Source organism: Pelodiscus sinensis, chromosome 17 (assembly GCF_049634645.1).
Source record: "Pelodiscus sinensis isolate JC-2024 chromosome 17, ASM4963464v1, whole genome shotgun sequence".
Taxonomy (NCBI): Eukaryota; Metazoa; Chordata; order Testudines; family Trionychidae; genus Pelodiscus; species Pelodiscus sinensis.
In genome coordinates, this window is record NC_134727.1 from 16,586,902 (window position 1) to 16,871,576 (window position 284,675).

At 50.2% G+C, this 284,675-nt stretch overlaps 4 protein-coding genes and 2 long non-coding RNA genes across 26 annotated transcripts; 2 read left to right on the plus strand and 4 right to left on the minus strand.

Moving 5' to 3' along the window:
- Positions 1-1,497: 1,497 nt before the first annotated feature.
- Positions 1,498-16,200, minus strand: GRPEL2 (GrpE like 2, mitochondrial). The gene is made up of 4 exons (XM_075900223.1): positions 15,747-16,200; positions 10,258-10,414; positions 7,973-8,054; positions 1,498-6,286 (listed from the first exon to the last, which is right to left on the minus strand). The coding sequence occupies exons 1-4, from the start codon at positions 15,953-15,955 to the stop codon at positions 5,931-5,933; spliced, it is 804 nt and encodes a 267-aa protein (XP_075756338.1). The 5' UTR covers positions 15,956-16,200; the 3' UTR covers positions 1,498-5,930.
- Positions 16,201-26,063: 9,863 nt separating this feature from the next.
- Positions 26,064-92,512, minus strand: AFAP1L1 (actin filament associated protein 1 like 1). The gene is made up of 19 exons (XM_075900225.1): positions 92,336-92,512; positions 52,217-52,345; positions 50,143-50,226; positions 49,421-49,518; positions 48,898-49,009; positions 47,684-47,782; positions 46,635-46,846; positions 45,670-45,849; positions 43,057-43,152; positions 42,474-42,567; positions 42,019-42,171; positions 39,057-39,268; positions 35,493-35,638; positions 34,641-34,719; positions 34,270-34,381; positions 33,430-33,594; positions 31,284-31,462; positions 30,691-30,819; positions 26,064-29,461 (listed from the first exon to the last, which is right to left on the minus strand). Exons 1-19 carry the CDS (start codon positions 92,349-92,351, stop codon positions 29,438-29,440), a joined length of 2,319 nt encoding a protein of 772 aa, XP_075756340.1. The 5' UTR covers positions 92,352-92,512; the 3' UTR covers positions 26,064-29,437.
- A 6,020-nt stretch (positions 92,513-98,532) lies between these two features.
- On the minus strand, positions 98,533-219,122 carry ABLIM3 (actin binding LIM protein family member 3). Of its 13 annotated transcripts, none has more exons than XM_075900230.1 (23): positions 218,964-219,120; positions 218,442-218,552; positions 154,762-154,899; positions 148,319-148,502; positions 144,936-145,048; positions 136,838-136,964; positions 134,989-135,082; positions 126,328-126,415; positions 123,076-123,134; positions 121,503-121,574; positions 120,805-120,960; positions 118,113-118,142; positions 116,981-117,110; positions 115,919-116,017; positions 113,960-114,010; positions 110,291-110,425; positions 109,895-109,959; positions 109,049-109,196; positions 104,443-104,472; positions 103,117-103,175; positions 102,262-102,322; positions 99,704-101,010; positions 98,533-98,808 (listed from the first exon to the last, which is right to left on the minus strand). In XM_075900230.1, the coding sequence occupies exons 2-22, from the start codon at positions 218,452-218,454 to the stop codon at positions 100,883-100,885; spliced, it is 1,980 nt and encodes a 659-aa protein (XP_075756345.1). In that variant the 5' UTR covers positions 218,455-218,552; positions 218,964-219,120; the 3' UTR covers positions 98,533-98,808; positions 99,704-100,882. The 13 variants fall into 13 exon arrangements, with proteins under 13 accessions (XP_075756345.1, XP_075756343.1, XP_075756344.1 ...); XM_075900228.1 differs by having other exon boundaries at positions 154,762-154,902; XM_075900229.1 differs by having other exon boundaries at positions 218,442-218,556.
- LOC112543853 (uncharacterized) lies at positions 109,725-114,111 on the plus strand. Its single transcript, XR_003087123.2, has 3 exons — positions 109,725-109,861; positions 110,417-110,538; positions 113,974-114,111. It is a non-coding gene; the product is annotated as an uncharacterized LOC112543853 (long non-coding RNA).
- An 18,422-nt stretch (positions 219,123-237,544) lies between the features above and the next one.
- SH3TC2 (SH3 domain and tetratricopeptide repeats 2) lies at positions 237,545-273,355 on the plus strand. 8 transcript variants are annotated; one of them, XM_075900244.1, is made up of 20 exons: positions 237,545-237,854; positions 238,537-238,687; positions 239,914-240,037; positions 251,390-251,512; positions 252,927-253,031; positions 254,059-254,186; positions 255,507-255,612; positions 256,046-256,189; positions 256,318-256,519; positions 257,264-257,337; positions 258,261-258,456; positions 260,019-260,152; positions 261,572-261,613; positions 261,713-263,422; positions 263,551-263,731; positions 266,530-266,680; positions 270,206-270,328; positions 271,107-271,257; positions 271,961-272,157; positions 272,390-273,355. In XM_075900244.1, the coding sequence occupies exons 4-20, from the start codon at positions 251,503-251,505 to the stop codon at positions 272,579-272,581; spliced, it is 3,846 nt and encodes a 1,281-aa protein (XP_075756359.1). In that variant the 5' UTR covers positions 237,545-237,854; positions 238,537-238,687; positions 239,914-240,037; positions 251,390-251,502; the 3' UTR covers positions 272,582-273,355. The 8 variants fall into 8 exon arrangements, with proteins under 8 accessions (XP_075756359.1, XP_075756360.1, XP_006138179.1 ...); XM_075900245.1 differs by lacking the exons at positions 237,545-237,854; positions 238,537-238,687 and adding an exon at positions 239,782-239,796; XM_006138117.4 differs by lacking the exons at positions 237,545-237,854; positions 238,537-238,687; positions 239,914-240,037 and adding an exon at positions 245,956-246,416.
- Positions 238,240-239,341, minus strand: LOC142818710 (uncharacterized). Of its 2 annotated transcripts, none has more exons than XR_012896313.1 (3): positions 239,127-239,341; positions 238,507-238,647; positions 238,240-238,378 (listed from the first exon to the last, which is right to left on the minus strand). It is a non-coding gene; the product is annotated as an uncharacterized LOC142818710 (long non-coding RNA). The 2 variants fall into 2 exon arrangements; XR_012896314.1 differs by having other exon boundaries at positions 238,259-238,378; positions 238,507-238,652.
- Positions 273,356-284,675: the final 11,320 nt, after the last annotated feature.

The window sequence follows — 284,675 nt, forward strand, 5'->3', positions numbered from 1 at the left end:
TATACTGGATAGAAGTCAGTGTAGCAACTAGCTAGAATGCTGCAGTGCCATATTTACAGGGAAAATTAAAGAGAGTGGGGTCCACCCCTACCCTCCCCCAAAAAAGTGTCAGTTTCAGTTAAAGCCAGAATGGAGAGCAGACCTTGTAGTGCATGAAGGTATGGCCGAGAGATAAGGCAATAAATAAGAAACAGGTATTTAGTTTAAGGGGGTAGGAAGCATGTCCCTAAATCCCAGAGATCTTAACCTACCTTGCGATGACCATGAGTTCCGCTGAAGAGGGTAACACTGTACAAATAACTCATTTTAAATAGCTATATCAGTAGGGAGTAAACCTGCTCAAGTATATTGTATCCAAAGGGGCAAACTGCAACTGACCAAAGCTTTTTAAGCATAAGATCACTGACCAACTTTTTAAGCATAAGATCACTTTCTGAATTTAAGTGCAATCCAGGATCTACCTCAAACCCAAACACCCTTGCCCTGCCTCCTTCCTGCTCCTTCTCCTTCTGAGGCCCCACCCCTGCTCACTCTATCCTCCCTCCCCCATTCTCACTAGCTTTTATCAGACTAGGGGCAGAGGCTTGGGGTGCAGTAGGGGTTCAGGACTGGGGCTGGGGTTTGTAATGTGAGCTCCAGCTGGGCACCACTTACCACACATGGCTTCTGGGTGGTGGTGCAAGGGTCTACGGCCAGCTCAACCCTACCATAACCCTACACCACTACCGAAAGCCAGCCAGCAAACTCTCTCCATCCCTGACTCCCTTTGCCCTGTGGAGATGGGCTACAGGGTGAAGAGAGAGAGAGGCACCCTGACATCACCCTCTCCTCTTCTTCCTGTGCACTGCACAGCAAGCAGGAGACTCCCAGTGGGGCTGAGAGGCACCTCCAAGGCAGAGGGCAGGAGCAGCACAGCAGTGCTGAGAGGCAGATGAAGTGCCAGCACCTGACAGCCTCCCAATGAAACCTCTCAGGATCACCTATCAAAGGTTCCAAGATCTACAGGTTTGGTGACCACTGGACCAAAACAATGAAAGAATACATTTGTACAAGGAAGAAATGGTAAGGCACTAAACTTGACACATAAGGGCAGTGATCTGCAAGGTGAAGTTGGGAAATACTGCAAAATGATCTGATGCTAGTGCAAGGCATTCCTTCATACAAACGGGCTTAGACTGGGGGCTGTATTTATGGAAATGGGAAGCAATCCACGAAGCATGGGATAGCAATGATGCCATCACATTGCCAGATGGTTTAGTCCAATGCAGAGCCTTGGCAGCATACCCGTAGGAGTGTGAAAAGAGCATGGTCATGTCAGAGCCTGTCAGACAGGTACACTATTTCTGGGAGTCCTGATAAAGAATCACTACAAAGCTCCGATGAATACTGCTGATTCTAAATAGCAAGAATTAGAATAGCTACAAATCTTTAACTCTACTGTAGTGACCCACTTAAACAGCACCTGCAATGGGCAATCATTTCAATCGTCAAAAAAAATCTTGAAAAAGCCATTTTTATTAGCGCACACAGTATCCAGACATCTAGAAGAAATCTGCAAATTCCAACATTAACTCAAACCTCTCATCAATCAATCATCAGCACCACTCCTCACACCCCTGTTCGCATTTTTCTCTCATACAGGTAGAACCTTTGGGTAAAGAAGAGCATAGAAACAAATGAAAAATCCAATTAAAAGGATGGCACCTTTTTGGAGATTAGCAATTCTTTGTTCATTTGATTTAGCAAAAGTGATATCAAAATAGGTTGTGCTTTAAAATTAAAAAAAATACTAAAATATAAAAACAAATATTTTAAAAATCAGAGTGCTAATAATGGATTTATCACAGCTGTTTCAACAGATGTTAGTGAAGCATAGAGAATTTGAGGTCGACATAGAAATGTTCACATTTTACACTGTAGTGTCAGACAGGCTGCCAAACATATGAGGCTGCCACTGGGAGCCTCATGGAAAAATTCAACACAAAGGTGCCCCACTGATAAGACCTAATGAGGTCATGAAGAAAGGTGAATACCAACATAAAGGAGGGTTGTCAGAATCAAGAACCATTCTACTGACCAACACTCCATAAAACAGCCCTACTGGGTCAGACCAGTGGTTCATCTAGCCCAGTAGTCTGTCCTCTGACAGAGGCCAATGTCAGATGCTGCAGAAGGGAGTGAGCAATCTATTGAGTGATCCATCCCTTCTTGTCCAGTCCCAAGCTTAGGGCAGAGGTTTAGTGACACTTCTGCTTCCCTGATCATCTCAGCCAACAGCCATTGATGGATCAATTCTACATGAATGTATCCAGATATTTTTGGAACCTAATTATATTTTTGGCCATACCATCCCGACAATGAATTCCACAGGTTGACTGAGCAATGTGTGAAGTACTTCCCTGTTCACGTTCTCCATACCATTCTTGATTTCATAGGCCTCTATCATATTGCTCCTTAGTCTCTTTTCCAAGCTGAGCAGGTTTTTTTTTTTAAATTTCTCCTCATATAGAAGCTGTTCCATACCCCTAAATCACTGTTGTTGCCCTTCTCTATGCTTTTCCCAATTCAAATATGTCTTTTTTAAAATGGGGCAGCCACAACTACATACAGGATTCAAGATATGGGTTTATATAATGGCACTGAGATATTTTCTTATCCATTTCTAATGTTTCTTAGAATTGTTAGTTTTTGACAGCTGCTGCACATTAAGCAGATGTTTGCAAACTATCCATGATGAGACCAAGATCTATTTATAGAATGAGAATAGCTACTTCACACCAAATCATTTTGTATGTTGATGATGTTCATATGGGATGATCTTTTCAAATGTGTATTACTTTGCATTTATCATTGAATTTCATCTGTCATTTGGTTGCCTGGTCACCCAGTTTTGAGAGATCTCTTTGTAATGCTAAATAGTCAACTTCGGATGTAACTATCTTGAATAATATTTTATGTTGTCGCTGTTCACTTTTTTTTCCAGATCATTCTGAATGTTGTATGGCACTACTCCCATTACAGATCGCTGGGGGTCCTCACTGTTTACTTCTCTCTACTGTGAAAACTGTTTATTTCTACCTTTTGTTTCCTAGCTTATCCCATGGTTCCAGATGAACACATTATCCAGACATCTACATTAAGTTCCAAGGCAAGTGGAAGTGACCAGTGTTGCTGCAACATTTTCCCTCCTTGGCCAAGTCTTCCCTTCTAACACACCTCTGTGTTGAGGTTAGGCCACCATAACGTAACTGAGAAGAAAAAGGCAAAGAGCCCAATTCCTCCTTGATATAACTCCCTGAAGTGCAAGAGTTGCATCAAAGAGAAATATGACCCCCTATATTTTGCATGCAAGCATTACACAAACTATGGACGATAGCAAGGGGAACGCAATCTCCAGAGAAGACATTTAGCCTAGCCTTAGATAACCTCCATAACATGAGGAAGGAGTTTGTGTGTGCATGCACATGCGTGCAAGGCAACAGGACTAAAGTTAGCCTAAGACGTATAACTCCTGCTAGGGAATATGAGAAATTGGTCTGTTAAGATTTGCTTAGTAGCATTTTGTGGGATTCAAAGGAACTCAGTGCATTTCATACACCTTAAAATCAGGAGTGGGGAACCATTTTTGGGCCAGAGAAAATAAAATCCTCACTGATGTGGCCCTGACTGAGAAGGAGAAAGATACTCCCACATTCCCCACACACACCAGAGCCTAGTGGGGCCCAAGCTAGTAGATTCTATGTGCTCCAGCCCCATGATGGGGCAGCAGGGGGGCTGGAGCCTCCATGGCGGGTTCCCCAATGCTGGGGCGGTAAGGGGTTCCTGAGTCTTGGGGCTTAAATTAATCCTTACAGCTATCCTATAGGGTATGCAAGTACTGTAGACATTACACAGATAAAGGAACTTAAATGGATGTTTACCAGAACTGATTCAATATGGCGATTAAGTACTGATTTCCAGGGCTGCGATCTCAAGTACCTTCCTCAACACCCACCTCAACATCCAAAAGATCGCACTCTGAGATGTGTTTCGTAAGTAAGAGTCAGAATTCTGAATCACCCCAAGGGAACTATGTGTACAGATTTTATTAAGAGGCAGTTTTGCATTAGCCCTACAAGAAGAGACACGTCTGTCTTAGAAAAAACTCACTCAACTGAATACGTTCGATGTTTATGTAATGCTCCCAGGAAGTCTTAATTGTAGCTGCTAACGGGGGGAGAGTGTAATCTAGAGATCCCTCACAAAACCATGGGTGCCTTTTTTCAGCATCGCACATCTACAAAGGAATGGGAAAGGGATACCTTCTCTGAGCTAGAACTAACACTCCCACTAGACAAAGTCTTTGGAAGCAGAGCCCAAACCCCTGCCAGACCATAGGTTTGATAGCAAGTGAGAGGGCAAGAATTCCTTCCTTAGCAGGAAGCCTCCTGAAAGCACAACTGTTCATTTTCCATGCCTTTTATAGTGCATCTGATAGCACAGGGGGCCTTCTCTTCCACTATTTCTTGCACTGTTCATAAAAAAAAAGGAGGGGGGTGGATTCCATGTTAGCTCCCAGATACACATTAGCTTCTAGTAAATCAGTCATGCTCTGGATGAGTTTACCTATCCTTTCAGTTTAGCTGAAGCTATCACACAAGAACTGTTCAGCAGAGATACACATGCCCCATAATCTTTCACCAGACCACACCAAACTGCCTTGAACAAAAACCTTTCAGACCAGCTTCTGATCTTGGCTAGCACTTGGATCCCAGTTTCTCTTCACTTGCTCAGAATTGTTGCTGCAACTGATTTAAAGACACTTGGAGCTTTTGCTAAGACTTCCCTCCTTCCATCTAAAAAAAATGAAATAAAGCCCAAATTTGATGTCTATCCTCAGCCAGATAGAATTAGGCTCTGAATTAGGATTGGGAAAAGTAACTAATGTTAATTGTGTAGCAATTAGGTGGTGAATGACAAAATAAGAGATCATTTTCCTTTTTGGGACAGATAAAAAGTGAACCGTTTCTGGAGCTTGGAAGCTGCAGCACAAGTGATCTAGGGATAGAGATTTCCCTGCTTTCAATGTAATTCTTGTTTGAGAACAGGCCTACATCTTTGTTCATTGGCTAAGACTTGAAAATAATTTCTGCTCCTCCTTTCTGGTGTTACTTACTGTTACTTCAATAAGAAGCAGACAGGTCTGAAGTATTTGTTGGAGAGTAAACATTAGTCTGATCGTTTCAACTGAATTTTAAAAAACCTTCTTACATATTAAAATACAAGATTATTAAGGCTTTGTTAATTCAGAATTACTTTCTGAACAGAGATGAGAAAAGTCTGGCTGAAAACAGCAGACCTTTCCACAGCTCTCTGCCTAAGAAAAATAGGGAAAAAAAAGACCACAAAAGAGTCTCATAATAATATTTAGCACTTAGAGGTCTTCAACTCTAAAGTGCATCTCAAATATTCATCTTCACAACGCCCCTGCGAGGCAGTAAGTATTAATTTTATCCCTATTTTACATGTAGGGAAACTGAAGCAGAGCGGCTAAGTGACTTGCCCAAAGCCACAGAAAGAGTATGTTTGAGCTGGGATCAGAAGGCAGAAATTCCTAGCTCTCACATTCTCTCTCTCTCTCTCCAAGTCCCTCTTCCCCAGTGCAAGTTTTAATAGATACCTGAATCCAACAGAGAAAGGGGCTAGCAGTGCCACATGCTTCTGGCAAATAGCAGGACTCCCAGAATTACTCCATATACTCTCAGAAAAGTATCATTAAATAACTGATCTTCTTGGAATTAAAGCCAAGATGACTGCACATGTTGTGAAGAAGCCAATGTACAATACAAGCCTAGCTTAATAAATAAAGAAAAGACATGCAGCTGTTATCACCAGTGTGTGGCAGAGTCCTCAGCTCATAAAGGTCCCAGATCCCCAAGGATGCAGCCACATCACTCCTGCGACTCTACTGCCACACCAACATGTGCGTGTCTGATAGTACGACCATGGAGTTTATACCCGTCCTGAGTCACTAGTGCCACTGTGCCCGGCTGCATTCCTTCTGCTGGCACATGGCAGACTATTTCATGGTCGTAAGGATCATATTTGCCACCAATTGGGTTCATCTTCTGAAGGCCGTGCTTGGCAAATACACTTTGCATTTTAGCCTCTATGAGAGAGAGGCCTTCACAGATCTTCTTGAGGGTTGGTTTCGGGTCACTAGGCTCTGCTTCTCTTGTAGTGCTCTCAGTTGTCTTCTCCAAGATATCTGCCACTTCCACCAGATCCTTGCAAAAACTCTGGATCCCTGCAGCCATATACACAAATAGACAGGTGTTAAGCAATGTCAGTTCAGTGACTGATTGTGCAAGGCTACAGTTTCAGTCCTGGTCATACTGTCATATCATTTGAAGGATCTGATCCTGACAAACTAATTAGTGCCTTCAGCCCCCAGTTCAAGGGTTACTCAGGGAATTCAATGTCTCCTATGACTGAGACCTCAGCATTTCACAGAGTTAAGAGTGCACTAAAGATTCCCAGACACCATAGGGAAGGATGACAGTGCTATACAATATACACATGTTCAACAAATTAGAGCTATTCACAGAGTCTCATTACTTTGTTTCATGATGTTCCTGTAACCTGGGAAATTAGAACATTCAGGTGAGCCCTGGTAACAAATGTGGTCTAGAATCCAAAGCCTGTTTGCCATTTAGGAAACTTAGGGTACGTCTAGACTACAGGGTTTTGTCGACAGAAGTTTTGTCGACAGATACTGTCGACAAAGCTTCTGTCGACAAAGAGCGTCTAGACTACATTCAGTTATGTCGACAAAGCAAGCTGCTTTGTCGACAAAACCCTGTAGTCTAGACACAACCCTAGCTTTTGGAAGAGAAAAAGAAAGAATAGGGTGGTCAAATTTCCCTCTGCTGAACTCGGGACACATGGTAAAATTACTCATATTCAAATGAGTTCAACAGCAATCAGTCTAACCCAATATAAACTCTAGCAGCCTTCAGATAAGCATTAACTAAATGAGGAAAAAAAGGACCCTTCCAGGACTGGGATGAGCTACAGAGATTTTTTAGGTTTGAATCAGTCACACCAGTAATATTTTAGAGCACCTGATAAGATTGCTTGGCAGGCTATGTAATATGAGGTGATGGATTCAGCCTAGTTCCAAGCTGATAGGTGCCCATATCATCTAAAACCACAACTAGTATTTCTGATGGCAGTGTAAGCAGAGATGCCCAAGACTGGGTTCATCAGGGGGATTGAACTATCCTCCCACCGCTATCGGTGGCCCCGCCCACAGAAGTACATTGATAATGCAGAGTGTGGAATGCTCGCTCTGCTGCTCTTCATGCTGCATATGCTCTTTGGCTAATCAAGGACATCAGTCTCCAGGGCTATAAATCCAGTCCATTTCACCAATACAGAGTTTACTAAAAATATTTTAGGATGAATACATTAATTGTGAAAGTGAGGGCCACTAACCCAGCTCACACTAAATCCATTAGTTTCATATCAGAGAAGAAAGGAAAAACACGTCTTGGTACTACTAAAATGATCATAGCTTGATGACACTGCACAGAGCACAGAATAAACTCTAAATACTATTTCTCAGCTGATGTAAATCATAACTTCAAGGACATCAGTGAAGCTATGCTGATTTACACCAGCTCAGAGCTGAGGGCAAGCATTTAACAAATACATTACCAAAATCCAGAGTGGCACTGGTTATTAGTATAAACACCATTATAAAATGGACCCTGGCAAAAAGAAACAAGCACTAGTGCTATCTCCAAGATAAGCCTACAGGATTTGGCTGAACATGCAGACACAGGAACTAGCTAGCCTAGCCTGTCAGGCCAATCACCACAACAGGATTTAGAAAAAACAGTGGCTTATTTGTACTTTCTGCAGTCTGCTTGGCCAAGCAAGCCACACGCAGAAAATAGCCCCTGCACAATGCAAGCAGCACTTCACTTACCAAACAGCTTGGCATCTTCCACGAACTTCTGTGTTCTCCTCCGGACATTTTCAGAATCCGCCACGGCTTTCCGATATCGTTCCTACACACACAGCAACAGGAGAGGCATTATAAAGGGCGAGTGACCCATTGCAAGAGCCACACCTCTTGCATCCTTCTACACAGTCTATTCCAAGAGCCACGCCCTGTGAAAGCTGTGATGCTGTATGGAACTTGGGGATGAATGTCAAGACTATAAAATGGCAATGAGCTTTACAATGGCATATCTGGCATGAGATCTGCAAAATTATTATAATCTGTCAAATGTGATAATCTCACGTATGTGTTTGTATCACCTTTGTATTTTGGTTATGGATTACGTATGTATTCCATATTACAAAGCTTGTGCTATGCTTCTGGGCGACACCATAGTTCCCTCTAAGGTTCTGCATAGTCACACACAAAAATTCTATGCCCACCCACCCCCTTCGCAGAGCCACATAGCAGTACTCACTTTCATGCTGGAAGGTGAGTGGCATGGTGGGCTCCAGCTCCAGCAGCTGCCATGTGGCCTGGTTGGCAGGGCTGCATGATGGGCGGCTGACCCAGGGCCACAGTGAGGCTGTCTCTACTGGGGCAGCCTCACTGCGACAGCAGTTCCAGCTCTGTGATTATCCCAGTGGGGACATCAACACCATGGCTCTGGCCACAGGAGCAGCCACACCACCACCACCACCACAACCCAGGTGCCCCACACTGTGCCCTGAGTCCCAGGATTTGGCTGCCCAGCTGAGTGTGGTGGGGTTTGGCTGCTAGCTGCCAAATCTCACATGGTGGGGTCCAGGTCTGGCTGTAGGTTCTATACTGCAGGATACTGGCTGCCCAACCCTAAATAGTGGAGTGAGAGCTGCGAACCCATCCTTACTGGGTAGGTTATTGTATGCCAGCAACTGCTGAAGCGAGCTTTACTATCATGGCTGCCACCCCTGCCTTCTCCTGGGATCCCACAATCTATTGCAACATTACTGGGCCTTTGTCATCCCAATCCTGAGACATAACCTGACCAGACAGAGGCAGTGAGAGGGACCCAAATTACATCATATCTCCACCTCCTCTTGCTAAATCACAACCACTCCCTTGGGAGATGACATTGTCACATATCCCCAGACGAACCCCACATGTCCTTTTCCTTTCCCACCTTAGTTCTTCTCCTTCCTACCCCTCTCCTTTTTCCTTCTAATAAGAGTCTAGTTTACCTGGCCAAGACTATTTTGCAACGATGCTGTAAACCAGAGAGCAGATTAACTATCTCTTTTCCCTAAAGAAGGACAGTTATTAGGATATTTAATAGCATATAAGAAACTACCAGACAGGATATTTTCCCTACTAAAGACTTTATGGCAAAAGGGAAAGGGAATAAGACAAGTTGTTAAAGTGAAAGCCTCGTATAATACTTTACCTGTTTTCCTTTCTTTTCTGTATCTGTAACAAACAATTATTAATCACGTGTTTGCCATGATACCAAGCAGGCAGAGGTCTGTTAAACACTGGATGATGACAGGGTCACATCATCATCTTTGACTCTTTGGGCCCTTTAATTCTACTCAAATTAGTAAATGGGGGAAGGTTTACAGTACAAAAGTAACTCATTGCATTGAGGTGGAAGTATGAGGGTGTTCCAGTTAAGATGATGCAGCATAAATGATGCAACCATCTTTCAAATGTGGGGAGTCATAGGGAGGTGGCCAAGTCTAGAAATGCACAAGGAATGGGTGAGCCAGGCAGTGACTACAAGTTCACAGAAATAGGGATGCGTGATTCTGTTCTAAAAAAAGACGGAAGAGGGATCATCTGATAAGATCTAGGAACTGAAAGATGTAAAGGCAAGAGTAGAGGAAATAGAACTCTGCTATGTAAAGTAAGGTAACTTGGCCATAAAATTTAGAGCATTTAGAGAACAGGATTTCAGAACAGATGCTGATTTCCAAAAGCATAGAGAGCCATCTCCTCAGTGAAAAACAGCAGCAATCAACACCTGATGTTATGGAAGAGGACAAAATGTTTTGCTAACTGGGCATTGCTGTTAAGCAATGACTAACTCGTAGCTACTTTGCACCAAGAGATGGGTGTCTTTCTGTGTTGGTGTGAGCATCTTGTGGAAATGGTGAAAAGCTTTGTGATGTAAGACATCTAAATGTATTCAGAGTGGCTTAACAGTGAAATAAATGTGCTTTCCCACTTTGAAGGGACTGAGCCCTGAGGACAGGGGGATACTTTGGCTAAGAAGCTGCTAATGGTAAACTCACAGTTAAATCACGAACTTGTTCTTCCAATTTGCTGGCTTTGAGCTCTAGAGCTCGCTCAGAAAGGGGATGCCTCGGCTCATCGCAGGGATCCTCTGGGCCACACTCATCTCCTGTGCTTCTCTGCTGGGCAGCAGTGCTGAAGACACACAGGCAATCTCTGAAATACAAGCCAAAGGCAAAGAAGAAAGAGGAACATGACCCAGAGCTCAGAAGAATGTTGCTTTATACCCATAAATATTAAAAGCACATTCTCTTTAGAGACACCTTGGTAGGATCTTAACCCGTGCACTTTAATGCTTAGATAATAGGATAACTGGCACCACTCAGCCATTCAGTTATTTGAGATATGTAAACCAAGCTCAAATGTAGAGAGCTGAATCTGCTCTGCAGGAAAGATAGCAGATATAGCCCAGATGGTCAACAAACCACATAACCATACAACTTGGCATGTTAAATGCATTGGTGTATCTAGGTGATAATTCTTTCCCTGACTTCATACCTAATGTTTGAGAGGAAGATGGCACACCCTCCTTTATGCATCTAGCCAAAGGGTGGGAGCCAGGCACGCACATTCCTGCTGAACAGATCCTACACGAAATACGGGATCTTGTCTATGCACATAGAAATTGCACAGCATGTGAAATCCCAACACAGGCAGTTCAGATCTGAACTAGGGATGTTAAGTATTGGTTAATTAACTAATTGATGAACTAGTTGATGGGGGGGGGGGGGAGGAGAGGATGTGTTCCTGCTGAGGCTCTGCACTTTAAATGTAGTAAGGTGCAAGTGGGATTGAGGGAGTTTGTGCACAGGAAGGGGACTCAGATTTGGCTCACGGCTGGGGGTTGCGGTGGAGGAGGGGGATATACGCTCTGGGATGAGGGGTTTGGGGTACAGGTGGCTCGTTATTAGGCTCAAGCTCATTGCTAAGACAAGCTGCCTAATGCCTGCCAGTACAGGGGCATCAAGCAGCTAGCAGGTATCCTGGAGTGGTGCATGATGCCTGTGCAGTTCTTGCACAGAAGGCAGAGGCAGCACACAGAACCCCATGGTCTCCCCACGTAGGAGCTGGACCTGCTGTGCTGGCCACTTCCCCTCTAGTCACAGCACAGAGGACAGCTGGAGTGGGGTTGGGGACAACGAAGAAGGGTCTCTCTTTCCCCTGACTGTGACATCTTGGTGAAGGAGCTGACAGGGAAGGGTGCCCCCCTGCCACCAATAGCAGCTTTGGGGAGAAGTATCTCTCTCCCTGCTGCAGCACTGAGCCCCTGTGTGGGACTTAATGGGAAGCTATATGACTGCACAGCTTAGCAGGAACTTAAATGATGACAATGGTCCCTTCTGGCCGTGGAATCTGTGAATGAATTTCTGTCTCAGTGGAGACTATCCCATTAGAGAGAGATAAAAAGGGTGCAACTGTCTAGCCAGTCATGCCACAAAAATGCAAGTTTGTTATCACAAGACAGATGGGAGGTGGAGACCTAGAAATAACCAGGGTGTGGGGTTTGTTTTTTTACAACTAAAAGTTGCAAATAGCAAGCAGTTAATTACAAGTTACTCTTTAAAAAGATAACAGATTAGCAAATGCTATTTCCCAAAATTAAAAGGAGAGGCATAAACAGGGAGGTGGGGGGGGGGGGGGGAGGAGTTTAAGAAGGGTAGCCAAGTTATTCTGTAACTGAAAAAACTTAAACAACAAATAGTCTTGCAACACTTTAGAGACTAAAAAAAAAAAATGTAGATGGTGGTATGAGCTTTTGTGGGCACAACCCACTTCTTCAGATGAATGGATTAGCCTCGATTTCAAAACAGATCAGTACAAGTTGGAAAATTTAAGTGTGTATAAATCTTCTCATTTCATTTACATAACTTCAGTCACGAAAGTTAACAAATGTGCTTTAGATGACCCATTCAGCCAAAATAGTCTTGGCAGCCCAATCACCTACAGATCAAGACATATTTTGCTTTAAAGCGCTATACAAATATTTGAAGATGTTGCTACTGATTCACTTCCCAGGAACGGAAGTTTAGTGAGTTGTCTGCATGTGACTCGTGGGTGTGTAGAGGGGTGTGTACAACACGCAAGAGCGAGAGGAACAAATGAGCTAGTACTTCAGCCAGAGAAACCTGCCTACGTGAAGCAGAGAGCTGCCGGCATGGATTCCCTTTCCCAGCTAGTGAAACCAGATCCGAGTCCCAAAAACACCCTTGTCCTATAGAAAGGACCAACTCCAACATGCTGTTTGGATTAGCCTGCCTCATGCTGCAGGCAGGAACAAGTACTCTCTCAGAGCCATGTTTTGAAGAATTTTACTCAGAACTGCTGTATGGAATGGAACACAGGAAAAAGCTGCATAGTTTGCCTCTTCCTAAGAGATGAGGTGTGTAGTAGACAAGAAAAACAGTCTTTATCTGCAGCTAGGGCAATATAGTCCCATCTTCCAGATACAGTCTCATCTTCTATTTAACCCCAGGGCTGTGTCTAGACTGGCCAGTTTTTCCGGAAAATCAGCTGCTTTTCCGGAAAAACTTGCTAGCTGGCCGCTTGAATTTCTGCAAAAGCACTGACTTCCTACTGTAAGAAATCAGTGCTTTTTGCGGAAATACTATGCTGCTCCCATTCGGGCAAAAGTCCCTTTTGCACAAAACTTTTGTGCAAAAGGGCCAGTGTAGACAGCTGAGATTTGTTTTGCACAAAAAAGCCCGGATCGCAAAAATGGCAATTGGGGCTTTTTTGCACGAAAGCATGTCTAGATTGGCCACGGACGCTTTTCCGCAAAAGCGTCCATGCCAATCTAGACGCTCTTTTCCGAAAATGCTTTTAACAGAAAAGTTTTCTGTTAAAAGCATTTCCAGAAAATCATGCCAGTCTAGACATAGCCCAGTTGTCCTAGCAATAGGTAGATAAGGTGGGTGATGTAGTATCTTTTATTAGAGTTCATCTTTAAAAAAGTTAATCTATGTAGCTCAAAAGCTTGTCTCTTTCACCAACAGAAGTTGATCCAATAAAAGCTATTACCTCACTCCCCTTGTGTCTTTAATACCCTGTGACCAACACAGCCACAACACTGCAAACAACTACAAATAGATAATTATAAATGAGGAAGTTAGGAAATTCTGATATGACTGTGACAGCACTGAGGAAATCCCTGAGGGAACGAGGAGCTTATTGAGATGGAATGAAAGACTCTGAAAAGAGTAAAGGACAGATCAGTGTGGGGAGAAGAGGATTTAAGGGACAACACCCAAATCTAGCTGAACAGAGTCTGTCTCATATTTTCCCTTTTCCAAATTCATGTTTCTCTCCATGTCCCCTTTGTGAGGAAGCCTGCCTCTCTCATGATAGTTACATACCCCAGGTTCACCTCTCAGGAGAGAGGATCCAACATAAATGTCACTTTTTTCCAATGCCATCATCCATCTAACAGTCACTTTATTAGTATGACAGCACACAATTTTGGATAATTTAACATTTTGCATCTATGGGCTGGTTTCACATTGTTGATAGGCTTGTCCATCTGTCACTTACTTCAAGGAGATAGCACATTTACAAGGATAACTAACCAGTACACACAAAGGGAAGGATTTCAGGATATAGCATGCTTTTACTACAAACCCCAAACCCAGTAGTTCCCAAAGTACATAGGGGAACTCTCCATTTTTTGTATTTACATTTTCTTCTAATTCCTCTTTAGAGTGATAAATCTAGAATAAACCTGTGTAACCCACACACCTAGTGGGGTGTAGTTCACTGTTCCAGGTAGTGGCATGTAGACCATTGGAGTGAGAGATATAAACAAATGAGCTCTACAGCCTAAACTGAGAGCCAGCTGGCTTTATAGCTCAAGCTGTAGTGTAGAGGCTCCTATACTAAGCTCCAAACATCCCAGGAATCTGTAGTGGTGGTTACATGCGGGTTACATACTTCCCCTAGCTAAGGAAGAGCATCCCAAGCTTCAAAGACCCAGCTGAGATCCAGGGCCAGCCCCCACTTGTAACCACCTGTCTGCTTTTCTTATACTGACATACTGCACATAAAAGGGCATGGCCCACAGTATTTACTATTCAACCATTTCCTTTTAGAAGCAAGAATGGGATTTTCAAAATACATCTTGCTTCCACTTCTACACTGAGTCATTTCTGATTAGTGTTTGCAGTGTTGCTGTAGCCATGTTGATGGCAGGATAACCGAGACACAAGGTGGGTGGGGTTATATCTTTTATTGGAACAGCTTCTTCAGCAAAAGAGAAAGAAGAATTGCCTGCGTGAAGAACTCTGTGTAAGTTTGAAAGTTTCCTCTTTCACCAACAGAAGTTGGCCCAGTATATTACCTTCCCACCTTATTTCTCTTATTTTTATTTAGTCTTTTGAAAAATCCACTTAATAAACATTCAGATTTCATTAAGATATCCATGTGTAGCCATAACTATTTCACCAACATTTTCCAAAGGTTCACTACACCAGTGAGATCTCCTACATAAGCAAATCTCCTGGGCCCTGACCCACTTTTCATCCACAGGGAGCCTGTCCACATTAGGCCCTCATCGGTGCAGCAGAAGCAATGGGAATGTGTATCATTTTCCTTGGGGTAGCCAAGACTGGTTTTTTTTATTCCAGACAGGGATTTGCTTTCAACATACACAGTAAAACAATTCCATACCTATTGCTTTGTCAGCATACATCAACTTCCCACTCCTATGCCACAATATAATTATTATTTGTATTACTACAGTAAGTGACCCAGTCCCAGATCAGTTGCAGCTACACTTATTTCTGGCCTCAAAAAGAACCAGGGGCCACCCACATTCTCACTGAAAGCTTTAAAGTGACTTCAGCAAACAGGTCCCCAACAATTTCAAGGGTATTGTTGGACCTTTCCTATAATGTAGAGAATGAATTATTAGCTCTGGCTCCCCAGAAGGGATTAACAGCAGTTCCTCCTTACTCTCACACGTACCTCTTTTCCTCAGTAGGAGGACACACATGTGTTCCCCTCTTTTCACTGAAATAAACTCCCTATTTGCACCTGACTTAGGAACGAGAAGGCCACGCTGAAAAGGCAAGTGCCAGTCAAGCTCCTGGTGGCCGGCTCGGCGCTGGGGAGCCCCTTGTCCCCTTTGCAGGCAGGCAAACCCGCACGCGTAGGGGGCTTGGCTTGGGGAGCGGCTTGGGGCTCCGAGGGCTCAGCACCAGGTGAGCGGCCGGTGTCGGGCGGGACCCCCGCGGGCGCCCAAGGCGGAGGGCTCGGGCCAGGAGGGGTTTTAAGCTGTTGAGCTGGCTGCAGCCCAACGCCTTTCGCTGCCCCTCAGCAGCGCGGCTCGCAACGGGCAGACCCCTCACGCCGGCACCGCGCCCCCGGGCAGCGCCCCGGACACCCCGGCTGCGCCCCCCGCCCGGGCACGGTACCGGAGCCCCAGCGCAGCCGCTCCCGCTCCCCTCCTAGCCCTCAGCGAATCCCGCCGCACGGGGCGGACAGGCTCCCGCCTTACCTGCTGGGGCGCCGGGAGCCGAGCGAGAGCAGCGGGCTGAGGTGATGCCGGGCCGCCCGCAGGGACCTGCCGGCCATGCTCCCGCCTCCCTGGGTCCGCTTGCGTGACTGAGCGCTAGGCAGCGCGCCCGCCACCGACAGAACTACAAGCCCCGTCGGCCACCGCGCCGCGGCTTCAGGAACGGCAACTCCCATCAGCCCCCGCGTCATCGGGCTGCGAGACTGTTACACCCCCCCCTCGGGCTCATTGTGCTGGAAACTACAACTCCCGCCAGACGCTGCACGAGCGGCGGCCCTGCTCGCCTGGAGCAGCGCGCGGAGCTGCCCTTTCGGCCCCTGGGCGCCTCTCTCTGGGCTGGAGCGTGGCGCTGGCAGAGGGACTCGCTCCGCCGCCACCCCGGGCCCTAGAGCCGCCGTCAGCTGTGCGGGCTGCAGCCCACCCCAATGCAGACCAGCCTCCCAGCGTGATGCCAAAATGGGTGCGGGGGGGTGAAGGAAAGGCGGGGGGAGCTGGAAGGGAGGGTGCAAGAGCTGGGGGCGGGGGGGAAGGAGGGGAAAGCTGGAAGGGAGGGTGCAAGAGCTGGGGGCGGGGGGGAAGGAGGGGGGAAGCTGGAAGGGAGGGTGCAAGAGCTGGGGGCGGGGGGGGAAGGAGGGGGAAGCTGGAAGGGAGGGTGCAAGAGCTGGGGGCGGGGGGGAAGGAGGAGGAAGCTGGAAGGGAGGGTGCAAGAGCTGGGGGCGGGGGGGAAGGAGGAGGAAGCTGGAAGGGAGGGTGCAAGAGCTGGGGGCGGGGGGGAAGGAGGAGGAAGCTGGAAGGGAGGGTGCAAGAGCTGGGGGCGGGGGGGAAGGAGGAGGAAGCTGGAAGGGAGGGTGCAAGAGCTGGGGGCGGGGGGGGAGGGAGGGTGCAGGAGCGGGGGGAGGGAAAGGCCCATGCGGGGAGCAGCCTCTGTCCCTGGTGGGCCCGTGTGGTGCTGGAGCAGCTGCTGCAGTCCCCCGTCCCCCGCCAGTAACTGTCCATATCCCTAGTTCAGCGTGTGGAGGGGGATTCTGGGCCGGACCAGGGGGTTGAGGCGTGGGAGGGGGTGTGGGCCCTGGATGAGAGTGCTGGCTCTGGAGTGGGGCTGGGGATGAGAGGTTTGGGGTGCAGATGGGCTCTGGGCTTGGGCAGAGAATTGGGATGCAGGTGCAGGGTCTGGGATGCAGGAGGGGGGTTCCAGCCTGGTGTAGGGCTTGAAAGACAGTTTGGGTGCAAAAGATGGTACCAACTAGGGATGTAAGGGTATGTCCACACTACAGCGCTAATTCGAACGAAGCTAATTTGAACTAACGCATCCAGACTAAAAAACTAGTTCGAATTAGCGTTTTGCTAATTCGAACTAGCATGTCCACACAGAGTGGACCCTGAACCGGGGTTAAGGATGGCCGGAAGCAGTGCCGGCAGGGCATCAGAGGAGGACTTAGAGCGTGGAGCTGCTGTCTCAGGCTAGCCGAGGGCTGTGCTTAAAGGGACCCGACCTCCACCCCGGACAGACAGTTCTCAGGGGTGCCCCACTTGCAAAGCAGTCCTGGCTTGGATTGCCCAGAGTACCCACACTGGGCACATCACAGCACTCGGCCATCAGACCGGCTGCACTTGCCGCAGGCTGCCATCTGGGGAGAGGGGGCAGTTGGGGGGTTGCAGGAGAGCTTCCACCCCCAGAAGCCCGCAGAGCTAGCCCAGTCCTCCCCATCGGGGGCTTGTACCCCATTCCTCCCTCACCTCCTTCCACTTACCCTTCCCTAGCCCCTCTTCTTGATGTACAAAATAAAGATAACGTGTCTTCCAAAATGGAATCTGTCTTTATTGAACAAAACTGGGGGAGACTGGGAAAAAGAGGTGGGAGAGGGGGAAGAGAGAGGCTGGGAGAGGGGAGGGCAACTAAAATGATCAGGGGTTGGGAACAGGTCCCATATGAAGAGAGGCTAAAGAGACTGGGACTTTTCAGCTTAGAAAAGAGGAAATGGAGGGGGGACAGGATAGAGGTCTCTAAAAGCAGGAGTTGGGTGGAGAGGGTGCATACAGAAAAGTTCTTCATTAGTTCCCATAAAGAAGGACTAGAGGACACCAAAGGAAAGGAATGGGTAGCAGGCTTCAAACTAGTAAGAGAAAGTTGTTCTTCACAAAGCACAGAGTCAACCTGTGGAACTCCTTGCTGCAGGAGGCTGTGAAGGCTAGAACTGGAACAGAGTTTAAAGGGAAGTGAGATCAAGTCATGGAGGTTGTGTCCATGGAGTGGTATTAGCTAGGGGGTAGGAGTGGTGTCCCTGCCCGAAGTTTGTGGAAGGCTGGAGAGGGATGGCACGAGTCAAATGGCTTGGTCACTATCTTTGGTCCATCCCCTCCAGGGTCCCTAGGGTTGGCCGCTGTCAGCAGACAGGCTACTGGGCTAGATGGACCTTTGGTCTGACCCAGTACGGCCATTGTAAGCTCAGGGTCAGGGGTCTCAGTGGACCCCCTTGATTTTCATGCCAACCTGCTCCTGGGTGGCCAGGCTGGCAGCTCTCCTGCCCTAGATGGCCGCTTTCCTGTGCCTAGTGCGGAGGTCGTGGACGAGGTCCACGATGTCTGCACTGGACCAGGCGGGTGCCCGCCTCCTGCGGTCGTGGGCAAGCTCCCACGAGCCGCCAGCCTGGTCCTGGGAAGAGGGGGAGGGCTGGGGGGCATCAGGTGGCTGGCTCGAGCCATGCCAGGTGCAGGGTCTGCTGGCTGGGTGCTGACAGGCTTGCACCTAGCACGGGCACCGTAGCCAGCCCGTGCCCCTTTAAGGAGTCCGGGGCCGGGAGGGGGGCAATAGAGTTTCCCTGGTGGTGCCCAGAGTGGCCACCAGGGAAAGCTGGGGAGGGCTAGCCTCCCACTAGTTCGAATTAAGGGGCCACACACCCCTTAATTCGAACTAGTAAGTTCGAACTAGGCTTAGTCCTCGTAGAATGAGGTTTTCCTAGTTTGAACTAAGCGCTCCGCTAGTTCGAATTAAGTTCAAACTAGCGGAGCGCTAGTGTAGCGCCTATCAAAGTTAATTCGAACTAACGTCCGTTAGTTCGAATTATCTTTGTAGTGTAGACATACCCTAAGAGAGTAGTCAATCAACTGATAAGCAACAGCTTATAGGTTAATGCTATAGAATACACTCATTCTCTCTCCCTGCCAGTAAATTATTTGGCAGGCTGGCCAGCAGCCCAGCTCATTCCTGGCTTGTGCTGGCTCCGAGACCTACCTCTGCTGAGGCTCTGCATTTAAAGTGTATTGAGAACTGGACAGGCAGGCAGGCAGGCAGCCTGGCTCAATTCTGGCTTGCACTGGGTCCGGGAGCTCAGGACCCCCCCCCTCCCATACCCAGACAGAGGCTGCTGCCAAACCATGCTGCTGTCTGTGTATCAGAGGCAGAAGCATGGGGCGACGGGCAACCAGTCCATGAGGGGAACTGGTTTTTAAATTGGCTCCCCTCGTTGACTAGCTCCCACCCGGCACCCCACGCTGCTGCCTCTGATACAGGAGGGCTCCTCAGGAGTGGGGTCAGAGTGCACTGGCTGCCAGCCCCGCCCAGGGGATTATAGAATAGTCGAGTAACTGATGATAATTCATTCAATTAACCGATATTTAACATCCCTAGTTCCAACCTGGGACAGGATTTAGGTGAGGGTGCAGGGTCTGGAGGAGAGTTTGGGTAGAGGAGGGAGTTCAAACTAGGTCAGGGGATGGGCTGCAAGAGGGGGTTCTGAGCTGGATGGGGTTTGGGGTGTTGTAGGGGAGCCTGGACAACCCTGTCTTGACCAGAATAATAATGTCCAGGGGGGCTGGACTCGATGACCTCTCGAGGTCCCTTCCAGGCCTATTATTCTATGATTATTCTATGATTGTCCAGCCCTGCCTTTACAGAACTAACAATGGCCATCTTGACCAAAGTGCAGTTTCTAACAAAGCAAACCCAGGCTTGACTCAAGCCTAGTGCATGTAGGCACATACGCCAGGCTCAGGGGGGTGGTGAGATTTGAGAGACAGGAGTGCTTTAAAAAGTAGTGTGTAGGGAGGATTGCTATAGTGAAACCATGCCAAGAACATTGGGAGAAACCTGATATTGGTACATAACATTTCTAATAAGCAAAAATCAGTGATGTAGCCATGGAACTATCAATCAAGAATAGTAGAATTTGAATTGCAGGATGTATCCCAAAAATGGGCATATATAATACATAATCAATTGGTAGATTTTACTAGAAATGGCCAAGTCGAGTATAAATATAAGGGCTCCCAACTACCTTACTCACTGCAACTAGAAGCTGTGCCTGTTCCTATCGACTGATGCATTGTGGATGCCTCTGTGCGTGGGGAAACGACGAGGCCACAACCTCCCGTCTGACAATCACAAGGTCTTAGCAGTGGAACTGTGTGTGATTTATAGAAATAAGTATATGCAGGGCTTGACAAACTGCGGCAAGAGCTACTCGCCAGCCCCGCACTGCGCATGCGCCAGACTGGCACTGTGCATGCATGCAGCTTTCATTTACTGTTCTGTACATAATGAAGTTAACAAGAGTTTTTCTGAGGTGTTTTTACTGGCTCTTCTCATATCAAAAAACTGAACCACACGAGAGGTGTGGGTGACGATGCAGGGTATGGGAGGGAGTTAGGGTTCAGGAGAGAGTTCCTACCTGGGACTTTGGGGTGTGGACTCTGGCTGAGCAGTGCTTACCTCTGGCAGCTCCTGGTCAGGGGCACAGTGCAAGTAAGATAGTCTCCTTGCTTGTCTGGGTTTCATGCTGCTCCCACAAGCAGCTGCTGTGTCCAGCCTCTAGTTCAGGGCTACTTTATAAGCAGCCTGAGGGCCACATGTGTCCCGCGACCTGTTTGTGGCTCACGGTGTGGTTTGGGTTTACATGGAGCTCAACATGCAGCCTGCGACTGGGAGCCAAACAAAAAATGTAGTCACTATAATGGTCTTCTGTTGATATGCGTTTTAGTACTGCCATTGCTCATTAAAAGTGCTGTCATATGAGTGGAAATTGGGCAAATATTGCATTTTATTCATATCAGCAGAACTGATTTAAATGGGGCTGAGTGTTGTGTAGTCTTGCCTTAATCTTTGTATTCATGTTTGTCAGTGTGAAGCTATTTGCATGTATTTGCATATATATGCAACCACTGTTAAGTTGTGGCCCTTGGCGTGTGCTATGAGTATCATTGTGGCCCCCAGGGCTTCCAAAGTTGAGTAACCCTGGTCTAGGTGGACAGGCCAGGCAGCTCTGCATGGTATGTGCTGCTTGCACTGAGAAACTCGGCCACAGCAGCTCCCATTGGTAATGCTCCCTGGCCAATGGGAACTGCAGAGCCAGTGCTAGGTTGTGGAGGCAGGATGCAGTGTTTTCCTTGGTGTTGCAGGGACATTCCCGGACTTTTATGCCATGGCACAGATTTGCTGCAGGCCGGATGAAATTAAGTGGTGGGCTGGAACTTGGGCTGTGGGCCAAAGGTTCCCCATCCCTGCTCTAAAGGTCCCTTGGGCTGCCCTGCTCCATCCTGCCCCCATCTTCTGCTGCATGGGCAGCAGGATGTGAAATCCTAAATTGCCTGTCCCAATCTGCCCCTCTGGAGGTAGCGTGAGATAGGCATAGCCTGGCACAGTCTGCTGGCTCTGCCCTCCCTAGCCTCTGTTGGCAGGTGACACGCACCCAGCACACTGAAGTAAAGGATCTATATTGAGGTCCCTTCCAATCCTACATTTCTGATATTTAGGAGAGCTCCATTACTACTTTGGACTTGAAAAATCAAGTGGGGATGCACCTGAACCAGGACCTGCGGTACCTCACATTTTTAAAGATGGGTCAAAGGTCTGATGATTGATAGCTGTTGAGGAAGGATTACTGCAATCTGTGCTTGCCCCAACTGATGTTCTCAAAACAAAGACCACTTTTCGTCTGAACAAGAGTGTTCAAGGTGCTGTAACTCGTGTGCATTAATTTCACAGCTTTGCAGGACTGGCCATAAGGGTAGGTCATCTGTGCAACCTCCCAGGGCACAGTGGTCAGGGAGGCACCATGCAGAAGTACACATTGCCGGCTGGTAGGGAAAGGACACAAAATGCATGGGGGGAGGCCACCAAGATTTCTCCCCACAGAGGAAAAGGGGCAAGTGGGTGGCATTCCTCTCCCCCCCCCTCCACACACACACTGTTCCACATCTTCCTAGGAGTCTGAGCAGGGACTGAGTCCCAGCACCTCTTTCAATACAAATTAATCACTGGAGGGAGTCAGTGGGAGCTTGGGGGCAGGTGAGCAGAGCCATCCTGTCCATAGGATGGCTGGGGGGGGGGGGGAGGGGACTGCCCTAGACCTTGTGCTTTGGGGGGGCCCCCACAGCAGCCATCCTAACTGTTCTATGGACGGGCCTGTCCTCCCTACTGAGTTTAGCCTGTGAGACACAGGGTGGTTTGGGAGATTACTGGGGGGCAGTGGGATCCACTGCAAGCAGAGTGACACAGCAACCTGCTTCACCCAGCCATCTCCCAGCAGTGGCGAAGTAGAGCAACCTACTTAGGAGACAGCAGTGGTGTGGAGTAGGCTGCTGGGTCACTTCACATAGTTCCACTGCTGTGGTGAGTGTGGTGACCTGACTAGGGTTGTTAAATATCAGTTAATTGAAGAGTCAGTTAACCTCATGAATTCTTATCAGTTAGTCGACTATTCTGTAGTCCCCGGGCAGCCCGTCTGGGGGGGGAGGGAGGGGTCTGAGCTCTTGGACCCACCATGAGCTGGAACTGAGCTGCTCTCCCTGCCCACCTGGCTCCAAATAACACTTTCAATGCAGAGCTGCAGCGGGGTAGGTCCAGGTCCTAGTGCAAGCCTGGACTGAGCTGGGCTGCTGGCCAGCCTGCTAAAAATTTTACTGGCAAGGCGTGCGGGGAATGCGTGTAGTCTATAGCAAAAACTTATAGGTTAATGCTAATCGGTTTATCAGTTAATTGATTATACTATTACATCCCTAGGCCTGACCCCTGCTGCTGCCCCATGCCAGGTTCCCTAGTAATTCCCCAGGTCACATAGCTTGGAGGGGACTTTGGTGAAGGGCTGGCAATGGGGGCAGGAGAGGGTGGGAAGATGGGGCAGGGGTGGATTTGGGGGAAGGCATGGGGCAGGAAGAGATGGAGCAGCAGGGCCTGCTGTACCTCCCTGTATCCTAGGCCTGTTCCCCACTAGGGATGGTCTTGCTGGTGAGCCAGGAGTGGGGTGAGGAGCCCACAAGGTCAGTGAACAAGTTTACCCAAGGTGTCATTTTCTCTAAGGCTGGTCCTGAGCATCACACTATCTTGCCATCTTAGTAAGGGAAGGGAATAAGGGAAATTGAGGGGGTGGTGAAAGGCCTTTGTTAAGCTATTTAGTTTAAAATGCTTTAACTGCTTTTCCATGACACCCATACAAATGGCAGGGTGGGCAGGCTGCAGCCATTCAGAAGCAAATACCTGGTGGCAGTGGGACGCACAGTCATCGTGGCCCTGGGGCAAGGTGTGGGGGAGCTGGCTCCGTGTCCTGAAAGGGGTGGGGCCAAAGGCAGACAGCCTGTAGTGCCACCTGGACAGCAGAGTGCTGGGGCTCCTGCTGCAACTACAGTGGTAGTGACCAGACACCCCAGGCCCCGGTGGGATTGCCAGGTGTCTGGTATTGAACCGGACAGTTCAGTATTTTCGCCTCCTGTCTGGTAAACAAATTCAGAAAATACCAGACACCTAAAATGTCCGGTACTTTCTGATTTATTTCCTAGCCAGGAGGCAAAAATCCCTGGCTGTCCAGCTCAATATGGAGGTAGCCTGGCAACCCTAGTGCTTACTGGATTCCACGGGGGAGCTGTCAGGCCTTGCGCAGAGAGGCAAGATGGCAGGCGGCTGAAGGCTGCCTATTAGAACCAAAAAGCCTCACCACATGTTTTTTAAAGGGGCCACATGGTTGTTTGTTTTGTTTTGTTTGTTTTGTTTTTTTGCTTAACTCTTGGAGTCCTTTTTATTTGTTTGTTTGCTTGTTTTGTTCGGTATTTTTTCAGAAACCATCTGGCAACCCTAGGCCCGGGGCAATTGCCCCTTTTTCCCCATTGGTGGGCATGCCTGGTGGTGAAGGAGCAGTGTTAGCACAATCCCTATGAGACTTTTCAGTCTCTGAATAATAATAATCTGAGTCACTGATATAGTCTGTATCTTCTGTGTTAAGAAATGTGTGTTTTTGCCCATCCATGGGCTAATGTATGCATTAGCTATTCCCCTGTAAAAACATAGTGGAAATATGGCTCTTTGGTTTCTCCAAAAGGCAACTAATGCAAAGGAGTAACAGGATAATTCATCTTAGAAAATTCTTGACTTTGGCAGTGAAGATCGGTAAAGAACAAAAACGTCACAATCTGTAGTATACATAAAAGTCTATGGCATTAAAAGTATAAACAATTAAATAGAAAACCATCATTTACATTCCTAACAAATGAAGTTATAGAGTGAAATGTGCATGTCAGTGTTTGCACAATGAGGAGTTATATATAGCAACAATGATTTGTAATACATTTTCAATACAAAAGGAGGGGGAAAAAATCACGTATTACTGGAAGTCCAAAATAGTAATGAATGTTACAGCCATTTAAGATGTATGGATTCTCAGGGAAAGATAACAGCAAAATTAACTAGTAAGTTAATGAGCACTAAAGGTTCAGAATCAAAAAGACAATTTCAGAATACAACTTCCCCATTGTATTTATTTTAATTTAATGACTTTTTGGAGTATAACATGATTTTTAAACAATAGTTGTCAATCTATCTTGGGGTTGTCAAGCTGTATTTACTCAACATTACAGTATAAATTTGCCCTTGAAAAGAATTACATACAAGATAAGATAATGCCTGTAGGGTCATATTTTAAAAAAAAGTTATTTAGGCAACTAGTGATATTTTCAAAAACAGCTCGGTGCTTTCACCCATTGAAAATCTGCCTGTGGTGAATATTTGGGAATCAGATTCTACGTACAACTGGCGACATGAAAAGCACCAGGATGCTAGATAGAGATAAAAAAGAACGGTAGAAAAAGGCCATTGGTGGATCAAAGGCATCTAAAGAAGTTTTGATGCCAATCAGGAAATCAGCTGTTAGGTCATATGATCCCAAAGAATAAATTAGTGTATACAACCAAAAACAAAAATTAAGAATTTAACCTTGGAATACCAACAAGAAGTGCTATACATCACTTAATAAACACGACATCCATCTGCACAACATTAACAAAGATAACTGATGAAGTAATAAAAATAACCCCTTAAAAAGGCAATAATTTAAAATAGGTGACAGTCCATTTACAGTGGCAGACAAGGAAACGTTGTCCTATTCAGGCAAACTGAACAGCAAAAAAGACAAGTTTGTGAACCGCTATGAGGCTTTGTACAGACATAGACTGTGATATGGATTATTTTAAACACTAAAACAACCTGACGCTCTCTTTTGGAAGGTGGGGTCTGTAAAACTATTTTACTGACTCAAACCTCCTTTGGCAGCTCAGTGTGTTATTTCTGACAGAGAAGAGTTGCCTTGCCTAGGCATTGGCTTGCATGGTGTCTTTAAGAACCTAGCCCTGGGAAATGGGTGCGTACCATCCTCTGCTCCCCCCCAAAATGCTGTTTTTGCACCCATTGCAGGTGGCTCATTCCATCTGGGGTAACTTTTCTCCTCTACCCCTTATATCGGGTTTGTCCCCTCTGCCGCTGTCTGGCAGCATCCCAGGCCATTTCTTAATGTCAGCTCCTAGCTGCTGCTCCAGATTTTTTCCCTCCACCCCTCTCTTTTTCTGCCTCCAGCTTTTTGATCTTCCTGTGCATTCAGTCCCTCCCTCCCTCTGCAGCTCTGCTCACCCTTCCCTTCTGATTTGCCCCTTCTTACTCTCTTGAGCAGCAAGGAGCAGATCTTCATCACAAGGGAGGGCAGTAGTTTCATCAGAGGTTCCTGACCAGCCCCCGTTCAGATCAGCCTGCTGCATGTCAGCCAAGCCCCTGGTTCAAATGGGCAGCAGTTTGTAATTGTACAGCTGCCTAGCTGGGGAATGGGCCTTGGGGCCTGTCAGTGCCAAGGTCCCAGTGTGCACATCCCCAGCTCTGCTCTGGAGACCCCAGGGTGTGAGCAGCAAGATCAGCTTGTGCAGAGTCAATACCAGACTGTTTTTGGGGTGCAGGGCCGGGCCCCCAATGGGAGGAGACAACTATCCTTCCCCTTGTCTCAGATCTAGCCTGCACCCCTTGCCAAGCTCAGGAAATGTACACAGCCTGGGTATGGTACAGCAGTCTGTTTATTAGGGGAAAGGACACAGCTCCATGAAGTGCAGATGGTTCTCACATAGGCAGCATGGGGCTCAACATGCTGAGCCAGGTGCCTTCCGTCCCCCCTACTCAAAAGCAGGATTCTAGCAGCTGGCACAAGTGGCATGGTGCTGCCCAGGCACCATGGATGCCCACCAGGCATGGCCATTCCCAGGGGTGTTTGTCTCACACGTCCTGCTTGTTGCCCTATCCATCCCAACATCTGCAAAGACAACAGGTCTGAGAGACAGAGCGAGCGAGCCCTGCCCTGTCATAGTAGGGCACTGTGCAAGCCCTAATTTCCTTATGGGAAGTAGCAGCATGATGCTCTGGCTAATTAGTGAGTGAGCACACACAGCGGTGGCCCAGCCTGGCAGAATTATAAGAGGAAAACCCAATTGCAATACAGCAAGGATGTTTGGTTTTGTTCTTCAGGCTTGTCACTAACAGCTGGTTTGCTCTCTGTACACCTCCTGTATTGCAGAGCCAGTGGCATGACGTATCTGTCTCTGGGGTCTGAGAGGCCATTACAGGCACGTGGGCAGATCAGTACATATACACCAAATGCTGGCTCTCCCCTGCCTGTTTGAAGGGAGGAGAGTTCTTAGGAGAAAGAAGCACGATTCTGACAGATTCAACTTTCATGCAGTTATAACCCCTGCTCAGAAATTAGAGACTAGAAACCTGGAGGGCCAGATGGGGCCAAGCTACAGCCTGTGCTAGCTGGAAAGGTCTGAGAACTCCTAGATTGAGTTAGGGCTGGAGAAGGATTTGTTCTGCCAAGAAGTGGGCTACAAGGACCCCAGGTAGCTTGAGTGCAAAGCATACAGTTTCAGCAGGGCTGTCTTGGCCAAAGGTATTTGACTACAGGGTCCCCCAAAGCAATTTACAGCACCTGGTGGGCATTCATCCCCGAAAGCCAACTTCAAACCCATCCCAAATCTGAGCTGACATTTCATGGCGTGTTGTCTCAGCAGAGGGCGCTAGATCATTAGGGAGATGATGGCTGCCTAGCCCGAAGTGACACCTGCCCTTCAGTCAGGCAGACACACAGACTTGAAGGAGACAGAGGGAGCAGCCTGCAGGTCAGAGAAATGCTGAGAGATGCCAGGCCCCAAAATGCAGTGGCTCTGGTTGCTGTTTCAAGGAACATAACCATCCAGTTCCCTTTCTTCCTACACCTTTGGAGACAAGACCCCACCTTCAACCAAACTGCTGTGAAGCAAAAAATAAGCACACATCACAGTACAGCATTAAGCATGGTCAAGAGATCAGAAATATTCATTAGCAGCCTCAGCATCCCACCATGGCTCAGAGACTTCCTAAGGGCCAGGCCAAGGTTACTGTTGGGCAGGGGATGGGAGTCTCCCCAAAACTGGCTGTTTGTGAAGAAACGTAGGGGTTATCCAAGTGCACCATCTTCTGTCCACTGGGCATTGAATGGGGCAATACCCTGCCTTGATAGTAAGACAACTGAGACTAGCCTGAAGGACATGGGAGTCAATATTAACTCTGCTGCAGCCTAACCTACTCTACTTGGCCTGACTATAAACCAGCTTGAGCTCTTGTGTATGTAGATGCACGGTACATTCAAAGTGGGTGAAGACAAGCAAGCAATGCTGCTCCCTTCCTTCATGTATTTCTTTAGTGCTGACGGGAACTGGGGATGGGTGATTTACAACTAACAAACAGTTCAGGAAGGAACATACCATTGGTTTGGAGCCTGGCTCCTTTGCCTGCCGTTGCTATTTGTGTGATAACTAGCTCCACCGTAATTAATACAAATACCCTGAGGCAGTGTGTTCTACAGGTTCTGTTGTGCTGAAAGCTTACTGGCACAGTGGTGCAGTCCAGGATCAGAGGGAAAGAGCCATGCACTGTGCTGCACTGTCCTCCAGGCTTCCTGACTGTTCTCTCCTCCATACAAAATTGGCTGAAATTGCTCCCTCACTCTGTTCTTGCCCCCTTCCCAGCCCTTCTCCATTTCAGCAACACACTCTGGAAGAGGAGGTGTCCTGCCCTACATTCAGTGTTGAGGATGTACCACTGGTTCAGGCAATACCATCATCTTTTCTTCCCCTTCCCTCCCTTCCCCACACAGTTCACCATTGGGTAGTGCTTTGAGGAGGAGGCTCTATATGCCACCCCCTGCCAGATACTGAGGAAGGCGCAATGGGGATGCTTTCAAATATTGTCAGTAGAGCTTCTCCAGTGTTTGTGCTCCAATGGCAGCCAGCCCTCACCATGCATTGGGCTGGGTTGCTCTGGAGCGCAGCAGGAAGGAGACTAGGGATACAGCAAATAGTTGAGCCAGAAACAAAGTTGAGACAACCAGGCCCCCACTGCTCAAGGCTGCTGAGCACACCAAGCTCCACGTGCGGTCAGGAGAAAATGTGGGTGATCTGGAGCTCTGAGAGTTGTGTCCTGGGCAACTCCTGAACCCCAACAATAAAACATCCAAAATCAGTGGCTATTTCCAAGTTTTAGCCTCATCCCTGTAGGAGAGTCACAGCTTCCTATTCCCCCCTTTTGCTGAATTTACCTGATGTATAAAAAATATTATTAGAGTACAACTGCTGTGTGACAGAAGACACTCTGCAGCAGGGCAGAACACACAGACTAAGTCAGAGGCAAAGTACTAGAGATAACAGTGTACAAGCACCAGGGCCTCTGAGCATGGCCACAGCAGAGGAAGGACACGGAGCTGCTCTCTCCCATCTCTGCTCTGATTTGAGTTAATGGACCAATTATACCAATGGCTTGATCCTGTAAAATAGGCTGTGAATAGCACCAGTTCTATGTAATGCCTATAATGAAAGCCCAACCCACCTCTGGCTGAAAGACAGAGCATACTGACCCATGTTTGACAGAGAGGGAAACAGTAATAGGAGGTAATGCAAAATTGAAACTCACAGACAACCTGAGGCACAATCAAGATGAGAACCCAGGCGCTCTGACTCTGAGTTACCTGCACGTCCTGCTAGCTCATGCTCCCCTTTTCCACCAAGAGCAAAATTCATCAAAGGGGATGGCTGACACGACAGTCTTAGCAGGGTGCTCCTTCTCAGAGCTTGGCTTCCCAGCTGCATGGGAGCCTGAACCTTGAAACATTCCCCCTCCCCCCATCCCAAAGATCCCTCCCCTCTCCCCCACACCCAGTCTTGTCTTCTTGCCAAACGTGCCCATCATTAGAAGGTGGGTGCTTGATCCATTCCCCCATCCTCCTGCTAGAGCCCCACACTCCCCAGAATCATCTTCTACTCTCCCTGGGGAAAGAGGCTTGCAGCTCTTCAGTGTGTCCCAGGACCCAGGTCTGTTTGCTGCAGGAGAGGCTTGGCTGACCCAGTTAGGTTTGCTTCATCTCCCATTCCTGCAGCATAGGGAAAAATAAAACAAAACATTTCAGGGGGGGCTGCCATGCAGAACAAATCAGGCCCAAAAGCTGTAGCCCTCAGGAGCTGGAAGCGGTACCTGGACTACCTGGACATTGAACACCGGCTGCCTGCCTACAGCAGCTGACTCAGGCTATGTCTAGACTGCAAGCTTCTATCAGAAGAAGCTTTTCCAGAAGAGAGTGTCCACATTGCCAAAGTGCATAGAAAAAGCAATCTGCTTTTTTGAAAGATGGCATCCACATTGATTGGATGCTATCTCGCATTTAAGTTGTGATTACTATGGACAGAGTGGCCACCAGAGCACCTGTGCTTTTTCCTGGAGGCCTCTTCTTTCGAAAAAAAACCCTCTTCCCCGTCCATACATGTCTTTTTCCGAAAGAGCTCTTTCAGAAAAGGCATTCTTCCTCATAGAAAGGTTTACCAATGTCGGAAAAATCCCTCTGTTCTTTTGATTTTTTTCCCGAAAGAATGCAATTGCAGTGTGGACATAATTCAAGTTTTTTTCAGAAAAACAGCCTTTTTTTCCAACCCCTCCCTCTAGTATAGACATAGCCTCGGGCTCATGGTGCTTGGGCTGTACAATCGCAGTGCAGATGTGAGCCCAGATATCTACATGGAAGTTTTATAGCCCCATACCCTGAGCACCATGAGCCCAGTTCAGCTGACATGGGCCATCCAGGAGCGTTCAGTTGCAGCAACGATGCACCCTGGTGGGCCAGGGTTTAGTTCTAAGTAGCTTCTTTTGCTTGTGAGAGAGACTGTGTAGAAATTAGAGATGTGCAAAGCCTGATGAGGCCCAATTTAGCTCAGCCATTCAGGGACCAGGCCAGGCCAGATCCTTATACTGCTGCCTGCTACAGGGGTTTGCCGACTCTAGATTCCACTGTCTTCAGGGACTGAGCCACCACCACTGCCTGGAAGTCAGGATCATGGGCTCCTCTTCCATGAGATCCCCCAGCCAGCCTGATGCTCCACACCTCTAGGCTTCCCATCCTTTAGCAGCCAGAGCGCAGGCATTGGCCAGGAGCTCTGCAGAAACTGGCACAGCTGCTGATGCATTAGAATGTGGTGTTGGGGGCAGAAATGGGAGGGGGAGGGGAACCAGTTGTTTCCCCAGCCTTGTGGTCTAGGGATGATGTGACATCCAAAGATCTCCTGGCGAGGCTGAGGGGGGTGCTGCTGGGCTGGGAGAGCAGAGCTGTACCTTGGCCTTCTGCAGCACGTTCCCCTTGTTGGCAGGGATGATGGAGGGGCTCCTCTTCCTCATTTCTGCTGCACAGTTCACAGGGACCAGGTGCTCCACAGGGCTCCCATTTGGCTTATTTCCAGTCTCCTGGAAGGAGAGGAGGGGAAGAATAACCCTTCAGAGACCCAGGAAGCAGTGACAACAGCAGGGGAGACCATCAGAGAACCCAGATTAAAGCACATTCCATGACTTCCAAATGTGACAAGGACCATTTCCCATCCTCTACTGGACTGTTGGGACAGTCTGAGCAGTGAGGGGCAGTGCTAAGCTGGTGGGAGCCCAGGACTGATATGGCTGAGGGGCCACAGCCCAGCTGGGGAAAATCCTAGGACTGGAATGGCCAAATAACAAGGCAGTCAGGGGCTGCAGAGCAATGCTGCCTCAGGTGGAATGGGGTGAGCAGAGCAGAGGCGAGGCTGTGGGTCTAAACACTGAGGTGCCTCCATCCCCAAGCAGGCAATAGCCAACAGAAAAACAGAGTCCTGCCCCTCTGCTGGGGAGCAGGAACACTCTGGAAGACTAGGCCTGTTGAAAAGAAAGTGACATCATACCCCATTTTCAGCCTTGCTGGGCACAGTGAGCCCCAGAGCTGGCCCTCCTGCTAGCGACTGTTTCAGCCGGTCCTTCACCTCCGTCAGCTTGAGCTCCAGGTCCACGCGCTGCTCCTCCTTCCCTTTGCATTGCTCCTCCAAGGCTGCCACCCGATCCTCCAGCTCCTTCAGCTTCCTCCCTGACCAAAGGAGGCAAGGAACGAGGCCAGTCAGGTTCCAACACAGAGCCGTGGAGAGATGGGATGGGGTTTGTAGAGTGAAGGGTCTCCCAGGAGAGCCCTATTTACCCTCCTCCCCCAGTGAGTGCCCTTTTGGGTATAGGGGGCAGCCACGATGTGCCTCCGGCTGGGAGATCTCGTATCAGCTGTTCTAATGAGGGCCTGTTTCTAGGGTCCAGATACCTGTTTTAACCATACTGTGCTGAAGCCTCATTCCTCTGCTAGGAGGAAAACATTTCTGAAGAAGTGGGTTGTGCTCACGAAAGCTCATGATACCATCTACATGTTTTGTTAGTCTATAAAGTGCTACCAGACCATTTGTTGTTTTTTAAGTTTATCCTGTACAGACTAACCCCCTGAAGCTTCCTCTGCCAGGGTTTGAGTTCAGTAGAACCTCAGAGTTACAGACTGACCAGTCAGCCACTCAGTCAGGCAGCCGCAGATACAAAATCTCCAAATACCACACGGCACGATGTTTAATGCGCACTACCAACAAAATAAAGGGAAAGCGGCATTTTTCATCTGCATAGTACAGTTTCAAAGCAGATTTAAGTCAGTGCTCGGTTGTAAGCTTTTGAAAGAACAGCCCTCAGTGTCGTTCAGGGTTGTAAACAGCCTCCATTGCCGAAGGATTCGGCAGGCTGGGGTTCTACTGCAGTACTTGGACAGTTCCTGCTCTGGCTTGTCAGGCTCAGAAGCAGAAAAGGAAACAATACGATGTATGCCCAGCTTACTGGAGGGAGGCACACCTGATTGGCCACTAGGTGGTGCGGTTGGGCACCATTTGAGGTGGTCACTGCTGACTCAGCACTACCACAAGGACCCAATGTTCTGTCCAGTCCAGTGGAAAGCAATAGCCAGCTTGGCAGAGGGCTGACGGCACAGCCCCGGCAGGCCCTGAGACGGGGTGCCAGGAACAAGGAGTACAAAGAACAAAGGAGCACAGCAGCTCCAGCGGAGAGCATCTAGTGCATCTGTGCTGGGGCTGGGCCAGCAGCGAGCCAGCAGTGCCAGGCCTGGGAGGGAGGATGGTACAACCCAGTGGAATCTCCAGAGGGGAGTCAGGGTGGGGGTTGGAGTTTGCTGCTGAGAAATAGCTGGTGACTGCACTCCTGGCCAGCAAAGGAGGGAGCTGGGGTCTATCTACACAACTGGGGAAGAGAGGAAGGGGCTTTCGGGTTTGGGGGTGCAGGACTCATCCTCAGGAGAAGCCTGGAGAGTTGGACCAGCAGAGATGCATGGCCAGAGCAGCATGTCAGGCTAGGGGGCACTGGCAGAGCTAGATGGAGGACACCTGCACCTTTTGCTGGGTTCTAGCCCCTCGCCCACTCTCTGCCCTCCCCCCCGTTTCACTGGGCATTAAGTCTTCCAGCCTCATTGCTGAGACAGCAACAGTCCACAGACTAGGAAGCTGTGTCTACACTGGCATGAATTTCCGGAACTGCTTAAAACGGAATACTATTCCGTTTTCAGTTTTTCCGGAAAAGGAACATCTACATTGGCAGGCTGCTTTTCCAGAAAAGCCCTTTTTCCAGAAAAGCGTCTGTGGCCAATGTAGACGCGCTTTTCCGGAAAAGAGCCCCGATCGCCATTTTCACGATCGGGGCTTTTTTCCAGAAAAGACTATTGTGCTGTCTACACTGGCCCTTTTCCGGAACAGTGTTCCGGAATAAGGACTTATGCCTGAGCGGGAGCAGAATAGTTTTTCCGGAATAGCGGCTTTTTTTTTTACAGTAGAGCGTCGTTGCTTTTCCGGAAATTCAAGGGCCAGTGTAGACAGCTCGCAGCTTATTCTGGAAAAGCGGCTGATTTTCCGGAATAAGTGGCCCAGTGTAGACACAGCTGAAGACATGACCATATTGGAGGGCTGGGCTCAGATCAGTTGGGGGGTATTTCCTCTCCTGCCGGGGCTGCAGCAGGCTCCATACCCGAGCTGCTTTTAATGGCTTCTCGGAGCTCCCTCTTTTCCTTCCGCAGAGTCATCAGCTCATTCCGGATAGAGGCTTTCTCCTTCTCCAGCTTTTCTTTCTCCGTTAGGAACATCCTGGCATCCTCCTCAGCCCGGTTCTTCCCATACCTGTATTGGTTGGCATCTGCAGAGACAAGGATGCTACCGATGAGGAAGGGATTTCACATGCTCGCCCCTGCCTCTGAGGAGGAAAGTGTGAAGGCAGACATAGGGAGTTCAGGACTCACAGCTTTGGGGCATCAGTTTCCAGAGGCCACAATGGGGAGAAGAGACTGCCTGTGGGAACAGGGGCATCACACCATCCTCCCCATGAGGCACAGGGGGATCCACTGAAGCCCATGCAGGATCATCCGGAAGCTGGCACCTCATTGCCCATCACCTACTGAGGTGCGGCTTTTCGTTAGGGAAATCAAGGCAGGTAACGGTGCCAGGGGAGCAGTGGAGTCCCCACACTATCCTTCGCGGGGGCAGTTCACACTCCCCACTCCTCACAGAAGGCCAGCTTGCCAGAGCCCCAGCTGGGAAGGAAAAGCTGCAAGTCCTTCACATCTGCCTGCCAGTTACTCCGGTTCTTAAAGGACACGTGGCCACCTCTGACCATCACTAGACTCCATAGCACTAAGATCCCACCAGCTCATTTCCCGGAACAGCCAGAGGCTGGGAACAGCTCCTGCCATTAGCGACCTGGGGCTTGGCAGGAAGTGGCCAGAGATCCGAGGCTCCAATCGTTGAGCCAACTTGCCCCTCCCATAGCACATCCCATGTGGCTGAGACCCCCTAACACATGTGCTGAACCTACTTGATGCATGTCTCTTGACTTTGACTTGCGGGTCCACACGGCGCGATGACTCACTGCAGGACGAAGCATGGCGCTTCACCTGGGTCCCCGACGGCCGCGGCGGCTCCTCTGCCTGCACGGATGGACCCGGTGAAAACAGATCCCAGCAGAGACACTGTGTGGCATCAATACTAAGCAGGAGCAGAAATCCACACCCAGAATGGGGTGGCTGCCCGGGAAACCATGGGCTCCACGTGCCACTGAGGGGAAGGGGCTCCTCTGTCCCTAGCATTCAGTTACTTGGGGGAGGGGACTCGCAACAGGCTGGGTGGAGAAGGACCAAGGCCTTTCCGGGGGAGGGGAGTGTGATAGGAAACAAGCCTCTCTTGTACCTGCACCTTCTCGTATGGGACATCATCATACACCACCCGGGAGGAGTCTGTCGGGCTCTCATGGGAGGCGCTGGCCCACCTAGGGAGAAAGGGAGGAAGATGGAGTGTGGGTCAGCCCTAGGTGTCCCTTCCCACACAGCGGGAAGGCACCATCCTTCCCTCGCTCCTCCTACCCAAAGATTTCAAAGCACTTTGCAAACTTACAAATTAGCTGTGCCCTCCTCCCCTACATGGCCCCCAAACTACTGAGAGCAGATCCTGCTGCCCTGCTTCACACAATGAAGCCAGCCAGGCCATGCCCCTACCCAGCCACACCCCATGTGCTGATAAAAGCCTCCAGTGTACAATTTGTGTGCCCCAGCTTGCCTTTCATACACCCGCACCTCCTCCCAGAGGCAGGTGCCCCACACTGTTTGAAACACAGTAGCAAAGATTATTCCATTCTGGGGGCAATGAGGCCTAGGGAGACGCAGTGACTTGCCCAAGTCCACTCAGTAGACCCAAAGCTCCCTACACAACTTCTAGAATGCACAGATGACCAGGGGCTCCACAAACCATATCCCCTTTGCTGCTTTCCCCACCGCATGTCCCTAACCCCACTGCGACTCATCGGGCAAGTGGTTTATTCTGGCTCTGAGGCGGCATTCTATGGGTTGGAGATTTGTTGCCACCAGGCTTGGAGATGCAAGATGCACCCAAAGTGCACAGTAGAGGTGCAGCTGGTTAGCATGGCCTCCCAGACCCAACCAGAGAAGGGGTGCGCAGCAGGAGAGCCTTGCACCAGAGCCGGATCTCCCACACAGAGGCACTGCCCTAATGAAAGCTCTGGAGCTGGGAAGGAGAGCCCCTTACAGATAGGAGTGTCTCACAGCGGTGACTATGTTGGCTATTGTCTCCACATCCACGTAATCGTAGTGCAAGGCCTCTGGGGTTTTCTGGGAGCCAGTCTCAACCAGCAGGAGGCCAAGCCAGCGGCCGAGATCTTCAGAGCAGTTTGCCTAGGGGTGTGAGAAAGCCATCATCATGAGCACCCGGCCCCTGGATACAAATCTCCCCTTCACATCTCTCCAAGTAGAAGATTCATACCCCCCCATCCCCCGAGCATGGGCAGGGAGTTACAGCAATATTAACAAAAGAATATAATAACGGCCATACTGGGTCAGACCAAAGGTCCATCCAGCCCAGTATCCTCTCTGCTAACAGTGGCCAATGCCAGGTGCCCCGGGAGGGGGGGGAGGAGGAACACAACAGGTAATCATCATATGATCCCTCTTCTGTCATCCATTTCCAGACAAACAGAGGCTAGGGACACCATTCCTACCCATGGTGGCTAATAGCCATTGATGGACCTAACCTCCATGAATCTGTCTAGCTCTTTTTTGAACCCTGTTAAAGTCCTAGCCTTCACCACATCCTTTGTCAAGGAATTCCACAGGTGGACTGTGCACTGAGTGAAGAAAAACTTCCTTTTGTTTATTTTAAACCTGCTGCCTATTAATTTCATTTGGTGACCCCTAGTTCTTATATTGTAGGAATAAGTAAAAAATATATATAAAAAAACTTTTAAAAAAGATAAATCTTTCTAAAAGCGCACCAAAAAGACTAAAAATAAAGTTTTCAGCTAGCAATGTAGGGGAAAGATTGGATGGCTAAGTATGATTCAAGGTAGTTGCTAAGAGTTACTTTGTGTGGCTGCAGCCTGAGGCTATCTGAGGCCTGTGTTTAAAGGGACTCCCCCCCCGGACAGCCGGTTCTCATCTTTTCTTGCTTGCTTGCCTACCTCGATGAGGGACAGCAAAGCATTTATGTCTCTGCGTGCTCTGATTGCCCTCACTCGGGACATCACAGCACTCTGCAACATGGAACCAGAGCTGCCCCAGGGCACTCTGGTGCTTCTCGTGGACGCGTTGCTGCGAGCCTGGCTGCACTTGCTGCAGGTTGCCATCTGGGAGGTCCATCAGGGGGCTGTCAGTATCCAGGAGGCCCTTCGGGAGAGCTTCCACCCTCAGGAGCACTAAAAGCCTCCCTGGTCTGCCCCACTGGGGGCTTGAGCCTCGTTCCTCCCTCACGTCCTTCCATTTACCCCTCCCTAATCCCCCTTCCTGATGTCAAATAAAATACATGTATTTTCATGAACACAAACTCTTGTTATTTAACAAAACTGGGTGGGGGGGGGGAGATGAAACTCTGGTGAGACTGGGGAAAGAAGGCAGGAGAGAGGAAAAGAGAGGGTGAGAGAGGGGAGGGGGATACGTGGGAGGAGAGAGCTGAAAGGGGGAAGCAATGGGAAGGAGGAGGAGAGGAAGCTCAGGGTTGGGGGTCTTGCCGGACCAAGTTGATTTTCATGCAAACCTGCTCCTGGGTTCGCATGTGGCCTTTGGTGGTCAGGCTGGCAGCTATCCTGCTGTAGACAGCCACATTCCTCTATCTAGTGTGGCGATCATGGACATTGGGGGCATCCCGCCCCCCCCAACCTGAATAAGGTCCAGGATCTCTACCCTGGACCAGAAAGTTGCCTGCCTTCTCTGGGCCCTGGCAGGCTCCTGGGGAGCAGTGGAGGGCTGGCTGCCAGTGGCTTGCTGACTCATGTTTTGGGGCCACTGGGTCAGGGGCAGTGACTGCTGGCTCTGGGATGGCAGGCTTGGAGCTGGCACAGGCACTGTGACCAGAGTCAACCCCTTTAAGGGCTCCAAGGACGGGAGAGGGAGAGGAGTGTTCTTGGTTGAGGCTGGAGTGGCCAACAGGGCACCCTGGGAAAGCTGGAGGCCCCCTATTTCGATATATGTGTCTACACAGCAGTTCTTTTGAAATATCTATTTCAAATGTGGTATTATTCCTCATGGAATGAGATTTACCAAATTCGAAATAAGCGCTCCGCTATTTCAAATTAATTTCAAAAGAGAGGTTTGGCTGTGTAGACACTAGGAAAGTTATTTCAAAATAACGTCTGTTATTTCGAAATAACTTTGCTGTGTAGACATACCCTTAGTCCCCATCATATTGTATGTATAATTGGGATTATTTTTTCCAATGTGCCTTACTGTACATTTATCAACATTAAATGTCATTTGCCATTTTGTTACCCAATCACTTAGTTTGGTGAGATCTTTTTGAGCTCTTCACAGTCTGCTTTGGTCTTAACTATCTTGAGCAGTTTTGCTACCTCACTGTTTACCCCTTTCTCTAGATTATTTATAAATAAGTTGAATAGTATTGGTCCCAGGACAGACCCTTGGGAGACACCATAGTTACCTCTCTCTATTCTGAAAACTTACCATTTAGTCCTACTCTTTGTTTCCTGTCTTTTAACCAGTTATCAATCCAGGAAAGACCTTTCGCTCTTATCCCATGACAACTTACTTTCCTTAAGAGCTTTACGACGAGGGACTTTGCCAAAGGCTTTCTGGAAATCTAAGTATACTATATCCACTGGATCCCCCTTGTCCACATTTTTGTTGACCCCCCTCAAATATTTCCCCTCACCCCCAAAACCTCCTTTCTTTGGGCCTCCCCACACCGGCCCAACACCATGCAAAAAGCACAGGCCTCTACTCATGCAACGCACATGCTGAGAGATGCAGTATGTCTTCAACTCTGGGTGGGGGATGATTAGGGACAGGGTTTTCTTAAGAAGTTACCCTCCCTACAGAAGGAGGTTGCTGTTTCCAAATGGCATCAAGCCAGATACCATCAGCACAGACAACTCTGCCAAGCTCCACTCCTGTGTACAGGGAACCATTGGTTTGCAGCTAAGAGTCAAAGGACTTCATTCACTTGCTGCGATTTGCATGGTTCAACCAGTTCAGCAGTTTCTGTGCTGATACTGGAAGCATCTGGGCAGCTGCTATTTACAGTCATTCAGACCCAAGTGAAATTACTTAGCATATTTCATTCACTCATATGGAGCCACTTAACAGTTCTTCACATGTTTATGTTTTAATCAATCATAGAATAAAAACTTCACATAGCCATCCTGCCAAGATAAAGATTGGATTTAAAAGACCCCATATCCCTTGCTGGAGTAACAAGTTACACCACAGATTATTAACAGAGAGAATTTCAGAGGTCTCAGCTGCTCAGCAGGGTTTATGTGATCACCTGCATTTGGCTGGGCTCAGCAGCAAGACAGAACTTCCCTTTTCGGGTTTAGTCAATTTCACTTGCCTGGGCCATGCACCAGCCCACCTGGCCGAGTCTGAGATCTCAAAGCCCAGCTGGGAAAGAGGTAAGTTAATTGTCCATGGAGGGTTCCCTTTAGAATCTATTCTGCATCTTTGTTCAGTGCTGGGCTTGGTAAGACCCTTAAGGAAACAAGCAGACCAGACAGCCCATCCATGTCTTCCAAAGGGAATCAGGAAAAGCCTCAGCAGCCCGCATGCCGCACTTGGAGCTGCTGGCAATGAAACACTCACTCACCTCCAAGGCAGCGACCTCCTGCCCACTGCGAAGGATGCGGAAAGCGAGCGGGTGTTTAGGGCCCAGGCCTGGCACCACCTCGCAGCCACGCAGGACGATGGCATTCACATGCGTGCGCAAGTCGGAGCGATCCTTGTGGAAATAGAGCATGTTGCCTTTCAAGCGACACCAGCGCTCCTTCCAGCACTGGTTAACCAGGACATTCAGGTAGCCTGCAGGGAGAGCCAGTTCCCAAAGGGAACAGTCTTAGTGCCTATGGGCCAGACCTAATGAGCAAACGTGCGTGATGCTAAGAAGGTGAAAGGTGCGAATCAATAGGAACCAGAGGGAAGGCTCCAAAAAAAGTACCCCGACTTGTACTTCTCTCAGGGGGTCTGTCTCCACTACAGTTCGACACCCACGGCTGTAGTTGCAGTGAAGATGTCTGAGTTCAGGCTGCAGTCTCACTTCTGGGACCCTCCCACCTCACAGGGTCTTCGAGCCCAGGCCAGAGCCGACCCAAGGTACGGACCAACCAGGCTACTGCCCGGGGCACCCCATTATAGGTGGTGCTGTGCGGGGCTGCTGGGCTGTGCAGGGGTGGCACTGCGCATGTTCCGCGTGCCTGAGGTGGTGCCGCGCATGCGCTGCGCACCAGGGGCGGAGCCACACATGTGCTGTGCACCTGGGGGGGCCGTGCATGCACCAGGCGCCCGGGGTCTGGAGCTGTGCATGCATCGCACTCCTGGAGGCGGCGCCGTGCTCCCGGGGCACACGAATGGCTTGGGCCGGCCCTGGCCCTGGCCAGCTGTGGGTGTCTAACTGCAGTGTAGACAGAACCATAGTCTGGAATGCTGCTCTGCCTGCCAAGGTACATCGAGACCTGTCAGTGACATATCCCTATGGCTGGGTAGGCCTCGTTTCCCCACATCATGCTAGCAGTGGAAACCCCCCCACAAAGCACTGGATCGGGGTGCTCCCTCTGGGCACCAATGGCTTTGCCACTTAGAACCGCAGAACTCAGAATAAAGGCCAAGTCTGATGTGGGCTTTGGTAAGTTCATACTATGCAAAATCTCTGCTGGAGCCCCTGTTTGCCCTTGTAAGAGGATTGGGGTTGCCCACAGAAATTATAGATGCAGAAGCCCCATAAAGTCACCATGCTCCTTTGCTCTGTTGCAGGGGCAGGGTTAGTGAGGTAAGTGGCCCAGCAGTCCGGGCACTAGCCTGGGACTCAGGAGACCTGCAGTCCATTTCCAGCTCCACCACAGATACCTGCGTGACTGATCACCTGGTCTTTGGGCCTCATTCTCCAGGGGATAACAACACTTCCCTGTCTCCCATGGCTAGCTACATCCCCGACTGTGACACACTTATATATGGGACTATGGGAATAGGGCCAATAGTTGTATGTAAGGCAGACAGACACACATGGAGCTTCATGGATTCTTTAGCAGCATCTTTAGCAGTGACTCAGAGGGCATTTTGAGTCACTTACTAACTCACAGGATCATAAAGCTGGGAAGAACCTGGAGAAGTCATCAAGTCCAGCCCCCTGTACAGAGGCAGAACCAAGTAACCCTTAATCATCCCTGACAGGTGTGTGTCTGACCAGTAATGGGGATTCCACAGCTTCCCCTGGAAGCCTGTTCCAGACCAAAACTGCCCTGAGGCTATGTCTACACTATACGTTTTTTGCGCAAAACCAGGCATTTTTGCACAAAAACCTGCAGAGCGTCCACACCTCAAGCATGTTTTTGCGCAAGAAAATCTACAGTTAATCAGCAGAACAGAGGGCTTTTTGCAGTGTAGATATACCTCCTTCTATAAGACATAACTCCTTTTTGCGCAAGTGTTGTGTGTGGACCCTCAACAGGGCTTTCTTGCACAAAAAGAGCCTATCACAAAAAGCACAGGTACTCTGATAGCCATTCACAGAATGGTTATCAGAACTTTCTTGCAATGTGAACACTCTCTTGCGCAAAAGCAGATCGCTTTTGCAAAGTGCTTTTGAGGTGTGGACGTGCTGTTGTGCAAGAAATTATTGCATGCAAAAAGAAAGCTTCTTGTGCAAAAACCCTGCAGTGTACACAAAGCCTTAGAGTTAGAAAGTTTTTCCTAATATGTAACCTAAATACCCCTTGCTGCAGATCAGTTAATTTCTTCTTCTCCGACCTTCAGTAGACATGAAGAACTGATCACCACCCTGATTATAACAGCCCTTTACATATATGGAGACTGTTGTATTCAGGTCCTGTTTTAGTCCTCTTTTCTCAAGGTTAACAATGCTACTATTTTTAATCTTTTCTCACAGGTCAGCTATTCTAAATCTTATTTTTGTTACTTCCCCTGGACTGTCTCCTTTTGTAGCTGTGCATTTGATTTTCCCTTCCTAAGCCAAGCACTTTGCATTTGTCTTTATTCAATTTCATCTTGTTTTCTTTCAGCTGCATGTACACGTGTGTGCGTGTGCGGTAACCCCCGGCTACACACTTGTAGTGGGAAATCTTTTCCATGTCATGCAAAGTGACAGATGCTGCCACAGGGCTGGTGACTGATGGGTAGAATTCAGAGGAAGTTGTGAAATCCCCGTGTCTGGGATAGCGTCCCTATCCCTGTTTTGGGTGGTCTCTCCAGTGGGCAAGAGGAAGGCATTGTGGCACAACTTACACCTGGTACCACACCCCTGAGACACCATGTCCAGCTAGGCCAGTGGTGCACAATCTTTTTTCAACCATGGCCCCCATATTTCACTGTACTCGTGTCGCGACCCCTAAGGTAATTTGAACAGCACGGTGCGGCGCTTATATTCGGGCAGCTGGGGGCTGGGCCTGGCTGTTGGCGGCCCCGAGGCATGGCGCTTAGATCCACGTGGCTGGGGCTTATGCCCATTGCTATGGCGACCCCCCAGGAAGACCCACAGGTTGCGCACCACTGAGCTAGACGCAGAATACTCCCATCTCCCCAGAGCCCTAGGTACAAACCACAGCAGGGGATGTCCTCCTCGGTGGAGGACGTCTGGGTGTCCTCAGGTGATGGCTTCTTTTTGGAGAAACTGATGATCCTGGTGATTTTCCTCCCGGCTGCCCGGCTCATGGAGCCTTTCAGTTCAGCCAAGCTGCTCTTCTTTCCTTTCCCTGGGGACAGGGAGGAGAGGAGAGCTTAGCTCAGGTGTAAAGAGACTCCCCTCCCCCAGGCTGGCCAAAGTGACGAGGCCACTGTGGTTTAGTGTGGTGCCACCTTGCTCAGGCTGGGATTTGCCATGACAGCAGGAAGGGGGTTCAGGTGTCAGATGGTGGCAGGGGGAGGGAGGGTGGAGGGGAAGAGGTGCACTGACAGGGCAAGAGCTGGACATCTCCAGCAGTGGGGTGGATCCTCCCCTCCCCTAGCAATGCTAGTCCATGGGCCCATCTGGTCTGAGTGGGGCTGGGGCTCTCACCATGCTCTCGGGGCTCCCTCCGGCTCACTGGGGTGCAGTTCTCTCCTGCTGCCACGCTGTCCGAGTCGGACGTCTGTTTGTCTTGTGATAACCTCTGTGGGGACGAGGGCAGGCATCCATTTCAGTGCAGCTCCTCTCTCCACCTCCTCCTCCCCTGGCTCCCCCCAGCTTTTAGCCACTTCAGTGCTGCACTGAGCTCTGCGAGTCTGGCAAAGGCCAGTGTCCAGCCTTGCTCCTGATAGCAAAGCTATCTCCCCCTACCCCCCCCCCCCACACAGCAGGAGGATAGAAAAAGGCACATGCCCCACCCCCTCAAGAAACCCCCCATCTCCATTCTAGGGCTGGCAAGGGAGTGGGTCTTGGCTCTTTGTTATGGTCAGAGAGGGAGCCCCTTCTGCTGTCATAGGGGTGCCACAGAAAGGCCAGGCAGGCATTGGGTTACAAAATCAGTCTTGCTCCCAAGCCCTGATTCCCATGAGTTCAGTCACCGTTCCCTTCTGCTGGGTATCCCTAACCCCAGCCCCCCCCCCCACATACACACACACACTCTCTAGCGGCATGGGGGGAAGACAGAACAGGACACCTTGTCAAGGTCCATCTTGCAATGCAACACAGGGGATGTAGGGGCTTCAGTCCCACCTGCTCCTGCTCCATTGGCACTGCTGGCTTCCTTCATCACCTGTGGAGACAGGCCATCTAGCACTGGCATCACAGGATCCACTGGGAGCAACTCAGCCCCCAGTCATCACCCCAGGAACAGGGGAGCTTTGACCACACTGCTTGACCTGGCTACAGCAAACAGCTTTGTGTCTTAGCTATTTATGAATGATCCCTTCCCCAAGCAATGGATCCCGCTCCCTGCAGCCTTCCAGAGCAGCACGTTTGCCCTGAAAATCTCCCTTTGGAACAGGGTTTGCTGAAAACTCCCTCAACAAAGTCCCATATCATATATATAGTAGCCCAGTGTCTGTGAGTCTGTAACGCTGTAGCGTTACACTTTGCCTCTGGGGGCGCTGTTGCCTCCCGCCATGGCAGCTGACTTCTGCATTGCTCAGCTGGGCAGCTGTGGGGGAGCAAGCGGCACAAGCAGCCGTTTGGGGTCCGTGCTCCCCATGCAGCATGGGGGTGCTGCATGGGGAGCGCGGACCCCAAACGGCCACTTGCGCCACTTGCTCCCCCGCGGCAGCCTGGCTGAATGGCGCAGAAGTCAGCCAAGTGCTACGGCAGGAGGTGAAGGGGGGCGGGGTGGTGACGTGCAGCATGACAGCGGCTCCAGGCCCCACCCCTTGGCTGTAAACAGACCATGGCCGGGGGAAGGACAGGGGAACAAGGGGGAGAGGGAGGTGGAGGACAACTGGGAGGCTGCAGGATCAGTGCTGGGGTGAAGGGAAACGGTGCAGGGGGACAGCTGGAGCTCAGAGGCAGCCACTGAGCTGGGCTGCCACACGGGAGCAAGTGGCACAAACAGCCGTTTGGGCTCCACGCTCCCCATGCAGGAGGAGGAAGAGAAGAGAAAGAGAGAGTGAGAGGCAGGAGTGGGAGGAGAAGAGAAAGAGAGATGGAGAGAGAGGCAGGAGATGGAGGAGAGCAGAGGGTATGTCTACACTACCCTCCTAATTCGAACTAGGAGGAGTACATTCCACGAGGAGTACAGCTAGTTCGGATTAGGAAGCCTAATCCGAACTAGCTACTCCGTGCCGCGTGTAGCCGCGCAGCACGGGGTTCGAACTAGCCGGGATTTAAAAATGGCAGCGCCCGGCTTATGCAAATGAAGCCCGGGAAATTCAAATCCCGGGCTTCATTTGCAAGTGCGGTATGCATACATTACCCCGCTAGTTCGAACTAGCGGGGTAATGTAGACATACCCAGAGAGAGAGAGAAGGGGAGGCAGTAGGAGGAGGAGGAGAGAGAGAGAGAGACGGAGCGAGAGACCGGAGGCTCAGGAGAGAAGACCGAGATAGAAAGGGAATAGGACGTGGAGGAGAGACCTGAAAATCCCGTTTTATGCCGGGCTAATTGACTAGTTGGATAATAAACAGTTTGGCAGTTAAAGGTTCAGTGACATGTAACTAGGACTCAGACTACAGTCACAGAGGCATACTGGGTTCCAGCTGGCTGACCTAGGAGGCTCCAGCCATCTCCTGCAGGGGTTCTGCCCTAGGTACCTATACTACCCCATCACCACAGCTAGCTTCTGAGCACCTCACAGTCTTTTATGTCCTAATCCCCAGGAAGGCTGTAGCAGAGCAGGGAACTGAACCATCATCTCCTGAGCCCCCAGACTTGGGCCTTGACCAGCCGTGCTCTGGGGAGATGCCCATCCATCAGGATGGTCATGGCATGAGGACAACCTGCCCTGCATTTCTTCAGCCTTCCTGTGTCCCATCCCTGCCATTCAGCAAAAGGAGACAGGTGACAAAAAGCTGCTATAAGCACGATGTGAGCAAGAAGGGTGACCAGCCAGTCTCCACACAGGTTCAGCCTGGGAGAAGTTCTCCAATCCCACCCCATCCCCCACAGCCCTTCTCCAAGGCAGATGCAGAAGCCAGGCTGGGTAAGTGCAGTTGGGGAAGAGGGGGAATGGGGAAGGCTGGTATCCCAGTCTCTCAGCCGTGAAACACCCCATATCAGTGGATTTGGGGTGGGCAGGGGCTCATGCTCCCTGAGAGTGCAGTGGTGCTAATTAAATGTGCTCCTGTTTACATACTGCCAGCTCAGAGGCAGAGCCTGTGACTTCACCAAACAGCTTCCTAGCCATACAGCCTCCCATCAGCAGAACAAAGGCAGGAAAAAGGAAGGGGAGGGTAAACAAACAGCCCCCCCTCTCCCTTTGCCCATGAGACTCCAACTATCACACAAGGAAGCGGAAAGGGGGGGCAGCTCCCTGGGCCTGCAGCACTGGCTGGAGGGCTCACGCCACAGCTGGTGTCCCAGTCTGGCAGGAATGATAAAAGATGGGAGGAAAGTCCCCTTCCCCCGAGATAAGGCAGCACTGGAAGCCAGGCCTTTCCCATGAAGGAGCTACCTACCTACCCACTTATTTCAGGCAGGAGTCACAGGAGCTGGGCCATGTATAAAGACCAGAAGGGGAAAGGCTGGTCAAATGGGGGAAGGCTGGATTTTGTGAGGGGCGGGAGCTGTGTGGCAGTGGCATAGGCTAGGAAGAAAGGCTAAGTTGGCTCTGAGCAAGAGGTACCTTCAGCCACTCCTCAGCCTGCTCTTTGCTCTGCACTGCCAGCACTAGAGCCTCAGCCCCCGGCAGAGAGAAGCGCAGTTCATGCTTCTTGCGGCGCCCGTCCTTGGGCACATAGATGACGCTGCAGGTGCTCAGGGGCACCTCCAGGTGTGGCTGCCGGTCCTTGGAGCTTTTATAGCACTAGAAGAAGCAGAGAGAACTGTTTCTGATGGGGTCAAGACCTGCCTGCATTGCTCGCCAGGCTGTGCAGTGAGCATGCTAGCACACAGGGGGAATACCCCTGCTCAAGCTCTATCTGCCCCTTACCCAGGGCAGGGTCTAGTGACCTTGTAGCAGTTCACAGAGATGGTACAGTATCACTAGCCTCATTTCACAGAGGAGGAAGCTACAGGGAAGTGACTCAGCCAAAGTCACCGGGAGGGCCATGACCAGAATCCAGGAGACCCTGCTTCACCAATAGACAATACCCCCTTCCCCGAGCCAGGAACAGAACCGTCTCCCAGGTAACCAGCCTGCATGAGGACTTTACCCACAATGCTTTGCATTAATTTCCCCAGTGCTAAATATACAGGGTGAACCCAGATGGCTTCTGGGTAGACGGAGACTGTGGGCCTTGTGGTATAAATGCTTTCGGGGTGCTGCCATTCTGTGCAGCAGACATGGATTAGATATGTGACATTGCCATAGAGGCAGTCCCAGCTCCATGCACATCCCCATGGGGGAGACAGTCTTTCATTTACTCTTAAATAAATTCACTGAACATGCAGCATTAGTCCACTTGAAAGCAGCAGCTTTGCCAATCCCTGACTGTCCTTCGATGCTCCCAACACAAGATGTCTCAGCTCACCCACACCCTATACACAGGATACTCCCTGTTTCGTCAGCCCAGGATCTCTCAGACTCCAGATCTCCCCAAAGTTTTCCTGTGCCCTGGTCCCCCTGCACTCAGCGAGCTGAAGTCTCACCAGGAGTTTGTTGTCCTTGATGACCGTTAGCTGCTTGGCCCACTGCCCAAAGCGCTTCTTACGCAACAGGAAGGCACAAATCCTGCAGTCCTTCACCAGGTTCATAGAAGCTTCCTCTGATGGCCATTGGTGTGTCAGCCGCTGGCCCTTCCCATCCTCCTCCTCCTCATCATATGACTCATAGGAGCTGCTCATCGCATCAGAGTCATTGTCTGGAAGGAAGCAGAGACCCTCCCAGTCACCCCAGGATGCTATTGACAACTGAGCTCCAGGGTCCTGCATAGTGGGTGGGACTGCAGCCAGGAGCATCTCCTTCTCCTAACAGCATCTGGGGAGGAAAAGCCTTGGGGCGGGCAGGGGAAAGGGAGGAGCAAACTCTGGAACAGCAGCAGTTCAACTATTCCCATTTCCCTACAGCTCCTTTCCGGGTTGTCCTGGCACTTCTCTTTATTAAATATGCAAAGCATGGAGGGCTCTCAGTGGCCCCTTGTGTGTGACAAACCTTCTGCTTTAGATGGGGCAAAGCTCTTGGAGAACTCAGTGGCTAGGACATGCAAAAGGTCTGTTTGCCGAGCAGCCCGTGTAAGACCAGCGTCCATGTCTGGATTACTCAGGGACTGCTGACCTCCGAGGGACACTCCGGGATGCAGCTCTTTGCCCAAACAGCTGAAGAGAATGAATGAGGAAAGTCCCACCTCTTGGGCTGTGCTAGAGCTTTTCTGGGGTTGCTGCTGGCTTTGTTTTCATTGCTCTGTTATTTTAACTCAAGCCAAAGGCTCCCGGAGCAGCAGATGAGTGTCTCTTGTACATGGTGATACACTTCCTGAAATAAACAGAACCCGGCTTGCTTCCTCACACCTACAGCGATTCCAACCTTGAAGGCCACAGCACTACCACTGATGGGCTGTGGTCCATGCAGGCTCCTAGGTACTCTTTGGCTTTGCGTAGAATTCCCCACCCCATCCCCATCCATCAGGCTGATGGCTCATTGCCTTTGGCTTTCCCCCAGTTAGGTGCCTGTCTTGAAGTGCCTTTGCCCTGGTACCTACAGGAGTTTTTCTGCTCTCCATTCATCCTGGTAACAGGGTAGTTGCTGTCTGCATCCTCATAGTAGCCGTCCTCGATTGAGTTGGGGGGACTGGAGCTATCTGCCGAGAGAGCAGAGGGTGTGACGTTTGTGATGAGGGAGACCCCTGCGGAAGGTCTGGGATATTAACTGGGCCCACATGTGGCTCAGTGACAGGGTCCAACTGAAGCAAGTCATGCTGTGCCTTGGAGTGCTCTCAGCTGCCAACCCCAGACAGGCCAAGTTTAAAAGATCAGACATGGGTGCAGCTAGAGCGGAAGCTCGAAGGGGTGGGAGAAGGGGACAGACTTTGCCCACAGACTAATCTGAAGAAGCCTGGGCAGCAGAAAAATTCCCTCTCCTCCTCCGCCACCAGACAGCACTGCCCACTGGAGACTGCCAAGCGACATGATTTGGGAAAAGCACCTGGCTCCTTCCCTGACATGCCTCCAAGGTCACAGCAGCCTCCCCTGGGGAAGCTCAGCACACACCGAGCCTGGGAGCGCTCCCCTCACCTCCCAGCTGCCCTTCACCCAGGCACAGAGCTCAGCAGCCAGGAGAGGAGGGAGCATTTGAGGGGCTGATCCTCCGCCTGAGAGGACAGAAAGCAAACCCCCCCCTCACCTTGGGGAAAAAACTCTTTGCTTCTTCCTTCCCTTGGGGCTGCTGGAGCCCTGCCCAAGAGTGCTGGACAGGGCTTTCTGGGGAGCCTCAAGGGCTGGCAGGTGTTGCTACTGGATGACAGCCACCCAGTGAGCGATCCCCTTCACTCTCCCAGCACGCGGCAGGAGCCAGGCCTGGGGCTTGGTTCATTCCAAAGGCGGTGGAGAGAAACCAGGGCTTGACACAGCTCAGAGTCTCTCTGAGTCCTCTGCCCCTTAGTCACCCCCACTCCCTGCTCTAAGCCACCAGGCTAGCTGTGGGAGAGGCTGTCTGGCATCAGGCTCTCAGCACGGGTCACTCAGCCCTCACGGAGGCATTTCCAGCAGAGTGGGTGCAAACATCTCCCAGTGCCACCACCCCATGGGATGGGACAGGGACAGGAGTGCCAATGTCCCCACCCCAGGTCTGCCCATGGTGTGGCTCCTGGAAAGGCTGGCATGGGAGCTGCAGAGCCTCACAGACATACCAGGGGCCAGCCAGGGTGCTCTCTAGTCCCCTCCTCCTGGGTGCCTCCTGTACCAGGGTCAGACTCACTGTGGGAGGTGATGTACTCAGGTGCCTTGCCAGGGCCCAGAGGCAGGGCCTCCTCATAGTAATCTTCAGGTGGGGGGATTGTGGGAAGTGGTGGAGCAGGGTCCCTGGGAGCCTGCAAAGGAGAGCGAGAGCAGCGTGGATTAGACAGAGTGAAGGAGCATTGAATTCCAGGGTGTATGTGGGAACAAGACTTGTTGATGGCCCCTCGATGGCAAGAAAAGGGTAACAAGTCTCCTCCCCATCCTCTTCCAACGTTCTGGATCTGTGTGTGCCTCTCCCCATCCAAGCAGACATCACACTCAGAACCCAGACCTTCCCCCCCTCAGCTGTCTCCTTCCACCTCAGAGCAGGCAGGGCCTGTGGCCTGAGAAGCCCAGCCCAGCCCCCCAGGAACCCAGATGGCTCTAATATGCTGCTATAGTTCCGTTCCAACCCAACTGCCTCTGGTTCTTGTCATTTCACGGTCCCGTGCCAGACTAGCCCAAGGATCTGGGGGTGGAGATTGGGAGGTGACTGGACTTACATTTTTGCATGGATGGCTTCTTGCGAGCTCTAGGCCAATGCCCTCACTGGCATCTCCACTGTCCTCCTGCATGTCATGGAGACCCCGCAGGTCACAGTCTGGAGGGGATTTAGAGAAGAGACACTGAGCAAAGCAGTGATCCCAGGGACAGGGCTCCCCAGGCTGATCTTCAGGGAAGGCCTCTCTATTCCTCAGTGTCACACAGACGATCCCCAGCCCCACCAGAAGTGGCCGGTTGTCACATGTCATTTCTACTCCACTACACACATCACCTTCCCAAGCGAGCAAGCTCTGGGGTTTCTACAGATGCTTTTGTATCTGGGTACTCCCAAGTGAGCTAGGTATTGGGGGTGAAGGGGCTTCATAGACCAGTGTGACAGCAGTGGGTCGCACCCCACTTTTGGCAGCATATCTGGTTTTATTGGAGCTGTGATTGGTTCCATTATACCCAGGTTGTACCCTGCTCTTTCTATACCTGCCCTGGGAGCTTTAATTGTCACAGCAAACAAAGAGAACAAGAACCCCCAGTAACAGGCCATTCAAAGGATGGGGCTTCAGTACCAGCACAGAGGGAGTTGGCCCTCCACTCGGGGTTACAGGAGTTGATGTCTCAGCCTCCCAGGCTGGGGTGATAGTTAGCAAGCCACAGCACTTCAGCTGCATGGCCAGTGAGGAGTGGAGCGGTTTCTGGGCTGGCTATTAGCAGGCTGAGCTGCACATACCAAACTTTTCAAAGAGGGATTCCACGAAGCTGGTGCCATTGTGCAGGGCCGCTGTGTTCACGTACATGTAGTCCAGATCCTTCCCTGGGAGGGAGAAAGGACATTGCCACTGTTAGGGTGGAGCAAAGTCAACTTCTGCTTGCAGAGGCAGGGCAGGGCAGCATGACCAGCACTCAAATCTCTTGTTGCTGGACTTCACTCAGATGGCCATATGCCCAGCTCCCTGGGAGCAGTAAGCCGAGAGACCATCGCAGCCTGCCTGGCTGCATGCTCATCTGCAGCACCTCTCACCACACCTGGTTCCCCAGGGAAGCAGCCAAAGGCAGGGGAGACTAGCAGGGAGGAGGCAGGGAAGTGGGAGTGCACACAATGACGCAGGGCAAGGATAAGAGAGCAGAGGGGGAAATCTACAAATCTCCCTCCTGCTGAGGGTCATTTCGGAGGGTCCCCCCGGGGATATTTTTGCGCTGCAGCGTGCCATGGGGAGGAGGTGGCCCTCCAGGTGTGAAGCCTGTTTTCCCTTCCCATGGAAATCCTCGCTCAGCAGAAATGGCCCACAGGAAGGCCAGTGGGAAGGAGCGTTTCCACAGGAAATGCAGAGCAATTCCAGCCCAGTCACAACCATTCCCTTCCCTGGGCTGGGCCTGTTTGCACAGGAGTGGCCGGTGTCAGGGCGCAGCGTGCCAGTCGGCCTGACGTGCGCACGCTGTGCAGCTCTGACGTCCGACAGCTGGAGAAAGGGGAAAAGAGGTCTCATGGGGGTCCTGCTGCGGCAGGGATCAGCCAGGGTTTGCCAAGGAGCATTGCCAAAGGACGACATGAACAAGGGCTTTAGCAGAGGATAGAGACAGGTAGCCGTGAAACCAGAGAGCTTTCCATCCCAGTGCGTCCGCAGCTCCCATTGTATGGCAGGTGAAACAGCACCAAGTACAGTGAGTTCATTGGTATCCAGGGGGCTTGAATAAATCACAAAGGTAAAGCGGTGGGATCTTGCCAGCTATTGTTTATGCCGGTATCGCGGCTACTCAAGGTCAACTGGAGGACTCTTTCTTTGCAGGAACAAGGAACAAGCCACCAGAGGGAGTCACGCACCTCGTCAAGGGGTCTGATATGCAGCCAAGCAATAAATTGCTCTCTTGGGAGAGATGAGAGAGCGGGGAGCTTCACCTTCCTGGTTCAATGGCTCCCCTGGAGCTCATCAGGCAGTGCCATGGGAGTTCATTCATGCCCCACCCCGGCTTCTGGATCCCCATTTTATATCCATGGCACTGGATGAAGGAAGAGGCAGTTTTTACTAGGGATGTAAAATCCTATTTTAAAAGTTAACCGATTAACTGGGATCCTGCAGGCAGGGGCTGCTCCTGCCTGGCCGTGCCCTCCATGCCGGAGGCTGCTCCAGTGAGGTGGGGCTGAGCTTGCCGTGCTGTGGGCAGCTGTTTGGGCCGGGCCGCTGGTTAACCGAGTAAGCATGTCGGTAAGGCTGATGCTTACTGGGTGACCAGTTAACTGGTTAACTCTTTACCACCCTAGTTTCTATGGCTGCTCACGACACTGCCATGATGGTTACTCCAAATTCCCTGGTTGCTGCAGAAGAGTCCAGTCCCCCGAACTGCAGCCTCCCTCTGGCCACAGCCAGGGGACTGCAGTGTCTGTTTGCCACGGACACTCCTGAGCTGAGAGGCCCGGACAAACCTTCCTTTCTCCCCATCCCAGCCCCACAGACAGACCTGTGACCCCCCCAGGAGATAGGCGGCTCCCAGGCACTCACTCCTGTAGCCTGTAGGCAGGCTTTGCCCCCGAGCACCAAGCAGGGCTTTGATATCCAGTCAAATTTAGAACCAGGCTGCTCCACCCTCCAGTAAATGTAGTGCTGTAAAACAAGCACACGGCTCAGTCAGGGGCTGCGCAGACTGGAGGCATGAGGCATGAGGCATGAGGCTCCCCCCCCCCCCCCCCCCGGCAGGGGCAGAAGCTCCTTTGGAAAGTCAGTTAAGCCACAGGAGAATCCTGGAGAGAAGTGGGGGAAGTGGCTGAGCGAGGGTGTGTAGCAAAGGGGCAGGAAGAGTTCACTGACCTGCTGGGGGCTGCAGCTTCTGCAGGATACTGGAGACGGCCAGTTTCTTCTCCAGGGTGGTGGTGCTCAGGTACTCATGATCCAGCAACTTGAGCAGCACACTGAGCTCTGGGAGGAGCTGGTCCAGCACTGGGGAAAGCAGCAGAGAGACTAGGAGTCAGGGAGCCAGCTGGGGGAGAAGTGAACAGGATCAAAACTGCTGAGGAGTTGGGGCTACTACAGAGACTGGTGGGGAATGAGGAAAACCAGCTTGAGGCGGGGACTGTGTGTCCTGTGTATGTACACCGCCTAGCACAATGGCACCTGGTCCATGACTGGGGCTCCTAGGTGCTATGGCAACACAAACCACACCACCACACCTGCTGCGTGTTTGGAGAGAGAGATCGTAGAGTCCACGTGGGAGATGGAGAAACAAGAACTTCACGTCCATCTGGTCCCGCAGGAAGCGACCCACATTGTGAGGCCACCTGATCGGTGCCTGGAGGCAGGGCACCCAGCTCACTGCTTTTGGTTGACCTCTAAAACATCCCTCTCATGGGTGTCATTTACATACTGGTTTGGAGCCAGAGTCCATTTTTCAGGCTGCTGAAGTTTAGGGTCAAAGGGGACATCAGATAAATAGTAGCAGGTAAACTGAATGCACTCCGCCCAGAAACCCTCTGTGCAGGCAGGCAAAGAGCAGAGGGGAAGATGGACGAGCATCCAGTCTAAGCCTATGGACTGAGCAGGTCTTAATCTGACACCCAGCTGTCAATAAGGATGATGTCAAGGACATTATTTCCCCCTATTCCTTGGCCTGATCTTTAATATGTAGACAGTATCATGAGCTTTCGTGGGCAAAACCCACTTCTTCAAATGACCAGAGTATAAATAAGTCCAGATCCAAGAATAAATTGGATCTGAACTTATTATACTCTGGTCATCTGAAGAAGTGGGCTGTGCCCACAAAAGCTCATGATACCATCTACATGTTTTGTTAGACTTTAAGGTGCAACTAGACTATTTGTTGTTTTTTAAGGTTTTCCTGTTACAGGCTAACATGGCTATCCCTCTGAAGCGTCTGATCTTTAATTGCAGGCTAGCTCCCAGGGGCTGGCAGTCACTTTCAGAGGAAGAAGAACACAGAGCTTCCAGTGGACCTTGCAGGCCTGGCAGTCTGCACCTCCCACCTCTGGGGCAGAGAGGGTGCTGCACCAAAGAGATATGTATAGTGACTTAGGGTTATTTTAAACTGGCATAGGAGCCCCCTTTGCTTTGTGGCTTCTGCTCCAACAGGGCTGACTGGCGAGAGACCCCTCAGTTGCAGCTTTGCACATCCCTGCCTGGAATGCAGAAGAGGCCATCTGGTATTGGCAGAGGTGCTAAAAGCAAGCTGCTGCTACAGAGCAGGGAGGGGAGAGATAAGGGCTGAAGAGTGGGCCTGACATTGTGCAGCGCACCCTTTGCCATCCAGGGAGCGGCTGCTCTCCTGGCTTTCCCAGACACCTCTCCGATAGCGATAGCATTCCCTCTGCAAACACACAGACCCCGGGTCACAGGCAGAAGACAGCTGGCCACCTGCTGAGTCCACTGGCCTATCACATCCAGGCTTAGCATCTCACACCTAGGAACAAAGCAGCAAGCTCTGAAGGAAATTCCTACTGTTACAAAACATGGCAGCCTGTCTGCTTAGCAAGACAGACTGGCATGACCAGACCCTAGCCCTGGCTCCACAGTGCAGGCAGAGCCAAGTTCCAGGTGTTCTGTTATCCAAAGGTCTCCGTGGCATTGATGTAACTACCTGAGAGATTGCCTCTGTGCCATGCCCTCAGCCTTCAGTGGCTGTATGGGCCTTTGCAACAACGAGCCTGTTGACCCTCAGATTAGCCCGGGAGCCAGAGCTGGACTTGCACTATGGATCTCCTGGTCACATAGTAGGAGAACGAGCACAGAGCTAAGAACTTGCACCCCTGAATGCAAGACTCATTTCTTCAGCTTAGCTTTCCCTCCCTCCCACCGTCCCCACCCCAGGCTGGGAAGCAGGAGACACTGCCGTCATGATTTCTGGTCTGAGGGGCTTGGGAGGTGCTCAGATCAAGTGCCGAGGCATATGGGGGTATAGGTGGGGAAGAGGCTACTGTATAATAATCTAGATAGTGAGCAACACTCCAATAAGAAGGTGTGCACCAGATAGCTATTAACTCAATTCCTCAATTCCTTAGTCAAGTTCCTATCTCTGTGCGCCGCAAGTCCCCTAACCGGCCCTATAAATTACAGCATGAACTACAAAACGCTCCCTGCTGCTTCATCGCTCTCCTGCCCTGCTAGGCTGTGCTGCCCTCGCCCCTAGTAACCCTGCAGCTCAACTGTCTGGCTTCTCCCTCCCCAGCCCTCAGCAGGCTTTTGGCCCACACAGGAATGCAGGGCGAGGCTTGTGCCATTCGGGATCTGAGAGCTGGGGTGGAGAAGATCCCGACAGAGCCCAAATGTCACGCACAGTCTGAGCCAAGCTGCTGAGAGTTAGAGTTTGCCCCTCTGCTTTGCTCCATTATTTTTCATTTTCACGTTGTCCCAGGTTCTTGCAGGACCCAGTGCTGCTGCGGGACTGGGCCATCCTTCTGGCCCAAACAGAAGCAGCATCTGGCTGGAAATCTCATGTGTGAGCCTCACACAGGATCTCCAGGTGGCTTTTGTGGAGGTTTGGAAATGAACCGGAACGTCAGGGGACTAGCTTAGACCTGAACTAAGCTCTGCCTGTTGCTAGTTGTGGCAGGCACTTAGGCATAGGGCAGCAGGCAAGTTGGATGCCGAACACCAGGGACAGGAAAAACCTGTCCTTAGACAACAAGGGAAGAAACATCAGAAGCCAGAGTCAGATACTTTTCTTAGGCGTGTCTCAGCAGTCACCTGTTGCCAGCAGCTCTGGGAGGAGAGGAAAGCAGGGTCAGAGCTGAGGACCCAGTGGGTGGAGCTGCAGTTGAGCCACCCACTCATTTTGTGTAGACATAAGAGTAAATCACAGGACCTCCTTGCACCACAGTTCCCCAGAGATGGTAGACAGCAGGCAGCAAGAGGAAAACAACCCAGCCCATCAAGAGCCAAGATCCCCTGGGAAAACAATGAGGAAGAGGGGAAAGGACTTGCACCACCTGGTCCCTACAGCAAGCTCTGAGGTGGAAAGCTGCATTCCCAAGCCTGCCACAGAAGGTCAATAAGGGTATGTCTACACTACAAAGTTAAGTCGAACTAACGGACGTTAGTTCGAACTAACTTTCCTAGGCGCTACACTAGCGCTCTGTTAGTTCGAATTTAATTCGAACTAACGGAGCGCTTAGTTCGAACTAGGTAATCCTCATTCCATGAGGATTAAGCCTAGTTCGAATTTACTAGTTCAAATTAAGGGCTGTGTAGCCCCTTAATTCGAACTAGTGGGAGGCTAGCCCTCCCCAGCTTTCCCTGGTGGCCACTTTGGCCAACACCAGGGAAATTCTACTGCCCCCCTCCCGGCCCCGGACCCCTTAAAGGGGCACGGGCTGGCTACGGTGCCCGTGCCAGGTGCAAGCCTGCCAGCACCCAGCCAGCAGACCCTGCACCTGGCACGGATCGAGCCACCCACCCGATGCCCCCCAGCCCTCCCCCTCTTCCCGGGACCAGGCTGGCGGCTCCCGGGAGCTTGCCCGGGACCGCAAGAGACGGGCACCCGCCTGGGCTAGTGCGGACATCGTGGACCTCGTCCATGATCTCCGCACTAGGCACAGGAAAGTGGCCGGCTTGGGCAGGAGAGCTGCCAGCCTGGCCACCCAGGAGCAGGTGGGCATGAAAATCAAGGGGGTCCACTGAGACCCCCGACCCTGAGCCCTGAGCTTACAATGGCCATCCTGGGTCAGACCAAAGGTCCATCTAGCCCAGTAGCCTGTCTGCCGACAGCGGCCAACCCTAGGGACCCTGGAGGGGATGGACCGAAGACAGTGACCAAGCCATTTGTCTCATGCCATCCCTCTCCAGCCTTCCACAAACCTTGGGCAGGGACACCACTCCTACCCCCTGGCTCATACCACTCCATGGACCCAACCTCCATGACTTGATCTCACTTCCCTTTAAACTCTGTTCTAGTTCTAGCCTTCACAGCCTCCTGCAGCAAGGAGTTTCACAGGCTGACTCTTTGCTTTGTGAAGAACAACTTTCTGTTACTAGTTTGAAGCCTGCTACCCATTCCTTTCCTTTGGTGTCCTCTAGTCCTTCTTTATGGGAACTAATGAAGAACTTTTCTGAATGCACCCTCTCCACCCAACTCCTGCTTTTAGAGACCTCTATCCTGTCCCTCCTCCATCTCCTCTTTTCTAAGCTGAACAGTCCCAGTCTCTTTAGCCTCTCTTCATATGGGACCTGTTCCCAACCCCTGATCATGTTAGTTGCCCTCCCCTCTCCCACCCTCTCTCTTCCCCTCTCCCACCTCCTTTTCCCAGTCTCCCCCAGTTTTGTTCAATAAAGACAGATTTTTGAACACAATTGTCCTTTATTTTGTACATCAAGAAGAGGGGCTAGGGAAAGGTAAGTGGAAGGAGGTGAGGGAGGAATGGGGTATGCGCCCCTGATGGGGAGGACTGGGCTGGCTCTGCGGGCTTCTGGGGGTGGAAGCTCTCCTGCAGCCCCCCAATTGCCCCCTCTCTCCGGATGGCAGCCTGCGGCAAGTGCAGCCGGGCTGATGGCCGAATGCTGTGATGTGCCCAGTGTGGGTACTCCGGGCAATCCAAGCCAGGACTGCTTTGCAAGCGGGGCACCCCTGAGAACTGTCTGTCCGGGGTGGGGGTCGGGACCCTTTAAGCACAGCCCTCGGCTAGCCTGAGACAGCATCTCCACGCTCTAAGTCCTCCTCTGATGCCCTGCTGGCACTGCTTCCGGCCATCCTTAAGCCTGGTTCAGTGTCCACTTAATGTGGACATGCTAGTTCGAATTAGCAAAACGCTAATTCGAACTAGTTTTTTAGTCTGGATCCGTTAGTTAATTCGAACTAAGCTAATTCGAACTAATTCGAACTAAGTTAGTTCGAATTAACGTTGTAGTGTAGACGTACCCTAAGAGTTCCCTGCTGATTTCATCCCACTCAGTACCTCCTCTCACCCCAATCGGAGACCCTGCCCCACCATGGGAACCTTCTCTCCTTTCTCTTTCCAAGCTACCTTCAGCTCAGCCCTTCCCCAGGGATTCAGTGTGCCATGAGCACAGCAACTGGAGACCCCCTGCGCTGACCTGCCGCTGGTGGGATGAGTGGCATCCCTGGTTCTTGTTTTGCTTGTGGGCAGTCAGGAGAAGGAATAGGACAAGAACAAACAAAACCCAAACCCAAGTTCTCCTTTGATTTCATCAGGTGCCCTGGGGAAGGCAGAGATTTGTGAATGCAGGCTCAGGGGACCATTGCTTCAGCAGTTGCCAAAGTGATCCTGCGTCGGTGCAAACATCAGCAGATCCTGCTGCAAAGTGCACGCACTTAGAGACAGCAAAATCTGAGCAGGGCACAGGTCACAGCTGGCTCCAGGTCTCTGAGTGGTGGAAGGCGAGTTCCTGGGGCTGCCCACCAAGGGATTCTAACGTGCGGACGAAGGGAGACAAGCAGAGGGTCCAGACACACGGCATGTGTGTGCACAAACCTCACCAGAACAAAGAGCCTCAGTTCTCCGCAGAGTGCAGTGGGTGGGAGGCAAGTGATTGGCACCTGCTGGGGGGGCGTCCCACCCCCCAGATTGGGATGCCTGCTCAGCAATCACCAAACCACACAGGCCTCATTGCCATTGTAACAGAAGCCTGGCGAGCCACCTGGCCTGGGGTGTTGGAGGACTGGCAGTGCGACCTGCCACAGCCCCACACTCGCTGCATGAAGGAGGTGCTGAGCGGAGCGAGCAGCTCCAAGCGGAGCTCAGTGGTGCTGGGGTGCTGTGCTGCAGGAGGCATGGGAAAAGAAGAGTTCTGACCATGAATGTTCATTGGAGACATCTGGGCATCTTACAGTAGTTGGGGGCCGGGGCTGTCCAAAGGCTAGTTCAGACAGCTGTCTGGCTCCCTACCTCCCCCCTGCAACTTCCATGGACAAGTGCTGTGCTGCAGCTTCAAGACGGGAGCCCCGTTCGCTTGGGGCACTGTTGTTCTATGGCGGATGGCATCTGCCACCCCAGCTGCATTTCTACCGAGCCGTGCGTGTAAGCACTTGCGGCTGGCGAAGAGGCTGGCTTCTCAGCAGTTCAGCCAAGGCAAGGTCAGGAGGAGATAGCTCTAAGCCACTGTGAGCAGCTCAGGCTCCAGGCTGATCTGGGAGCCAGCCCAGCCTCCGGAGCTACTCTCCCTTACAGCAGCCTTACACAGCTGGTTAGCAGCTTTCGGTGCTCTGGCCACTTACATGCCAGCCCCAGAGCACCCCTGTGCCATTGCCATCGCTGGAGGGAGATGGGCAGGATCGGGTGCTCCAGGCAGCTCTGCGTATGCTTGTGGGAATACCCCAAGGACCATCCGAACACCTTTATGTCCCAGGAGGAGTAGATGGTGCCTTTCGGCTGTTAGAGCATGAGCTGGAGTCCCCTCTCGCCGGCAGGTTGTCTCCACTTGGCCTAGGAAGATGGAGAACTGAGCTGTGGGCAGTGCTGGGCCAGCCAAGAGGGAGGGCCCTGTAAAGGAGCAGATCCTGCCACCACTCTCAGACAACACAGGCGAGAGACACTGGCTTCCTCCAGGTTTACTGCCAAAGATGCTCCGGTCTCAGCAGGAGTTTGTCCGTGCCCAGGAGTTTGTCCAGGCCCTTGATCCGTGATGCAGCTGCTTTGATCAAGGGCCTGGCAGGCAGAAACCATTGAGTTCCATGGTCATGCCTGTGGCCTCTGCCCCCTGTTGCCTGGCTGGCACAAAGCTAGATCAGTCCCTGGAGCAGCAATTCTGGCCACGCTGGAGAGAATACGCAGCTGAGGTTCAGCATTGCCAACTCTTACCGTTGTATTCCAGCCTTTGGGGGTTCCCAGAGCCCCGGCTCCTGGGGCCAGAGGACAATGTCAGAATCTTGGCTTGCTTTTTAAAGTGAGTGATGTCTGGCCAGGGTTACAGAGACCAGCTGGAAAATAAGCGCTAGAGTCTATGAGCCAGACAAGAACCCAGCATCTTCCAAGTTGTATTTGGGGGGCCTGACTTGAGTTTTGATACTGCAGGCCTGGAGCTGATGCTCACTCTGAATCTGGTACAGCTGGGCCCAATCACACCTAGGTTCCCCCTACTTTCCCCTCAGCACCTCTTCTCTGGCTGGACCTGAAACCCCTACAGCTCTGGTTTCTGGGGGTAGGTTCCCAGCCCAGGTCACTGCCTGTCCAGGATGCAGGCAGGATACGGCCCTCACAAGCCTCTTCCTGCCTCCGCAGCTGATGCACTTCTATCTCCACAAAACTTCTGTTTCCTCCTCCCTCCCCAGAGCCAAGCTAAACATTAACCCCGTAGCACCTTGGTGGAGATGGGTTTGTCAGCTCCTTCCTCCGCCAGCCTACGTGCAGTGGGTTTGCAGACTCTCTGCCCTACCACTGGGCTCCAGACCATGAGGGGCTTGGAATCAGGAAAAGTGTAAGCAAGGCTTAGGAACAGGCCCCACTCAAGTGGTCTGTGATGGGAGAAGGTGGATGTACTTGGCTGAGGGAGACCAGGCCTCCTGTGCACTATAAACACTGCTGTGCTGGAAAGAACAGGACCTTGGTGGGACCGGGAGGGATGCAGTCAGGAAGTACAACGGGCTGGGAGAGTGCTCAGCTCCCCCACCCAACCTTTCCTCACCCCCCTTCTCCAGGAACAGCGGATGATGCGGAGGCCCATGTGGCAGCCTCGCCTCATGACCCCTTGCCGCCAACACTGGGACAAGCTTGGCCCGAGAGAGTGAACCACCCGCTTTCCCCCATAGCTCAAGAGGGGGGACAAGCGAGCAGGGCACAAGAACTGAATGATGTCTCTGGGACGCCCTGTCCATTGTGCCTATTGATCTTGTCTTTTGGCGCACAGCTGCTGCCAGAGCCTACACATGGCTCCTGGGTCAGGGAGGGAGCAACAGGGGAAATTCAGTCCAGCCAGTGGAGAATGTCTCACCTCCATCACCATAGGGATGGGAAGTTTGCTGTCAAGAGCCCGCCTGCCTGGCAGCCCCAGGTGTTGTCTTCTTCCTTCCACTTCCAGTCTCCCCCCACCCTCCCCTGAGGCATTGACCTTTCACTCGCTCCGGGGGTGGGGAGGGGGATTAGCAGGAAGAGAGGGACACTCACAGCTGCCCAATACCTCGGCCCTCAGCCCACTTTAGCTGTTAGTACGTCACTCAGCTGCAGTGACTCTGATGAGCTACGTTAAAATCACCCCAACACACGAAATTCACTGTTCATCTGAACAGACCCGTTCCACCACCGGCCAGGGGACAACCAGGCTTAGGGAACTGGGCATGGGGGAGGGGAACAACGTAGCCTAGACACACCAGCTCTTCTGGGCTCTCCCACTGCACAAGAGCTGTACTTCTAAAGCCAGCCTTGGCGCTGACGAGAAAACCAATGCCCAAGGGCATTAGCGAACACCCTCCTCCCATGCAGAGAGGCCACTCCAATGGGACTTTTGCATCTCCCCACGCCCACTGCCCACTCATACCAGGTGCTGGGTCTCAGTCTGTGGTGCAGGCTCAGCCCTGTCCTCTTGCCAGCCTGAGTCACAGCCCTTAGCTCCTGCCTGAGGGTCTCTCCAGACTGGCTGAGGGCGAAGGGGCAAGTGGCGGATCTATGAATAGTCCCAAGGCGGGCGCGATGCGGTGCGAGGGGTGACGGGGCGGGGTCAGGAGACCCCAGCGTGGACACAAACTACAAGCAGCTTCCTCAGAAGAGGCAAGAGCCCTGATAAGGAAAGGCTTGTAACACGGCATTGCAAACCGGTGAGCTCATCCAGTGCCGTTTGACAGCAGGCTCTGGAGTTGGGGTGCATGAAGCCAGGATGCAGACACGCACTGAGGGCTCCTTTGTTTTCCCCTCTGCTGGGCTGTCCCCTCCCGTCTCCCTTGTTAAACACACACCAAAATACAAACCGAAGGGGAAAAACCCAATCAAAGAGGCCTGTGATCCAAGCTGGGGGCACGTGAGTCACTGAGCCGAGCCTGACCCAGGCGGGGGGAGCAGAGGGGAAAGAATTAATTTCCAACCTTGTTAGGCTCCCAGCCCAGATAAGGTTAATGTGGTGGCTGCAGGAAATGAGAGGAGATTGTCTGAGGCTTGGCGTCTCAGGAGGCTTTCCTTCCCCCCTCTTCCCCAACCATATTTTGCAGGCAGCTTTTGCTAGAGTTTGGGGTGCAAGGCAGGTAACTAAGTTCCATCGATAGTAGGGAAACCCATCTTCAGCCCACCTTGCCATTTACAGTGGGGTGATACCTGGTAGCAGGGAAATGTTGTGGTAGCACCTTTTGCCAGGACAATTCTACTCCTGAACTATATGGGGCAGGAAATGGGTGAGAAATGACACACTCCCAAAGGGAAGATGCATCAAGGGAAATACCAGTTGAGGCAGGGAAAGCTGAGACATTAGAGGGGTCTGACTTCTCCCTCCCAGCAAGGCAGGATTGCTCCTGCACTGTTATCCAGTGTCAAATGGCTCAAGACCAAAAAGCTTCTACCAATTGCGCTGGCCAGCACTTGATACAGGGGTGGGCAATAATTTTTGATGGGGGGGGAGGGGGCACGCCAAGATTTTGGAAAGTGGTCGAGAGCTGCACTCTTTCAGGATATTATTGGAGGAATTCTGGGGTCTGGGATGGAGGTTGGGTGCAGAAGGGAACTTGGGGTAAGAGATTTGGGTGCAGGAGGGAGAATGGAGTCTGGGAGGGAGTTTGGGTGAAGGAGGCAGTTGTGACTTAGGGCAGGGTATCGGGATGCAGGATTTTGGGATGTGACCTAGGGTAGGAGGGGATTGTGATTTGGGGAAGGAGACTGGGTGCCAGATCTGGGAGGGAGTATGGCCGGGGGGCAGAGGGTTTGGGTATGTGGAGGGGGAGCAGAGGGTTGCCAGATGGTTTCAACAAAAATACTGGACACACTTGATATTACATCACAATCTACATTACATCTTAGTTAGAAAATACCAGATGTTTCTATTTTCTCATTTATATTTTCTCAATTTGTTTCCCGAACAGAAAGCTCAAATACTGGACTGTCTGCTTCAAAACCGGACACCTGGCAATCCTAGTGGCTCTGGCTGGGAGGTACTTACCAGCAGAAACCTGCCTGCTGCAGGCTGCTCCATATGGCTACGTCTACACTGGCATGAATTTCCAAAAATGCTTTTAATGGAAAACTTTTCCGTTAAAAGCATTTTCGGAAAAGCACGTCTAGATTGGCAGGATGCTTTTCCACAAAAGCACTTTTTGCGGAAAAGCATCCGTGGCCAATCTAGACGCGGTTTTCCGCAAAAAAGCCCCAATCGCCATTTTCGCCATCGGGGCTTTTTTGCGGAAAACACTACCGTGCTGTCTACACTGGCCCTTTCGGGCAAAAGTCTTTCGGAAAAAGACTTTTGCCCGAACAGGAGCAGCATAGTTTTTCCGGAAAAGCACTGATGATTTGCCATTAGATCGTCAGCGCTTTTCCGGAAATTCAAGCGGCCAGTGTAGACAGCTGGCAAGTTTTCCCGGAAAATCACATGATTTTCCGGAAAAACCTTGCCAGTGTAGACACAGCCTATGGGTGTATCTAGACTACACTAGACTTTCGAAAGAAGATATGCAAATTCCCATGGAATTTGCATATCCTCTTTCGAAAGTCTAGTGTAGTCTAGATATGCCCTAAGACTCCACGCCAGGCCTGAGGAGAAGGAGGGGGCTGAGGAGGAAGGAAGAAGGCTTCCTACACTGCCATTGCTCCCAGAAAAAATTCTCAGCTCCTATTGGCTGGAAACGGAGAGAACGGCTAATAGGAGCTCAGTGTTTTTGCTGGAAGGTGGGAACAGCATGAGAAGTCTCCGTCCTCCCTCCCAAGCAATCTGGAACGGAGAGCAGCTGGCTTTTTAAAACGTGAGCTGTTCTCTGCCTAATGATTCTGGCAAGGCAGACACGGGCTGGATCTGGTGGCTTGGTGGGCCGGATTCAGCCCGCTGGCAGCCTCTTGCCCACCCCGACTTGGGAGAAACACTCAAACCCTTTCCCTTCCCCGTTGCTGGAAGGCACCAACACTGATCCTGCAAAAGAAACGCAGGCAGCCATTCACTTCCCCCTGCAAACCCTATTCCCTCCAAAGGGTTCCCTTCTGCTCTCACAGGTAGGCAGCAGTTTGCATCTGATCATAAATCCTAGTAGGCCCTGCTGTGTGCCACTCAGTGCTGTACAGGTGCTCTGTACAGCCACAGGCCAGTGCTCTCCAGCCATGAATCTCTGAGCCCTGGAGGGAGGAGAGGGGAAAAAGAGAGGATGCCCAGATTAGCAGAAATGGACTTTGCATCAGCACAGTTGAGAGTCCTGCCTCCCAGCGTTGAAGCCCAAGTAACTAGACGGAAAGGCAAGATGGAAACTGCTTCCAGATAAATACCAGCTGTTAGCAGAGGTCTAATGTATTCCACAAAAAGTAGATGAGTTTTCCCTTCTCTTGCACCATGCAAGAGTCAAAGCTCTATACACACATTAATTAACCCTCTTACAGCCCTGTCAAAGTATTTTACACCTATTTCGCAGATGGGGAAACCGAGGCATACAGCAATCCTGAGCTGCTTATGGTCACCCAGAGGACCAGTGATGGATCAAGGAATCTCTCTGATTGGTCAATTACAATCAGACGTGCTCTTAACTGTTTTGCCAGCAGGGCAAGAACTGTCATCCTCTTCACCCATCAAGCAGCACAGCAAATGAAAAAAGCTGAACAACCAAGAGCAAGTGGCAAGCAGGGCAATGTCCCCTGGAAGTTGGTGCCCTCAGTACCGATTGCACTCGCTCTTGGATATTAAGGCAGTAGCTTAAGCAAACTCTCTGAGATTTCTCATTGCCCAAGAACTTGAAGGCTCCCCCTGGAACAGAGCACAGAGAAAGGGGCTGTATCAGGCTTTACAAATGGCCAGCTGTTGGGGTTTTTTTTTTTTGCAGGGGGGTGGGAGGGGAGTTAAAGTTCTGTGTTGCTGGGCATCTTGTGTTTTTCCTTGAAAGTATGTGTGTCAATAAACAATTCTGGGCTCCGGGGCTCAATCAGCCACAGCCGTGAAACCACAGAGCCTGGAACAGAAACAACCCACACATCAAAGGGCCTTCCTGATCCCCAGAGGAGAAACTCAACTCCACATCAAAGCTGGCCAGAGGGCCTGAGCAGGTGACTGTAGCCAACAGGAGACCCCACACCCTCACTACTGAGCAGTAGCCTAGCTGATGAGGCAGCTATAGGGGGCCTCTCCCCTTATCTGGCTTTAACCAATGGCTCTCACCTGTTTGTTTTTTCAGTGACTCCACTGGCTTGCAACTGCTCATGTTTAACCCCAGACATTACTACCCTGAGCCCTGCTGGGCTGAGGGGCCCCTGGGAGCAGATGGGTCTAGGATGGAATAGTGACAGAGGCCTTTGCAGTGCATGGCCAGCCTGGTTCCTCCCAGGGCGCCTGGACCTTCCCCAAGAGAGCTGGTTTCCAGCCATTGCTTTTGGGGCTCGGAAGGGGGAGGGAGGGATTTTGGGGAGTGTAGAAAGAGCTGGTTTGGTGCTGGCTCGGACTGCAATAGCTGGGGAGTGGCGGTGACTGTGCTGAGCTGGAGGGCAGGGCAGGGCTGTGGTGCACCGGCAGGGGCAGTGAGGTGGGGGAGCAGTGCTCTGCCCACACCAGGCCCGGCTCTAGCAGCACCTCGCTTTCTTGAATGCTCCAATTCCCCAGATGCACTGGCCTCCCTGCTGGTGCCCTCTTCTGCTTGTCTTCCCTGGGGACAGCTCTGGTTTTGGAGCCCTGCTCTTTCCTCTGGTGGACCCACTGCCGTGCCATAAAGGCATTGCTCAGTAGCAGCTAGTTCGCCCCACAGGTTGTCACAGGAGCAAGGTGCTGCCGCTAAGCAGACTCCCACCCAACCTGCAAAGAGCAGGGCCCAGCCAGCTGGGCTGCGGGCAGGTTTGTGTCACATGGAAGGGGCAGTGGCCAAATTTGAGGCAAAACCACTACAGTGCGCAATAAGGCCCCAGACACTTACAAGGACAGGCCCAAGCTGGTGCTGAGAAGGCTCGAGGGGGAGAGGGAGGAGAGCGAGATGGGGGAGTTGAAGGGGCACTGAGTTAATGCACTGAGCTATAATAAGAAAGTGTTGCTGGAGCCTCCTGCATCTTCTCTGCGCTTGGACCCCCACTGCCAGGCCTGCAGCACCAGAGTCCCCAAACTTTTGATGCCCTGACGTCCTGTCCCTTCCTTCCTCTAGCTGGACGTTTACATGCATTTCCTTCTGATCCCAGGTGAAGGCCAAGCAGGGGGACAGCAAGTGGGGAAAATGACCATTGTTTGTAGCTAAAATAAAATACACTTCCTGTTACAGTGGGCAGGGCCCCAAGACATCACAGCTGCCGGGGAGGGCTGTTTAGAGCTGCAAACAAACCAGCAATAAACAGACACTTATAGCGCTACTGATCTTTGGAAAGCCATAAATAGGCAGGGAGAGCCATGGGGGAGAGGGGGGAAGGGAGGGGAGAGGTTGGGGAAGCCCAGGGAAAAGGAATTAGCTTGCTACATATCACTTTTAGGACAGTGACATGTGCTGGAATTGCAACCTAACCCCCCATCTCAGCTGTCTGGATACAGCAATGCACAGAGAGCAGCTCTGATGAAGCAAGGAAGATTTGCTTATTTCTTAGTGAAAGTATCCAATTAGCCCATCATAAGACGGGATTTTCAGTCTCTCTCTCTCTCTCTCTCCTCCTACTGCCTCCCCCCCCCAGCTCTCCTCCACCTCCTGCCTCTCTCTCCCCTCCGTCTCTCCCCGTCCCTTTCCCCTTCCCCCTCCCTCCCGCCGTGGCGCTTGGCTGAGTGCTGCCTGCTCAGCTGGTCTGCCAAGAGAGGGGGGGGGGGGCAGGGTGGTGATGTACACGGCCAGGGGGTGGGGCCATGTATGTCACCGCCTTCCCTTTCCCTCCCACCCTGGGGGAGCCCAAACAGCCCCTTGCGCTGCTGGCTCCCCTGGCGGCCTGGCTGAGGGGTGCAGCACTCAGCTGAGTGCCACGGCAGGAGGGGAAGGGGGGCAGTGATGTACACGGCCCCACCCCTTGGCCGTGTATGTCACCACCCCGCCCCCTTCCCCATCCTCCGTGGCAGCTCAGCTGAGTGTTGTGTGCTCAGCCGGGCCGCCGCGGGGGAGGAGGGGCGGAGAGGTGATGTACACGGCCACGGGGCAGGGCTGTCTACGTCACTGCTCCCCCCCCTCCTGCGGCGGCCCAGCTGAGGCTGCACCACTCAGCGCCATGGCGGGAGGAGGAAGGGAGGGCGGTGACGTACATGGCCCCGCCCCCTGGCCATGTACATCACCGCCCCACCCTCCTTCCTGTCCCACCGGGGCTCAGCTTAGCGGCGCAGTGCCAGCGCCATTCAGCTGGGCCCCAGCCGGGGAGCAAGCGGGAGCAAGCAGCCGTTTGGGGTCCGGCTGCGGCCAGTGGCTGCACGTCCCCCCCTCGCCAGGTCTGCTTCCCGCCCCCCTCCTCCCGTCCAGCCCCACGGCCCCCCAGACACCCTCCTCCTCCTCTCCCCTGCCAGCGCTGCTTCCCTTCCCCCTTCCTCCAGGCCCCCCCATTCTCCCCTCCAGCCCCACAGCCCCCGATCCCCCTCAGCTCTGCTTCCTGCCCCCTTCTGGCCAGCTCCGCCCCCCCTTCTCTTCCCTGCGTGGTGCCCTGTCCCTCTTCCCCTCCCTCCATGCCCAGCTGAGCAGCGCTCCCGCCAGGCCGGGCTGAGCACACATGGGGAGCATAGACCCCAAATGGCTGCTTGCCGCCGCTTGCTCCCCGGCTGGGGCCCAGCTGAGCGGCGCAGCGCTTGGCCAAACCACCACGGAGGGAGGGGAAGGGGGGCGTGGCCATCTACGTCAGCATTACAGACGCACAGACACTGGGCAACTATATATATATATATAAATGATGTGGCCAACTTCATCGGATAAATTGTTCACAATCCCATGCAGACAACACCAAAGCTAGTACTGAACCGACACCTGCGAGCCCTCACAGGATTCCTCACACGAGAACAGGGCGGGGCAAAATGTGAGACAGGGGCTGGATTCAGCCCACGGATGGCATCTGGTGGCTTTCTATTTATATCCTGCTGCCTGTGCCACTGAATTTCCAGGCCGTGGCTCAGGCAGCAGGTGTAGCCCTGGAATTTTGTAGCTAATAAGTTAGTTATAATGAATGTATGTTATAGCAAAAGGTTTGGATTAAACTTAAATAAAAGATGTAGGCCTCAGACAGGTCAGGCAGCTTTGTTAATTTAGCACCAGCTCTGTTTGATGTTAGCATGTTCGGATGTTAAAGTGAAGGGATGGAATATTGTAATGCATAATGATGTTAATATTAGGCAAGGCCTTGTAATAGACAGAAGTTTAATGTGGAAAGAACCCTTCTGTCCTACGGTGCAATTCTTTAAATGTATTGTTTGTGTGAATGAGAGAGAAAATGTTTCAGGAGAGATAAGCGTGAAGGCCACTGCATGCCCAGATGGTCAGAGGAAGGCCGGAGATTCAGAAGCCCCAAATAATTATCAACTAAGTGAAAGCACACTGGAGACGACTACCAGGGCAGATTGACGAACCTGAAGTTAGTGGCAAGCACCCCTTGATAGGGAACCGATAACAACTTTTGCTGGAAAGACAACGCCCCAGGAGGGGTCATCAGTATACTGATATCAGATGACTGTGAGAACAACCTCCAGATAAACATATGTTGCAGAAAAACTGATTGTGATGCTGAGTGACTGATTAAGGCCTGACAAGGCAAAATGCATAGAAAGAAAATCCTATAAAAGATGGGGTGTCTTGTAGGATTATTTGGGTTCTCGTCCTGCCACGTGGAGCATCAGTCCGGACTGACAAGAACCCAGCTCCTTCCTCACACCTGACATATCTGGCCAATAGGTTGGGTTGAGCAACAGACTGGTAACTATTCCATCATCAGGGTGTGTGTGAGTGTGTGTGTATATGTATGTTACATTGTTATATTATCAATAAATGCAGTGTGTTGCCTTATTCCCTTGAATAAGATCCCATGTGCTTCTTTTAAGCATCACACAGGATCCTATTGAAATGGCTCCTGGTTGTGGTGCTGCCCCTGAAGAGGCCAGAGATGCAAACTTTTAAAATAGCGGCAACAACCCCAAGCGGCTGCCAGGCAATGCAGTAGTGGCAGCCACAAGCCCTTTGCTGTGTTTCTACTTCAATGCCTCTGGCTCTGGGGGGAGGTTAGTCCCCAGCCCCGCCCCTTCTGCCCCAGACCTCGCCCCTTGTGAGTAGTGAAGCTGGCCCATAACCACATGCCAAAATTCATTAAGTAGTGCCCCCTGCAAAAATTATTGGCCACCCCTGCACTAGCAGCTGGTTCCCCCTCTCCTAGAACCCCACATGGCACACTGTGCACGGGTTGGGCTATGCAGGCCACCCCACATGAAGGTCACATCAAGCCTGGGAGCTTGCTTTACTACAGCCAGGAAGGCAGGTCAGGATACCACAGCTCCTCCCTACTGATTTGGAAAATGCCCAGTTCTTGAGCGTGCACCTGGACAGCTCCCCACAAAAGAGTCCAGCTTGTGACGCTGTAGGCCCCCAGCTGCACTCCCTGCAGTATCCATGGGCACTGGCAGCTCTGCTGCCTGCTTCCCTCCCAGCAGTCAAGGTCTCCTTTATTCACTGTAAAAGGCTGCGATTACTGAAGCAATTTGGGCAGGGCCTCCTGCTCCTTCCCCAGGTCTGGCACTAGCTGCTTTCTGGTCAGCGGAGAGGGAGGTGGAAAGGGTGGGAAGCATGAGTCCAACAGGCGAGGAAGTTCCCGGCCATGGGGAAGCTCAGATTTCACACCATTGTTCCTTTGTGCTGGCTGTATTATTTTGTACTTCCAGAAGGATTGTTACGAAGCTGGGAATCTACAAAGTTGGCCTCCCCCACCACCACCAGGGAGGTTCATTGGCATGTGCTGTAGTGGGAATGGGTGGTGCTAGGAGGTACAAGCGGCTGGGAGAGCAAGAAGCATGGCAGCAAAAAGGCAGCGCAACACAATAGGGAGAAGGAAGGACTTTCTGAATCCCCCCTTCGCTCCCTCCCCCCCCACGAGAGAGAGCAGCAGGGCTCCCTGTGGTGTCTGCTCCCTACAAGACAGTGCTCAGGCTGTTGGCCACCCCCCGATGTGGCTGCATTTCAGTGGTGATGTGCACATGGAGGTTATGAAGCACCTGGGATCCTTGGGATCCTTCTCTAGACTGCTCCAGTCCTTAACAAGCCCACTTAGGTCTTACAAGATGTTTCCCAAACTGAAAGCCTTGAGATTCATGCAAGCCTAGTGCCCATCCTCAGGCTCACCTGGGTTGTTGTGGCTAGAAGACACCCCATCCTTCCGACCTTTCTAATACTCCACTGCTGAATACTCTAGTAACCCACACTGCAGATGTCCACTGTATTTTGCTTCAGCTACACCAGACTAACACGGCTACATTTCTATCACTATTCCACACTGCAGAGGCAGAGATGCTCCTTGTGTGGCTCCTGACCCAGTGTGACCGGGCGACTCCGCCCCGTACTGGAACCTCCCCCCGAATGCCGAATCGGGGAGTCGCAAAGCGGGGTTAGGGAGCCGCGGGAAAGCCCGGCCGGGGAACGGACGGAGGAAGCGCGGGAGGCAGAGCGGGAGACGCGGCCCGTCAGCCGCCTGGGACGCAGGTGGATGACGTCACTAGGGACGTCATCCCAAAGAGCCGGGGGGGGGGGAGGATCGGGGACACCGTGGGAGGCGGAGCCCCGGACGCCCTGGCAGGCAATTTAAAAGGGGGTAGGGAAGACCGAGGAGAGGAGGAGCGACCGAACAGGAGAGACGGCGACCGGGGAGCACGGACGCCAGAACAAGCAACGAGTGGACCCAGGGGAGTGGACAACCAGGGTGAGCTTCAACCCGTCCCCACTGGGCGGGCACGGACACGGAACTGGGGAAGAAGGGGCTCAGGGCAGGGTCATGGACCCCGTGAGAAATGTAAGGTTATGCATTTAGGGATTAATAACAATAACTTTAGTTATAAGCTGGGGACACATCAGTTGGAAGTAACGGAGGAGGAGAAGGACCTCGGAGTCTTGGTTGATTATAGGATGACTATGAGCCGCCATTGTGACATGGCCATGAAAAAGGTTAATACGATTTTGGGATGTATTAGGCGAGGTATTTCCAGTAGGGATAAGGAGGTGTTAGTGCCATTATACAAGGCATTGGTGAGACCCCATTTGGAATACTGTGTGCAGTTCTGGTCTTCCATGTTTAAGAAGGATGAATTCAAACTGGAATAGGTACAAAGAAGGGCCACTAGGATGATCCGAGGAATGGAAAACCTGTCTTATGAAAGGAGACTCAAGGGCTACGTCTAGACTGGCCACAAATTCCGGAAAAGGGATGCAAATCAGGTAAGTCAGCATAGGGAAATCCGTGGGGGATATTTAAATCCCCCGCGGATTTCCCTATGCTGACTTACCTGATTTGCATCCCTTTTCCGGAATTTGTGGCCAGTCTAGACGTAGCCAAGGAGCTTAGCTTGTTTACCTTAACCAAAAGAAGGCTGAGGGGGGACATGATTGCATTCTTTAAATATATTAGGGTATGTCTACACTACAAAGTTAATTCGAACTAACAGACGTTAGTTCGAATTAACTTTAATAGGCGCTATACATACAAACCACTAGTTCGAACTTAATTCGAACTAGCGGAGCGCTTAATTCGAACTAGGTAAACCTCATTCTATGAGGACTAACGCCTAGTTCGAATTAAGTAGTTCGAATTAAGGGCTGTGTAGCCATTTAATTTGAACTAGTGGGAGGCTAGCCCAGCTTGCCCTGGTGGCCACTCTGCGCACCACCAGGGAAACTTGTCTGCCCCCCTCCCGGCCCCCTTAAAGGGGCACGGTCTGGCTATGGTGCCCGTGCCAGGTGCAAGCCTGCCAGCACCCAGCCAGCAGACCCTGCACCTGGCACGGCTCGAGCCAGCCACCCGCTGCCACCCAGCCCTCCGCCTCTTCCCAGGACCAGGCTGGTGGCTCCCAAGAGCCTGCCCGGGGCTGCAAGAGGCGGGCGCCCGCCTGGTCTAGTGCGGACATCGTGGACCTCATCCATGACCTCCGCACTAGGCACAGGAAAGTGGCCATCTAGGGCAGGATAGCTGCCAGCCTGGCCACCCAGGAGCAGGTTTGCATGGAAATCAAGGTGGTCCAGTGAGACCCCAGACCCTGAGCCCTGAGCTTAGAACATAAAAACATAAGAACGGCTGTACTGGGTCAGACCAAAGGTCCATCTAGCCCAGTAGCCTGTATGCCGACAGCGGCCCACACTAGGTACCCTGGAGGGGATGGACCGAAGACAATGACCAAGCCATTTGTCTCGTGCCATCCCTCTCCAGCCTTCCACAAACAGAGTCCAGGGACACCATTTCTACCCCCTGGCTAATAGCACTCCATGGACCCAACCTCCATGAATTTATCTAATTTCTCTTTAAATTCTGTTCTAGTTCTAGCCTTTACAGCCTCCTGCAGCAAGGAGTTCCACAGGTTGACTATTTGCTTTGTGAAGAAGAACTTTCTGTTATTAGTTTGAAGCCTGCTACCCATTCATTTCATTTGGTGTCCTCTAGTCCTTCTATATTGGGAACTAATGAAGAACTATTCTTTATGCACCCTCTCCACACCACTCATGATTTTATAGACCTCTATCATATCCCCCCTCAGTCTTGTCTTTTCTAAGCTGAAAAGTCCCAGTCTCTTTAACCTCTCTTCATATGGGACCTGTTCCAAACCTCTGATCATTTTAGTTGCCCTTTTCTGAACCTTTTCCAAGGCCAAAACATCTTTTCTGGGGTAAGGAGACCACATCTGTACACAGTACTGAAGATATGGCATACCATAGTTTGATACTTCCCCTCCTCCTTCTTCCCCTGGCTTCCCCCTTCCAGCTCCCTCCTCCCAGGTTTCCCCTTCCCCTCTCCCACCGTCTCTCTTCCCTTCTCCCACCTCCTTTTCCCTGTCTCCCCAGAGGTTAATCCCCCCCCAGTTTTGTTAAATAAAGAGAGTTTCTATTTTTGAACACACGTGTCCTTTATTTTTTACATCAGGAAGTGGGGCTAGAGAGGGGTAAGTGGAAGGAGGTGAGGGAGGAATGGGGTACGAGCCCCTGATGGGGAGGACTGGGGTGGCTCTGCGGGCTCCTTGGGGTGGAAGCTCTCCTGCAGCCCCCCCGATTGACCCTCCCCCCCGGATGGCAGCCTGCGGCAAGTGCAGCCGGGCTGATGGCCGAGTGCTGTGATGTGCCAAGTGTGGGCACTCCAAGTCAGGACTGCTTTGCTGTCCCTCATCGAGTTAGACAAGTGAGCGGGGAACCCCTGAGAACTGTCTGTCCGGGGTGGGGGTCGGGACCCTTTAAGCACAGCCCTCGGCTAGCCTGAGACAGCAGCTCCACACTCTAAGTCCTAATCTGATGCCCTGCCAGCCCTGCCATCCTTTACCTCGGTTCAGGGTCCACTCAATGTGGACATGCTAGTTCGAATTAGCAAAATGCTAATTCGAACTAGTTTTTAGGTCTAGATGTACTAGTTCGAATTAGCTTAGTTCGAATTAACTAATTCGAATTAGTGCTGTAGTGTAGACATACCCTCAGAGGGATAAATACCAGGTAGTGTAGACATACCCTTAGAGGGATAAATACCAGGGTATTATTTAAACTTAATACCAATGTGGACACAAGAACAAATGGATATAAGCTGGCTAGTAGGAAGTTTAGATTTGAGATTAGACGAAGGATTCTAACCATTAGAGGAGTGAAGTTCTGGAATGGCCTTCCAAGGGAAGTAGTGGGGGCAAAAGATCTATCTGGTTTCAAGATTAAACTAGATGGGTTTATGAAGGGGATGGTTTGATGAGATAACATGATCTTGGTTGCTAATTGACCATTCATTATCAGTGGGAAATAGGTCAATGGAGGGATGATAGGAGTTACTATAGAGAACTTTCTGGGTGTCTGGCTGGTGAGTCTTGCCCACATGCTCAGGGTTTAGCTGATCGCCATATTTGGGGTCGGGAAGGAATTTTCCTCCAGGGTAGATTGGCAGAGGCCCTGGAGGTTTTTCGCCTTTCTCTGTAGCATGGGGTACAGATCACAGCTGGAGGATTCTCTGCATCTTGGGGTCTTCAATGTATTTGAAGGCTTCAATATCTGAGATATGGGTGAGAGGATTATTCTAGGAGGGGTGGGTGAGATTCTGTGGCCTGCATTGTGCAGGGGGTCAGACTAGATGATCATAATGGTCCCTTCTGACCTTAAAGTCTATGGGTATGTCTACACTACCCTCCTAATTCGAGCTAGGAGGGTAATGTAGGCATACCGCACTTGCAAATGATACCCGGGATTTGAATTTCCCGGGCTTCATTTGCATAAACCGAGCGCCGCCTTGTGGAATGAGGAGTACAGTTAGTTCGGATTAGGAAGCCTAATCTGAACTAGCTACTCCATGCCGCGTGTAGCTGCGTGGCACGGGGTTCAAACTAGCCGGGATTTAAAAATGGCGGTGCCCAGCTTATGCAAATGAAGCCCGGGAAATTCAAATCCCGGGCTTCATTTGCAAGTGCGGTATGCCTACATTACCCCGCTAGTTCGAACTAGCAGGGTAGTGTAGACACACCCTATGAGTGGGGGAGTTTAGGGGCCACAGCCCCCTCCACTGAGTAGGGACGTAGGTCCCTACCTTAGGGCTCTGGGCCAGGGTTCGGAGAGAGGGAGGGCCCGAACCACCTTCTCCAGTACCCGGGAAGCGAAACCTGTCTTGTGCGGATAAGCAATCACCCGGGGTGACCCGCAGAATATAGAAATAAAATAAACCGTAAAAACCGCTACCGTGCACAGAGGTGTAAACTGGTGCTTGTTAACTGAGGGGAGTGGGGAGGACTCGAACCCCACAAGGGAAACCTGTAACACCCAGACACAGTTGAATTCTAGCACCCAACTGCTGAGCAGGAGCCAATGCTCAGCTCTGCTAACAAAACCCTCTCCACTTGCCCGCACGGGGGTTTCAAGCCTTCTGATCTCAGGTCGTCCCCGGGGAGAATACACCCACCCCACAATGCAGCAATCCTCTCTGCAGGGGGACATGGAGGATCAGAGACTTGCCTCTCAGAACAGGTTAAAATCTCCACCTCCCTAAGCCAACAGTGAGTTGAGAGAGGGGCGAGTGTCTCCTATCCCATTGTGGTGATGTATAGTCCTACCCACTAACCCTGGAAAAACCAGCGTTGAAAGATTAACCCACGACCCACTCACTGAAGTCAGAGGAAGGAGGGGCATTAGTCTCGGATTGCAATGGAATCACCAGCTGGCTTCTCCTTTTACACAGGATAAAGGAGCCTGTGGGTTTCAGAAGTGGCTCATTGGCTCCCTGGTGCTGTCCCAGTCCTGGGGGATGGGCAGGGAGACACAAGAGAGCCGGAGATTAGCCATGGAAAAGGCTGCACCAACACTGACCTGCTGCTCCTTTACCCTTTGCTCCACCTGCATGAGGCCTGTGCCCACAGTTTGCACATGTGGCTAGTTTGCAGTGCTACATTGTACCTGTGGAGTTGCACACTTCGTGCATGTAATTACACAGCTTAAAGAAATACGATGAGATGTCACTTCCTGTCACCTGTAGGGTCCAGAATTAACATTGTATCAAGGTGAAAAAGGGTCACTTCACTCTGCTCCAACAGATTGTCTGAGCTAAGAACTCCAGGGACTCACACTAGGAAGCTTCTTCACAAGTACAAGGCCTGCAAGCTAAAACTGTGCTGAGTCAGACTCCACCCAGGCAGAAGTAGGACACCCTGATCCAGTCCAAAGAGTGGCTTATGGCTCTTAACCACACTAAACTTCAGCCCTAGAAAAGCCAGATTAAGGGCTTGAGCATTTTATTTGGATGGGGAACATACCGTTACTCCTGTGAGCAGTCACACTGAAGTCAATGGACCGGCTCCCCTACCCAGAGACTTAGGCTAGGTCTACACCAGTGGTCTCCAACCTTTTTAAGCATGAGATCACTTTTTGAATTTAAGTGCAACCCAAGATCAACCTGAAACACAAATACCCTGGCCCTGCCTCCTTTGTGCCCCTTTTCCAAGGCTTCACCCCTGCTCACGCCATCCTCCCTTCCTACCCCATCTTCCCTCACTTTCACCAGGTTGGGGCAGAGAGTTGGGGTGCAGGCTCTGGTCTTGGGTTAAGGGATTTGGAGTGTGAGAGGGGTTCTGAGCTGAGCTTGGGGCAGGCAGTTGGGGTACTAGCAGGTTCTAGGTACAGGCTTTAGGAGGGTGTTTGGATGCAGGGGTGCCTGGCGCTAGGGCAGGTGCTTGGGGTTCATGACTGTGGTAGGATTTCAGGATGTAGGCTGCAGCTGGGCACTGCTTACCTCAGATGGCTTCTAGGGCTCACCGCTGCCCTAGCCCTGCACCACTCCCCAAAGCAGCCGGCAGACTCCCTCTATCCCAAGCCCTGTTGTTTCCCCTCTCTGCTCTGTGGGGATAGGATACAGGGTGGAAGAGGGGCACCTTGAGATTAGCGCCCCTCTTCTCCCTCCCCTGCTCTGCACAGCAAGCAGGAGGCTCCCAGGGGTGGGAGGAGGCAGCTCCAAAGCAAAGGGCAGGAGATGTGCAGCAGTAGGGGTGGAGGCAGCTGAAGTGCTGGCAGGAGCAGCCGGAGGCCAGCTGCAGCAGCTGGTGCCCTAGGCGGAAGGCAAGATCGGCGCCCCCGCCTGCATGGCCGTCAATGGCCATGACATCATCATCAGGCGCCCGGGCCAGCGGCACCCTAGGCAACTGCCTAGTTTGCCTAGGCTCATGGGCCACCCGAGTGCTGGCACTTGATAGATTCTTGGCCAAACCAGTCAGGAGCACCTCTCAGAGGCTCCAAGATCTACCAGTAGAGCCCGATCTACTGGTTGGTGACCACTGGTCTACACTATAGCTTTTTCTGATTACTTTTCCAGAAGAGTCTAGATGGGACCAAATGGCAGAAAAGCCTCCTCTTTCAGTGACCTATGAGGAGAGACTGAGGGATCTGGGTCTGTTTAGTCTGCAGAAGAGAAGAGTGAGGGGGGTTTGATAGCAGCCTTCAACTTCCTGAAGAAAGGTTCCAAAGAGGATGGAGAGAGGCTGTTCACAGTCATGACAGATGGCAGAACAAGAAGCAATGGTCTCAAGTTACAGTGGGAGAGGTCTAGGTTGGATATTAGGAAAAACTATTTAACTAGCAGGGTGGTGAAGTACTGGAATGGGTTACCTAGGGAGGTGGTAGAATCTGCATCCCTAGAGGTGTTTAAGTCTCAGCTTGACAAAGCCCTGGCCGGGTTGATTTAGTTGGGATTGGTCCTGCCTTGGGCTGGGGGCTGGACTTGATGACCTCCTGAGGTCTCTTCCAGCTCTATGATTCTTTGTGAATAACAGTGTTATTTTCTAAATGTTTACACAGCAAGCTGTTATTTCAAAATAATGTTGAGATGGAGGACTTCTTACTCCAACTCTTGGAACTCTTGTTTCACGAGGAGTCAGGGAAGCGGAAGGAAGAGTGTTCTTTCTTCAACTTCCTGCTGTGGAGACAACGCCAAAAGGCGAATTAAGCTATTTCAACTTCAGCTATACAGTTGACGTAGCTGAAGTTGTGTAGCTTAATTCAACTTTTGTTCTGCAGTGTAGACATGCCCTGAGACATGACAGGTGTTTTTCTCTTTTATTGTTTTCCTGCGAGAGATCATTCAAAGGCACAGTCGTTGTCTGGTTTTCCAGAGATTGGAGGAGTGTTAAACAAGCTGCTTCATTTTTAATAGTCCCATGAAAGGTGTTACTACTTAAGCTAAACCAACTACTTAAGGTAAACCACCTTTCTCACCCTATATTTAGCTGTGACACTCTAAGGCAAGGGTGGAAAACCTCAGGCTCGGGGCCTCCCCAGCACTGGGGAGCCCATGCTGGTGCTCTAGCCTCCCCTCTGCCCCATCATGGGGCTGAGCATACAAAATGTAGGCTGGGCCCCCCTTGCTTCTGGTGTGGGAATGGAATATGGGGAGTGTCTTTCTCCTCAGTCAGGGGCCATGTCAGTTGCTTCTCACATGTGTGTGGTCCTAACGCTATATCTACATTACCAGGTTATTTTAAAATAGTTATTTTGGGAGTTGTTATTTATTTCAAAATACGCTTATTCCTCTTCACAAGCAGGAGTTATTATTTCGAAATAACAAGCCCAGTATTTTGAAATAACAGGCTTGGTAGTGTGGACGCTCGCCTCGTTATTTTGAAATCTCCCCCCCCCCAGTGTAGACATGCCCCAAGAGGCTATGTTTACACTATGGACCTTACAGGGGCACAGCCGTGCTGCTGTAAGACCTCTCATGTACCACTCTGTGCCAATGTGGTAGAGGTCACCCATCGACATAACTAAGCTCCCGCAATGTGCAGTGGTAGGCAGGGCCGGCTGTAGGTTGTTTTGCCGCGCCAAGCAAAAAAAATTTTGGCCACGCCCCCCCCCCTTTTTGTTGGCTTTTACACGTTAGCACTTTGCAATTTTTTTTTGTTTTCATTTTTGTCCCAGCATTTTAGCCCTATAAATAGCAAATTTTTTTTTCCATAAAGGCAAAGACTCTTCAGGTAAATTCCTCCTCCCCTTTCACTCGCTGCTGGGTCACAACAGCCTTTTCCCTGCCCTGTCCAGCCCCTCCCTATAGATAAGCACCCCTCACTCCCGAACCACAGGGGGAGTAGGGTTCAGGGACAGTGCAGAGCCAGAGGGATATGGGGAACAGGAGGAGCAGGGTTCACCATGGAGAATGGGAGGTGCTAAGTCAGAGGGGCATGGGGACCAGAGGAAGCAGGGGAACTGGGGTGCGCAGAGCCAGAGGGGTGCGGGGAACAGTGTGGGGAGTACAGAGGTGCCGTGGGGAACAGGAGGTGCAGAACTAGAGGAACACAGGGATTGGGAGGAACAGGGTGCAAGGGAGGCACAGGGAATGGGACGCGGGGAACGGGAGGGGCAGAGGGATCAGGGTCCAGGGGCAGTGCGGAGAATGGGGGGGCAGAAACCCAGAGGGGCACAGGGAAAAGGGGCTGCAGGGTGCAGAGGGGGCAGAGCCAGAAGGGCTCAGGGACCAGAGTGCAGGGAACAGGTGGCGTGGAGCCCGGGGGATGCAGGGATTGGGGGGAGCAGTGTGTGGGGTGCAAGGGTGGTACAGAGCCAGAGAGTCACAGGGAATAGGGAGAGCAGGGGGACTGGGGTACAGGGGAGCAGGGTGTGGAGCGCAGGGAACAGGTGGCATGGAGCCAGAGGGGTGCAGGGCAGGGCGGGGTGGGTGCACCGAGCCGGGCGGCTGGCAGGGAGCGGTCTCTGGTCAGCGAAGGGGGCTGGGGCTGTGGCAGGACTGGAGCTGGTGGGGTGGGGCGGAGCCTGGTCACGCTGTTCTCTGCAGCCAGCTCCCGGAGACATGCAGCTGGAGTCGAGCTCCGGAGGCTCTTTAAAATCGGCAGGGTGGGGTGGGGCCAGGTATTGCCAGGGGCGGCTGCTTACCTGGAAATGCCACCCCTGGAAATGTGCCGCCCCAAGCACATGCTTGATTTGCTGGTGTCTAGAGCCGGCCCTGGTGGTAGGCAAGTCAGTAGAAGAGCATTTCCCACCAACACAATGATATCCATACTGGCGTAACTTCTGTTGCTCAGAGAGGTGTTATAACACTCAGGAGTGAAAAAGTTATGACAAAAATGCTAGTGTGTAAACACAGTCTCACCCACCTGGTCTCTCAGGCTATGTCTACACCCTGAGTTTTTGCAGCAGAAAATATGCTAACGAGGGACTCATTAGCATAAGTCACGATGTCATTTGCTACATGTTTTTGCGCAAAAACTAGCAGTGTGGACGTTTCCTTTTTGTGCAAAAAGGAGACGTTTACACTGCTTGTTTGTGCAAAAATGGATCAGCAGAAAATATGCAAATGAGATCACAACTTATGCCAATGAGTCCCTCATTAGCTTCTGCTGCAAAAAACTTGTAGCGTAGACCTAGACTCAGGGTGCCTCTGCATTGCATCGTATCTTGAAACAAAATATGCAGTTTGAGCTATGCAAATTGTATATCTTATTGCAAGCTTATTTTGTCATTTGGCACTGTCTACACAGTGCCAAATTCTGAAATAACCTGCTAGTCCACAATGTCCCTTACTCCTCATGGAATAAGTTTTCCAGGGACATTGGAATAGAGCGCCCGAAATAACAGGCTTGCTGTAAAGATGCGGGATAGCTATTTCGGGATACTCCAGTATCCCGAAATAGCATTGCAGTGTAGATATAGCCCCACAGATACACAGCTGCCATCACATTGATTCATAGAACTGGAAAGCCCCATTAGATTACCTAATCCACCCCCTGCCACTGTATGATTGCTCTCTTCTGTATATTATCCAATATGTAATAGACACATCACAGGTACCCAGATAATTATTAATAGATCATTTAAACTCACACAAAACATCCCCAGTAATTGAATTGGCTCTAAAAAATAAATTCACACAGGGGGAGACTGCTGCTACTAAGGGTTTGCTGGTTGCTTTCATGCTATCTGTTATATATTTGAGAAAGTCTGTCTGAGTGACCAAGTGTCAGTCTGTCTCTGTCCATCTGTCCGTCCAAAACCTCCTCAATGGTGAGCTAGGACCACCAAATTCAGTATGCAGCTTCCTCTTATCATAACTTAAAGCAAGATAAGGGTTTGATTATGTGTGGAGAACAATGGGATAAAGCTCCCCCCCCCCAATTCATACAGGGGAAAAAAAAAGACAATCACCAGGCAGATCAGGGTGGTCACCTCCCACCCCCCACCTCCCACCCCTGAGACTCCCCTTACCCCTGCTGCCATTTAGGGATGTGGGTAGGGTTGCCAGATGTCCAGGTTTGAACCAGACAGTCCAGTATTGGAGCTTTCTGTTTGGGAAACAAATTGAGAAAATAGAAATGTCCGGTATTTTCTAAATAAGATGTAATGTAGCTTGTGATGTCATGTCAAGTGTGTCTGGTATTTTTGTTGAAACCATTTGGCAACCTTAGATGGGGGGAGGACTGCAGCTTCCCCCCCCCTCTCATCTGGCTCCAAGCAGCTGTGAGTGAGAGGGGGCTGGGACAGACCTCTCTTCAGGGGGCAGCCAGCATACTGAACCCCTCTTCCCCAGCCCTACCCCAGAGCAATGATTTACATGAACAAAAAAGAATCGATTTAAGGACCCAAGCCATGCCAGGTAAATCTTCTAGAACTGTATATTAGAGACCTTGAAGTCTGATGATGAGCCACTGTGAGAGACAAAGATTATTAGCAGTTTAAGACTCAAAAGGTTTTTGTGCTTTGTTACAGCTAACCATGGAGAAAAAGCAAACTGAACTCCCTTGAAACAGATGAGATGCAGCTGTCAATACTCTGGTCAGAAAGGGGCTTTTGCTTTGGATTTTCTTTGGCTGAGCAAAACAAAATAAAGGCAAGACACACTGACTGCACAGGGGCCAGTCAGGAGTGGCATGAGACTGACGGCAATGTAGAACAGAGCAGGTGAGCCAAGGGGGAGCCCCCTGCAGCTCAAAAGTAGGGGCTCTGGCAGTGCAGAACTGCCCACCTTTGGAGAGTGCCTATACCAGCCTTTGCCCTCCCCTCCTCACTTACCTCAACTGCTTGAAAGCTGCATCTGTGCAAAGAACCTGCACGCGACCCCTTTGACTCCAACTGGTTTACAAGCCTGGCTGGAGGTGATATGACTAACTCACAGCTTTGGGTACTTGAGACAAATTTGCCCAAGTAAGAATTACAAGTTTGGGTCCTTTAATTAGAGGCCAAAATATTCTGCCATGTACAGTCTAACTCTGGAGTAGCTCACTCAAGTCACACCAGTGTGAATCTGGTGCAGAGATCAGTATCTGGGCGCTTGTTTCCAGCCACTCACTTGAGAGCACTTCAGGAGGCCTTAAACAACGAGGGGGGCTGAGATGCCCTTTTAAAGAAATAGCCAGCCAGGGTTCAGACCTGCTGAGTAACATATAAAAACAAACCTCAGAGCAAAGGCGAGAGTGTTAGGATCACTTGGAACCCAGAATAAACGCTCTGTCTCAAGTCAAATTCTGGCATCGGCCTTTTTCAAACAAACCCTGTGGAGTGCAGAAAGCAGCAGGTTTGCCTGGCCTCAGTGCACCGCCCTCCCCTGAGATAAGAGACAAGGGGTAAGGGTGGGTGGGACCTCAGACTAGAACAGAGAGCTGCTTAGTGGCACAGTCCTGGCTGGGAAGCCAATGCAGACAGCCAGACCCCCTATTGGGAGGGGAAATCCCCCCCACTGAATTCCATTTAAGCCCCCAATTAAAGCTGCCCCCCCCCCCCCCCCCGCCAAGGGACAGGCATTTCCTGCACTGGGGTCTCTTTTCCAGATTGGTGTTGGTTTTGGGAAACAAAAGGATTCAAATAATTCATGAGTAAAACACACAGACAAGGAGGCTTCAAAGAGGCTCCGGGAAGCTGCAGCCAAACAGACAAGGAGTGAGGTTTCCATCACCTCCTCTGGGAGAATGAGGACAAACACACAGAACAGGAAGGGCCTTCTGGCACGGCGTAACAGCTATTTCTGCCTTCAAAGCACTCGCTACACTACCAGCGTCCTTGTGAGCGGTCACAACCCTGGGAAGGAATGGTGGATCAGTAGCCTTAGCTCCTTTTTGAAAATGGGGAAACTGAGGCAGACAGCCATTTTAGGATACTTACACAACAGGTTGGGTGGGGGTGCATTGCACTAGTGATGCCTTCACAGAGGCGATCTGAACAGAATCACTCTTGGCTAGAGATAAAAACCATCCAAAATATTTAACCTATTATACAATTTGGTAACCAGTTCACCACCCCTGCAGGGTCTCCCTGCCAGCTGGGCCACTGTGGGAAGTCGGGGAGGCTCCAGTTAACTGGTTAGGCGGTAAGCATGCTGGTGAGTTATATGCTAAACTGGTTAACCTTTCACATCCCTACTCTGCACTCATCAAAAGATTTCACAATGGAGTTCAAACAAAAGGATCTCCTCTACCCACCGGGTCACAGGAGCCAGTGGAAGGCTGCAGAGGACAAAAATAATAATAATAATAAAAAAATCTCCAGGCACTACGGGAACCTGGATGCAACATCAGGAAATCCTTCCAGGCCAAAGCTTCCTCACTGCCAGGGCCATTAGCTCAGTGCTGGGAGAGGATCCAAAATACTCGGCTTTTCTTTGCTTACCCACCTCTCACTCATAAGCCCTTCAGCTTCACTGTGCCCTCCCCCACAACCTCAGGCTGCAGGGCAGCTCCGCTCACTCCTAATTGTATTCTCTGTGGTGGAACTTAGGCACACTCAGCACTTGGGAGCTCCCTTACTCCAGCCCGCCCATAGTGCCCATCTATAAAAAGATATATAAGAACAACCCAGGAAACTACAGACCAGTCACCTTTCCTGGCACAGGCATTAAGCTAACAGAGTAAATAATTAAGGAATCCCTCTGCAAGCTTCTGGAAGATAAGGAACAGTCAGCATGGATTTGTAAAGAACAAACTATGTCAAACCAACCCCGGGAAGCTTTCTGAGAACAGTGGTTGCCAACCAGTAGATAGAGCTTGGAGCCTTTGACAGGGGATCCTGACCAGTTTGGCTGGGAAGCTCTCAAGTGCTGGCACCTCAGTTGCTCCTCCACCCACTGTCATGCTGCTCCTGCCCTCTGCCTTGGAGCCACCTCCCTGGGAGCCTCCTGCTTGCTGTGCAGGTGAAGGAGGGGGGGGGTGCTGATGTCAGGGTGTCCCCCCCACCCACTCCTGTACCCTGTCTCCACACAGAGAGAAGGGGGAAAAGGAAGCTTGGCAATACAAATCTGTTGACAGACACTCATACAGTGTGTAGGGTTACCTGGTAGACCCTCCCCCAAAATATCAGATACACTTGATGGGGAGGAAGGGGGGGGAAGAATCGGCCAGGAGGGGGGTGGGGATGGCCGGGAGGAAGCGGGGCTGGCAGGGGGAGGGGTTGGGGGTGCAGCCACTGGCCGCAGCCCGAGTCCAACAGGCCGTGCCCCCACCCCAACTAGCAGGCGTTCTCTCTAGTTGCTAGTAGAAGCCGGGCGGGGATGGGGGGAGTTGCTGTGAGTCACTCCCCCTGCCGGGCTTCTGCACGCAACCAGAGGCTCCCAGCTGGGAGGCAGGGCCGCGATTGGCGCTGGGAGCCTCTGGTTGTGTGCAGAAGCCGGGCAGGGGGGAGCGTCTGGGAGTCCCGGCCCCTGCCCTGCCCCACCCGGCTTTTGCACACGACCACAGGGCTCCCAGCACCAATCAGGGCCCCGCCTCCCAGTCGCTCCCCTGCCCCTGCCAGGCTTCTGTCCAGCGCCCAGCCGGGAAGTCAGAAAATACCAGACATTGCACATGTCCGGTATTTTCTGAATTATTCTACCGGACAGAGGGCGCAAATACCGGACTGTCCGGTAGAAAACTGGACACCTGGCAACCTTAACAGTGTGTGAGAGTCTGTCATTCTCACAGACACACTCTGTCCTTCCCTCTTATCTCCTGACCCAACACATACATGGGGGGTTGTTACTACTTTTACTGTTTGCAAAGTGGGTTAGTTTTGGTTTGTGACTGGTCTGTGCATTTCATAACTTTCATTTCTCTCTTATGCTTAAAATTTAATTCTTGGAGTAGTGAGTTCTAAAATGCCTAACCTGTTGTGACTGGAATAATTATCCCTGTGGTAATTTTGATCTGGAGGTGTGTGGTGAGCCAGATTTGGCCCATGGGCTCCTGTTCTAGATGGTGCTTGGTCCCGCCATGAGGGACTAGACTTGATGACCTGTCGAGGTCCCTTCCAGTTCTCATATTCTAGGATTACTCACTGCTGAATGCTCCAGAGACATGGGCATAACCACAATGGATAGGAAGCTGCAACAGTGTGTCTCTATCAAGTAGATCTCTAGAGATTCTGAGTATCCGCTGGAAGAGGCTTGGGACCCTCTACTGCTATTAGTCAATGGAAGCTAAAACCACCCACAATCCTGCAGGGTTAGGCACACATAGAGGTCATGCAATTTCCCAAAATGCTTTGGGTTAAATCCAGCTTCAGAAGGGAAAGACACCACAAAGACAAGATTTTTAGAGGAGGCAGAATCCGTGAGGGAACATGGGGAGTTGGTCAATTTCCAGGAGCTGCAGAGCAAAAGTCTCTTTCACTGGCTGTACCCAGCGCAGGTGAACAGACAAGATGAACAGGCCCATTCACAGGAATCTGTCGGGGGTGTGAGCTATGGAAGGGGCTGGTAGCTGCCCTGTCCCGGAAGCCCAACCCCACCCTGGGCCTCACTTCTTGGGGGGGGGAGAGGTGAAATCAGTCCCACCTTTTCCCCAGCCCCAGCCCCAGCCTCATACTTACTTGGAGGATGTGTTCACACCCTTCACACACACATCCCACCCCGCCCACAGGCCTGATGAAGCTGTGGCTAGAGGAACAGAGGCAGATGTAGCCCATTGAGAGTTTTTAAAAACACCATCCCCAAGCAGTTTTGAGCTAGGTCTTGAGTGGGGAGCTAAAGGGGACTTGCATACAACACACAGGCTACGTCTACACTGACCAGTCTTGCACAAGAACATATGCAAATGAGGTGCGGCGATGAATATAAATGGCAGAACGGCTCTTGCGCAAGAGGGGCTTTTTGTGCAAGAAGTAGTAGTGTAGCAGTAGCCCCTGTCTGTAGTGGGCAGGGCTGGCCACTGCAAACAGGGGCTGCTGGACCCAGTGTGAGCTGGGACTGAGCAATCTTGGCTTGCGCTGGTCCAGGATGCTGCACCTCTGCGTTTTAAATGTAGTAACAGCCCGCTGGCTCTTGCTACATTTAAAATGCAGAGCTGCAGTGCAGGTGGCTCCTGGAGCCTGCATGAGCCAGGACTGCTCAGTCCTGGCTCGAGCCAGCTCCTGGAGCCACCCCCGCTGCAGCTCTGCAGAGCGGCCCTTATCGACTAATTGTGTCATTGATACGAATTGTATTGACCACAATTAGTCAGATAACTGCGATTTAACATCCCTAATCCATGCACAGCGTTGGTGTTTTGCAGGAGAAGGTGACAGAGGGCCGCAGAGGAAAGCAAAACTGTGTGCCTGGGACAGCCGAGTGGTAGGAGACTCCATGAATGACTGTGCACACGAAAGGATACAAATTGGCCTGCAATTTGCGCTCCCACTAGGTTCCTTCCAGCCCAGCTGAGAGCAGGATAAGGGTATTTTCTCAGCTGAGACCAGCCCTTCCCTTTCCGCCCATTGCCGAAAGCCCTCAGGAGAATCAGGTGCAGCAGCAAGGTCATGGCTGTGTGACCCGAACGTTTCCTATCAGCTTAACCCTTCCTGCCCTGCAGAAGCCAGCCTCCCACATCAACCAGGAAAAAACCCAAACAAAACAAAGACACCTTACAGCCTGGGAGGCATGTGGAGATTTCTGATTGGCTGCCAGTGATGTCAGCAAGTTCATATAAATGCCTAGACCCATTGTCTAATTCTGCATTTAATTTCAGGGTGCAGCAGCCTTTTTAGGGGACCGGTATTAGGGTCAAAGGTGGGGAGCGAGGGTGAGAGCCTAGGAACAGAAGTTACCCAGCTACAGCAAGCCCTAGACAGGTTTTAATCTTGCTCTGTGCCTCAGTTCCCCGCCATCCCCATGTGTAAAAAAGTACTAGGCCTGTACAAAGTACCAGCAATAACATTCAAGCCCCTTGAAATGAGAAGCTCTCACATTTTGGTTTATTTCATTCAGTTTTACCAAAAACTTAAAGTTTCATGATTTTAAAAAGTTCAAAAATCCAGAACCACCCTGACCACACACAGACTCAAACCGTTCTTTCTAACAAGTGACCAGGACGGCTCCCTGCTGCACACGGGCTGGATTAGCAAAAGACATTTGGTGTCACCTAGCAGTTGGGTTCCCTGCCATTCTGCTTTCAGGCCAAGTGTGTGACAAGGCTGTTGGAAGAAAATTATGGCATTTTTAACATTTCTAGTTGCAAAATTCATTGCAGCACAGATGAATTTTCATATCAGCTTATATGGAGCAGCAATAGTATCACCTGTCTCCAGCAGAAGCTTTCCTATTTTGAGACAAGTGTCATGAAAAGTAAAATTTTTGGGGACACAGAATGACTCAGAACTAAACTGCAAATCCAGGGGAGCAGGAGAGTTGGGCCGGGAAACCTTGAAATAATACACTTGTTTATTATTACATGCCTCAGTGCACAAAACAAAATGTATTCAGCACATGGATGGAAAAGATTAGAAGGACGGTTGGTCTGAGAGCCTTGACGCTAACCAAGTGCTCACTCTGGAAAGCAGTGTCTCAGGTGACAGTGAGCTCTGGAAACAGGGCCTGGTTTCCACACCTCTGGATATGCGGGACAGGCCTCTGAGTGCCTGCCCAGCAGGAGCCTGATGTGTGGAATACCACACATCCCTGTTGCCAGATAAACAGTGGAGTGCACAGGTCTGCTCATGGCTTTCCCCATCCACGTACTCCCCCTCTAGTGATGTGAAGATGCTGGCACCGTGTGGGACAATTTAAGGGCACAAATCACCCCAAAATCCTGACTGAGGTTCTGGGGACTGGAGTCACTGTTCCTCTTTTCACAGGATGCTCCTTTGTAGGATGTTAAGTATCGGTAAATTAAGAAATTAAGTAGCTGATGGAATTTCCATCGACTACTCAATGAGCCCCCAATCAGCTGGCAGGGTGTGTGCGTTGGGGGGAGCACTCCCACTGCAGTTCTGAACTTTAAATGTAGTAAGAGCCTGCCGGGCTTTTAAGCTGGCTCCCTGAAGCACCGGCTCCTGCTTCTCCACCCCCTTGCTGCCTCTGATACAGAGGCAGTGGGCGGGGGGTGGAGTGAATAGGTGGGTAGTCACTCCACTATCCAATAAGCCTATGCTTATTGGGTAGTCGACTACTCGACTAGTTGCTTACATCCCTAGTCCTTTGTGAAGCTTGTTTAAACTTAGTGCGTGAGTGAAATGCACCTCCCCTGGAATTGCAGCGCTCAGGGCTGACATTCTGCAGGCAGGACAGTGAGGGAAACGCGTGCACACAGCAATGGAAACCTGCCCAAAAGGAAAGGCTTCCGTCGCTCTTCTCTCATTTGCATGGAGCTATAAAAAGCTGCTGCTTTTTATTCCTGTGAGCACGGCAGCGGCTTAGCGTCCAGAGGAAGGAATGGCTGCAATGTGGGGGAGAGCTCGCCACTTGCCTCGGAAACCAACAGCTGGGTTGATCTGATATTTCTCACTCCCTCGCCCCCTCCACATGCCCTTCTGCTGGGCTGCATTTTAGCAGAGGCTGGGATTCCTGCAGCAGAATTTTGGGCAGCAGCCCAAGTATGGCCAAGGGACCCTCCCACCAAGCCCAGTGTTTCCTTGGTCCTATGGTGAGATGAACTCAACTTTTGCCCTGGTGCATCGCCACTGGCGTCAGTGGATCTACACCAGGGATAAATTTGGCCCGAGAACTGGAATTTGAGAGACGCAAGAGCAAGTAATGGCAAGAATCGATGGGTCCACGAGGGCTGCATCTGTAGCTATTTACCACAATGCTCAGATTGAGGAGAGACAGGCCACAACAAGTAACTAAGGGTGCGCCTACACAGCAGTTATTTTGGAATAACGGCCAATATTTTAGAATAACTATGTGAGGGTCTACACAGCAATTCCATGATTTTGAAATAATTTCAAAATTATGGATGGTTTATTTCAACTTCTGTAAACCTCATTCTATGGAGAACAACACCTATTCCAAAAGAATTACTTCAAAATAAGGCGTGTGTAGACACTCCACTGCTGCTATTTTGAAATAGCCCCTCAGCAGGGCCAGGTCTATGTTATTCCTTCGGGGGCTCTAAGTCGAGGTAGCACATCTCTATTAGGGAAGCCTGCCTCGGACTACTCTCGAGGCTTCCTTGCAGTGTAGACGTGCCATTTCAAAATAAGCTATTTTGGAAAGACTATTCTGGAATAGCTTATTCCAAAAATCACTGTGCAGTGTCGACGTAGCCTAACTGGCCCCCTCCCCACACCATTCATGGTTTGTTGCTAATGAGTCAAAAATATAACCTGGCATCAATAAGGGAAAAAAGAATGTGCACATGCTTGTATTTGCATTGAAGCTCTTGTGATTAGTGGACTCCGCAGAGCATTATCACATCCCTCAGGAGCTCACAGGAGGGGACAGGAAAGCTGGACCCTTCCTTGGGGGCAAGAGTTTTCTGTACAACCTCCCTTGGAAAGCGTCTGGATCACCTGGAGAATGAAATGCTTTGGGAAAAGCTCTTGAGCGAGGGCTAAGGCTAGAGAGGCACTAAGTAGGCATTGGGGCAGAGTACACATGGCGTGGGAGATGTGGCGAAGAGCAGAGCACAGACAGTGCTGGAGGGATATGGCTTGTCTAGCCAGTGTGAGGGATCCAGTCCTGCCCCTAGGAAAGGGGAGCCCCACGACATAGCTGAAGTTTTTCCTCCAGTCACCAATACACCTTCCAGAAATCACACAAACCCGGGAGGCTCCCAGAGGCTGCAGATGATAAATGGGGCAGCAGGACATTTATATTAGCTCAGAGCAGCCCAGGTGCCAATGGCAACGTACTGTAAACATGAAAAGGAGGGAGTGCAATTGCTGCTGACTTTACCATAGAAGGCACCTAGGAGAGAGCAGCAGCAAAACAAAGCTCAGAACAGGCAGACCAAAGCCCTTACTTGGAGTTACATCTAGTCAACGTTGAAGAGTTATAGTCACCCTCAGTGAAACCACCCCTTGGACTCATGGGGCTTGCGCGGAGTCAGCAGACACAGGCCAGCCAGGGGTGTCTATCTGCAGTGGAGACACTCTCATTGCGCCCGACTGGAAACTCTCAGAGAGGTTGGCATTTCATAGACATCTTCAACCACGTTTTTAAGAGGCCACTGATTTTGAATACCCTTTCTGAGATGCCTAAAAATCAGGCCTCATAACGTCTCAAGTTGCACACCCAGGCTCAGGGGCCTCTTTTGGAGGCTTTGTGCATCTGCCTGTTAGTTTGTTAACATGCTGGACACAGAAGTGCAAGTGTTCCCACCAAGGATGTTACAAATAGATTAATCAACTAATTGAATAGTCGATGGAATTTCCATCAACTATTTGATTAGTTGATAAGGGCACTTCCACTTAGAAATGTAGCAACAGCCCGCCTGGGCATTGCTACATTTCAAAGGCAGAAATGCCACGGCCTTTGAAACGTACAAGCTGACCAGCTCCATGCTGCTTCCACTTTGAAATGTATGAGAGCCCCACTGGGGACTCTTGTACATTTCAAAAGTGGAACGCAGCAGATGTGCCCTGCCCCCTCCCATGGAGCCAGCGGGGGAAGCGGCTTTTAAGCCAGCTCCACCCTGCATCCTCCTCTCCTTCCCCCCGTTGCTGCCTCTTTCTGATAGAGGCAGCAAAGGGGGTGGGGGAAAGTGTCTAGTCGACTAGTGTGTCGACTATCTGATAAGCTTTTGCTTATTGGATAGTTGATTAGTCGCTTACATCCCTAGTTCCCACCAGGGTAGGGGACATGGGGGGAGGGGGGTACTGAAGTCATGTAACACGAGGATGGAGAAATTAACTTTTTCTTAAAAATTCAAATCCAAATAAAATGACCTCATACAAGGGGTTACTAGCACAGACTTGTGAGAGCTACATACACCTCAACCCTTCCTTTCCCGTGAGGTAAGCCCTATTGCACAGGTGGGGAAACTGAGGCGTAGAAAAACAACATGACCCCCCACTCCACAGTGGAAGTTAGACTATGGACATTCTATGTCCAGCTCTACCACAGATTTTCAGTTCCCTGTTCTAACCAGCTGCCAAGGCATGATCCTTGAGCACCAGTCTCAGTAGTACCCTTATTACCACACACCTGACAAGGCGCCTTCCCCTGAGAGCACAGCCTACCCGGCGGTGAAAAATAGTCCCAGCCCCTTTGCTGCCTGGGGCAGGTCCCTTTGCTAGAGGGCTGCAGGCAGATAGGATGACCTATGCTAATGAAGGAGAGAGCGGTCACCTTCCCCTCATGCCCCATCCTCACTATGGAGAGACAGTTTGGAACTTGGAGCAAGCTGGCAATGAAGAAATAGTAATAAATCCCCACATAAGTTTCCACGGAGGAAGCGCCATCCATCCTTTTACATAAGGGAAAGGGAAACACTTGACCCTCAGAAGATTTGTCTGGTGCAAATGCAGGGCTGATACTCCAACTTTGTTTTAATTGACATGAGGAGCTCAGAGTGTTCCCGTCTCACCCAGCAGAAGCGACCCCTTTGGGCGGCTCAATAGCACTTTTCTCACCATGGCGCTGTGGCAATGCGCTACAAAAGGCGCAAGTTGGAACCCTCTCTCCTTTCCAGTCCTGGGATGCTCCTCCCAATCTGAAAGTTGGGATCTTCATCACAAGTTGGGTCAAGCAGGTTTATTTATAACTAGAGTCAAAGGCAGTAGCTAAATGAGCTTGGCTCCATAGACAGATACGAGAATGTGTGTCTATAGAGGAGATACTAGATCACTTGCAGTAGGGAGGGCTTTGAGACAAGCCCACACCTCTGCTCTGTTCTGGGTTAGAAAGCACCTTGCAGAGATGGTCTCACACTTCTCTCCTGGGCTGATTCCATCCGTGCAGGAACACAACCCGATACTTCAGTTTAGTGTCATTATTTTCCTTATTATTCTTACTACATGCTTAACACACTCAGGTTTTTGAAGCAGGCTACTTTCCATCATTCATTTCCCTCAGTTTGGACAGCGAAACAGACTCTAAGTCCATAACTTTTGTCAAGGTTGCTCTCCATTTCTCCAGCACTAGAAGAGCGCTGCCACGGTTGTACTGGGCACTATCTAAGGGAGGGAATATTAGTTAAAGGGGTTGGCTCTAATTTACACAATGGTTCAAGGAAACATCCTTATTCATCTTGGGTGTTAAAAACACAGACAGAGCCTGAGCCAAATCTTGAAGTCCTGCTCAGGCACAAAATTCCTATGGACTGCAGGGAATGTTTTGTCTGAGTAAGGCGGCGCCTGATTTAAATCATCTTAAAATGTCCGAGGATCTGCCCCGGTAACATGGGGATGCATTTGGCCCAACAGCATCCCTAGAAATGGGCAAAGGAACATCAGTAGCCTCCTAAAGATCAGCGCTGCGGGTACAACCCACCTGCCGGAGAAAGCAGGGCCCAGTCCCCCAAACCCTTTCCTGCAGCTCCGGATCCGTGAGCAGCCCCGGGGGCCTACTCCTGCCAGCAAACTCCCAGGGGGAGGCGCAGGCCCCTGGGCAGAGCAGGGCTCTAGCGAGGCAGCACAAAGCTGCCAGCACACGGGCTTTCAGCGCACAGGTGCGCCCCTTGGCCCAGGGACAGCGCCCCTGGCTCCGGCCATTCCGGGTCCCCCAGCAGCCCCTCCGCGAGAGACAAAGGCAGCAGGTCACTGCCCCGCCGGGCGCGGCAGCCCCGAACAGCCGCCCGCAGCCCAGCTCCAGCGCTGCCACCCACACGCGCCATGGCCGCGGTCGGGAGCCGGCCGCTCGGAGGAGCAGGGGATGCTCTCCCCAGGCGCCCGGCCCGTGGGGTGAGCAGCGGCGGGTGGGGCCGGGCCCCTTCCCACGGGGCGGAGGGGTCGGCCCCGGTCTGGGTAGTTACAGCCTGGGGCGGCCCCTCTCCCGGCTAAACCCCTCCCGGGTCCAGGCACCTTCCAGCCCCGGTGCCGCGCGCTCCGAGCCGGGAGCAGGGGGCAAGCCGCAGCGGCCGGGCACTGGGTCTGTCCGCTCCGGGAGCGCCCACCACAGCCGCCCGCCTGGCCCAATGCGCCGCGCTTACCGCTCAGCCTGTCCATGGCCCGGCGGGCGCGAGGCGGCGGTGAGGGGCGCAGAGGTCCGGCCAGAGGATGCGCCTGGCTCGCCTGGCACAGAGACGTCAACCTTTAAACCTGCTGCCCCGCCCGCCCTGCGCTTCCCTGGCTTAGTGCGGGGTCTTAGCGCCGGCTCTGCTAGGCTGATGCTCAGCTGGGAGGACACTTCCGCTGACTCTTGTCCCACCCCCTGCCCGTCCCTGCCCCCCACATTCCACCAGCCAGTCCCCACCCTGCCTACTGCTCCTTCCCCCACATAGCCTCAGCTAGCCCCTCCCCCCATACTCAGCCCCACATCCTCCCATGCTTCTGCCTCCCAAGGTCCACCCCACAGCCACATGTTCCATCCACACATCCCTCATGCCCTGCAGAGCCAGCACATCACCCCCCCACACACATACCTCTCACACCTAGCACCTCCCAGCCAGCTCTCCTGTTTCCCCCCTTTCCTCTGAGCCAGAAGCACCAGCTCCCTTCTCAGCCTCCCACCCAGAGATCCCCAAAGACACTCTGGCAGCACACTGTCCCTCCACCCCTGCCCCCACCCACCCCCAGCTTTTCTCCTTCTCCCACAATACCTGCCAACGCTCAAGTGTGGGGCACTGAGCAAGCCAAGAGGGACACGAGCAAACCACAAATCAGGCAGAGCTGAGCAACCCCAAATACTTCTACAAACAACTCTTCCTCCAGCCTCCTTTCCTGAGTCAGCACTTTCACTGTTCATAACCTGCCTGTAGGTCCTGAGGTGAGTGCAAGGCCTGTGGGATGCAGGAAAGTTAGTCTACAATGAGGGGCATTGCTAAGAATGTTCTCTCCCTTTTCCTGTGCTAGCTCCCCAGATACACCCCTTCCCCCTTGCCATAATGAGAGGAGCGAGGCTTTCTTAGCCTCCTCGGTGCAACCCTAATCGTGCTCCTTCCCCTCTGTGGTGCTGTGGCAACTCCCAAGCTGCTTTGCCTTTCAGGGTTCCGAGGCGTTTCCCATGGATTCTGGATCTTGAATCCTCGCATGGCAGGCAGCAAGCGCCTGGAATTCCCCTCTGTACACAGCACATGTTTGTCTATGTGGGCATGAAGACCGAGGGGTTCATCCTGATGTGGCTGGGAATTCTTCACCTGCTTATCGTCTGCTGGCTCTACAGGCTGGATGAGGGTGGGGTGTGTTGTGGATAATCAGTTCTAATGCTTAGGACCACAGACACACCTAGCTGTGCTCCCCTAATGCTTTTGTGAAGTTAGAGGTCAGCCCCCAGCCAGTAACATGGACACTTCTGCCTCCTGCCTGCACAGACAGAGGGGACAGTGTGTTTTGAGTCCACAACATCAGGTTTATATTCAGGAAAGATAGAGTTGTACTGTTGTCTACCCAGAACAGACACATGGACAGTGTGTCCCTCCCCCAAGACTGCCTTCCCCATGGTTCAGAGTTGTTCTGGAAATACAAGCTCTATCCAGAGATGTTCAATCTCCCGTGGCGACCAGTTAGTGTTTCTCCTGGCAATCATTTTCATGATCTGCAGAGAACTCCCAGACTCATGTCACACTTGGGACCTTTCAGATCCTTGTGACTTTTAGGCACTACCACTCCAGGACCATGGTTGAATGAGTGATGCAGGCAAATAGCTCCAGAGCCCATTAGCACCCCCAAGAGCCAGCTAGGCTTCCAGAGGAGCCAGCTTGCTTCCCAGACTCTGTCCCTCTCTAGCCCCATCCAAAAGCCCAGCTTGCATTGGTCTCTCTGAGCACATTTGGTTTGTTGCAGCTAAATGGCAAATAGATCTTTTCCTCCAACTCCAATTCTGGTTAGTGCAGAGCACACTCAGGCCACAGTCTTCAAAGCAACTATAGAAACAGCCAGCTGGGCCCAGGTGAGTTTGTGGTTGTGGCCCACAAGGCACTAAAATTAGTAAATTAGAACCAGCCAGAACAATAGTCTTCATGGGAAGGTTTTCATGCCCCCACCTCATCCCTCTCCTCGTGGTGGCTTGTGCTCCTGGGGGAGCAGCGCATAAGGCAAACACTGCTTGCTGCAGGGATTGACTCTTAGATTCGATAGGCTGCCTAGCTGGAGAAAGGGCCTGTTGGGATGGGAGTATAGGGCTACCTAGGTAGACAGACAATGGGAACACCAGACACAAAGGTGACACAGAGACAGTTTTGTCTGCTGCCCCCTTACGGCATATCCAGGAACAGCGGGTCTGCTAATAGCATATTCCTCTTCTCCACTACCAGCCAAGGAAATTGCTCCCCAGGCCTGTACACAGGGTGGGTGTGAAGGGTGGGAAAGCATCCCCATGGTTGCCCAAGTAAGCATGCTCCAGCCGGCCAGGGGAAGGCAGGAACAGTATGCTGCCTGATCCTCCCTTCCCCATGCTCTGGCTGGCCAGGGGAAGGCAGGAGCAGTATGCTGCCTGATCCTCCCTCCCGCATGCTCTGGCTGGCCAGGGGAAGGCTGGGGTTGATTTCCCTGCTTCATGGGGGACCACGAAGGGAGCATTCACACCCTTGTGGTCCACATTTACAAAGATAGCACCCCCCACAGAAATTCCTGCACACGGGCCTGCTCCCAATCTGTTTGGTAAATCATGTCAAAATCCTAAGCAGCTCTGCCAGACCTCTTGCACCTTCCTTGCCTTTTGAGAACAGCTGCCTCTGTTTATCCTTTGTACTTTCATTATATTTTTCTACCCAGTGTCCTTTTCTGTTAACCTCTCAAGAGCCCAACAGGAGTTTTGCCATTGATTTCCATAGGAGTTGGTTTGGCCCACCAGTATCCATACCTATCTTGCTGTTGGGTGAGCCTAAGTGGATGGGGTTAGGTAAGCGAATCATAGATTCATAGAATACTAGTGTACACCACATAGGGAAATATTAATAAATAACACCCAACCCCAGCACTCAACAGATGCCAGCCCTGTGTCTTTCCTAAAAGATCCTGTACTTTAACTGAGTCTGAAATGAAACTAAACAATTACAGCTGCAAACTTCTCCCACTGCAACAGGTTCATGGAGAGGATGTTCCCTGGCAAGTTTCCCCTGGAAGATCAAAAACTTGGAGGAAAACCCTGCCTCCTCCCATAAAGCAGTTTATTACTGTGCCCCCAAAATAAATACGAAAAATACCTACCAAGAGTAGGGATCAGCAATTATATTTTGTCAGTGTGAACTAGTGGGCTGACCACTGGACTGGGAGCCCAGGATTTTTATAACTGGCTCTGCCTGACACACTGTATGACCTTGGATAAGTCACTGAACCACTCTGTGCCTCAGTTTCTCTACCTGGACAGCAGGAATAAATGCACCTCTCCCCTCAGGGGGATGTGAAGAATATTTAGTTAATACTTAAAGGCTGCGTCTAGACTGGCATGATTTTGCGGAAATACTTTTAATGGAAAAGTTTTTCCGTTAAAAGTATTTCCGCAAAAGCGTGTCTAGATTGGCAAGTGCCTTTGCGCAAAAGACTTGCTTTTGCGCAAAAGCATCCGTGACCAGTCTAGATGCAATTTTGTGCAAGAAAGCCCTGATCGCCATTTTCGCCATCGGGGCTTTTTTGCGCAAAACAATTCTTCCCTGTCTACACTGGCCCTCTTACGCAAGTATTCTTGCACAAGAGGGCTTTTTCCCGAGCAGGAGCGTGAAAGTATTTGCGCAAGAAGCACTGATTTTATACATTACAAAGTCAGTGCTCTTGTGTAAATTCAAGTGGCCAGTGTAGACAGCTGGCAAGTTTTTGCGCAAAAGCAGCTGCTTTTGCGCAAAATCTTGCCAGTCTAGACGCACCCAAAGTGTTTTGGAAAAGAAAAGTGCTCGATGATGCTATGCATCATCATCCTGACTATTTAAAGCTCTTAGCTCCCTAGGGATTTCACCGGAGCTGCTGCTGGAGTCTGAGGTTTCTCATAGCCCCAAATAGCTAAGCTTGATTTAAGGAAATGCAGTTTTATGTGGGTGAAACCATTATAAATACAATTGGTTGCACTTACTGCTGTGCTAAAGTAGACAGAAGCAATTACCAGCACAATATTACACTCTTCACTTCATTCCACAGCCCATTCTGTGCTGAAGTAAAAGCTAAAAGACCCATTGCTGCTTGCTGAAGATGAATTTTCTTCCTGCTGCTCCAGTCTCATGGTGTTAGGCATGGGGATAGCAATGGTGTCATGTACCAGCACTGCAGGGCAGAAGGGCAATGGGCCAAACTGGATATTCCCTCTATCACATACCGGGAACCTGATGTCAGTTCTTTGTGTAATGCGTTTGGGGGCTCATCCTAGGCTAATGCCACACAATCGGCTGCAAGAGGCTGGTTCTCCCTGGAGAGCATTCAGCACTCACCTGAGATGGCTCTTCATCGAAAAACAGCATGGAAAATTCCCAATACAGGGATTAAGGATGACTATTAGAGACAGCGTTGGAACAGGCCTCTGAGGACATGGGGTCCTGCCCCTTTGCTAGAGCAGAACATTATCCTCCGCTCCCATAAGAGAGAGACTGATACAACTCTGGAGTGTGAGCATGCTTTGCTAGGCGTGGACTGGGGAGCACAGGACAGGCACTCCTGGGGCCTGCCTGAGCATTACATCAAGAAAGCAAACAGGAAATCAGAGAAACATACCACAACAGGCAACTGTGTTTGGGTTGAAACAGCATATTAGTAAAAAACCAAACAAGCAATAAAACTCTACAGTTCCCCTCCCCCCCATAGTTCTAGAGAGTCTTTGCAAACGTCTTTATTACGCCCCTCCCAGAGGCTGCTCTGGCAATTTGAGCTGGGATGCTGGATGTTACTGATGAACGAGAATCAGAAAAACCTCAGCGAACACATTAATAAGGGGATGTGTAGCTGATTCAGTTTGTAACAACAGTCTAACATGCCTCCTTCCCCTTTTCCCCACAGCTCTCCCGACCGGCTACTTCCACACCTGCTTAACACTTCATGAGGAGGTTCCGGACTGACTCCAAACCAGCCCCTTCTACTCCTAACCAGAAAGATAGGGCCTATGTTACAGAGTGCAGCGTTAGAGCCACATCCCAACTCCTCCAAAGTCCAGGCCTGCTTGGGTCAGGATTTTAGTTGAGGCTCACGTTGAAGCCTTACAGTCACAAAGATGCCATTAGGGACATATCCACCCCACATCTTGGGCTTTAATAAATGCATTACACTTTGTAAAGGGCCTGGGTCTGTAACTCTGGTGTCAAATTGCTAACAGTGGCATTGGACATAAAAGGGGGCTCTGATGAGGACAAACCATCGTTTTGTTACTTGCAGGAGGGAAAACAGTTTTATTGACATTGGCAGGCGTGGGTGGGAAGAAGCCTGGAGCTGTTGGGATACTGTGATTTGGAAATACGAAGGTTGAGACACCTTTTTCATAGCACACTCCTGACAGAATGACTCCTGTGATTCATGGGCCTGGGAGTGTTGCAGATGACACAGATCTGACACATCTTGTAATGATCCCCTGTGATTTGCACTGGCAGTGCCTAGGTGTATTCTCCCCTGGCAGCTGGGATGGGAAAGCCGGGGAGGGAGAGAACAAAATTGTGGCATTGCCAAATTTGGTCCCTGGCCATGTCACTTCCACCAGATGCCATGACAGATTGGGCCTGTAGGGAGGGAGTCTTATGTTAGCAAGGGATGGGGTGATACACTCCACTCCATTCACTTTCCTAAATTAGTACAAATCTGGTAGGTGGGGCTGACAAAAGGGGAGGGAAACTGCTGCCCCAGCCCAAACCCTGAGAAGAGAGGCAGTTTACCAGGAACCCTTCTACTATCAATGGCTGAATCAGATGGCAGGGCCCTCCCTGCTGGGAGTTGCAGGAACCCTTGTGGGAGGGAAGGGACCTCTTGCTCTGCCGGCTGAAGGTGCTTGGTCTGCCTGTGCAAAGTGAGAAGGTGATATTGAGCCCAGAGCCCAGGACATAGCAGCAGCCAAGGGTCTGAAGGGGCAGAAGAGGGAAAAGGAGCCAACCTTTCACTGAGCATGAGCTGCAAACACTCCCTCCTCCACTGGGCTGGGCTTTACGGACACTGGCCCTGTGGCAGGGGATGGTGGGGGTCTGAATGGCCCAAAAGGCCAGAAGGTTCAATACGCAAATTGCACCTCCCACCCCACCCCCAATCGCATTAGAATAAAAAAAGAACATAAAGCAAACAAAGGGCATAAAAATATCTGAGACACTTCAATTCACTCTACAGGGTTGCAAAGAGAGTGGCCGCGTCTCCTATTGTACAAGAGAGAGAGAGAGTTATACAGAGCTTCAATATAGAGATCTTTCTATACATATATATTTATAGCTATGTATAAATTTATAGTGCGTTGCATTCAAAACAACCGCGCCTGCTTCTTCAGCTCGTTCCTCTTCCACAGGGCCAGGCGGTCGAACTCCGCAATGGTCATGCCGAAGATCTGATAGAACTCATCCTGTGACAGGTGGCGCTGGAGGGACAGCAGAGAGGGGCATGAGGCGGGGTGTATGGGCCTGAGACAGCGCGCGGGAGTATGGCTGCCACTGCTCAACGTGCCTGTGCAGATGCAATTGGAACGGCAAGTGGCTGTCTGTACATGTGGCTCTGCACACGCAGCACAGGGCTGTGACTATCCCAGTGTTGTCGCGTCTCGGAGCAGGTGAATTGTAATTGTGTGAACACCTGTGAGTGTGCGTGTACTATTGTGGCTGTGTAGCGCTGTGTGTGCAATGGTGGCTGTGTGGGAGCGTGACATGTATCTGTGGCTGGGTATGAGCACAACCACGTGGATCGGTGACCCCCTTCCTCAGCCTCCAGCTGGGGCACAGATTTCCATGGCCAATGCTGCACCCCGAACACCGCACTGGTGACCCAGCATTGAGGCTTTTGTTGGCTTCAGGCAGCCAGCCCCACACTGGGTTAGTGACCTTCTAGTTAGCCTGAGCTTTTCAAAGGAGGGGAGGTTGGGAAGCATCTGGCAGGGGCTCCCCTGTGAACTCTATGGAGTGGGGAGGAGTGAGTGCGTCGGCGTGATGCTGTGCTCCACAGGGTGATGTCCATGCAGACAACACCAGCCCCTGTTCCATCTGCAGGGAGCTCATGTCTGAAACATGTCAGGTCTCCATGCTGGGAGATGATGCGTAACAGGCAGGAGGGCAGCGGCTATCCCTGCTCTGTTCGTACCTTCTGCTCCAGCCTCAGCAGCACTGGGGGAGCAGGAGACAATGTCAGAAGGGGCTCCTGTCCCACAAGGCTGGGACCACCTGGCACACAAGATTGCAGCACCACTTGGGTTTGGTCCAGCTGGTGGTGTTGCAACCCCATGTGCCAGCAATATTCTCCACAGCAGGGAAGGCTTTGCTTACCTCTAACCGAGTCCTGTCCACATCCTTGGGCAGCTGGGTCCTCCCCCGGGTGGTCACCATAAGCAGCTCATAGGGGTATATCTGCCGAGAGAGGCCAAGAAACGCTTTTGGGTGGGCGGACTCCCCAAGCTGTGAGCCAGAGAGCAACCCAGATGGGCACAGCTAAGGGGAACCCACAGCAACAACCCAGCAGCTAGTCCGTGGACCTGTTCTGTTTGGCACAGGGTGGTGCTGCCTGGGGCCCAAAGGGCAGGCCTAGCTTCCAGAGCAGAACCTGGAGTTCGCATGGACACTGCAAGGCAGGGCTGATGCTCTGATGGAGAGGCTGATGCTAACCCAGCACCCACCTGCCCATTTCCAGACCACTTGGCTTATCACAGAGTAGGCTAATGCATTTTATGCAGGTGACCCGCCAGCTACATTTTTTTTTGCAACTCACCATTAGGTACGTACACCCTTTGCCCAGGCACCTCAACCTTAACCCCGGCCCAGTGAACAGGAGAGGCTGGAGAGGTGGGGAAAGGGTCTGCCCTGCATTCACCCTGCAGCGTTGGCTCCTGTCCCACAAGGCTGGGACCACCTGGCACACAAGATTGCAGCACCACTTGGGTTTGGTCCAGCTGGTGGTGTTGCAACCCCATGTGCCAGGCTGCAAACCCTGGTGTGGGGAACCTGGTGTGGGGAACCCAGTCCAGCAGGACAGGAGCTAGCACTGTGGGGCAATGTGGAACTCACAGTCCATCTCCCCCAGAGTCTCCCCTCTGCACCAGGTGGGGGGAAATGTATGTTTGCCTAGGCCAGGACCCAGTCATGCATTAACCTAGTTTTGGACATAGGGACCCGCTGGTGGGTGAGGGCCTGGTTGGGAACCATTGGTGTCCTACCCTGGCCTCCATCTCCCATTAGAACTGGGTAGGAGCTGCTGCTGCTGAGCCCAGCATGACAGCTGTGATCATCCAGCCCCTCAGCTCTCCCCCGAGCATGTGCCTTGCTGCGGAGCAAAGTGTCTGGGATCCCCACAGCGTAAGCCAGGCTCAACTGCAGCCCAGTCCTGCTGGAGTGGATGACAGCAGGAGGGACAGGGTGGCTGGCACTGGGGGAAAGCGAATCAGGTCATGTCGAAGGGAAGGGAAGGGAAGGGAAGGGAAGGGAAGGGAAGGTGTCTGAAAAGGTCTCAGTTCAAACATGGGCTCTGGAGACCCGCCCAGCCCACAAGTGCCCTGGTGGTAGTTGGACATTGGACAGCATCACTGACTGGCTGGCAGCTGCTCCCCGCTCCAAACTCCTGTGCAGTCCTACCTTGTATTCTGCAGGGAGAGAAAGGGAAGGAAAGAGATGAGAAATGAGTCAGCAAGCAGCCTCCAAGCTGTCCCTTTGCCGCCCAGGTGAGTCCCAGTGTACTGGCTGCTCTTGCCCCCTCCCACAGCTTTTGCCCTCCTTGCTGCTGCTCGGCACCTGGAAGCTAACACAGAAAGATCCCAGGCACCAGCACCACAGCTCAGCAAAGCTTCTTTGTGAGCGCTGGGGAAGGCAGGGCCTGATCCTGCCAGGTGCTCAGGGCCCTTCGCCAGCATTGACTTCACACGGGTGTAGGGTGCACAGCTGCCTGCAGTGTGGGGCCTCTGAGAGGCTTAAAGCCCCTAAAGGGACTTGTTGCTTTTCAGAGTTTCCTAAAGGTTTTTCACAACATGAACCTGGTTCATCCCTGTGCTGCAGCTGAACTCAACACTGGGCAAGGAGACGAGGAGGGAGAGGGGGAAAGGTGGGTTTAACTAACCTGACAGCTGCTAACAGCCCCTCAGGGCCAGTGTGGGAGGTAGGAATAGCCAGGGCTCAATACTGTTCAAAGGAGGGGATATGAAATGCCCCTCATATGCTCCATGTTCTGGCAGCTCCAGTGGGGAGCCCAGAATCGGCTACGCTGGTCCCTGCCAGCCAGAGGGAAACTTTTTGTCATGGGAATTCCCTGGACACTGGGTCCACCATCATTGCAGCTGCTTGACACAGATGTGAACGGGGCCTGATATTCACAGGAATAGTTTCGTAAACAGTGCTCTGGTTTAGCTTTAACCCTTCCCCGGCTGTGTTTGCAACCCCAGCACTGCAGGAATTTACTTGGGAATGAGAGCCGGAAAGATAAACCACCTAGATAGTGACAAAGCAAGAAACTCATTAACCTACTTTCCCCCCAAGCTGGCAGGAATGCAAACAGCAGTAGCAGGAAGGGGGACAACCACTCTGACTGTTTTTGCAGTTTTACAGTGACAGGTGCCATCGATAAGACAGCTTTGAAAAACATCATTATCTGCTGCTGCAGGGCCAGTCAAGGGTCTAGGTAAAAGCATCAGCCGGTGTATCTTGCACAGGCCCTGCAAGCTTTAGTGTTCAGCACTCTATGCTGACTGTGCTGTGCAGGATCTGGAGGAGAGTATGTAGTAAGCTCTTACTCTGGTAAGAGGGGCCACTCTCGGAGTGTCGCATTGAAGCATGTTGGCACAGGTTCTAGCAGCACATACTGCAGAACTGCTAAGGCTTCCCAGGCACTGTTCCCTGCTTACCTCGCATCCCCCAGTTGACGGCATTTGTGCTGTCGTAGTGGAAGAGTTCAGCACTGGGGGGCTGTAGGAGAAATGAGAACACGGAGGGGTCAGGATGAGGGAAGCCTCGATAAATACTCAGCTCTTCTATCACACCTTCCACCTGGGAAGCTCAACATGTTTTACAAAGCTTATAATTAATCTGTTCCGAGATGTCATTCCCCTCATTTTACAGAGGGGAAACTGAGGCACAGGGAGGTGAAAAAGGTCACATAGTGAGTTAGTGGCAGAGTCAAGAAACCACCCAGGCCTCCTAACTCCCAGCCTGCATCAGTCAGGGGACCATTCCTAAAATCCTTGTTGCCCAAAGTTACACAGCAAAGACATCACTGTGGAAAGCACAGACCTTCCCACACTCTGACACGGGGGTTCTGTTTCCCTGCCTCTGAGCTCCAGGAGTCTGGAAGAGATTTTACAGCTGGGGGGGGGGGGCACTTTCCACTCCTAGATTCCTAGGACTGGGTGAGGCTTTTCCAATCTCTAGTTCCTACTTGGACTCCATACAAAATACACCGGGGAAGCTCTGGATATGTCTTAGCAGAGGGGGCAGCCCCTAGAGGCTCACATGGCTCTAGTCTGTTCCACATGCCTCCAGAAAGAACACTCGCAAGTTTTGAGGATCCTGAACCCCAGCCTGAGGATTCTGAACCCAGGTACAAAGAGGGCTCTACTAGCCAGCCCCTGAGGCTACTGCCCTAGAATTGCTCCCTCCATTCCACATGTGTATGTATCTCACCTGTGCAGCCACTCCCCCAGGAGAAACAGTCGGAAACACTGCCACCTGGTGGCAGATCCAGGGTAGCTAGTGAAACTCACCCTGTGCAGCCCGTTCCTTCTGTAGGCAGGGAGGGATGCAGATTTTGAAATGAGAGGATCTGAAGAGAAAAAATAACAACAAAGTGCATAGTCCCCAAACTGACATCTTGTACTTGGGAAACCCTCAGCTACTGAGCTAAGGCCCAGGTGTCCGGTCCCCAAACACAGCTGAAGTTTAACTATAAAGAGGAAAGACCCCAAAGATCTAGCCCGGATGACACAGGTATATCAGAGAAAGAAGAAATGTAGTGCTGCAGTTGGCCCCTTTGGTAGGCAAATTCAGGGAGTCCATTGGACACCTTGCCTGTTACACTGGGGGGGAAGGGGGATCCTCTGCAATTTACATTACTGGATTGCCCTTTGCAGGCTCTGTCCTAGCTACCTCCCTCCCCGCTGAAGGCTGGATGCCCCTCTGAGCCCTTGGATTCTGCTCCCAATGGCTGGAGGATGTAGAGCCTGGGGCCCAGCAGTGGCTGAGTGGGCTGTCTCCCCGGGGAGTGAGACCAGGATGGAGACTCACAGCATGGAGCGCTAAGTCATCTCGGGCTGGGAGGGGCCTCTCAGGACTTAGAAGATTTTGCAATATACAATCTGCCCCTACACCTGAGATAGGAGGCATGAATGAAAGAGACCTCCCATCCCCATGAGGATTGGGGCCCATAGGAATATTGCCATGTTCTGTGAGGGAAGCAGACTCAAGGCATGTCTATGCTACACTCTTTATCTACCTAGACTGGGTTGACTTAGAGCCTCTGCAGCTGAAGCCCACCCTACCCTCCTGTTCGGGGTGTGTCTCCTCACCAGGAGCGCTGCCAGCAACCAATGAGGGGAGGTGATGGGGTAGAGAGCCAGGGTTCTCAGCTCTGTACGGCTCCCTGCCTGGAGCTCAGTTGTCCCTCAAAGCTTCTCACCTCCCCAGCCCCAGCAAAGAGCAGAGGGGAAGCTGCCCAGGGCTTCTCATCTTTCCACTCCCAACTGAGAAGTGGGGAAGCCACCAGGGGTTCCTGGCATCCAGCAGGGAGATCCACACAGATGGACCCACAGGCTTAGTGGGAAAGTGGGGAGGCAGCGGTCCTGCACTCTCGGAAGGGCCAAAGCCTCAAGTGAAAGGGGTAGGACTGGGGGCAGTCAGTCCACAGCACCAGCCGGAGTGTGTCCCAGCCCTGGCCCCACCCAGCTGGCCCTGAGCACTGCCTGGAGTGTGCCACACCATGACCCAGCCCCAGCCTACCCTCAGAGCCACTGTGGGTTCTCTGCTCTCCCCCCTTTCCCAAGGCCTGCAGATAGAGAAGCACAAGGTGGAAGGGAGGAGGAAGATATACATACCACTGTCAGCCAGGTAATGTGTCCGGGGAGCTGCAATGAGAAAAGAAGCGGGAAGTCAGTACACTGGAGGCAGAGAGGCATTTATTGTGATGATAAGCCCCACCAGGCAAGACGATCAGCATTCCCCACCTTGCTTCCACACCAAGGACAACCTCACTGCACACTCTGCTTCTGGCGGCACGTTCCATTTCCCTTTACATCCCCTTGCAGGTGAGCATCTCCAAGGCTTTATGAATATTGGTGGGCTGAGCCTTCCAGCCTGTTGTGGTTACTGGGCCTGCAGATGTACCCTAACTGTGAGCTCAGCTGTAACAAGCGAGTGGAAGTTTTTCAAAGGTCACAGTGACCTGTAACAACACAACTTGATGGGAAGAGTTGTGCCAGAGAGACACTAAACACAAAGGCCTATTGATCTAATGCAAGGGCTGGGTTAAGCTGATGCTTGATAAATAAGAAAAGTGTGGAGCCAGAAATCAGTGCACCAAAATTGGTATGTCAGAAACTAGACCTAATTGGTGGATACAATAATGAAAGGATGGGCTATTCCCCCCCGCTGTCACTCCCTGCTGGAGTCTTTAATAAAAGTCACTGGAAAAAAATTAGCTAATGGAGAGAGCTTCACCATCATGATGGCCAACCCCACCATCTTCTCGGACACTGGACCTTCTTTGTCCTAATCCTGAGAGATTTCCTGGTCAGACTGGGCCAGAGAGTTGGACCCAGATGACACTGTAGACTCCATTAGCTCCAGCTCCCAAATAGCACCTGGAATGTGAGACTCTTTCTCTCTCTCTCTCCCCACAGGATATGTCTTATTCCTTGCCCACCTTATTTTTTCTTTTTCCTAACCCTCTTTTTTTAGCTTCTAACAGGAGTCTGGTTTAGCTGGCCAAGACCGTGACTGGAAAGAGGCAGCTAACAGCAATGCTCTAAACAGCACAATGCTGCTACAAGTTTGCCAGGTCTCGGAATGGCCGATAAGACCATGTGACAGGCCTGTGTCTCTCCAGCAGAGAGGTTGCAAGTGAAAGTCAGTAACAGAAGCTGCACTTTTGGTCCTTGCTTTTCTTTGTGTTTGTCTTGCCTTTTTAGGGAATGGGATTGGACTTTAACAACAAAAGCATGAGGTCATCTCAACTAACTTCTTCTCCTTTACCAAGGCCAGTTAGGACTATCTTTCATATCACCCGAAAGACTGTCAGACAAAGGGGTTGTGGGGCTTTTTTGGGGGGTGGAGTGGGGAGTAAATGTGGGATGTTGCTTAAATAAAAGCTTAATTTAATACTTGTCATTTTAAGTGCTTTAACTAGTTTTCCATCTTTTTCTGTCGCTAATAACCAGTTACTAAGGATTTTTAACAGGGTATTTGCCCTGGTACTAAGTGGGCTTATTGACATCTCAGTACACCAAACTCTCTACTTCGTTTAACACTAATGTTGGACAGAGATCTGGTCATGGTAATACCTTTGACTCCTCTGTCCCTTTATTCCATCTAAATCAATACAAGCCCTCCCACCGCCTACAAAGACTGCCAATTTGCCCCTCATTATACAGACATGGAAAAGAGGAACAGAGTGAAAAAGGGTCACCTAATAAGTTAGTAGCAGAGTGGGAACTAGAACCCAGAGCTATTGAGGCTTAGATCCTATCTCCAACCAGACAGCTGCGCTACAAGGGCGTTAAAGCAGGGGTGAGAGAGTACCTGTCCTCCATGTCACTTTTAGTGGCTCCTGCAACATCTTTTGGGCTTAGCCAGTGGGGCTGAGGGAGGTGGCTCTGCCCATCTGCAGAAGGGAGAATGCAGTTTTGGGCAGCTCAGAGCTGCCTTTTAAGACCACAATTACTCTGGTCATATGGGGTATGTCTACACTGCAACACTATTTCAAAATAACTAGCACTAGTCTGAAATAACTTCATTTGCGTCTACACAACATGCAGTTATTTCAAAATAGAGTCAAAATACTGTCAAGCTCGAGGACTTCTTTCTTCGACTCCTGTAACCCTCATTGTACAGGGAGTAAGGGAAGTTGAAGGAAGAGTGTTCTGTTTTGAAATAAGTGCTGTGTAGACACTCATTTCAAAATAAGATATGCAACTGACATAGCTCAATGTGCGTAGCTTATTCAGAGTTAAGCCCTGCAGTGTAGACGCAGCCTAATAGAGAGTTGCTAATCTGTTTGTTCACAGTGGCAACAGGTTCTGCCTCTGCTGCTCCCTCCCTTCTCTCCCTGCCCACCCCTCTGAAAACCGATGCTATTACAGGACCTCAGCCAGAGTGGCAGGCCTTGCACACGGGCTGGCACCTCTCCCTCCTCGTGCCTTATATTCCCTGGCAACCCTACCTCCAGGCAGCCCTGAAATATCCCGGATTCTAGAGACTGGCTGCTGAGATCACATAGCAAGCAGAGGCATTAGCTCCATCAACCAGGGAGCTCCTCTATAGAAACTTGGTCCAACCAACAGGCCAATTGGAGGATGAGCTGACAAATTTTCAATGGTGCCATCTAGTGACCAGCTCGTGGAATTGCAGGTGTGTAATTCCTTTGTAGACCTGAATTTACACCCTCAGAAAGGAAGGTGGGACTATGTGGCAGCCTATCGAAATTTCAGAGAGTCATAGAATTCTAGAACTGGAAGGAGCATCAAGAGGTCATCAAGTCCAGTCCCCTGCCCTCACCGCAGGACCAAGCACCATCTAGATTATCCCTGATAGATGTTAGTCCAACCTGCTCTTAAAAATCTCTAAGGCTACGTCTACATTGGCATGATCTTGTGCAAATACTTTTAACGGAAGAGATGTGCTTTTGCGCAAAGCTTCTTTGCCAGTGTGGACGTTCTCTTGCACAAGAAAGCTCCGATGGCCATTTTAGCCATCAGCCTTTCTTGCGCAAGAAATTTATGTTGCCTGTCTACACTGGCCTCTTGCACAAGAACAATTGCGCAAGAGGGCTTTTTCCTGAGCGGGAGCATCGTAGTTCTTGCGCAAGAAGCACTGATTTCACACATTAGAACGTCAGGGTATAATTATGGGGCCAAACTAACATAATTTCTACAATCTCCCTAAGCAATTTATTCCAGTACTTAACCATGCTGACAGGAATGTTTTCCTAATGTCCAATCTAAACCTCCCTTACTGCAATTTAAGCCCTTTCTTTAATAAAAGACTGCTTCAGCTTGTGCTGTTAGGGGGCCCAACTGGTGGTGTAGCCTGAGTGTGTATGTATGAGGTAGAGTGTATGCACCGGGATCTAGCTCTAATACACAATGATAAGTCACTATCAGAGAACTCAGACAACCTCTCCAATGTCAAGAGCTGTATTTGTCTTTGTTTTTATTACAGGGCATTTCTTTGCCTCATGGGTATAATTATGGGGCCAAACTAACATGAGCCCTGTTTTCCTAAAAGCCCCTCCACCATGTAGGTACACAGACACCCTACACAACAGGGCTAAAACAGAAATAAGCTACTCAATTTGAGCTATGTCAATTGAGCTTAAGCTTAAGTTGAACTAGCTTATTTTGGCTTTTTCGCTGTCTACACAGCAGGAAGTACGAGTTAGGGCACTCTTCCTCCATCTTCCCTTACTCCTCACAAAATGAGGGTTACAGGAGTTGGAGTAAAAAGCCCTCCAGCTCGACATTCATAGAATCATAGAACTGGAAGAGACCTCAGAAGGTCATCAAGTCCAGCCCCCTGCTCTAGGCAGGACCAATACCAACTAAATCAACCCGGCCAGGGCTTTGTCAAGCCAAGACTTAAAATACCTCTAGGGATGTCAAAATAACTGTTTGCTGTGTAGATGTGGACTATGTTATTTCGGAATAACATCATTCATCTGAAGAAGTGAGTTGTGCCCATGAAAGCTTATCTACCATCTACAAATTCTGTTAGTCTCTAAGGTGCTTCAAGACTATTCATTATTTTTAAAGTTTTTTTCAGTTACAGACTAACACAGCTATCCCTTCTGAAACTTTAGAAGATCTGAGGTTATTTTGGCTCCCCAAAGCATTAAAAAAAAGCACAAATACCAAACCCTGGGACTTGCATAGCACCTAGGGGCATGTGTAAAGAAGAGATGTTTCCCTGATGATGCCATCAAGGGAAAGAATTGTACAAGACTAATTTCTTGGGTAAATTATGTCCCTTACAAACATCCAATCTCCCCAGCCATGTTGAAAGGCTCTGGTTCAGGTGTCCTTCCTTCCCCACATGCCAACACTTCACACCAGATCATGCCCTGGTGATGGAAGTAGAAGTGGGAACATGGTATGTGGCAGGACGATGAGATGGCAAAGCCAATGGCTGATTTTGGGGTTTGGCCATATGGTCTGGGACCCACTGACTCATTTCCCCCTGAGGCCACAGAATAGCCCCTTGCTAAGACAGATTACTGGCCAGCCCCACAGATCCTTCCATGCTCACATGGCTGGATGCATGGATCACATAATCCAGTCTGTGCAAATCTGGGCATTGGGGGAGCAAGCCTGTTAATCTCACAACCCAAAGTATTAACCAGCTCTTAACAAATTAGAAACCACAATCTCTTGGTCTCGTGCGAGCTGAGCAGCAGCCTCCAGCTGGCCTGGTGCTTTTGGCATTCCTTACAGCCATTCAGCGAGCTCTCATATCCGGCTGTGTGCAGGGCCTCTCTGCTGCCAGCTGAGCTGCGGGGTGGCGTCCAGGGGTCGGCGTAGGAATTGGATCGCGCCTTCATCTCTTCCTTCAGGATCAACCTGCCGATGCCGCTCTGGATCTGAGGGGAGATGGAAAGGAATACACTTCAGACACAGGCAGGAAGTTCTCTTCTAACCAGCAGTGGCAGCACCGCCACATCTGGGTGTCAGCACACAATGCTGCTAATGCTGGACTCTCCTGCTCCGGCATTCAGAGACGGGAAGGCCCTCCCTCTTTATGGTTCTCACATCCAGGCCAACACCCAGCCAGCAATGAGGGGTTGGTGCCCCCTGGTGAGTCCAATAGCCCCCCCCCCACGTCATAAAACAGCTTCACCCTCCTTCCGCGTCATAAAACAGCTTCACCCTCTTCATAAGAGAGGGTCCTTGGCCAAACTCATTAGGCTGTGCAAGGGAGGAGAAAGTCCATGAAAGGAAGGAAGCAAGGAACAAGCGGGCCTGAGTGGGGTATTGCATTACATCAGTTTCCTCTGGGAGGGGCTGAGCTTGGAATGGAGGGTTCCCGGGTATGGATGGCACAAGACCCGTTTGTGAGGTAGAAGCGTCTGGAAAAGACAGATGGCAGATGTACCCGAATGAGGAGGCTGGGTCAAGGCAGTCTTTCCTGGCTTTCTGCTGTGATCCCTGCCAGGGCGTGTGGCCTCCAGCCTTGCTGCTAGCTCCCCTCTCCTCTCTGCTGCTGCGTTTCCCTTTCAGGGGAGGAGTTGAGAGCAGATGCCAGTGGGTAGGTGTGGAAGGGATGGGGGCAGCCACTCACCCTGTGCATCCCCCGGTCAAACCCATCCTCTTCTCCTCCTGATGAGAATCTGCGGGCTCGTGGTGCTGCCAGGAGACAAGATAAGGACCAATCAGATGCACAATATGGACAAATACAAACAGGAGGCAGCCCCCTGGTGGAACTGTTAGCAACAGTTCCCAGGATGGATGTGCCTGGCAAATGGCCCAAAGGCTGTGGGGACTTCAGGCCCAGGGTTCTAGATGTGTCATCATCATCCATCACTGCCTACCTTCGATTTAAATTACATGCCCTCAGCTCTGGGCCTGGCCTGAGGAGCAAGGGCTCAAAGCCAACTCCTCTCAGAAAATGATATACGTGCAGGTCCTTATTGGGCTTCCTGTGGTGTAGGCCGCAGGTCTGGGTGCCCTGCATTACCTTTGGGTGAACCTTGGAAAGGCCAGTACTCGGACTCCGAGTGGTAGTACGGGTCTGGGGAATAGGCTGGGCTGTATTTGGAGGACTGTGCAATGTCATCGCTGGTTTTGCTTTTCGTTGCTGCAGGTGGATGGTCTGCAAAAGCAACAGAGAGTGAGACTTAGGAAGGAAAGCCAAGCCCTGGAAGAGGTGCTGTCAGAATCACCATGGCATCTCCCACACAGACAACCACGTGCCTCCCAGCTCCAGTAAGCATAACTGCCCAACGGGCTTCACTTTGGAGATAACAGTTATCGTGGTGCTTCTTCCCAGAACCTAAGGGGCCCAGTATGTCCGCCGAGCAAAGGACAATGATGGCGGTAGCAGACTGGCTGAAACTGATGGGTCACATGCCTGATCAGAGTCACTCGCTGGACCTGGAGAACAATCTAGGCACATGGCATATCCCCCTGCACCACTCTCCAGTGGCTTGCCAGCTCTCTCCCAGGCACGGAGCTTTCCTGGCCTGACTGGTAATAGTCTGTAGTCAAAGCATTGGGCAAACGTTATCTGATTACCAGAGGAGCAGACAGCCACACTGACCCCCAGGGCAGGGTGAGGGGGGCAGCCCCATGCTCCCGGAAGAGGCAAGGTCTTCAGTCCTCAGTGCTGCCTGGAGTGCTCCCTTAGAGCTGCCTGGAGCATGCTGCACAGCGGCACTTTGGCAGTGATTTAAAGGGCCCCTTTAGAATTTCTGGGCCCTGGGGCAACTACCCATTTTGCCCTCCCCTGTCGGTGGGCCTGCTGATTATACCTGACACCCCAGGAAATCAGTAGGATCCTCCCCATTCTACAGATGGCAAAGCAGGGGTGCAGAGAGGGAAGTGAAGGTCACACAGCAGGGCAGTGGTAGAACTGGGAACAGAACCCTGCAGCTACTAGCAGCCAGCCCCCTGCTCAGTTGCACACAGCTGCTCTGTACAGAATTGGTTGCCAAGTACTTGAAGGGTTCTGTTACCGGCGCTCCATCCCTGCCTTGCATCTTGCTCAGAGCCCATGGCTCTGACATGCAAATGCCATGACATAATGATGCAGAGCCTTTGGCTGCCAGGCTGAGTCACAACCGTCGCAGCCAGAATGGTGCGGATCCAGAGCCCATGTGATGTTGGCTGGTTCTAATATCTTGCTCTTCCTCTTTAACCTACAATTTTCCTACTGCACCAACAAAGGAAGAAGGAAAACACAAGGGCTACTGACACCAGCTGCTCCTTCCTCCCATGGTGACCTGGCATCAGAAATGCAATGTTATTGCCAGAAAAGGGCTGTAAAAGTGCCCTGGGAGTCTGAGCAGAGATCCAGAGGCAAGGGGCACAAGGAAGTAGTGAGCTTCCCATAGGGTGTGTTTGAAGGGATGGGAGGAAGTGCTGTTGGCAAGTCCCAGGTTGTGAGGAAGGGATGCAGCGGGTTGTGTATGCGGGAGGGGAGCCCCATGCATATTCAGTTAGTCTTGAATACTGCTCCACGGCTCCTGTGCCTAGAGAACTACAGCCCGCAGCAACAGTCGGATGGGGCCATGACTCTGCACACAAGGGCTCTATGTTGCCTTCAGACTGCTCAGAGGCTCGGGTTTGACAACCCTCCTGCATCGGCCAGGAGTCTACTGGAATCACCATGGTGACTTTTGAAAGCAACCTGGGACTTTTAATAGCTACAGTACAATTAATGAAATTACGTTGTGTTGGGAAAAAAATCTCCTGGAATAGCTTCAGTCAGAGTTGGCAACCCCATGACTAGGGGCCTATCAAATTCATGGTCCATTTTGGTCAATTTCAGTCATAGGATTTTTAAAATGGTAAATTTCAAGATTTCAGATATTTAATTCTGAAATGTCATGGTGTTGTCAGAATAGGGGTCCTGGCACAAAAAGGAGCTGTGTGGCAGTCACTAGGTTATTGTATGGGGATGTGGTATTACTACCCTTACTTCAACTGGAAAGTGGTGGCTGCTGGCCAGGAATCGCGCTCCGAAGGCAGAGCTATTGCCAGCAGCAGCAGAGAAGGAAAGCATAACATGCTGCTGCAACCTTTCCTTCTGCGCTGCTGCCTGCAGAACTAGGCCCTTAGTCAGCAGCTACCACTCTCTGGCTGCTGGCAGGATACTGCCTTCAAAGCTTGGCACATTACAACTCTGGCTCTCCAGTTGCCCAGCTCTCAAGGCAGCACAGAAGTAAAGGTAGCTATACTGTGGCCCTCCTCAAATAACCTTTTGTTCCCCCTGCAATTCTCTTTTGGGTCAGGCCCCCCAATTTAAGAAACGCTGCTCTCCCCTGTGAAATCTGTACAGCATAGGGTAAAAGCAAACTAAAGGCCAGATTTCACAGGAAGACACCAAATTTCACAGTCCGTGATGCATTTTGCACGGCTGTGAATTTGGTAGGGCTGTACTTATGAGGGTCCCGCTCCACCATTAAGAAAACAAAATGGCTGCCTTTTCAGAAGTAGTCTCTTCCTCATAACGCATGTGAGGAAGCCCCTGCAGGAAGACTGCCATCTTGGTTTATGGTGAGCCCAAGAGAGACAGGGCCAAACTCTTCCTCAAGTCCTGGCCTGCTAAGAGTGCTCAGAGCCCCTCAGTAACATACCAGGAGTCATGTCAAGGAACATGGTAAAGGCAGCTACTTACAGCATGGAGGGGTGCAGCCAGCCAGCAGAGGGCATTAGGGGTGTTAGGCAGACAGGACAGAGGAGACGCACAGAGAGAGAAAGGAGAGACAGAGTTACGGTTTCACGGGGAAAGCTGTTACGTCTACACAGTGAAGCAAGTTGTGAGCACACAACAAGTCCTTCTCAACAAGGGCATGGCTGGTGCCAGGGGCCTGCAGGCCACCTCTCCAGACATCCCCCACCCACACAGCCCCAACACTCACTGGATCACTTTCTGCCGGTTATCACTAGTCTCTTTCAATCTATAATGTGCACCTGGGACGGTTGGAGGTGTTCATGAGTTTGGGATTCCCTTTTTAGTTTTTTCCAGCTATTTTATATTACTAGTGTAAAAAAATGCCCACATACTGGTCACTCCTCTCTCCTCACAGCTCTGCCAGGGCAACCCGCCCCTGACCAGCAGCACCCCTGCTATGTGCTTTCATATTAATGCCTTCAGGCTCTTGACCTGCAGCGCCCTTCCATGCCAGTTTTATTTTTCCCACCCAGGCCCTGATGCCATCCCTCAGTCCTGTCCTTCAGCACCTGCTTCCCATCTTTGGCAACTGTTGTGCACTGGAGACACATATCCAACCTGGGGTTGTATTTGAGGAAGGGATTGAACCCCCATGTGACAGGTGAGCTGCTAGTGCTCTCATGCCACTCAACAGCTCACTCCCACCTCCTGGGCTTTTTGCTGAAGGCGATGAGGAATCTCACAGCTTTGTGCCTCACTAAGTCCCATGGCTGAAGGAGAACAGCCCCATCCATTGCCAACACCTCCAGCCTTTTTTCTTGGCCTGACTCTCTGTCTAAAGATATCAGTCCCAATATTCTAGATTAATCTTATCTCGGTTTCATACCAATGTAAGTCCCAGCCCAAGGAATTATTCAGCAGTGAAGCTGGTCTCTAATCTTTGTTTGGCCCTTCCAAAGTCAGGACTATTAAGTAATTGGCAATCACCCCAAAGCAACACTCAGACTATACCGTGTCGTTTATAGATGGGGGGTTTCCGGTAGATGTTACTCTCTGCGGCAGCTGGAGGTAAACAAGAGAGAGAGAGAGAGAGAGAGAGAGGAAAAGAAAAGAAAGAGAAAGGATATGGAAGTCAGTTTGTGTTTGCTGGGAGCAGTGATATGGAGAGGACATGGAAGAGGAGATGCAAACCCCCCAGTCACTCATCTGTTAGGTTCAACATTTTTCACCTCCATGGATCTTTAAAAAAAAAAAAAAAAGCAACCTACTTCCAAGGCATTTCATCAAAGATGGACCAGGGCCTGGTTTAGCTTGAAAGGGGATTAAACCTGTTTTGGAAACTAAGCACCCAGTTACTAGGTGATGGGTGCTATAGAAAACCCTAGTGTAGAGAGAGTGTGTGTGTGCTAGAGGACATGCAGTGAGCATGCTCAGTGTTAACATCATGCATTGACAAAATAGTAGATGCTTCTCCTTCCTGTTCCCACTGTGGGCTCTTCTCAGACGGGGGGAAGGGGAAGAAGGAGAGGGGACACCTGGAAGTCCAGGATCTGGGGGTACCTCTATGGGGTACCCCAATGGTCCACCCTTATTGAAGGATTTACAAGAGGGAGATTATTTCTTGGGGCATAAGCATCTAAAAGAATGATCCATGATTCACCTGAAAGCAAACCAACATCAGCCAAAGCCTCTTTCAGCAAGGGAGAAACAGATCTAGATGCGAAGGGGAAGCTACTTGAACTGTACCTATAGTTATCCTACCAGCACTAGGGCCTACCAGCTGAGCTGCCGGAGAAGGGATGGGGCCATCCATAGCAGACATCAGCAAGGGGGCAGAGGAACTCCAGTCAGCACACATAACATAGCTGTGGCGGTGGGGTGGCGGGACAGGGAGAGGGTCAAGATAGGGCCATTGCAGAAGGATGGGACCTGTAGATGTGCATAGAGCTAGTCCTTATGGTGGTGCCTGTGACCATGGATTGGTAACATGGGTGAGCATGAGGAAGAGGCTGAAGCTCCAATCCAGACTGTTGGTGTCCGCCCTGAGAGATGCTAATTCTGGACTATGTATGTGCATACTAAACATGGCCTGGATTTTTTGAACACCTCAACCAAAATCTGGTGCCTTTGGTTTCAGTTCACCAGCTCGGCCCACGCTAGAGAAAAGAACTCACTGCACTATAAGGAAAGTATGTTCACAGTCTGCATCCCACCACCCAAGTCTGGGGTTGGGTTCAGGCCCATCTCAAAGGTGCACTTGAGAGCCAGAGAAACGTCTTTGGAAGGGGGACAGGTCAAATGTCCCTTGAACTCATTAGGGTTGGTTTGTTTTGCATGGGCTGAGTCATGAGTTTTTGAACTGACGAATGGTCCAGTCAGTCTCTGTGATTGCAGCCGGGAGGGCAGCGAGTGCCTTATTGCAACCTATTGTTTATCCTGAAAAACAGGGGAACAGGGCCTTGTTTCCCTCCCAACCCCGCTGAAGATCTGTGGATGGACTGAGGGGGCAGTGGGCCTTACCTGGTGGCCCCCTGGAGTCCCTGCTGGAGGGGAGCAGCCATCTGGCAAGCCCAGAAGACTCTGGGGGAAGGGTGCACCAGGCCCTAGGGGGAGTAGGAGGAGTATAAAATAAATCAGCTGTAAAGAATGGGTGTAGAAAAGCTTCTAATCAGAAAAGCTTTGCCTTGTGGTCCTCTGGGGAAGGGAGGGCAGAGTCCTTGCAGGGTATTTCACTAGGAGGCAGTGGGGAATGGCAGGAGAGGTTAAAGCAGACTCTGGACAATGGGAAGTTTAGGTGGGGTTAAAGCTGCAGGTCCTGTTTATGGATGGCCACTATCATGTGATGTGTCCTGCTGCTGCTAGCTGATTCTAGGCAGGCAGTGGTGCCACTCATGCGATACACACATATAGCACATGCATGCATGCAACAGACACAGTGCTCCCCACAGGCCTGGGGTCTCCAGATCCTACCTGGAATGTGGAAATGCTTGGGCGCTTGGTATGAGGTTGGAGTAGAAGACCTCACATCTAACTGGCTATAGTAGGGGGAGCTGCGCCCACTCTCTGTGCCTGGAAAGCGCGGATCAGAGGGAGTGAGCGTGATTGAGAGAGAACAAGAGGCAGAAGAAAACTAGTATTAAATGCAGCCATGTTAGAAGAGCAGCAAACCACCTGTGAGTCAATGGCTGGCGAGAGAGGTATGGTTGGGGGTGGGGTTTCTGACACACTGTTGTGAGGGAGGAACTCAGGGTTTACAGGCAGGGATAGGCAGGAACTGGAGGAAAATCCACAGGTGCATGCTGTTCAGGGGCCTACCCCAGAACCTGTTGCAGGGGCCCCAAACTCCTGTCCAGAATTTCTCTGGCATTCTCACTGGCATGGCAAAGTCCTTGACGGGGATTGTGCTATAAGCTTTAGTTGCAAGGTCTGGAGTCTCACCGAACAACATGGGGGGAGACCCAGCAAAGGGCAAGTCTTCCAGACTCATTTCTCTCCAGGTTTTCCTGCCCACTGCCCACAGCCCCATAGATTTTAAGGTCCAGCTGTGTTCTTCTTCATCCCCCGAAGATGTGCTAGCCCACGTATGTATAAGGCGTTCACCCCCAGCGTTGACAGATGTATCCTTCACTGCCCAGGAGAAGCAAGCTGAGCATCATCTGCGCCTTGAGCTCAAGTGCCGGCGTGGAGCCACCATCTTGGACTTTCTGTAGCGATGGGGCCATGCTGTGACTGAGTCGGTTATGAGACAGGAGGGCTGTCCTGGGAAGTGGCATTAGCTGAACTGGATTGTGCATGAGGCAGCCAAAACAAGGTCTCTCCACTGTCTAGGGCACATACCTCGCAGCATCCTGCAGGCACTGTCGAACTTAACTCCTCCTTGTTCAGTCAGGATTCCCCACCATGACCTGCGCTGCTGCCAAAGGGATGGCTGAGGCAACAGGGAGAAGTGTGTGTGTCCTTGTGACCCCAGCATGTGGCTGTTGGCTGACTGTTTTAACCTGGGCCAGGCCTGGGGATGGCCAGTGTCCTTACCTGAGCGGTAGTAATGATGTGGGGAGCGTGGGATGGTGGGAGACATGCCCTGGCGGCTGTAGGTGGGGGAGTCGATGTAGCCCGGGCTGGAAGCCCGTCTCTGCCGTATGTCAATACTTTCATAGATATCCTGGATGGGTAAAAGGAGAGGTGAATAAAGGGCAAGAGTCAGAGAAGGCACATGTGCCTTGGGCTCCGGGGCATGGAGACAGTTGAAGTGAGGCTCCTGGGGCATGTGCCTCATCAAGGAATCACAGAGTGCAGGAAGGTGTTTGCATGGGCAGCAGAAGCCTATTTCAGGGTCTTTTTCCTTTAGGAAAATGTCCCATCCCCCCACGTCAGCCAGGGATTCAGCTGGGACAGCGTAGAGCTTTCACGAGGAAAAGGTGCAGTGGGTGTGGTGAGCTGGCTTGTGCACCGGTATGTGTGGCTGGGGAATGGGTGCGCAGTGCAAAGCAGCCATCCAGCACTTAGAGACAAGTCTCGCATCTCCCATGTGAGCTCTGCTCCTCTCAGCACATGTGGGGCTCAACAGCAGTAGCTGACTGGAGTCAGGTGCCCCTCCCTCCCCCCCCCCCCCGCAACGGATCTTTGCAAGCAGAGCCTCTGAGAAACACCAAATTCCTGTTCCCTAGTGACGGGACTCTCTTGGTGCCAGGAGAATTCCGTTGGCTCACCTGACACTGTCCCCCAAAGAGACACCTCCCCCCTGCTTTGGCCACGGAGGGCTGGGTGCAGCTCTCTCCAGAATCTGTCAACATTTCTCCAAGATGCAATTGGGAGGTTGGCTTTTGTGTGCCACACCTCTCCCCCCTTACACGCCGGCTGAGCACACTGGCCCTGCGCCCCAGCACTGTAGCTTCAGGCAAGCCTGGTGGGCCTGCAGGGCTGGCACCCCAGTCCTAACTTGAAGGAAGCGATTTCCATTATAAATTCTACTTTTGCATCACACGGCAGATTCACTTCCTGTGTAATTCCACTGACCTCAGCGACGCCACACTAAGAAGGGATTCTGCCCAGCAGCTGTGACCATTCAGAGCCCCTATTCTCAGGCCACATCCTCCTGTTATGGGTCCAGGCAGGTCCCACCCACTGCCAGCCCTGCAGCCCCAGAGGAGCACAGTGTACGCACCTGAGAATATGGAGACAGCGTTCCAAGGGACTGGGGGAGGGGACCCCGTTGCAGTGCAGGAGGGAGAGAAGAGAGAAAGGGGATATGATTAATGGGCCACACAGCATTTCATCTGCTCAAAATTACAGCCCTCTCAGTGAAACTAGAACTTCCTTAGTACTGTCAGGTACTCACGGAAGCCTGTGGGAGAGAAGGCTCCATGTGGGGAGAGTGGGCATAAATAGCAGCCTGTCCCTCCACCTCCACTCTGAGCACAGGCTGGAGAGCACAGAATCTGCTTTGATCCCATCCAGCCAGTGCCTGGAAGAGGAACTCACGGGAGCAACTCATTTCTCCCCCATCTCCTGGAGCAGGAAGAAAGTGTTTGGGGGAATTCTTTAGCTTCTTTCAAGAATATCCCTCGTTCCCATCACTGGAGCCGGCAGGAAGGCCCTCCCACGGCAGTGCTGGGATTTCCCTCGTGACAGGTACACCGTGACTTCAAGCATAGGAAGGAAGGGAAGCCTTCCGAGCTTGGCTTTCCCAGTTTGAAAACAACTGAAACAACCACCCCTTGAAGCCCCTCAACCAACCCCTCCCCTGCTTGTGTGGATGGAATCTCACCTGTTCCCAGAGGGTATGTCTAGACTGTGAGGATCTACTGGAAAAATCTACGCAAAATGCACTCCACATTTGCATATCTTTTTCTGATACTTTATTGGAAGAGGCTTTTCCGAAATTTGGCCCATCTAGACTGGGCCAAATTTCGGAAAAAAAACCCTCTTTTGAAAGCCCCCTTCTTCCTCATAGAATGAGGAATACTGGGGCTTCCAAAAGAGCACGTTTTCTCTTCCACAAAAAAAGCGGGAGAGCAAATGTGCTCCCTGGATGCGGTGGAGGTTTTTTTGGAATATCTCCGGTGTTCCGAACCCCTCCCGCCCACAGTCTAGCCGTACCCAGAGTGCCTGGCTCTGCATGCTTGTACCAAAACTCCAGATACAAAGGTAAGCCCAAGAGAGCCTTGCTCTTGCCAGCCTAGAGTCCTAGGGTTCAGAGAGGATTTCTCCTCTCTCCTGCCTTTCTGAGTTTCATCCCTAGCTTCATATAGAAATGGTGGCATCATAGCTGAGCTGCACAGATGGGGAGGGAAGGGGAAATGCCCTCAGAGGATGAGAAGGAACAGGCTGAACTGGGAAGCTCCAGGGATTTCTGCTGCTGTGAATGTCTGGCTATCTGTGAGGAGCTTGTATATTTCCCTTGGTATTGGTGAAACAGCAGCAACTGACTCAATGGGGAGAATGAAAACAGATGGGGGCTAAGTGAAGTCTGATGGGTTCACAGGAAACACCCACTGTCAAATACCACTTTGTGACCTCCTGCAGGGGTCAGAGGAGCAGCACTGGGCTGTCTCTGCAACAGTCTGAAATAGCATCAACTCAAGAGGTTTACACCAGAAAGCAGCAAATGCAGCCAGACACACCCAAAGCCAAAGGCCCACCCCTTTGCCCAGCAAGTTGCTGGCCATCTGACGCGCAGCAGCTTCTCATGGTTTCATTCTGTCGCTGTCTCAGTTGCGCTGTCCCCTGGTGTTGGAGGTCTGTGCCGCTGCATGCCATCCCTGTCTGTGTCACAGGTCACGTCGCCGTCCACAGGAGGCCCCGACGTGGCAACCTGCATTCTCTGCTTTAGCCAGAGAGCCTTTGAAGCTCCGACGGATGAAAGGCTGCAGAGCTCTCAGCATACACTGCTGCAGGGCACCTCAAGGGGTGAGCCTTAGCTGGCTCATAAGCCAACCAACCTTTGGGAGTCCACTGAGAAAAAGCGCTTCCTCTAAAATGCACAAAAGCTCCCGCTAGGGACTCTTATACATTTCAAAGCTGGCATGCACACGGAGCCTGGGGTCAGCTGCCGCCTTGAAATGCTGGGGGGGGGGGGGAGCCCAGGATCAGCTGGGGACTCCTCAGCTGACCCCAGGCTCCATGTAGCACTGCCGCTTTGAAACACCGCAGTGGTGTTTCAAAGGGGCAGCGCTGCACAGCTGATCCCGGACTCCACGTGGTGCTGCCACTTTGAAGCACCCCGCTCTTCCCCTCCTCTTGCTGCCTCTATCTGATAGAGGCAGCAAGGGGGGGAAGCGACTAGTCAACTATCCTGTCAATTATCTGATAAGCATTTGCTTATTGGATAGTCAACACGTTGCCTAGTCCTTAACATCCCTAGTATGTAGAGTGATCCCCTTGGAGAGCTGTTGTTCAGTCTGCGCCCCATCTCTTCACTCATGTCATGGCCTCAGGCACTGGGGGACATTCGCCAGAGGAGCCCTTCCTTGGGGCAACCTTTCTCCCGAAAACACTCCCTTCAGATTACATGGCATGGCCATCGCTAGTGGCCTCCATCAGCATCAGATTGTAGCTAACTGATGCTCTAGCAGTTTTCTGCCTCTCATTCTTGTGGCTTACAGTGGAGGAGGCTGGGGCCAAAGTTCTCCAGTCGGGGCTCATTCTGGATTTCCAGACAACAGACTCGAATCCTTCTTGGTGATGTTCCAGGCCAGATTCTGTTCTTGGTCTCCTCACTGTAAATCTGAAGAAACCCCCTCCCTCCCAATGCCAATGGAGTAACTCAGGGTTCACACCCACAGAGTCACAAATGTCCCTCCATTAACCCTCATCAGATCCTGATGTCCCTGTTTGAATGTGCCAAGACTCAGTACCTCCCCATAGCTATATCTCTCCAGCGTCTCATCTGACATGTATCTGTGATAGGGCTCATAGGAAATGAGGTCGGGACGCTGCACCTCGTAGATGGCTTTAATCTTGGGAAGAGCTGCCAGGTCTTTGTAATTAAGGATCTCATTATCCACTTTAGCCTAGGAGAAGGAGAGAGAGAAGCAGAGAGACATAGAGAAAGAGAAAGAGGAGAAGGAAGGGAAGGGGAGGCTGGAATAGGCAATGTGACGCTCCCACCAGAGCAAACAGAACAGTGTCCACACAGGAAAGGGGAAAGGTAAGGAGATGTCCTCATGACAGGCACACACTCTCCCAGGAGAGAAGAGGCAGCGGTGGGGAAAGGGCTGAGTGGACTGTGGTGTTGAGCTGCCTGGCAAGACTCTTCCGAGTTCTCCTGTCTGATGTTTGTCCCAGAGGGCCTGCTGAAGGCAAGGCAGGCAAGCACTCAAGGAGGATTTCACCATCCCAAGGCTGGTCTTGTCCTGTGTGTGCACACCGCTTGCACTGCAGATTAGAACTGGGAACCCGCTGCTCCCAATCCTGAACAGCAACCTGATCAGTGCAGGGGGAGTCTCCTCCTGTGCCTCCTGGCTGGGACATATGGGGCACCCTTCCCCCATCAACATCAGGGACTCAGCTCGCACAACTCATGTACCCTCATCATCAGCAGAGCTATACTTACACAGATGACTCGGTTAGGGGAACCAATACTGGAACCAGGGGGCGAGATGGAGGTTTCTGATGTTCTTCTGTGCTGTGTACATACAAAAACACAAACTGATCAAACTTAAGCTAGGCATCATTCAAATCATGGCAATGAAGGGCCAAATCCAACCTTGGTGTAAGCAGGAACAATGCCATTGAAGTCAATGGAATTTCACGTGCTTAGTTCAGGGCTGAATGTTTCCCACTAACTCCAGGGGAAGGACAGCACCCCCAAATTCCAACCCTGTTAAACTGCCCAGTTCTGTATTCCCACCAGTCACTCTGGTGGTTGTATCTTGGCATTCTGTCTGTGTTTGCATAGTCCAAAATGTGTAGCCACTTTAGTAGCCAAATTCAGATCCAGCAAGAGAGGGAGACCCTGCACAGGATTTTGAAAGACATATAGCACCTTGACTGCTGGTTGCAGACACCCAAGCAGCTGTTAGTTGTATCTAATGCTAACTGACCAGAGCAGCAGGAAGTACAATACCAGGCTGTGGAAGACTTGAGGCAAGGCTTGGAAGGGAGAAAAAACTAGAGGGAGAAGGACTGCTAAAATGTGTGGGTTTACCTCCAAAGTTTGTTTCTAGTGATGATTTCAATCCTTCAACCCACCCATGGCCACTGCCTGTCAGTCAATGGTTTAGTCAGGCATTTCTCTGGCATTTTGCATGACAGTCAACAATGCATGTTCAATTTGCAGCTGAGGGCTGTGAGCATGGCCAGCAGCCTCGCCAGAGGCCATGGCACATGGACAAAGGCCTCCCAATGTTTACTGAATCTTCTGAACAGCACAGCAAAACGGGGGTTGAGCAGGCTAGGTAATCAGACTTTCCAGCAGGGTGAAAAGATACTTTACAGCAGTGTGCACCCAGCAGTGTGGCAGTGAAGCTGTCATTGAGACAGCAGGGAAGCAAGGGGCTGATCTGGATTATTCTGATATTACAAGGGAGGCAAGGGTTGGCAGCTTTGATGGACCATATGGTGAGTGTTCTCGTGGCCTAAAGCAATCCCATGTTTGTGTCTACCTACAGTTCAACAATAGGAACAAATTCCCACCCAACAAAGCACAAAGTCTGCCTGGTCTTTGACTCTGTGTGCTGGGAGTGGCCCCCTGCAGGGAGGAGGAAGTAGTATATGCAGTATAGGAAGGGATGCCTCCTCACACTGTTCAACAGCACCATGCAGACATTTACAGAGCTCCAGCTACTCTCCAAGTGGAGTCTTGCTCATGACTCCCAGAAGGAAGATGGCTGCAATGCAAAACCTCTGAGGCAGGAGGGAGTCCTCAAAGTTCTGGGCTGAGGACCCTTTGGAAAGCTGGAGGCTGAGAACATGCTGACTCTTGCACCAGGGTCTTGCAGTGTTTTTGGTACAGCAGGTCCCCTCAGTTTGGCAATCTCCACCATGATTCATTTTCAGCCAGGAAACAGATCACTCAGGGGCACTTTCAGAGATGTCTGCTTGTCTTGGAGGCACACTAGAGTGTGCTTCTGGTCCAGCCATCTGTCACAAAAACTCCATCACGAACCTCTGATGTTCTAGCTTACCTTCAATTTCTTCTCTGCTCTTGCTGCCTGTTTGCAGATCGGGTGCCACACTTCAGAACCTGAAAGCCAGAAGAAGAGCAGAGAACTTTCAACTCTCCACTGAAAAGACCGAACTTCCACTCCCAGCACACCCAGTTAGCTTAATTTTGGACCTGAATGCACTTCAATCCTGCAATACAACTGCCCCCACTAGACTATCCTGGAACCTTATAGCTCTGATGAGAATTCCCAGTCCTGGTCTGGAGCACCTTGAGCTGATCCAGTTCTGGGGCTCTTGGAAGTGAAGACACCCTTAGCAGCTGGAGACACCCAAGTCAGTGGATAGATCAGTGGTTCTTAACCAAGAGACGTAACTTATCTAGATATTTTCCTTGTTTTACAATAGGCTACATGAAAAGTACTAGCAAAGTCAGTATAACTTAAAATCTCATACAGACAATAACTTGTTTATGCTGCTTTATAACCTATACACTGAAATGATGAGCATAAAACCCACTTAATCAGATAAGTGGAGTGGAGTTTTCCACTCCAACTCATCTGATGAAGTGGGTTTTACACACAAAAGCTCGTGATCCTGTATATTTGTTAGTCTCCAAGGTGCCACAGGACTATGTGATGTTTTTAAAGTCACAGATTAACACGTCCTACCCCTTCTAGACTTTAGACGTTGAAATGTAAGTACAAAATTTATATTCCAATTGATTTATTTTATAAGTATATGGTAAAATGAGAACGTAAGCAATTTTTCCAGACTAGTGTGCTGTGTCACTTTTGTATTTTTATGTCTAATTTTGTAAGCAAATAGTTTTTAAGTGAGGTGAAACTTTGGGTAAGACAGACAAATTGAACACTGTCATCTCCTTAGCTCCTAAAGCCTATGATTACTGGCTGGTAAAGGTCAACATATGTTCACAGACTCCTCTGTTCTCTTGGCTACAGAAGCCATTCACTGTTTAATTTAACAGTCGTCTATCTACCTACCCACACAAAGACACCATCAGCCCAATGCCAGACAAATCTGTAGGAACATAACTCCCCTCAGAAGTGAAGGAACAGATTATTTAAAAATAAACTTTCAAATTTGCAGGTAGAAACTTACAGAAAAAACAAACCTTGACTGGAAAGTCCATTCACCCTTTATCTACCTACCAGGACCCAAGTTCAGGATTTTGTGCTTTTCTTGGAAACAGAGGAGCACTGTCCTACCCCATCCCTGCTTTAGGTGGCCTGGTTATGTTCCAACCAGCTGTTCCTGGGGTAACACAGAATCTTGAACTCAGGTCTGGGCAGGTAACGGTTGACGTTCACCTGTAAGGTCAGGAAACAGCCCCTAGGGAATTCCAGGTCAGAGTCAAGGTGAGATTGTGCATGCACCCAACACAATCCATCCAACAGTCTAGGTTCACAAATTGTCAATGGCAGAAAACCAGCCCACTTGTCTCCCTCCACCCATTCTTGGGTGTCACTTTTTGGGCCCCTGGATGCCATAGCAGCGGTGACCAGTCAGGAATGGGGTAGAGCATGGTGTAGAGCTTTCATAAAATGCCCCTCCCTCCATGCCAAATATGTGGCACCCTTCTGGGAGTGTGCTGGCTGACACTGCAGCATGACACTAATGGCACAACCACTCCCTCACATTCATGATTAGCATCTCACAGAGGAGTCAGTCAGCCCCCAGCAGAGGGCTCCTGTCACAAATCCTGCCATGCGGGGGCAGGAGGGACCCAGCCCTGCAATTACCCCACAGACCTATGGGGTTATTAATGACTCAGGGGGACAGGCAGCTGCAGACTACTAAAGCGAAAATACACCCTCGCTCAAAGCTGTAAATAGCCCCAAAGGCAGCTTCGGGTGAGGGATGAACATATCTAGAGACCCAATTATTTATTTCCTTCTTGCTGAAACCAGCCTACCCAGCTGCCTGTGCTGTATGGCGTAACCCCTTCAGTGCCACACTCAGCAGAACCTGGAAATAGAGGAGGGTTGGTTTTCTGATTAAGGCCCTGGAGTGGGACCTGAGAGATCAGGGTTCAGTTTCCAAGCATGCTGGGAGATATCAAATGCATTCCTTAAATCAAAAGATGCCAGTGATGGTGTGTATCTGTTTCTCAACTTGGGCACCCAAAACCTGTGGCAAATTTTGAAAATGCTGGTTCTGTTCTCTTTGTGCTTCAGCCTCCCCTGCTGCAAAGCGGTGGATGGCGAGGGCTAACCCCTGAACAGCAAGACGTGCGCTAGACACGACAGTGCTGGAGGTCACAAAAGTTCCTAGCTAGTGGCTCTTTAGCCATGGCTGGGAATTCCCACACCTGCCCAATGTCTTGTGTTCCAATGGGTGCTGGACAAAGGCATGCACAGGCATGTTCCAGCAGCACGGATGAAGGTAATATGTTGGACAGGAGGGACAATTTCTCCTCCAGGAAAATGCACTCAGGCCCCTGAGAACTCCCTCCTCTGCACTTAAAGACATGCTCTGATTAGGAATTATTCTGGGGAAGTTGTGTGGCCTGCGCTATACAGGTCGGACTATGATCACAGCAATCCCTCCTGGCCTTGAATCTATAGCATTTCCAGACTCACTGAGCGGGAGAGGGTGGAGTGATGGCAGGACTGAGGGCTTTCGCGGGTGTGCTTAGTCACTCCCTCCCCCCACCGGGAAGGAAGGAACAATTCACATAATGAGATGACTGTTGAGTTGTGTTCTCCAACATGACTGGTGAAAGCAACTGTTGTGCCAGGAGAGAGCTGCATCCTTGTGAAGCCCAAAATGAGGAGACAGGAGCTTGGGTTTGCAGGAAAAGTAAATCTAATCCTCAAAGGGATCTAGTGGGAGTGTCTCTGACATCACTGGAACAGGGTTAACCAAAACCTGCATTAATCACTAGTTAGCAACAGCTCTGGGGGTCTAGTTGCATGAGGCAGCCAGGACTGGGCCTAATGTGTTAGCCACTCCACAGGGTCCTTCTGGAGCTAGTCACCAGGATTTTGTCTCCTAGTTCATTTGTCAGTTCCCAACTGTCTGGGGGTAACCTGACTCCCAAGTCACTGCACCTGTGTTGCTGGCTTAGAAAGTGATGCTAGTGACTGTCCACTGTGGGAGATTTGCACAAGGCCATGCTCCTGATGTTGCTGGGATCAACAAATTATGTTAGCAGTGGAGTTCAGTGACAATGGATGTCTGGGGCATGGAGGGGGTGTTAATTTGCCCAATCCACAGCCTAAGCTTTCTCCCTCCGGCAAGGGTGCCCATACCTGTGAGGTACATCTCCTCCCCTTCCGTGAACATCTGGTGGCAGCGGACGCATCTGGCACAGGTTGGGTGGTAGTGCTTCCCTCCTGCCTACAAAACAAGGAGGGGAAAATGGCCCTAAGCAAGTAGAAAATGCAGGTCCACTTTTGCCTCCATTCCTCTGAGTGTGAGCTGCCCAGTCCCTTTCCAAGGCCTGTTGCTTGCAGTGCAAAACACAAAACAAAATGGAAGAGCCTAGCAAAGGAGAGCCAGGATCCCAACAAGGAACCACAGATGACAGACAAGAAGACTACCATCATCTTTGGCATGATGCATGAAGAGAACGCATGTCCAGGGTCCCATTTCCTGCAAGCAAACTGAGCACAAGGTGGATGTGCAATGCTACCCACTCAGAACAGCCCTTCCCACTCACCTGACAGTGGGGTAAATGGCTAAACTGCAGGGCAGCAGGGTATGTCTACACTACAAAGTTAATTCAAAATAACAGCAGTTATTTCGAATTAACTTTAATAGCGTCTACACAGGCAAACCGCTATTTTGAAATAAATTCGGAATAGTGGAGCCCTTATTTCGAATTTGGTAAACCTCATTCTACAAGGAATAATGCCAAATTCGAAATAGCTATTTTGAATTAAGTGCTGTGAAGACACTTAATTCGAAATAGGGGGCCTCCAGCCCATCCCAGAGAGCCCTGGTGGCCACTCTGGGCACAACCAGGAAAGCTTACTCTCCTCTCCTCCAGCCCCGGAGACATTATAGGGGTAGACCCTGGCCACAGTGCCTGTGCCAGCTTCAAGCCTGCCAGCCCAGAGCCAGCAGTGGCCACCGGGGCCCCATGCCCAGTGGCCACAAAACATGAGCCAGCAAGCCACTGGCAGCCAGCCCTCCACCGCTCCCTAGGACCAGTCTGCCAGCTCACAGGAGCCTGACAGGGGCCGGAGAAGGCGAATGCCTTCCTTATCCAGGGTGGAGATCATGGACCTTCTTCAGGTTTTGGGGGGGGGAATGCCCCCAACATCCACGACCTCCGCACTCGGCACAGGAATGTGGCCATCTAAGGCAGGATAGCTGCCAGCCTGGCCACCAAAGGCCACATGCGAACCCAGGAGCAGGTTAGCATGAAAGTCAGGTTGGTCCGGCACGACCCCCAACCCTGAGCCTTGAGCTTCCACTCCCCCTTCTTCCCCTGGCTTCTCCCTTCCAGCTCCCTCCTCCCAGATTTCCCCCTCTCCTCTTCCACCCTCTCTCTTCCCTTCTCCCACCTCCTTTTTCCAGTCTCCCCAGAGGTTCATCCCCCCCACCCCGCCAGTTTTGTTCAATAAGCACAGTTTCTATTTTTGAACATGCGTTTGTTTTATTTGACATCAGGAAGGGGGACTAGGGAGGGGTAAGTGGAAGGATGTGAGGGAGGAATGGGGTATGAGTCCCGGTGGGGAGGACCAGGGAGGCTCTGAGGGCTCCTTGGGGTGGACGCTCTCCCTCAGGGCCTCCTGGATCCTGACAGCCCCCCGATGGACCCCCCGGAGGGCAGCCTGCAGCAAGTGTAGCCGGGCTTATGGCAATGACCCCACGAGACGCACCGGCGTGCCCACGGGTAGCTCTGGCTCCATGTGGCCGAGTGCTGTGGTGTCTCTCATCGAGTTAGACAAGCAAGTGGGAACCCTGAGAACAGTCTGTCTGGGGTGGGGGTAGGGTCCCTTTAAGCACAGAGCTCAGTTAGCCTCAGGCAGCAGCCCCACACACTAAGTCCTAACCTGATGCCCTGCCAGCACTGGTTCTGGCCAGCCTTACCTTCAATTCAGGGTCCACTCAATGTGGACACGCTATTTTGAATTAGAAAAATGCTATTTCGAATTAATTTTGGTGTCTAAATGCGCTATTTTGAATTAGCTTAATTCGAATTAACTAATTCGAAATAAGTTAATTCGAAATAGTGCTGTAGTGTAGACATACCCGCAGAGAATTAGGTCCAGGTAGCTCCCGACCAACAAACTAGGAACCAAATCCTACAATCTTTGACTCGCACAAGTACATCTCAAAGTCAACAGTATTATTTATCTGAGCAAGGACTTACTGGATCCATTTTTGCATTTGCTTTCAGAAGGATTCTGTAGATGTAGCCCAGAAATGTCCTATAGTTTGGCTATGGAGCAATGTTCTCCACCAGTTCCCACCCCAAGCAACTCCCTTGGAGTTGGATAGGATGCCCCTTTTGGCCAGGATAAGTCATAGATGGTATAGGTGCCTGTCACTGGGATTTTTAGCATCTTAGGAGAGGGAGAGAGACACACCCACAACAGTACAAGAAGTACACTAGGTTTCATTTTGCAGCCCATTCCAATGGAATGAAAGTGAAAATAATTCCTGCTTTTTTCCCTTACCCTGATTTCTTGGGACTCTCTAGAATTTTTTTTCTATTTTCTCAGTTGTGATATAGCTGGTCTGTTCTTCCTGCACTTTGACAAGGATAATAGATTTAATTGCTAGCTTGTTTCCTCTCAAAATGTCTGCAAGAATTTTGTTTCCTGGGCTTCCAAGCTAAGAGGCAGCAACTGGCTCAGGGCTGTACTGAAAACTGGTCTGTGCTGTATAGAGCATAACCCCCAAGGGACATTTTACAATAATAACAACAGAAGGGGGAAGGACTATTTAAGGCTGGTAAGAGAATAAAAGGAGGAGGAAGGACTATTGTTGTGTCTAACTAACCTGTTTCTTTTGTATCAGGAAACAATGAGGAGAATAGGATAATTAACTCCATCATGAGAAAGGTTCTCACTAGATTACCTATACTAATCCTATACCTATCTCATAGAACTGGAAGGGACCTTGAAAGGTCATAGAATCATAGAGCTGGAAGAGACCACAGGAGGTCATCAAGTCCAGACCCCTACCCAAGGCAAGACCAATCCCAATTAAATCAACCCAGCCAGGGCTTTGTCAAGCCGAGACTTAAACACCTCTAGCGAAGGAGATTCTATCACCTCCCTAGGTAACCCATTCCAGTGCTTCTCCACCCTCCTAGTGAAATAGTTTTTTCTAATATCCAACCTAGACCTCCCCCACTGTATCTTGAGACCATTGTTCCTTGTTCTGTCATCCGTCACTACTGTGAACAGCCTTTCTCCATCCTCTTTGGAACCTCCCTTCAGGAAGTTGAAGGCTGCTATCAAATCCCCCCCTCACTCTTCTCTTCTGCAGACTAAACAAACCCAAATCCCTCAGTCTCTCCTCATAGGTCATGAACTCCAGCCCCCTAATCATTTTGGTTGCCCTCTGCTGGACCCTCTCCAATGCGTCCACATCCTTTCTATAGTGTGTGTGTATGTGTGTGTGGGGGGGGGGGACCAGAACTGGACACAGTACTCCAGATGTGGCCTCATCAGAGCCAAATAAAGGGAAATAATCACTTCTCTGGATCTGCCAGCAATGCTTCTCCTAATGCAACCTAATATGCCATTATCCTTCTTGGCTACAAGGGCACACTGTTGACTCATATCCAGCTTCTCATACACTGTAACCCCCAGGTCCTTTTCTGCAGAACTGCTACCTAGCCATTTGGTCCCCAGCCTGTAACAATGCTTGGGATTCTTCCATCCCAAGTGCAGGACTCTACACTTGTCCTTGTTGAACCTCACCATTTTTCTTTCAGCCCAATCCTCTAATCTGTCCAGGTCACTCTGGATCCTATTCCTGCCCTCCATCGTATCTACCTCTCCCCCTAGCATAGTGTCATCTGCAAACTTGCTGAGGGTGCAATCCATCCCCTCATCCAGGTCATTAATAAAAATGTTGAACAAAACTGGTCCAAGAACAGATCCTTGGGGCACTCCGCTAGAAACCGACCGCCATCCTGACATCGAGCCGTTGATCACTACCCGCTGGGTCCAACAGTCTAGCCATCTTACAGTCCATTTATCCAATCCATATTCCCTTAACTTGCTGGCAAGAACATTGTGGGAGAGGGTAACAAAAGCTTTGCTAAAGTCAAGGTATATCAATCACATCCACTGATTTTCCCATATCCACAGAGCCAGTTACCTCATCATAGAAGCTAATCAGATTGGTCAGGCACGACTTGCCCTTCGTGAATCCATGTTGACTATTCTTGATCACTTTCCCCTCTTCCAAGTGCTTCAAAATGGATTTCTTGAGGATCCCTTCCATTATTTTTCTGGGGACTGAGGTAAGGCTGACTGGTCTGTAGTTCCCTGGATTGTCCTTCTTTCCTTTTTTAAAGATGGGCACTACATTTCCCTTTTTCCAATCATCCGGGATCTCTCCCGATCTCTACAAGTTTTCAAAGATAATGGCCAAAGGCTCCACAATGACATTTGCCGACTCCCTCAGTACACTCAGATGCATTAAATCCGGGCCCATGGATTTGTGTATGTTTAGCTTTTCTAAATAGTTCCTGACTTGTTCTTCCCCCACCAATGGCAGTCCAACTCCTTCCCATACTGCGTTTCCTGGTGCATTTGTCTGGGAGCTGACCTTGTCCATGAGTACTTCAGCTTTTCCCACATCATCTTTCACTAGGTTATCTCCCTCATCCAGTAAGGGCCCCACACCCTCTCTGCACCCTCTTATTGATAACATGCCTGTATAAACCTTTCTTGTAACCCTTTACATCCCTTGCTAGCTTCAATTCCAATTGCGCTTTTGCCTTCCTGATAACTCCCCTACATTCTCGAGCAATATATTTATACTCCTCCATGGTCATATGTCCAAGTTTCCACTTCTTGTAAGCTTCCTTTTTGTGTTTAAGCTCACCAAGGATGTCCCCGATAAGCCAATCTGGTCACCTCCCATATTTGTTTTTCTTGCTGTGCATGGGGATGGTTTCTTCTGGTGCCTTTAATAAGGCTTCTTTAAAATACTGCCAGCTCTCCTGGACTCCTTTCCCCTTCACGTAAGCATCCCAGGGAATCCTGCCCATCAGTTCTCGAAGGGTATGTCTACACTACCCCGCTAGTTCGAACTAGCGGGGTAATGTATGCATACCGCATTTGCTAATGAAGCCCGGGATTTGAATTTCCCGGGCTTCATTAGCATAAGCGGGGAGCCGCCATTTTTAAATCCTCGCTGCTTCGAACCCCGTGCAGCGCGGCTACACGGGGCTCGAACTAGGTAGTTCGGACTAGGTTCCTATTCCGAACTACCGTTACTCCTGTTATTTCAAAATAGATTTCAAAATAATGGGTTTGCTACTCTGGTGTTCCTGTAAGCCTTGTTTCATGAGGGCTAAGGGACTTGTTAGAATAGTGCTTTACTTCAAAATTACTTCAAAATAAGCTTATTTCGACACACCCTACATGAGCAAGGGCAAGTAACTAGGACAAGCAAAGCAGTCTCCACTGACTAGAATATTTTTGGACCATATCTTTCTTTTAAATATATTGTATATTTTAAATAATCTATTCAAGTGCTTCCACGTTTTACAATTCCTAAACTGGCTCTGCCACTAAAAATCTAAAACACTCCCCCTTGGATTTGCCAGTAACCCATTACTGGAATAGCTGGTTATTGCAGGTTAGGTCAGCACTGAGCTGCATTGGAGGAGCAGGCCTTAAATAAGATGGGGTACTGTGGGTCAGCACAGAAATACACTAGCCGGGTTGTGCAGAGCAGAGTATACTGAAATTCAGGCCTGTCTTCCCCTTTAATCAACAGCTCTGAAACACACATCCACAATTTAAAACACAACAGTCCCTCTGCAAGGAGAAGTGATTACACTTCAAAAGCAGAATGCAACAACCTTGTTTATTTTATATTGATTAAAATTACAGCCATTGTGAGTGAAGAGACCTGCTCATTACTACTTGGGGTCCCTTAAAGACTCATTAATCATTCAAGGCTGACTACACAGCTCACAGTCATTTGGAAAACCCAGAGGGTCATGGGATAGCACAAGAAAGCTCATTAAGGCCTAAAATTATTTAAAGATGCCTCTTCTATTTTGAGCTCTTCTAGACAAGACAATGAAAGCCTACTGCTTTAAGGAAAATAATTCAGACTGAATTCCTCAGCATCCCATCGTAGCGTAGTGACTGGCTTGTGATTGCATTGGCTGGTCAGAGATCTAGAAGGAGCCCTCTGCAGGGATATGCAGGAGCAGAAAAGGCATGGGAGAAAGATGAGGGGCCGCTCAAATGCCAGGGCATGACTGAATAGGGATTATGATGTAACACTGCATTAGCTTTTTGGAAAGATAGGTCAAGAAATGCCCAAGGAGCTCTCTGTGTCCCCATTCCTCTGAAGCCTTCGCTGCACAGCATATCTGCTCCTCATGCCCTCCCTCAGCTCCATTCCAAACCTGGATGAAAGTCACTAACAGACTCTGCCCTGAGGTACCCCAGAGCCCAAGTGATTTATTTCCAGACCATTTGGTCACTATTACACAAGCAGTTGCCTTGCTTGGGCTTAGGGAATCCTACCTGCCTGTCACAGCAGAAATCTCAGCTAACAGTGGATAGATGATGTTCAGAATGCTGCACACAGACCGAAGTGGCATAACATGGACAGTGACGAGGCAGAAGAGCAGCGTGGCAGAATTAAGCATAGCAAGGCGAGGCAATTCCTCCTACTCTATATTCCCCCCAGGGAATCACTTTCTAGGTACAGCTCTGCCCTTCTGCTCCCCCCAGCACGCAATGACTCCACTGATCCATTTATTCATCTTTGAAGGGATCCAAAGATTTAGATGAGGTCACAAAGAGAGTCAGTGTCACAGCCAGGATTAGAGCTCAAGAGTCAGCCATAGTTCCCTGAAGGGGTGGGGAAGGGACTGGGTGACCCAGCCGGCTGGGTAAAGGGGTCCAGAGATTTTCACTTCAAGGTCACTGTTTTGAAGCTAGCCCAGGTCACTACATACCAAAAGTAGTTATCATCTCACACTCTTTGGTAGCTCCTACAGATTGAGTGAGGGGCCTCAATCCAGCTACCCCCACAGCTGCTGTCTGCCTCAGCAGGGAAGCCGTGGAAACTGCCCCCTGCAAACATGATGCCTGTCCCGGGGAACACATAGGACTCCACTCTTCAGGACACTAAATGAACCTGAAACATTTCTTTAAAAAAGCAGCTATGTCCAGAGAAAGCAGAAGTCAGCAGGTTCCTCTGCTGACACATCTGGATTTCATGTTCTCAGGGTGTCAGCGTTAGAAAAGCCCCCCCATGCCTTCTGCCTTGGGCTAACCTGACCTGTGAACCATGAGGAGCCCAAGACACCTCCTCCACTGTGCCCTGAGCAACAGCACTTGGAATGAGCACCATTAAAGGGATGGGGTGAGCTACTAAAAAACGACACCTACAGCCTTGCAGGGATGCAGAAAATAGGCAGGTCCTTTGAGGTGAGTCCCTGTTATAAGAACAAGCCAATCCTGCGTGGGCTCACCAATATCATTCGCACACAGCCCTGTCCTAGGTGTCCCTAGCCTCTGTTTGAAGCTGGGAGTGGGCAACAGGGGTTGGATCCCTTGGTAATGACCTGCTCTGTTCATTCCCTCTGGGGCACCTGGCATTGGCTGTTGTCAGAAGACTAGATACTGGGCTAGATGGGCCTTTGGTCTGACCTAGTATGGATGTTCTTATGTTCTCCTCTACACTGGCCTCTCTCCCATGGGCTCATTCTGCCAGCCTAAAGAGGGTGGCTAGTGGGCTTGGCTCAGGCCTATTCATTCCCCTTGCAGACAGCTCTGGCGTGCCTCTTCCTTGCTAGTACACAGCCTCCGTGGTGCATGTGTTGCCATGGCAACTCGGGGGGTGGGGTGGAGTCTGGCCACAAGCAGGCTCCTAGGTAACTGCATTGAGAGAAGCATCTGAAAAATGTGCCAGAGTCACCAGGAGAGAAGGTGCAGTAATTGATGGTTCTCCCGGGTGCTCAGTCATGTCCGTGCAGTACCCGGGAGATGTGCTGGCAAAGTCCCTGGTGACTGGAGAAAGTGGCTAGAACTGGGGAAGGGAGGGTCCCTCTGAGGAGGCACTGAATTCCTGCTCTGTGCTGGGCAAGGCACTCTGGATATATACCACACTGCCTCTGCCCTTCTCCCTTCCTCTCTGATGCTCAGATATTATAGTGTCGGGCACGGTGCCATATTAGAAGCACACTGATCCCTAGGAAATCACCAATTAGGCATCCTTGCTACTTACATATACAGGCACCTGCCACGTGGAGGAGGCATCTCCCTTCACCCTGCCACTTGTGCTATAGCAGTGGTTCCCAACCTGTGGTCCACGGACCCCTGGGGTCAGTGATGGTACTGTAGAGGGTCCGTGGAAAGTTGGGAGCTTAGAGGCTCCGTGCCAGCAGCCAGCAAGTCCCTCAGCCTGCGCTGCTTCCTGAGTGGGCCAAGTGCCCAGGGAATTAGTAGCACAACCAGGAATGGAGGTGAGGGCCCGCAGTGCCCTGTTCCAGCCCACAGATCACACTGCCTTTCAGTCATTTGCATCACCTGAGTGGGACTGGAGGGGCTACAGGCTGCAGAGTGTGATTTAGGGAACACTCAGTTAAAATGGTGCTGTGCTTAGGTCACCAACAAAAAAATCTTAGGGGGTCACCTCTGCATGGGGGTTCCAAGATGGTTCCTTTGCATCCCGGGTGGGATTCACTTGCCCTGGCCCTCTGCTGCTGGAAGGAAGCTAGCAGTCCCCTGCCTGCCCCAGCTTACCTCCAGGACCCTGCCACTGATGTACCGGTTGCAGGTCTCACACTTAATGCCGAACTGGGCATGGTAGTCAGATTCGCAGTATGGAACGCCATCCCTTTGGAGAAGAGAAGGAGACAGGAAATGAGAGTAGGGGGGAGGGCACGGAGCAACCGAGAGATCCACCCATCTGTCCAATGCTAGTGGCTTTCACTACATCAGATGGTGCAACCAAGATGCGGCCTGTATGAGAACGACTTCCCTAGAGGGCATTTGCTAGGCAGCTCTTTCTGCTGTCAGGGGAGTAAGCAAGTGATCATGGGAAAGCTGGCTGTGAACCAAGTGGGCAGCTTCATCAGTCATCATCCCTCCTCCACAGGCTCGTCTCCCATCCCTAGCCCTGCTCCTTCACTCCCCCCCAATCCTGAGCCCTGCCTCTTCCCACCTTCTCCCCCCACTCCCAGCCCTGCCTCTTCTCCCCCTCAGCTCCAGCCCTGCTCCATGTTCCCAAAGCCAGCCCCTGCCCCTTCCCCAACAGCCTCTTCTCCCCTCCCATAACCCCTCCCCTCTCTCTTCCCCACATCACCAGCCCCATCCCTCCCCACCTTCTTCCCCCCAACCTCAGCCCTGCCCCCCTCAGCTCTCCTTTCCTATCCCAGTCCTGCCTTTCCCATGCCAGCCCCTGCTCCTGCCCCCTCAGACGCACCTCCCCTCCACACCCTCTCCCACAGGCTCTCCTCATCCTTCCCCCCATCTGCTCCCCTCCCCTGTCAGATTGTTTCCCCTGCTCATTGCTGTTCCATACAGGAGCAAGATAAGGATTATATTACAAGGATCATCTTCAAGCCTCGTGCTTCTCCCAGAGAGCAGTTCCGACTGCAAGGGGCGTCTTCCTGCAGGTCAGGTGCTTGATCCCCCACCCCAGCAAGGCCAGGCTCATGCAGCCCCTCCTGCCCCAACCTCTGAGAGGGGATTCAGGGCTCCCAGGCTGCCTGTAGGCGGGCTCCATGGTGTCTCAGACCCACCACATCTGCACACACCACAGCAGTTGTTCAGAGCTGCTGGCCCTTGACCAGCGTCAGAGAAGAAGGTGGAGGGGGCTCCTGGGACAGCCAAGCTGTGCTCTGGAGTCTGAGTAGGCGGAGAGGAGTGGTACGAGAGTACAATGGAATTACTCTTGCCTGCTAATGCAACTGAATGCGCCTGCAGCCTCCTAGGGGCCCTCTAGCCTGGCCTGTAAAAGCCTGACAGCGGGCATGCTTCAAGTGCCAGAAACCTAGCATGTAGAGCAAGAAAGCCTTTCTCTGCCACTTGCCCTCAGCCCCTGTCAGTCACAAACACACGGTGACGCACAGCCCTCGAGGCTGCTGCTGTGCCCAACTCCACAGTGACCAAGGACAGTCACCTGGGTCGGAAGCACAGGCCACTTGAGGTAATGGAGACTCTGCTCTTGGGGAGCAGGTCCCAGGCCTGTGAGATGCACTTATGCAGGTGCGCTCTTCCATTCAGAAGGGGGCATGCGTGTCACATACTCACCAGCCAGCCTGTCTCCTGCACACTAGCATATCTTGGCGGGACACTGATCCTCCTCCCCAACCTGGTGAGCCCCTTCCCTAAGTCTCCTCTCAAGTGTGTCTAGCACTTCCAGGAAGCAGCCTGTCCACCCAGCCGTGGGGTGCGTGTGGAGAGAGGTGATCAGCTGCCCACCCAGAATCCAATTCTAGGGTATGTGCTTCTCGAGCCCCTGCAGCTTGAGGGGTGAGGGGAGTTGTGAGCCTGCAGCAATGCCAGGGGCCCTTGTTCTCTTTCCTGCCTCCCCAGTGAGTGGCCGCCGTGCAGGGAAGGACATGGGTAGGGACGCGGAGATGCTCACTTGCTGATGTACTCGCCAGTCAGGATGATCCCGCAGGTTTGGCACTTGAAGCAGCTGACGTGCCACTGTTTCTCCAGGGCCAGGAGTGACTGGCCGTGCTTGATCTCCTCCTTGCAGCCTGCACAGTCTGGGGAGACAAGGAACAGTGCATGAAACCACCACAGCTTCCTGTCCGAAGGGGCTCTGCAGCCTGGTGAAGGCACAGCTGGAAAACTCACATGCGGTGAAATCACAGGGATTGGCAACACGGACATGCGCTTCCCTGGCAACCCTGCTCCCATCTCACTTTCATCTAGAGCAAGGTGCTGTGACTCGCATATTGCGAACTCTGCCCAAGCTAGAGGGGGCTTGTGGAGACAGTTCGTTGACGTGGGACATCACTCCCTAGTTTTAGGGCTGGATCTGGTCCGCAGTGTTAGTCCCTGGCGGGCCCCCACCGCTATGTTTACGTGCACCTCTGCAGGCATCAGGCGATCATAGCTCTCGTTGGCCGCAAATCGCCATTCACAGCCAATGAGCTCTGAGATCGTCCGATTCCTGCAGAGGTGCAGGTAAACATAGTGGCGGAGGCCCGCCAGGGACTAACCCTGGTGAGCTGCCTTTTTTTTAATTGCCAAACCCTGTTCTAGCTAGTGCAGCTAAAAATAGCAGCAAAGACACAGTGGCATGGACCCGGGACTGAGTTGTACAAGTTTGCCAGAATCCTGAAGACAAACTCATGTTGCTAGCCCATGCCAGGGTCCATGACACTCTGTCTTGATGGCTCTTTTTAGCCAGGCTTAGTAGAATCAAGCTTGCAGTGTAGCCATGCCAGCCTGGCCAGTGTAGCCAGTACACACGCATTTCCATACACAGAACCAAACAGAGAGAAGAGCACACTTGTGCACAAATGATGTGTCTAGACTACAGTTTTTTTTTAAAGTGGCTTTTTTTTCGAAAAAACTTCCCCTGCGTCTAGACTGCTGCCATGTTCTTCTGAAAGCGAATTGAAAGAACGCGGCAGTTTTTCGACCGTGGAAAACCTCGTTTTACGAGGAAGAATGCCTTTTTTCCAAAGTGCTCTTTCGAAAAAAGGCGCTATGTAATGCAAACCGTGCTTTCTCAAGAGAGCGTCCAGTGTGCCTGGGTACTCTCTTTCGAAAAAGTGGCTTGCTTTTTCGAAAATACTGGTTGTATTCTAGACGTTCTTTTCAAAAGAGGCTTTTTCAAAAGTATCTTTCGAAAAAGCCTTCTTTGAAAGAGGCTTGCAGTCTAGATGTAACCAAACATGCAGCATCAGAGCACTCACTCCCTGTTCTCTCCCGGAATCGGACTCCTGTTTCACCCTCTGGTAGGAGCAGTGGGAGAAACCTCCAGTTGGAGCTGTGTCCCGACACACATTGCGTTTCTCTTGTGGGAATGTTCAGCATGTGCCCTAATGAGCACCAGCACTTTGTGTATTGCGTAGAAAGAGCTGGCTCCTGAGAGGGAAACTGGTGTGGTGGTCTGGCGCACAGAAGGTGCAGACAGGACATGGGCAAAATGCACGGGGAGCTGGCCACGAGTCCACAGAGCAACAGGCACCCCCAGCCTCCCACAAAACAGTCTCACTGGATGGGTGTCAGGGCGGGGCCAACCAGCTTGCTTCGGCCTGGTTTCAAGCTGCTTTTCTGAGATCGTTACAGTGAACGCTGGCAGGAAGGCATGTTTGGAAGGGGAATAAAATGCTGGTGACAGCCAAGTCCCAGCTTAGGCAGATGGGTGAGTGGGCATGAAGCAGTCTGGTGAGTCCAGGGTCTCTTTGCCAAACTTTTCGCAGTGTTACTAGCAGCAGCTCAGCTCCACCAGTGGAAAATCTGGTACTGAGCAGGGTCTACCCACCTCAGGTCATGAGGTAGGTGACTGTGTTCATAGCTGCCAATTTCCGCTCTAACCAGGGGGTACTCACCCACCCTGCCCCAGGCCGCACATTCACTACACCCCTTCTCCCAAACCCCTGCCCCCACATACCCCTTCCTCCAGCCTTTTCACAGCAGCAAGAGGTTCTGGGAGGGAGAGGGAAGAATAGATCAGTGGAGCCACTGGTGGGTGGGAGGCACTTGGGGGGAAAAGGGAGAGTTTACTCATAGACTTTAAGGTCAGAAGGGACCATTATGATCATCTAGTCTGACCCCCTGCACAGTGCAGGCCACAGAATCTCACCCACCCCTCCCAGAATAATCCTCTCACCTATATCTCAGATATTGAAGCCTTCAAATACTTTGAAGACCCCAAGATGCAGAGAATCCTCTAGCTGTGATCTGTACCCCATGCTACAGAGGAAGGCGAAACCTCCAGGGCCTCTGCCAATCTACCCTGGAGGAAAATTCCTTCCCGACCCCAAATATGGTGATCAGCTAAACCCTGAGCATGTGGGCAAGACTCATCAGCCAGACACCCAGAAAGTTCTCTATAGTAACTCCTATCATCCCTCCATTGACCTATTTCCCACTGATAATGAATGGTCAATTAGTTACCAAGATCATGTTATCTCATCAAACCATCCCCTTCATAAACCCATCTAGTTTAATCTTGAAACCAGATAGATCTTTTGCCCCCACTACTTCCTTTGGAAGGCCGTTCTAGAACTTCACTCCTCTAATGGTTAGAAACCTTCGTCTAATCTCAAGTCTAAACTTCCTACTAGCCAGTTTATATCCATTTGTTCTTGTTTCCACACTGGTATTAAACTTAAATAATTCCTCTCCCTTCTTTGGTATTTATCCCTATAATATATTTAAAAAGTGCAATCATGTCCTCCCTCAGCCTTCTTTTGGTTAAGGTAAACAAGCCAAGCTCCTTGATAGTCTCCTTTCATAAGACAGGTTTTCCATTCCTCGGATCATCCTAGTGGCCCTTCTTTGTACCTGTTCCAGTTTGAATTCATCCTTCTTAAACATGGGAGACCAGAACTGCACACAGTATTCCAAATGGGGTCTCACCAATGCCTTGTATAATGGCACTAACACCTCCTTATCCCTACTGGAAATACCTCGCCTAATACATCCCAAGATCGTATTAGCCTTTTTCACGGCCATGTCACAATGGCGGCTCATAGTCATTCTATAATCAACCAGGACTCCGAGGTCCTTCTCCTCCTCCGTTACTTCCAACTGATGTGTCCCCAGCTTATAACTAAAATTCTTGTTATTAATCCCTAAATGCATAACCTTACACTTCTCACTATTAAATTTCATCCTATTGCTATCACTCCAATTTACAAGATCATCCAGATCTTCCTGTATGATATCCCGATCCTTTTCTGAATTGGCAATAGCTTCCAACTTTGTGTCATCTGCAAATTTTATCAGGACACTTCCACTTTTGGTGCCAAGATCAGCAATAAAAAGATTAAATAAAATAGGCCCCAAAACTGATCCCTGAGGAACTCCGCTAGTAACCTTCCTCCAACCTGACAGTTTACCTTTCAGTATGACCCGCTGTAGTTTCCCCTTTAACCAGTTGCTTATCCACCTCTCAACTTTCATATTAATCCCTATCTTTTCCAATTTAACCAATAATTCCCCATGTGGTACTGTATCAAATGCCTTACTAAAGTCGAGGTAGATTAGATCCACTGCATTTCCTTTATCTAAAAAATCTGTTACTTTCTCAAAAAAGGAGATCAGGTTAGTTTGGCACGATCTACCTTTTGTAAAACCATATTGTAATTTGTCCCAATTGCCATTGGCCTCAATGTCTCTAACTACTTTCTCCTTCAAAATTTTTTCCAGGATCTTACATACTACAGATGTCAAACTAACAGGCCTATAGTTACCCGGGTCGCTTTTTTTCCCTTTCTTAAAAATCGGAACTATATTAGCAATTCTCCAGTCAAATGGTACAACCCCTGAGGTTAGAGATTTATTAAAAATTTTTGCTAATGGACTTGCAAGTTCATGTGCCAGTTCCTTTAATATTCTTGGATGAAGACCATCTGGGCCCCCCGATTTACTTCCATTAAGCTGTTCAAGTTTGGCTTTCACCTCGGATATGGTAATATCTACCTCCTTATCCTCAGTCCCATTTGTTAACTTACCATTATTCCTAAGATCTTCATTAGCCTCATTAAAGACTGAAGCAAAGTATTTGTTCAAATATTGGGCCATTCCTAGATTATCCTTAACCTCCACTCCATCCTTAGTAATTAGTGGTCCTACTTCTTTTTTTGTTTTTTTCCTATTTATATGGCTATAAAACCTTTTACTATTGGTTTTAATTCCCTTTGCAAGGTCCAACTCTACCTGACTTTTAGCTTTTCTCACTTTATCCCTACATGCTCTAACCTCAATAAGGTAGCTTTCTTTACTGATCCCTCCCATTTTCCACTCCTTATATGCTTTCTGCTTTTTCTTAATCACCTCTCTGAGATGCTTGCTCATCCAGCTTGGTCTAACACACCTGCCTATAAATTTTTTCCCTTTTCTAGGGTTTGCCCGCCAGTGGGTGCTGAGCCCTGCTAATTTTCCCGGTGGATGCTCCAGCCCCAGAGCACCCATAGAGGGTGCCTGGGTTAAAATACTGGCAGCTGGCTTGAATCCCATCTGTAGAAATGCTCCCAGCTTGGGTCCCCTTGCGGGTAGCAATGTGGGAAGTGTCTGGCAGCAAGCCGGGTGTAGAAAAGGCTGTTGTTCATGCTGTGTCTACATCAGCCCGCTGCAGTATTTACCAGCCTTCCTTCCTTTCCCATTTCCCTTGGCTCCCATCAAGGCTGGAAGCAGGAAGCATATGGGCCTGAGAGCCCAGCTTTGACTCCTCTCTGCCTTTTTCTCTCTCTCGCATCAGGGACTCTCTAGGATTTCAGGAGCCTGTGTAATACACGGGCAAAGTGTTTCTTTTTAACCTCTTTGCTGCCGGTCTCCAGGGAGATTTCAGTCCCCTTGCTACACGAACGCAGCAAACTCCGTGCATTGCCACTGGCCAACTGGGTGGGAATCTCAGCAGCCCAAGGCTGCATTTTACCCAGCACCTAAGGGCAACCTTGCAACTGCATTTCACCCCCATGCACCTCAATGGGCAGCACTGGAGGGCATCTGACCCTATATAACTGGCACACAGAGCAGCTGCTCACTTAACCTTGTCTAGCAATGAATCACCTGCCCCTATGTGACACCACTCTGCAGGGGTTGCTGCTAACCTGCCTTTGCTCCTGTTACATTGGCAATCAGGGGGCTCGGCAGCCTGCAGCCCTTCTTTGGGGACGTCCCCACCCGAGAACTTATCCTTGCTTTAGCTACCAGACCATCAGGGCATTTCTCTCGCCTGCCCCAGGGGTCTGAGGCTCTTCAGTCCCCAATTGGCTGCAATGCCCTGGAGGTGGTTAGGTGCAGCCCAGGAGCAGCAAGAGAAACTGTCTTGGCTCATGCACATCCTGGATACTGCCTGCAGCTCGTTATGAATAATCCATGCTGCCCTCGGGTAACCTCAGCTCTGCAGCCTACAGAAGAGTCTGCAAGCGGATTTCAGAGGCTGTGGTCTCCAGGGCGCCTGACCGGGAGAGGACATGGAAGTGGGTGGAGGAAGCAGATAACACACATGGCTCCCCTTTCCTTCCCCTCTGCCAAGAGCCTCCTAATGGATACCAGGCGAAGGGGGATGGCGGTAGAAAGCAACCTTGTGCTGACTCAGCGCTAGTCTGCTCTGGCTCAGATAGCCATGGCCTTGCTGCTTTCATCACCGCCGTTTGGTGCCTTCGTGCCCGACTCTGCCAGACATGTCCCCATCGGAGCAGGGGATTGGTTCACGGGCCCTCATGCCTGGGGCTGCCTGGAGCATACTGTAACACTATGCCATAGATTTAAATAATATACGGAGGTCGTGCCCTCCCCTCCCCTGAAAGAACTCTCTGAACCCCAGAGAGCTATAGCTGGGATGCAAATCAGGCCCACAATAGGAAACTCCACAGTTCAGGGGTCCACATCGTGGCCTTAGGCGGGAAAGCAAAAAGTCCCCCCTTCTCCTGCCCAGTGGGGTAAGGCTCAGCAGCGCTGTGGGGTCTGTCTTAGTTTACTGGGTCAGTGCTATGATGTTCACATTTCCACAGACTTTTATGCATTAAAATCCCACTGAAAACAAAGAGAGACAGAAGGGCCCTTCTTCCACGTGGGTTTCTAAAAATGGCCATTGTTCTCCTGAGATGCTGAGCCCACCTCCACTGTAGCTGCCCTCTATGGCAAATCCAGATGCAAACTTCTGCACAAACGCAGGGCTGGCAGCACCCAACACCCTGTGCTTGCCAGCCTCCAGCTGGCACTACGGTGCTCTCTTGAGCACCCACCAAACAGAGCAACATTCGCAGGACTCCTGCCAGACTGTCCTGGCCACAGCAGTGAGTTATTCCTGCTGGCCGCAGTGGTGTCCCTTCCTGGTGCTGCCGCATGGGCTTGTGCCCTGCCTCTCAACAGCCTGGTCCAACTGACATGTCCCCAGGGCATGGCATGGCTCCCATTGATCTCTGTCTGCTGCCAACTACATAAGAATGATGCTGATTTAGTTCCCCCCATGCCTTGGAGGGCAGCATACACCTTGTACATGGGTACCAGCAAAGGATGGGCCAGTTATGGACTCTCTGCTCCCTCTGTGAATGGCTCCTCAATGGCATAAAGTGCTACACTCCCTAGCCATATATTGGACATTCAGCAACCTGTGGCTGAGGGCAAAGCCACATGCCCCTTAGCCAGCCCACAGAGCAGCAAGGAAAGTCTTTACAGCCACACAAGCAGCTATGGGAGGGAGGGAGAAGCTAAGAGGTGAGAGCTCTAAGAGCCAAAGTTCAATGTAACAGTGAGAACCAGGACAGAAAGAAGGACCAAGAAAGAGAGAGAGAGAGAGAGAGAGGAAAAGGGATAAAAGAAAACCAGGACAATCCCCGAGGCCCGATCTAACGTCCATCAAAGACAATGGGAGCCTTTCCGCTGCCCATAGTGGGCTCTGTATTAGGCTCTGTGGGGGAGGGGATGGGAAGTGGCTGTTCACCCCACTAGCATCGCAGGGCAACGTGAGTAAATAAAACTCTAGTGAAATCCAGTGCCTGCTTCCCCTGGATGGTGCTGCTCACGTACAGAGGGAGGAACCCTGGACTCAGTACAGTTCTTAGGAAGGACACGAGTGAGCAAGCCATATCCTGCTTTTCCTGAGCAGTTGCTGGCAGCCCTGGACACTAGCTTGCCATCCACAGGTAACTGAGCAACACAGGACCTGAAACTTGCTCTCAGATGTCACAGAAGTGCCTGGTTTGCACCTCCTTGGAGCAAGGGCGTGCGAGCAAATTGTCTTCCTCCTCCTTGCCTTCCCTAAACAGGGCAATTCCACTTTGGACTTGCCCAGGCGAGGCGAAACACAACATGCACATGGGGATCACAGCGTCTTGCTCCCCCTCCTCTTGCTGCAGAGTCTTGGTTTGGTCCCAACAACCTCATGCTGTCTTCAGAAATCCCACCCCAGGCTGCCAAGGGCCTGCTAGCAAAGCCCTGCCAGGTCAGAAATAGAGCACGGGATTTCCAGACACCAGTGGTGAGCTGTGACAGCCATTGGGAAAGTCCAGGTGGAACTGGGGAGATGCCCTGTCTGATCTGACTCCCTCACCAGCTCCTCAAATGAATTCTAGTCACACTGGCTTCACCAGTGCTCCACTACACTGCGACACTGGGGCTCTTCCCATCATCGCCAGTGCCAGCACTGGAGAGAAATCCAGCACAGGGCACCACAGGAGGAACCACGCACTGGGAGGGTCCTCTCTCAGGCTGAGCATCTGCGTGGTAATAGCATCTCTGCTGGCTCATGGGGATGGGAAAGCGTGGCTCTGTATCTGTGGTAGGAAATACAAGGGAGCAAACGGAACACCACAGGGGCACCACAAATGTTTCCAATTGCTTCTCTTCCTGGTACCTGCTACCGCTAGGTCTCTGAAAGGCACAGACCGCCATAGCCAGAATGACTTAGCATGGAGCAATGCTTCGAAGAGGGGCCACACTCTGCCACATCACATAATAGCCCCAGGGATCAGAACTTGCACGATCACCCATCATTAGCCCTTTGCAGACATTACACGAGAGAATGAGATCAAATCCATCCAACTTACGGCTCGGCCCATGAATCTTGATAGGCTTGGTGCTGACCAGGGAATGGGAACAGGCTTGGCAGACGCAGTCTTTCCCACTGAATGTCACTTTGTCTCCAATGGGGAATGGCTTCCTGCAGCCACAGAGAAGGCAGAAAAACATGAGAAACACCTTCCCCTGCTTAGAGCTCCCGCTTGCCTTCATGACAGCTCCGTGCTTAGGCTGTTCTTCTGACCCCATCCATTGCCCCCGGCTTACAGATCTGTTCCCCACGTAGGGCCACTGAGACTAATCAAGTCGCTCCTTAACCACCTCTTTGGTAAGCTCACTAGGTCGAGCTCCTGGAGTCTATCACGATCAAACATGCTTTTTGCTCTCGCAGCTCCTCCCTGAACCAGTGCCAATTTATCAACATCCTTCTTGAATGGTCAATACCTGAACCGGACCCAGCATTGCAGCAGCGGTTGCTCCAGTGCCAAATATACAGGAAGCCATCAAAACATGCAGGAATACAGCCACAAAAAGGCACAGATGTCCACAGACATGACACGCATGGGGACAAGGAGTCATGCACACAGACAACGATGGCTGTCTCTGCACTGCTCCTCGGCTCAGGTGGAAGGGCAGAGAGAGCATGGCGCTAAGGGTGGGGAGGGATAGCTGCAGTGCTTGGGTGTCAGAGTACAGAACCCATCACCCTTCTAACCGGAGTGACCCATGTACCCAGCCTAGCACCCTGCCCACAGAGTTTCAGTCCTACTATCTCATGTCTGCAGGCCATGTCCTTTCAGTGTACCCATGTGGAACATGGTGATATAGGAAATGCATATGCACTGTGGAGACAGCCCCTTGTGGGATGGGTTTCTCCAGCACCCATTAAATCCCTCTTCTCTTCACAGCAGCACAGCTTATCTGGGCTTCTTTCAGCCCAGGTCTCTATTTCCCAGTCCTGACCTGTGTGGGTCAAAGTGCCTGATCTGTGCCAGTCACGCTTTTGAGGGCTCAGAACAGCTGATCACTTGCTGTCAGGAACAGCACTCTAGCTGTGAGCGGGAGAGGTTCTCTGTAGTAGTAGGCACCGCTGCAGCCTTGAGCAGTGACCCTTCTTCTGCCACGTAAATGGGTGTTGCATACCCAAGGATGGGGTAAGCAAGACACAGCTGGATACGTGCTGTCTCTGAGCTCTTCTGCAACATAAAACAAGCCCCCAAATATGTCTTAAAACTAGTGAAGTGGGTGGATCTCAGTGTGGCTCATTTGGAGGGACATTTGTACCGCAAATCACACCCCTGGATTGAGACACTAGCAAAGGAGGCAGCAATGGCTGACAGGCTCTTAGGCTCCCTGGAATTGTTTTCCTCATCTCCTCAGGTGCAGTGTAGCTTGCGGATTGCTCCCCCCCCCCATCTCATTATATTTCTGCAAACCTTGTATCCCCAGACAGGAATAGCAGGGTAAGCTCTGGGTTAGCACTGAGGGGCTGCGGCAGAGCTGGTTTGGGGGTCTAAGACTGGATCCAACCCCCCTTTTAGGTTCTTTTGATTCAGTCATAAAGTAATTTACCTAACTCCCTCCAGCACTGCTCAGTACTGCTCTAGAACAGAGGAACAGACAGATTTACAGTTCCCCGTGGACATTAACTGCTCCCTTCTGGTTTATCAGCTCCCCCCGGTGCTTGGTTTAAACACATTTCAGTCACACAATTCCAGCATGTATCTATAAAGTCCTTTGTGGGTTTACTGTACACACATCAGGCAGAAATATTACTAATCAGTGAGTTCTTAATTTTCCAGAGATATATTACATGCCACCTTATGTGTCTATTTCATGACAACAGTGTGTTAGGTGTGGTGAATTTGTCAGGCCTGAGAAGAGTGAACTACAAGATTGTTTGTACCTCTCTCTACCTTTATCCCTTACACCTGAGCTTGTTTAAAGTCTTTCTCTCTTTTTAATAAATGAATTTGTTTTATTTTCTACCTAAATCAGCCTAGTGCTTTGATTGAACTGAAGAGATTGCGCCAGTCCAGATAACCTGCTGCTGTGTCTATCTCTTTAAAAGAGCAGTGAACAGGCCGTAAGTCTATCTCTTTAAAAGAGCCCTTACATTCCAGGGGAGGGCTGGACACTGCAGGCAGACTGTCAGGGGGATATTTGGGATGGGGGGGGGGGGGAAATTGGTGTCATTCTGCAGCAAACAGAAACTAGATGGGGAGATGTAACCTGAATGTATGCTGGCTGTTGGTCTCCAGGCAGAGTCACAACAATCTAGCTTGCATTTAAAGCACCCAGAGCTCCAGGGCACCTTACAGGTCTGGGCTGAACACCAAAATGTCAGACCCCGTCAGCATCCACAATAGCATTTATCCACCTTTGTACTGACACTCAGAGCACCAGATCCTGACATGCTCTTCGTCTAGCGACTGCGCCTTGGCAGTAATTACTACCAGTGTGAAGGGGAAAGCAGCAGCAAGTCAGCTCGAACCCTTGCACATGGTGGATCAGGGTATGGCCAGAAAGACCTTAGCACTACCCTCCCACCCATCCTCCCTCCCTTTCTCTCATCCCTGCTCTCAACACATTTCAGCCCTGCCCGTAGCACCCTGCTCCTCCTGTCATGCACCCCACAGATCTCTCACTGTACCTCAGCCCTGCTCCTCCAGTCCTGTGTGATGAACAGATCATCTCACTTCAGCCACATGGGGATTGTGCAAAACCAGGGGGTCTGGCTTGGAGCTCACCAAAGCAACTTTCACTAGTAAACTAAGACAGGCCTGGAATCCAGCTCTCCAGGAGTGAACGGTGAGGGCTTGCTTCCCTGCTTCCCTGGGGCTTTCCCCAAGGCAGGAGATGAAAGACTTGTTCATTGGGAGAAATGTAATAAGGAGAGAAGATCCTCAGAATGAATGCATGGCCCCCTCTCTCACTGCAGCATCCCTGGTGGGATTAGCATGTTTGCTATGTCTGAGGCAGGGATGTAAATGGGTAACTGCTTAACCAATTACCTGGTAAACATCACCCTTACTTAAACGATAACTAGTTAGCTGGCATCAGGCCCAGCTGGAGCAGTCCCCCACCCACAACATGCTGTGGGCAGGGGGCTGCCCCAGCCCAGCTGGGCCCATTGAGCCACACGGCGGGCCAGCAGCTGCAGGGTTATCCATGTAACCGATAGAATTTTGACCGGTTGCACGGTTAATATTTGACCACATTTTTTACATGCCTGGTCTGAGGGCACCCACTGCACAAAGCTACAACATACACTGAGGGCATTGCTGAGAAGGGTTCCTTTGCTCCAGAGCCGGTCTGAAAACCAGCAGTACCTTCCCAGCATCAGGCACTGGCCTGCTTCTGGGGTGGGGTGGGGTGGGGTGAGGTGCCCGCAGCTGTGTGTCCAACTCACCTGCACATGCTGCAGACAAAGCACTTGGGGTGGTATGTCCTGCCCAGGGCAGAGATGACCTCTCCCGTGATGAAGTCCCGGCAGCTGTCGCAGCGGGTCCCATACAGCTGCTGGTAGTCATTGGTGCAGATGTACTCCCCGTTCTTAAAGAAGAAGCCTGACTGGGCCAGGTCACAGCCGCATACTAGGGAGGGAGAAAACAGCCCTGAGGGGAGAAGAATCAGCCCAGCAAGCACCTCCACAAGCTGGGCACGTTTCTGCCATGAGCCTCCGAGAGGTGCCATCCAGTGGGATGGTCCTGAGTCAAGGAGAAATTTCTGGGCTGTCAGCTTGGGCTAGCAGGGTCACAGCATCTCAGCAAAGTTCTTGGAACACTGCAGTGCCTGCTGCATCCCCGCCCCAAAAGGATTACATCTGGGGGCAGCCAGGACAGAGGCCGTGTGTTCCCTCCATTGCTTTACCAGTCCCCTTGGTATCCCTGTATCTTCACTCCTTGTTTCCACATTCCTTCCTCCAGCCATAACCCAACCTGTTTAAAATAGTTGCAGCTTGGCCTATGCAGATGGGAGCTCTGAATTAACCCCTCAGAGACAGACTAAGCATTAAGGCAAAGCGCTGAGTCGGCCATCACAGCCTGCTGGGCTGGACTTCTCTATAGACCTCACCAGTGCACACAGAGAATTCTTCAGCTGCAGTCTCTCAGATGTGATTGCTCCATCAGGAGCCTTTGGGCAGTGATCTGACCACTGCAGACAGCTCAGCAGGTTCCCTCCCTTCCACAGCCGGCCAGCCCTGAAATGCTGACAGGACGGAGGTGCCTCCTTCAGACACACAAGATGTCACGGTTGGACTGTGAGACCCATGCAGGAGGAAGCCTCCTGAATTTGGAAGGGATGGGCCCTAATGAGAGGAAACTACAGGCCGCACCCAAAGGTCAAAGGAACTGGCCAGCAAGATGACGGTAGGGCAGAGAAGCCTGGTGTGACTGGACATGGACTGGCACTGCACAAGAGACCTGATGGCACCTAAACCGGGCCAGGCACATCCCCATTCCCTGCACATTTTGCCTTTACATATATAAGAGGTTTTTTAAAAAAATGTACCGGTAATTGCTTCAGTGCTTGCAAAAGTGGTTGCCAGCCAAGTAGCATTAGTTGGTACCTGCTAACACAGCCCGTGGGCCATCCGCAGCCCAAGCAGCTCCACGATCTGGCTCACACTCGGCTGCTGGCACGGGAGTCCCTGCGGCCCTGGGGATGGGTGTCCATACCCTTCCCCCAAGTCCAGGCCACCCCGCTCTGCCTCTTCTTGCCCCGCTCCACTCTCTCCCCCACATCACTCCCCTTCTCTCAAGCCCCCTCCCTCAAGGCAGATGGCTTCGGGAATTACTGGCAGGGCCTTGTGTGGGGTGGCTGTAGGGGTCAGGTCTCCCCACACTCACTCAGTGGCAGGAGCTGCAGGGTAGTGGAGCGATGCAGCAGCCTGCTCCGCTCTGCTGCCATCTCCCAGGCCAGCCCAGTTGCTCCGCTTCCCTGTGGCGGCAGGCAGCAGAGCACCCCAGCTCCAGTGTGGGCTGGCTTGGGAGCTGGTGGTGGAGTGGAGAAAGCTGCTATGTAGCTCCACTTCCCCATGGCTCCCGCCACCGCACTGACTGCAGAGCGGCCCAACCCCTGCTGCCAGCCCCATCCCATCCATAGGATGGTTGAGGCAGCTGCTACAGGCCCCCCCCAAAAGCGCAGGGCCCAGGGTGGCTGCACTGAACCATCCTGTGTACGCGATTGCTCTGCACACACCTCCCCTGGGCCACAGGGATATGGCGGCAGCAGTGCCGAGCTAACAGCCAGAAGCAACTTGCTCCCCACTGACCTGACCCTGCGCCTCCACCCTGACCGGGGGGTCCTGTGTAGGATGCAGGGAAGTTCATCCAGCTCCTGGCCTCTCTGCCAGGAATGACAAGGCAACTGCAGCGCTGGTTTGCGAGGCAGGGTCCCCAGCAGGGACCCACACAACTTGTTTCCCATCTCATGGCAGGTGGTGCCCCAGGGCCAGATCACAGAGGGGGTTAGGCTAATCCCCTGGGAGACCCTGCATCTCTTTCAGTACCCAGAAAGCAACCCCAGCTCCAGGAACTGCCCTTTGAGCAGGGGTAAAGTGCTGAGGGCCTTCCAGTGAAACTCCCCCTTCAGCCAGGTAGCTCTTCAGCTGGGTGATGCAGCTGCAGAGAGTAGCGGAGCAGGCAACTGAGCATTCAGTGGCACAATCCAGCCACTGTGGACAGGGGATCTTCTGCTTTCTCAGATTTGCCTGTGACTTGGGACTTGATGTAACCAGGCACTTTCAAACCACCTCAGAAAGCTCCCACCAGTGACTGGTGTCTCCTCAGCTTGGTTCATTTAAAAGAAGTCAAGATTCACGAGGATTCAGCAGCTGTTTCTGTGGCTTGTTCATGGCTAAGGCATCCCCTGACCGGGGAAGTAGCAATGGGAGAGGGCGCATAGGGCTGCGGATGTGGGAGACAGGACTGATCTCAGCCCACTGACTTCTCCAGGAGAAAGAGGCTGCGGGGGGCATGGCTAAAGGATGCATGAACACGCCTGTCAGGGGCTGACCGAGGGGTGCTGCTTGCTCGGAGGGGGTGGTCAAAGGGCTAATTCTGCTCTGCAAATGGATGGGCCCCAAAGCCTTCACAGGGTGTGAGAGATTTAACATCACTGAGTCAGCTGGGGAGCACAAACTCCTGCTTCAGGTTCTCCTGTAGGCCCTTCCATTGCCAAAGCTCAGCAGAGGGATTTGGGCACCCAGAAACGAGGCAGCAGAAAGCGTCAAGGTTGTCTCAGGTGGTGTTTCTAGACTACATGTCTCCGTTGACGGAGCCATGTAGATGAGTTTACTAGGCAAAGGGAAATGAAGCGTCGATTTAAATAATCGCCGCTTCATTTACATCAAAATGGCCACGGCGCTGTGCCGATCAGCTGTGTGTCGGCACATCCTGGCAGTCTAGATGGGGATCTGCCGACTCCAGAACCCTTCGTTGGCAGATCCTGTAAGGATTCTGGAGTCGGCAGATCCCCGTCTAGACTGCCGCACTGTGCCGACAAACAGCTGATCGACACAGTGTGGTGACCATTTTGATGTAAATGAAGTGGCAATTATTTAAATCGACGCTTCATTTCCCTTTGCCGAGTAAACTCATCTACATGGCTCTGTCGACAAAGACAGAGTCTAGACACACCCAGGGTGGGTGATTTGTTGGCACTGATCCCCCCACAGTCTCTCTGTGCCATAGGGCAGGATCATCACCTCTATTTTACAAGTGGGGAAACTAACTCACAGGGAAGGGTAGTGACTAGATGCTCCAAGGTCACACAGGAAGTCTATGGCACCTGCCACAACACCGGGATGAATCTGGCCCTTAGTTCAATGTTCTAACCCAGTGGTCCCCAACCTTTTGGGGATGCCGGTGCCTGGGGGCGGGGCAGCGCATGGGGGCGGGGCAACCCATACGCTGCGTGCCTGGTGCTGGCACCACCCATGCGCCGCACTGCCGGGGCCAGCGCAGCTCCTGTGCCGCACGCCCAGGGGTGGGGCTGCCCATACGCCAAGCGCCCGGGGCCGGCGCCGCTCCTGTGCCGCGTGCCTGGGCCGGCACAGCCCTTGTGCCGTGCACCTGGGGGCGGGGCCACCCATACACTGCGCAGCAAGGGGCTGGCACCGCCCATGCGCCACGCGCCCGGGGGCAGGGAAGGGGACGGCCCCGATCACTCAGCAGGCACACAGAAATGGCCCGGCGGGCACCATGGCGCCCATGGGTGCCATGGTGCCTGTGGGCACCGCGTTGGGGACCACTGCTCTAACCCCTCCCCCTAGCACTGCTACCTTGTGTGAGGCGTCCAGCTTACAGTCGGGGAGGCTGGTCTTCATGTGGACGGGGGACTGGACTTGCACAGCGCTTGAAGGGACTTGACCATTCAACAGAAGCAAAGTGCCCCTCAGGGGCGTGCTAAGCTGAGGAGCTAAGTCTCCTGCCAGCCACACTCTGGGGAGCTCCCAAAGGACTGGGAGCAGACGTGCCTGCTCCCTGAGCTTTATGCTCTGCCAGGAACACTTACCATGGGGACTCTAGTCAGTCTTCAAGGGGAGCTTCTCACGCTAACCCTCCTTTTCACTGCCTCCAGCCCCCCCGTTTCTTCTTCTCACTGCCTCCAGCCCCACCCCAGTCTCTTCTTCTCACTGCCTCCAGCCGCCTCCTCCCACCCAGTCCACGAGTTCAGACAGCAGCTGGAGTTCCCAGGGCTGCAGAAGCAGCACACGCCCCTCCCACCTCCCCCCACGCCTGCAGCCAGCTGTTTTCAGTGCTGTGCTTCTCCCACCTTCGCACGGATGTGCTTCCATTACCCACCTCCCAGCTGGGGACCCTGCCACATGCGAGGGAACGCTCAGCTCCCTGGCAAGCAGCCATTGGGCACAAGAAAAGCAGGGGCCCTCTCATTCCTCCGCAGTGATGAGGATGGATGGACAGTCCTGTCACACTCCACGCAGACACAGAGACCAGAGAGGCAGAGGCGGGTTTTGGCCCCGTCTGCCCTAGGCATGAAGCCTGTTGACATTAGCCACTGGGCAATGGATGTTGGGTGCTCTGGGCCCAGGGGAGGCAGGGAGGCTGTGGGAAGCCTCCTGGCAGGTGAGCAGAGCTGAAAGTGAGGAGGCCAGCCCTGGGGCTGGGGGAAGGTGAGGCAGGATAGGGAGGAAGCTGGGAGGGGCAGGTGTGGGAGGAGGGTTTCCTCTCATTATTTATTCCCTTTCACTGTGAAATCAGACGGCAGCCACTGCCAAGCTCTCCCCAGTGGCTCCATGTCCCCTTTGAAGCTGGAGCCAGTCTGAGCTCTTTGTCTGGCTGAAGAGTTTGCTGTTTCGCACAGATAATGCGGGGGCAGGGGGTTCTGACGCAGAGCTCTGTGCACCTGCAGGCCAGCAGCCAGGGTGGCCTGGGCCTGGCAGGTTGGTATGCACTGGGGAACGGGAGACTGGCTGTATCGTGGGGAGGTCAGGCAGGGCTGTGTGTGCATGCAAGGCAGACGTAGATCTCTGCAAAGGGAGGGTACACAGGGCTGTCTGTGGGAGGGACTGAACCCTGGAGAGAGAGCCCCCTCTCCCCGCCCGTGCAGGATGGAGTTGTGCAGGCGACTTAGCTCCAGGTTAGCGTGAGCCGATAAGAACTGGGAAGAGCAGAGGTCTTTACTAAGCCCTGGCAATTCTGTACATTACAATGTAGAGATCCTGTTATTGGCCCTCGTTAGAGCGTTTCTTGTAATAAATGGACTAAGGATCCCTTCACATCTGCTTAGGCCCAGAAGGTGCACAGGGAGGAGCTGTGCTTGGGCAATATGCAAGGGTGGGAAGAGAGAGCACCATGCCCCAGGAGGCTGCAAGGCAAGCTCAGGGCACTGTGCCAGGAAGGCCTTGCCAAGGAATGAGAATACGATGGGCCCTGCATGAAGGGAGTTGGGGGCTCTCAGTGCAGCTCGTAGTGGACAGGAGCCCATGACACATAAAGCACCAGCACAACTGTGCACCCCACCATCCACCTCCAGTCAGCTTGTTCCCAGAATGATTCAAGTCCCTTTGAAAGTAAGAAGCCCAAATGTCTTCTGCACAGGTCAATGGGCCTTGTCCAATTAACCAGCTTCTACTAACCATCCGTTTATCCAGGGTGGTAAACGTACCTGGAACTTTGCAGACACAGATGGGTAAGGTGCATTTCCCATCCCAGCTCCTCCAGGAGATGCACCGGAGCCAGGCTTAGCATCCCTATTTCACCCATCTGCCTTATTAAATAAGCGCGAGAGTATCTTTGAAGCCCTGCAGCACCACATGGCCAGTGGGGTGGCTGGGATGATCTGTCAACTTCATTAGTGTGGAATTAATCAGCTACTGGTCACTGGCTCTGCCAGGTTTTAGATCAGCTGGGGCCAGCTCGCTGGCAAGCAAGTTTGGGGGCAGCAGCACAACTCAGTACAGCTTCTCCATCTGCCTAGGGCAGGAGGACCATTAGGATGCAGACTGAGGTAGACTGCAAGGCCATGCATGCAGATATGGATCATAGGGCGCTAGAAGAGCTATGCACAGGTCCAGGACTACAAAAGAAAGGGGGGGCGGAGGGCAGGAGGATTAAGGTGCCATGTGGGATGCCAGGAGAAGACTAGCAGGGGGTTTGCAGACATGGAACTGATGTGCACACACAAAGTTACTGGGGTGGGAGAGAACTTTGCACCACACTCCCCCCTCCTGGCTCTAGCCAGCTCTGCTTTCTTTGCACAAGCCCTAGACCCCACCCCACCCATGGAATCAGAACCGGGTAGGTTTCACCGCCACTAAGTGGGGCTGTCACACAAAGGCCTTTCAGCTTCCAGCACAAGCAAAACCCTTACAGCAGAGCTTCCTACCTTGGCAGGTGAAGCACCTGATGTGGAAGTGATTGCTCTGGACACGCACCACCTCTCCCTTACATGCGTCTCCGCAGCGGTAGCACCGGATGAGGGTGGAGCTGCCCCCGGAGCTGTACGGGTTTTGTTGATAGGGAACTGCTGGTGAAAAGGAGAGAGAGCGAGAGACAAGTGTATTAGCATGAGGGAAGCGGATGCTAGTCAAGATTCCAACACACGCTGGCTACTCAGACTGTAAGCTCTGTCTTTTCGTTGTGTGTTTGTACAGCACCTAGAACAACGGGGCCCTGCTCTGTCACTGGGGCTCCTAGGTGCTACTGCAATACAAATAATAAACACTCGTCATCATCACTCATTTATTTTTCCCCAGCCACCCAACAGCTGCACGCTGATGATAATGAGACTGACCCAGCTTCAAAAGCTCTACCAGTCTCAGGATAACAGACTCTAAAAAGGGCAAAACATCACCTCTTCTCCCCATTCCAAGTGAGCAGGTTGGCATAAACCACAACTGCCCCCTGCACTCCTGCCACATGTAAGCCAGGTACCCACTTCTCGAGGCTCACTGGTTGGGCGTATAGAAACAGAGGCCAAAAGTGGAGACTGGGCTTGACCACTGGGCTCGGTATCTCTAGGTGCCCCGGACTCACCTGGCCCTAGATTCTAACTGGATTTAACCAACCAAATGAGGACAAGAAGCTTCCAGCTGGAAATGCAAGACCCCAGGAGCAGCTGGATGCATGGGGACACGTACTGTTGTAGGCTCAAAGAGCCCCAGGTCTTGCATTGGCAGGTGGAGCTCCCTGCCACCCCAGGGGTGGGGGGACTGGTTTTCCAAGGTTCCTTTCTGGACAAGTGCAATCATGTTAAAAAGCCATAGCTGGGCGAGAAGTGAAAGCACATGCATCCTGCAGCTGTGCCAAGGAGTACAGCTGCAAGGGAGCCAGCCTCCTCACCCGCCCCACCCCCCGCCTCCTGTGTATATTTACTGCCAGGCGCTGTTTCTGCACTTCACAAACCTCTGCTCCCCAGCCCTCAGAATAAGAATTGTTGCCTGAGTAAACACAGCCTAGTCCAAATACTAACCCCACTGTTCAGCTGCTGCTTCCCAGCCGCAGAGTCAGCACTGAGTCTGCAGAACACCAAGCCCTCTCAGGAACCGCCTCTCCCCTCTACCAAGGCCAGCACAGTTCCTTCCCCACTACCAGGGCAGCTGCTTCTTGCCCCTTTTGCATGACCAGCATGAGGCCATCTTGCTTCCCTTCTCGAAGGCAAGGCTGGGGCTGGAGAAAGTCCCTGCTAGGCATCCCTAGGGAGAGACGCATCTTCTTTCTCCACACAGTCAGTAGCATAGTGATAGAAATGTAGCCGTGTTAGTCTGGTGTAGCTGAAACAAAATACAGGACTATGTAGCACTTTAAAGACTAACAAGATGGTTTATAAGATGATGAGCTTTCGTGGGCCAGACCCACTTCCTCAGATCAAATAGTGGAAGAAAATAGTCACAACCATATATACCAAAGGATACAATAAAAAAAATGAACACATATGAAAAGGACAAATCACATTTCAGAACAGAAGAGGGATGCGGGGGGGAGGGGAGGAAGGAAGGTAAATGCCTGTGAGTTGATGATATTAGAGGTGGGGAAGGGTAGATGTCTGTGAGTTAATGGTATTAGAGGTGATAATTGGGGAAGCTATCTTTGTAATGGGTAAGGTAGCTGGGGTCTTTGTTCAGCCCCCCGCGGAGAGTGTCGAATTTTAGCATGAATGCCTGTTCAGAGGATTCCCTTTCAAGTGCAGATTTGAAAGTCTTCTGAAGTAGGATGCATGTGATTAGGTCATTGAGACAGTGTCCTTTCTGGTTGAAATGGCAAGAAACTGTTTTTTCTTTGTGATCCTGTCTAATGTCTGTTTTGTGGGCATTGATTCAGCATAGATTATATTTCTGGATGCGCAGGAATATGTATTCTTGATCTTATAACTCACTTGGTTAGGTCCAATAATGGTATCAGCAGAATGAATATGTGGACAAAGCTGGCAACGGGGTTTGTTGCAAGGGAAAGTACCAGGGTTGGTATTAGTGTGGTATGTCCTGTGGTTGTTGGTAAGAATCATCTTGAGGTTAGGTGGTTGTCTATAGGAGACTATGGGTCTGTCTCCCAGAGCTTCTTGGACTAAGTGTCCTACCCTCTGGCATGCCTGTGCATCACCACAGTCCTGGAGGGAGAGTGTTAGTCATGTTCTGTAGTCCATTCAGTCCTGGGTGGCTCTGCTGAGACCCACACCTATTTCATTGGGAACTGGAGTGACACCCACTCATTTATTTCACCCCGGCCACCCAACAGCTGTTAGGAGATAGCGACCTAAGCTGAGATCAAACCCGCCGCCCAGAGGGGAAAGGCTCTACTTATCATCGACCCCCGGAACTGGTCCCCAGCCCCATTCATAGACGCAGTCCACTGGGAGCTAGAGAAACACTGGATGGAGCAGCCTCCCCAGAAATCTCCTCGGAAGGCCCCAGGGAGATCCCCTAGTGGCATGGAGGGCAGACTCTTGAGGGGTGGTTAGACTGTGGAGTGGCCTGTCCAGGGAAATGGTGGCAGCTCCACTGCTTGAATCATTAAACTGGAGAAAGCCCCAGAGAATAGACTGTGGGGCAGGGGTGCACCAGCTTCTGCAGCAGTGGTGCAGGAACATTTTTAGGAGTCGGGGTGCTGAAAAATCAGTCCCCATATGCCTGTCCAACCTCCTTGCCCCAGCTGAAGCCAGGAGCAAAGCCCCAGTGCACAGAGCTGGCAGCAAAGCTGCTGGCATGTGGGGGAGCAGACGGGAACCCAGACGCTGGGACGGTAGCCTAGGCCATAGTACATGGGGACGGCAGCAGAATGCCTGGTGCATGGGGATGGCAGCAGAGCGTCCGGCACGTGGGGACGGCAGCAGAGCGTCCGGCACGTGGGGACGGCAGCAGAGCCCCCCGGCACGTGGGGATGGCAGCAGAGCCCCCCGGCACGTGGGGACGGCAGCAGAGCCCCCCGGCACGTGGGGATGGCAGTAGAGCCCCCGATGTGTGGGGATGGCAGCAGAGTATGACAGCGACCAGTCGCCCGGGGATGCTCCAGCACCCTCCATACCCCTAGTTCCCACCCCTATGTTCTGCGGTGTGACGAACATGGAAAAGGTTCTGTGGGAGATTCTTCTCCAGCTCCCCTCCCCAAACTTGCCTCTCTCCTGGCTTGCTCAGCAGAACACTTCACTCCACACAGACCACTGGGGAGGGTTCTGCACCCTGCAGCATGAGACGGGCTGCCGAGGGGCACAGAACACTGCTCTTGGCTCTGGGGGAAGGAGGAGGAACTATACAACCAAAGGGGTCCTCCTCCCTTGGATTTCTATAAGCAAACTCTCCCTCAGAACACACATCTCTCCAAAGGAATGGATAAAGAGTACCTCCGGTCCATTATAATTCCATAGTCCTTTGTTCTAGGCATGCCTGCACCAAACAGCGTGTAGCTGCTTTTGGCCCTAGTACTGGGTTTTTAGGCCTGCGCAGAGAAGTATTTTCCTGCTGCCACTCCTGCAAGAATGCAAAGAGTGTGCGAGGCTTGGAGGAGACGAGTGGAAAAAGGGCAGTAGGCTGAGGAGCCCCTGAGCAGGAATTTAAGTGGTTGGCAGACCTGAGCCAATGGGCTGGAGGGTTGCTAACCCCAGAATGAACTACTTATCTGGGGAAAAACGAAACCAAGGTCACTGAAAGCCTGGTACAGGAACAAAAGCCCAGAGCTCTAGTGAAGGGACTTCAAACAACAGAGATCTCGCCGCAGAAAGATACATCATTAGCTGTAGTTACGAGGCTCTATTCAGCAGATCCTGCGACAAAGAGGAAGAATCAGCCCACTGAGGGTTTTTATGCTAAAAACCTAAAATAAAGAGTTTCTTATCCCCAAATCCCATCTGACATGCCAACCCCCGCCCTTCCCCCCGCCAGTCATCATCTGAGCTTTTCTACCAGTCACTGAAGCAGGCCCTTTGGGTACAGAATGGTGCCCACAATTAAGGGTACGTCTACACTGCACAGTTATTTCGGAATAAGCTATTCTGGAATAGCTCTTCCAAAATAGCTTACAGGCAGTCCCCGGGTTACGTACGAGATAGGGACTGTAGGTTTGTTCTTAAGTTGAATCTGTATGTAAGTCGGAATTGGCGTCCGGATTCAGCCGCTGCTGAAACTGACCAGCGGCTGACTACAGGAAGCCCGAGGCAGAGTTGCTCTGCCCCGGGGCTTCCTGAATCAGCCGCTGATCAGTTTCAACAGGCTGAATCTGGACGCCAGTTCCGATTTACATACAGATTCAACTTAAGAACCCCAGGCGTCCCCAAGTCAGCTGCTGCTGAAACTGATCAACGGCTGATTCCAGGAAGCCAGGGGCAGAGCAACTCTGCCTCGGGCTTCCTGTAGTCAGCTGGGGCAGAGCAGCTGGGGTGCTGCCGGGTTGGTCCAGTAGCGCCCAGAGCGGCGCTGCGGGACCAACCGGCAGCGCCCCAGTTGCTCTACCACAGGCGTCCGGAGAAAAGCCTGGTCTGTTGGGGGGGGGGAGAGGGTCGCACTAGCTGCGCCCCCCCCACCCCTCAGCAGACCAGGGAGACGGGGAGCAAAGCCTCGGAGGACGCCAGCCGCGGAACAGCCGCGGCGCGTCTGGGCTGTCCCGCTGCCCGCGTGCTCCGCGGCTTTGCTCCGCGTCTTCCTGGTCTGCTGGGGGGGGGGGCTCTCCCCCCAGCAGACCAGGGAGACGCGGAGCAGCTTTTCTCGCCCCGGAGGACGCGGGCGACGGGACCGCGGCGCATCTGGGCGTCCCGCCGCTCCCATCCTCTGGGGCGAGAAAAACCCCGTTCGTAACTGCGGATCCAACATAAGTCGGATCTGCGTAACTCGGGGACTGCCTGTATTTTGAAATAGCACGTCTACACTGCAGGGAAGCCTCAAAATGAGTCCGAGGCAGGCTTCCCTAATGTAGACGTGCTATCTCAATTTAGAGGACCCAGAGGAATAATTTAGAATGGCCCTGATGAGGGGTTATTTCGAAATAGCAGAAGTGGAGTGTCTACACACGTCTTATTTTGAAATAACTATTATGGAATAAGCGTTATTCTTTGTAGAATGAGGTTTACAGAAGTTGGAATAAGCCATCCATTATTTTGAAATTATTTCAAAATAACAGAATTGCTGTGTAGATGCTCGCATAGTTATTTCAGACTAAGAGCCATTATTCCAAAATAACTTTGCCATGTAGACACACCCTTCGTGACTGCCAAGGGGTAGCCCCTAGTCCTGCCTAGACAGGCAATCCATCTCACACTATTTTTGAGCCTGCTGTAATCCATTTTCCCCCTCAGTGTGGAAGGTTGCTGCCCCATGAGTTACCCTGTAAAACGCAAGCTCAGGATGAAGAACTGGATGGGAAAAGGGCCGCGATGCATGTCACATCCAGAGACTAGAGACAGACCAAGCTCAGGCCCACAACTGGAGCTGAACTTCCAAGATTTGCTGTTTTTTCATCCTGCACATGTTCTGCATATACAGAACTCCCAGAAATGCCAGCACGGATCATGCAGGTGGAGGGTTGCAGAATTGAAACCTGAAGCTGTAATTTGGTCAATCATAGAGACAGCAACTAGCTCCAAGGTTTGACTCTCATCCTGAGCTTCTCCAAGTTCCCAAATGTTGGTTCTGACTCACTTTTAGCTCCCCGGATGAAATTATTCCAAAATGGGCTGATCTGCATGACATTTAAAATGAGCAGGGCCACCCAATTGGAGGATCCAGAAGAGACAACATCGGAATCATCCAGTACTGCCAATAGAGCTCATCACTGCAAACTAATCAAACCCAACAACAAATCTGTGTGTTTGCTCAGACAGCGCCCATATGGAAATAAATCACAAGGCATGATTCTGAGGCCCTAGATCAAACCACAGAACAAGGAACTAAAAGAGAGACTGGCACAAACAATTCCAATATACAGCTTCTGACCCATGAGCATTTGTAGTAGGGATGTGAATGGGTAACTGGTTATCTGGTAAGAATTACCTTTACTGGGTGGTGATTACTGAGTAACCAGTTAATCAGCAGCTGGGAGAAGTGGAGGGCTGCTCCATACCCATGTGGAGCCAGGAGCTGGCAACCCCATGGGCTGGGTGCTGCGCCACCGAGTTAGAGCAGTTCCCCACCTGGGATCCATTTAATTGGTTAACTCTTTAAACCAAACATTTCACTAGTTAACTGTTTAAATAGGATTTTACATCCCTAATTTATAGCTCAATTGCTTGCCTATGTGCCAGGTGCTGTCTACGAGTTAGAGCACTCTGCTCCCAGGAAGTGCTTGATGAGAGAGGACTATGTAGTGATCAACGGCTCGATGTCAGGATGGTGGTCGGTTTCTAGCGGAGTGCTCCAAGGTTCGGTTCTAGAACCGGTTTTGTTCAATATCTTTATTAATGACCTGGATGAGGGGATAGATTGCACCCTCAGCAAGTTTGCGGATGACACTAAGCTAGGGGGAGAGGTAGATACACCTGAAGGCAGAGATAGGGTCCAGAGTGACTTAGACAAATTGGAGGATTGGGCCAGAAGAAATCTGATGAGGTTCAACAAGGACAAGTGCAGAGTCCTGCACTTGGGACAGAAGAATCCCAAGCATTGTAACAGGAAGTAGTAGTTCTGCAGAAAAGGACCTGTGGATTACAGTGGATGAGAAGCTGGATATGAGTCAACAGTGTGCCCTTGGAGCCAAGAAGGCTAATGGCATATTAGATTGCATTAGGAGGAGAATTGCCAGCAGATCTAGGTATGTGATTATTCCCCTTTATTTGGCTCTTGTGAGGCCACATTTGGAGTATTGTGTCCAGTTCTGGGCCCTTCACTACAAAAAGGATGTGGACGCATTGGAGAGGGTCCAGCGGAGGGCAACCAAAATGATTAGGGGGCTGGAGCATATGACCTACGAGGAGAGGCTGAGGGAGTTGGGTCAGTTTAGTCTGCAGAAACAAAGAGTGAGGGGGGAATTGATAGCCTCATCTTCCTGAAGGGAGGTTCCAAAGAGGCTGGAGAAAGGCTGTTCTCAGTAGTGACGGATGGCAGAACAAGGAAAAATAGTCTCAAGTTGCGGTGGGAGAGGTCCAGGTTGGATATTAGGAAAAACTATTTCACTAGAAGAGTGGTGAAGCACTGGAATGAGTTACCTAGGGAGGTGGTGGAGTCTTCATCCCTAGAGATTTTTAAGTCTCGGCTTGATAAAGCCCTGGCTGGGTTGATTTAGTTGGGATTGGTCCTGCCTAGGGCAGGGGGCTGGACTTGATGACCTCCTGAGATCTCTTCCAGCTCTATGGTTCTATGATTCTATGTGTGGAGGAAGGGAAAAAAGCCTAAATGCTGCCCTGACTTGGCTCTCTTGCTTAGTATGCTCAAATCCGGCCTGGGAAGATGCAAACACTGGCCTCTACAGAGGAGGATGGACTGGATGAGGCCTAGTAGTCCCTTTCTAGCTCTCATTTCTGAGAGTCAATGAGATGCAAGACTGTTCTGGAAACCTGGGACACAACCGTTCATGTGACCTAGTCTCAGAGGATCTCTAGAGAAAGTGGCCATGACCAGTGTTCCCCCTAACCTTTTCCCATCTGGGAGCAGGATAAGTTTCATTATGTGCACTGAGGCACGTGTGGATGCGGGCGCTCCGCTAATCAGCTGGGTGGCTTTTGAATTTCTCCCGGGTGGCCGCCCAAGCACTCAGCTTATAGGGAACACTGGTACCAGCCTCCAGGGATAAATACAATACTGAGGTGGTATACTGCAATAGCTTGTGAATCCCAATATCGTCGGTAGGGGATGCTGGCAGACACAGGGTTATAGCAGCGCAAGCCTTCTTGGTCAGCACATAAGATAGAGCTACACCACTTGGGAAGCCTGAGCCAGAAAAGCTGGGGATGAGTGTCAAGGAATTAATCAACATTTGAATAAACATTAATAAAAATCTGTGCCAGAAAATTCATCCATCAATTATGGGCTTCTTGCCTCCAGGGTAACTTCCCGGTGACCATAGCAACCTGTCACCAGGCCCCTGAGCTGACAATCTGACATGAGAAAGGCGGGCAGCAAGACAGACAGGAAAGAGTAGGAGAGGGATGCAGGAGGCTATAATGATTATGGAAGCCAGAGGTTCAGCTTTTGAACTCAATTACACCAGCATAAATCCTGAAATCAGAGGAGTCACTCCAGGCTTACGCCAGCATATGTGGAATCAGGATCAGCACCTACTGGCAAGTTCGCTTCCTTTAGCATTAAGTGGAAAGCTCCCCCAAACTGAGATTATCCTCAGGCTTGGCTCTGGAATTTCTTCCTTAAACATTAGTCCTTTGTTTTGCTTTGCCTCTGTTTGTTTCCAAGAAGCTGTGCATTCCTTCTTGGCCCTGCACAGGAAGTATTACACATCACTACACCCCTAGCAGAGGGACAGCCGATCAGGGCAAAGCGCATTATGCCAAAATAATCCAGTAATAATGTAAGTAGCATTAGGAGACTCGCAGGCTGGGATAGAAGGGGCAGATCTGAGCTGCGCTGTTCCAGGAATGCCTTAAACTCACACTGGTTCCCTCCTGCCCGAGATGGACATGCTTGCTTAGCAAGAAAAGGAAGCCAAGTTCACTAACTGTTAATGTTGCACTAACTTCTAACTGCAGTGCTAAAGGCTAGGTAGGGCTAGATTCCTCCCTGCAGGAAAGCCCAATGTGGCCGCTGGCCACTGTTTACTGAGCTGTGCATTGGTTGGGGTGAGGAAGGGAAGCCATCCAGAACTCAGAGCATCCCAGGGTTGGGCTGTATCTCTTTTCAGTGTCTTTGCTGCTGCATTTGCCATCTTCAGTCAGTGATCAGGGCCCCTCTGTGCTAGACACTTTCAGAAGCCTGGGACTGGTGGATGCATCACCCAGGGCTGTGATCTTGTCAGATCTTACAAGCTGAGCGGCACTGGGCCTGGTCAGCCCTGGGATAGGAGACCATTACAGGAAATGCCATTGGGGCAATTGTCAGCCCTGGCAGATGGTGCTTGTTCCTCAGAGCCAGTCTTGAGGCAGAATCCTTGCAAAACACTGAAGTGCTGTGTGGGGGCGGGGCGGGGTAAGAGGGACCAGCAGAGATTCCCCATACACCAGGGGCACTTCTGCTGTTAAGTAAAGACGTTAGCTCCAGTATTCATCAGCAGTCACTTCCTCTAAGGCCCCTTGCAGTCTAGTTTAGGTAAATGCTTTTCTTTCCTTCCTGTCCTGTCCACACGCTGGCCGTGTCCTACACCGCTGTGTGGCATTGTTGTGTCTGGGCAAACAGCCAGTGCATTCTCCCTCAGAGGACTGGCAGGGACAGCAACCCTGGATAGTCTGGGGTTCTTTGGGATGAAAGAAATTATCTTAATCAAAAATATAGGGGAGTGAAGCCTTCTCAGCTAACATGGCAGAAGGCATCTGCCAGATGGCAAATAACCTGCTGTCACCAGTACGTCCCCTGCAGACACTGCATTAATCGGCCAGGGCTAGTGGTAGCACCAGGTGCCGCAGTGAGAGAGACTGGTGCCTACATACTAGCTGCTTAAGAAATGCAGATGGCAGCTGTCCCAGGGAGCATGATACAAACCATGTACAGTGTATAAAGTGTGTGATGGAAGCAGCCCAGGGCAATATAAACACTGAATCAGCTGGCTTGTGGTGTGATGGAAGCAGCCCAGGACTGCCTTAAGGAGATGGGATCAGCAAATCACCTGGTTGAAAGTTGACACATAAACAGAGCATAGGATGGTTCAAAGGTGTGACAAAAACAGAGCATAGGATGGTTCAAGGGTGTGATATAAACAGAGCATAAGCTGCCTCAGCTAGGAGACCTAATCAGTGAAGTATAGAAAGCAGACTGGCTCAGCTAGCCAGAATCCCTGTGTCTGAGAGCCAATAAACCCTGTGTGCACTCAATGGACTGGCCGGGAGTTTTGGTACAAGCTGGATTGAATCCACGTACTCAACAGGAGGAAACTATCCTCATGCACAGACTGGACACAGCTGAGCCATGTGGCTGAAAAGGGGGCAGGAGCTGCAGCAGATATTTTACAGCAGTGGGAATACAAGCTATGGGGAACAGGAAAAAACCCAGGTATTTCTAAGATCTCCTTTCCATCATTCCCTATCGGCACCCTGCCCCTATTCCTATTGTTCTACCCTTGCTCACCTGATATACACGTCCTCTCTTGTATGCGGTTAGTGATCCCAGGCATGCCCTGGGTCCCATTTTCATAGGCAGGAGTGTGCAATACAACTATCACATCTTGCTTGGAGATCCTGTCTTGGTGTGATATTGGATATGGCTGCATTGGAGAGATACTTCCCTCACAGTAGCATGAGGCCTGATATAATTAACTATTGTTCATTAATGTTTGCACAATGCTTGGAAAGCCACAGGTGAAGGGTACTGCAGAGATGTAAGGTATTCATTATTAACCAGTACCGCTGTTGGTATGCAAAGTGAATTCTGGTGGCCAAGATGTGCTGGTGTTGAGGAGCTGAGCGTGATGGGGGTGTACAGATGTGCCTGCATGTGCATGATGTGGGTGTGCTGGTATGCCTGAGTGTGCAGGGGGATATACGGTGATGTGTGATGTGAGTGTTTCTGTGTGGCTGTGCAATGGCTGTGTTGATGTGTGAGGTGCCAGGCATGGAAGGGAGTGGGTCCAGGAACACATACTATTATGAAGGAGTCATGTGAAGTCTCTAAACTCTTCTACAGGATGGTTTCTTGGCTCAACCATCCCCATGCAGACCAGCGGCCCATAGACACTTGTGCTGCTCTCTTCCTGCATGGGCAGGGGTAAGGGAATGATTCATTTTGTTCATGTGCTGCCCATTTCCTGCAGCAACTGGCCTGTAAATCATCCTCCCAGAGAAACCCACACCGTAGTGGTAGCCTGGAAGGAAAGTAGCTCCTAAAGGCTGTTCACATTGCTCCCAGGTGTGGCATGGGGAAGGATTGAGGGGCAGCAGCACGGGAAGGGCAGGGAGCACATGACCCCTATAGAGATGCAAAGGGGAAACCTGCCCAGTGAAATGAAAATCAAATGCACTATGGGCCCAATCCAAGCAAGTGCCTAGACACATTCTCGGCATTAGGCTGGTGATCTGTCCCTTAAGAACATCTTGGAGTAAAGCACCTGCTTAAGAGCTTTGCTGGATCAGGGCCTACCAAAGAAAAGTGTCTAAGTCATGGGCTAGTGTCATTAGCAGCTGGGCCTTGGAATCCTGGGATATGGCATGGGAAGGTAAATAGCTGAGTGCTGTTCTGAATCCCTTCAGCGGGCTACCCTGCCTTTCCCTGGGTAAAGCCAATGGACCCAGGTGGTCAGCAGATGGATTGCACTGTGACTTTAGGGGCTAAAACCAGGAGCCTCTGCTACATGAGCTAAAAGCCTTTGGCTAAGGCTCTAGAGCAGACTTCAGTCTCCCTTTCTTACTGGTGCCTCGGAGTTACACCTGCTTACCAGCCACCCCGCAGAAGTACCCTGCATAGGGTAGTGCCTATGTGTCCTGCCAGGCTTTGCTGGAGATGCTGCTGTCATGCAGGAACTGGATTAGCCAATGAATCTCAGAGTGGGTATGCACGGGGGACTCCATCCATGGCTGTCTCACATGGCGCAGCTGCTATATTTGTTAGCAGTAATTAGCTGCAGCCCTCCTGGTGGCAGGCAAGGGGTTAACCAGACATGCAGACAAACCAAACAAAAAGGAACCACAATTTGCCCTTCTTTTCCATAAGGAGGAAGACAATTGGGCAGCAAGTAACCCAGGTAAGTATGGTACCCAGGAAGGTCCCCTGAATTTAAGAACATCTTCTGTGGCTGCTGCAATTCACTGCTCAGTTACCCAGGATGCCGCAATCTTGGGTGTCCTGGTGCCAGGGGTCTGGACCAAAAGGAGCTGCCAGCCATAGGCACATAGGGAAAACAAGCTGCTGACGGCAGCTGATGGGCTTCTGAGTGGAAGGATTAGCCATAAGCCTTGGCCTGTACTGACTGGCTTACCAAGAGGAAGGGAGAATAACCCAGCTTGCACAGGGAAGACCAGACATCACTGCTTCCCCGAGAAAGTTGGTATCTGCCTGCCTTACTCCAAGACCGGGGCTCAACAGACTAGTGAGCGGCCAGGAAAAATTTTTTGCTTGAAGTTCTTTTATGGAAGGAGACTGGGGCAAAATGACAGATTGTCAGCCATGGAAGGTCGATGTTGGTGCCAGAGGGAAACCCCTGCCCTGATACCTGGAGAGGAAACCCATGTCTTGGTGTCCCAAAAAGGAGAAAATCCACTGAGAAATCTGTGGAAATGAAATGGTGATAAGGGAAACTGTCCCCAACTGACGGTGTGGGCAGAGTGGGCCCTGAGCTAGTTGAGCGGGGAGGCAGGGCTCTGTTATCCAGCCAGGGAAGCACCCTCCTGCCCCGCCCCTTCATCACTCTGGACTAGTGTTTCCCAAATGGTGTTCCATGGAACTCTGGGATTCCGCGGAGTGAAAATAAGGGTTCTGCGAGAAAATTCCATTACAACAACAACATTTTCTTAACATTTAAAAAAAAAATATTTAAGCATTTATGAAAACAATTTTTATTTGTGTTTGCCATGATACGTGTTCCTGTGTAATGCCAGCTTAGCCAGAGAGTGGGGATGATGATGTCACTACTCAGCACTGCGTGCGCAATCAGTAGTGCAATTGCCTGTTATATACCACCGTAAATCCCCGTACTCACTCTCAGGGAGCGTGGATCACGTGGGTGACTGAACACAAATATATTAGCGCCACGTCGGACAAAGTCCAAGCTTCAGCTGTCAAACAGTTGCTTGTATGGGAGTGAGCAGGCAGTGCTCTTGCGAATACTTTACTTCAGTATAGTCCCGTGATTTCTTGTATTTAAAAATTTAACCGTGACAAATATAAATTGACTATGATAGATTAATCACATATCATGACCTTGTGTAGCATTTGTTTATTAATATCCTTACTTATTTGTGGTCTACTTTTTCAGCTCCATATATGAGACTTATTAGGGGTTCTGCAAAATTCTTTCAAGTTTAAAAGGGTTCCATGGTCAAATAAAATTGGGAAACACTACGCTGAACACTCAGGGTACGTCTACGCTGCACGCTTATTTTGAAATAAGCTATTCTGGAAGAAATAGTCTGAAATAGTTTATTTCGAAATAGCATGTCTACACTACAGGGAAGCCTAAGAAATAGTAGAAGGTAGGCTTCCCTAATGTGGATGTGCTACCTTGATTTAGAGCCCTAGGAGGCACTGGGGAGAAATTACTTTGAACAGTCCTGGGGAGGAGATATTTCAAAATAGCAGCACTGGAGCGTCCATATTACTACTATTCCAAAATAGTTTTTTTCAGAATAGGCATTATTCCTCGTGGAATGAGGTTTACAGAAGTCGTAATAAGCCATCCATTATCTCAAATTTATTTCAAAATAACGGAATTGCTGTGGAGACGCTCAGACTGTTATTTCGGAATAATGCTGCTGTGTAGATGCACCCCCAGTGAAGAGCTGGGTTGGCTATAACCCCTCTCTCAAACTCAGATATAAACAGCTGCTAAAGTCCTGAGCCAAATTCTGCTTGGAGCAAGTTTTGATGTTGCACCAGAGAGTCTGTGTACAAACAGCCACTTCCTAGTGAGGGCACATCTACACTAGCGCGTTATTTCAAAACAGGCATCCACACAGCAAACCTGTTATTTGAAATTAATTTGAAATAAAGGGCTTCTTATTTCGAAATAATAAACCCTCATTTCAGGAGGAATAATGCTTATTACAAAATTGCTATTTTAAAATAGCTCTTCCCCAAGGCCATTCAAAGTAATTACTCCCCAGTGCTTTTTGGGGTGCCAAATCAAGGTAGCCACATCCACATTAGGGGAGCCTCCCTCAGACTAATTTCAAGGATTCCCTGTAGTGTGGATGCTGTATTTCAAAATAGCTACTTCAGGAGTTACTATTCTGAAATAACTTATTTTGAAATACCCTTGTAGGTAGACATACTCTGAGGTGACTGCAAAAATGCAGTTACTTCTGGGAGATTTTGACACAGCTAACACTAAATCCATCAAAACAAGGAACCCAAGGGCAGGGAACTCCTAAATATCTGTCTGGCTCTGTGGCTCTAATATCCCAGGGCTATTTGCTGAACCTGGCATAAATGTAATCTAGCAAAGAAAATAAAACCATTCTAGGCTGGTCCTGGCCAGTGCTAATCCCCTGTCTCAGACGACCATCAGTCAGGATGAACTGAGGCCTGTTTCTCATCCAGGAGACAAACCAGCAGCGTCAGAGAAAGGGAAATACTCCAGAATATGGAGATTTAATTAACCCTACCCCAGAGCCTTTTATCACCCAATAAATAGAAGCAGCGAGTAGGGGTGTGGAGACAAGTGGTTAAAGAAGCAGACTGTGGCTCAGGACTCCTGAGATGCTGTTCCAGCTCAGCCACAGGTTTCTTGTGAGCCACCTAACTCATTCTGTGCCATGCTTTTCCCATCTATAAAATGGGGATGACTCCTCCCTACTTCACATTGTGGCACTGTGTGGTCAGAGCCATATTATGGAGGAGACATGGAAATCTCTCAAGAGAGAGGTAAAAGAAAATCAGAGCAGTTTTACCGCAAGACAGAGATGCACCTTCTGTGAGGAACTTCACATCAAATCCATTCTTCCACTGAGATTAGTCCCAAAGGGGACTCTCTTAGCATGATCTCCTGGTGGCCTCTCCCTCCATCTGACCAAGTCTTGCCAGTTCCCAGTAATACAAGCACCTTCTTCTCAGCTCCAACAAACCCATCATTTCCATATTGACCAAAAAGTGAATGATCTTGTTAACCGTATGGCCAGCTCTGTGCAGATCACGGATTGCAGCCCTAGGCTGTCACTGCTCTTCTCATGGTTCTTTCTGGCCTCCCTTTGCTTGTGTCTCATCTCAGAATACTGACCATCCCTTTACACAGAAGACCCACTTTTGCAACCAGCAGCCATGCAGTGTGTGTAGAGATTAGACTTTGGATCCTGGTCTGGGGTGGGGCATGTAGAATCTTGACCATTTCTGTCATCTTGACACCCTGTTGATTGGCACATTCAAAAAGCGCGGATTGGGAGACCGTCGGTAGGGCTATTCTAAAGAACACTGACTTTTTGCCTGGCAGATGGGGGTGGGGAGGATGAAGAGATCTCTGCCCACTGTCTGATAGAGACAAAGCTCACACATCAGTAAGTGTGTCCCACCAAAGAAGGCACGAGTAGATAAACAGTGGGCGAGAGAATCCTGCTGCCACCGAATGCAGCATATGGCTTTACAGTCAATGTTTTCAGCCATTTTGTACATTCCACTTCATGGGCCTTAAACCAGATTTTTAGCAGCACTGATCATTCCTGACAACACCTGCAAATTTGTACCTGCAAACAACGAGGCCAGCCTCAGCCTTGCTAAAACTTGCCCCATAGATCCACTCTGTCCACAGACACACAGGTACAACTGTCCCTGCAATTTGCACCGGGAGCCAAATGTGATACATGGTGTAACATCCTGCTGGAGATGCAGATACAAAGAAAAACGTATTACGAGAAGTAATGAGCCTTGACTTCAGTTCAAGTCCCACACACAGGGGCTTGCAGGGTAGACCTATTAGCCTGCATGCACCTACCATGCAACAGGAACACTGAACGGGAATCCTAATCCCTTTGACCAGGTGCATGGTTTCATAAGTTTGCCTGTTCTGCTGGTACCAGACTCCCATTTGCCAACCTCAGTGAAAACAGGAGAGTGTGCTCCCTGGGGGTTGGAGGAGACCGCCAGTCCACGAGCCTGCGCAGCGGTGTGGGAATGAGCATGCACCAGCCAAAGCAGAACGTTTTACTCTCACTACTCCCTGCTGCTGCGCAGACGAAGGTGGGGAAGAGCACAAGGTCGTTGGCCAGCTGAGCGCCTGGCCTGAGCACTAGCTCACGGGAAAGGACTAACTGAGAGCCATGGTGGCAAGCTGAGGCACTCTGACTGCAACCCACAACAGCCCGACCTCTAGTACTGGCAGCCTCTAGCAGTGCACAAACAACAGGAGTTCCTGGTGGGAGCTCAGGACTGTGGGTTAGTCCCCAGCTCTCAGCTGCACAGGAATCACTCCAGGCTCCCAACTACAAAAGGCAGGGACTGTTTCCTTACTAGGAAGCCCATCAGGCTTGGAAAAGGTGCCGCCCTGATCCCCTGCTTTGCCCCACCCTCATCTGAGCTCTCGCTCCCTTCCGCACACACATGCATCCCCTACCCTTATTGTCCCTGGCAGCAGAGTGGGGATGTCTAGACTACACCTCTCTGTCAACAGAAAGGTGTAATTAGGCACGTTGAAATTGCTAATGAAGCAGTGATTTAAATATCCTGCGCTTCATTAGCATAATCATGGCCGCTGCTTTTTTCTAAACACAGTTTTTTCAACTCCCCCCACAAAAAACCCAGCAGTCTAGATACTATCTGTCAAAAATAAATCCTTTTTCAACAGATCCTGTAAACCTCATTTTTGAGAAATATGGGATCTGTCGAAAAAGGGTTTATTTTCGACAGAGCCACATCTAGACTGCCATTTTTTTGAAAAAGCTCCATTTCGAAAAAAAGTGGTGGCCATGTTTATGCTAATGAAGCACGGATATTTAAATCCCTGCTTCATTAGCAATTTCGACGTGCCTAATCTACATCTCTCTGTCAACAGAGAGGTATAGTCTAGACCAGTGGTCCCCAACCTTTAGAGGCTCCCGGGCACCCGGGGGGTGGGGCCACTCACACGCCGGGCGCCCGGGGGCGGGGCCGCACGTCCGGGGGCATGCCAGGGGATGGGGATGCCCTTGCACCCGGCGCCGGCATGTGCCCCATGGCCGGGGGTGGGGTCGCCCGAGCGCCTTGTGCCGTGGGCCTGGGGCCGGCACCGGCGCCGCTTGAGCGCCGTGCGCCCGAGTGCCCGCATGTGCCCCGGGGCTGGGGCCGCCCGAGCACCGCACACCCGGTGCAGGTGCGTGTCGCGCGCCTGGGGCCGGTGCCTCCCGTGCGCCGGGGCCCGCCCAGGTTGTCGGCAGGTGCGCACAAATGCCCCGGCGGGCGCCATGGCGCCCGCAGGCACCGCGTTGGGGACCACTGGTCTAGACACAGCCAGTGGCGACATACAACCACAAAGGGGCAAATGCTGATATTGGTCATTAAAATGTACCAACATAACTAGGTTGAGGGCCAGGGCAACTTACTAATGCTCTGTAGGGAGAGAAGATGCCCAGAGGGCTACTTGGTTTGGGGATTGAGGCTGGGTCTCTGACCCTTGGTGGAAATCTAGTATGCTGACTGGACACCATTTGGCTCCAGCAGGTTCAGTTGCTGGCCAGCTCTACTGACTATGGGAAAACCTATTTTTCCATCAAAACATTCTTTGGGAAAAGACAACATTGGGACTGAGGAGAAAATTTTCACAGATAATGTTCATTTGGGACACATTTTCCTCAATGAAACCCTAGAGTTTTTTCAGTTAATGTGTTCAGATTTTGGTAAAAAGATTCAGATTTTGTTTTTTTGAAAACCCAAACATTTTACCCAAAACCATTTCTTTTTACAAAAGAGGCTTTTTAAAAACTGGACCATTTCTTTCGAGGTGGCACTGGAAGGGTTGGATTTGTTTGACTTCGTATGAAAGATGGTGGAGTTTCTGATCAGCTCCAATACAAATTCCTGAATGGTTTGGGACCTGCCTACCGAGAGGCTTCAGTTACACAAGGGAAAGGGCGAAGCCAAAAATTTGAGAGAGTGTGCAGGCCCTAGTATTTTACTCTTCCATTTGAAACTTTCTAGTCCAGAGGAGCCTGGCTAGGATGCTGATTTGCAGTTTTCATTTTATTCCAACAGTTGCATGTTTTAAAATTATTGTCATTGTGTCCAGTCAGGGATATGAGCATCTAACTTTATTAAATCACTTTATTAAGGATGCAAACAGCAGAAGGGCCGCAGGCTAGGAGTGAGGTGCACCAACAGTGGTCAGGGCTGGGCTGTGGGTTGGGAGTTCCAGATATAGAGCAGGACGGGTTAGGGGTCCAGCCCTTGAACAACAGATCAGGACTGAAATATTTTCACCCTCTCAGAAAGGGCTGAGTGTCATTCAGGCAGGATTGCAAACCATGCTGGCTCCTTCTCTCACCTCTTCCATTAGAGCCATCTGCAGTTTACAGCTAAACTGTGCTACTGCTCCTAATCTGGCCGCAGGCTCCCCTAATTAGATCACAACCAATTATTGCTTCCACCTGCCTTGCGCTGTCACCCTCCGTAGCCATCACCAGCAAGCTGTGTCACCTCCTGCAGTGTGACAAGGGAAATAAACAAGATGGGAGTGCTCCAGAGGAGAGCAATGAGCAAAATTGAAGTGGCAGATGCCGACTCTGACCGCCTCGCATTTCTGCTGGCTGCAGGATAGGACTGTTAAAGGCAGCCAGACACATGAGACTCTGCTGGGACTGGCATTCACAGAGGGGTGTGTTTGTTTGGGGGTTTACAGGGAGGAATTTCATGTAATTTAATGTTGCTGAATATACAGGATAATGCTAGCCAGACCAGCTGTGCAATCCTTCCTTGCATAGCTCTGTCAGCGAGCTGCAGTCCTGACTAGTAACTGCCCACAGTCCCAGTTCTAGCACCTCACACTGCTCTGCTAGAACACTCCTACCTCATAGCACCCCCTGCTCTCCAGGCCCGAGGTCCCTCCCAAAGCTCTGTTACATGCCACAGCCTTGATCACCAGCACCCGCTGCTCTTCCAGGCCTGGCTCTCTCTTGATTGGCAACGGCTAAGGGGAGGGAGAGAGAGAGAGAGAGAGGAAAATAGGATGTAGGGAGTAAAGACATTCTCTGATCGCATGGTTAGTTTCTGACTGGGTTTCTGGAAAAGATACATTTAAGAGTTGCAGGAAACTGGTGATTGTCTCTGTGTGCTGAGTAACCCAGCTACCTTGCAGTGCAGCCAGCGGCTTTAATAGCATGTTTGTTGCTTGCAGGATGTTTACTTCCTGAGGATCTGGCAGGCTGTGTAGAACCATCATCTACAGGCGGAAAACTGAAGATCCGCAGGGTAGGTCTACACTGCAGCAGAGCGAGGCTGTAGCTCAGACTCTGAAACCCAGGAGGTCGGCAGAACCTGAGCGCCTGAGCCTCAACACCCACAGAGCTATGGTAAACACACAAGCTCACTCCCTACTAGCATGAGCCTTTCTGCCTGGACTGGAAACCTCTTGATCCCTCACTGTCACACCATGCAGCTAAGCCTGCCATCTTCCAGCTACAAGCAGCCCATCCTGTTGGAAGGGTTTCATGTCATACCACACGGCTATAGCCTTAGTCCATCCTACCACATAGTTTGGATTTTTCTTATCCCCCTTTGAAATTGTTTTACAGGACATGAGGTGCAACGTAATCAACTCTCGAGACATTTGGTGGTTTTCTCTTGACACGCCTCTGGCTGCTGGAGTCATGCTATTACCTGAGACTATAGGCCTTCATTTAAAAAAAATGATTTTTCTAGCTCTGAGGGCTGTGGAGATAATCTTGAAAATCTAACCTCTAAATGCTCTGAAAGCCAAAGGCAAATGAAAACCGCCCAATATTTACTGCTTTGAAAATAGCTTGATTTTTTAACATATGGAGCTGGCAGAACAAGGACTGACTTTCCCAGTTATGGCCCCCTTGCAAAATGTATGCTGTGGAGCAACACAACCATCCATCAGAAGGTTAATATGCTCCACAGTAGTTGCCAAGTAACCCTGTCTGGCCCTCGAGAACACTGATCAGCCAATGAACGTGTACTCAGATGCAATAATGCTCCTCTTTGTGTATCACCGGCTGAGCATGCTGCCACTCCAGCGCCTGGATCCTGCTGGGGAAATGCGTGGGTGAAATTCCTGGAGAAACCAGTGAAGTACATTTGATAATGGGCCGGAATCATTCCGTGCTGTTATCAGGCCCCTTCATACTGCCCCCACGGGGCCAGAATCCTGCAGAGGTAGGGGACCCATAAAGGAGTTGGCCAGGTGGTAGAGAGCTTCTGTAATTGCTCTGCTCTGCGCTCCTCACAGAACCCAATGCAGGGCATGGCAGGAACATGTTGGGTGAGAGTGGTCATGGCAGGAACACTGGATAATGGGTGGTGGATTGGCCCTGCTGTGTAGGAATGGGAAGTGGGATTTTGCTCCATGTCTCTGCTTGTGTGCAGGTGATCTTAGCTCTGAATCAGAGGTAGCTGGCACAGTCTGATGGGCTTCCACAGGGTGACTGCTGTACATGTAAGAGTCAGGCCTCAGCTACGGTCAAGACTGCCTAGGAACAGTGTGGGCAGGGGATAACTCTTGCTGCCAAAGCAACCCACAAAGCCGTAACACGCTTTCAATGCCCATGAAGGGTAGGGGGTGGTAGGTGCAGGCTCCTGTCCCTGTAACATTCCAGGCTCTGCTGAATTTGGGGGTGTTCTTGGGGATACCCCTGGAAGTCTGACTGCATTCCAGGGGGTTCCCCCAACTGACTTGGCTCTAGCATTTGTCCTGAGGCTCCTCACAGCACGGCAGTGGGATAGCGAGGAGCCTGAATGTTACAGGGACAGGAGCCCCGCACAGGCTCAGCTCTGAGCCGATGGATGTGAGCAAGGGGATTAACCACCCTGCCGTGCAGAGAGGGGATGGCGCGGCTGAGATGGCTGGAAGGTAAAGCAGGTTCAGCAGCAGCAAACAGGTCTGAAAATCCTCTGAGTCCTTTCCACTAAATCAGCCCTTTTAATGCATAGAGCCACCACAATATTCTCCCTGCTGGGGCAGAGCGAACCCTTCATGGGCAGGGAGTCTGGGCCAAGCAGATGTCATGGGGGAGGCCTCCTGTGCAGGGGAAGGCAGCCTGGGAAGCAGGCAGGTTCAGCCACCACTCAACTAAAGCTTGCCCAGGTCCTGTACAGCCCCCACCAAAGCTGCAGAATCCCCACGTGTCTGTCCATGGAGGAAGGAGTTGGGGGGCTGGCAAGGAGAGGGTGCTCTGAGCTAGCCAGCTGGGGAGTAGGAACACAGAGAACAGGCCTGTGGGGGGCACTCCCCAGCATTCTGACCCCTTGCCCATACACAGTGTTCCACTTTGGGGGGCTCCCCAGCTTTCTGTCTAGCAGGAATATGTACATGCCTGTGTCTCCACAGACAGTGTCCTAAGTCTGGGGCCTTGCAAACAGAGCCTAAACCCAAGGGATGAGGCAGGTACTACAGGGGGTTTGTTCCATCTCCCACGCCAGCATCAGGGTAAAGATTCCACAGGGGTAGATTCTGCTGCCTGTGTCCTTTGTGTAACCCTGCCGACAGCAGCCAGGTTGTGTGTGGGACTTGCCGTGAGGGCAGGCTTCGGCCCAGCCACTGGAAGACAGTAGCTGAACACGACTCCCTTTTCTCCAGCCACGCTAGGTCTGCATGGTTCAGGGTGTTAAGGTGCTGCCTAGCATCCCATGGCAGCGTCTGACTCTGAGCCATGCAGCGAGCAGTCTGGCAAGGGGTGAAGGAGCCATCTTTACAGCACAAGCCACACTTCAGCATGTAATCGAACAGCCTGGCACTCACTCAGCAAACAACTAAATAAATGAAGAGGCAAATGGGCTAAAGAGACATAATGGTGGCACAGGGTTTCCTGCCACCTGGCAGCTTTATATTTCAGGACCAGCTTCTAGGCAAAAGCTTCTCTCTCACTGTGGATATCTGCAGCTTCTGTGGATATCTGCAGCTTCTAGCCATGCCCAGAACACTCTAGTGCCTGGAACAGAGGAGAGTCCGGGTGTTGGGAGGGGGAGGAGGCAAGCACGGCAGGGAGCACACAGAGACAGAGTGTGAATGTGCTGGGTACAGTGTTTGTGGTTTAAGTATGTGTCAGTGTGTTACAGTATATGCTAGAAGGCCTGTGTTACTGAATGAATAGATGCACGCTGCATTCTAACAGCACAGTGTAGTCACACCCTTGCAAGGAGACACATGAACACACATGCAAAAGCAGGGAGTCTGTGTCAGCAGGCAGGTTTTATTGCATGCATGTGTACATCACCATGTGTAAGATTTCCCTGGACGGATCTTCCCTACCTCAGACAGATACCTGATGGATTGGTCATTTAAGGACAGTAAAAACACACACACGCACAAAACCACCACCCTGGCATAATAAGCTGTGCACATAACATCTCACTGAACAGAGCTTGCCTCAGTGTGCTCAGGAGTGTGAGCCCATCTGTCTCTGTGTTAGGTATTTGTTAACAAGGAAAGTGAAGCAGTAGTAAGCCGCTCCCTGTGACCTGTGCTGATGTGTGTGGTGGTGGTCTATGATGGTCTAGGGTTTGGGAGGGAGAGGACAACAGCCTTACAACAGCTGGTTGCAATTTCTCCAGGAAACTATTGCTTCTCTCTCCAAGCCAGGCCCAAGCTGTCTCTGGAGCTGGACACTAGCTGGGTGGGGTTTGGCTTTAAGTTTGAGATCAACAAACAACTCTGGAAAGTTTCTTACATCTGTAAGCTGAGCTCATTCACTTGTCCTTGGGAAGGGTCATCTGTGGCAAGTTCAGGCAGCCTACCTCAGGCCAGCCTGCTAGAGCTTGTCTTACTGTAGTAACATGCCTGTGGCTGGCCCAGGTCAGCTGCCTCAGGTTTGCTAGGGTCAGGCTGCAGGGCTGTGTGGTTTAGGCATTTGGGCTCTGGCTGGAGCCAGAGCTCTGACACTCAAGATTTATGCAGCAATTTTACAGCCCTGAAGCCTGAGCCCAGCGAGCCTGAGTTAACTGACAAGGGCAGCCACTGGTGTTTAATTGCAGTGTGGACACAGAGGATCCCTGGCTGGCTCTCCCCACACCTGATGCTGGAACTAGGGTAGTTGGTGTAGTAGTAATAACATGGCTTCTCCTTCAGCACCCCAACTAGAGAAATTGTTTCAGCACCACTGCCTGCAAAAGACAGGAAAAACACCCCTTCATAGTTAGCACAAAGTAACTTGGGATTCTGATTCTGCTGTCCTTGCTCCTGGGCAAAGGAAGCCAGTGTAAACCACTGAGAACTGCAAGTAAAAAGCACTGCACAATCTTCTGATCCTCAGGTTGTTGTTCAGTGTCATGAGATCGATAGAGTTAACTTCCCTTGGCTCTCCCATCTCTCTCCTTGAGCAACTCACCAGGAAACTATTGTGTGACTCGGACTTTCCGATCATCATCTGGCTAGGAGAAGTTCATGGGATGTGGATGCTTTCATAAAAATTAGTCTGCTTGAACACAGTACAGCAGCTTACAGGTTAGAAATGAGAAAGGCCTATTAGATCTCCCACTACATCTCCCAGGCAGAGGGGGAAGGGATAGCTCAGTGGTTTGAGCATTGGCCTGCTAAACCCAGGGTTGTGAGTTCAATCCTTGTGGAGGCCATTTAGGGATTTGGGGCAAAAATTCATCAGGGATGGTATTTGGTCCTGCTGAGAAGGCAGGGGACTGGACTTGATGACCTTTCAAGGTCCCTTCCAGTTCTAGGAGATAGGCAATCTCCATCTCCCAGGCAGTGTAGGATTGTTTCCCACCATACAAGAGGCTATAAGTCTGCACCTGTGTATTTCCACACATGCTGCATATATCACACAGCTGTGCACCATACTTCTGTCAGGGTGACAAGTGTGCTCTTTATGTGCTTGTACAACGGATATGTAGCCACTGCATCTGAGCAGCACAGGTTTCAATGTGAAGCAACTGACAGGTTTCTCTGAACTGCATTAAATACATTCATTTATTTTTACACTCTGGCAGCACCAATCAGGCTCTAAGGGCAGGAAAAATTACCCCAGTCAAGTTCCACAGAGATCAGATTCCACAGTAACTGTTTAATTTCTGGCCCCATTACACCAGAGAACATGTCAGAAGCACCCAGTGCCTGGGGGAACCAGACCGAGAGGACTGAGATGTTTTAATTAATACTGGCCAAAATGTCTGGCCTCCAGGGGAGGGGGTAAGGTGGGGTGGTGAGCCAGAGGCAGTGAGCAGCATTTAAACTCAACGGGGACAGTTCAGCGGAGCCTCTGTCTCTCTAGGCCTTTACCATGCTCCCGGCCCTGGCCCCCAAGTGAGCTCGCAGTCAATGTGTGAACAGCTGGGTAGCACCTGCTTCTCTCTCTAATGCTGGATAGAAAGGAGTTTGCTCAGCACCTCCTAGAATCAGACTGGAGCTTCCAGGGCTCCTTTCATCTCCAAAGTGCTGTGCGGGCATTAGCTAGTTAGTGGCCAGAATCTGCACCCCATTCTGACATGGCATCTGATGGGCAAACAAGTCCCAAAATAGCCCCGCTCCAGAGGAAGCCACCCTGAGCATGAATCCAGGGTGCAGCTAACATCTGAAAAGTGGCAAAGGGCCCAGCAACAGCTGCTATGCCAAGACAGAGCAGCAGCTTCAGAGCAATAAAGCAGGCTGGAACGCCAGCTGCCAAGGCCCGGTCTGGCTAAGAGCATGCGGCATCCAACTGTGGAAGAAACAGGCAGCACTTGGTTACAAGATGTGCTCAGTGGAGCTGCTCAGACCTAGGACTCCCCAGTCACCAGGATGCTCCGCTCTCCTTCAGAGACAGCCCCCCCCAGGCTGTTTGGGCCAAGAGTATTTTCCTAAGTGAAGGTAGAAAGCATCCAAGCAGCACAGACTAGAGAGAAACTTGTGCAGACACCTCTGAGCTCCAGTTCCCCAGCAGGTGACAGCGCTCTCAGCCAGCGAGACAGCAGCATCGAAGCACAGCATGGCCTGACCAAGCTCTTGCTCCTTTTCCAACATAACTATTTCAGGGGTGTGTCCCACTCTGCATCGCCTGCTCACATAGCCATGGAGTGAGTGCCCCTGCCCCCCACCACAGCCAGAGGGATCCCAGCATCAGTGACGGGGGAGAGAAGGGAGAGCACAGAATAGTGGGGCTGTGGGCACCTGCAGAATTATCAGAATTATTGTGACTTCACCTGCCTTGGGCTACGACATGCAGGATCCTGTGAGTGTTGGCATCCTGCACTACAGCCGCCATGGCTGGCTCTGGCCAGGATGCTGGGAAAGGCCCTGGCGTGTTCTGGTTTCACTGCTCTCTGCCACTGTCAGCTGCAGCTGTAAACCCCTCTGCAAACACAGGGGACAGAGAAGGAGAAAGCTGAGCTGCTCCGTGGACTTGGACATGCTGTTCTGATGACTGGGGAGATGGAGAAGTTGTATTCTGGATGGATGCCAGTACCATATTCTGGATGCGGGCTATGGAATGGCCACAGTAGACTGTCCACAGTTCTATGTGGGCCTCTGGCCTGGCTGGCAAGTTCTACATAGCTAGGCAGGAATCAGTCCAAGACATCACAGACCTCTCGGCTCCAAGTTAGGGCAGCCAAGATTTCTCCTTGAGCCAGAATTTCTACCAGGTTGTAAAGCATTGAGGATGGATCCAGGAGAAAGCAGAGTATGACAGGCCAGTCCCCGACACATACCGCAGGGAGGCCAAGAAGCTGCCAGTGGAACTGCAGAAGGACTCAAGGAGTAGTCAGCAAGGCAAGAGAGCAGAGTGGCAGGAGCCCAGAGGACAGAGTGAACAGCAGTAGGAGAGAGAGCAAATACAGAGAATCAGAGACAGGCAGCCTTGTCTAGTCCAGAGGCAGTGCAGCAGGGCTCCGGGAAGGAGGATATCTGGGCTCCGAGTGTGCACATGAAACACTTCACACAGATCTTGAGGCCATCACAGAGCGGAGACGTTTGATTCTCAGCTCCAAATTCTGCAGCCAGCAGCCTGAGCTTCCCTGGCCAGGTCCCTCCCAAGAGCAGACAACTGCAGGGGCCACCTCACCTCTGCTCCGTAGAGTGGCCTCAGCATGATCCTAAGCCAGGGGTGGCCAACCCGCGGCTTGCGAGCCGCATGCAGCTCTTCACCCCTGAAAGTGCGGCTCACGACGCCTCCCCTGTGGCTCACAAAGCCGCCCCATGTGCCCCTACAAATGGTGCTCACCGGGTGCAGGGAAGCCGTCTGGCGCAGCAAAATGGCGTTGGCAAGATGGTGGCGGCCAGCGGGAGCCTGATGTGGCCAAAAAGCCTAACCTGCAGTTTTTAAAAGGGCAGCATCCTTTTTTTTTTTTGGCTCAACAATTCTGGTGCGGCTCTTCACATTTTTTCCGACGCTGTTTTGGCTCTCTTAATTTAATGGGTTGGCTACCCCTGTACTAAGCGATGCAGAAAGTGAGTCTGGCCTTTTTCTGCACACCCGCCACAGAAAGGATCCGGATTCCAGATGTTACCACCTTTCATTACATCCTTCCTCTGGTCAAGTCATTCCTTGGAGGCTGAAACTGGTCTCCCTGTGAGAACCATTTGAATAGAAACGGGTTTTCAATGCAGCCTGTCAGTGTTCCCTAGAAGCACAGTGTTTGGCTGATTAGCAGAGCTCCCACAGCATGTGTTTTCTAATGGCGGTGCACATCTACACATGCCTCAATGCACATAACATTTATTCCACACACAGATGGAAAAATGTAGAGGGAACATTGCAGCCTGTTCATGTCCCCTTGATAGTTGCTGTTTGTAAGGCATCACATGACCACGGTTTTGCTCCTATGAATGGTGCGCACAATGATTCCCAGGCCCATTCACCAGGAGTCACTTAGCTGAGAAACAACCATTTTGGGAGGAAGGAAGGGCTCTGTTTGCAATGCTAGGATGAGACGTCCTAGGAGGGAGATTAACCCATGTCTTGATCAAAGGACCCTCCCTCTGAAGCAGCACGTGCATGCCACTGGCAGAGATGGGACATTGACCTAGATGGAGTTAAGGTCTGATCCCATCTGGCAAGTCTATACTCTTAATTCATGGGCTAACTAGCTCAGTTAGCTCTGCTCTCCACTTCCTCCCTGTGGTGTGCTGCTGCTTCCCATCCTCTGGGCTTGGGTCATTGCGCAAGCATCCACCAGCTTTATCTTTGTGAGGTGGCACTGAGGTCCGCTTGTTTGCCATCTTCTCTGATGCAATCCATCCATTGTTTTCTCAGCATCTCTTTCTTACTACCACTGCCTTCCGCCATGCCATCTTCCCCACAGCTCCTTCACTTGTCATCTGCCTACTGCTGAGCCAGCAAAATTACGTTTCCTGGATTTTCTCAGCCAGCTCATGGACTTGGACTTCCACCTTAGTGCTTCCAGGTTAGGGACATTAGCGTGTAGTCGAGTAAACAATTAACTGATAGGATTAACCAATAAGCCCAGACTTATCGACTACACACACTCCCCGCCGCTCGCTGCGTCTGTATTACAGGTGGCGGGGGGAGGGAAGCAGAAGCCAGTGCCCATGAGGAACTGGCTTTGAGCAAGTTTCCCAAGAGTACCAGATCCACCTTGCCCTCCACCCCTGCGCTGCTGCCTCTGGGGGGCGGGGGGCAGGTTGGAGCCAATATGCATGGGGAGCCAGCTTTCTAGCAGACTCTATGCATGTGCCAGCTCCGCAGACCTGCCTGACCCCCTCGCTGCCTCCTTCAGAGGCAGTGAAGTGGGGCAGGCAGGCACCAGTGCTGGGGGGGGAGGGCATGGCTTAAAAAACAGTTCCCTGCAGCACCAGCTCCACAGTGCTGCCTCCATTCTCCCCCCCTCCCCCGACCCAGCACTGCTGCCTCTATCAGAGGCAGCAGCGTGGGGCGGGAGGGAGGCAGGGGAGGCTGTTTGTGGGGGCTGGGCTATGGACACTGCTTTGCTCTAACAACCTAACAAACCAGGGCATACCTTGCACTCCAGGAACTCTGCAATAGCAAACCTGTATGCATAGGTGTATGGTCCTGACAACAGGACAGCTATTGCCAAACTGCCAGTGCCAGCTCCTCAGAGGCACCCCACAATAGTAAACCAGATACCAGTGGGAAAGCGTTAGAAGCTGCTGCATACAGATGACAATAAGGGCATCCTCAAAAGAAGGCCTAGAGGAAATGGTAAGACCAGCTGAACTGGTATGGGATAAAAATAAGCATGACTAAGACTGAGACTATGTGGATCAGCAATGCTACCACTTGGAAACTGGGCCTAGAGATTAAGGGAGTGAAACTAAACTTGACTGACCAGTTCAAGGGCCTTGCTGATGGTGTCATAGAAGATGGTGAGCTGGACTGTGAGGTACAGTACAGACTGGGAAGGGCTGGGAGAGTGGGGAATAACATCTCGGCTTGGGCGTGATAAGCAGGGCTCAACAATTTTGGTAATCTACTCGCCTCGGGCGAGTAGATTATAGCCCAGCACAGCGCCGCAGTACGATCAGCGCATGGCTTGGCGAGCCCTGGTGATAAGCATATGCCACCGAAACTAAAAGCCCAGCTGTGTAGAACAGCGGCAATCCAGTGGGTCCATGATTCATCAACTTTTGGAGATTTTCAGGGGCGGGGATGAGGGGGTTCCCTAACTCATGGTTTTCTGCCATGTTAGATCACGATTCCTACAGCAGACAGCTCGCTTACCAGATCAGCAGTTGGGGTCACCAATGTAGTAGTTCAGGACAGCGATGCTGTAAATTCAGGATTCACTGGTGTGGCGTCCTGATAGGTCTTCTGCTCTGTCAGTGATAATAAACGTTCGGCTGTGTGCATTTTTGTATGTTCCCTAAGTATATCGTGCCAGCTCTGCGCAGGTAGCTAGCATCATAGACTTCATGAGAGCCCCCAAAGACCACAGACTCATAAGATACGAAGGCATCCGAGTCAGGTTTATTGTCAAACGAAGTACATTAATAGGTGTTGGTAGCCAGATGGCCTCCGAGCCCCTAGGTATTTGTACCTGGAACAACGGACGCGGCTCAGTTGATAGTATGTTTTTCGCTATCACCCCCTAGGCCGGCCAAAGAATTAAGTCGAGGTACCCCAAAATTTATAGACAGAAATGAACAATCTATGACACATCTGACATCTTACGCACTAATGACACATTTGGTACCTCCCCTTGCACTTTCCTCCAAAGCATTCACTGCCCATTGTTACGCTCTTGTTGTTTCCAGCTGTTTTATCATGTGCTCAGCTGGGTGTCCCTGTGCTGTCCTGGTGGAATATATTTACATACGTCCTGTCCCTTTACATGGCAGTGTGTCCTGGAAGGAAGGATTTGTCTCCCACCCTCACACAAGGCAACAGATACTTCCCTTCTCTCTGGGAAGCATGTGCTCAGATGCTCCACCCTTGCTTGTGTACATGCACACGCATCCCCTTCCCAGGAGGCTGCAAATGACAGCTAACAGAATTCTGGATTAGGCCCCTGCGAGCTAGAGCAGAGTTATCTTTGGGGATTACAGCATACATCCGAAGGGGCAACCAAAGGTTAGTAGGTCTAATCAAGCCAAAGCCCCTGAGGGCATATATGGTTTCCTCTTGGACACCCCACTCTAAAACATAAGCCTACCCTATTGTGGCATTGTGTCCCGCACAGCATTAACTGCCCTTGTTACTGGAGAACATGAGTCACCCCCTAAAGATCCAGAAAGACCTCTGCTTCTGCCAAGTGATCACCCCAGCTGATCCCACACAGGGGCCATGGTATTAATGAAATCCCAACATTGGGCGACCTGCCAACAGCAAACCTACTATGCTGGCCTTTTAGCCATCACATGGTCTGTCGGCCCCAGAGCAGCCTGGGCAGGAAGCAGGCACGGCATGGCATGGCACGCACACACAGGAAGCAGTGCAAAACTGCAAGAGCTCAATGTACATCAATGGTCTCACTCAGTCTTCAGCATGAGTTTACTTAAATAGGCGACTCCGATGCAGCCCCTTCTGACGCTACAGAACTGCGGCCCACCGCACGCCTCGTGTTTGGAACAACAATACATTTCTGGCTATTTTGCCTTCTGACTTGCTCTGGATTCCAGTCAGTGTCACTAGAGCAAACCAACTGAAAACATGGGATGGCACAGGCATCGCTGAAGGAGGCATGTGTCCTGCAGAACCGCTATTACAGGCATGATTTCTGAGAGGAACCAGCTTGACTCTCAGAGTCAAGGGCAAGCTGGCAGAACTGGCGTTTAAAGCTATTTGAGCTGGAAATAACGGAGCACTGGCAAACATCACTGCCCGTCCACCTCATTTGTGGTTGTATCAGTCAGTTTTCAGAGCGGCCCTACCCAATAAGAATTCCCTGACCTTCATGTATGGCACCAGGATTATACCCCTGCCTGTCCCACCAGTTTCTTGACAGTTCCTGCTAATCCTTCTTCCCTCTCTGTCCCCCATCCCCACCCCAGCATGTGCGCAACATTGTCTGAGATTAGCATTTTAGAAGGTAGAAGGGCTCATGTGAGGAGAGCCCCTGCTGAGAAGCAGAATATGGAATTTCACTGTTACATCTGCTTTGACTTAAAAATCTTGCCCAAACGGCTAGAGATACAAATAAATTGTGGATGATATCAATGGGGTGAAAGGGAGTGGAGAATTGCATTCTTTGTTTCCCTTCTCTGTAGCTTGCAGCGTTTTGAACTTTTGAAGGTTCACAGGCCATGGGACAGGAGCTGGATATACCCCAGGAAAGAGTCCTAGGTTAAAAACAAAGGAAGTTCATGGGGAGACACGTCTCCACTCTGTGGCTATTTTCTGACCCCAAGCTCCAGTGGTAATAGCCATCAACCACGTTCTATAATGGACATGATGCCCTGCACGACTCAGCCAGAATAACGACATTACCCTCTTCTACCCACCGCTTACCACAATTTTTAGGAAAGGGGAAATGGAAGCAGACTAAGGTTTTCACAGTCACTCTCACCTCCCTTTGATCTCAATGTAGACGGGCCATTCAGCCCCTTGGAGGATGTACGCAGGACCTCACAGGATCAGTTCCTTAGATCATCAGCTACAGTTCTCAGGCTGGACTTTCTATTGGTATGTGCACCTTCTGTAGTCATTCCCACCAAAGAAACACAAAAAGTAAAAATGCTACCAAGTCAGTACAGTGGCATTTCGCTGCCTGTAAGTCACTGGTCCTTCATATTACCTGTCTTTGCCAGATGGGGGCACGTTCCCCTATCATATACTCTGGGTAACTTCAGTCCTTTAATCAACCCAAATATTCCATTCCTCTCAGGGTACCCAAAGTCCTCAAACAAACAACACTAACAAGAAGTCTCAAGCCAACCCCCTGGGTGCAGGGCTCATCAGCAGCCCTTTACCCAACCAAAAATAGTTACTACTCCCAGGAATCCAACCTGCCCTGCCCTTTCACAAGCCCCCTCCCTCGTACCATCTCAGCTAGGAAGGAGATGGAGATTAGGTACAGTAAACCCTTGCCGTTCACGGTGGACACATTCCCGGCTCTACTGTGAATGGTGAAATCTGTGAATAATGGGAGTGGCAGCTCCTAGCCACGGAGGAGCGGTCCCTATGGTTCCTGGCCACCACAGTGAGTGTGGGGGGAGGAGATGACCGACTTCTGCTGCCATCTGGCAACAGCTCCCTGCCCCCTGCTGGAGGATGAGGTGCAGTGGGGGGGGGGGGGGATAGGAGAGACTCGCAAATACATGAAATTGCAAATTGCGATTCTGTGAATTGCGAGAGTCTCCTGTATTTATAGTTCCTTTCCCAGCATGCCTCACTTCCAGGTGTACACAGTCCTTGATCCATAGGAACTACAATTCCCAGAGTGCTTCTTTCCTAGGCTGAAGTCAACTGCAAGACAAAGCTGAACTATGAATGAACCCTTATAAAAGGGTCAGCTCACCTAGTGGCAGCTGAATTCCCCAAGAATTGCCCTCAAGGTATTCACAAAACACTTTAGTGGCAACTCCAAGGAGATTGTACCCCAGGTAAACGTGCGAGTCAATAAATGCTAAAATGAAAGAAGTCCCATTTTTGACTTTGGGACACAGAATGAGGCACGGTTGACTGTGTGAAGGTGAAAAGGGCCCCAAGCTCAGTTGTCACCTGAATAGCTGACTTCCAGACCTGGTTTGAAAATTACATTTGCCAGGCACTGGGAAGTAGCAGCTTTCAGGTGGGCTGGGAACTGGTGAGTGGGGCCACTTGGCTCGGCAGTGAGACACTGTCCTGAGTGCATCTTCTTTTCCAGCTTTTATTCATGAGCTATTTCAAGTGGCTGGTAATAATAGGAAGAGAAACAGTAGGCAACGGAACCACAAAACAAAGGGGGGAAACCCGTGTCCAGATTCCCCCCCAGTGCTGTGCCAATTTGGGGTGGAGTTTCTTCTGATATGTCCCATCCTCCCGTTACAAGGCTGTCCCATATTTCAAGACCAGGGAGCCTTGTTGGTACTCTCTGCTCCATCTAGGCAGGGAGCAAGTTCAGCTCCTAATGTTCTTGTTTTTCTCTCTCTCTTGGCAGCATTTATGACTCATTATCCAAAACTGGTTGTGTAAAGAAACCCCGAATTTGCCCTCAAAGCAGCAGTCACATGCTAAGTGGGCCCAGAGAGCAGGGCAAAGTTATCCCAAGGACTTCGGTACCTTGTGGGCACAACTGAATATACTTAGTGTCTACTTCTGTGGGCTCAGTTTGACTGCCTACCTTCTGCCCCTGTGAGTGAATGCTGGGGATGCTACAGCCTCCCAGAAGCTTTACTGGAAAAGGAACGTCAGCCAGGGCTGAACCAAAAAGGCTGACCGAGCACTGAGGAAGGGAAAGGATGAATGTGCTCTCACGCACATACACAGGCACTCAGACACAGCGGCATCTCATGCTGGGCCCAGGAGGCGGCTATGGAGAGGATGCCATGGACAAGAGCTGACAACAAAACCATTTAGGCTGATTCCTGGCACACACGTGAATGCATCAGAAAGAACCCAGGACAGAAACAAATGTATTTCTGGCTCCCTGCTGCTGTATTTCGTGTTTTCAATTTCCTATATGGAAATACATCGTCCCCCTGGCCCGCCTGCCTCCGCCCACGAACCTCGTGGATTTGTTACATTTGCTGAAACGTATGGTATATACGTCAAAGGAAAAAAGAGGACACCATTTAAAATATTACAGAGCTAGCTAAGAGCCAGGATGTTTAAACTAGGACACAACCAGAGTGATGAGAGAGATGTGGGGATTTTGAGTTTGCTGTTCTTGATCAGAAAAATGGTTCACCTATACTAAACCAATAGATACCATTGGTGTCCTGACTCCTGCCACGGTGCATCAGATCAGTGGTCCTTCTAGTCTGACATCCCACTGCCAGCCATACCAGAGGAGATGATTAATCCATTTAGTCTGGTAACCTGGAGTTGCAGGGTGCTGCTAAGGCTGCGGATACATATGCACAGCAATTAAACACCCACCGCCAGCCCCGATCAGCTGACTCCAGCTTGTTGGGCTTAGGCTGCGGAACTGTAAAATTGCTGTGTAGATGTTAGGGCTTGGCCAGGAGCCCAAGCTTGAACCCATTTACACAGCAATTTTTATCCCCACAGCCAAAGCCCCGCAAGCCTGAATCAGTTGATCCATATCAGCCTTGGCTGTGCCCTGCTGTGTCTTTCATTCCAGTTCTCCTAGGCCAGTGGGCCATCTCCTGCCATGCAGGCATCATGCCAGTCAGCATCTTGCCTCCTAACTGGTCTACACTTGATCCTTCAGAAAGGTGTTTAATTCCCCAGGAAGCTTTGTGTCCATTTCCTCCTGATCCCATTGTTATCATCAGCTGATTCCTTAAGACATGAGACTAAGACATAAGATGAGCAATTCCCCATTGTGTCATACTGTATATTTTAAATAGTTGCACTGTGAAAGTATGTGTAATACATCTAATTAAACAAATACGATCAACTTATGTAAGAGAAATGTGTGTCTCTTAGGTTAGCAGACTGGAGATTCTTTTACCATCTATACCTCAACTTCTTTCTGATTGGGGTTGGTTCTTCCATAGCTCAGAGCCAATGCGAGCACTTACTGCTGTTATTTTAAATCTCATTCACTCTGACATTGAGATGCCAATCTGGAAAGCTGCCTAATAGCCAAGGAACGAGGAGCCCAATATTTGCTAATTTTAACTCTTTCTGCTCCAGGGAGAATTGAAATGAAATCTCTACCCAGGGACACTGCAGAGCTCCCAACGTAATGAAATGGGAATTTAGACTAGACAGGACAGCTGGTGCAGAGTTCTGGCATCTTACAGTAGGCATTTCTCTCAGAAATAGAACACAACAGGGGTGTGTATTACAGGGACAACATGGAATGCCTTCACTGGGTTGGGCAGCAGAAGGCCCAGGGCCAGAAGACAACAGCCAATCAGAGTTCAGCAGATTAGTTACTAGTTGCAGATGTAGTCTAAAAGGGTATAGGACAGTGGTGGGTAACCTGCAGCCCGAGGGCCACATGCGGCCCATCAGGGTTCTGTGTGTGGCCCATGAGATATTTTGTTTACTGTTGCCTGCATGCAGGGTTGCCAGCTTCCGTTGGTTTCCATCCAAGTTTTCTCCTACCAATATTACTGCACTTAAAAGCAAGGACAAGAGCATGTGAAATGAGGTGTATGCTGATTGCACACATCTTTGTCTGAGAGCTGTGTGCTCCCTCTGCCACACCGACAAGTGGAATCAAACCTGGAACCTCTGGAGTTTAGCACATGAGCCTCTACTGAATGAGCTAAAAGCCAGCTAGCAAATAGCTAAGGCTGTAGAGCAGACTCCTCATTCTCTCTGTAAGGGGTCTCAGTGCCACTAGATGGGATACCATTCCCAGAAGTATCAGAGGGGTAGCCGTGTTAGTCTGGATCTGCAAAAGTGGATCTGGTAGGTCCTGTGATGGTGTCACTGTGTAGATATGAGGGCAGAGTTGGCACCAAACTTTTCCGGAAGAAATCTTCTGGAAAACTTCTTCTGAAAGAGAGTGTCTACATAGCAAAAGCGCAACGAAAAAGCAATCTGCTTTTTTGAAAGATAGTGTCCACATTCATTGGATGCTATCTTGCATTTAAGTTCTGATGGCTGCGGACGGAGTGGCCACCAGGGCACCTGTGCTTTTTCCTGGACACCTCTTCTTTCGAAAAAAAACCTCTCTTCCCCGTCCACACACGCCTTTTTCCAAAAGAGCTCTTTCGAAAAAGGTGTTCTTCCTCGTAGAAAGAGGTTTACTACTGTCGGAAAACCTCCTCTGTTCTTTCAAATTTTTGCCCCAAAAGAATGCGATTGCAGTGTGCACGTAATTGAAGTTTTTTTTGGAAAAATGGCTGTTTTTCTGAAAAGATTCTGTAGTGTAGGCATAGCCCCAGATTCCAAGTGGCGGGACCTCCTACCACCAATAGAGGGTGGGGAACCCCGGTGGGCCAGTATCTATTCTACCTTGGTTCCACAGGCCACCCGGGATATCAGCTGGAGAATCCTCAATGGCACTGTGAGCATGGGCATGTTCTTGGCGCAGTTCACCCCTGTCCCTGACACTTGCCTCATCTGTGGCGCGAGAAAGACCCTGGCGCACGTCTACCTTGAGTATGCCAGGTTACAGCCCCTTTTAGTTCCTCCAGAATCTCTTGTTGAGGTTCTGGCTGCACTTCTCCCCTCACCTATTAATCTATGCACACCCCATCTGTGGCCCCACAAAGTTGCAGAACCTGCTTCTGGCCATCGCCAAGATAGCAATATATAAAACCAGGAAACAGAGGTTGCCTGAGGGAGGTGCCTGCAACTGTGGGGCCTATTTCCGCTCCTGCATCCATTCATGCATCCAGGCAGAGTTCCACTGGGCGGCATCCGCTGGCTCTCTCAAGACCTTTGAGGGACAGTGGGCGCTATCCGGGGTTCTAGGGCTCTTTGGATCCTCTGTGTAGGCTGGGGGAGGGTCCTTTAAACCCCAATAGGACCAACCAAAGGCTTTGCGCTAATAAAGAATAATACAAATGATTGTGGAAGAGAGTGGATTCATGCTGTTGGAAACTGCTCATGCAACCCCCATGAAAGCAATGGGGTGGGGTGGGGTGGGTCTAAATGGAGGGCAGAACAATACAGGGCTTTTTCCATGAATAGCTTTCAAAGTGCTTTGCAAAGGAGTTAATTTTGCAAATGGGAAGCGAAGCAGAGACTTGTCTGCAGTCATCCCATAGGAAATCACGACTAGAGCTCACCTCTCCCGAGTCCCAGGCCAGGCCTCTCTCTACTCGCTCACACTCCTTCCCCCATGTGAGCTCCAAAATGCTCAAGGAAAGGGCTTCCTCGGGAGCATTCCTTCAAACACAAAAACAAACTACTCAGGTTGCCTGAGCCTTTCACCGTGACAGGTCCATGTACATTTATGGTACGGGCATGTGCAGTTGTCCGCCTGCTCTGACTACACGTGTGTGCAGTGCCTAATGTGCCTCATCATGAAAGATACAGTGCATGCTTATTTTCCTTCTGAACCTGTCACTTCTGCTGAGATTAATTTAGAGGTAGGAACTGTAGCCTTTAATTGGCCATAAAAAGATCTTATCCCCTCATGAAACTTAAATTAGACACTTGAGCAGGCACTGAACTCAGGCTGTGGAGAAGGAATGTTAAGTGGGTGCTGATGCTCCCCTGGTGGCTTGGTGAGATGGTACGGCAGGAGATCACAATGAGCAGAAATCATTTAATGGCACAGTAAATACTGTGGTTTGGAGAAGGGCTCAGGCAGAATTGCTAGCTCCCTGCCTCTTTACAGCAGCACACAGACAGACTTCACAGGGTCTCTCTACTCTGCCATCAGACAGATCTCGCAGGCCCACATGCAGGAATTTGGGGGGGTGTTGGTAAATGTGGACCACAAGGGTGTGAATGCACTCCCACAGGTCCCCAATAAGTGGGGAAATCGGCTCCAACCTTCTCCCAGCTGGTCAGAGCATGGGGGAGGGACGCTCGGGCAGTGCGATGCTCCTGCCTTCCTCTGGCCGGCTGCAGCATGCTTACTCAGGGCACCTGAGGGGGGTGCTTTCGCATCCTTTGCACTCGCCCACGTATGGGCCTGTCTAGCCAAGTGTTTATTGATTGCCTCTGTTCGAGAGCCATAGCTTTAGCTGGAGGCCTTATAGGAAGAGTCAGAGGTTGTGTGTTCCAGCCTCAGCCCTGAACTCGTTCAGTTGGCTGCCAAGCATGTGTGTGGCTAGGAATGATTAAAGCCCAGCTTCGCAGCTTCAGTCACAGGCTGCTGTCATGGAAACACTAGTGCCTGCTCACCTACACAGAGACAGGTAAAGCCGGTCCCTGGACTTAGCTCCCATTGCCTGGACTTACAGGACTCCTCAGCAGCCTAAGGAAATGCTCTAGTCTCGTCCAAAGCTCTTGCCATTCATTTTCTATTGCATGTCAGTTTTGCTTGGCCAGAAAAGAAGGCTTTCGATATCAAATGACAGCAGTTTTTATTCTTCTTGCCATCTGTATGTTTGTGTATTTCCCTTCCCAAAGAAATTAGCAGTCTGGGCCCCTGCCAAGCTGAGCTGCGTATGGACATCTTCGCATCCATTTGGACAGTTTTGCCATTTCTTTATGGCTCCACACCCATTGGCCCAGTTATGAGGCATGTCACACACTTCTAGTTCCCATCTCTATTACTTCTACAGACAGAGAAGGGCAGCATGGATCTGCACCCCCTATTCCGAACAGCCATCCAGGGAAGCAGAAATGAGAAGGATGTAGTTGCACCAGCAGATCTCTGTGCGGCTTGTGACAGCTACCGTCTGCCTTAGCTAGGGAACCAAAGCACAGATGGGCGCATGCTCTGTGGAGTGGGGGACACTGAAACCGGGAGGGAAACACAACCTCATGAAAGTTTTGCCACTGACTTCAGTGGAGCAAAGGTTTCACGCAGAGGCTGAAACAGTTCTCTCCGGAGCCACTGAGTCTGCATGGGCCTGAGAATGTCTCCAGCGTGCCCATTCCAAGGGGGAATGAATTCATATCAGCTATGCCTGGGAAGTGTTGTCACTCTCTCATTTATGAGCGGTATGCCCCATGCTCTGATGGGCACTTTGACACTCCACAGGCATCAGACTCTTCAGAACATTTGCCACAATATTTCACAGCACATATTTGTGTTTTAAAAATATGCCACTTGCAATCAACCAAGCCCCACCTCAAGCTTGGAATCCTCCTCCAGCTCAAATGGAATCTGGCAAAACTTGTCCCACTAACACAGAGCAACATCCACTGCATGGGGCACCCCACTCCTGTGTCCTGCCCTGACCTGCACAGCTGCTCTCAGGCTTTGTAGCCACTTCAGGTGAGTACAGCTGCTGCTTGGGACTATTTGAAGTCTGATGTTTGGGCTAAAAGCAATTTGTGTCAAGGCCTCATTGGGCACATCAATTGCATGAGGAATGGGCATGGTCTTGTGGTCAGAGCACAGCACAAGGAGTCAGGAATGGTATTCCCAGCTCTGCCTCTGACACAGCTGCATGATCTTGAGCAAAGCCACCCAAGACATTAGTCACAGACCTGCCATTGCATTTGACTGGGATTTGGGGACACAGTTCACCTCAGCTTTGGCATCGGTTTCATGATCTGCAAAATGGGGCTAATGACAGCCAGATGATGGGGGAAGGAGCTGGGGCAGTCAGGGTGGTGAAGCCCTTTGATGCCTTCAGCTGAGGGAGAAACAGAAACCTGCAGTGTTGCTGCACTGTCCAAAAGGACTATTTCTATTATAGCTACTGTGCCTTGGCAAACTGCAGCCTGGTTTAGGGCTGTCTGGTAAACAGACTTGAGTTAGCACGTACACAGACATCTGCCTAAAGCAAACAGCAGCATGGAAAAGTACAAGAGAATTTGGCAACATTTTATGTAAAATAAATGCGTGTTTAATTGGGATTTATTAGCATGGTTTTGCAATAGCAATTGATTATCAAACACAAATTATGTATGGGGGTTTAGCAACCATGAAGGAGATTAATGTTACTTCTAGAGTTAATCCTCTGCAAATACATTTTTCCCAGTAATCAGCTATTAACATGTCACCCAAATTATCTCATTAAAAGGGACACAGCACCTCTGACAATTATTTAAAATATATTATTGTCCATAAAACTTCACAAAACAATCATGTGCCAAGCTCTGCCATCAGATCTCCACACCCAGTGCACAAGTAGGCCACACCTCAGCTGGTAATATGTAGCTCCACTGACACTACAATTCACAGAGGGGGAGGATCTGGTCCAACGACTTTAATGGGAGCAGTGTGGATGTATCCAGCTATAGACCACAAATCCTGTGCATACCATGCTGTGGCTGCTGATCAACTAAGCTTTTCCTGTTCCTATCCTGCCAGGATTCATTCACTGATATCACAGTCAGAGAATGGATCTGATAATAAAGTTTGGCTCTGATTCCGGATATGAACTTTCCCAAAGATTCAAGGCTGTTTGGACCCTGGGTTTTGCTTAGGCCTAATGCAGAGTTTGTGACATCATCAGTGGTAGCTGACGAATGGAGTGTACTTAGCTCAGAAAGGGATGTCCTGATGGTGATTCCTTGATGCATCAAGACATTTAGTGCAGAGGGAGAGGAAAAGCAGGGGAATGCTGGGAGTGTGAAATGGGGTTTCAGTAAGGTGTTATATGGCTTTAAATTAGCATCTGCCCGCATAGGGCTATGCCTGTAAGTCTATGGACAGCCCTGGCCGCTGTAGTTACTTTGTTACTCAAATACCATTTGCTCATTAAAAACACATTTACTGCAGATTAACACCACAACGGGGAGAGGCCAGCAAAGCCTTGATATTAAATTAAATTTGTGGCACAGGGGCCAGCTCCTTCCCAATGCCATTGTGTCAAGGTAATGCTACAAAATCCTGCTGGGCAGGGTTGTGGGGGTGGAGCTGCCTTCAGGCCCAGGCTAGACACCCCCTTTCATGTAAGGACTGCTGTTTACATAGGAGGAACCATGGCCACCCAGGGTACCGTGAGGCATTACCGGTTCAGGGCACTTGGGAGTAAGAGGAGAACAATGCCAGATTTATAAAACTCCAGCTTCACTTGACACCCTCCAGGGCTGTTTCCCGTACATGGCAATGGACCATCCAAGGGATGCCTCCTGAAACAAACACTGCTGAGCTGCAGCAGAATCGCCATGGCAACCTCTAGATACAGCTGGGGTGAACAAAGCTGACAGGATAATAAAGGGAAACAGCTCTTCACTCAAAGACCTGGTGTTAAAGTCGGGGCGGGCCCACAAAACCAGGCTAAGATGGGACCTCACATAACACATGCCTCTCTGTTCTCCAAGGCCTTCTGGACAATTCCAGCTCCCTCCCATGATCCTCACCTTGGTACGACCTTCACAGAAGTGACCTACCTGTGATGATCTCATGGGGACATTATGGTTTCAAGTTACTCTTTAAATCATTTAGTCTTTGCATCAGGGACTGTCTTGTTCTCCTTGTACAGCGCCTAGCACGGCAGTCCTGATCCATGATGGGTTCCAAGATGCAACCACCAACCTTGCTGTAGAGCAGGGGTGGGGAACCTAAGGCCCAGGGGCCGCTTGCGGTCTGAGGCTCAGAAATGTGGAGCCCATGCTGATGCTTCAGCCCCTCCCCCACTCCAGCCAGCCTTCTGCAGGACTGGAGCACACAAAATCTACTAGCTTGGTGCCTCCTAGGCTCTGATATGGGGAGGATCTTTCTCCTTCTCAGTTGGGGGCCTCATCAGTGGGGTTGGTTTTTCTTTTTTGGCTTCTCACTTGTGTGTGACCCCTGACTGATTTCTCTGTGGATCAGCGGTCCCCAACCCAAAAAAGGTTCCTTCCTTCCTACTGTAGAAGACGTCAGCAACATCTTAGGCCAGGTCTTGGACTTGGAGCCTGATAATGTGCTGGGGGTGAAGTGCAGGTGAGTTCCAGGGATGCACTCAGAAAAATGTTAGCACAAGCCTCTGGGAAGCAAAAGTGGCAGAGCTTTTCCCTTTCCCTTTCCCTTCTTCTCTGTTGAAGATGATAAATGGAGTGAAAGTCAAAGAGAATTAAAGACAGTGGTTAGGGATAGGGCTGAAAACAGCAGCTACCACCTCTCTCAGCTGCAGTGGAAAGCAACAGCCCACTTGGCTGTTTATTCTAATGAACTAAGTCCCAAAGGGGAAGTCCCCCTCGTGCTGAGTTGCCCTTGCAGTAGCTGAATGTTAAACAGGCTCTTGCCCTGAGTGAAACAGCAAGTGCCTGACTCACGCAAGGCTGGAGGCTTCTGCAGGTCTGCAGAGGAGGGATCACACTTCAGAAGGCAGAGCATGATCAGGGGCTAGTTGCTGGGAGAATGCCCAGGAGAGCGGTAGGGTAGTGGAGCTGGAGTGCTGAAGAACGGCGTGGGAAAGAGCTGCCAAGTGAACTCTCAGTCTTTGTAACGAAAAGAAACGGGCGAAAGAGAAATCACGGGAGTAATTAGTGGGCATTCCAGATCACTAGCCTAGGAATGGCCAGTACGGGTAGGTGACAGAACCCACAGAGAGCACCTTGCCAGCAAACTGGGCATCACTTCTCGCTCCTGTAACTCACAAGTGGCCAGGCTGCACTAAGGAGGTAGTGCATTCAGCCTCTCCTGCTGGAGGGTGGGGTTCAAAGCCTGCCCTGCTCAAACAGTGTTGCTTAGGCAGTTAGTGCTGGGCACCAGGAGCCAGGGGTCTCGAGCTCCATTCCCAGCTCTGTCACTGATTTACATTGTGATCTTGGGCAAATCCATCCATCTAGTTGCTTATTTGTCCCTCAACACTGTAGTCTTGGAGGACCCGCAATCAATCATCAAGCATGTGACTGGCACAAGTGCACACAGGTCTCCTGAAATCCAGCCCATCCTGTAAATACATGAAACCTTCCTACTCTGCTTCCTTCTCTTCCCCCAACCCCATGGAGATTGCTACCTGCCCTTCCTCACAGAGTGCTTTGAAAGCTCTGGATAAGAAGTGCTAGATTTATTTCAGCGATTTCTACACAAGCAGAATGAGTCTAACCTGCACCTATCCAGAGTGACAGCAGGCACTAAGCTAGAGTGCCACTGAGCAGCGCAACTGGGACAGTGACTGGAATATTTCTCGGAGGGAGTGGGTTTTCTGAAGGATGACCTAGCCCAAATTTTCAGTTACTGAGGGACAAGCAATACTCATTGCTAGATTTACTTTCCACAAGCCATTCTTGGCGTCATTTTTTTAGGAGTGTTGTCCCCAAATACTAGAGTCCTAATATTTTAACTCTGTTAAATGAATGACTCTTAGTTCGGGACATTGCAGATGGCAGGCAGCATTTACGCTAGGACTTCCACACTAAACTTTGTGCTTTTGGATAATTTAAGCACTACCCCCAGATGCTCGTTCCTTATCCAGGGTATTAGATCATTTTGACTTTAGCTTTAATATTTTTTAAAAAAATTTTAGTCATTTCCTCATGAGCCAAATGAATTTGGCGTCCTTTGCCTAGTCTGCACCAATCCACATCGCCCAGTTCAGAACAACTGGCAGGCAGGGCTGAGAGGCACCGAGTGAGGCGGCTGGGGAGGCCGGGACTAGACAGGCTGGGTCCGTGGCAAGTCAGAACTGAGGTATGAAGTGATAGAGATGGGTGGGGATCCCAGGTCCAGAATAGCTGGGAGAACTGCATGTCAGAGTAGGGTGATGGAGCTGAGTGGAGACGCCCTGACTAGATGTGTAGGGCAGCACACCAGAAATATGGGTGCATTGACAAAGCAGGAGTGGGGAGCAGGTTGGACATACACTACCAGAATGGGGTGGGTCTGCATTGGCTGAGCGAGGCATACAGGAGGATAGGGCGCACTGGCAGAGCAAGGTATGGAATACAGTGGGGCGGGCATGCACCGGCAGAGCAGGGTGGACATGAAGTAAGGCATGCAAAGGAATGGGATGCACTGGAAGAGAAGGGTGGTGAGGGCAGTGGGATGGGAATCCACTCACCACGCTGCAGGAGGGAATCTCACACAGCACTTGCTCTCTTTATTCACCATAAATTAAAAGTGGCCAATTAATCTCATTTCAACTAGGGCAGAAATAAAGGAGAAGAAAAAGCATATGGATCCTGTCAGTGTTGCGACACAACTTGGGAACGGCAAATAGCAGAGCCTGTCTAAAATACTGAACTCCCACAGAATCTGCGCAGGGTTTTCAGGGAAAGACGTAATTCTCTCCCCCCTTCCTTCCCACACTTGTTTTCTCCAGCTTCTGCACACGCCTAGCAGCACAACTTCAAAAGGAGAAGGGCTGTCAGTGTGGGAAGCAGCAAGCAGACAGACAGCACTGTCTCCTATTAAATGCCCTCCATGCCTTTCAGCAGCAGGGGGAAAATATTAATGGGTGGGCCCTGGGACAGACTGCCAATCACTGGGGCCAAGTTCTGCTGTCACGCAGCAGCAGCAACCTCGTGCTCCGGACCAAGTGGAACAGCGCCTGAGAGCTACGTGGGTTTTATTCCCCCACCCATTCAGAATGAGCCCCCCCATTACTCTGGAATATATGCATAATAAATCCATCTGTGTACAGTAAGCACTGGAGATCCTCTTAACACTCCCCGCTCTCTGCACTAGAGTGGGAATTAAGCCTGGGCTCAGAGTACAGTAGGTACGAGAATAGAGGCAGTCTCCAATAACAAATCCATTCATGTGGCTAAACTAGTCCCTTCTGAGGTCAGAGCGCTCTCCCCCGCCCATCAGACACAATCCACTGAGGAGCATTCTTCTCCCCTTGAAGTGAAATTCTGTCCCTAGGGGATTCTGGGAGCCAAGTCTTCCATCCCCTCATTAGCGACAATTAATGTGTGGTCAGCAGGCCAGGCCAAGTTGGCATTTTCCAAACAACGAGTCCCTTTTTAAGGACTAGAATGAGGAAAATATCAACCCATGGTTTGTTCTGGGTTTTAGATTACATTGGATTCACGGGATATAAAACGATTTCATTAAATCAGACTTTTGTGCCACAGTGCAGGATTTTGAGAAACGGGGCATTAACCAAGGTCAGTTAACCATTTCTTACGTTAGCTTTTCACATTTATATTCCATTTTCTGATGTACAGGGGGAAGTCACTGGTTGGAGACGGCATTTGCTTTCTCCTTGCAAAAAGCATCATCATACACGGTAAGGGAGAGAAATTTTGGCTCCGCGTGTTTTGAGGCGCATGGGCAGGGCTCTTCCTTCACCTTGTTGCTTTGCTAAGGCAACAGCATCTCTCAGTCCAGTGGCATGGTTTCCTACACATGGACAATGTGAGCTACCAAAATTAAAACTGGGATGGGAATGAGGGATTTGGGTGTGGGAAGGGGTGAGAGGTGCAAGCTCTAGGAGGAAATCTGGATGCAGGTAAGAGGTGGAGAAGGGGAGTTGGCTCAGGGAGGGGACTCCAAGCCGGGCAGTGTTGGGGTCAGATTGAGGGTTGGGGTGCTAAGCAAGCCACAGGCTTGTGGATGTGAGGGTGCAGGAATTTGGGTTGGCGTATGTGTGGAGCTCAGGGCAAGGGATTCCAGTGTATGATAGGCTCAGATCTAGAGTCTGGGAGGAAGTGGGGTACAGGAGTGTTATGATGCTGTGGCCAGATGGAGGCTTGGCACCAATTGGGGGTTTGCTGTCCAGGCTTCATTTTTAAATAAAATACTATGTCAAACACAAAGGCTGTGTCTAGGCTGGCCAGTTTTTCCGGAAAATCAGCCGCTTTTCCGGAAAAAACTTGCCAGCTATCTACACTGGCTGCTTGAATTTCCACAAAAGCACTGACGATCTCATGTAAGATTGTCAGTGTTCTTGCAGAAAGACTATGCTGCTCCCGTTCAGGCAAAAGTCCTTTTGCACAAAACTTTTGTGCAGAAGGGCCAGTGTAGACAGCTCAAATTTGTTTTGCGCAAAAAGGCCCCGATCGCGAAAATGGCGATCGGGGCTTTTTTGCGCAAAAGCGCGTCTAGATTGGCACGGATGCTTTTCCGCAAAAAGTGCTTTTGCGGAAAAGTGTCCATGCCAATCTAGACGCTTTGTTCCGAAAATGCTTTTAATGGAAAACTTTTCTGTTAAAAGCATTTCCGGAAAGTCATGCCAATCTAGATGTAGCCAAAAAGTTTCTACATTGTCTTTAATTTATGAGAAGGGCAGGGAACCTGTTTTGAGTCAGGGGTCACTGACCCACAGAAAAGTTGGGGCCACACAAGTGAGATGCAAAAAAGTAACTCCGGAGAACTTAGCAACTTTGTAGAAAGGCTAGATGCAGGTAGTAATGGACTTATTCCCTTTATAAGGGTATGGAGCCATCGTGTCCAACCAGTTCTGATGCAGTAACTGGCTACTGCTATAGCAAACTAGCCTCACTCAGATGGCCAAATATCCACATGTGGCTAGCATGCTGGACACCTTGGGTATGGAGGATAATGGAAAGGGAACATGATCTTTGGCAAAGAGCTCAGGAGAAAAGAAGTCGCGCATTCTCCAAGCTGGCTCTGGTTTGTTCACAGGCCTCAGCCCAAAGCTCTCAGAGGATTCCGGGAAATGGCATGCAAATGAACACCATCCTTTTATAAGCGAGGGTAATGCATGCATTATTCTCATCACCCAGGCTTCTCAGGGGAACATTAACCCTTTTCCAGTTCAGTCTCTGTGTCTCCCAACTATTTGGGTAACTGCTGTGAAAAGAAATACAAAGTGAGCCAAGGACACTGCGGGAACAGCAGCCTGCATTGGACAGGCCAGCAAGTTTGACAGAGATCCTGTTAGCAATGACCTCATGGCTGTTTCCAACACTGGGAGGTGGCTGAAAGTGCATTCCAACAACCTGTACCGAACACGGCTTAGCCAGACAGGTCTGCAAAGTTTTAATTGTTGGTGGCATAAGCAGGCCCTGGGAAGGACAAGGCTGGAACACACACCTAACGGACCCCAACTAATACAATATGCAACACATTGTGCTGTATATTCATGATGTACAGCAGCCTTGCCAAAGCACAGGGCTACTAGCAAGTGGATTTTGTGCTAGGAATAGTAAGCTCCCATGGGAATTTTGCAGGCCTACTGTTGTCTATGTGTTTCTTGTAATGGTTCATAAAGTCTACAGCAGCCAGCATCAAGATCATCTGCTAGGGAGGTACAATCAGTGTGTGTTAGCAGTCATTAGCGCTGGCCCCTGCTGCAATGTGGGCTGACATAGAGATCTTGGCAGAAGTCACCCAAAATGCAAGCTCTTCCTCCCCCCAGACTCCCATGTAATTCACACATGTCCCTGCTGCACTGCATGGAAGTGTAAGATATCACACCGATTAAAATAATACTCGACAAGTGTTTCAATGGTGACCTCATCATATGTCAAATATAGAGAGGGATGCCTGTGACTTGAAAGAGATGTTGCTGCACCTGGTGTGATAATATATTACAGGTGCCGCCATGCCCTGTCAGCCACAATGTTTGAATCTGGATTTCAGCTTCTGCATAGTCGGGCAGGGCTGTGACTGGGGAGGTTAGCTTTGGGCTCAGTTTTAGACCTTTGTTCATTTCAAAGAGAAGGCGGGTTAAACCAAACCAAATCAAAACCTAGCAAATTAAAATGCAGAACACACAACACAGGCTTAGACTTTCCTAACTGCCTACAGGATGTGAAGATTTTCCAAGTTACCTAAGGGATTTGAATGCCCAATTCCGCAAAATCTCAGCCTAAGTCATTTCAGCCTTAGCAGCTGTTTGGAGACAGATGCACTTTGTAATCTTCTACCAGTGAGGCTGGGATTGCCAGAACTACAGAATATCAGGGCAAGCTGGCAAAAGTGGCTTTGAAACTTGTCTCTTGGGGTTCCAGCAACGAATAGTCTATTAAAAATATAGAAGAGAAAATGGACATTGTGAGGCAGACTGATCCCCTTCCCTGATAGGCTGCAAGACTTGGCTGCTCTGCCATAGTGCTCTAGGTGCTTTGAGCATCTACATGGGGCTGTTACGTGGAGGAGCATGTGGACAGCTGACAGAACCCCCAGCTGCAGGACTCAACTGTTCCCTATCAGTATAAACTGGCAGAGAGTGGAAATGCAACAGCCTGTAACCTGCAAAGAATTACCACACAAGACCCACTTAGTGGATGTTTTTGCTTATTGCATCTGTAAAAGTAGCTGCATTCCATGCAAATGGGAAAGGCTGTGTCTGCAGAGGGGTTTGCACCTGTGAGCTGAGAACTTGCCTCTTCAGCCCCCTGGTAAGTATGTGGAGCCAGGGAAAGGATTTATGGGTGAAATATTAAAACCATTTGTGTTACAGTGATGTAATGATTTCCCCTGCAGCTCCGGGAGTGACAGTCACAAGGGGAACGGGGGGAGGGGAGGCATGGGACCAAGCAAGTTTCACTCAGATATTTGTAAAATGACAACTTGTCTTGCAGGAGCAGTGAGAACACTTAACAGAAGCTGTCTGGGCTGGGGGTGACCCGCTGCCTCATCTGAGCACTGTCAGTTCGCACATGTCAGTCAGAATTTTGATAGGGTTCCCAGTCACTCAGGGGCACCCGGCTCCATAGCACAAGACAGCATTCCCCTAGTGTAATCACTCACAAGCTTTTCCCTGAAGTCTTTCCATTACCCCCAGCCCAGTTTCCTCTTCAGTCCTTATTAGGAACCCAGCCACCCACTCCTTTCTCTCACTGCTGTTAGCTCTTTTCAAAGTACCATACAAACTTTTGACTGGGAGCATCCTCAGAGATATGGGATATTGTCTTTATAGCCCTGTACGAGCTGGCTTTACTGTACACCTAATCAGAGAGGCAGGTGACCTGCCTGTTACCGAGTTCATTTGCAGGGAGAAGTGGGACTCAGCATTCCTGGACAAGCACTCTGACATGCAAGCCATTCCCCTAACTCACACTAGCAAAAATTACATCTTAACTGGTCCTTACAGGGATTCACAGTAGCGGCTTACCTACGGCTAGACGTTTTCACACACACGTGTGCCAAAGCAAAGAGCTGATCAGTCACAAGTTGCAGTTTCCCTCTCATCATGCGCTCCAGGATGCAGGGAGGGTCTTGGCAACATACGCAAGTCACATGCAGTAGACTAGGCTGGGTGTGATGTCCCCATAAAAGGGCAATTTGGTGAGACCACTGGAAATAGGCCATATATCTTGTCCAACACACAAAGGGGCTGGGACTCAAGGTGCAGTGTGCGCAGCAGCACCATCACTCCTGCCTAATAATCTACAGAGCCAATGAATAAAGGAAGCTGGATGCACCTAACTTTGCATCTAGTTTCTACAGGATGTATTCACACCTAGATGAAGGGAACAGTTTTGTCTGTAGGGGTCCCAGTAAATCCTTTTGGTCCGTCACTTGCTAGTCTTTGGGTGCTACCCACAAGTGTACCCATGCTGCAGAGACATTTGAGCAGGCTTAAGTGCAATGTGTTACATATGCTATGACTATGCAATGGTCTGTATTGCTACCAGTTTACAACTCGACAGGATGGACAAGAAGATTGTCATACAACATGGAAGAAATTCCTACCTCCTCCATGAACAGAGCAAAGACCTCCAGAAGCTTCTGCCAACAGAATGTGTTTCTTTTTAACTGGATCACTAGGCTAAGGACATCTGTGGGAGGAGCAGAACTTCAGGAAGGCCTGCTTTCAAGGATGCTGGGAGTTGTACTAAGACTAAGAAAAGAAAAAAGCCCCAAATGGTCTGGTAGCACTTTATAGACTTTGTTGTTTTCTCCTGTACAGAGTAACAAAACATGTAGGCTATGTCTACACTGGCATGATTTTCCGAAAATGCTTTTAACGGAAAAGTTTTCCGTTAAAAGCATTTTCGGAAAAGCACGTCTAGATTGGCAGGATGCTTTTCCGCAAAAGCACTTTTTGCGGAAAAGCGTCCGTAGCCAATCTAGACGCGGTTTTCCGCAAAAAAGCCCCGATCGCCATTTTCGTGATCGGGGCTTTTTTGCGTAAAACAGTACTGTGCTGTCTACACTGGTGCTTTTGCGCAAAAGTCTTTTGGAAAAAGACTTTTTCCCGAACAGGAGCAGCATAGTATTTCCGGAAAAGCACTGACTATCTTCCATGAGATCGTCAGTGCTTTTCTGGAAATTCAAGCAGCCAGTGTAGACAGCCGGCAAGTTTTTCTGCAAAAGCAGATGAAGAAGTGGGTTGTGCCCATGAAAGCTCATGATACCATCTACATGTTTTGTTAGTCTGTACAGGAGAAAACAACAAATGGTCTGGTAGCACTTTATAGACCTACTCGGCTACCCCTCTAAAGCTTAAGATAAGAAAATAAGAGTCAGATTTCTGGGGACGAAGCATGGATTCTGAATGTCATTGAAAGGAATGAGTATTTTGAACAGCCTGTTGCTGAAGCTGACCAAAACAAACTGGAGATAGGAAAAGACTGTTTGTGATGGCATCTCACCAGCTTCAGAAAGAGAAACAGAGTGCTAATTCTTTTCAGTTTATTATTGGGAAGATGGCCAGTTCACTTTGGAATAACAAAGCTACTTGATGACTGATCAGGAAAAGAGTCTGACAAGACAACTGAAGTGCATGACAAAGCAACCTCTGTGCCTAGATTGCATGGGACCCTTCATATGATAGCCTTCTAGGCTGTTGATTGGTTAAAGCTTGTGGAACCTCGCTTAATCTTTGTTACGGTAGCAGAAGGCTCCCTGTTGCTGTCCATCTGTCTGCCTTTGCCAGCTTTGTGTTTGCAAGCTGACCTAGCCACAGGAAGACTCCCTTAGCTGTTGCTAGTTGGGATTACACCATGCGTAACCTGATAGCACACTGCAGGGAACCTAAGGGGATGACACTGAATGTCACTGTCAGAACATGCAGAGATCTTTTCCAGCCTATCAAATTATCTGAAGTTGGGTGTGTCTGGAAACGAGTTCAATTGTAGAAGAGCCTCAACTAGATCATGTCACTTTCAGAAGATACTTTGGTGACCTGAATATTGATAGTACCCAAGAGGCTGAAAAGGACTTAATCTCACCATGCCCTACCTTCTTTATTCCCTAAGGATGCCAAGGCTAGATAGCTAGTAAGGAAATATGAAAGAGGACACAAAGGGGAGCAGTCCAGAATTCTATGGGTGCAGTCATGTTGATAGAGACTGAAGAGGGGGAGAAAGACCACATAGTATCTATATCACCTCTTTCCCATTCTAAGGGCTGTTTTATGACTAGGAGGGAGAGAGAGTGCAGAGCAGACAACAAGCTGCTTTGAGGGAAGGGAGATTTCACCATTACCTGGAGCACTGCCTGGCTGGGGGCTCCTATTGCAGAAGTAGGGTTGAAAGCAGTTGGAGTCTGTTAATTATTTCTTAAACGGTGAGGGTGATTACCTATTGGAACAAACTGGCTAGAGAAGTGGTGAATTCCCATTTTTTGATGGTTGCAAATCAAGAGTGGAGGCCCTTTGTCAACCTCAATGCAGGGATAACCATCCTTAAATTCTATATGCCTGTGTTATGCAGGAAGTTAGACTAAATGATTGACCTATCCCTTCTGTCCTTCAACTCTATAAATCCCTCAGCTCAGGGATCCTCCTAGGACCCACATACTGAAATCCTTTCCAAGCCCCAGACAGGTAGTCTCATCTCCAACTAAACTAGACAGCAGGTCTGTTCCCCTGGAGATGCTGAATACAGGAGGTCTGGAATGAAAAATGCTCCCTGGTTTGTATGAGGTGGCTGCTAGCTCTTCCAGACATCATCTCACTGCACCAGGCAGAGAGATCCAAGCTCCCAAGAGCAGCAGGGAGCAGGCACAGGACTCTGAGAAACACTTCTGCTTTTGGGGAGAAGAGGATTAGTTGGTCAGTTGATTCAGGATTAGTTGATTCACCTTGTGGAGAGGGTGGAAGACAGCTATGAAGCACAGCCCAGCACTAGAGAATACAACGCAAGAGCATGCCACTGAAGTTCTGTCACATCCCCCAGCTCAGCAGCTGCTGGAGAACAGCTCAGTCTGGCAGCCCAATCCTTCCACATGAACTCCACCAGCAGGGGGAAAACAGGCAGGCTATACCTGGGGGTTCCCAGGGACGGGGGAGGTATTCTGAGGATCTGGTACTAAGAGAGATGGGCTACTGGATCTTTTTGGCAAAAAGAGTAAAATTGCTGAAAAATGGTGTTTTTATAAGTTTCAGCTGAAACCCCCAAACCAAATCTCCAAAATGCCCATGGGAACAGTTATGAAAATGTCGAGCTTGACATGACCTTGCCTCATTTGCTACTTCATTTTGACATTCAAAACATTTAGTTCCAAGTCAAACTGACAAATTTTTCTTTGTTTCATCCAACTGCAACTGTGTGGTTTCAACCAATCTCTTTGTTGGGGCAGCAGAATTTCAATCCTTGGTTCAAAGGGCGCGTACGAGCTCCATGAGGGAAACTGGATGAATGACAGGGCCTCTTGATGACTGGTCATTTAACCTCTCTGGCTCAGAGCCCAGCAGCTACTCCCTAACACAGGGCTGGGCAAGATGCAGTCTGGGGGCTGGATCCAGCCTGCCTGGCTCTTTGATCCAGCTCATGGACAGCATCTGGACCCTTTGTATTTATACCAGTGGTCCCCAACACGGTGCCCGCAGGGCCATTTGTGTGCGCCCACCAAGTGCTTGGGGCTGGCCTGGCCCTGGGCACGTGGTGCATTCATCGTTCCGGAGCCGGCCCGGGCGCATGGTAAGCGCTGGCCCCGGGAGCGCCGCGAATTGGCCGCTCGTGCCCCGGGCGTGCGGTGCTTGTGGGGGGAGCGCCGGCCCCAGGTGCTTATGGGGGGGGGGGGGGTGCGCCGGCCCCGGGCGCGCGGCATTTGGAGGGGGCACCGGCCCCCAGCACTTGCAGGGGGGGCCCGGCCCTGGGAGCGCGGCACTTGCAGGGGGCCCCCGCCCCCGAGCACGCGGCTATGGGGGGCCCCGCCCCCGAGCACGGGCGTGCATGTGTCCCCACCCTCTGGCGCCTGGCAGGCGAATGGCCACGCCCCTCTGGCGCCCAGCAGCCTCTAAAGGTTGGGGACCACTGTTTTATACCCTGCTGCCTGTGCCACCAAATTTCCAGGTGGTGGCTCAGGCAGCAGGATCTAATTTAAATGGCTCCTGGTCGCAGTGCTACCCTGGCAGGGGCTGAAGCCACAAGCCCTTTAAATAGCAGCAATTTAAAGGGCCCCCAGCCCCACTGCTACCATGTTGCCTGGCAGCAGGGTTCATGGTTCAGGCCCCTGCTGGGATAGTGCCGCGACGGGGCGCCCTTTAAATAGCGGCAGCTGCCAGGCAACATGGTAGTGGCAGATCCGGGAGCCGCAAACCCTTTGCTGTGTTTTTAATTCAAAGCCTCCAGCTCCAGACAACTCTGGAGGGAAGTTAGTCCCCAGCCCCGCCCCTTCTGGGGGTAGTGCCAACCCGTGGCAACATACCAAAATTCACTAGTGGACTCCCTGTGAAAATTACTGCCCACCGCTGCCCCAACATGAGGTCTCTGTTTGATCCATTTTCCCTGTGTTCCCAGGTAGGGCTGCGGGAGCCATGCTGCATCCTATCTCAGCGCTCCACAATTTTACCTCACCATCATCGTTCAGAATGCAACCAAGGAAGGATGGCAACAGCTGTTTGTGCACTGCAGAGAGCAGGGGAAACTATTTACATGTCAGAAAAACTCCATCATTAGCCCAAGTGACGGCTACTTAGGCTGGGGGATTATTGTTTTGGGGAAGTACATTCTGTAATTGAGACTGGCACATAATAGGTTGAGATGCTGAGAGTAGATGGGTAGATCACAATCTGCCCACCTGTTTGGAAGGCAGAGTTCCAATCACAGGGGGAAGACGGAAATGAAATCTCTTCATTAGCCAAGTCACCCTCCCCAGTCCCACCTTACTCTTTGCTCTAGATTTATGACAAAGCCTGCATTGCAATGCAATGCTCACAATCAGAGTTGGTCAAGAGCTTTTAATTGACAGGTGACTTGCCGGAGACAAGTTTCATGGTTCCCTTCCCATCTGTCTCTTGCTCTCCCAGTTAAAAGTTTCAGTGTAGGAAAGTCCTTGACCAGGGCTTGAAACTCAATCCTGTTTTGCCTTTCAGCCAGCTCCTCACCCCTCTTCTCAGAGTCCATACTTCACTGTGAGCAGCTGCACCCAGGAGATTCCAGCAATGAAAACTGACGTGTGCCAACAAGTGCCTCTGAACAAAGGGCCAACAACCAAGTTTGTTCTTAAACTTCTTTAAACATCCATCTGGAGCCCCCCGGCCCTGAATTTTGTCCTGAGACCTAGATCACTACGGCAAAAGGTTTCCTAGCCCTAAATCAAGATGCATCCCAAGTGAAAGAGGAGTCAGAAGAACTGCAAACACACAAGGAGAGGGTGATGCACAGAGCACAGCTAACATGCCTTCCCAGGCATGGATTCTGTCAGCATGTTTAAAATGGTGCATTCTTTGATATCTAGTCCAAAGGACCATGCTCTTTGGAAAAGCTTGCCTGGTGTAAGCGCTTCATAGCAGGGGTGCGTGTAAGTTAGCTGAAGGGTTTTCTCCCATGAGAATGGACCAAAGTAAAGCTCTCTCAGAGAAGTCTCCCACTGGCCTAAGTAAGGAAATCATGACATGATAGTAATAAAGCTGGCCTGGCAACCCAGAGCCCGAGTAGCAGCACTTTATTTTCCAGAGAGACCCATTTCTTGTCCTGGACTGAGAAATGAGCAGGGAACACACAGAGCTACAGATCATCTCACCTGAAGAAGTAGGTTTTGCCCAGGAAAGCTCATGATACTATACATCTATTTTTGTTAGTCTCTAAACCCTGGTTTACACTAGGGAGTTATTTCAAAATAAGGGAAGTTATTTCAAAACAACAAGTGAAGCACCCACACTAACACACCCATTATTTTGAAATAACGGGCTGGTTATTTTGAAATAACTCCTGCTTTCCACAAGGAACAACACTTATTTTGAAATAGTTATTTAGAAATAGTGGTAATGTGGATGCTCCACTGCTGTTATTTTGAAATAACTACTCCCCAGAGTCATTCAAAGTAATTGCTCCCCAGTGCTTCCTGGGGCTCTAAGTTGAGGTAACACATCCACATTAAGGGAGCCTGTCTCAGACTAGTTTCGAGGCTACCCTATAGCATGGGCAAGCTATTTCAGAAGTTATTTTGAAATAAGTTATTTCTAATTAATTTCCTAGAGTAGACATGCCCTAAGGTGCCACAGGACTACTTCATGTTTTTTAAAAAGTTGTTTTTAAAGTTACAGACTAGCACGACTCCCCTCAAACCTTCACTGAATCTAGTTCCCTATTGAATGTAATAGCTGCTTAGAGTCATTCCTGCAGAATCCTATTGACTTATATTCCCATTACGTCTGATTGGCCTGCTCCAAAAAGGCCTGTATTCATTTCTGTAGGACTTTTCTAGAAAGGCCCATAGTCAATTCTACTGTGGGACTTTTCCATATGAGCCCTTGGGGTGCTCCATCCAGTTCTCAACCATAAAAAGGCCTTGCCAAGTGGGAGAAGGGTAATATAGGGATAGCAGACGTCTGAATGCAGCTTTGGGCTTGGAGAGGAGCTGGAGCAGGTGGAGGAGAGGGAAAGGACACACCTGACTAAGCAACAGCTACAGTTAGTGCTTGTTCATTTTGAATCACATGCCCCTGCCTCTTCGTGTCACTTTCCAACCCATGACAAATGGCAGGATGGTTGATATTGATGAAGCTTTTAAGTGACCAAGACCATACAGGGAATATGCGTATATGAACCAAGACCTGTCGAACACATCAAACACCAGCAAGTGTAATGGCCCCCAGTGCTGCGCTCACAGAGAAATGTGATTAGTTCTCTGCTGTTATTCTTCAGACAACCCTTCTCTAGAGAGCAATGTGTAGCCAGTAGGGCTGTGGCTCACAGCACTTCCAAAACTCTCAGATTTATGGTGCCTCTGAATACAAAAGGCAGGGAGGGTGGAAGCGGACAGGCTGGCTTGGCTGGCTCTTGTTCACCACGCTGCCATCACTGTAAGAAGCAAAGATCACTTCCCTTGCGGCAGCCTCCTCCACCCAGGCGATGCGCTCAATTTGCTTGGCATGAGCAGCAGCCACAATCCCAGCCAGACGCTGCCTCCTGCAGGGCTGGCAGAGTCCCTCTCTGTACCTATTTATGTAGCCATCCCCCCTCTTGCCTTGTTTGCTTCCCTGCCAGCAACACTCTCCCCCTCGCTTCTGAAGTGCTGATTCAGTTAGTCTAAAAATATCTAATTAGATGTTCCAGGCACTTCATTAGGGGTCTATCATGATAGGCCTGCAGGCTCTAACAGGAAGTTGGTGGGCTTGTTTCCACTCCCTCTCTGGATCGCAGAGAGAAATGGCAGGCACCATGCTGCCTACGCATTGATAAGAGGACAGTCTATCATTAGCCCCGCCTGCTGGCATCGCAAATATAATTATCTGGCTAAAGTGATCTCAGTTCTGTCATTAGTAAACTCACTATTTATTTGTGAGAGCATGTGGACACTCTGAGTAATTCAATTGCTGCAACTGACTTTACTGCCTGCTTGTCTCTGGCCTTCCTTCAAGGATGGCTTATGTTTTCCCTGCCCTCAGACACTATGCAAGATGGCTGGGGAAGAATATTGAGAAGAGCAGTGAAACCTTATGGGATGGAAATTTTGCTCATGACCATGAGCTTAGACAATAGTTCACTGGGATTAAGATCTCCTGGGCTGGCAACATGTGCAAAAAGTTAATAAAGACAGCTCCTTTGGAATGCCCACTAGCTAGAGGGCTACTTGTCTCCAGGGAGATTGCAAGAAAGGCATCTGGGTTGCACATGAATCAAAGGGAAGTAGCAGTGCGTGGAGAATCTTATGACACTACAAGTTATGTCTACATTTCCCAGCTTGTGTAGATGTACCTGCACTAGCACTGCTCAAACTACTGCCCCAAAACAGCAGTGTGGCCAGGTAGCACAAACACCTGCCCAGTCTCTCCTTCCTTCCCTCCATTATACACAGTCGGGCAGCCCAAGCTGCCATCTGGTGCTGCCACCCACACTGTGCTAGTTGTAGGTGCTAGCTAGAGTGGAGCAAGAGCAGGCAGGGATCCATTAGATCACTCCTAGCTCCAGTGCCAACTGCCCATAGTTTCAATATCCCTACTCCATGGATGTCATGGCTGAAATTAGAATGGGCTCTGTATGCTACACACAAGATGTGTTGATCAAAAGCACTTGTTCTTTACATCCAAGGTCCTATATAAATCTGTTCCTGCCGACATCTTTGTTCTCTTTTCCCATTACTACTGTCACCTCTTGCTGCCTGCAATCCACTCACGCTACTCTTCTGAATAGCTCTCCCCAAGGCCACCCCCTTTCTTGGGATTTACTCTCTCCTGGAGCATCACACGATCTCCCTTGCATTCATATCCCTCTTTGAAACTGATGACCTCTTTATTGAATAGGAAAAATCTTCATGGAAGAAGAGCGTCTCTTTGGAGATGACCCCATCACCTACTTGTCTGCCTGAAACAGGTCTACATCGCCTTCTTACCAGATCTTGTGAGTTCCTTTGGGCAGAGATCGACAGGCATGCTGGCAGCATCCAATAGACAAGTGACAAATTGCCTCAACAAAACAGTAAGACACAGTGGCCACATTCCCGCCACATTGGGCGGCGTCTTACCTGCCTGGGTGTGCCCCTCCTCGAAGCTTTTGTCTCCAATTCACTCCAAGCACAGTGCAGTTAGAAGCTATGAAATCTCATTGCACAGGCCCCTGCCAACATGTTCAGATGTCACATGAACGGATGTTGGCCTTGAACTGCATGCACTGAAATGTCAGGGCCTACCGGCACGGCTAAAGACAAAAGCAGAACTTGGTGCAAACTCATCTGCTGAGGTGGAGCCTCTACAATAGGCAGAGACCCAATAACTCAGCACACCAAGTGTGACTCCGGACTGATTCCACATGGCGCTCGTAAGCTACACGAGATCCTGGAGCAGTAACAGAGTCTGCAGGTAAACACCCTGTGCCAGCATATCCCTGGAGGTTATTGTGGATCGTACTTAGTGGATGACCATGTAACTGAGATTCTGAGTTAGGGGACAAAATAACTGCAATTCCTCCCCTTCTGTAAGCCATCTACCACACAACTCTCCTGCACTGCGTGGTACTTACCACATCCATTCCGTGGACAGCACTTCCCACCATCTCCTCCCCACACGTTACAAGGCAGCTCAGTCAGCTGAGGGATCAGAGGGGATAATTAACAGGAGCCAGAGGGTGGGTTTGGGGGAAGCTTTGCATCCACCAGGTCAATGGACTTTGAAAGACCTTCCCTCTCCCTGTAGCACCTGAGGTTTCCAGAGGCAATGCCTTGTGTGGTAGAATTAAGTCCTGCTGGGCTTGGGGAAAATGGGGGCAGCAATTTTGTTCCCTCTGGATTAGCGTGGCTCAGAGAACTCTAACTGCTCTGTCTCAGCATGGCTGGCTGAGGCAAAAGGAGGTTGAAGGGCTTGCTCAAGGTCATACTGCAAGTCAGTGGCTCAGCCTGCCTTAGACCTCCCTCGATTTTTGCGCTGACCCATTAACCCCACCCCATTCTGTATTTGATGGGATCCAGGTTCAGAGAAGGACAAGCTGGGTTCAAGCCACACTCATGGATGTTGGCTTGGGTTTAATCTCCTCTAGGAGGATTTTCACTTGTGTCTTTGTTCAAAATAGGGACGGCTTCAATGACGCTGTCTCATGAATTAACAGCTCAAGCCACAGCTGCCACAAGTGGCGCACACGCTCCAATCAAGCTGTGGCATGACAATGCAATGTTTTCATCGCCATGTCACTCGATGCGTGTCCTCCACCAGAGTGACACCACCTCACTGTGCTGAAAGGCATTTGAGACTCAGGCACCAGGGATCACTGGGGGCTGGAGCTGGGGGCAACTTCACCACTGTTTACTTGGGAGCCCCAGAAAAGATTGAACATGGCTCCCCTTGGTGCTACTGCATTAAACTGCCAAGGTCAAACCCTGCTTCCACTGAAGTCAGTAACAGAAGTCCCACGGATCTCCCTGGGACCAGGATGTGGCCTCTTGGCCCCAGAGAGCTGGCCCCAAGGACAAGCTGTAAGAATTTCAGCTCAAGTGCATCCTGCTGGGAATGGCCAAGGTGCTACTGGCCTAGGAGACCAAGCCCACAGTGCATACCTGAGACACTGAAAGCTGTCTGAGATTTTCCAATACAGCTTACAACTGTCTAATTTTGATGGGAAGTGTATCTAACTCTCCTGGGCAGTGTCAGCCCTTGAGCCTCTAGTGAGCAGAAGAGACAAGGCCTTTCCAGCAGGGTTGCCCACAGGAGTGGGATGGTTTCCTCCTACTGACTGACAGGGGGTATGTCTACACTACCCTCCTAATTCGAACTAGGAGGGTAATGTAGGCATACCGCACTTGCAAATGAAGCCTGGGATTTGAATTTCCTGGGCTTCATTTGCATGAAGCCGGCCGGCGCCATTTTTAAATGCCGGCAGTTCGAACCCCGTGCCGCGCGGCTACACGCAGCTAGTTCGGATTAGGCTTCTCGTGGAATGAGGAGTACAGCTAGTTCGGATTAGGAAACCTAATCTGAACTAGCTACTCCGTGCCGCCTGTAGTCGCGCGGCACGGGGTTCGAACTGCCGGCATTTAAAAATGGCGCCGGCCGGCTTCATGCAAATGAAGCCCGGTAAATTCAAATCCCGGGCTTCATTTGCAAGTGCGGTATGCCTACATTACCCTCCTAGTTCGAATTAGGAGGGTAGTGTAGACATACCCTGACTGACTGACTGACACACACACCTCTGTCTGTCTGTACACTTGCGATGCATTTATGCCTAGGAACCTGTAGAGATTTTAGAAGCTGCATAGAGTGAGCCTTTTTTTGGCAACGGTTTGCATCAAGCGATCCAGCTTCAATAGAAGTGCTCAGGGGCACTGATGTACCTATTTATATCCCTATGAATCCATTTGTAACCAATTAGTGGAGCTCGAGTAAGAGGCATAAATAGCTGAACAAGTGTAAACATTAACACTGCAGTCTTTGGTCAGGCCCTCTGAACTTCCACTGTGTGTCCTGTGAATCCATCCTGCTGAGGAAAGAACAAAGCCCCCTTCCCCACAGTGCAGCATTTTATGACCCCAAGCCCCGGCATCCCTCTGCCCTCCCGAGTCAGGACATGCATTTGTAACTGAGCTCTGGGTTCTTCATCTCACGACACCTTCTCCATGCCAGGCTGTTTCCCCGTAGAGGGTGGGAATGAGGTGGAAGACAGGTGTGTACAGCGCCTCTCAAATCAAGCCAAACTCCTCCATCCCCACCCAATCACTGCCTGGCACTTTGAGAAGCCCGGGTACAATTCCATGCCCTTATGGTGGACACCCTCCCATGTGGCGGAGGTCAGATGTATGACCAGGGCACAGAATATCCCACGCTGAACTCACTAGTGACCTTTCCAATGGCCGTGCACAAGTGCAGCTGCCCTCGGATTTGAATTTCCTGCCTCTTGTTGGGTTCAGGCACGATCTTAAGGTTATTGGAAAGCACAATTTAGAAATGAAAGTGGGGGAGGAGGAGAGTTATAGGAAGGGGCCCAGGATTTCCTAAGTGGGTGTCAATTGCTTTAGTTTCACCAACATCAATAGAGCTGTGCTGATTTACACCAGTGAGGTTCCAGCCCCATAAGTGATCTGAATTTTCTGTAGCACCCCAGAGCCCGCCAGGAACAGGACCCCACCACGCTAGGTGCTGTACAAACATAGAACAAACACAGCCCAATGTAAGTAAGAGGCAACAGACAGACATAGACAGGAGAATACAAAGAAACTGAGACAATATTGGGCAGCATGGCAGACACTGGTCCTAGCATCATGAGTGGCTTGAGGCTGGCTGCGGAAGCTGGCGCCCCAGGTAGGCATCGCAATCGGCGCCCCTGCCTGCACGGCCATCAATGGGCGCCAGGGCCAATGCGCTCTAGGCAACTGCCTAGTTCACCTAGGGAACTAGGCTCATGGGCCGCCCCTGCCTAGCACACCAGCAGCTTGACCACTGCCAAGCTTTTTGTAGGCCTCATGGCAAAGGAGAGTTATGAGGACAGTTTTGAAGGAGGACAGTGAATTGAATAGTGCAGTGCCCTGCCTCAGACAGGCCCCATTTGACTTCGGGCCCTGCTCTGACTCCTCAAGTGAGGAGTGCATTGCACTGCTCTGCAAATCCTAGCACTTTGCTTCAAGCCAACAGGTAGTGGCAACACTTGTGTGGGCGGAGGGAAGGGAACGTCTACATAACCATATTGCTGTCCCTTCCCCCACACTGGTGCAGCTACTCAGAGCAGGGTGCCAGCAAAGCATGTACACTGTTGAGAATACTGGTGCAAAAAACAGAATGTAAGACACTGCTGTGTGCCAGGAAGCACACACACAGCCTCTGGGAGAGAGACTATCCTCTCATCAAGTCTCTCCAGGGACTCTGGGAGTCTCTGTGGACAGCTTCTCCTGAGGGAGTCCCTTCCAGGTCCTTGGCCAGAAGAAGTGAGGCCCATCAAGAGATAGCATCTTAAGGACTAAGCTGAGGAGGGATGGAAAACACCAGGGCAAGATTCCTCTCTCCCCCATGTAGGATTGTTGAATTCATTGGAATCTCAGGCAATGGTCAGTATCCATGTGGCGGGGCTATGCCACAGGAGTTTGCTGTATTACTTCCCTCCCCAGGCATGTAGAATTCACCACCACCAGGGCTTACACAGGAAGCATTTACCAAGGGGAATTTTCCTTCTTTTCTGCTTTCCCCTCATACTTATTAAACTAATCGATTTAGTTGAACAGGAGTGGTGGTCTTCCCACGCATGCCTGCCACTTCCAGCTTCGTGCACATCATGAGAACGGACTCGTGTACGCTGATGTTTCAGAACCTCAGCTAGTTTTGAGGTTTGAAACAAACTGTAGGCAGAAGAAGCTGTCTCATCCTACATTTGTGCAGCATCTGGCACAGCACAACAGGGGACTGATCCTGAGGGAGGCCCCTCCGTGCTCCTGTAAACAGCAGCAGCCACTGTTAGGGATGTGACCTATCATATAATTGAATAGTCATGTGACTGCACAAAATATCTTCAACTATTCGATAGTTCCCAGGGATGGCTGCCAGTACACTACCCGCCCTACTCCCGGGGAGCCCTCTGCTATTCCATGCAGGGGAAGCCGATTCACAAAGGGAGTTTAAAAGCCAGCTCCCCTCATGGGCTGGCTGCCTGCCACCCTGCGCTGCTGCCTCTGAATCAGAAGCAGCAGTGCGGTGTGGCAGCAGCCCCTGTCCATGGGGGGGGGGTCCGAGCTTCACAGACAGAGGCTGCTCCACAGGATGCAGAGCAGCATCTGTCCATGTGGAGCTCAGACCATCCCCTCACCCCTCCCCCCCCGCCGTTGACGGGGCTGCTTCTGTGAAACAGCCTCTAATCATGGTGGGCAGGCCCACTAATGACAGAGGCTGCCTTATGGCAGCCTCTCCGATTCCTCCAATTCACTACTGCTGCAGTAGTGAGGGAGATGGGGGCAGGCAGCACCATGGAACCAGTGCTGGGGGGGGGGGGAAACCAGCTTTTAAGACGGCTCCCCCCAGCACCAGCTCCTGCTCCACCCCTCCGCCCCTCCCCCCCCGCTTGCTGCCTCTGATACAGAGGCAGCAAGTGGGGGGGAAATGCAAGTAGTAGACAAGATTAACTGATAACCTTAGGCTTATCGGTTAATCATCTAGTCGACTACTCGTTGGCATCCCTAGCCACAGTATGGCAATAGATGCACTAAACAGACAGGCATGTCAAGTTCCTTTTGTGCCCAGTTCTGGGGCTCAGAACTCTTTAGTGAGGATAGCAACAACTAACATTTCCAAACTTGCATTAACCATAATAATTAGAATCACACAAGCAGCCATATAAGACCACCAGCATATTGCCCCTTTCAATCAATGATCACCAAGCACTTTACAAAGAGCATCATTATCCCAGTGTCATCCTCAAATGGGAAATGGAGACATACAAGGGGACATGTCCAAGGTCATATGGCAGGTCAATGGCATAATCAGGAATACTCACTGGTCTCCTGACTCCTATTCCGTGCTCTAATCATTTCATCATGCTGCCTCTTCTACAGCACATTTCTCTCACCAGTCGAGGAGGGGCTATTTCTGCTTTTTGGCTTTGACTGGCCCGCCCGCTTGGCAGAGCAATTGGATCTTTATGAAATGCAGATTCCACAAGCAGGGATTGTCAGCACCTGAGCTGGGGGCTAAAAGCTGGAAGCAAATAACCAGGAGGAATGGTTTTGCATTCGTCAACATTCTCTCCTGGGCAAAATCCCTTCCCAGTCTCTCCAGCTTGAATCCAGCCCCTTTGTGTTCTCAGATGATCGGCCTAATCCCTGAAATCCAGCAAGCAAAGTAGTACAATCCCCTCCCTCCAGGCCATTTATTCACCAGCTCTGGAGTTTATCACCTAGCAAGACACAGAGGGTGGGTGCCTTTTGTTAGTCTGCATCCACCCAGTGGCTGAGGAAGGATTTGATCCCTATTGTCTCCTCTGTGAACATCTCTTCCCCCCCCCAACCCAATAAGCAGCCCATGTTTCAGGTGTGGCTCCCATGGAGAGCACCTGGAAAGTTTACTTGTCCATGACACAGTCCAATAAATCTGGGATCACCTGTTCTGTCAGCTGGAACTTGCCAAGGAATTTTTCCTCGCACTCTACCTTGGAGCTACTCCACCCTCTGGTATTGAGACACTCGGGACTGGCAGGCAAAGGACTGTGATAGAGCTCAAGAATCATTGGGCAGCTGGTGCTCTGTCAGTGGGAGTTCTCCATGCACATAACCTTTAGAGCTAAAAAAGTCAAATCTGAGGGGAGACCAGCCCTAGCTGGTTAGCAGAGGAGACAAATCCTCCAATGGTATTTTGTATTGATTGCTTTTGGTGCTGCCTGGCTTGAGTGCATTCTTAAGGGAATGAGCCAGAGTTCTGCTAACAAGCTAGACAATAACAGTAATAATAATAATAAAAAAAGAGAGAGAGAGAGAGAGAGAAATGGATAACAACTTGCAAACACCAACTATTCCCTCAAGACTCTGAAATCCAAGTCTCAAAATAGGGAGCTATCCAGATTGGCAGTATGTGCCTTTACTGATCTCATGCAGTACATTAGCTAGCTCTGCTCCTTTAGCAATTCATACATAGCTAGCATGTGCCTGTCTCACACACATACAGATACCCACTAACCTGAATAAGGAAAAGGACAGTATTCCTAGATCTTCCTTCATTCTGAGCCAACCCTGCCCACCTCTCAGTGATAGCAGACCCATGTCTATTAATACTTAGGCGGTGGTCCAAGCACATCTGTGTGTGTGTGTGATTATACAGACCTTTCAGACCATGTTGCATGTAGACAATACATTCTATGAACTACAGTCCCAAAAGTCTGTGGGGCTTAAGCACATTAGTCATCTTCAGAAACAAAAACACCTCAGAAAACCATTTTTTGCTACATGACAAGAAGTGGGAAAAAAATCCAATCCCCTGGGATCGTCCACCCTGATGTGACATTTTCCTGCCTGTTCGACTCAGCCAGACCCCATACAAAATAAGCCCCGTTCCCATAGCAAAGGAAGAAGGAGGTGTACTTACTGCTAGTGCTCATGCTGCTGGTCCTGCTCTGTCCTTCTCATTCAACAAAGGGGGCAAAGCTGCTTTTCCAAACCTCTTTCTTTCTTCCTAGGAGTAGGTTTCCCCCCTTTTCTTCCTAGGAAAAATGTTTCCGTGTGATTCCCTTCTAATTCATGCCAAGGGGACTCCTGGGCCCCACGCTATTACCTCCCCTGGCTCCTGCCTTTGCTCTTAATTTTTAGCAGGCAGATAATAAAGAGGAGCTACAGAAGCAGGGTAGGGTTTTCCTCTGGCTCCCTCTCCTCCCAGCAGTCGCTGCACGGCGTGAAGCAGCACGCAGACGACTGACTCCGGCTTGCCCAGAGCCGAGTTCTATGGAGGGTGCTGTCATGCAATGCAGAGCAATTCCAGCGCCCGCTCTTCTTATAGCTCAAGGGGGGTGTGGACCACAGCAAGGGGAGGGGGCCCGCAGAGAGCTTATCGGATGAAGCTGCTCCCCCTCGCCCCTGAATCTATCCGAGGAGAACCCCCCCTGGCGCTCACCTCCTCTCAGGCAAGTTTGTCAGCAGAAGCCTCTTTCAAGTGCAGGTGGAGGAGTTCAGCCCGGCAGGGCTGGGCTGGGCTGGAGACTGAAAATTGTGATGAAAAGGGAAGGCGAGAGAGAGAGGAAATTAGCTCCACTGGGCAGGGTTTGCTCGGCTTGAGCCTGCTGTTGGCAAAGGAGCTGATCAGGCTGCCCTCTGCTGGCCGAAATGCGCCGCTGCTTGGTGCAGGCCATGCATCGAGTTTGCAAAGTGAAGGCAAGCATGCAAGCAGGTGTATCCATTTGCAATTTTCAAATTCCTCCCGAATTCACTCATCCGATGGGTTCTCCAACTCTCACCTTTCCCTGTCATCACTGTCCCCCGGTATTTACAGGGCGGGCTGATTGTAAGATCATCAGTTTCTTCTTCAGCAGGCTTGGCAAAGGGGGATTTCTATTTGTTTACAATTTCCATGGAAAATATCGGTGTTTAAGTATTTTTTCCATTTTGATTGATTTAAACTGTCACTGTTGTGCAAAATGATGGGCTTTAGGTATTTTTTATTTGGATTTATTTAATTTTTCACAGTTGCAGGAAGTTATGACTAGGTCAGGTATGGATTATTTAATAACAGGAGACAATTTCAAAAAGTTAAAGCTTTATAATTGTAAAACATAGAGGCTACGTCTATATTGGCAAGATTTTGCGCAAACACTCTTTAACACAAGAGTTTTTGCATTAGAATATTTGAGTAAGAGAACGTCTACACTGGCATGTGCCTTTGCACAAAAGATGTGCTTTTGCGCAAGAGCATCCGTGCCAGTGTAGACGCTCTCTTGCACAAGAAGTCTCCAATGGCCATTTTAAACATCGGGCTTTCTTGCGCAAGAAATTGATGTTGCCTGTCTACACTGGCCCCTTGCGCAAGAACAGTTGCGCAAGAGGGCTTATCCGTGAGCGGGAGCGTCAGAGTATTTGCGCAAGAAGCACTGATTTTATACATTAGAACGGCAGTGTTCTTGTGCAAGTACTCACGGCCAGTGTAGACAGGTGGCAACATTTTGCGGAAAAGCGGCCCATTTTTAAACGATAGATCTAATTCATCCCCTAAAAAACTCCCTGGTATTATAAATGTTGCTCAGAGAACTGGGGCCATAGAAAATACTGTTTTATACTAGAGAGAAGGCTGTCCTCTTTTGGTAAGATTCTCACTCAATGTTTTCAAGTGCCCTGGTCCCTCTGGCTCCAGTGGAAGGTTTGCTGGATCAAGGGCCTCAGGATTTGGCCTTTAGCTGTGGACCTTTTCCCCACACTGTGTCCCACATTTGGAAATGGGGAGGAGGTCTGCTGACATGGGTGTATCAGGCAATGATTTGGAAGCGGGCTGTACAGGAACTGGAAGAATGTGTGTATCCCACCTGTCTGTGCAGTTGGAAATAATGCCCTTCTCTGGGGCTTCCCTGGGACAGCCAGAGGCTGTCTTTGCAGGCATCAGATCAGGATTCTGGAAAGAATGTCAAAGAGCCATTCATTCTTTATTTTGCTAGTAACTCTGTGCCTTCCAGAGTTAAGTGTCACCCACCGGAGCTGCAATTCAGTCAGATACAGTTTATGAACTGGGACTTGTTCTGTGGCAGTCCCACCTGAGGATGCTCTGAGTAGCTCACACAAGGTTCAAAGAAGCAACCCATGATCTCATGTCCAATGAAAGGGGGGTTTATGCAGCATAACAAGTTTTGCGTCTTTCCCAGCTGCTGAACTGCCATATTGACAGAGTCATTTTTCTGTTTGATTTGAGGAAGCAGATGTTTCTGGTGATGTGTAGCGGGTTGTGTGAATTACGTGTGCACCTTTGGTTGTAGTGCAAACCAACTGGCTAAATCATCTATGTGTCTATTTCATTTGTGTATCATAGGAACAGTCTGCTCATTTCCATGGAGGGAGAGGGATTCAGGACACTGGAACTGAGGGTGTGTCTACACTGCACCATTATTCCAGAATAATGACTGTTATTCTGGAAAAACAATACTAGTGTCCAATTGTGTTATTTTGAAAGAAAATTGAAATAACGAAGGGCTTTTTCTGATGTTGGTAAACCTCAATCCATGAGGAATAAGGCCTCTTCCAAAAAACCAGTATTTTGCAAGAGGGTGTGTGTGGATGCTCCACTGTTGCGATATCAAAATAGCTCCTTACCAGGGCCATTCTAAGTTATTCCTCCCCAGTACCTCCTGGGGCTCTAAATTGAAATAGCACATCCATATTAGGGGAGCCTGCCTCGGACTAATTTTGAGGCTTGCCTGTAGTGTGGACACTCAATTTTGAAATAAGCTACTCCGGAAGATATCTTCTTACGGAAGACTCTCTTGTTTATTAGAGTGAGGTTAGAAAAAAATACATTGCTTGAAATGTGGCAAGGAAGCCACCATTGGACCAGAAAAGTGAGTTTTGCTGCCTTATGAAAATCCACCCTGATTTGTCTGAGTGATGTGCCTCTGAAAATCACCATTGGCATATGCATGTTCCATCTGTACTGAGCATGCTCCACCCAGGGACTGAGGGGCTGAACAGGACTTTATCTGCAGTTCTTCCCACCAGCTGGAGGCTGTTGTGTTAGATAGGGAAGACTCTCTCTTGTGTTCTCAATGGCTACGTCTACACAGCTTCCCTCTTCCGCAAAAGCTTATGCAAATGAAGCATGGATTAGCATATTGCTGTGCTTCATTTGCATGATTAATTAGGGGCCATTTTTTCAAAAAAAACCCTCTTGTGCAAGAGCTGTTCTTCCTCATTTTTTCAGGAAGAACAGCTCTTGCGCAAGAAGGAGTTTTTGCACAAAAAGGAGGTGTGTAGATGGTCCCTTTTTGCGCAAAAACATCTTGCAAAAAAATGGCTCCTAATTAATTACACAAATGAAGTGCAGCAATATGCTAATCCCTGCTTCATTTGCATAGGATTTTGTGGAAGAGGAAAGTTGTGTAGATGTAGCCAATGGGTACGCCTACGCTACAGAGGAAGATCGAAGCTGCTTCTGTCCATCTTCCAGGGTTCAAATTAGCAGAATAGTTAAAACAGCTGATTTGAAGTGAGAGGGGCACTGTGCTCTCTGCCGGTAACTCTGCTTTCACGAGGAGTAAGGGAAGTCGAAGGGACAGTGATCTCCCTTCAACTTCCTGCAACATAGACAGTGCCAAAAGCCGAGTAAAGCTACTTCGACTTCAGCTACACAATTAACATATCTGAAGTTTCATATCTTAATTTGACTTTGTCCCATAGTGTAGATCAGTGTTTCCCAACCAGGGTTCTGCAGAACCTTGGGGTTCCACAGACCATCGTCAGGGGTTCCGCGAGAAATTGTGGAATAAATAATTTTTTTTCTTACAATGTAAGCTGACATTATATATATATATATATATATATATATATATATATATAAACAGCTCTTTACAAATATTTTGTTGACAATAATTTAGCAGTAATTGAATTGCACTCCCCCACTGTCAATTTTTTGGCCAAGCAAACATTTTCATAGGTAGGGGTTTCTTGGGATATGAAAAATTATTTTAGGGGTTCCTCCATGGGAAAAAGGTTGGGAATCACTGGTGTAGACATACCCTGTGGGACTAGGAAAAGGAGACTAATAAAACATATGGGCTGTGTCTAGACTGCATCCCTTTTCCATAAAAGGGATGCAAATTAGACACATCACAATTGCAAATGAAGCGGGGATTTAAATCCCCCCCGCTTCATTTGCATAAACATGGCTGCCACTTTTTTCCGGCTCGGGGCTTTGCCAGAAAAAAGCGCCAGTCTAGACGGGGATCTTTCGGAAAATAAAGCCTTTTCCAAAAGATTCCTTATTCCTCTTAAAAAAAGGAATAAGGGATCTTTCGGAAAAGGCTTTATTTTCCAAAAGATCCCCGTCTAGACTGGCGCTTTTTTCTGGCGAAGCCCCGAGCCGGAAAAAAGTGGCAGCCATGTTTATGCAAATGAAGCGGGGGGATTTAAATCCCCGTTTATTTTGCAATTGCGATGTGTCTAATTTGCATCCCTTTTACGGAAAAGGGATGCAGTCTAGACACAGCCCTGATGTTATAGATTTAACCAGTAGGTGGTACCCTATGTGTAACAACCTTGACCTTGTGACAGCCATTACTGGCAGTGCAATGATAGTGAGCATATCTGCTGTGTATCTCTGGGAAGGCAGCTTGGTAGCCAGTCCATATCAAGTACCAGAAGCCTGCCCTTCTGTATAACTCCTGCAACCTGTACAAGGTGTACAGGACAGTGGAAACTGGCAGCCTGTATCAAATGTAGAGTGAGGAGGGGAAAAAGGAGGGTGGAATAGGAACAGTCTGGATAGAAACAGCCCAGTAATCCGTAACCACTAGAGAGCACTGCTTTCCACAACCTGGGATAGAATGCAGGTTTCCTGAGTCCCAGCATTTCTCTGCTGACAACAAATATTTGGGAAACCCATTTGCAAAATGAGTGTCTTGTCTCCTGGTAGTGACTGGTCCGCATAGCAGATAAATGCTATCACTGACTCCATTAGCTCGAGCGGTAGATGTCGGTGCTCTGGAGCTAAAGGTCCTGCTGGGGGATGTCCTAAGAGGAGGATCAATGTACTTCCACATAATGGAATTGCTGTGTTTTCATTTTGCTTTTTTTGAAATACTGATTTTTTGATATGTGATTTCCTATATTAAAAAAGAACACCAAGTTTGCAAAGCCAAGCACTGAAATGTTAGGAAATGCCAGGAATTAGATTGCCTGTGCCACCTTAATTTGGGAGGACGTTTAATTACACGATCAAACACAAATTTTTCCCACAAGACTTCTGCCTTATTCAGTGTGCAACATGCATAGTGCCAGTGGAGCGGACAGACTCTCTGGGCCCCTGGGGAAGGAGGAGCTCTGGCTCCGTATCCCTGAAAGGGACAGGGCCTTGGGTGGAAGGGGAGAGGCTGGGTCTAGCCTCCCTCAGCCAGCCCTCAGAGCTGCCTGGAGCACGCCACCCGGGCTCCAGCGGTGATTTAAAGGGCCTGCGGCTCCAGCCACCATTGTTACTGCTGTAGCACTGACAGCAGCCAGGAGCTCCAGGCCCTTTTGAATAGCCGGGCCCAGGGGCAGTTGCCCCCTTTGCCCTCTGCCCACCCCTCTCATTGGCAGGCTGTCATTCGGTGCAGAAGTTGGGAAGGGTACAGTGAATGAGGCAGGAGACTGCAGGAAAGGACAAGGTGGTCTTGTGGTGTCAGCTGTTGAATGCTCCTTAGTGATCTGAATTCTTCCCTTGCCTCTACCACAGAGTTCTGGCATGATGCTGGTCAAGGCCTTTAAACCAGACTTCTCCCAAGCAGTCACTGCCTGTGTTCCTCATCATCTTCATGCCTGACCTGAGACCCTGTGGTCTGATTTACAGAAGCCCAGAGCAATCAACTGTAAGTGAAGTAAACGTGAGCTGTGCTCTGAACATGCCACATGCTATGAAAATGCGAAGTACTCTGAAAAATCAGGCTCTAGATGTCTCAGGTTGCACTCCCAAAACCACAGACAATTTTGGCCTTAATCATTCCGTGCCTCAGTTCCATACCTGCAAAATGAGAATAATAGCACCCTCTCATCTTACAGAGCGCTGTGAAGATAAATCCATTCATGTCTGAAAAGCACTCAGTTCCTACTGTGCTAAGTGCGATAGGAAACCCCGAGAGGAAATTAATATTCCAGGATTTAGTGCAGGATTTGATGTTGTGCAGTAAATATGACATTGGGTCATACACCAAATGATGGGGATAAAAAGAAATATTGAATAACTACCCACTCAATGAGTGCCATCCATCCTATGCACTGAATAAAATTGGGGTCTCAGGGAACAAACCGTATGTGATCATCTAATTGAAGACTGTAGCATAATAGTACACACAAGAGGGCTGAATTACGGCTGTGCAATTAGATTTAATTCTGGAATTTCCTAATGTCTGAATGATTGACATGGCAACCTTAACACCCCTTTTCACAGAGCTTTGTATATAGTTGTGGTGAGAGATAGAGGACAACTGCTGGAGTGTTCTCCACTAGGGCCTCTGGGCTTTGGAACTGTCTCCCTCATCCCTTGGTCCATACTAGCCCTAGTGTATTGCCTTTCAGAGGACACTACAAAAAGGCCCATTTTTGTTCCCTAGAGGTATGGGAGTGGAAAGGCTTTTGCTGGGGGATCTTGCTACTGCATTGGCATAGATTGTTGGGAAGGGGCAAGGGTGCGAGGAGTTGTCAGGGATAGAAACTTCTTCTTAATAGAAGTATGTGTAAGTCTAAACACCGTCTGTCTGTAATCTTGGGTGACATCTGTGGAGCCCCATTGCATTCAGTACAGGAGAGAACTAAATTGCACAGGAAAAAAGTCTTGTTAGAAGCTGGGAAAACTGGTTGTAAGTCAGTTGGAAAATGAATGAGGTCCAAATGTTGCTCTCTACTGTACACTTTGAAGTCAAGGTGTAACTGAGAGTCCATCGATAAGCTGCAGTCCGGACAAGGGGGTGTAAATGTCTGAGATACTCTGGTTTAGTAGAGAAGCAAGAGCATGGGCAGCTAGGGTAGAAGTGAGAAAAACATCCAGTGCTTCAGCCAACATAAATCCCTACTCCCATTTTCCAATGGCAGCACCCACACATTGTTCACCAGCGGTCGGGTTCTGTTCCAATCTCCACAGCCACATGGGGCATTCCCAGCATTTCCCATTGTCGAGAGGAGGAGACACAGAGAGACAGGGGCCGTGTGCATTAAAATGATAATCAAATGGTTATTCACATTTTCAGACATTAATTTTAGAGCTGCCCAAATGTTTAGGGGGGAAAAAAACTATTCAAACGGTCTGGAATGGTTGTGGGCTGGCCCTGCTCCAGGCATCGCTAGAGAGCAGTTTTGAGTGAATTTGTTAGAGCAATGGCTTTGCTTAGCTATTTATGAGCAGCTTGCAACACAGAGGATACATATGTGACTAAAGAGACAGCACTTCTAAAGGAATCTGGCCTCCATGTACTGAATTCACATCACAGAAGGCATTAGGAAGCTTCTGAAATTGACTAGTTGCCTTACCGCCCAAGTGAACCTATTTCCCAGCTGAGCAGCGCTGTGAGAGGCAGGCCCTAATAACACGCCATCATCCCAGCATATACATTCCTGTGAAAGGGTAGAAGCATTCTGAGAGATGGAAAGCAGAAGAGTGGGAGCCAGGATGGCTGGGGAGACGTGCCTTGCCCTGTAACAACGTCTGCCCTTTCCCTTCTCCCATCTAAGATGTGGATATTAATACAGATCCACCCAACAGAGAAATTGGGAGGCTTAATTAGATGAGAAACGTTAATGGGGTTTAATGGAGGGAAGTGAAGACCACAAAGCAGCAAATAATTCATCTCTCAGTGTCTAGTTTTCATCAACTTTTCTGGCAGAGTTAATAGCTTAGTCCGGTACCAATCCCTAGGGTTATCCACTGCATGATCAGCATTTATGAAGGGTCAGGTTGAGAGCTCAGATAAGTCCCTGAGAAAGGAATAAACCTGTTAAGGGAACAAATATCCATTGTGTGGAACGGGGAGAATGGTACAGACAATTAACCATGCTAAAGACAAGGGGCAAGGTTAATCCTGGGGTAACTGTACTGACCCAATGGAATGGCACTGCAGATTCACAGGAGGCCCTACTGCTGTTAAAACAAAGATAGTCCTGGTATCTTGCTCTAAATGCTACCTGCTCTGATGGCACTGAGTTCTGGGAAGAGTGTTGCTCAAAGAACAGCAGTATGCCAGACACATGCTCTGCAACTAGGACTCTCTAGCAGCTGCAAAGGGATTTATACCACCATGGGCCTGAATTTTCACCACCTGTGCATATGCAACTTTGCACATGCATGCAACTGTAGATGAACTTTTTATGTACAGTCATTTGTTCCCCTAGGTGATAGACACCACCACCTACGTGGACAATTTACTGTGCAAAGTTACACATGTACCTTGTGAAAGTCAGGCACTGAAGCAGAACAGTTCTGGGGTCACATCATCCGGTGAAAAGCAGTATCAGGAAACTGAAGTCAAAGGAGTTGTGCTGATTTATAGCAGCTGAGGTTCTGCCCACTGAAGTATCTGATCTGCTTTCAAGAGTACTGCTGTGTAGCAGGCCATTAAGGTCACAGAAGTTGGCTTTGGGTTTTGTTTTCCCTTTCAGCTTTCCCTGCAGCAAAGAGGATTAATTGAAGGAGCAAGCACCTTCCACCACCCATGAAGTCAGGACCCCAGTGCAAAGTGGATGGTCCTACCAAACGTGAGAGTTTTTTGTAAAACAAATTCAGAGCTTCCTCACTTCAGGGAGGCCCATTGGCTCTTCTCCCTCAAGTTTCCCAAAGTCCCTTAAAGTATGTCTACACAGCAAAGTTATTTCAAAATAACTTTCCTTGCATTTACACAAGCCAACTGCTATTTCGAAATTAATTCAAAATAGCGGAGGACTTATTTCAAAATTGGTAAACCTCATTCCACGAGGAATAGTGCCAATTTCAAAACTGCTATTTCAAAATAAGCGCTGTGTAGATGCTTATTTCGAAATAGGGGGCCTCGAGCCCTTCCCAGGGTGCCCTGCTGGCCGCCCTGGCTGAAAGGTAACTTCTGACCTGATGCCCTGCTGGAACCAGTTCCATCTGGCCTTAAATGTGATTCAGCATCCAATCAGTGTGGACGCGTTATTTAGAAATAGCAAAAAGCTATTTCGAAATGCATTTTGTGTGTAATTGCGTTATTTCAAAATAAGATATTTCGAAATAACGCTGTAGTGTAGACATACTCATAGTTAATAACACGGTAGGGTAATTTTGCATTGGCAAACATTTCTTCTGTCTTGTTGCTGGAATGGCTTTATCACTGGTTCATGTTTTTCCTTCTGTTCCTCACATAGTTTCACTGGGAATCTCAAACTCAAATTGTTGGGGCTGAAATTCAGTTCTGAATGTGAGCAACAACCAGCCCTAGCCAAACACAAGACTGGTAGGCACTTCACAACAAGCTTTCTTTCCCTCCCCCGAACTCTGCCAACCTCAGTTGTAGCTAGGGTTGCCAGGTGTCCGGTTTTGAACCGGACAGTCCAGTATTTGAGCTTTCTGTTTAGGAAAACAAATTGAGAAAATATAAATGAGCAAATATGAATATCTGGTATTTTCCAAATAAGATGTAATGTAGATTGTGATGTAGTGTCAAGTGTGTCCGATATTTTTGTTGAAACCATCTGGCAACCCTACAAGCCAGCACACACCTCAGTCCTGATCTGCCACCACCATGTTTCCTGTTCATCTAGTCCAGGTAACCCCATAGCTCCATCAATAAAACTCAATCATGACTCGCAGTGTACTCTGTTATTCTCAATTTCGGCACCTCCTGTGACACGGTTCAATAGTTCCAGGATATGGACATAAGTAGGCAAGTGGCACTTGTTTACTCCGATGTCTTAAGGCAGCAGTTGAACTCATGCCTCTAACAGCTGACTGACCAGTGCAGGAGAATTAAGATCACTGCATTTCAGTACTGGGATGTATACAGTCAATAAAATCAAATTTCCTCCTAGAATTCTAGTAACTGGACTTGAGCAATTCATGTACAAATAATAATTTATTCAACTAATGTTTGATTCTTTTTCTGGCAGAGGAATGCTCACAAATGTGGCAATTTTGTCAAAATTATTAGGTTAGTCAAAATTGTTCAATGATTTGCATAAATTTCCTTTTCTTGATGATTTCATATTCTAAATTTGAAATCTGATCTGTGTTTCTTAGATGTGCTTGGTTATGTTAGTCATGTGGTATAGTCTGTGCTCCCTGATTGACTGCATAACTCTTACCATCACATTACTGGTGTTGGTACATACAGAAATCCAATCTCATATTTGATTCTTGTTACTATTTGAGCATGAGATTTAAAATTCACTTAATATTATTAATTTTAAATCAGATTAAGCTGCAAGTGTTTTGAAATATTTTAGTCCAAAAGATGGATAAAATTGGAAATTTTTGTGAAAACAATTTTTGAGAAAATTTTCCATTTTTTCAATTAAACTAAAAAGAGAGGGGTTTTTTGTTTTTGATTTTAAGTTTAGCATTTGTCACCTGCTACTTCTTCTACCTATAGTGCAATAGCAAAATGGGGCAGAGGAAGGCAAAAAGGGGAGGAGGGCATGAGGGAAAAGTAAATGGAGGTGAGGAAGGGAGAAAATAAAATAAAGAAAAATGAAACATTTTGAAAATGAACATTTCTGATAAAGATTTTAATGACAATTTTTATATAAAATTGTTTCTGTTTGAAACCCACAGGATGCAAATGAATTTGATATTTCTAGTAATTTTTCTTCCTGTTTCTGACAAAATTTGAACAAATCTTTGCAGAAGAACCTGGTGCAATGTTTGCCTACTGTGTTATCAGCCTGCAGTGCCTTTAAGGTAGAGACATAAAAACACTAGACATTGGGGACATGCATTGGACTTTTACTGGTCACTCTTATTTCATTACACAAGAAATCATTTCTGGGACTTGAAGCAAATGCTTCCAAGCATTTGTTTACAGCAGGCATGACTTTGTTGAACTAGGGCAGAAGTTGACAACCTTTTCAAACCAAAGAACCAAACTACATCAAAATTCAGAACAAGTGGTCCAACAAAGAGGCAGTATAAGAATGTTCATTCACATGACTGAAAATATACAACTTAATATTATTGATAATTGACATAATGATTAACAATAGTAGAAATGAAACATTATACAGGCAGTCCCCGGTTATGTACAAGATAGGGACTATAGGTTTGTTCTTAAGTTGAATTTGTATGTAAGTCGGAACTGGCTCCAGATTCAGCCGCTGCTGCTGAAACTGACCAGGGGCTGACTACAGGAAGCTGGAGGCAGAATTGCTCTGCCCCCAGCTTCCTGGAATCAGCCACTGATCAGTTTCAACAGCGGCTGAATCTCGAGCCTGGGACAGAACAGCTGGGCTGCCAGGTAGGTCCCTGCAGGACCAACCCGGCAGCACCCCAGCTGCTCTACCCCAGGGTCCACAACAAAAGCCTGGTCTGCTGGGAGGGGGCGCACTAGCTGTGCCCCCCCCCCAGCAGACCAGGGACACGGGGAGCAAAGCCGCAGCGACGGCGGAGTCCCGCGCCTCCCTGACTTTGCCAGAGCAAAGCCTCAGAGGCGCGGGACCCCTCCGCCTCCCCGGCTTTGCTCCAGGTGTCCTTGGTCTGCTGGAGACGGTCCCCAGCAGACCAGGGGCACCCGGAGCAGCTTTTCTCGCCCCGGAGGTCGAGGTGGCGGGACTGCTGCGCTCTGGGCGGTCCCGCTGCCTGCGAGCTCCGGGGCGAGAAAGCCCCGTTCGTAAGTGCGGATCCGACATAAGTCGGATCCGCATAAGTCGGGGAGTGCCTGTGCTCACAAACTTTATTTAATGGGACTTGTGCTGCTGCATCTTTTCTCACATTTCTTTGAAGTTTACATTATAACTGGTTAAATTCAACTTCATGCTATATTTCCCTATACCCAATATGGGACACCAAGGCTGGCTGTCCTTGGGGCTTTAACTCAAAGGGGAGGGGGGACTGCCGGCACTCAGGGCTTCAGCCCCAGAGTGAGTGGCAGGGGGAGCTGCCAGTGCTCAGGGCTACAGCCCTGCTGTGGGGTGAAGGGGGAGGGGGAGCTGCTGGCAGTCGGGACTCCAGCCCCACAGTGCGGGGGAGGGGCCCAGGAATGGGGCTTCAGGCGGGAGGGGGGAGAGGAAGGGCTGCCTGGGGGACTGCCTGGGAATGGTGCTGGGACCTGCGGCAGGTTGGGGCTGCCTGAGAATGAGGCTGAGTCCCATGGTGGGGAAAGAGCTTCATCCCCATGGCAGCAAAAGGCTCCAGCCCTGCAGCGAGGGCTGCCTGGGAAGGAGGCTGCAGCCAGCAGTGGGGTCGCCAGAGAAAGGGGTTGTCAGCCCGGAGGGGAATCACCAGCAGTTGGGTCTTCAGCCCCATGTTCCTGAAAAGGCTGGCAGACTCCCCCCTTCTTTAGGGTGCACAGGGAGGGAAGACACACACTACTACCTGGTTTCTCCCTCCGCACCCTGCCTGACTCCACACACCACATGCTGGTGCCTGCTTTACCACCAGCCACAAATAGGAGGCTGCTGTGGCTGCACTGACTGGGGAACTCAAGGACCAGCAGGGGGCATGCAAATACAGGACATTTTGCCCCTTTTTTAAAAAAAAGTCAGGACACCTGGGAGACTGCTTAAATATGGGGCAGTTTCAGAAAAAACGTGATGGATGGTCACCCTACTTCATGCATGCATTCAGGCTGTCATTTCTTCATGTCAGCCCATTTGTGCAATGTTGCCAATTCTGCATGTTGTTGAGCAAGGCATTCTAAATCAGAATTCAGCTTGACGAATTTTTCCACCCAAATATCTGACTCCTTGAAATCTGTTATTTCCATGTCCAAATCTCTGACTGAGATGTCTGGAATGACTGTCAAATCCAGTTATTCAAGTGATGCTTTATATGGACATATCATAAGCTTAAACAGAGCACTGTGTTTGCAAAAGTCAACAAAACAAGACTTGAATGCCATCAGGAGCTCAGAAACAAACCCAGCAAGCTGCTGCAAATCAAGGCTGTTATTTGAATTCTTTCTCTCTGAATCAAATCACGAAACATTCATAATCTTTCGAAATGTGCCAGTCTCAGTATCTTTGATGAAGACAGTCAATTTTGATTCAAATCCATACACTGCCTCCTGCAGAGTCAGGACTGTATTTTCTTGCCATTGTAGCTTAAGGTTCAACTCATTCAAATGACCAGTAATGCTGATGGGATAATAAAACTTGAGTAACCAGTCACAGTCTGAAAACCCAGGGTGTTTGACACCCTTTATAACCAAAAATGACTTGATCTCATTAATGCAGGTGACACAACTTTGCCACGAGATAACCAGCAAACATTGTACATTAGTAGATCGGGGTATTCAGAACCTACTTCCTCAAGTAATGACTGACATTGACAGTGATTAAGGGCTCAGGCAAGAATCCAATTGACAATGTGAACAACCAGTTCCATCACATTTCCAAGTTCAGTTCCACAAGATTGTGCACAAAGTGCCTCCTAATGCACAATGCAATGAAAGTTCAAAAGCGGGCAGTTCAGTTGTTCTGACAAGAGTAAGGAATCCCCTCTATTTGCCGACCATGCTAGATGCATCGTCCGTACACACAGACACAAGGGGCATCCAACTGTATTTCTTTCTAATTTACAAAGTTTATTACAGTTTTAAGAACGTCTTCACCCCTTGTTTGATTTTTTTCATTGGTAATATCTTAAGCATTTCTTCGTGCACAGCATTTCTACAAATATCTCGTCCCAACATACACAAGTGATTAACGTCACATACATTGGTTGCCTTGTCCAAAGCAAACAAAAACTAAGTAGCTGTACTCAAATTTTGCATTTGTTCCTTGTTGATTTGATGGGCCATTTTCACAGCTCTGTCATGAACTGTTTTTGCTGATAATGGCATGTCTTGAATTTTCTGTAAGATTTTGTTCTTGTTATGAAACTCATCAAATAGTTCAGGACCAATTTTTAGCATGAATCTCTTCATGTAATCCCCATCAGTGAAAGGCTTCCCCTCTTGAATAATGCTGCATGAGCCTGCAAAACTTGTGGGCTATGTTTAGACTGGCATGATTTTCCAGAAATGCTTTTAACGGAAAAGTTTTCCGTTAAAAGCATTTTCGGAACAGAGCATCTAGATTGGCATGGACGCTTTTCCGCAAAAGCACTTTTTGCGGAAAAGCGTCCGTGGCCAATCTAGATGCGCTTTTCCACAAAAAAGCCCCGATCGCCATTTTCGCGATCAGGGCTTTTTTGCGCAAAACAAATCTCAGCTGTCTACACTGGCCCTTTTGCACAAAAGTTTTGCGCAAAAGGGACTTTTGCCCGAACGGGAGCAGCATAGTATTTCCGCAAAAAGCACTGATTTCTTACAGTAGGAAGTCAGTGCTTGTGCGGAAATTCAAGCGGCCAGTGTAGACAGCTGGCAAGTTTTTCCGCAAAAGCAGATGATTTTGCGGAAAAACTTGCCAGTCTAGACACAGCCGTGGAGTTTAAGCTCCCACCTTTTTTTGACCATGCCAACAGGCTATTTTGCCCAGTGTTCATTTTTTGCTGTAGCTCCTTGCAGGATTTTTTTCACGTACCACCCTCAGGGTATTTTGTAGCGAATGCTGCATGCTTTGTGATGAAATGCAGTTCTCAATTCTTTTTTTTTTTGTTTGTTTGAGGACAGTCTTGCACTACAATGAGGCAGTGTGGAGATCCAGACCTGTCCATAAATGCAGGCACGTCTGCTGGTCCTTTTGAAAATTCCAGTACTCATCATCTCTCTTTCTCTTCGCCATTTTTACTATTAGGGGCCACAGAGTATGACGATGAAAAGATTTCTTGACCAATAAAATAAAAGGAGAATACGCATGACCCCCAATAGAGGATGGATGGTTGTTAAAAGGAACAGTTGAAGTTGAAATAGACTCCCCCCCCCAAAAAAAGACCATCTTGAAGTGTAATTGTGCATTTTTAAAATTTTGAATTAACTTTTCATTTTAATTAAAAAAGTTGTGTGTATTTTGGGAATGACAAAAAATCCATATTTGGCTCTAGAGCCATAGGTTGCAGACCTTTGAACTAGGGCAACTACAAAGGTCCTCTGGGGGCTAATTTGAGTCCAACATAATTTTACTGTGTCCAGAGCCAGGCATAGACAGTGAATTATATGCACTGGCACCAGGAATATTCCTGGCCGGGGGCCAGGCTCCACCAAAGCTTGCCTCTTGCTATCCCCTACACTCCCTGCCCTTAGCATCCCCCAGACCCACCTGCCATTCCCACGCAATTTAAAAAACCCCAGGGACCCCACCACCATCCTAGGCAGAGCAGCAGGGCTAGAGCGGCTTCTTGCTGCTTGCTCCATGAGGCTGTCGGCATTAGAGATGTCAACATGTAGTCAACTATACAACTAATGTCTTACTGATTAATCCTGTTGATTACATGAATTCCCCCACCCTGCTGCCTCTCTGTCGGAGGCAGCAGTGCATGGGGCAGGGTGCAGGGGAAGCTGCTGTGGAGTAGCCTCTGTCCGTGGCAGGCCTGGGGTCTCTATGGACAGAGGCTGCTCTGTGGGATGCTGGTGCAGCCTCTGTCCATGGGGAGCTCAGCCCCCCATGGACAGGGGCTGCTGTATCAGAGGCAGCAGCGTGAAGTGGCAGCGGCTCCCCAGGAGAGGGCCAGGAGAACACTGGCTGCCAGCCCCATCCCTGGGGACTATTGAATAATCATGTAACTGCTAAGATTTGATGCAATCATACGATTATTAAATTAATCAATATCTAACCTCTCTAGTTGGCATGTATGCCCTTGCAGCAAGGGGAGGGGGAGCAGTGTCTCCATGCCACGTGTTGTTTCAGCTGCTGGGAACAGCACATAGAGACCCCTCCCCCCAGCTGCAGGGACGCGCTAGCCCTGCTGCACTGCAGATGGGGGCAGTGGGGGGGCATTTTAAGTCACCTGGGAGTGACAGAAAGGAGAACACATGGCGGGGAGTGTGTGAGGCAGCAGTTGAGAGACCTGCTGGCAGAGCCACTGCCGGAGGGGGTGCCCCAAGTAAGTGTGGTACACTCTCCCTTCTCCCCTCTCCCCTTGTGCACTCCACTTCCTCCAGAGCCTGCACCCTCTCCCCCAGCCTCTGTGCTGCCTCCAAACTTTCTTCCCCTGCCAGCTCCCACCTTCCCTCCCAGATCCTACACCAGGACCACGCACCTTCTGCCCCAAGCCAGAGCCAGCTCCCAGACTCCATCACAGAGCCTGCACCCACGTTCCCTTCCAGAGCCTACACCCCAATACTCTGACAGCATCCCAGAGCCTGCACTCCAGGCCAGATCCCCAGAGCCTATACCCCTCCCCCACTCAAACTCCCTCTGGGTATGTCTACACTACAGCGTTATTTCTAAATAAGCTATTTCGAAATAGTTAATTCAAAATAGCTTATTTAGAAATAACGTGTCTACACACAAAATGCATTTCGAAAGAGCGTTTTGCTATTTTGAAATAGCACGTCCACACTGAGTGGATGCTGAATCGCATTTAAGGCCGGCCGGAGCCAGGTCCAGCAGGGCATCAGGTCAGGAGTTACTTTGTGTGGCTGCTGCCTGAGACCTGTGCTTAAAGGGTCCCCTCTCTCCCACCGGACAGCCAGTTCTCAAGTTTCCCTGCTTGCTTGCCTACCTTGATGAGGGACAGCAAAGCATTTTGTCTCTGCGTGCTCTGCTTGCCCTCACTCGGGATACCACAGCACTCTGCAACATGGAGCCGTAGCTGCCCCTGGCCAGTCTGGTGCTTCTCTTGGACGTGTTGCTGCGACTCGCGAGCCTGGCTGCAGTTTCTGCAGGCTGCCATCTGGGAGGTCCATTGAGGGGCTGTCTGTATCCAGGAGGCCCTGTGGGAGAGCTTCCAGCTGGAGGAGCACTAAGAGCCTCCCTGGTCTGCCCCACTGGGGGCTTGTGCCTCATTCCTCCCTTGTGTCCTTCCACTTACACCCTCCAGCCCCTTCCTGATGAAAAATAAAATACACGTTTTTTTCATGAACACAAACTGTCTTTATTTAACAAAATGGAGGGGAGAGGGGAGAAATGAAACTCTGGTGAGACTGGGGAAGGGAGGCGGGAGAGGAGAGAGGGAAACTTGGGAGGAGGGAGCTGGAAGAGGGAAGCAAGGGGAAGAAAGGGGAGGGGAAGCTCAGGGTTGGGGGGTCTCGCCGGACCAACTTGATTTTCATGCAAACCTACTCCTGGGTTCTTATGTGGCCTTTGAAGGTCAGGCTGGCAGCTATCCTGCCATAGACGGCCACATTCGTCCATCTAGTGTGGAGATCATGGACGTTGGGGGCACCGCCCCAAACCTGAATAAGGTCCATGATCTCCTCCCTGGACCAGAAAGGCGCTCACTTTCTCTGGGCCCTGGCAGGTTCCTGGGAGCTGGCAGACTGGTCCTGGGGAGCGGTGGAGGGCTGGCTGCCAGTGGCTTGCTGGCTCATGTTTTGGGGCCACTGGGTCAGGAGCAGTGACTGCTGGCTCTGGGCTTGCAGCTGGCACAGGCACTGTGGCCAGAGTCTACCCCTTTAAGGGCTCTGGGGAGGGGGGAGGGAGAGGAGTGTTCTTGGTTGAGGCTGGAGTGGCCACCAAGGCACCTTGGGAAGGCTGGAGGTACACAGCACTTATTTCGAAATAGCTATTTCGTATTTGGCGTTATTTCTCGTAGAATGAGGTTTACCAAATTCAAAATAAGCGCTCTGCTATTTTGAATTAATTTCAAAATAGCGGTTTGGCTGTGTAGACACTAGGAAAATTATTTTGAAATAAGGGCTGTTATTTCGAAATAACTTTTCTGTGTAGACATACCCTCTCAGAGCCTTAGGCAGGTGCGGGAGGGGAAAGAGTTTGAGTAGGGGAAGGCTATGGGCTCTGAGCATATTGGGCATCCCCCAGATTTCTGCAAACTTGCTGCCCCTGCAGTCAGGTGTCCTGAGGTGAAAGCTCAGGATGCTATCTCATGTCACAGGCCTTTCCCTGATTTTGATTCTTTTTTTCATTTTTTTTCTTACAAGGATCTGGCTTTACCGACCTTGATCTCACAGCCCCGCTCTGAGACATGCCATGGCATACAAGGCTGTTACTGGAAGGACAGTGGATGGCTGGTTGATTGTGCTCTGCAGTTAGTGTGTTATTACAGCTCTGGTTCGGGCCACTGCGAGGGAACAAGGCTTTGTTATTAAAGCAAAGGACTGAGAACTGAGGCTCCAGGGTTCTGCCCTGACTCTCCGTGATGTGCTGTGATCTGGGGCAAGCCCTTCTGCCTCTCAGTAGCTGTTCCCCTAGATTGAGCTGAATTCGGGCCTCTGAAGCGCAGTAAGACCCTGGGTAGAAAGGCAATAGAGAAGGGCAAAGGGTTGATTGTTATCTGCAATCTCAGGAATAGCAGATGTTGGAAAGTACATGGGCCTCTCTCCCTTCCCAAAGCCTGGATCTCTCCCCATGGTGGTGGCGTGTCTCCGTGGTCACACTGTCAACTCTCAGTCATAATCCTAGAGACAGGCCTTGCTCTGTAATGTGCTGTAGGCTGCTCGTCCCTCCTATGGTCCACCCCAGCGCACAGCCCAGCTCTAACATGCTAATTCCTAGGGTCTCTGGGGCCACAGCATAAGAGGTGTGTGTACCCAAGCGTTACCCTGGTTTGGGCGCTCCTGAGCCCAGAGATGTTTCTGGCGCAGTGGCTGCTGCCATCTACTGGCTGCAGCTGTCAACACCGCAGAGGACAGAGTAACATTTGCGCTTGGAGTTTTTCATCCCGGAACAGCTTTACAAATATAACAAATGACTCTTCAACCCCACCCCACATCCGGGAGGCTGGGGACTGTTGTCATCTCTGTTCCGCAGCTGAGGAAACTACAGGAGGGTGCAAAGTAAGTTGTATGAGGCCACAGTGGAATGCAGAGTCAGAACTCAAGAGTGCCTGGAACCCAGCCTGTGTTCAGACCATTCAGCCATCTGGCAGGCTGCCTGCCTAGCTAGTGCTGCTCTCAGGCTGCACATGTGAAATTACATCTGGGCTACTAGCATGAACCTTCACGGTGTCCCTTGCACTATACCCTGCTTTTTGAGGGACTATGGCTATGTGATTTGTGTCCAGTTTACAGGAAACAAACAGCCACCTCTGTGAATCCTTCCCCACAACTGCCACTGTGTTGGCAGCCTCAGCTGAACAGGCCTGTTGGGATAACAACTCCCCTCGCAGCTGTGGAGGCAGGTGAGAATTCAGACATACCAGCAATGGGCAGCCCTACCTGCCTCTGCCCAAGCTGTACCTTCCCTGGCACTCGCAGGGCTTCAGTCACTGGCGCTGACAATTCGGTGGTACCAGGGTACTTTAAGGGGAAATGTAAAGGATGTCCAGTAAAGCCCCTTAGCTCAGCCACCTGAATCCAGGAGAAGTTACACCAGGAGGGGCTGTGCTGCAAACTCATTAATGTCTTGGTTTGTACCTAGCAAAACTGGGAGCTGCAGTCAAAGGTTCTTCTGAGGTTGTTTATTAGTTTTGCAGATAACAGTGGCCAAGTGTGGGGTGTGGGGCTGTGATACTGCAGCGAACAGGCTCCGCTGACATTCCAGAGAAGGAAAGGGAACTGGTTTTTTGTTGTTGTGCAGACTGTGTAACAATGGTGCTTTTGATTGCCTGCCAGTGGATCTGGGCAGTGGGGCTGAGCTGAAGGTTTAGCAGACTAGTTTAATGAGGCTTGTTGATGTCCCTTATCAGAGTTCCCGTCAAGGTTTCTGCAGCAAGAAGATTCTAGTTACCCTTCAGCCTGGTTCATTGTAATCAGCCAGCCAGCCCTTTCCTCCCTCCATGTAGTAGGAGCTCCTCTTCACTGCCTTGCCTGTGGTCTCTAATGTTCCCTTACCTCTTATTTGGGGCACGGCTGTGCTTTCAGGCAGTGATCAACAGGGTGCCCAGAAGCCCTTGGCTGGGATTGGAGAGCAAGGAAACAAAACCCAGATGGGCCCATAACATTGGAGTGCGTGGCCTGCCTGCAGGAATCCACCTACGCTAGGGAACAGAGAACAAAACACGCGCTGTGGCCGGTAAGTGAAGGGGGAACCAATTTTCAGATTTTTTTTCACAGGTTCCTATGTATGCGATGCACTTTCACTAACCCAGGAGCTGAATCACTCAGAAATTCCCAGCCCTCTTGCCACAAACAGCCACCAATTCTTTCACAAAAGCTACCCTTACAAGAAGCTACACGAATTCCGGCTCCTGTTTCTTACAGCAGAGGCATTTTCAGCTGTTGCCTTTAGGCAGGACCCCCTCTTAAGGCAAACAATGCTTCACAGAACACACACTCTGACACTCAGCATCCATAGGCATCACCTCCCTTCCCATTGTGACCACACGGACCCCTGCCAGTCATCCTCGTGCAGCCCCACCTCCCATCTCACTAGCCATTCATCATCACACAGATCACATCTCTACTCTCTCATCATTCTGAGCAGCCCCGTGGCTACCACAGCATTTACTCACATGATGAGAAAGCATCTGGGTATTTTAGCTGCCTTTAAAGTGAGGAGTGTCTGGTCATTTTTGAAAAAAGCATCACTGAACCTCTCTGCTTTCTTTTGTTCATCATTTCAATCCCCTTCCATCTTTTCTCTGTAAACAATGAGAGCCAGCAGATGTCCCCAGCCCGCTCTTGGTACACTGCCAGGCCCACAGAGCCAAATTTGAGAATTTGTGTCCCCCAGGGGACCAGCGTGGAATCACCACTTGCTTAGGAACGTAGCCCAACTGTGCTCTGAGCCTCTTTCTCAGGTGGTTTCTTGTTACTATTGTTACAGTGAGTGTCACACTCAGGTAAGGTTCCGTATCGCCAGGACTGGAACCTACAGCCACCTCTGCAGTGTCACAGCCAAAGTGTCTTCTGTATCTCCACCTGCTCTTGAGAGTTCACCTTTAAGGGAGAGAAAGCAGATCACACTTCCTGACCCATTCTCTCTTTACCAGTGAGGGTGCTGAAAGCCAGCCCTCTTCTCCTGCCCCCTCTCATCTGGGGACAGGCATAGAGCCAGGAGTGAAGCCCAGGAGCCATCAGCCAGGACCCTGAAGCCCAGCCGGGACCCAGGCACTGGGCTATGCGGCAGTTGGGACATAGAGGGTATTGCCTGGGATGCAGGGTTGGCAGCCGGGACTCTCGGTACTGGGACCCTCTTGGGTGTGGGTCTGGCAGTGGATCCTGGGCTAAAACTAGGGGATGCTGCAGCACCTCTTGCCCCCATATTTCGTGCACCGATGTTTTGACCTTTTTGCACAGACTGACTGCAGGAGGCTACTTGTGATGGGTTTTGCGACAAGACTGCTGCTTCCTCGCAGGGACTGGATGCAGCCTGCCAGCTTCTTTCACATCCTCTGAACTGGACTGGCCATAATCAGCACAGGTGATGGGGAGACTTAACCTCTCACTTCTCTGTCCTTGTGACATGTAGAGCTGTCACATGAAGAGGAGCCAGCACCGTGTCAGGGACTGAACTCTCCATGGGCGGGTTGGAAATCTCTACAGAATGCAGTGTGCTCTTATGCACTCTCACCCAATTCCTGAATAGTAATAGAGATGTAGCCATGTTAGTCTGGTCTAGCTGAAACAAAAGACAGAACAAAAACAGCCATCTTGTTTCCATCAACCCCCAGTCCTGCGCCAGGCACAGCCCACCAGACCCAAGAATATGGCTCATGAAGTCCTGATGTCATCACACTCAGTGCAACACCTCTACTTGCTGCCTTTCTTCCTGACTGGCCTCCGACACTGCTATATGTTACACCTTGGTTCGGTGATGTGATGGGAGCCTCAAGGGTTTAGCTGACTACCCAGTGAAAACTACTGGATGATGATGAAACAAATTATTTTTATTAAGTGGAATGATTTTTTTATCAAAACTAACAATTATCAAATGGTTTTTTTTTAAACTAGCAATTGCTTAATACTTTTGCAGCGTAGAAAAGCTTGGGCACAATTATACTTAACTAATTACAATTCTTTGATTACAATTCACTTATATTAAATTACTATCTCTAATTTGCTTAACGAAAAATACAAAAACAAAGCCAATATAATGATAATAAAAACTTTGTCCAAAGCTAGCCCCTCTATGGTTATTTTAGGGCAGCTGGTGGAGTGAGTCATAAATTTACTTTTACAACTTAACAACTCCTGGACTTCTATTTCTAACACTTATACTTAACTTAAATACAACACTACTACACAACACAAAATTATACAATTTACACAGTGTGGTTAACAGAACTTAGATACGCTTTACAGAATTACACAGTGAAATTAACACAATCTAACTATTAATTAAACCAATAACTAATACATTTAAGCAATACTTACAAATCCAGCAATGATAATGACACACAGACACACTAGAACTCGGAGCATGCTCAGGACTCGTGCACCCCTATATTTGACTCGAAGGGTGGGGAGGCAGCTTCAGGGTGATCAATCCTTTAGCCGGGCAAAAAAAAGACACGTGCCCTCAATACACGGCACCTCCGTCGAACAAAGGGGTAGAGGGTCTTTTATACAAAAATTCGGTGTCTGATGCCATGCTAGGGTCTGCATTTGGCAGGGCCTGATAGGCTAGTGATGAGGTAGTATAACAATACTGCCCTATAGGAATTTTCGTGATGTATGCGTGATCCCCTCGTGGACAGGACCAGATGGGGCATAGTTAGTGTAAGACAATTGTGTTTTATTACCTTATGTTTACTTTTTCCCCTTGCCCCTAAGACCGGTCAAGCTACGGTCAAATGAGGCTTATCTGTAAATTCAGCTAGGCGTTATCTAGTTATGCTTACCTCCCTATTTTCTTGGTGCCTTTGAGTTCCAGGATGCCTATAAGGTCAAATTCCATTCACAAAAACTGCATTGTGCTTCCCATGCTCCTCTGAGTATCTGGGTTTTGTGTGAGGGGCCTTGTGTGGCAGGATGGGCTATACGCGAAGGCCGTGGACAGAAAAAGCCTGCTTTACAACACTATAATGAAGAGTGTAAAAGTGCTGCATAGTCCTGTCTTTTGTTTCAACCAATTCCTGAATGTCACTATGTTCTCTGAGGAGTCCTGCCTGGTTCTCCTGCAGGAACCATGGGGAAATGTACCTCTTGCTGCCACAGAGGTGCTAGCAGCCCTTTCACACTCTTCATTGTAGCAGTGTCGGAGGCCAGTCAGGAAGAAAGGCAGCAGGTAGCGGTGTTGCACTGAGTATGATGGCATCAGGACTTTGTGAGCCATATTCTTGGGTCTGGTGAGCTGTGCTTGGCGCAGGACTTGTGGTTGATAGAAACAAGGTGGCTTTACGTCCCCCTAAACCTGGAGCTGGTGTCTGCTTTCCTCTGCACTTTCCTTAGTAAAGTCTCCTCCTAAGGACCATTCCATAACCTGCAAACTGCTGCAGTGCAAGATGTTCTTGCAGCCCATAGGAGTAAGGGAAAGAGCTGGGCAAATTTGTCCTAGAACAGGCCACCCCTATTTTAGGCCTCCTGGGGATTCCCCTATATCAGTTTTCCAGAGCAAAGCCAACCCTTAGATTGGGGGCTGAGAATCTGTTCTCTGTATATCCTGAAGCCCTATATAGCCAAGGGATGGCACATAAGTGATACTGCCTTATCGCCTAGGGGTGATGCCTATGTTATTTCCACTCCATGGTTACACATGACTCTGAACTGAGTTATCCTGAGATATAAAACAGCCAAGGGACCAATGGTGCTCAGGTACCACAGTGATCCTCACCTCAGAAGCACCCTGGATAGCTTGCTAACTGTTGTGAAAACATGCTCTTATTTCTCCCACTTCGCTCTTCTTCCATTCCCGCCCCCCGTCTTGCGCCTTGTCTGTATGATCTTGGACCAGGGACTCTCTTTTACACATGGGGCCCTCACGGCTCTACCACGGTTCAAAGAGCAATGGCATGTTTGCTTAGAAACAGCAGAACTGAATGTAAAAAGCAGAAGTCCGCCCTCGGAAGCTCTAGGTAGTGTGTAGACCTAATCCTCACAGCTCGTTATCGTTATCACAGCTCAGAGGGACTTGCTCTCACTTCCTTCTTCCCACTGCTTATCTGTGGCCTTCACTTTTGTCCCTGAGTCCGGAAACTCTTTTTGGCAGTGACTGTCTCTTTGTGTTTGCAGCACCAGGAGCACTCAGTGTTAAATACAAGTGACTACAATCACATTAAGTAATTAATAACCAAATACACGTTTCCCCAGAGAGCAGTAGAGATCAAAGCAGCAGCCTCAGCCACTCTCAGTCAGTGCTCCAGCCACAAATGTTCTCAGCCACACTCCTGCAGGGCTTTGTCTCTGGACTAATCAATTTAAACACAGCTGCAGTGATACCATTTGTTGCAACAATGTATCTGAGTGTACTAAGCTGTTTGTGGCCAATAGAAACACAGCAGACCCATGTGGCCTAGTTTTCCAAGGTGCAGATTGAGGGAGCTGCTTGGGGAAGGCTAGGTTCAGCACGTGGGAAGATTAGACACAGGGGCTGTGTCTAGACTGCCCAGTTTTTCTGGAAAATCAGCCGCTTTTCCAGAAAAACTTGCCAGCTGTCTACACTAGCCACTTGAATTTCCTCAAAAGCACTGACTTCCTACTGTCTGAAATCAGTGCTTCTTGCGGAAACACTATGCTGCTCCCATTCAGGCAAAAGTCCTTTTGCACAAAACTTTTGCGCATAAGGGCCAGTGTAGACAGCTGAGATTTGTTTTGCGCAAAAAAGCCCCGATCATGAAAATGGCGATCGGGGCTTTTTTGCGGAAAAGCGCGTCTAGATTGGCACGGACGCTTTTCCACAAAAAGTGCTTTTGCGGAAAAGCATCTGTGCCAATCTAGATGCTCTTTTCTGAAAATGCTTTTAACGGAAAACTTTTCCGTTAAAAGCATTTCCGGAAAATCATGCCAGTCTAGACATAGCCAGGGAGTGCAGCTTAGTCCCACGGCACAACCTTTTAGTTGTTGGACTGACTGAGTAGCACTGTACAACAGACGGCTCCAGCTGAGGGCAGTTCATGCAGAATGAAGGAGGTTAAGAACTGCACACAGGGATTAGGAGAAGGCTCTTGATGCTGAGCTACACAGGTAGGGCATGAACGAAAAGGGGAGCCTGTAAAGGCTGGGCTGGCTGGCTCCATTTCCAGGCGCTGGTGTGGCACAGCTGCAGCTATGCTGCTCTAGCACTATTGTGCAGAGTTGCCCCCCTACCTCCACAGACGGGGGGGAGGGGAGGTTCCATTGGTGCAAAGAATCCACTTGCCTGAGAGGCAACAGCTACATGGAGGGAAGAATACTTTCATCACCCAGCTGCCATCACACTGGGGTCTGGTTGGCTTAACTTAACACTCTCAAGGGTGTGAATTTTTCAACCTCCCAAGGAATGGAAATAGGCCAGTCTCAATATTATGTGCAAACCCAGGCTCAGTGATGTGCAGATCAAGCATTGCTGCCTGCTGTTTCAGGGAGCCCCTCCTATCCTGCCCAGTCGAACTCATGCCACCAGCTTCTCCCTCCCTCCCTCCCTCCCTCCCTCCCTGCTGTCACTGTCCAGGCAAGAGACAGGCTCTCCCCTTTGCTGCCCACCATCCCACAGGCTTCTTCCTTCCTAGGTGCACCCAGGAAACAAGACTTGACCCTTCGTCTTCTTAACACCTGGTGCATTCAAAAAGCAGGTCCTCCCCAACCCCTGACATGCTACAGCTTGTTTGCTGCTTGCAGTGCGTCAGAAGTTGCAGGATGGAGGTGAGCTCTGGGAAGCCAAGTTTTTTCTTCCCTCTGGCACTATGTCAAAATGATTTGGAATGCCAGGATATAAAGGAGATGGCTGGGTCAGCCCATGCAGCCTTCTGTCCTATAAAAGTAGTAACTAGCCCTTCCACCAGAGGAGCTTGGTGCCTTGCTAGCACTGACAGACACTCCTTACCCCCATTTTGTGAGGAAGCTGAGGGCAGTGAAGGACTATGCTTTCTACAGTCACTCTGCAATAGGGCAGCCACGCTTGTGGGTTGGAAATAAGGGAAGACTGCATGAATGATAAGGACAACAGGGTTTTTTGAAGGGTGATTTACAGTAACTCCATTTGCATAGCATGTAATCTTCTCTCCTGTACATTTCTGCTGCACACAAGTATGTGATGCAATTATCATGAGCTTCAATTTAATATTTAAGATGGTCAAGAGACAACACTTAAAATAAGGGCCAGGTGGTTCCTCTAAGGGACAAATCAATGGAATATGGGACAGCTGGTCGGTCACCTACACACAAGTCAGTAGCAGAACCAAGAACCACACCCAGAACCAGGGGCAGATGACTGTTTTGCGGGGCCCCGGGCAGCATAACTCCGCAGGGCCTCCCCTTTGCCTCGGCGCATGCGCCGTGACGCCATGCACATGCGCTGTGGCGCCACAGCGCATGCGCGGGGCTTTTTTAAACACGGGCCGCCCCGTTCGCCCTGCCCTATATCCGCCCCTGCCCAGAACACCTTCTCATAGAGCTGTGCATAAAACCTCTAGGCTGCATCTAGACTGGCATGATTTTGCGGAAATACTTTTAATGGAAAAGTTTTTCTGTTAAAAGTATTTCCGCAAAAGCGTGTTTAGATTGGCACGGATGCTTTTGCACAAAAAGTGCTTTTGCGCAAAAGCATCTGTGGCCAGTCTAGACGCAATTTTGTGCAAGAAAGCTCTGATCGCCATTTTAGCCATCAGGGCTTTTTTGCGCAAAACAGTTCTTCCCTGTTTACACTGGCCCTCTTGCACAAGTATTCTTGTGCAAGAGGGCTTTTTCCCAAGTGGGAGCGGGAAATTATTTGTGCAAGAAGCACTGATTTTGTACATTACAAAGTCAGTGCTCTTGAGCAAATTCAAGCGGCCAGTGTAGACAGCTGGCAAGTTTTTGCACAAAATCTTGCCAGTCTAGATGCACCCCTAGACTATGAGAACCCCCCCACATTGTCATGCCCCCACGTGAGAGTCCTCTCCCCTGTCCTCATGGTAGCTCTCAGAAGTGGGGCTGAGTCTCTCCTCATTCCCTTGAAGTCCAAGCCATCTCACCTGGGGTTGTCTCAATTTCCTCACCTCTCTCCCCCGCATCAAAACGGCCACTGCTTTAGGACCTGATGCCATAGCAGAGCTTTTCCACTCCATGTTGATTTTTAATCAGCATTAAAGCTTCTCAACCTCAGGGGCACAGAGGGTTGTCAGAGGCACGGGGAGGCAGGAGAGCAGGGCAGGTAGCCAAGCCGGAATAACTAGTTTAGTCAAAAACAAGGGCTCAAGAACAAGACAGACATCTGCTTGTCCCTCCAGCCTGGATCAATTAATCTGGCTCAAAACAGCCCCAACCTGTTTTCATGGCCCTTGTGGATTTACTTGCTGGAAACCTAGCTCCGAGGTAGCCTTGGCACTTCCCTCCTGTGAGCCAGGAATCCACAGGCCCTGGGTTGTTTACAGCACAGCTCCTGGGTAACTCATTGACCTCAGCATTCAGCCGCACTGCTGGGAAACAGAGGTCCCCTGGAAGATAAGCTGCTCTCACAAGAAATTCTTTTCCTTGAGCGAGGGAGTGGCTGTGTTGTGCCTGCGTGCCTGGCTCCTAAGCACAAACACGCTCTCCCTGACTTGCGTAGGCTGGATGTGCAGCTCTCCTCAGGCACAAGGGTGCCCACAAAGTCTCCCTGGGGCACTTCTGCACGGACCTGACCTACAGAGCCACCTAGAGAGAATGCTGCGGAGTAGAGTGAACTTGTGCCGATGAGTAATCAGGTCAGTACAGTTGCTTGCTCTGCTTGGCAGTTGCATTTGCCTTCTGTGACAGTCTGCCTGTCCTGCTGCTGTACCTCTTGATCACCTATGAGTAAACATAAGTGGGAGGCAGAGTTTGTAGGCATTTTTAGCAGCCCTGTGGGTAGGAAAGAGTCACTTACAGCCTGGCGGAGAAGCTGAGGGATTTTCTGTCCCAAATGAGTTAGATGCTCAGGTACCTTGGCATAAGAGCCTGAGCAGAAGAGACTAATTTGGTTTTTTTAGGGGACTCAGAGGTCTAATGAGCAGGGAAACACAGAACAGAGCTGGCAGGCTTTCAGGTTTTACTGAAGTGAATTTAGTGTTGGTGGAAGGTGTTGTGGCTGGCAGCCCTGGAGACCAAAGTCTGCGGTGTTATTACCACCGTAATAACATGTATGGGCAAAGCATGGGCAAGGGGCAAATGTGGGGCAGCCTCCCCACCCTATGCCTTTGTGTGCCTCAGTGACCCAACACTTGGAGGATCTAGTCCTAAGAGAGGGCTGGGAAGTGAGTCTCAGGGGTTCACTGAGAACCTGACTTCATTACAGAGACTGCCAAGCAGGGTCCATCTAGTGCCAGCTGTGCTGGAGGGTTTGTGATAGGGACCCCCTCTTGCCTTTCACAGGGCTGGCTGTTCACCTAACCCAGATAAGGCTCCAAACCAGGGACTGTGTCTGTGTGCGAAACTGTTTGCTTAGTCCCTCAGATAAGGGTTTTCAGAGGAGCTCAAAGCCAGATTTGTAAATGCTTAGCACCCAGAGCTCAAGGAGAGAACAGGAATGGGGGCAGGGCTCATCAAAATGTGTTCCCAGTACAGCAGCCCCTGTCTGGTGGGGAGGTGTGTGGATTTCCCATCTGAAATCTTCCCCCACCCCAACTCCCTGCTTTTATAGGGACAGCTGAAATTCACACCTGGATTTGAATTTTGCCACTGATTCCTGGATCTTTATACTGGGAGGCCAAATACCCCCTAATTTTGGAGTTTTCAAAATCTGAAGCTAAACTCTGTGCGACTTGAGCCTATTTCCAGCCTTTTCTTATAGCCAGGAACATGCTCCTTTGGTCTGAAGGCACCAATGGGGCAGGACTAGGGAAACTAGCATGGTTTCTTTCTAGCCCACTTTCTGTCCACTCCCCTCAGCTGCACAGCTTTGCAGAGAGACTAGAGAAAGGGGACTTGTTTGTTCTATACAAAGCAAGGCCAGGAAGAGGAAGTTGCAGCATGTCTGAAGGGCTGCAAAGAAGGGGAATCATTACAAGAAGTTGGTCAGAGTGTGGGGTCAGGCCTAAGAGAGGCTAGGCACAGTCCAGGCACTAGTGGAGAACAGGAGTAGAACTGGGAAGAGAAAGAGAATGGCATGAGGGGTCTGATAGTTCAGAATAGATAGAACAGAAATAAAACCCAAAATGTTGAAATTCTCCAAAAGGCCTGGAATTGGCTCCCCTCTTGGCCCCACAGACATCAGAAGCCCTGGGGTCCCTGGCTTTGAGTAGATCTTAATAGTGGCCAGTCCTGGGGCCTTGCACCATGGAGTCTCTGACTCTCAGGCAGATTACCTGGCAGGCTGCCCCTGAAAGCCTGGCGTCCACAGCAGCCTTCCTGGTGTGCTGCCATGGAGCTGGATGGGTGAACTGGCAGGAGGCTTGGAGTCCCTCCTGTCTGAACTTCATCAAGAGCAAACTCGTTCCACACGGGCAGTTCAGTTTTGCTGAATCAGCACATTTCAATGGCTATGCTGTTTCGCTGGAACTTGTTGGACCAATTCTAGTTGGGAGCAGTCTGCACTGGAGGATCACTGGTTTAAATGGATTGATACCCAAGGCAGCAGTACTAGCTTGGCCAGGGAGCAATTCCTTATAGGATATAGACACTGCCATGCATACTTCAATACACCAGGCTGAACCACACTGCCTCTTTCCACCCCAGTCATTAGTATTATTTCTTATTTATATTATTGCAGTCCCTAAGAGGCTCAGTCATGGCCCGGGAGGAGCACACTGTGCTATGTCCATCACTCTATCATGTCCCACACTTCTTGGGGAGAGGACAAGTCACTGTCTGGCCTGGCTTAGTCATGTTCTAAGTTGAGGAAACGCTTTCTAAATAAGAACTTGTCCCTTGAATACTCTCTTTGGCCCATTGTTCCCTTTGGCTGCACCCTACACTGCATGCTTATTTTGAAATAAGCTACTCTGGAAGAAATACTCTGAAATCACTTATTTTGAAATAGCACGTCTACACTACAGGGAAGCCTCAAAATTAATCCGAGGTAAGCTTCCCTAAAGTGGACATGCTATCTTGATTTAGAGCCCCAGGAGGCAATGGGGAGAAATTACATGGAATGGCCCTGGGGAGAAGCTATTTAGAAATAGCAGCAGTGGAGCATCCACACTACTGCTATTCCAAAATAGCTATTTTAGAATAGGTGTTATTGCTCATGGAATGAGGTTTACAGAAGTCAGAATAAGCCATCCATTATATCAAATTTATTTTGAAATAATGGAATTGCTGTGTAGACTCCCGCATTGTTATTTCAGAATAATGGCTATTATTCTGAAATAACTCTGCTGTATAGACGTACCCCAACACAGCAGGAAGGGTGCGCTATACACAATGGCTACGTCTACACTGGCCCCATAAAACAGAATAGTCATGCAAAGCAGGTAAGTCAGAATAGGGAAATCCGCGGGGGATTTAAATAAACATGTCCACCGCTTTTTTTCCGGCTTGGGGAAAAGCCGGAAAAAAGCGTCTAGACTGGCGCGATCCTCCGGAATAAAGCCCTTTTCCGGAGGATCTCTTATTCCTACTTGTCATGGAGCTTTCAGTGACATTTGGTACTATGTATCTGGCGATGGGAAAAGACTTTTTAAGCCAATGTTTTGCTCTTCCTGAGTCAAAACCTCTCCCTGGGCAATTAGGTTGTATTTGCATTTATAGTGCATCTGAAAGATAGTTTTGTGCCAGGAATAAAGGACTGGGCACTAAGGGTTTAGTGCCTGGTTTTGCCATAATCTGTGGGATCTATGGCAAATAATTTCCCTCTTTGGGCCTCAGTCTCCTCATATGGGGAACGGGAAGAATAATACATTCCTAATCTACACTGCAGTTGTGAGGCTTAATTCGTCAAAGGTTGCAGAGCGATCCCTGGATGGAGGGGGCTAGAGAAATCACAGTAATGTTACTATAGGTGAGAGGTGCTTGTGAAACAAACAGATGCAGGGTTGGCTTTTGGAGGCAGGGATGGAGGGGAGTTCAATTTCAGTGCAGAGAGGGTGTGTGTCGGAGTTGAGGCAGGACAGGGAAGAGGGTGGTTCAGATGGCTTCCCGGAGAACCCCAACCAAAGTCAACATGTGGATTTCCACCACCACTTGCTGAAGCTTGGAATGCCAGGAATGTACTGCAGGGCATTCAAGATATGCTCTGCAAAGGCAGAGAGAGAAAGGAACCCACTGGAATCACTGAGCTGACTGTGGGCAGCCACATCAGCCTGGGAGACGGGCCCAGTCCCACCCCCCCGCCTCGCAGATGCACAGCAGCCATCAAAAGATGCATTGTGTGTTGAGAGTCTGAGTCCCTGTTGCAGGGGGACAGAGCGCCATTACAAGGCTGGGTAGGACTGGATTCACCCCACAGCCGTGAGAAGGGACGACCTGCCGGCCTAGGACCTGGGTGGGATGGTGGACACATGGGCTGCTGCTTTGGTGCCCCTTTGCAATGGGATCTTTCACTATGGTGCACAGGTATGTTGTCTGTAGGGATATCAGCCCCTGCATTATCGTAACTTAGCTCCCATACAATGCTGGGCTGTGGTGAGTCCTTTAGCCTTATATCTCACAGCTCTGCCAGACTCGCTGGGAAAGGCCCTGCTGTTCAGGTCTGGCTCCGTCAGACTGTGCACAGGGACAGCTGCTGTTATTTCTTTCCTTCCCTTACCACTGGTTTGCCAGTGACTCCTGCTTCTGATGTGCAGTGAGACATTCTGTAGAAACCAGCTGTCTCATCACGGAGAGGAAGGAAGGAATCATTCAGTTAGCTTCTGTGGAGCTTTCTTCCAGATCCCCCTGGGAAACCAACAATTCTCTGCTTACACTTCTGTCTCCTGCCCAATGGCTCCTGGGAGCAATAGCAGGGCTTGCAGATAGTATCATCTGATGATGTTTGCCTTTGAATGCTCATGGCAGGCTCCTTCGTCTTGGTATTGTCAGGCCTGGTCACCCATTCTGACAGAGCTAACGTGTTATAGGGAAGAGTCTTGTGGTGGCATGAAGAGTCCTGCGGTGGCATGAAGACTAGATCTAGAATGGATAGTTTCCCCCCATCTGTAACTTTTCTGACTCCCTGGGTTTGCTCTATCCTGGAAAGAGAGGAGGGCTAGATTCTGATTTCAGGTCATCTGGCATAAATCTGGAGCAAGTCCACTTCTGCAGAGTCCCTGTGAATTTGCACCATGGTAGCTGAGTGATGAACTTGGCCTGTTGGTCCCCTGTACCTGTTGCTGGAGGAGGTGTTCAGCCTGGGGTTGAGATTCACCGAGAAGACCTGCTGTTAGAAGTTACAAAAGATCAGCTCAGCAGAGAGAGGCAAATGAGTCACTATCGGGAATTGCCATGAAACCCAACAACCAGTTTCAGTTCACATCAGAGTGCTCCTAGTTCCCTTTCCCAGGCAGCAGGAACAAAAATAAACACTGAACAAATGAGGGCTGCTGAAGGCAAGCCTGTTGCCCATTCATCATTGCTCCACTGTTGAGACTGCCTGAGACAGACTCATGTCCCCAGTGATGCCCTACCAGGGCTTTTTGGCAAACCCATGATGGCAGCAGAGTGAGTGGATGCAACACTCTGGAAGCTCTGTCATTGTTATTCTTGCTGAGCCACTCCGGGTCCCATGGCCAAGAATACTCTCCTCTGTGTCTGATCTGCTCCATCTGCACCATGTATTCTTCAGGTGAAGAGCCGGATTCCTGTTCTCCCACTCCAGCTGGCCTTCTGGCCTCTTGGTCCAATCTGCAGAACTACACAGCTGCGCCTCCAGAAAAATGTGGAGACCCGGTGGAGACCATGGCATCAGGTACCTGAACCCTGGAAAAGGGGAGCAGCCCACTGGGTCAGCCAGATAGACACTTCAGTGTTGGTGCCAATCAGCCTCCTGCAGGGCTACTGGCCACTTGGGGTTGGAGATAAGGGTCCCCCTGTTATAACAGCAATATGAGCATTAAATATTGGGAGAGGAAATTAAAAATTGATATGGGGGAGGGACTTGTTAAATGAATACTAATCTTTGAGGTAGTGGTTTAGTGGCTAGGGCAATACATAGGAGTCAGGAGACTTACAGTCTATTTCAGGCACTGCCACTGACTCACTTCCTGGCATTGGGAAAATCCCTGCACTCGTGCCTCAGTTTCCCCATATGTAAAATGGGGGAAATTACTCCTTACACTCTTTTGTAAATTGCTTTGATGTCCTTCAGATGTAAAATTAAATATTAACATTTAGTTAAGGGCTTCTGTGTGTAAGCAGAGCTCACTAAAATGAGCAGCCAGAGGCTGTCTTTTCTACTGCTAACTATAAATATGGTTTATAATTCCATGTGCAAATGGCAGTTTATTTTACAACTGGCAAAGCTGACTGAACAAAAAGAACATTAAAGAATAGTTATGGTCAGAAAAGTGACTTACAAAAGCAGCTGCACTGTTCCATTCTCCTATCTCTTGGTGCACGTACATCTTACAAGTCATATCTGCTTACTGCCAAAAGCTGGGTTTTAATCCTGTTATCCCTGCAGAGCCAATACAGCTGTGGAAGAGCAAGCTGGAGTTTAATGCACTTCAGGCGTCATTAATGTAATTGCCAACTAAAGTTCCGATTCCAGAATCTTTATGGCAATGGTTGATGATGTGTGAAGCAGAAAGAATGCAGCTTGATTTTCAGATACTGGCCTGAGCCAGCAATTAAGAAAATCTCATTTTGACTGGTAAAATGATGAGTAAGATGGGTGAGATTCTGTGGCCTCCATTGTGCAGGAGGTCAGACTAGATGATCATAATGGTCCCTTCTGACCTTAAAGTCTATGAGTCTATAAGTAAGAAGTTATGTAAATTACTGAGCCTCCTACACTGAAGAAGAAAGAAGAATTACTACAGGATCTCCCAAGATGTGACTTTTAATTTATGGGGTCTTATTACTGCCTGGATCAGCATGCTATGGGTCTGAAGCAAAAGCAGGAAGAGAAATACACCACAACTCAGTGCTACCCCTGTCCTGGGGCAAAACCAGACAGTCATTAAGGGATATACTGTGGTGATGGCCTTTAGAAAACAACAGTCCCACTAATCTCGCTCTCTTTCATTCGTGAGTCAGGGTGATAGAGAGAGGTAGCTTGATTGTGTACAGTAACTTTGGTTTAAGAACTGGTGGAAGGTAGAATAGATGGTATCTCCTCTATGAAAACTGGCAACCACCTTTCTGTCTCCATGTCCTGTTAGGTAACTCCAGGCTGCTGGATCCAGGAGATCAGTCTGTACAGTTAGCAGAGGGGGCTCTGGAGACCGAATCTGTATCATTGGCTGTAGGGGAGAGATTTCCAACTGGTAAGAGATTGTCTTGTCTGTGGTCACTGTTTCTAATGATAGTATGTAGCAAAGACTAACCATCTGCAAATAGATCTTCCCACCAGTTTCTCCTCTTTAATGTTAGCATCCAGAGAAACTATTTGGGGGTGAGGGCTAGTCTGACCGGTGTTATTTTAGCAAGGTAGCGAACTGAGGGTCAGAGGCATGGATGTAGCATGGGAGAGTAATCTCTGTGCCAGGCAGCTTTAATGCCAGGACACATCAAGGCTTGTCAAATGTCTCCATGTCCCGTGTTATAATAGCCTCCTCCTTCTTTACAGCCTAATCACCCTGATGGGCTGTAGGTAATCCCCATTCGGCCTAATGGAAGTTCATGAAAGTGAAAGATTGAGCAGCAGATGGAGGAAAGCCAGTGCAGGCAGGTGTGCAAGCTTCTCCCACTCAGTTTCACCAAGGAGCCTCCATGTGGGGTCTGCAGCTCTGCAACTGCCCTCTTTCTATTCCACACAGCTAGTCCTGAAGCCTGCCCTCTACAGAGCCAGCCTTCAGTTAGGGTTGCCAGGTATCCGATATTCACCTGGACAGTCCGGTATTTGCCTCCAGCTTCCCTGTGCTTACCGGGTCAGAGCTGTGGGGTTTTAAAAATGGTGCCCAAGATGGCGGCTGTCTTAAAGGGGCAGCCTCCTTTAAACATTTTTTTTTTTTGCTTGACAACTTTGGTCTCCCCCCTCCCCCTTTTTTTTTTCCTCGACAGAATTATTTCCCGGTGTTTTTTTTGCGGGGGGTGTTCGGTATTTTTTGTTAAACCATCTGGCAACCCTACCTGCAGTCAGCCTGTGTAATGCACAGCCACGTGGTGACTTTGTGTGTGGATAAGCCTTCCAAACTGACTTTTCATCTAGTCCAACCCAACTAGACTCGTGTTTGGTCTAATGATGAGGTCAGTACACAACATGGCCAAGTAGAAGTGGTGCTTGGGGTATTTTCTTTTATTTTTTACATACAACAGTGGCTCTTCTTTAATCAGCCATGTTTCATTTTCAAGAGATTGCACTCGTGTTCTCGGTTGAGAGTCGCGCATCTCAGTGTGTCAACTCCCAGCTGCAGGAGGCATCAAGGAAGAAGCTGTGGGCCCTGGAAAATGACAACAAGGATGTCTGCGATCTTTTCAAGGTGAGAGTCCCAGGTGCGTGCACATGAGAGGGAGAGAGGGTGGAAGGGGAACTGCTCCCATGCACCGTGATTCTCACATGGGGTGAGAGGAGAGTGCTGGGCGATAGAGGAAGCCAAAGAATTGTGGGATTTTCAAAGGTGTCTGAGGAAATTGAGGCCCTCTGAAAGTTAGGCTACATAGACAGATGGACCAATAACCACTTTGGAGATAGCAGAGTTCCCTTTCATTTGTGTCAGCTGGGGTTCACAGAAGATATAGAGATGTTGTAAGATTGAATGTAAAAAGATGCTGTGTAGTGCCTGATCTAGGCTTCCGTCTCAGTTCTTTGAGTCCCACTGATAGCTAGTGTGTTGATAGTTCTGTTATGACCCCAGCTGCTGGAAGTTTAGAAGAAGGTAGAGTATAAGTGCTGGTGACAAGGGAAAGTCTCTTTATCTCAAGAGGCAGATCTACGGCCCTCAGAATCAGACAGTTCCTTAGATCAAGTCACTGGAAGGAAAGATTTCTTACACCCCTTGAATCCAACTACATGTTGGTTTGGGAGGTGTCTTTGTCTTGACTAAACACTGCCACACCAAACCTGTAAAACTTTACAAATATCTTCATTTCATAAGCAGAAGTGCACTGGGCATGTGCAAAACAGCTAGTAAAGGATTTTCTGGGAAGAGAGTCAACTCCCTCTCACTCATTCTGCTGCATCAAAGAGCATCAGCGATAATATGGAGGGAAAAACTGATGAGATTCGGTCCTTCCTTTTGGAAGGACCCAACTTGCACAACCATAAGCAGGCAGCAAAGCCCTGCTTATAACCTTGGCCATGAGCTCAGAGTCCAGGAGCTCCAGGTTGGAGCACAACTGAATCCTGGCTCTGTATCCCAGTTCTAGGTCCTTCCATTATTAGCAAACATGAAATGTACCATTGACACCCCTTTTGTCTTCTCTCACGCTACACCTACACAGCTTCCCTCTTCTGCAAGAGCCTTACAAATGAAGTGCAGATTAGCATTTTGCTGTGCTTCATTTGCATAATTAATTAGGAGCCATTTTTGCGCTAGAGACTTTTGCGCAAAACCCCCCTCTTGCGCAAGAGCCATTCTTCTAGAAAAAATGAGGAAGAACGGCTCTTGCGCAAGAGGGGGTTTTTGCGCAAAAACGGCTCCTAATTAATTATGCAAATGAAGCATGGCAATATGCTAATCCACACTTCATTTGCATAGGCTCTTGCGGAAGAGGGAAGCTATGTAGATATAGCGCCAGAGCAGAAGTTTCAGGTGAACACCAGGGGCTTCTCACGTCCTTGTGCTATCTTCTGTCTGTAGGAGCTGTCAGCCAGGCTGGTCTGCATCCAGACCCAGAAGGATCGGTTCCTCCTTACTTTCAAGACTATAGAAGAAATCTGGAAGTTTTCCACATATTTGGCTTTAGGTAAAGCATTCATCACACCAAGTAGGAGGAGGGATGGCCAGTAAGTAGGGATATTGAATAAGTTCCTCAACTGCCCCATGCCACAGAAAGCCTGTGAGTAGGCGTTAGGAAGCCATGCCAGGGATGCAATCGGCTAATGGGGTGGAAAGCTTAATGAATGAGGGATGGTGCAGGAGAAATATGGAACACGTACCCATCTTCAGATTTATGAAGCCACTGTCCAGCTCAGTGCAAAGGAACTGAGTCCATATCTGCTAACTGCTCCATTGCATACAATGGAACAGGGACAAGATCAACACCAAGGAGGCTGTTGCTGCACGGGTTACAGACAGTTGCTGTGATGCATGGCAGAAACAGGACTTTGTCCTTTTGCAGTCTGGGAGTAAATGGAAAAGGAATGTGTTTAGCCTATGTTCTTTCTGTGGTTTATCAGGCTACGTGGCGTGCTGTTTGGAGCATTTTCTCTTCGACCACGGGTACTGGCTGAACTGTTCTCTGGTGGAGGACACTGAGATCCGAGTTACTGTAGATGAAGATCACTTGGCCACCATGTACCTGGGTCTGCTAATTCAGGAAGGTAAGATGCAAGTGCCCATCTGGGGACATGCATTCCAGCAACATTGTAGGTGCAGAACCATTCTGGGTTACAGAGCACATGGGTATGTCAGGAACAACTGCTAATTACTACCCTGCTTCTCTCTGTAGGTAACTTCTTTTCCAGAGCAGTGCTCAATGTGCTTGAGCCCCTGGAGGGGGGTGAGGAAAGCTTGAGGCTCCACAAGAACGAGGTAGTCCATGTGAAGGACATCGGGGAAGAATCCAAATGGGAAGGGATGTCCTTATCGACAGGTCAGCGAGGCCTGGTGGCCGTGGCAGCCGTAGAGCCACTACCCCACCCGTTTTATCAGTAAGTACACTGGCCATCATGTTTCACACAAAGGGCCATGCTGCCCACTCTGTTTGTTCCTGATCATGGCACATTCACAGTCTGCAGTGCCAAGGCAGCACCAAATCCGGGGCATGGGAGTATTCTTATCACTGAGCTAAGGGGTAGCTCTTTGTACCTGGACAGTACTGGTCTGGAATTTTAGCACAAAGGCTTAATTCTGGTTTCACTCTGAGGTGGCTCTTTGACTTTAGTGGACTTATTCTTGATTTATGCTGGTGTAACTGGGAGGAAAAGCACAGCCCAAGGTTTACATAAAGTTGGCTGAAGCTGAAGACTGCCCCAGTGACTGGCTGTTGAGGAATTCATATTAATAGTATGGCCCCTCATGACAGATACCTGGCTAAGCCATCGTGACACGGACATCACTCACAACAACCGTTGTACTTGCTCAATGAAACTCCAATTTCCAATAGCCTGTGAAATTCATCATGCTTTTATGAGGGTGTCATTTTATATGTTACACAAGAGACACTCAGATGACTATACTTGCACTTCTTACGTACTGCCACCCTAGCAATACAGTATGCCCAGGATTAGTGGATTACCAGCAGTGGACATGTGCCATGTAAGCTCCTGATACCTAAGGACCCAGCTGAGCTACTTTTTGACAATGTGGCTGGTGGCCTCAGAACACAAATATTTATCGAGGGAACAATTCTCAGAGAGAACTGATGTGTTTACCCAGGACTTTCTCCTCTTTAGGTGGTTTCTGAAGAATAATCCAATGAGCTGCGGTGTCTCCCAGGAGATCAACGGGTCAACCTCTCAGCCAATTGGTGTGTGCACCTTTGTAATATTTTCAACATGAGGCCACTTGGTTCTTACAAAGCTGGGTTCAGCTATGGAAAAGTCTACCCTGCAGATGCACAAGGAACATCTCTCTTGCTCCAGGAGTGACGCTTGAGTTACAGGAAGCAAAGGAGGAAAGAAAAGTAGCATCTTCACATTCTCCAGCAATCTGCATGGGGGCTTGAGACAACATGTGCTTTGAAAGACTGACCTTAACAACTTGGGGAAGAAAGAGCTGCCATGTTGACACTCTGCAGCATCTTCTTATATTCTTTTCTCCCCTTTCCATCTTACCTTTATTCTCTCTTTTCTCTAATGCCTCTGTCTCCTTTGGGCCTGAATTTTAAACAATTAGGCACACAGACATGCACATGCCATAGCACATCGAACTTGTGCCTGCAATCCCTGTAACACCTGGGTGAGTGCATTTGCACATAGTCAGTTCTGGGCATTTGCCTCCTCTTGGATTTGGTATCTGCATGTGCAAATTAGGCACATAACTGGGTGCAAGTACATGTCTACGTGCAAGTCAGATCATGAAATGTTCATAGACATTACCGGCAAACTCTAAGTGATGTTCTACCCAGAGTCACTTCTGCAGTGAGCAGTATGATGCAGAGAACTATGCATTTAATTTCCCCCACCAATATTCGTTATCAGGACTATTTGCAGGGTTTTTTGTCTTTGTCCATCAAGCATGTGATCTGCTTGTGTTTCTTATTCTACCCTCCCATTAATATCACAAGCATCTTCACAGAAACCACAGAGGAGCAGATCAATCAGGGAGACTGGTATCCTGTTTCCAACATGGTTTCTTATTGCCCATCCTACTTCCAGCTAGGGGAGGTTCAAATATGATTCGCAGTTGGGCCAACCAATTGAAATCAGGTTGTTTCTCTGTGTTTCTCAGGCAAGGGGAGGTGCACAGCCACTGAAGATCACAGAGGGAAAGGATGGGATGAACTGAGTTTCTCCAAGGGAGACAGCATAGAGATTGTTGGTTTTCTTATACCAGGACTGCAGTGGTTTGTGGGGAAATCCACAAGCAGTGGGACCATTGGCTTTGTCCAGAGCAAACACATAGCAGCAGAGACTCGTGAACCTTTGTAAGTAAGTTGCTATTTTCCAGACAAACTCCTGGGGAGGGAGGGAGTAAGGGAGGGAAGGACTGACTAAGATCCATTCCAGGTATGTGCAGAAATCCCGATTTCCTGGCAAGAGTTATGTCTAGATTCCACCCCAGGTGTGCTGAGAAACCAGATATTCCCTACGAACAATAAACAGACTGAAGGAATCAGATCTTCTCACAGTCTTGGATTTCACTTTGACCCCCAAGCTCCTGGTCCCATTTGAAGTGAAAGAGGCTGCAAGTGAATGTTCCCCACATTCAGGTCTGCCCTGGGTGAAGTGAGGCGAGAGACCCCATAGCTCTATTTGGCAGCATTATTTTGGAATAACTGATGTTATTCCAAAATAACAAAGAGTGTATCTACACTGCCAGCATTTATTTCAAAATAATGGAGAGCTGGAGGACTTACTCCAACTCCTGTAACCCTCGTTTTATTCCTTTGACTTCCTGCTGTGTAGACAATGCCAAAAACCAATTTAAGCTATTTCTATTAAACCAAGCAATTGATACAGCTCAAGTTGTGTCACTGAATTTGATTTCAGCCCTGCTGTGTAGACGTACCCTTTGAGAGGGTCCCAAACTGAGTGATGTTGCAACATGGTGCACAGGGTCTCAGCGCTGCCCAACGCCCCTTCTACTTACAAAGAGGCAAACAGGCCACACCTGGGTGGTGCTGCATCCCACTTTAGCCACTTGAAATGTAGCAAGGTTTGTTAGCTGTCACATTCCCTTTGTCTCAGGAAGTTCTCAGCCTGATGTTTGTGCCTGCTAACAACAGTATTATTCTGGTCTACAGTTTGTTTTATAGTTTGTTACACTCGTGCTGCTGCTCCTCCCCTTATCTGTGTCACACAACAATTGGCTCCTCTCCACCCTTTTAATATCAGTTGTAAATGTTTATTGGCCGCATAGCTTTGTCAGAGGCTGCAAGTTCCTCTTAAGGTGATGCACAATGTGCCCCGAAGGAGGCAGAAGAGAGCATTCAAAAGAGTTATTTTCTCCAGCCTCCTTCCTGTGTCAACCATCAGGTCAATGCACCCACTTTGACACAGCTCTATACTGAGTGACATTAAACACCTGCTTCTACACCATCAAAAGGAAAAGGCAAGAGCCACCAGATGAGGCAGGCAGCAACCCCCACACTCCGTACAAGCCTTGGCACTTTGGCAGTGGCCTCTGTTGGCTAATGGAGGACATAAGCCCCAACTAAAGATAATGGCAATGAGAAGGGGGGGGGGGGGGGCGTGCAGATTCACAGAATTAGTGTTTGGGTCTGTTTATCACAGGTTTTCCAATGTCTCAAGCAGCCATTTCTGAGGCTAGAATAACTCAAGATCTTGTCTCCTTGGGGCTTTTATTGCCTAGGTGGTGGAAATAGCTGGACTCCTGCATCCAGCCAGGGCAGAGCTGGTGGTGCAGGGAGGTGGGAGCCCTGTCTCAGCCTGGAGGCAGAGCTGTGGTAGGGATGGGGAGATTAGGTCCGGGTGACATGGGAGAGCTGTGCTGGCTGATTCTCCCGGGTTTGTGCCCCAAACACAGGGGAAAGTGTTCAGTGTTTCTCAGTGAAGATGAGAAATCCTCCCTTCTCCTCCCATGCAACAGCAGCGAGCAGCACTACACCAGCCTCCTTGGGGACCTGGCCCGCACAGACATCACCTCTGTGTACAGACTTGGTGAGTGCCCCGAGCTGCTCGGCTCTCACATTCACAGCTCCTTGGCCTTGCATCCCTTCTCTTCTCACATGGCTGACTCTAGCACAGTCCCGTCCTTTCGCCCACATTCAGACCTTCAGGGGGAATGAGCTGCTAAGAGGGTTCATGTCTCACACTGGTCCTAAGATTATAGGGAGATCTCCATATAGACCTGCCTCAGGACCCAGAGATCAGGCAGGGTCATCCTAATGCTAAGCTCTAATTCACCAGTAGAGGGTGCTGCACTTAACTGGTCCTGGCCTAGAATAACCTGCCTGTAGGTGCTAATGCTTCACCCAATCCCCAGCCCATAGGAAATGCCTTCTCATGGGCTGTGTCTAAACTACATGGCTCCGTCGACGGAGCCATGTAGATTAGGGTTATAGGCAAAGGGAAATGAAGCGGCGATTTAAATAATCGCCGCTTCATTTAAATTTACATGGCTGCCGCGCTGAACTGACAAACAGCTGATCAGCTGTTTGTCCGCTCGGCGCGCTAGTCTGGACGCTTCCCTGCCGACATCAAAGCCCTTTGTCGGCAGCCCCATTATTCCTCGTGGGATGAGGTTTACCGGGGCTGCCGACAAAGGGCTTTGATGTCGGCAGGGGAGCGACCAGACTAGCGCGCTGAGCGGACAAACAGCTGATCAGCTGTTTGTCGGCTCAGCGCGGCAGCCATGTAAATTTAAATGAAGCGGCGATTATTTAAATCGCCGCTTCATTTCCCTTTGCCAAAACAACAAATCTACATGGCTCCGTCGATGGAGCCATGTAGTTTAGACGTATCCATGCTGTGAGGCAGCCCCACTGAGCTCTTGGCAGAGGCAGCTCCTTCGGGAGAGGGGATTGGATGAATTAGCGAAGCCTTTTCAAAAGGACTAACTGTTGGGAGGCAAAAAGAATTCAAAGGTTTTCCTTGTCAAGTGGGAGACATGATGCTCATTTCTGGATTCATGCTGGGATTCTGGGATGGATAAATGGTTCAAGTGAAAAGGAGTGATGTTTGCTTGTTAGAGCAAACCAAAAAGTACAATAATGCTCCCCACTTACAATTTGTTTCCTGGAGTGCCTCATTGTCAGTGAGAGATGGTGTTGATAAAATCCTGAGTCACAAAAGACGACACCCTCTTGTTTCCTGTGTGGGTACCAATACCCAATAAAACCCCCTGTCCCACAGTTGGGAACTATTTTCCCATGTTCTCGCATTGATCTCAGTCCTTCAGGATGGGGGCAGGGAATTGAAATTCTAGCTGAACTCAAAATCCACTCCATTATGTCAGATCACCATTGTTTAGCCAAGTTTCAGCATCCTGGAGAAGGGCACCAGAACTCTTCTAGGATTTGTTTTGCAGTTACAGTACTTGCTAGCACTGACCACATTTTATTTCTGTTGGCTGTGTAGCTGGTTTCGAACCTACAGCCATGTTCCCAGGAGGGCCCTCTGGTGAGTACATGTGAATGAGATGTCCTCTGTGCCTCTGGATTTGGAGGAGGAATCTCCATGTGGGGAAACATTTCTCTGTGGTCTATCCATCCCTTTCAGAGGCTGCTCTTCAAGGGTGTAAGGATATCCAGCTGCTCAGGACGTGGGAGGAAGGTGCTGCAAATGGCCTGTCCACCCCTAGTGACTCAGAGCAGTCTAGTCCAGAGGGCGAAACACCCCTCACTGCCCTGGAAGAATTTCTTCGGCAGGAGTCAGATGACCTTGATGACCCCAAGTTCTTTATTGACCTGAATGCTGGCAACATGGAAGATGCTAGAGTCTTTGATCCCATACTGACCTTCCTTAACCAAGGGTGCTATGTGGCCCATTTCCAAAGCCTCTATGACCTCTCATTTTCCTTCCTCCAGTCCACTTTCTACAGCTTCCCCGATGAAGACAAACTGGTCTTGTTCCTTGAGACTTCCAGAAACTGGGCCAAGAGGACTCACTTATGCTGGGCTCACATCAGGCTCTGTTTCCTGCTGGGTAGACTGTGCATCAGAAGGGTCAAGTTCTCGCAGGCCCGTGTCTATTTGGAAGAAGCCATGAGCATCATGGACAAGGGGTTTGATGACCTGCCCCTCCTGGTTGCACTGCATGTGAACCTTGCTGCCATCTACCTGAAACAGAAGATGAGGCACAAGTTCTCCTCCATGCTGGGGAAAGCTGTGGCCCTGCTAGTCTGCTTGCCTGGACACTGCTTCAGCTCTGAGAATGAGATGGAGCTCGTGAAGTACCTCCTGAGGGAAGCCATCGCCGTGGGCAATGCTCCCTTGGAGGCCCGGGCCTGCTTTCTTGTTGTCAAGCTCTTCCTGCAATTGGGCAAGCATGATGAGGTCCTGCCCTTTGTGGAGCACCTTCAGTTCCTCGCTACCTGCTTCTCCAGCCAGGACTCGAGTGCCACATCCTTGGACACCACTCCAATCCTGAGCTATCTCTATGATAAGAAGTACTTGCCACACATGGCGTTGGCTTCCATCAGGATATCTGCTCTCAGTGACATAAAGGGGACACCATCGCCGATATGGAGAGCTGGTTTAGTCCTCCAAAATACCTCCAAGCTCCTGGGAAGCCAGCTGAGTAGGAGCAGCATCCCAGCTATCGCTTGCCTGTACCTCCGGCATGCATTGGTCTTCTCCCATGAGAGTGGAGCGGTGCCCATCCAGAGGGCATTGTGTGCTGTCCTGTCCAAAATGTACCTCCAGCATGGCAAGTTAGATGGAGCACTTTATTACTCGGCCAGAGCCGTAGCCCTTGGCAGGCTGATGAGTGAGGAGGAGGCCTTCGAATCTTCCCTCTCCTTGGGGTGGATGTATGTTCTGGCTAGCCAGCCAGCTAAGGCTAAGGAGATCATGTTGCAGCTCCTGCATTCTCTGCGTGAGACAGACAGTGTTACTCAAGATGGGGCAGTTCACAACCTCCTGGCTATTGCCCTCAAAGAAGAAGGACAGGTGAAGGAGGCAGCAGAGAATTACCTATGGGCCCTAAACAAAGCCAAGGAGACAGGCAACAGGCGGAACCAAGCTATTGCCCTGGCCAACTTTGGGCACCTGACTCTTTCATGCAGAGCAACCCAGCTGGCAGAGAGCTATTTCCTCCAGTCTGTTCAACTCTACATTGAACTCCAGGGTGTTGAAGACTCCGAAATAGAGCTGGCGCAGGTCCTGCTGTGCCTGGCGCAGGTCATGGTGAACAGACACAGGATAAAAGACAGCAAACTCTGTTATGAGCTGGCACTGGTGTTTGCCATAAAGACACACAATGTGAAGAGTGAGTATATTAATTAAGGTTTTGTAGGGGGAGGAGGATATACAGGGAAGATATTTGCCCCTCTGCTGCATCTTATTAGATCTCTAATGTGTCCTATTTAATCATGCCATCTTCCACATACCATACAGGTCAGCTTCATATCACTCAGTCCCTCTGCCATTTCTACAGCAAAGTATCCCCAAATCCTGGGGCCTGCATTACCTACCATGAGCACTGGGTATCCCTGGCACAGCAGCTGCAGGACAGGGAGATGGAAGGGAAAGTCCTGCAGATCCTCAGCCAGCTCTACCAGATGCTAGACAAACCTACGTAAGTCATTCCCAAGATCAGACCCATTGCAGAGGATGCTAGCTGGGAGTCTCTGCTTATAACCTTTCAGATCTACAGGGCATGGTCTCCAGTGGGCCTTGAAGAAGGAGAGGTTATATGTGTCATGGCACTTAGTGTGGCTCAAATTCTATCAGCAGAAGTTACTAAAAAGGCAACATTTGCCAGCCTTTACTAAGCCATTTCTGCTGGTATTTCATGTTGTAAATAATGGGGGAAATGGTTTAATTACAGATACAACTTGGCAAATGTTGAAACTTTAATAGTGACCAGTGTTCCTTGTAAGCTAGTGATGGGCAACCAGTGGGCTATTTGTGGCCTATCAGGGTTCTCTGGCTGGCCCACAAGACATTTTGTTTTTTGTTGTTAATGTGCAGAGTTGCCAGATTCCATTGGTTACTGTCCGCATAGTTTTCTTCCTACAAGTATTACTTAAGTAACACACATGTAAAGCAAGGGCATGTGAAGTGCAGTCTGTGCTGATAACATTGACGTGTGCTCCCTCAGTCAGCACTCCTGCAAATTCTAAGTATGCAAGCGCAGTTAGCAAAACTACCCTATCCTGAGAAACCATCTTCATTATGACAATCTTGTGGCCCTCTGAGATGATAGAGGGACATTCATGCGGTCCGCTCACTAGCTTAGGCTGCCCATCACTGCTGTAAGCTGCATGCTTAGACAGACACCCAGGAGAGATTCAAATGCTGTCCAGCTGATTAGCAGAGTGCCCACCGCCGCCCATAGCCAGCAGCATATGTAGAGCACATCTGCACGTGCCTTGGTGCACATAACAACATTGATTCCACACATAGATGGAAAAAATATTGAAGGAACATTGACAGTGACCACTGTGTGATAGGATTTAAAACAGGGGCGGGGAACTGTTTTTGGATTGGGGGCCGCTGACCCACAGAAAAATCAGTCAGATAGGGGGAGGGTTGCACACAAGTGAGAAACAAAAACTACAACAAAAACCCCACCCCATTCTGATGTGCCCCCTGACTGACAAGGAGAAATACATTCTCCACATTTCCTTAGTGCAGTGTTTCTCAACCAGTGGCATGAGTACCCTTAGGGGTACTCGAGAGAAGCCTGGGGGGTACTTCAACAGAACTAGGGTTGCCAGGTGTCAGGTATTCTACCAGACAGTCTGGTTTTTGCGCCCTCTGTCCGGTAAAAAAAATTCAGAAAATACCGGAAATGTGCAATGTCTAGTATTTTCTGTTTTTCCGGTTGGGCGCTGGACGGAAGCCTGGAGGGGACGGGGGAAGTGGCTGAGAGGCGGAGCCGTGATTGGTGCTGGGAGCCTGTGGTAGCGTGCAAAAGCCTGGCAGGGACGGGGGGCCTCCCAGCCACTCCCCCACTCCCGCCAGGCTTCTGTACACAACCAGAGGGAGTTCCAGGCTGGGAGGCGGGGCCGGGATCGGCACTGGGAGCCCTTGGTTGTGTGCAGAAGCTGGGGGGGGGGGAGGCGGGGCGTAATCGGCAGTGGGAGCCCTCAGCTGATTGCGTTTGAGAAGGAGTGATGCCTTGGGGAAGAGGAGAAGCCCTGTCCCTACTCCTGAGCGCTGTTCAAGCACATTGTGACGCCGTAGTCCAGGAGAGAAGCCCACAGGTGCTTTGTCGTTGCGTTTAGGTGCCTTCCATGGGCTCTCAGCCAAACTGACTCGGGTGGAATTTCTGCTTCTTCCCACTGGGACACCCAAAGACCTGGCTAGGAGAGAGTTACCTTCCTACCCATGGTTGCTCCCCCTTCCCCCGCCATTATGTTGCCCCGGCATCTGCGTCTCTCTGCTTTGGGTAGCAGGCGGCTGCTTTGCAGAGCAGGCTCTGCTGCCTCCCCATTGGTTCCCAGCTTGGTGGCTCTTGGTAGTAGCCACACAGGATGTGTGTTTGGGGTGGGTGGGTTTTTTTTTTTTGCTTGACAAAGTTTTAGCCCATGTATTTGGCAAGCCTAAACACAACTGAAATTTGGAGAAAACTGAATTTTTGTTTCAAGTTTTACAGCGCTTTATTATTTTTGTACTTTTTAAACCCCAAAATTCTATCGCATGCCTGGCCACGATTAAGTTGTTTAAACACATGTGTTGCAATAGTAGAAAAAAAATTGTGTGTGTCTGAAAACTGCAAGTACTAGGGGTACTTCTAATTTTATTTTTCTTAAAAGAGGCTACTTATATATTTTTTTAATAAAAAGGGTATTTTATAGAAAAAAGGTTGAGAAACACCGCCTTAGAGCACCAGAGCCCTGTGCGTGTGTTGGGGGGCTGGGGCTGATCCAGGCAAACCGGGTGCCACATCTGGCTTGCCTGGCCCTTAGGTTCCCCACCCCTGATTTGAAACAACAGGAATCCTGTGAACCAACAGGCAGAGCCACCAAACTGTGTGGTACACGTGCATGCTGCTGCCCCCTTCTGGACAAGATGTGACACACTGAAGTGCATGTCAGTTTGCCTGCTAGAGGCTTGGAAAGAGAAGCTAGGCTCCCTTGCTAGTGGAGGTTCCTCTTTTGCTGGAGTGAATGAGAAAGAAAGAGATGTGTTGGGGAGGCCAAATGTTGCTGACTGCAGGCAAGAGCTCTTGGCTTCTGTAGTTGACCTGTGCCATTGCACGCAACAGCAATGTGCTCCACACAGGAGTAACCGTTGTGGGGAGCGTGAAGGAGCTGAAAGGAAGATGGTCCTTGTGCGGCTGTGACAGGGGGAAGGAGTGCAGGATGTTTTGCCGAGTTACAGCTCTACAATTTATCTGTAATTGCTGACCCCTTGTTAACCCTTCAGGTCTCTGAGACGGTCTTTGGACTGCACCAAACAGAGCTTAAGAATCTTCATTGACCTGGGGGAGGCAGCCAAAGCAGCTCATGCCTGGCTGCAGGCTGGGAAGCTGTATTATCTCATGCAAGAGGACGAGCTGGTGGAAATGTACTTCCAGGTAAGGGGGAGGTGGCTGGAAGAGTCTGCCAGGGCAGTTGTTTGCTGCTAATCTGTAAGGGTAGCTACCAATCAGCCAGCCTCTTGTTTGCCAGGAGAGTCTTTGGAAAGACGATCACAACTAGGCAGAGGATCCCCTCACTGTTAACTGGCAAACCATCAGCTGAAGAAGTGGCCACACTGCTATGTGTGGAATTGCACAGGCACAGTTGTCACATGCACAGCCTCCCTTTCCCGTCACTGGGGTTTAGAGACAACCTGCTTGAAAGGCATTGAATTCGTCAGGTGAGACCAGAACTGGGATTTTTCAGACTAGTTGTCAGGGGTTAGGTGCCAAATCCTCTTGAAATCCATGGAGACTAAAGAGCAGCGTTCAAAGGGAAGTGATGAACGTCCCATTGCTTAGGATCAAGACCAGGCAAGGCAAAGCATTAGATCATGTAGAATAGGGAAATAACCCGATTTTGCCAGCTAGGTGGACTGCATCCAGGGGTCGGCAAACTTTCTGAAGTGGCGTGCCAAGATTTAACCCTCCTGCCCTGGACTGCACTGCTCTAGGCTCTCTCCACCGTGTGCCCTGCTCGGTCTCCTGATCTGGCCTCCGCTCCGGCTTTTCCTGTGGGGAGGAGAGGAGCAGCACGCATGCGCTTCCCTGGAAGTTGGATGTGGTACGGAGCCTTGGGGCTTCCCCCGCTCCCTGCAGGAAGCCGGCGCCGGCTCCAATCTTGTAGGAGCTGGATTGCCAGCATGGGCTGGGGTCAGGGTGGCTGTGGGCGGGATTCAGGGAAATGGGTGTAGCAGGGGTGGGTGACCCCAGGGTGTCCAGCCCTGATGGAGGCAGGGTCCATGGTGCCCTCGCCTTCCTGCCAGGACCCAAGGCACCCAGGGGCCAATGCAGCTTTGGGGCAGGGGGATCCCCCACGGGTTTTCCTCTCTCCTCAGCCATCCCTGCTCAGCCTCAGGGCCGCAGCTGGGGTAGCACTCCCCCTCACTTGCACCCCAGCACTCACTTGCATCCCAGAGTGAGCGACCCTCCTCCCTGCAGCTGCTGCACCCCATCCCGGCTCCAGACTGCCCCTGGGAGCTGGCTTAGGGATGCCCATTCCCCCCCGTGGCCTAGCTGCCCCCAGAGCAGCCCCAGCCTCCAGAGCAGCCCCACTCTGCCACGTGGCCCAGCTGTCTCCGGAGCACCCCTGGCCCATGAAGCAGCCGCAGCCCTGCTGGTCGGGCCACGTGGCTGCTGTGGAGCAGGAACCGTGACTGTGGTGAGGCTGCCACAGCAGGGACAGCCTCACCGCAACCCGGCTCCAGCTGCAGCACACAGGGCGGCTGCAGGCCATGCAGCCCCACTAGCCGGGATGTGTGCCACTCAAAATCAGCCTGCGTGCCACCTACGGCATATGTTCCGTACGTTGTTAACCCCTCATGTAGTAGGTTCTAGCCATGTGTAACTTCTACGGCTGCGTCTACACTGGCGCATTCTCACGCAAAAACTCTTTCAGAAGAGAGCGTCTACACTGGCATGTGCTTTTACGCTAGAGCATCCGTACCAGTGTAGACGCTCTCTTGTGCAAGAAAGCTCTGATGGCCATTTCAACCATAGGGCTTTCTTGCGCAAGAAATTCATGTTGCCTGTCTACACTGGCCTCTTCTGGAAGAGCTCTTGCGCAAGAGGGCTTATTCCTGAGCAGGAGCGTCAGAGTTCATACATTAGAATGTCAGCTTACTTGTGCAAGAACATGTGGCCAGTGTAGACAGGCAGCAAGTTTTTGTGCAAGAGCGGCCACTTTTGCACAAGATCGCACCAGTGTAGACACAGCCTATGATTCTAGCATTTGAACAGTGAAGGGGAAAACATCCCTAGATCTCTGTGGAAACATTAATTACAGGAAGCATTCTCCTTTAAAGAGACCCATCAGCCTCAGACTAATCAGCACAGAAGATTAGTCTGGGTTGCTAATGACATGATCTGCTGCTAGGTTGAGCAGTAAAGCAGCACTTGGATGTAGGTAGATTGGCTGTTCTGTCCCTAATTTTACAGCATCAAAACCCCTTTAAACTGGTGGGACTAGCTGGGACAGGGATACAGTGCTAGTAAGAGAGGAGAGAAGCATTCACCTTTACGTCACCTGCATGAATCTACTCCTAGACAGTAGTGGCTGGAAGTTGTCAGTATCAGATGGCTGCTCAGTGACCCATGTGTAATGAATGGGTAGCCTCAGCCTACTTTCTGATGGTCAGGTGTTCACAGCAAGCAAATCAATGGCACCATCATCAGTGGCAGTAATTAATGCTGTGGCTGATGGGTTCAGCTGGGAGGCCATGGATTTAATGAGCAGTGGAGAGTGACCTCTCATTAAGAAAGGGACGTATAGGCTGAATATCAGGCAGCAGCTCCCAACTGTGCAGGTCTACCAGTCTGAGGGAAGATTATTTATGATGCTAAACATACAATAAGGAACAATCCTGCACTGGCTGGGAGATGGCCAGGACCTTATAGCCAAATTCATCAATGAGGCAATTGGGTGTTGCCCACTGACATCAGTGTAGCTCCACGCGTTCTCTCCAACAATAAATTTGGCTCAGCTGGTCTTTCCCCTTTTGATTTTGAGTCCCCCATCATCCTCTGAGTAGGGATGTGAAGGACTGGTCGACTATCTGATAAGCAAATGCTTAAGAGATAGGCAAGAGGCAGCAAGGGGGGGAGTGGAGGGAGGTAGTTCAAAGCAGCAGCACCGTTTGAAGTCTGGGGCCAGACCCCAGGCTCCATGCAGCGTGCTGCCACTTTGAAATGCTGCATGCAGCCCGGGATCAGCTGGGGGCTCCCCTGCTGACCCTGGGCTCTGTGCAGTGCTGCTGCTTTGAAACGCTGTGGGGAGCCTGATGTCAGGGTCCTTGCGGCATTTCGACAGCGCCCACATGGAGCCTGGAATCAGCTAGGGACTCCCCAGCTGACCCTGGGCTCCACGTGGAGCTTTCACCTTTGAAGTGTGTAGCAAGAGCCCTAGGGGTGTTGCTACACTTCAAAGGTGGAGGCGCCCTATTGACTAATCGAATAGTCGATGCAAAATGCATTCGATTTGTCAATATTTAGCATCCTTACGTCTGAGGTAAGGGAGTCCTGACATGCCCAGCGGCAGGGTGGGGGGAAAGCTTGCACAGTTCCGCTTCCTACAAATACTGTTCTCATGTCTTTTGCTTCCCAGGATGTCAGCCTGGCACATCACACCTGCATGAAATTCATGTTCCAGCCTGAACATCAAACTGCACTCTTGTAACTTACAAATGCAATTACCCCAACTGTGCATGCATATGTATGCGTATGTTCTGTGTATCTAAATGCAAACAACCAGTTGGCCTCCCGATCGCTCCCTTCCATGCATAACTACTGCAACTGAGAATACAGACGATGGAGACATTTAGCTCGGTAGGCTTGGGCCTATGTCTCTCGTTAAAGTAAAAACCACCCAGAGAGTCTATGGTGCTGCCTCTCCCAAGCTCTCACCCTGAGTCCTTCTCCTTCTAGGCAGCCATACAGACTGCACTGAAACCAAGGGACTTCTCCTTAGCCATGGACCTGTATGAAGAAGCTGGGGATATCTTTTTCAATGGCAACCGAAACAGGCACCAAGCAGTGGAGTATTACCGGGTATCTACCCAGCAGAGCATTGGCATTGGGGCAAACGGCCACAGGGAGAGCTCCAGCAGAGCGGCATGTTTCGGGGAGTCATTCAGAAAAGGCAATAGAGGAGCTGAAAGGCAAGAGGCGGGATGTGTCAGAGCATGAGACAGCAAGGAGGAGCATGGCACTCTGTGGAGCATGGCCAGAGGTGCAACACATCAGGCAACCTGGCTCTGAAGCCCAGACACACCCACTAAAAGTTGCTGCCCCAGTAAGAGCTCAGTTGTGAGAGGGGAGAGGATACCCCAGGGAGCCTGAGCTGGTGCTTTTCTGTCAGCTCCCAGGATAGACTGAGCACCCACAGAATGATGCTGTAAGCAGGAGAATTGAGTTCTGAGTCTGGCAGGCTACAGGCTGGGGGAAAGTGCTTGGGCTGTAGGGATGCTTCATGGCAGGGTGAATAGCCACAGGGGAACGTGCCAGTGAGGGCTGAAGCTATCTGTGGTACTTACACAGCTCCTCATACTAGCATCTGCAAGGGTTTTCTCCAAAGAGGTAGGGAGGTGGTTTTAATTCCCATTCATAAAGGCTGGGACCAAGAGAGACTAAGTCACTTGCCCAGCTCACACAGGGACGCGTGGCAAAGCAGGGAAGTGAACCTGGCTTTCTGTCATCCCCAGCTCATGCCTTGGCCCGTTCACTGTTCTTCCCCTGTAGTCTGCACCATGGGGCTACTCTGTGTAGTGCAGGGCTTGAACTGGACCTGCCCAAGATAACTGTGGGCTATTGTCCCCTCTCTCCCCAGGGAGGTGCTGTGCCTTTGGCCAGGAAACTACAGGCCACCAGGACAGAGCTGCGACTGTTCAATAAGCTGGCAGAGCTGCACATTGGGCTACGGAGCTATGAGAAGGCGCTGGAATTTGCCACGCTGGCAGCCAGGCTCAGCAGCAGTGTAGGTGAGTGATCCCTCCCCAGGCGCCAGGAGTCTGTCCCCATGAGAGAGTGAGTAGGTGGGAAGAGAGGAAGGTCTGTCTGAATGTATTGGCCTGGAAGGTGAGTTGTTGCTGGATTAATGAAGCTCTACGTGGTCTTTCATTATCTCAGGATAAAGTCTGATTAAGCACGTGGCTGGGGGCTTGGCTGATGGTCTCATGGGAATGCCCAACTCTCCTTCAATGGCATGATGGACACCTGAGTTTGATGGGAAGTTTGTTGGTTTGCTAAAGCCTGAGAAATTCTGGGTGGGTGTAATGTGGTTACTCCTCACTGCTCTGGTTCTTATTTCCCCATGTACCTCCTCACTCTGCATGGACGTTGTTTAACGGGGCAAGAACCGTTAAGGCCAATTCCAGTGTACTGCACTGAGCTGCAGCTTATGTCGAAACAGTCCGAGTAATCCCAGCATACCCAGAGAGTGATACATTGAATTACGTACATGTAGGCATTCATCCCCTGTTAACCTGTGCTGATGGTGACAATGATCCTGTTGATGGCCATGTCCCTGCTGGGCCATCTTTATGCCATTCTCAAATGTCCCTTATTCATAAATGCTCACTCTTCCCCTGACTGCTCGCCTATTCCAGAATTCCTTGGGATTCCTGGGCTCCTTGCTCAATTGCCCAGGAATGCTGGCTGCAGTATCATTGTAACTTTTCCCAGGAGATCAGCTGCACGAGGTGGTTGCATTTCACCGCCTGGCTGCGGTGTACTATTCCCTGCAGATGTATGAGATGGCGGAGGACTGCTACTTGAAGACACTTGCCCTGCACTCTCCTGTGCTGCAGGGTGCAGAAGAGGCCTTGTACTATTCCAAGGTTTACTGCCACCTTGGCAACCTGACCCAGCACAAACTGAAGGTGAGAAGCGGAGCCGTGAGGGCAGAGGACTGGACTGATGTCCCTTCCAGTTCTATGTTTCTGTAGTGTGCTATGCTGAATATAATGGTGTTGCTGGAGTATTAATCCCTCTGCCTGTCCTGGAATTCAGCTGCTAGATCCAGTGGCTGGGCCTGGTCCGGTTCCAGCTCTATCCGCTGGGCACTTCATTTCAAACCAGTCACTCATGTTTTCCCTTGTCCTTTGTGGTTAGGATGAACAAGATGCTGCTGCCTACTTCCTATTGGCTCTTGCTGCTGCCACAGAGCTAGGAGACCAGAAGCTCCAAGGTGCCATACATGCGAAGCTGGCTGCTATATACAATGCTCCCCTGTGGCACAAGAGCCCGGACTGGTGTACTGCCTATAGGGGCAGGTGGCTGAGTGAAGGAGGATATGTCATCTGAGAAGCCACCTGATGGAATCCACATGCTCCAACATGGGAAATAGCTGAACCAAGTTATCTTCCTACCTCACTGCTGAAGAGCAGCCATTTGCTATGAGAGCAACAGCAAACAGTCCATGGATAGCGCTGCACCACAGCCTGTTCCCGAGCTGGGTTATCCTCGCACGTCAAACAGAAAGACCAGCTGTACAGGACAAGACACCCTCCTCTCAGCTCACAGGCAGACTGTGGTCTTGGGTCACCAGGCAACCAGGTGAAATCATCAGCCTTGCCTTGCCAGTTAGTATCACTAACAAAGCACGAAAGCAGGAAACCCCCCCACCAGCCAGACCCCACTTCCAAACCACACTCCCTGCGTGTGCTCTGCTACATGTAGGATGCTAAGTGACATCTCAGTTACCCGCCTGAGTTAGGATAGACCCCAAGTCCAGTGTTTGAGTGCATGTGATGGCGGTTATGGGACTGACCACTAGATGGCACTCCAAGAACGCAGCTGACTGGGGAATGCACTGACACCAATGGTGGGAAAGTGTGTATGATCTTCAGTCTGATGCTCATCTCAGAGCCCTTCCAGACTGGGACTAAGCAAATGGGCCTTTGGGGGCCATTGGTGGGAGCTTTGGCTCTCATTCCAGAAGTATTTTAATGTGTCCAATTGCAAATGTGTTATTTATTTCTGTATTTTCTCTTTGGTCTGCCTCCTGTGTTGGGGGCAGATGAGCTGTCTGGATGCCACACGCCCACCGGCTCCATTATAAAGTATCTGTCATACTAAGCACAACTCACTTCTTCTAATGAGAGAAAAGCGAGATGTTTGTTCCCAAGATTACTCCAGCGCCTATGTGGGTACAGTACATAGGTGGCAGTTTCCCATGCGAGAGGGAGGAACTGTCCCCACTAAAGCCACAGGCACAGGGGCAGACGGGATTCTGACTTTGCAGCATGAAGGGAGTAGGCGGGCAGGTACCATGTGTAGGTACCCGACGCTTTCTGCTTGCACAGGTGAGGCAATTGCTAAGCTACAGCCCATTGTATGAAGTTGCAACGTGCACCCCCAGTCACACCTAGAAGGTGTGCAGGGATGATGTGCCTGGGCCATCCCCCTCAGCCACACTGGCCTTGCCTCCTAAGGGCTGTGCTTCACCAATATGCTAGATGGCAACCCAGACTAGCTTTCAAGGGACTGCACTAGGTGGCTACGTCTACACTGGCCCCTTTTCCGGAAGGGGCATGTAAATTTCACGAGTCGTCGTAGGGAAATCCGCGGGGGATTTAAATATCCCCCGCGGCATTTAAATAAAAATGTCCGCCGCTTTTTTCCGGCTTTTAAAAAAGCCGGAAAAGAGCATCTAGACTGGCCCCGATCCTCCGGAAAAAGTGCCCTTTTCCGGAGGGTCTTATTCTTACTTTGAAGTAAGAAATTCAAATCCCGGGCTTCATTTGCAAGTGCGGTATGCCTACATTACCCTCCTAGTTCGAACTAGCGGGGTAGTGTAAACATACCCTGGGACAGTTCCATTTTGACCTGGGTGTTTCAGAAAAGCAGGGGAGTTGAAAGCCTCCATGGGCCTCTGGACAAGGTATGGGGGGGATGGCTCCATGCTCCTGGTGAGGCCAGGGCCCCAAGCAGAAAAAGCATGGCAGGGGACAGCCATCCCTCAGTGCCGGCCAAACCACAGCCCTCGACCCTCAAAGCTGCCCAGAATGCACAACGCTGCACTCCAGTGGTGATTTAAACAGCCTGGGCTTTGGACCCCACTGTTTCTATAGTAGTGGCAGTGGCCAAGAGCCCTTAGTCCCCTTTGCATAGCGACGCCCTGGGGTAACTGCCCTCTTTGCTCCCCCCGTCCCTGTCAGTGGGCCTGCAGAGAAGTGACCAATGTACCATCACACAAGGAACAGCGACAGTACTGGAGGTTGTTCTGCTGCTGGTTTCTAAATACAAGCACCTTTCCCTTCTGGAGGAGTTCATTGCAAAAGGAAAAATCTCTCTGTTTCTTGAGCCCTTAATGCTTCTTTGCATCCACTTCTTACCAGGTATTGTAAGAGCGGTCAAGGCGGGCGGGAGGTGAGATTTCAAGAACCAACAGGTTTCTGGCATTCTCATCCCTGCCTGCCTGTTAGACATGGATGAGATGGAGAAGGCCGGGAAAGTGGGTACATTTCTGGTGCCCAGAAAGCAATGGGAGGGAGGTGGGGGCAGGGAGGGAAGGATTGGGGAAGGGGAGTGTAACACACTTGCTGTCTCCATAATGCTATAACTCTGTGCTGTTTCCAAAGCCCCTGGAATCCCAGGGCTCTCCTCAGGATCTCCTTCACAAGCTGCACAAAGCAGCCAGCTCTGTTTAAGCCGTGGGGGATGGAGGGGGAGGGGAGGGGCAGGGGCATGGCAGCCGCTGTTCTGCCCCAGCAGCAGGGAGCAGAAGTGACTGGCAAATCCCAAGTCTGACAGTGACCGCCTGGCCTGCAGAGAGGAGCGGCTAAGGGTCATTCTGTGCAGGCACTGCCCATTGCACAAGTGGCAGGAGGGTGTGCTGTGAGATGGCAGGGAGGAACAGCCAGTCCCTTTGGCTGGGTCCCATGATACCAGCCGGGAGAGAGGGAGTGTTTCTGTGAGGGCCCGTCTGCCTGCAGTCCGAGTTTCTCTGTGTTTTGTTAGGCCAGCAGAACAGGGCCCATTGTGACCCAGTAGCTGCACTGGGCACTGGAGAAGTACAAAGACACTTTGGAGTGGAAATGGAACAAGCAGGTAGGCGAGTGCCAAGTGTGCCCAGCTACTGAACACTTACGGGTGACTTACCGTCTGTACCATAATGCAGCACTAGAGGGCAATAAATCACAGTTCTGCCAGGCTGGCTCTGCTTAGTCCTGATTCAAAACAAACAAGATTTTCATTTTTAATTTATATGGATTTAGGAGCAGGTGTAGTGGAGGGCTAAGCTGCTGAGGCCCAGTGCTTCAGGAACACCTGCAGAGGGCTCCGTGTTTGGGCAACAAGAGGCCGATCCATCCAGCCCGGCTGTCATCAGGCACGCTGTTGAGAGCATTTTCATACTGTTTTTATTTGTTCATAAATCCTAAACAAATGACAATTTTTCTCTGCCGCTTTTTGTGAGCCCAGCTTTGTTCTCACTCCGGGTTGCATGAAGCATCTGATGATATGGCAATGGATTGTTTTGTTGCCTGTTTAGCTGAATGTGACCAGTCAAGGCCATTAGCCTGCCAGCCCCGCCCTGGGGATAGCCTGGAGAGGGATAAATCCTAATCCCATCCAAAGCACTGCAGGCTCTGAGAAGAGCCTTCAGCAGACTGCTCTCTTCCTCTTGCTACTTTTTATTTTCTACATTTCAATGGGGTTTGCCACCCTGACTAGTATTGCTTCTGTCAGACAGTGCCTAAAAATGCCCTTCGGTGCACTACCATGAGGGAGGAAAATGGGACGGGGGGGAGAGTTGGGGAGTTGGGTGTCTGTTTATGGCAGGGAAATTCTAACATCACTTGGGCAGCAGAGGACGATCAGAGCTTTCCCATGACATTACACAGAAAATATAGGATCTGTACAATGGTAGCTGGATTTTAGCTTTGGTTCCTCATCCGGTTCTTCTTAAATCTTCTAGTTGAAAGTCATGTGAAGTGCAGAGCTCCCTGCATCAGACCTCAAGATGATCCAGTATTCTGGCTGGAGGTTAGAGCATTCTGAAGGATGCTCTTAAAGAGCCCGATTCTCATTTACATTATCATCACTCTTGTAGTGCAAGGCTGTGTCTAGACTGGCAAGTTTTTCCGCAAAATCATCTGATTTTGCGGAAAAACTTGCCAGCTGTCTACACTGGCCGTTTGAATTTCCGCAAGAACACTGACGATCTCATGTAAGATCGTCAGTGCTTTTCCGGAAATACTATGCTGCTCCCGTTCGGGCAAAAACCCTCTTGCGCAAATCATTTGCACAAGAGGGCCAGTGTAAACAGCACAGTACTGTTTTCCGCAAAAAAGCCCGATCACGAAAATGGCGATCGGGGCTTTTTTGCGGAAAACCGCATCTAGATTGGCCACGGATGCTTTTCCGCAAAAAGTGCTTTTGTGGAAAAGCATCCTGCCAATCTAGACGTGCTTTTCCAAAAATGCTTTTAACGGAAAACTTTTCTGCTAAAAGCATTTTCGGAAAATCATGCCAGTGTAGACGTAGCCCAAGTGTAAGGTAACATGAATGCACTTTAAGTGCCACTGGTATTTCCAGAGACTTGCAAAGAGATTCTTGTCTTCCAGGACACTCCGTCATGCCTCTCAGCCTTTCTAGATCCAAAATAAGGCCCATACAAAATCACATATGCAGAAACATCAAATGTTGTCCCAGTCCTTTCTTTAGAGGCAATAACTTCCTACAACCTCAGCATCAGGGGTTTGCATTTCTGGTGTTAACCATGTTCAGCAATAGATGTGAGAGCGCCTCGGGTGTGGGTTCAACAGTGGGGCTAAGATGAGCGCTGGGACCTGAGAGAGCTCTGCCCTTGGTTTATCCCTGGCTAGATTTCACCCTGAATGCGCAATGGCTGCTTTCAGATCCTGAATCATCTACGCTATGTCTACACTACAAAGAAAAGTTGGAAAAAAATATGCAAGTTGCGAACCACAATTTGCATATCTTTTGCTGCTTTTCTTCTGAAAGAGGCTTTTCCGACATTTGGCCCATCTACACAGGGCCAAATGTCAGAAAAAACCCCTCTTTCAGAACATCCCGTCTTCCTCATAAAACGAGGCTTACAGGGATGCCAAATAAAGCATCTGCTTTTCTGATTTTTTTTTTCAGAAAAGCAGACATGTTCCTTGGTATCCTGTAAAAGCTCTGTAGTCTAGACGTACCTAGTGTGAGACACTTGAATTTATTAGCTTATGCTGGTCTTTATTTGCATCTTTTATTACTGATCAGTGTTTGTATGGTGGTTGTGCCCAGACGCAGCTGTTAGGCCCCTATTGCTAAGCTATGAACATGAACATTGTCCTTATGTCATGAATGCTCCAGCCCCAGAGAGTGCAGTCTCACTATCACCGTTCACATTTCTTCTTGTAGAAATTAAATAAACCTCAGAACTGGTGCAAAGTAAATTGCCCTTGGGGAAAAAAATCTTTTCACTGTTAGTTATCTAAGGTCTTATTTCTAACACAGGTGAGAAAATGGCCAGGTCAACAGCTGTGTTAATCAGTGTCGTTCCACAGAACTCCATGGCATTTTGCTCCACCTGATAATCTGGCCCGTGATTTGCAACCTGACATGGCCCCTTTAAATCACAGTGAACGATTCAGTGCTGCCTGGGAAAAATAAATAGCAGAAAGACTCTCCTGGGAATGTCCCATGTAGCCACAGTTCCCTTCCCTCCTCCCCTGCTAAATCTGGGCTGCTTTCCTAGCAGGATGTGAGGTCATGATAGCCAGGGTTAACTCAACTGAACAGTAATTCTTGGAAATAAAACGAAAGTTGGAGAGTTCAGTCACTCCCTGGATACAGCAAGATACAGCAAGTCTGCCTTCTGCCATACCAGTGGCAGTTGCTGTGGCTGTGGCTGTGGCTGTGGCTGTGCCCAAGAGAGTTTGAGGACATGGGGTTCCTCCAGCCAGCAACATCAAATCTTGGGCAAAGAGAAAGTGAACAGCTGATTTGTGATGTTGTGGCATTGGAAAGTGAAGGTGGCCCATGTTCTAGCTCAGAGCGGACTCTGTTCCATTCCTCAAAGAGTCATATACTTGGAGGACAGAAAATCCCAGCTGAATGGGGCAAGTGAAATACCCAGTGCCACACAGAGTTAGGTGGAAGAGTGAGGAACAACATCCAGATCTATTGTCCTGCCGAGGACACTGCACAGTTCTCCCTCCTTATGGGAGGTGTGTGGGATCATCATCCTTTGAAATATGCACTGGCTTGTTCCCATGCTGTGCCTTCTGTTTGTTACCCTTGCTGTCAGTGGGGGAAGGGGAGACCAAAGAATGGAGAAGAAAAACTTGCTGCAGACTGAGATCCAGGTGCATTGGCAGAGCTGGGGTGGCTGCACACAGGCCGGGAATAGCAGAAGTGGCTGCAGGTCAGGACTATGGTCCATACAGGCCCAATGACAGGAGGAGGCAAAGGGGGAAATGTCACAGGGGCCCTGTGATTCAAAAGAGCCTGGAGTTCCCCTGCATCACCCTGCTACTTCGGCCGCAGAAGCAGCCAAAGCCCCAGATCTCTTTGAATTGCCACATGGCTTTGAGGGCCGGAGAGGGGGCAAGCACTGTGGTCTGGGGGGTGCTAAGGGCTGATGGCCCAAGGCCCTCCCCTTTTGCCCTCAGCTCTGCCCCTTCTGGGGCGTGGAGCCAGGCCCCGCTCCCATCCTGCCGTGGGGCCTGCACTGACTGTCAGCCCTGCTGGGTGCATAGGCAGAGCTGTTTCCTACCAGATTTATGTTCCTGGGGAACCAATGAGTGATCATCTGTCAGCCCTGTGTTCTTGGGGAGCCAGGGGGTGATGCTCATGGAGGGCCCCCATCCCCCAGGCCTCTGCTTTAACCAAAGACAAAGAAATGAAAAGGCAGAGGAAGACACACCTAAACCTCTCCAGACAAGGGTGATAGAATTAAGAAAACACCCTTAGCCTCATCTGCATGGAAGGTAGAACAGGCAGAAATCTATATTAGCATACCGAATGAGAACTGCACTTCTAAAGCAAGAACCACATTGAACTATGGGATACCTAAAGCAGAAAAGCATTGCCTGGTGGAAAATCTCTGCTCCAGATGCTAATGAACCCATGCCTGCTCACATCCAAATCGGTAATTATCAGCCCAATTTTAGTAATAGATCCTCTATTAATATCCAAAATCCTGAAACTGCTTCATTGCATTATGAGCACTCACAGTCCATGTCTACACTAGGAAACTATTTGGAAGTTAGTAAATTCGACTTAACTCCCGATTTAACAAATTCAGACAAGTGTGTCTACACTATGGGGAAGTCTTGAAATTAGTCCAAGGCAGGCTCCATTAAGGTGGATGCGCTACCTTGGACTTAGAGCTTCAGGGAGCACTGGGGAATAATTAGCCTGAATTAGTTGAGGGAGTAATTATTTCAAAATAGTGGCACAGAGTGTCCACATTCGGGATGTTAAGTAGTAGTTAATAATCTAATCGAGTAGTCGATGGAAATAAGCTACTTGATTAGTCGATAAGGGGGTTAGCTCCAGGGATGGCACGAGCCAGGACTGAGCACTCCCGGATTGCACCAGCTCCGGGACTGCTGCAGTTCTGCATTTTAAATGTAATTGCCACCTGGCTCTTATGACATTTAAAAGGCAGAGCTGCAGCGGGGTATCCGGCACAATGGTCCGGGACTGAGCAGTCCCAGACCACTGTGGCTCTGCTTTTTAAATGTAGTAATTGCCACCTGGCTCTCGCTACATTTAAAAGGCAGAACTTCAGCGGGAGACCAGGTGTGAACCAGCACTGAACAGTCCCAACTTGCGCCGGGTCCCAGACTGCTGCGGCTCTGCTTTTTAAATATAGTAAGAGCCACCTGGATCCAGGCAGCTCTTACTACATTTAAAAAGCAGAGCTGCAGCGCCCAGTGCCTCTGCCTCCCCTGTCCCTCTCCCCCATGGAGACACTACTGAGGGGAACTGACTTTTAAGAGAGTTCCCCCCCAGCACTGACTCCTGCTCTCTGATACAGAGGAAGCGAAGGGGTGGGGGAGTGAGTAGTTGAGTAGTGACTCGACTACCCAATAAGCCTAGGCTTATCGGGTAGTTGACTATTCAACTAGTCACTTATATCCCTAGTCCACACGACTGCTATTTTAAAATAAGTATTTTGAAATTAGCATTATTCCTCAAGAAAAGCAGAAGTACAGATTTCTAATTAAGCGGCTTGTTATTTCAAAATTACGGGCTTCTTAGTGTGAATGCTCCATTTATAAATTTGACCTTGTGGGGGTTAATTTAAAATAATGCCCTAGTGTAGACCAGGGCTCAAGGAACACTTCCCATAGCCAAGAATGGTTAGTTTTCATTGTCTAGCCTAAGCTTAACAGCTTTAGAATATTCCCTTGAGTCATCTGTTTACCTATAAACAAATTCAGTGTTCCTCTTGAACTATTGTTATGTCCCTACAAAAACTCCTACCCTTGCCCAAGTAAAGTGTTCTGATCCTGGATCTAAAGTCTGCATCAGTTCCATGGGGACTTTTTCTCCTGACTGATTGTGCTGAGGGCTCTGCTCTGCTTTGCCTGTCTCCACCACTCTGGACTCTCAGCTAGCATCACTATCTGGGAATCCCAATCAGTTCAAGCTTCACCAAGTGGTGAGATCTCCCGCTCGCTCTCTCTTCTCCCTTTCCCCTGCCTCTCTCCAGGGATAGCTTCCTGATCCTGCCTAATGGGATCAGTTATGGTTTATCTACATCATTGTACCCTTGATCAAGTTACGTAACTTCAACTACTTGACTAATGTAGCTGAAGCTGACATACTTAGGTCTGTTTACTGCAGTATCTTCACCAACGTAAGTCAACAGCTGATGCTTTTCCATTGACTCTGCTTACTTTTCTCATTTTGCTGGGAATACTGGAATTGACAGGAGAGCACTTGGCGGTGGATTTATTGTGTCCATATTAGATGCAAGAAATCGACCCCTGCTAAATTGATTGCAGCCAGGCGATCCAGCCCATAATGAAGACATGCCCTAAGAGGCACATGATAGCCCTTGATCGGCATCTCCCTCAGAGGGATGGGGAAGTAATGATGAGACTGGTAAACACTAGCTGTTCAGCCACACTGAGGTGTATGAAGTATATAAAGTGGGTAATTTGAATTAAAATTAACTTATTTCCCAGCAGAATGGGTTTTGTTTCAACTATAATTGAGATAATAAATATGCACAGTCAGGAGCCTTTAATAGATGGATGGGAAGAGCTCCAGCAAGAGCCACAAGACACTAAACATGACCCGTTTAAATTAAACCCTCCCTTCCCACACCCCACATGGTGCTATACTGTGCAGTGGCCCTCCTGACTGCAACCTCTTAGCAGGCACTAAGGGAAGAAAAGCCTGAATGACTCACCCCATTAAGAATGCAGTACCAGGCTTTTGAATGGTAGGGGTCTGGTGTACAGCACAGTGGAGCCACTGAAGAGTTATTGATTTGATCTGTGGTTGCGCCTACAGGAATTGATTTGGGACTTCCATGTGTTCAGTGCTGTGAACATGTGAAATTAAAGACAGCCCCTGCCCGGAAGAGTTTACAATGCAAGCAAGCAATGAGACAACAGGTGGAAAAAACCCATTCAGTGCTAAGAAGGATGGGGAGTAGTAATATGACGGAGCTGGGGATAGTGAATAACTCCACTAGTGCACCCAATTTGAAAATGGATTGGAAGGAAGAAAAGGTAGTGGCTCTATAGAATTTTAGGTGGAGAACCTCCCATGTGCAAAGGATGAAGTGAGAGGAAATTCAGCATTCCCTCAAATTCCTTTGCACTAGTGGGCAGTGAAAGCTGGCACTGCTGGCAGAGCAGAGAAGAGGGCCAAAACCGCTCGATTATGTGTAAAAGCTGATAGGGAAACTGAAGCAAAGAATTGCAAAGGGGTAAGATAGCCAGCTAGCACTGAGACATGGTGCTTAAAACATTTATTTAATTTGATTAGTTGAATGAGGTGTAATGTCGTAATCAAAACGGAAAAAAGAAGTGGTACTTTCAGGAACTCTTCCCACTAGAAGTGAGAATTGGATGCCTCTCAGGAAAATTGTGCAGCTCTTTATGATGCAGTTGTCCTTCTCTTTCCTTCCATGCTTTGATCATTAATCAAATAGTTAACAATGCTGTGACAGGGTGAACAGACCCTGCACTGGGGCTGCAGGGGTTAAGTCTGGCTACCTAGCTGAGAAGGCCCCGGGCACAGCCCTGATAAGAAGGCCTGTGGAGCAGCTCAGTCCAGGCTGATAGCAGATGAGGAAGAAGATGCCACTGCAGATTCTGAAGGGGAAGTGCAGGTACACACAGACACTGTCACCAGTCAGCAGGGAACAGCAGCAGAAGCCCCCAGGCTGGAGGAAAAAGATGGCGAAGACTAGGCAGGAGAGATTGGTATGAAGTAGCCCAGGGCAGGGAGTTATACCCCAAGTGCTTGGCATGTAGCAGTGGGATTCCCCGCTGAGCTAGTAGTGGTCCTCTCTATTGCTGACAGGACCCTGGGCTGGAACCCAACAGAGAGGGCAGGCCCAGGTCTCCCTATCCCCTCCTCACCAACCCCTCAAGAGGCTCTACCATTGCTGTCACTACTGACTCTGGCTACTAGGCCAAGCTGCCCTGTGCCAAGGGAGCATTACTACTGACACTGGCTGCTAGGCCATGCTGCCTGATGGGAAGAGAACTGTACTATTGACTCTGGCTGACCACTCTGTTGAGAGACAGTGTTACTGGGGAGCAGGCCATAGGGTCTGACTGCCTTAAGGAACAGGTTCAACTGTTGAGCACCAATTGAGGGGCTTCAGAACTCGACACTCCATTCCCCCCCACCCCGCCCTGCGACAAATGTTAACATTTAAATGATCTTTGCAAAGTTTCTGAGTTAACATCTCACTGAGATGAATGGAGCAAGTCACACTTGTCTTAGCTTTTGTTCCAGGCTCTTTGCAGACTCAAGCAGATGTTGCTACATCATTTACACTTATACCATGTTTCAAAGGTTTCTACACAACAATAAAGGTTAAAAAACATTAAAATGAGAGCTGAGATTCTGGACTACATTACAGCAATATGGTTACATTATGCTATATCACAAAGTATTCCCAAGTTCAAAACCTGTTCATAGTAAGTAAATTACCCATGGTGTAGGCACCTTTTCAAATTTGAACTTCAAAGCTACAGCACATACCTATACCAATTACCCTCCACCTTGGCCACCTGCAACTAACTACATCAACCAGGCTAAAAGGTTAGATTTCAGGCATGCTATTTATATCTGGTGGACCAAAGTGGGGTGTGTATGGTTTCTAGATTATCTTTCATGGGGTTCACAATGTGTCACACCAACAAGGGATCTCTGGGGCATAAACAACCCTGCCAGCATTTGAAAGCGAGACAGGAAAACATTTAGGGTATGTCTACACTACAAAGTTAATTCAAAATAACAGCAGTTATTTCGAATTAACTTTAATAGCATCTACACAGGCAAACCGCTATTTCAAAATAAATTTGAACTAGTAGAGCCCTTATTTCGAATTTGGTAAACCTCATTTTACGAGGAGTAACAACAAATTCAAAATAGCAATTTCTAATTAAGTGTTGTGTAGACACTTAATTCGAAATAGGGGTCTCCAGCCCTTCCCAGGGAGCCCTGGTGGCCACTCTGGGCACAACCAGGAAAATGTACTCTCCTCTCCCCCAGCCCCGGAGCCATTAAAGGGGTAGACCCTGGCCACAGTGCCTTTGCTAGCTCCAAGCCTGCCAGCCCAGAGCCAGCAGTGGCCACCGTGGCCCCAAAACATGAGCCAGCAAGCCACTGGCAGCCAGCCCTCCACCGCTCCCCAGGAGCAGTCTGCCAGCTCCCAGGAGCCTGGCAGGGGCTGGAGAAGGCGGTGCCTTCCTGGTCTGAGGTGGAGATCGTGGACCTTATTCAGGTTTGAGGGGGATGCCCCCAACGTCCATGATCTCAGCTCTAGACAGAGGGACATGGCCATCTGTGGCAGGATAGCTACCAGCCTGGCCACCAAAGGCCACAAACAACCCAGGAGCAGGTTTGCATGAAAGTCGGGTTGGTCTGGCGAGACCCCCAACCCTGAGCCCTGAGCTTCCCCCCCCTTCTTCCCCTGGCTTCCCCCTTCCAGCTCCCTCCTCCCAGGTTTCCCCCACCCTTTTCCCACCCTCTCGCTTCCCCTCTCCCACCTCCTTTTCCCAGTCTCCCCAGAGGTTCACCCCCCCCAGTTTTGTTCAATAAACCCAGTTTCTATTTTTGAACATACGTTTGTTTTATTTGACATCAGGAAGGGGGGCTAGGGAGGGGTAAGTGGAAGGACATGAGGGAGGAATGGGGCATGAGCCCCTGGTGGGGAGGGCTGGGGAGGCTCTGAGGGCTCCTT

Coding starts and splice junctions, on each gene's coding strand:
- GRPEL2 (XM_075900223.1), bottom strand. CDS start 15,955: ATGACGCGGGGGCTGATGGGAGTTGCCGTTCCTGAAGCCGCGGCGCGG. Junction 10,415..15,746: donor GGCTCCCGGCGCCCCAGCAG/GTAAGGCGGGAG, acceptor CTTGTATTTCAG/AGATTGCCTGTGTGTCTTCA. Junction 6,287..7,972: donor GGAAGATGCCAAGCTGTTTG/GTAAGTGAAGTG, acceptor ATATGGCTGCAG/GGATCCAGAGTTTTTGCAAG.
- AFAP1L1 (XM_075900225.1), bottom strand. Junction 33,595..34,269: donor AGTCAAGAGACATGCATCAA/GTAGGTTCAGCA, acceptor TTGTCTCTGCAG/ATGCCAACCAATACAGGTAT. Junction 30,820..31,283: donor CCAGCAAGGCTGAAAATGGG/GTATGATGTCAC, acceptor CTCTCCTTCCAG/GAGACTGGAAATAAGCCAAA.
- ABLIM3 (XM_075900228.1), bottom strand. Junction 145,049..148,318: donor TTTGTCTGCAGCATGTGCAG/GTGAGTTGGACA, acceptor CTGTGGCTGCAG/GAAGCCATTCCCCATTGGAG. Junction 110,426..113,959: donor CCCCATCTATAAACGACACG/GTATAGTCTGAG, acceptor TTGCTTTTGCAG/ACCATCCACCTGCAGCAACG.
- SH3TC2 (XM_075900239.1), top strand. CDS start 250,128: ATGGGCTGCTGCTTTGGTGCCCCTTTGCAATGGGATCTTTCACTATGG. Junction 251,513..252,926: donor GGTGGAGACCATGGCATCAG/GTACCTGAACCC, acceptor ATGTCCTGTTAG/GTAACTCCAGGCTGCTGGAT. Junction 256,190..256,317: donor GGGTCTGCTAATTCAGGAAG/GTAAGATGCAAG, acceptor TTCTCTCTGTAG/GTAACTTCTTTTCCAGAGCA.